At 44.3% G+C, this 288,358-nt stretch overlaps 4 protein-coding genes across 5 annotated transcripts; 3 read left to right on the top strand and 1 right to left on the bottom strand.

Annotated features, from left to right (window-relative positions):
* Positions 1-16,238: 16,238 nt before the first annotated feature.
* On the bottom strand, positions 16,239-24,169 carry tspan13a (tetraspanin 13a). Its single transcript, XM_084336046.1, has 6 exons — positions 24,041-24,169; positions 21,777-21,944; positions 21,239-21,319; positions 20,028-20,141; positions 19,802-19,927; positions 16,239-19,383 (listed from the first exon to the last, which is right to left on the bottom strand). Exons 1-6 carry the CDS (start codon positions 24,101-24,103, stop codon positions 19,309-19,311), a joined length of 627 nt encoding a protein of 208 aa, XP_084192172.1. The 5' UTR covers positions 24,104-24,169; the 3' UTR covers positions 16,239-19,308.
* Positions 24,170-27,290: 3,121 nt separating this feature from the next.
* Positions 27,291-44,312, top strand: ankmy2a (ankyrin repeat and MYND domain containing 2a). The gene is made up of 10 exons (XM_084335789.1): positions 27,291-27,488; positions 29,331-29,395; positions 30,988-31,126; positions 31,687-31,785; positions 33,144-33,304; positions 34,938-35,152; positions 38,607-38,742; positions 38,914-39,042; positions 39,241-39,370; positions 41,379-44,312. Exons 1-10 carry the CDS (start codon positions 27,422-27,424, stop codon positions 41,516-41,518), a joined length of 1,281 nt encoding a protein of 426 aa, XP_084191915.1. The 5' UTR covers positions 27,291-27,421; the 3' UTR covers positions 41,519-44,312.
* A 42,492-nt stretch (positions 44,313-86,804) lies between these two features.
* sostdc1a (sclerostin domain containing 1a) lies at positions 86,805-89,205 on the top strand. The gene is made up of 2 exons (XM_084336338.1): positions 86,805-87,095; positions 88,177-89,205. Exons 1-2 carry the CDS (start codon positions 86,891-86,893, stop codon positions 88,620-88,622), a joined length of 651 nt encoding a protein of 216 aa, XP_084192464.1. The 5' UTR covers positions 86,805-86,890; the 3' UTR covers positions 88,623-89,205.
* A 463-nt stretch (positions 89,206-89,668) lies between these two features.
* Positions 89,669-238,964, top strand: crppa (CDP-L-ribitol pyrophosphorylase A). 2 transcript variants are annotated; one of them, XM_084336385.1, is made up of 10 exons: positions 89,669-89,961; positions 91,056-91,332; positions 107,048-107,197; positions 112,029-112,133; positions 112,458-112,503; positions 129,809-129,906; positions 135,830-135,907; positions 146,589-146,681; positions 159,944-160,075; positions 238,649-238,964. In XM_084336385.1, the coding sequence occupies exons 1-10, from the start codon at positions 89,732-89,734 to the stop codon at positions 238,751-238,753; spliced, it is 1,314 nt and encodes a 437-aa protein (XP_084192511.1). In that variant the 5' UTR covers positions 89,669-89,731; the 3' UTR covers positions 238,754-238,964. The 2 variants fall into 2 exon arrangements, with proteins under 2 accessions (XP_084192511.1, XP_084192512.1); XM_084336386.1 differs by lacking the exon at positions 238,649-238,964 and adding an exon at positions 194,875-195,063.
* The last annotated feature ends 49,394 nt before the right edge of the window (positions 238,965-288,358 follow it).

Raw genomic sequence — 288,358 nt, 5'->3', positions numbered from 1 at the left:
CACATATGGCACACGCTGATATCTCTGTGAAAAAAGTTCTGATTATCCTAAGACTGGTCAAATAGATTCCTTACCTCAGATCAGATGTTCTCCAAAAAGATTATTCCAATTCCTGATCGCTATTCCAAATATCGATCGCGTTTATTGATCCAACGCTGGATACTGGAAATATGTATTCCACACTGTTTTGGGGCTCGGAAATTTATCTGATCCTCTCTGGTGGCTTGCCCGAGAAGTAAAATGAGGAAGCTGGATTCCCCCCCCCCCCCCCCCATGTGTTTAGTTTCAATCCATTCCAAAGGGGTGCAGTACCACAGGGAGACGATAGGGGGCGGTATTTTCCCAATGGAGCTCAGAGAGAGTTTGCAGCACTAACGTGAGACTAGATCGATGAAATATAATAATAATAACAATAAATAAAAAAGCAAGATTTATCGTCGCTGGCACTCAACGGTCGGCATGAACTAACGATAAATCTCGTCGCTGGCACTCAATGTGTTAAATAGACTCAGCTTTGCCATAGACACAGAATCAGGTGCACTCAAGCCCACACACCTGCCGACCCATGAGGCAATTAACCACAGTGATTGACAGCTATCCCTCACAGGAGACGAAATAGACACCTGTCCCGCACAGAAAGGAAAAATAAAGCAAAAAGCATGACAGGACCCCTGTCTAGGGGGCGGCTCCAGACGGACCCTCTGAGACACGTCTCCGAAACTCCCGAACAAGCTCAGGGTCCAAGATGTCTCTGGCAGGAACCCACGTGTGCTCCTCTGGCCCATAACCCTGCCAGTCCACCAGGTACTGTAGTGTATACCCCTACCAACTCGCCTACTGGACAGGATACGCCATACAGTATACACAGGTTGGCCATCAACAAATCGAGGGGGAGGTGGAGGTCTCTCTGCAGGAACCAACCTGCTCTTCCGAACTGGCTTAAGACGGAGTACGTGAAATGTAGGGTGTACCCTCATTGACGAGGATAACCGAAGATGCATCGTGACCGAGTTTATCTTGCGAACAATAGTGAAGGGGCCCACAAAACGGGGAGCGAGTTTGCGCGACTCAACCCGTAATGGAAGGTCGCGTGTGGAAAGCCACACCTGTTGGCCCACACGGTAGGTGTAGTAGAATTCCAGCCAAACTGGTGTTTATTGTACTATATACCATGAAGCACAGAATGGCGAAAACACAGAGGTAAAATACATACACGTTTCTTCCCCCGCTCCTAAAGTACAAGAAACGAGACACCTCTGACTTAGTAATGCAGCTGTTGGTTCAGGCTTCCTCAAATCTCTGTGGAGGGGGGTTGAAACAAGCAGACGCTTATTGAGTAAGAGATAGTGTCTCGTTTGATCCTTCCTGGGAAAGTCAATAACATGGGTGATTTTACAACCCAGGGCCCTAGGCCATCTGGTCCAACAATGAAACTGCCATGGGAGATGCCAGTTTGTCTCTGCTGAAAACAAAAGAGCAGTAAGATCAAAAGAAAAGACCATTTGAAACCACATCGTGACGCAATTCGATGTAAAACGTCACGATAAGGAGTTAGCCAATGAGAGTTGAGAGTAAGTGTCCTCCAATAGGAACACTCGAGGAGAGGTTGGAAAACGCCCGCTTGCCGTAACATTAGAGGCGGAGCCTAAATTTGATATTAGCAGACTCCGTGCTAGTAGAGGCAGAACAACCCACCCGAACAGAGACCCAGGAAGCAACAGGAAACACACACCCTTTTTCTCCACAACAGACTGAGGAAACCACGCAGCAGAGAGACGGCCGCAAAAACCTACCATCTGAAGAAGCCGAGACGAGACATGCCCATAGATATTGAATATTTAGCCTAAAGTCTGGTGAACCTCGGCATAGTGAGGTCTTCCATCAGGTTTTATTGCAATTGTTCTTTCAAATCTTTGATTTGTATTGATTGAAATCCTTTTTATTAAACACGGATTCCTTTTCAAACTGCTCAGAACTCGATTTCTTCAACCGCCGCGCCGTGTTCTCTGAAGGTGTACGGGCAGAAAACCATCACATACATGGTTATCTGCATTTGTAGCTCAGTAGTACTTCAAAGAGCTTTATAAGGTTTAAACACAGCGCAGAGTACGAAGATTAAGCTAGGAAGTTACTACAATTTTGGTGCTGTGACCCTTGAATAGAAACGTCCGTTTTGAACGAGAACAAAAGAGAATTTTTTTTTGCCTCTTTCTTCACCTCGAACAACAACAACAACAGATCGTCTTCGCGTAGCTCGGAGAGTTACCAAAGGTGAGTGTTATGGAGTGTACGGGTGTTCAATTCGAACCAACGGGGGGGTTGCTAAAAGTATGACTGTAATTAGATATTAAATGAAATGTTCTGACCAAGGGGTAGCGACTCAAGGCTGTGTGTGGTTATGGGTCCTGTGAGCAGGATTTTTAACCACGCTGTGCTGTCGTATTCCTTACAGTAAGAGAGTTAAGCACAATTTTGCGTAGTATTTTCTACAGTAGAAATTTTAGCATAAGTGAACGAGACGCTGCCCGTGGTCGGAGCATTAAGAATAGGTATGGAAGTATTTAGGAACAATGTCTAGGTTTGTGCTCAGGGTTAAGCAAGGGGAACGTGTGCATAGTACGCCTTATAGTATTGGCTTAAGCACATTTTGCGTAGTATTTTCTACAGTAGAAATGAAGCATGAATAGAGTCTAGTTTTACCCTGGGCACCGCCGGACGTGTTAAATTTAAACAACGATAGGCTGTGAACATTAGAATGGTACTTAAGGTGGACTCGTATGTTGCAAGCTATGGTTAAACAATTACTAGTGTATGATGTTTGTGTATGAGTGAAAAGCGTTATGGTTAGGTTTAACATGTGTGAAGTATATAGATTAAATCTGTAAAGTGGCACTTATAATATGACTGAGAACGGTTTTTAATATTGAATCGGGTACACACGCGACGTCCAAAGTGCACACACGCAGCGGCAAATGCGCCACCCAGCTTCGTGGTGGGGGGCGCGTGCGTGTCGAAGCGCGCAACATGCTACAAACGATAGCTCGTTGTGACTCGCCTGGGACGGTTTAATAATGGGGCGATAGGAGTTTAATACTGTATGTTGTGATTGAGGCGATATTGCAGTATGACTGAATGATCATTTGTGATGAATGAGCTGGGTGGGTTGCAGTGTGAGCTACTGTTTGCAGAGTATTGGCTGAAAGTTTGAATGTATGCAGGATGCATGATGAATGAGTGAACTCCGCTTCGGAGTGCGCGCATGCGCGCTTGTGAGAAGGGACATTGTGTGTGTGAGGCGAGTGAGACTGAAATTAATTATGATGTTGATAGAAGACCACTAGATGGCGTCAGTCAACCTTGTGCACTGGGTGGCGGTGGAGGCATTAAACTCCCGTCCTAACCAGCGTGTCATGTGTGGCTATAAAGCGATCAGATGTGTGTAGTTTTTCTCTCTCTCTCGCACTCTCTCTTTCTCTTTTTCTTTCTTTCTCTCTCTTTTTCTCTCTCTCTCTCCCTCTCTCTCTCTCTCTCTCTCTCTCTCTCACTCTCTCTCTTTTTCTCTCTTTCTTTCTTTCTATCTCTTCTTCTCTTTCTCCCGCACATGCCATTTTCTTTCACCCCCCCCCCCCCCTCCCCTCCCTTAGCCCCTCTTCTTCCTGCTCTCTCTCCCCTCCTCTTCCTGCTCTCTCTCCCCTCCTCTTCCTGCTCTCTCTCCCCTCCTCTTCCTGCTCTCTCTCCCCTCCTCTTCCTGCTCTCTCTCCCCTCCTCTTCCTGCTCTCTCTCCCCTCCTCTTCCTGCTCTCTCTCTCCCTCTCTCTCTCTCTCTCTCTCTCTCTCTCACTCTCTCTCTTTTTCTCTCTCTCTTTCTTTCTATCTCTTCTTCTCTTTCTCCCGCACATGCCATTTTCTTTCACCCCCCCCCCCCCCCTCCCCTCCCTTAGCCCCTCTTCTTCCTGCTCTCTCTCCCCTCCTCTTCCTGCTCTCTCTCCCCTCCTCTTCCTGCTCTCTCTCCCCTCCTCTTCCTGCTCTCTCTCCCCTCCTCTTCCTGCTCTCTCTCCCCTCCTCTTCCTGCTCTCTCTCCCCTCCTCTTCCTGCTCTCTCTCCCCTCCTCTTCCTGCTCTCTCTCCCCTCCTCTTCCTGCTCTCTCTCCCCTCCTCTTCCTGCTCTCTCTCCCCTCCTCTTCCGGCTCTCTCTCCCCTCCTCTTCCTGCTCTCTCTCCCCTCCTCTTCCTGCTCTCTCTCCCCTCCTCTTCCTGCTCTCTCTCCCCTCCTCTTCCTGCTTTCTCTCCCCTCCTCTTCCTGCTCTCTCTCCCCTCCTCTTCCTGCTCTCTCTCCCCTCCTCTTCCTGCTCTCTCTCCCCTCCTCTTCCTGCTCTCTCTCCCCTCCTCTTCCTGCTCTCTCTCCCCTCCTCTTCCTGCTCTCTCTCCCCTCCTCTTCCGGCTCTCTCTCCCCTCCTCTTCCTGCTCTCTCTCCCCTCCTCTTCCTGCTCTCTCTCCCCTCCTCTTCCTGCTCTCTCTCCCCTCCTCTTCCTGCTCTCTCTCCCCTCCTCTTCCTACCCCCCTCCCCTTCATCTCCTCCTCTCTCCTCTCCTCTCTTCCTCCTCCTCTCTCCTCTCTCCTTTCCTTCTTTTCCTCCTCTTTCCTCTCTCCTCTCCTTCCTCTCCTCCTCTCTCCTCTCCTTCCTCTCCTCTCTCCTCGTCTTCCTCTCTCACTCCCTCTTTTCTCTTTTTCTAGCTATCTTGCTGTTCGCTCTCTCTCCCTTCTTCTCCATAGGAGACATGGGGGCAGTGCAGGGTATGATAAATGTGTTTTATGGTGTGAAGCAGGTCTGTTCGGGACTGCGAAACCCAAAACCCCCCCCACCCCCCCCCCCCCCCCCCACTTCCCTGCTGTTCCTTTGAACCACCCACACCCCCCCCCCCCCCCCACTTCCCTGCTGTTCCTTTGAACCACCCCCACCACCCCCCCCCCCCCCCCACTTCCCTGCTGTTCCTTTGAACCACCCCCACCACCCCCCCCCCCCCCCCCCACTTCCCTGCTGTTCCATTGAACCACCCCCACCACCCCCCCCCCCCCCCCCCACTTCCCTGCTGTTCCTTTGAACCACCCCCACCACCCCCCCCCCCCCCCCCACTTCCCTGCTGTTCCTTTGAACCACCCCCACCACCCCCCCCCCCCCCCCCACTTCCCTGCTGTTCCTTTGAACCACCCCCACACCCCCCCCCCCCCCCCCCCCCCCCGCTCCATCCTGTGCCCCACTTGCTGTGCCTCTCTCCACCCTCCCCCCTCTTCCGTCTGTAGACCGGCATGGAGTTACATGTGTTCCCTCTGGCCTGGTTCTCCCTTGGCCGGTGGGCGGCTACGTTGCGGCCTTTTCTACATGTCCTGGTGTTGTGTTTAGGTTGGGGTCTTCATGTCAGTAGACTGAGGGTATGTTCGGTTATAAAGTTGTGTTGTTGTTTGTGGGGATTGCAGGACATATTAGGATACGCGCCGGTGACGGAGGGAGGAGGAGGAGGACGGAACAGACAAACATGGTTCCTGGTTTGAGAGACAGTAGTAGACGGATGCTTCGGGGGGGTGCCGTGGCAATGATTTGGTTATGTGTGTTGATCGGTACTATAATGTATGATCCATACCTGCGACCTGAACAGCCAGAGGTGGTGGTAGTGGGTAGGAGGTCGCAGCCAGACCATCACGGTAATCTGTTTTTGGGGATGGCGAGGACTGTGGCTAAGGTAGCCAATAGGTCGGATTGTTATGTGTGTGGCTTAGCCCCGCTAGCAGGCGACGCAGGTCTTCCCTTGATTGCACACCCCTTAACGAAGTGTCATGCCAATGTGTTGAGGGACGAGCCTCTGCTCGGCCTATGCGACGGGGTGGGTCATGATAGGATGTTGAGGTATTTGGGCCGGGAACAGGGGTCGAATAAGGCAGTGGGTTATGGGGGTCTTAAGGACACTAGCCCCATTCCGGTGGCGTTTAGGGCGGCTGGGTTTGAGATGTGCGTAGAGGGGAAGTCAGGTGGTAAGGACGTGGGATATTTGGACGGTTGCAAGGGTGAGAGTGGAATATGGGGTAAGAATTCGGAGGCGCCGGCCCCTAGGGGAGCGTTTTGGATTTGTGGTAAGTATGCTTACGCGGCGTTGCCTATTAAGTGGAGGGGTAGGTGTGCGTTGGGGTATTTGGTGCCAGCTATGAGGGTGTCAGATGTTTTGCCGACGATTCCCAAGTCGAGGCGCAGGAGGTTTATAGATGCGGACCACTTTTTCAGGGTGGCGTTTCCCTGGTGGGGGACGTATGCAAACATGGGTGAACTAGACCATCTAGCTCGCGTGTTTGAGGATATGACGGCTACGACCGCCAGAGGTATGGCCCTGGAGGCTCAAGAGTTACGGTCCTTAAGACTGATGGAGCTGCAGTCAAGGACGGGTTTGGACTTCCTGTTGGCGAGTTCAGGGGGCACGTGTGCATTGATTGGTCAGGAATGCTGCACATTTATCCCCGAAAATGATATAGGCGGCATACAGGAAGTTATAGAGCATTTGAAGAATATTACTAGGGAGATGCAGCCCACGCAGGAGGACTCGTGGGAGGGCTGGGGCCAAAGTTGGTTAGGTTACATAGGATGGACAATTGTTAAGTATTTGCTGTGTGCTGTGGTGATGTTTGCGGTTATAGTAGTTTGTGTGAATGTTATCAGGGTATGTGTGACGTACGTGTTCAAGACTCTCGGCGCGGCTGGTTCTGCGTCGGGGGACCCACACCGCTCGGTTGCGCCTGCGTATGCAATGATGGTGATGAAGGTTGGCGCGGAGGGTGGCAGGGTGGGTGTGGGCGTTCCGATAAAGCCGTGGTGCCCGGCGTCCGCGCTGGCGACTATTCTCTGATCTGGGTGGTGGACATTCAGGGTTGGGGAGTGGGAGGGCCGGGGCGTGCGTGTGGGTGTGTGGCGGGGGACGTTCCTGGACGACCGTGCGTTGCAATTGACGGGATAGGATTGTGTGTACAATTGTGTTTTTTCCCCATAGTAGGTACGTTTGGAGGGCTGTGTGATATGGGGCGGTGTGCCCGGGGTTCGGTGTTGGGTCTGGTCGGCTATGTGTGGCCGTCCGGCAGGGCACTGGACTCTGGGGATACTGGCCTGGAGCACAGGAGAGGTTGCCGGGATGCTGTCTGCTGTGTACCTGTGGTGAGGTGGGTTTAGGCCGCTGTGGAGAGGCTGTTAAGGTCTTTTCAGAAAACAGGGTCGACACCTCACGGCGTGCGTGGCGCGGCGTCTGTGGCATTCTTTAGATTACCTCTGGGGGACACGTGTCTGGGTGACAGGTGTCCCCTGGGGGGTGTGGTACTAAATAATGGAAAAGAATGTAAAAAATGAATGTAACTATATTAATCAAGATGTTTTGGTTTTCCGAGGAGTATCAAAATTGGAGCAGGATCAAGCGGAAGTAAAGGAGAGCGGAGATTCAACAAAAAATAGGAACCCAGTGTGTTGACAGAGATCGAACGAGATAAGCTGTATCGTTATATCGTTATTTTCAAACAGATCACACTGTGTCTTGCTAAATATATTAGTATAGTGTTGCCCGACATTTCCAATGCATAACGAATAGTGGAGATAACAGGGAAATGCCACTGTATTAAGTCTGGATGTTTTTTGCTTTCTTCCCATACAGGTGCTCGACTGGACAGGAGCTCTGAACGATTTCCATAACCATCTGGGGAAACGGGCCGGCTGTAATGAGCCTTGGTATAAGTATGAATGATAAGCCAGTTATCAATCCTTGTCTGCACAGTAAAACGTTGACAGTGTGAGTGTTTTAACTCAAGTAAGTAGAAATAGGAAAGACAGAGAAACTTGTTTTTTCAAACGGTAATTACAGGAGTGTTGGAAGTGGAATGAATGACAGGAACATAGGAAGTTCACCTTAGTGGAACATTGATAGGAACAACTGGAGCGGTAAATGCAATATTATTAACAATAGAATAACAACAACAACAATATGGAAAAGGGGCTTAGTGATCGGGCCATTGGGGGGAGTAGGCCGAGAGCCTCTGCAGACATTTCCCAGATAGACTTTACCAGTGATAATGATCTGATCAATATGGACTTCTCTCATGTGACCAGTACGACAAAAGGACTGGCAATGTTGACTTTGGTTCCAATACAGGGGAGTGAACCAGTGACGACGGTGTTACTCCAACCAGAACCGATTCAAGCTGGAGTGTCCATTGCAGGCGACTGCAGTTTAACCAAGGTACAGAAAAAGAGACTGAGGAGGGCAGCGTTGTTACAGCGGTCCCGTGAAATCCACTCTGGCCGGATGGCTGGAACTGAGACCGACAGCAGGTATGGAATACACGAACAGCTTCTACAGCCCCCATGTCCAACCTGCCCTCAGCACCGAAGCCAAGATGAGAGGCGGGAAGAAACACATTCCATTCGGAGGACACAACGACTTTGTGGTCAAACCCAAACACATGGTGATGGAGAACCCCTCCCCCATCAGGCCGTTCCAGTACATGTGTGCACCAGACCGCGAGCAGACCCTCCTCGCCGCCCCGGCCCAGTTCCTGCTGGAGACCTTTCTGCAGAGCTGCTGCCACAGGCTGTTCCCCAAAGCCGTCCGGAACAGAACCAACCCTGTGCTGTCCATCGACAGCTACCTCAACATCGGCCCAGCCCAGTGATGGGAAGTCAAACCGCCGGTGCTGAGATGGGGGAAGAGGCAGCATCCTATAGACAACAGAGAGCGTTTGTGACAGCGTTCGAACAACACGAGGCAGTTCATCGAGATCTGATGAAGATACAGCTGGAGATTGGTCAAGCCGCACACGAGATTCAGAGATTGGGACGAGAACTGGCAAGAAAGGCTGCGCTACTAGAAGCGACAGCTGTTGAGATCATGCTTCAGGCGTCTGACCTAGGCCGCCGTGATCAAAGAGTGCCCTGTGCTCCGTTGCCCGGACAGGGAACTGGGCCGCGACACAAAGAGTGGCAACCACGGCCGAAAGGAGGAGGCAGACCCCGGAATCCGGGAGGATTCCGGCCACGGGTGGTGGTGTGTTGGACGTGTGGGGAGACTGGTCATATCTCACGGGGGTGTGCGAACAATGGCCCGGCTAGCTCAGTCGGAAGAGAATGAGACTGATTAGAATAAGGATAGAGATGAGGATACATAGATAAGGTTTGATTAGGTGTGCGAGTTACTAAAATGGTTTGGAAGACTAACCAGGGTAAGTTGGGGCTATAGAGGGATGACGTAACTGAATATTGCATGAGCTAATCAAACTAACAAAATTAATGGTTTTAGACAGGAACAATGGAACATTTAATGTTAGACAGAGTTGGAAACAAAGGACTATTTAATTTTGTTGCAGGGGTATTTATGCCTCTAGATGATAGTTAATTCTGTTGGATGAGTGTGTAGTATTTAGGCACTCACAATTTTTTGTTTATTTACAATTTTCTTTGTTTTTGTTTGACTATATTTTTTAGGAACTGGCTGGCTGGGAGGGATCTCTCGCTGGTCAGGGATAGCAGGTGGTGGTGACACAGCGAGACTGGTAGGAAGTCTGATATAATGAGCTGGAAACTGAGAATGGACGGGAGCTGGTTCATGGTTTGTTTTCCGCTCATTAAGAGTCCAGATGTAGAATCTGGGGGGTTGTGTCACATGTTGGGTTATGTTAAGTGTTGAGGAAACATATTTCTCTGTCTATAGAAAGCTCTGTAGGTTTCTGGTCGCAAATTGGCCAGATAGTGTTCATGTAGGGTGCAGACATGTGAATTTGATGATTGACTTATGGGAGGCTCTGCACCGGCTTGTTGAAAGCTGGCGGAGTGTGTGTGATGAGTGTTTAAAGAGACTGTGGTTTGTTGACCATACACATAGGTTCTGTTGGTGATTGGCCTCGTCTAGAGCTGGCTGTCCGGACCGAGGAGCTGTCGGGAAACAAGGTATTGATAGTGAAATAATGAATATTCCACTTTTAAGGGTGTGGATAGTTGTGTTGAGCTTGAGATATTTGATCTAGTAAAACAGTACAGCACAAATAAGAAATGAGACAAAGGTGATTTGATTGGATGCTAACGTAAGAAGCTGTAAAATACATAGATAAATGATTTGGAGAATTATGTATTGTCAAAATGCGGAACAGTAGAGAATGTATCTGCGAAAATAAATGTTTCCAATCTATTATGTGTTTTGTAAATAATAATAAGAGAACGGTCAAAAACGAGTTAAAAATAAGCTGGTAATGATCTGTCAACACACAGGACTGATTTGGTTGAACGCTCTTCCTTTAGCTTTGATGGCTTGTCGTTCGTGCGAACTTCGCGGTCTGCGTTTGACACCGCACGAAATGATGCTAGGTCGCTGCATGGTAGTACCAGGTTTGCGCGCGACAGGCAAAGGTCCGAGTTTGGACATCCTGGACAACGACATGCGTGAGTACGTAAAATACATGTCAAAGATACACAAAAGTATTCTGGTTCATGTCTCCAGTAGACAGGAGCATGAAACCGGGGAGGAGGTGAATAGGCAGACTACACCTCAAATCATACCAGGCGACTACGTTTATGTCAAAGTATTTAGACGCAAGTGGTTTGGCGCGAGACGGGAAGGGCCATACAAAGTCGTTCGAGCCACCGAGAGGGCTTTACAAGTTGAAGGATCGCCTATGTGGTTTCACGTTACTCATTGTGTAAAAGCAACCAATACGGACCAAGAATGGGAACCTGAACCACAAGACCTTGACGGTAAAACCGGGGCGTCGCAACCATTACACGAAGGCGAAGTGAAGGCGGCGCTAACCCCAAACGATGGGGAAGACCCGGATGATTATGGCGAGCCAGACCGAGGGGGCCACGATTGGCCACCAGTAGAAGATGAAGGTTTTTTACAGGAACCAGACAGAGGAGAGGATTATGAATTGGAACATAATAACTTCTCCTCTGTGGACATGGAGAAGGTACCAGAAGAGCCAGAGGAACCAGTGCTTAGCACAAGCCCGGAACAAGATACTCGACCACAACGAGTCATCAAGAAGCCTAAACGATATACATAGGCAAAGGAAGGGATAGTGTAACTGATAGGCCTTGGAGAGGGCGTGTACATATTAATTTTTGATTTTTGTTTTTTCATTAGCTAAGCTCTCTCCTTTTTTAGAAATGTTTAGATAGTAAATGCAATGTAAGGTCTTTTCTTTCAGAGTGAATTGCACAAAACAGACACATTTGGATAAAAAAAAACACATAAAGTATAGTCTAAAACCTGGTAATTGGTACGATCATCTTTTTGTATAAAGGGACGGACCTAGACGGAAGTGAAAACTGATAACATTGTATATAACCTGCAAAATGAGTGGAAATTGTTAAACGGTGTGCGTGAATAGAGAACTGTGTAAATAAAAGATGGGTCCATAGTCGGTCAGTGGGGGAGGGAGTAATGTGGGTGTTGAAAGCAAATGATACTAACAGATATGGAAAATGAGTCAGAAGGATTCTGGAAAGGTTTGGCTCTGAGGTTAGGGAGGGGATTAGGCACCCCGAACCTCTAGCCTCTAACAGGCGGCAGTGGGCTCGCAAGAGTCTGGGCGCACGTTAAACACAAACCTATAGTGCTGGGGAGAAACTGAAGGCCCTCGTGCGTAACGAGGTATGAAATAACATACCACTGTGGCACCGCCTAGTCGGCCCAGGAAACGTCGCACGTAAGTTGGTGTGGGCACTGGGTGGTACGTGGGCGACAGTCCACACCTAGGAGCAGGGCGGTGCACCGGAAGGGGCACAGCTCCTGCCGTGAACAGGCAAGGCTGGCGAAAACGGTCAATATTTCCATGCCCAGAGCAAGCGGGGTGGGGACAAGACCGTCGGTTTCTAAACTGAGTGGCTGATAGGTACTACGGACAGTCAGCCGCTTGGGGTCCTGACTTGATGACGGACTATGAGGTCGCTATCGACTGGGTCGCCAGCCGGTTGGGAGAGCGTTATGGCAGAGACCATAAATGCACCTGGCTCAATGTACAGTCAGGCCACAGTAACCTTACTGGCCGATACAGGGTTAGTAGGCGAGTTGTGCTTCTGTGATCAGTGTTTTTGAAAAGAAAATGCTGGGAAGCAGAGGGATGAGGGGTGTCAATTCAGAGGAATCTGGGTTGTCTCTCCTAAGATTGGAAAGGGGCCCAGCCTTAAACTGCACCTGAAGGTAAAATAAGGGGGCTTCTTCCGTTCATGAGAGGAGACCTTACCGCCGGAAGTGGAGACCTGCATCTCTGTTGGGGGAGAGGGGCCGGCGTCGGACAAGGCAGTCCTAAGAAAGGAGCTGGTTGTACCGTCGTAGCGGACTGCCTAAACCTTACGGGGAGAGGTGCATCTAAGTAGGGGAAGGAGTGCATCCGAACGGGAGGAGGGTACTCTTAACTGGAAGGAGGTTAAAAGGGTCAAAGCGAATTAGGTTAAACAGTAAGGTTAAGGTAATTATAAACAGTTTGTTTGAGGAATTACTAACATGTATCTTGGGGATTATCAATCCCCAAACCGGGGAAACTGTAGTAGAATTCCAGCCAAACTGGTGTTTATTGTACTATATACCATGAAGCACAGAATGGCGAAAACACAGAGGTAAAATACATACACGTTTCTTCCCCCGCTCCTAAAGTACAAGAAACGAGACACCTCTGACTTAGTAATGCAGCTGTTGGTTCAGGCTTCCTCAAATCTCTGTGGAGGGGGGTTGAAACAAGCAGACGCTTATTGAGTAAGAGATAGTGTCTCGTTTGATCCTTCCTGGGAAAGTCAATAACATGGGTGATTTTACAACCCAGGGCCCTAGGCCATCTGGTCCAACAATGAAACTGCCATGGGAGATGCCAGTTTGTCTCTGCTGAAAACAAAAGAGCAGTAAGATCAAAAGAAAAGACCATTTGAAACCACATCGTGACGCAATTCGATGTAAAACGTCACGATAAGGAGTTAGCCAATGAGAGTTGAGAGTAAGTGTCCTCCAATAGGAACACTCGAGGAGAGGTTGGAAAACGCCCGCTTGCCGTAACATTAGAGGCGGAGCCTAAATTTGATATTAGCAGACTCCGTGCTAGTAGAGGCAGAACAACCCACCCGAACAGAGACCCAGGAAGCAACAAAGAACACACACCCTTTTTCTCCACAACAGACTGAGGAAACCACGCAGCAGAGAGACGGCCGCAAAAACCTACCATCTGAAGGAGCCGAGACGAGACATGCCCATAGATATTGAATATTTAGCCTAAAGTCTGGTGAACCTCGGCATAGTGAGGTCTTCCATCAGGTTTTATTGCAATTGTTCTTTCAAATCTTTGATTTGTATTGATTGAAATCCTTTTTATTAAACACGGGTTCCTTTTCAAACTGCTCAGAACTCGATTTCTTCAACCGCCGCGCCGTGTTCTCTGAAGGTGTACGAGCAGAAAACCATCACATACATGGTTATCTGCATTTGTAGCTAAGTAGTACTTCAAAGAGCTTTTTAAGGTTTAAAAACAACGCAGAGTACGAAGATTAAGCTAGGAAGTTACTACAATAGGAAAGCGCAGGGCGACGGTGTACATCCGCCAACCGCTTGCGCCGGGCCGCAGCACGCACAAGAGCCGAACGCACCCTCTTCCATGTTGCTCGAGAGCGACAGATAAACGCTTCGGCAGATGGCACCCCTACGTCCCTCTCCTGTTCAGGAAACAGTGGAGGCTGATAACCAAACTGAAGTGAAAAATCAACATGCACTCTCTCAAAAAATATTACCTCGAATGGGGAGAAGCCAGTGGATGCATTGCACAATGAATTATGTGCATATTCTGTCAATGCCAGTTGGTGACTCCAAGTGGTCGGATTGGAGGAGGCCAAGCAGCGAAGCGTACTCTCCATAGACTGGTTGGTGCGGTCTGTTTGCCCATTGGTCTCCGGGTGGAACCCTGATGACAGGCTAACCGACACACCCAGGATAGCACAGAAAGCCTTCCAAAACCGTGCAGTAAACTGGGGTCCACGGTCAGTTGGGCGGTCTCCTGAGCAGCTTGACCAGCGGAATGAAGTGAGCTGCTTTGGAGAACCTATCCACCACTACCATGATGACGTTGTGACCAGAAGGAGGCAGACCAGTCACAAAATCCATGGCGATGTGGCTCCACGGATGACTAGGGATGGGCAAAGGACGAAGCAGCCCTGGTGGTGACTGTTGAGACACTTTGTTCCGTGCACAAACGGGACAGGCTGCCACAAATTCCCAAACGTCCTTCATCATACCAGCCCACCAGAACCTTCTGGCCAAGAAGTCACGAGTTCTGTGCACTCCGGGATGTCCTGTCAGCCGAGAGGAGTGGCCCCACTTCACTTCCCACCCCAACGTCATAGTTCCTTTCAGCTGGCGAGAGCCCACGTGAATAATACGCATGGGTGTACTTTACCGTCAGACGATGAAAGTTGGGACAGTATAGGTCCGACTCCAAGCTCAGAAGCATCCACCTCCACGATAAATGGCAGTGACGGGTTAGGAGTAATGAGGATAGGCTCAGAACTGAACCTTCTCCTAAGCTCAACGAACGCCGCCTGGGTAGGAGGGGTGGGTGGGGGAAACGGTACAACTGTACAAGCAAAACTGTACATTGGAATATTGACAAAACCATACTTGGTTCCAAAAGGAGGGTCTCGTGTATTCTTGGGTTAGGTCGTTTACTGTACATTGGAGGGGGTTGGGTTAGGACATTTACAGGGGCCAGTTTCGAATTGCAGTCTCCCGTAGGTGTTCTTTGAGAGTGGTTTTGAAAGTGGGTAGTGATTCACATTCCTTTACAGTTTTGGGTAGGGCATTCCACATTGATGTGGCACAATTGCGAAACGTGTTTAGTCCCTTGCTTGAGCCGAATCTGGGTTTAACATGATTTGTGGAGCTCCCTCTGGTGTTGTGATCGTGGTATTCACTGACCTTTGGGAAGTATTTTGACATGTACATGGGTACCTTAGTCGTGTAGTGTATCTTGTAGACCAGGCCCATTGCAAGTTGCTGTACTCTGTCGTCTACTCTAAGCCATCCTAGGTTATCAAAGTGGGCAGGGGTGAGGTGGGTTCTAGGAGTAAGGTCAAGCAGTAGTCTGACCAGTTTGTTTTGAGATATTTGTAATTTTGTTTTTAGCGCCTTTGAGGTGCTTTGGTACCATGAGGTGCAAGCATAGTCGTAGTACCCTTGAATGAGTGCTCCTGCCAGAGTCTTCAGGGTATTCTTGTTTACCAGAGAGGAGATCCGGTACAAGAATCAAGTTTGTTGGTTGACTTTTTTAATTACATTGGATGCCATTTTGTCACAGGAAAGATTTGCCTCTAGGATGGAACCTAGGTATGTAATTTCATCTTTTCTTGTGACAATATTGTCACCCACTGTAACTGAGAAGCCGTCGGTCTTGCTGAGTTTGTTATTTGAACCGAAGAGAATGGACTCTGTTTTGCCCATGTGTAATGATAGTTTGTTATCAGCGAGCCATATGCAGATTTTGCCTAGTTCCGAGCTGAGGTTTTTTTCAACCTGTAACTTGTTCTTGTCAGAGACCAGCAGGGCTGAGTCGTCCGCGAACAGGAACAAGTTGCAGTCACAAGCTGACGACATATCATTTGCATAAATTAGGAACAGTAGCGGTCCTAGTATGCTTCCTTGTGGAACACCACAGCTCACTGGGAGGGAAGGGGGGGGATAGGGTACTGTAGCGGCACCTGCCTGTGTCCGCTTCCTGGTAGACGGGGAGTGATTCCATACGCGCTCCATCCAAAGAATAGTCTCCACGCATTGAGTTCCGTTATCAGATACCGACGTGGTGATCCGATTTATTTAGAAAATGTAGGTTACATGGGAGAGGTGATCAAAGCGATCCTAAAGCGTCCTATAACCGTGGTTCTAATTGATCAAAGTGTTTCCTAAGATAAAACTATTCTAAAGCGTTCCCGAAGCGGTCAGAAAATTATATGCTTTCCCCGTCAGCTACCAAACCACAGCTGATCCCTATCACCCATTTAATGATCTCCGTCGCGCCGTGGGCCGACCCACCTGACAGGTGCACGTGATCCGCCCACAGTACAACAGAGTCCACTGGTGGTTACACAGATAATCATAACATTCCCATAAATCATATCATTCTATTGAAAATAATAATAACAATAATAATAATAATAATAATACTAATAATAATCTATAACAAAAAACACTCATTCAGCCTTTACAGGTACCGTTTACTTCCACCATCTGTTCTCTCCCCTCCAGGTAGGATTGCATGTTTGACATGGTCAGAAAAGGATTCAGAGAATATCAAAATGTCGTCTACTGTAAGTAGACAAAAACAAACTTCTCCAACATCTCCCTGAGCACGTCATTAATTGACGCTTGGAAAACTGAAGGGGCATTAGTAAGACTGAATGGCATCACCAGGTATAAATATTTTTATTTCAATGGTGAAAATGGGAAAACTTAAATTTGACTAAATGCCCATGATACATCACATACCTGTTTTCTACTTGATATACATTGATAAACATATTACAAGTTAAAGGCTTCAAATGTTTTATTCACACACCTTGTATTAATTGAAAATATCCTTCATGTTATTTAAACTTTTTTCCCCATGCTGCAAATGTGAGGAACCAGTTGTGCAGAATGACCCATATAGCCTAATATGGAAATTATCTCATCAGTATTTTTTAACACAAGGCAAAGTTTGAGATTTCAATATCTGACTACAGATGGAGACGCCGGCTGTTATCTGGAATGCAAGGACATTTGAAGTTGGCCGACGGTCACTCTGTCAAGGCACGAGTTGGTGCCTTACGCCGGATTTTGATTAAAGTCAATAACAATGGAAAAATACTTTTCAATCGGGCGACAGTGAACAACAGCCAGCATGTGGGAGAATCATGAACTCGAGCCAAGCCGGCAAGCAAGGCCAGCCAGCCATGGGAGAGAGGGGCCGACCGAGAGCCATGGGGTCGAGTCGAGTGGTCATGAGGCGCGAGCAACCAGCGGTGTAGAAGGAAGAATGAGTTCACTTGCACGCACGGTTATTGATCTTGATTGATTGATTCAGAGCATCAACAGGGCCAGACCTCATAAGGCTGAGGTCAGGGAAAGTGAGAGGGTGAGGGCACTGCTGGACTCGGACAATGCTGTTTTTCATCCCAAATCATTGGCAGGATGTTGAGGCTTTTGAAGAAGCTCTCACAGGTTTTATGACTAATTCTGGACTCATGGTTGATGGCAGATATTCTGAAGCTCTCAGTGTTGGACTTCCAGGATCCTTGCATGCAGGGAAGTTGACACTTCAAAAGGACTACTGAGGGATTTTGGTGCCATGGACACTTTATTGGCGGAACTTTTTTAACACAGATGATGTCAAATGAAAGGACAGCTTACAAACACTAGTGATGTGGAATAGTTTGAACAGATTATTCATGGAGGTGGACAACAGTTTGATTAAGGATATAGTTTACTGACAGAATGATAACACGGAGACCTAGCTTACAGCTGTGGGGGCCTGGCCTAGATCTCTATAGAATGGCAAACTAACAAAGTATTTATTATATATATTATATTAGATAAAACAAGTGGAACACTGATGTACATAATGAGTCATGGATATGACGTACAGACATAAGAGATATGAACTGAAGGCGATGTATATGCGATTGAGCATGTGTGAAAGAGAGGGGAGATACTGTAGTGTGCATGAATATAAGAGATATGATTGGGAATGACGTAGATAGGTATGAAGGCTGTGTGTGCATGTGTAATAGAGATGGGTGTACATTTCCATGTTAACTACATGTACTAATGTTATTGTTATGATTTTATGACTTTTATTCTGCTGTGTTTTGCTTAACTCTGTATGTAACTCGACATGACTGTAAATGACAGAAACCTCAGTTGCCTTTCGAGTTTAAAGGTTTGAAATTAAATATTTTTATTTCAATGGTGAAAATGGGAAAACTTAAATTTGACTAAACGTCATCAAGTCTTGCCCATGATACATCACATACCTGTTTTCTACTTGATATACATTTATAAACATATTACAAGTTCAAGGCTTCAAATGTTTTATTCACACACCTTGTATTAATTGAAAGTATCCTTCATGTTATTTAAACTTTTTTCCCCATGCTGCAAATGTGAGGAACCAGTTGTGCAGAATGACCCATATAGCCTAATATGGAAATGATCTCATCAGTATTTTTTAACACAAGGCAAAGTTTGAGATTTCAATATCTGACTACAGATGGAGACGCCGGCTGTTATCTGGAATGCAAGGACATTTGAAGTTGGCCGACGGTCACTCTGTCAAGGCACGAGTTTACTGGTTCCTTGGTAAACAGGTTGGGCAGCTTGCATGGCTTGTGTGGATTAGCTGTTCAGAGGAATCTTGAGTTGAATGTCGTTCCCACAGTGTGACAGTGAGTGTAGTTCCTGCTTGATATCCTGTTTTGGTTTGAAGGAATGTGGGCAGGACTAGTGTGGCACAGTGTTAAAACACTGATCACCATCAATAGAGGATATGACTGGCAAAGAACAGCTAGGGAATCACGCTAGTGGCATTACAGCAACCCCCACAATATCTTCAAGGATAAGGAAAACTGGTAACTACAGGAACTAATCCTTACAGACAAATCACACTTGTTTTCCAGTTTTGAAGAATTATTTAAGTGCTTTTTCATATTTTTTTTACCCAATTATGTGACTTAAACTAGGCTACCAAATGAAGAGGAATCAAGCATCTACTTGCCCTTTTTTTTTTTTTTTTTTTTTACTGACACCCCCCCTCCCCCCACCCACCTGCAGGTTAGAACTTTAAATGGAACTTGAAAAGCTGAATCTGTATCCTTGTGACATCCAACACCCCAATGTTCTGTCTGGAACAAAGAGACCACTGTGTGGTTCCCTGAGAGTAGCAAGTCTGGGAACAGAGAACCTGACTGCAGTATCCAGCAAACAGTCATTCTGCACTCTATTTGCATAAGGTGTGTATGATCAGCCTGTGTAGTTGCCATCAACTCCCATCACCTTTAGTCAGATGATACAAATTTAAAGTGACAATGCCCAAAATGTATTTAGCGTGAGACAGCCATTTCTTTTTTGTTGGGCAAAACTAAAAGACTTCACTGATACAAACAGAGCAAAAATACATTACTTACAATAATGAAAATAATTCAGTGGGGAATAGTGAAATTCTAAGCAGATAAACGATTTACAAAAGTAAAATAATGAAGCAGTGCAGTGTTTGTTAAATAGAAATCACCCATTTTTACAGAAAGTCTCCATGGTTTGATCGAGCATCCTTCATATTTCTGTATCTGTGCGTTAGCCAAACTCCCAGGATCTGAAATAAAACAAACAAACACAAAAGCATGTTTTCAAGGCCAAGATCCAATCAATCTAAATCCTTTTGTTCAGAAAGTGTAAGGTTGATAAGGTCTGAATAACAAACTTGGATGTAAACCATATCTGTATGTCGTGTGTCATATATGTTATGATGAATTGAAAATGGGGGACCCTGATGTAAACAAGACGAAAGTCTTTCTCTGGTCTGCATCCCCTTAACAATTGTATGTATTGAGCTGTACTGTACCCATTCTGCAATCTGTTAATAAACTTTTCAATCAATCAATCAATCAATGTGCACCTTGGTACTTTGAGCATTTTTACAGACAATTCACAGTCCCCACTGTAACAACGCTTCACACCAAGGTTCACATTGTAACCCACGTTAGCCGAGTCGCCTGGACAAGTTTGCTGACCTCTGTAAAGCTGAAGAACAGTCCGATACCACCCACCAGCCGCAGCACCTCCCCGGCGTACTGCTGGATGGTTGCTGAACAGGTGCTACAAGAGTCTGGAGGGTGCGGACGCAGGCGGAAGCAGTCCTGGTGGAGAAAATAAAAAAGATTCAGTACCTGTGAGTCAACTATGTAATCTGTGTGCCAGAGTACCCTGGGTAAACTTAGAGAACAAGCAGAAACTTACAGCAGTACACGTGCCGTTGTAGTTCACATAGGAGAAGCCGCAGCAGTCCAAAGTCTTCTCTACATCCCCCTGAGTGGCCAGTGATCGATTCCACCCAATCTCCAGGAGGTGGTCCTGGAAATAAAAATAAATAATCAATGAGGGAAGAAATATGTATCAGAAACACTACAAGGTGTCCCCATGACAACCACAGATTGTCATGGGAACAGGGCCTTGCTTATAGCGCACTGGGAGAGCAAGACAAGCAGACTGTATAGAGATCACTCTTCATACATTTAGTGCCATGTGTGTCAGTATTAACAGCATGGCATATAGTACGGGTGCAGCTGTGGAGGAGGTGAGTTTTCATTGTGTCTTGATATATAATACACAAATAACCACAGGTGTATTTTTTTAATGCTGAGATCAGACGACACAATACGTTTGTATGTCTTTTTTTACAATGGTCACCATGTCAGATTAGGTTATCATAGCATCATAAAGTCTTGCTGTGTCTTGGCTGGGAGACAGGGCGCACTATGCGTTTGTCCCCGATAGATCGCAGCATGCCGTCTTGGCCTGAAGTTGGCCAGGGATCAGGAAGGAGGGATTTGGTTCGGAAGAAGGAAATGTCGCACTAGAAGAAAAAAGGCAAAAAGTTCTAACATGCTGGACTTTTCATCAGGGTGTCATGGGGCATCCCAGACGCCACATCGCTGTTCTTTAATTATGTCACACTACGAGGGGTAAAGGCGCGTGTTCGTCGGGCAGGGCGCTGAAAATCATGAGAAAATCTTGGAAAGCATGGTCACAGAAAACATTGATATCCTCAATTTCAATTGAATTGGGATAGCCCAGGCTTTCCCTTAGTAGCCTACATGATCCAGAAAATAAACACAAATTAATTAAAAGAGGAGGTGGGGAAACTGATACAATCATTGAACCCATGAATGAGAGAACATCCAAATTCTTCTGGGATGATGCCTATAAACAATTAAATCGAATTGTTCCTTGCAGCGATATATACAGATTGTGGGATACAATTTGGATTCAAATATACCCTTTTGAGCACCACCATCATGACAAAAGAAAAACATCAAAGAAATTGTTTGCACTAGAAAGAAACAAACAGTCAAATATCGTACCGTCAAAATTATAAAAAAGACATTGTGATACCATATTTTGACCACATCGCCCAGCCCTAGAAATAGGTAGTGATGAAGAATACACACCTGTTGGTGTTTAGTGAGCGTCAGACAAGCACAGGACACAGAGAACTGCACCATGAACACCAGGAACAAGACGATCATATACTGGGCTCCGTCAAGGAAGTACACATGGCATTAATCATCCTGGAAACACCTTAGAGGAAGACACTGTAGTCCTCTGTCATACAACATCAGTGTTTATACTTGGTGGCCCACTACAATATTAGACACTGGTTGATTGAAAATACGATACTTTAAACTGATAACATTACAAGTGCCCGCTGTTGCATGGGAATATCCCTTTCAGCTAGTCAAGTCCCTTGCCCCCCCCCCCTTGGCTTGCCCCCACCACCACAAATATCTGAAAAACCTGAACCACTGCAAGATATTATGGAGATGAACTGAAGATTAGTTGTTGACAGGAAAAATAAAAGTCACATGTTACTCTGATGGAGACTTACAGTACACCCTTGTAGTACAGTCATAATCATTGGAGGCCAATGACAATAGCCTCGGTCCTTCTAGCAAAACAAACTGTAAAACATGATGGCAGATAGGATACAAAGAAGAGGAGGACCTGGTGGTGTTTCAGGGCACCACAGAGCCCCACAATGGCCACCATGAACAGGAAGATGCCCACACCAATGACTCCTGCCACCACCCTAAAACTGGAAACGAGGCCGACCCATTTGCCCCCGGCTGTCACTCCAATCAGCAGCAGACTGACCATCTGAGGAAAACAATGTCGGGTGATGAGAGGTCTGCTGGGAAGAAAGCACACTCAACTGGGCCCCTTTACGTTGATTACTTTGGATAAGGCTCTTAGCCGGTAGACCCTCCTGTGTACACACAGTTGGGAATAAATCCATAGTGAAATGTTTAGGTCTCTAGATGTGTTATTATTCACGGTAGGGCTGCAACGATTAGTCGACATAATCGACGACGTCGATTATAAAAAATCGTCGACGAGAAATTGTTGCGTCGATTAGTCATTAAAAAAAAAAAAAACAAAAAAAAAAAAAAACTTTATTTAATTTTTTTTTTTTTTTGCACTACCTATCTTTGTGAGAGTGGCTTCTCAGGGTTCCAGACAACATCATAACATGATGATCCCATAGCAAATTTTGGACATTGAAAACATTGTTCCCCTGCAGGAGATGATGATCAGACTAGACACACAATACATTACACACGCACTCCTCTCACTCACACACAGCGATCAGAGTAAGACACACACATACACACTCCTCTCACTCACACACAGCGATCAGAGTAAGACACACACACATACACACTCCTCTCACTCACACACAGCGATCAGAGTAAGACACACACACATTCACACTCCTCTCTCTCACACACAGCGATCAGAGTAAGACACACACACATTCACACTCCTCTCACTCACACACAGCGATCAGAGTAAGACACACACACATACACAAATTACACAGTACACACCTCTCACTCACACAGCGATCAGAGTAAGACACACACAAATTACACAGTACACACACTCCTCTCACTCACACAGCGATCAGAGTAAGACACACACACATACACACACACACGGACTCCTCTCACACACAGCAAACAAAAGTTATTTAAAGTACACTTCCACTTTAATTTGTATTATTTAATTTATTTATCTTGTTATGAGTGATTGCTGTATTGTTCTTCAAATACATTTTCATTTAAAGTGGCTTAAAGATCCAAATTCAAATGTTTCATGAGTCATTATTTTAATTTGCTATGGGATCATCATGTTATGATGTTGTTGTTTGGTCCTGACAAGAGTCTCAAAGTCTGGGGTGATGGTAGACAAGCAACTCTGAGGTCATGCTCAATGTCCAATCTGTTCCTCTGCTCTGTCTTCAGCTGGACCAGAGCTGAGAAGCCACTTTCACAAAGATAGGTAATTAAAAAAAAAAAAATGTTGTTGTTTACATTGGTTTTCGATTAGTCGACTAATCGAAAAAATAATCGGCAGATTAGTCGACTACCAAATTAGTCATTAGTTGCAGCCCTAATTCACGGCACATGACAGTGCTTCTGCTTTTCGAAGTATACCGACTAGAGCCATGTTGATCCTAGATACAAGTGCGCGGGACTTCTATTTTTAAGAACACACATGACAACACAACAATCAATGCACCCGTGTCATATTGACAAACAGCTATATTCTACACTACGGTACTTCAGAGGCGAGGGAGAATAATTCGATTTTCAAATTTGAAGCCTGTCTACTTCAGAGCCAGTATGTGGACCACATACTACTTTAACATAACCTGTAGAGGTCAATGGCTGGAGGATGGAACGCTCCCAACCACTGACATACAAGAGCGTCATGTCATGTGTAATATGTACGTTTACTTTTGATACTCAAGTACATTAAATATCAAATACTTTTCTACTTTTACTAACGTTTGAAATGGTAGACTTTTACTTCAAACAGAGTACTATTATATCTGAGTATTTCTACTTTTACTTAAGTAAAGGAACTGTGCATTTCTTCCACCACTACCGGCTGACACATTTAACTTGCATAGCTTATATGGGCAAATTCTAATAGAAATACATAGCTTATCCACAAGGTAGATCCTTATTAATTAAAAAGTACATGAAAGACAAGGTTGTCACAATGGTTATCTAACTATAGCTCCTGCAGAAGCTTACCACATCCCAACCAGATGACTCATCTCTGTGGAGTAGTTGTCTGCAGCACCACATGCTTTCATCTAGTCACCACTCACCAGTTAACTATTTCCTATCTTTGAGTAATACCATAGTTCTACAAATGGAAAGAAAGTGTGATAGCCTACTTACAATGTAGAGAATATTGAGAGCGCAGATGGAATGCTTCGTGCAAACGAACCCGCCACAAGCCATTGTCGCTTGCTGATGAATGGTACTCAAATGCACTAATGAGAGCCTGGCTCTTGACTAGTATAAGCCTGCCCCTTGGTCTGTGGCTGTGGTACCCTGACAGGTCGATAGGGGGCGTTCCCACTGACGACAGTTCGCACGCTGATTGGTCAATTGCTTCAAAGGTAGTTAAAAGGAATCGTTCGGATATCTGGTGGTTAAATTGTATGAAATACTTGATTGATTGATTGATTGATTGATTGATTGATTGATTGATTGATTGATTGATTGATTGAAAACTTTATTAACAGATTGCAGAATGGGTACAGTACAGTACAGCTCAATACATACAATTGTTAAGGGGATGCAGACCAGAGAAAGACTTTCGTCTTGCTAATTGTCAACTAATAAACCTACCCATTGGTCGCACTAGAATAAGGTTCAACCCCATTATAACAATTACATTTATGTATTCTTCTAATCGTATCCACTTGACTTGACACATGCAGTTTCTCTACAGAGGTGATCAGCGTTATTTCTAAACCTAGCCGCATTTCTGGCAGACGCTCTCTGATTGGCACTGACTGACGCTCTCTGATTGGCCACTGACGCGTTTGCCCAATCGCGTGACGAGCTGTGTTTTATTCCATTTCCACGTCAAACAGCCTGCTATCTATGCTGCAAACTACCTGGCGTTCTATCGCCATGCTCTACGACAAACTCTAACCGTAACCAACTTCGAAAGAGTGCCTAAGCTTAACCAGTGTAGAAACAGGCGTCGGCCAATCAGAGAGCGTCTCGCCAGAAATGCGGCTAGGTTTAGAAATAACGCAGGTGATCGTGGGACTGACCATCTCTTTTTTTAAAGAATGGGGGGAACCTCTTTGTTTTCATAATTTCTATAACTTTTTATAATAAATATAGTAATATAAACCGTGTACTATTATGTTCTTAATGTTACAAATAAATTCGAACGCATTACTTAAATCAGAAGTAACTGGAATATATAACCTAATCCTAGACTAGACCTAATCATCCCTCCTCCAAACCGCCCAATAGGGGGTATCTGCAGAGCCGCAGAGCCAGGCTGGACGGGTTGGAGGCGGGGCTTCGTGGTCTGGACAAGTATTAGTGGTCTGGACAAGTATTTGCACTACTGCGCACCATTTTCAACTTCACTTTCGTCTCGTTGATTGATTGATTGATTGAAAAGTTTATTAACAGATTGCAGAATGGGTACAGTACAGTACAGCTCAATACATATACAATTGTTAAGAGGATGCAGACCTGAGAAAGACTTTCGTCTTGTTTCCATCAGGGTCCCCCATTTTCAATTCATCATATGACACACACGACATACAGATAGACAGTAGGCTACTGCTACATCTATACATTTATGACATACCAGATTTTCAAATACAGTACTGTTTGTGATACTAAAAAAATCCAGAAAAAGAGTGTATATACATTTGACATAGAAACTGTGCATTGGAGGAGGTGGGGTAGGTGGGGTGGGGTTGGGTGGGGCTGTACATTGGAGGTGGGGGTACATTGGAATAATGACAAAGCCATGCTAGTTTACATAGATCCCCCATTTTCAACTTACCTTCCCCCATTTTCAACTTAACTTTCGTCTCGTTTACATAGGTACATAGACAGTAATGTTACATCTAGACATTTATGACATACCAGATCTAGTAATAATAGAGTAAACTTGTACATAGACAGTACTGCTACATCTAGACATTTATGACATACCAGATCTAGTAATAATAGAGTAAACTTAACTTTTGTCTCAGTAACAATGTTCATAAAGTGTTGAGTGCTACAGTGTAGCTTAGTTTATTAGGACAAGTGCATGACAGTAAGGTTAGTTAGGGTTAGATTTTTTTTATTCAGATAATGGTTGAAGAAGTGAGTCTTTAGTCGACGGCGAAATAATAGAGTAAACTTAACTTTCGTCTCGTTTACATAGGTACATAGACAGTAATGTTACATCTAGACATTTATGATTAGCCGACGCTTTTATCCAAAGCGACTTACAAGTTCTAGACTGTACGACAAGCCATCAGGAAGGGCACTTAACTCTATCAGCTGAGTAACAATGTTCATAAAGTGTTGAGTGCTACAGTGTAGGTTAGTTTATTAGGACAAGTGCATGACAGTAAGGTTAGTTAGGGTTAGGGTTTTTATTTAGATAATGGTTGAAGTAGTGAGTCTTTAGTCGACGGCGAAAGATTGGACGGGTTTAAAAAAATTGACTCTTTATACTCTCACGTGCTCCAGTCCACACGCATGCGCATACACATTGCGCACTCCAACACATAGCGAGAGAGCCCCCCCCCCCTCATCCGCAATACTTGTCCAGACCACTAATACTTGTCCAGACCACGAAGCCCCGCCTCCAACCCGTCCAGCCTGCGTGTAGCTGTTTCGCAACAGTAAGTGACTTCCGGGGTAGGCCTGATTGGCCCCGACAGGCACGTGACGCGCAACTTTCTCTGCCGCGCGGCACGCTCCGCGGAGCCCTTACGGAATTACGTAACCGTCCAAATACGCCATGACTCTCATTCGGTGCTATAGCTCACCTCGCAGAGCAGCGGGATCCTGCGGTCCGTTGTTGGTGAGTTCGAATCCCATCAAATCTTTTTTTTTTAACGTGATTTTTTTTTTAACGTGTATTCTTTCGCCGGTTAAGGTTAGGCATGGTTAAGGTTAAGGTTAAGGTTAGGCATTGTTTCGGAGTTGGTTAAGGTTAGAACGGTTAAGTTTAGGCGCTGTTAAGGAGCTGGTTAAGGTTAGAGTTTGTGTTAGAGAATGGCAATATTCTTTCTATGGTTAAGGTTAGGCATGGTTAAGGTTAAGGTTAGGCATTGTTTCGGAGTTGGTTAAGGTTAGAACGGTTAAGTTTAGGCGCTGTTAAGGAGCTGGTTAAGGTTAGAGTTTGTGTTAGAGAATGGCAATAGACAGCCTATTTCCGCGCGACAGCTCTCAGCAGCCTCGTTGCGCGTCCTGAGTTTGCCGCGTCACGTGCCTGTCGGGGCCAATCAGGCCTACCCGGAAGTCACTTACTGTTGCGGAACCGGTACACGCGTCCAGCCTGGCTCTGCGGCTCTGCAGATACCCCCTACTCAAACCGCCAGTAAAAAGCAGAAGAAGAAGAAGAAAAAAAAAACTCCTAGGTCTACACAGTGGTACAGTCCAAATGACAGCTTGGAACGCGAGCTAGCTTGCACGATCAAGTGGAGTCAGTGTTTCTGCTTTATAAACCATTTAGCGTTGCTTTTCAAGGCCATTTCAATTGTGTGACGTTATTGTCTGCATTGCACACATACAACCAGCATGTCTGCTCCAAAGAAGGGAGACCTGTCCTCTACCGAGAAGGAATTGTTTCAGGTTATTGCTGCAGGTAACGTTAAGCCTCTTTGGCGAACGCATTACTGACCGGGTGGCAGGCTTGCTAGCTAAACATGCTAACTGATTTTAGTTTGACAGCAATGCTAACGTTATATAGGTTAGTTAACCAAGTTTACTTGTACATTTCTGATAGCATACTCTGACGGGTAACACATGTCCATCTCATCTAGCTAGCTAGGATGAATTGCCAACATTTGTGTTGTAGCTAGCTACTGGAGCTAATTTTAGTATTTGCACTGATTTTAAATGACCAAACAGTAACGTTGGCTAAATCACAGTATTCACTTGGTGTTCTGCACTAACTGCCCTTCCAGTTTCCAGTCCAACTACTGTGGTAACGGTAGTTGAGAAGGTGTGTAGACTGCTGCTGAGGATTTGGTAAATACTGTAATTACCTCAGCTTGTTTTAGCAGTGACCCCACCATTCTGTACTTTAAGCTATGATCATTTTGCTGGTAATTTGACAGGTGTGTATACTAGACCCTTATCACACACAGGACAAGTTGTGGCTATTATCTATACCTGTCTGAAATCAGGACTGAATCCCCCTGATTCGGGGAACAGACGAGGACATTCAGTGTTCTAATTTAGTCATCTAAAATCATTCACTATTTTAGTGCCACGGTTCGCGTTATTTAAGATAAGATATTCCTTTATTGATCCCCTTGGGGAAATTCGGGAGTCATAGCAGCATGGAGGAGGGGGGATACAGGTATGGGCATGGTAATAGTTAGCCCCTTTCGTGACTTTCGGTTTGCAAGCCTGGGGCTTTTGTGACCGCAGTCACTTATTTATACGGCGCGATCATCCAGGAAAACAACAACCAAGCGTGATCGCGGGGCTCGGAGTGTGTCAAAAATATATCAGATCTGAATTTCAAAGATACCCAGCGTACAATATGGGTTTAACACAGCTTCACGATGGGTTCTGGAAGCTCGGAGTTGCTCATAAACATTTTAAATCATTTTTATAAAACGAGTGTACTCACAGAGCGAACCTTGGCAAAATGGCTGGTGCGTCCGGCAATCACTGCGCTCCCTATCGGTCCCTGTTGGTCATTACAACAATACACAGGAGACGCGCTCAGCAGATTCTACCCTGTAATGGCCTATAGGTAATGACCAACAGGGACCGATAGGGAGCGCAGTGATTGCCGGACGCACCAGCCATTTTGCCAAGGTTCGCTCTGTGAGTACACTCGTTTTATAAAAATTATTTAAAATGTTTATGAGCAACTCCGAGCTTCCAGAACCCATCGTGAAGCTGTGTTAAACCCATATTGTACGCTGGGTATCTTTGAAATTCAGATCTGATATATTTTTGACACACTCCGAGCCCCGCGATCACGCTTGGTTGTTGTTTTCCTGGATGATCGCGCCGTATAAATAAGTGACTGCGATCACAAAAGCCCCAGGCTTGCAAACCGAAAGTCACGAAAGGGGCTAGGTAATAGTAGAAGACATAAATATAGGCAATACAATTATAGTAAAGATAAAAATAAGCAGTGTAAACAATATATTTCACTCCGAATATAAGAATATGAGCAAGTAAACAGTGTAATCAATGGTGCAGATGAGGGTTTGTATGCCCTATCAATTATATTATGTTACAATAAATATGGGCAATAAAACACTTAGAATCTGAAATGTATACTATGAGTAAGTAAAGTAAACATTATACACAGGTGCAGTATACATAGGTAGGTACCCTAACTGGCATCATATAGGCTACGTTATGTTTTACAGAATTAATGTAAGTCTATGTAATGTCCCCCTATTTTACATAAAAATAAATGTGTCTGTGCATGTAGTAATAATGTGTGTTGTGCCTTTAGGAAATGTTCAGGAAGCCTCAAGGTTACTGGGCTGTAAGGAGGTTCGAGTCAACTGTCTGGATGAGGTAACGCATGTTCATAAAGCATGACATCATGCAGTCATCATTCATTCATTGTGAATCCAACCTGTTGCTCTGTTTAAAGGAACATGTCAACACTATGGGAAATGCGCTTTCTGTCTTTTCCAGTCAGACAAGAAGATGGATACCAATTTCCTCTCTGTGCGTTCAGCAGTAAGCTCTAGAAAGCACAAATGAATGAAGTGGATACAGACCAGCTAGCCTAGCTGTTGGCCAAAAACACCTCCTGAAGTTTTAAGCTAGTGGTCTGTATCCGCGTCCATTAATTTGTGCTAAACTAGGCTAGCTTACAGCCACATAGCTTTCTACTGAACACCCAGAAAGGAAATTATATCCATCTTGTCTGACTCAGGAGAATACTCTGAGGCTAAGCACATTTCCCATAATATTAGGGTGTTCCTTTTTTAAAGGTATAATCTGTAATGCCATCAAACGGCGACCTCTAGGCAAAAGAGCTCCGCTTCGTATAGTGCTTTGTTGACTTTCTTTGTTTTGTTGTTGTTTGACGTGTGGGTTTAGACTTAAGTCTCTTATTATACTGTGAATTTCTCCAGACCTCTCTTGGTAGATCCTGAGGTATGGCCAGCAGTAGCAACCCCTCATCCATCAATCCACACACAGACAAAAAACTAAAACTGTACATAAAACGCAGCATCATGTTGTCATCTTTTGCCTAGAAGTCACTGTTTGATGACATTACAGACTTTACCTTTTTAAGGGAAATTCTGACACTGCTCTTAAATGTATGAACAATCCAGTTCGACACCAGAGTATCCTCTTTATGTCTGAAAATAAGTCATAATATATTAATATTACACCAGGAACTAGGGCTGCTCGATATAAAATCATGATTATTTTTGGCCAATATTGTGATCACAATTATTTAACACGATTACTCATTGACTTTGGAAACATAAGTAAATTGTCTTGTTCTCATAATGGTTGGATTTTCATAATTGTTGACACTAGGAAGCTGTCAACATGACTTCTCTCTTTGTTCCATGACATATGGGCGGGACAATGGGACTCAAGGGCTTTGCTAATTGGAAGGACATCCTTTATGTGTGGCTATTGTGCCAGTTGATGCCTGTCAAAACCAGACGTGTCAAATGTGTTTGCAGTCCTTCATTGTTGTGTTGCTGACTGTCTTGGTGTCGGGGCTGCTTGTGATCATGACATTTTGTAATGATTATCATTGTCAGACAAATTATTGCGATTATAGATTTAATTGTCCTTGTTTGACTTAAATGCAAGTGTTACCCATGTCAGTGTCGCTTTGTAATAAGATTTGTAATAAGATAAGTAATGACCTATACCTAAATCAATGATTATGATTATACAAAACGATGGCTTTGATCTCTTATAAGCACAATAATTTAATTATTGCAACAGCCCTCCTTGGTGTAAACTGGGGGTAAACAATAAATAAAATAAAAAGGAAACACCTGGGCTATGTCATTCTATTTGGTCTCCTGAAGGTAGATACTGGTAACTGTTGTTTGGCACTTTTATCCAAAGCACCTTGCATGTCATGTAAAGTTCACTGTCCTCCATGATAATTTCTCCTCTTTCCACAGTATGGCATGGCTCCTCTCATGCACGCTGCCTACAAGGGAAAGGCAGACATGTGTAAACTGCTTCTGCAACACGGAGCAGACGTGAATTGTAATCAACATGAGCACGGCTACACAGCGCTGATGTTTGCCGGGTTATCAGGTATAGTATGAGAGATGGGCACCCTTCCTGCATCAGAGAGAGGAAATATTCCTAATGTTGTGCAATTCAACATTTGTCGAGGACCACATATTTATATATAATGCACCCCCCCCCCCCCCCCCCCCCCCCCCATTTGAAGATTTCATTCCAGGAACCCCTATCTGAGAAGTGATTTTTCTGTTGGATCTGATTGTCTGTCTATACTGCAAGTGGGGAGAAGGCAGTGGAGAGAGTGAAAGTTATGATCACGTTCTTAGACTGTATTATCTCATTGTGCTAACTTCTAGTGAATAAAATAGTAGAATTAAACGACAACAAAATCTGTGGACCCCCTGGAACCACTTTTACCACTATTGTAATTGACTGGGGGGAAAAGAAGGGATAGAAACAAATGTTTGTTCTTATATCTATTTATGCATATTTTATTTATACTAATACAAAGCCATTTCCATTAGAACATTATGGAATGTCCTTCCTACCAAGAATAAAACCATACCATAAATCCCCCCTTTGAGGAATTCCATGTGTGCGTGTTGTGACTCCTGCGTCTGTGCCTTCAGGGAAGACGGACATCACGTGGATGATGTTGGACGCGGGGGCGGAGACCGATGTGGTCAACTCTGTGGGGAGGACAGCCGCGCAGATGGCTGCCTTCGTCGGTAACTAATGTCTGCCTCGGAATCAGATTCTAACGCCTCATTCGCCAAACACAATGCATGTACATGAATTTGTCTCTGTGATAATCGTGCAGAAGACCTATGGACAACTTAGGAAGTTTCACACTTGTAGGGCAGGGTGATATGGTGGGAATTCTTATTTTTGGTCGTAAATATATATATATATTAGAGCTGTCAGGCGATTACAATTTTTATCTAATTAATCACATTTTAATCGCATAACCATTTTAGGCCTGATATTTTATATTCTATAATCATATTTCAAATTGCATGTGTCCGGATGGCAGAATTCAGTACTCTATCTACAAAACCTTCTGTTTAATCATCTTCCCTTTATTCATTTGCTTAGATTTTTCAAGTCTGGTCAATTTTAGCATGGTGTTATTCACAGTCAAAACAAATAAAAAATAATATTGAATTGATATTCTCATTTGGTTCATTACAATTTACTCAAGCCTAGTAACAGACGCAGTATTTCTGACACTGGGAATACATTGCCTGAGATCCATAGATGTCCCTAGAATCAGATACCAAGAACATGCAAATGGAGCTTTTTAAAAAAAGTTTGTAAATGTTTATTCTACGTTATTATGGAATGAATGAGATTAAAAAAAATATATATAAATGCATTTATAAAAATAAATAAAAATGTAAATAAATTTAGTTAATTTTCATAACGCGATAATTTGCTGTGTAATTAATTAATCTAATTAACGTGATAATTAGACAGTGTGATTTCATGTCTATGTAATAGTCAAGTCAAGTCAAGAGTTTTATTTATACAGTCAGTGCTTTTTCATTCAAAAGGGTATTTTATAAAAAGAAAAAAATATCTCTCTTTATAATACTGCTGCAAGGAAACATCTTTAGACTAATAAAAAAAAAAGATTTGTATATATCGCTGACTGCATTATAGTACCTTTTGTATGGATCCATTACGGTATACCTCTTCCCAGCCCTACACACTTGGCACAGTGACAGTATGACAGATAACACTATATACATCATTCTCCATGTATTACTATGTACTTCAGTGTTGGCATATTGTATGGTTGTGTCTGTACCGGATTAGTGTCCAGTAGTACATTAGACCAGTGTACCTTGTGTACTGGATGTAACACTGATAACTGCATTGTATAAACACGTTTTCCAAGCAAGTGGGCCCACCTTGTGTGTTTGTAACGATGCCATCAAGATAAGATGTCATTAGGTACTCTTGAAAACTCAACATTACTTTACTCTAATGTTCTAGTGCTCTCAAAGGGTTACCGCTGGACATGATCCTGTTCCCTACTCATCAAGATCAATAACTTCTTCAATCTCCTCTCTTCTCCTCCCAGGGCAGCATGACTGTGTGACAGTGATCAATAACTTCTTCTCGCGGACCAAGCTGGAGTACTACACCAAGGCCCAGGGCCTGGAGAAGGAGCCAAAGCTGCCATCCAAACTGGCAGGACCCCTCCACAAGATCATCATGAGCACCAACCTCAACCCCGTCAAGGTAGACCACGTCCTGTGTTTTAGGATGAAGACTGAACCTCCCTCCCTTCCCATCCACCTCTTCTCCTCTCTACTGATATCCTACACCACTCTCACCAACTACCTCCTCTCCTTGACTATTGCTCTGCGATGTGGTCATCTGCTGCCAGTGGTGACCTCAGGAAGCTCCAGGTGGTCCAGAACAGGGCAGCACGGTTGGTACTGGGCTGCTCACTAAGGTCTAATGTGAGCCGGATGCATGCCCGCCTCTCTTGGCTTAACGTTGAAAATAGATTGTCTTTTAAAATATACTTGTGCTGTTCAAGTTGGTCATGAGCAGTAAAACTCCTGTTTTTATACATAATCAGATTGTTTTTAGTAATACTGTGCACGAGCATTACACTAGACTGTAAATACACAGTACAGACTGATTGCAATTCTCACTGGGACCTACTGTACAAATTTCACACACGAACCCTTTTGTCCGTCGAGTCGTACCGTAGATCGCTGACGTCACTTTAAACTTAAAACTTAAAATGGCGGCCCCCATCAGAGCATTCGGCTAACACAACATTAGCTTAGCGAACCTGCCACCGCACTTCTATGTGCATAAAGTGTGGTAACAAAATATCACAGCCCCTAAGACTTGGAGCGTTCTAACTACTGAGCATGTACCCAACATTATATGAAAAATAAAGTCATTACGATGTTTTAGTGCGCTTCAAGCGCTAAAGGGATTCATAACAACTTATAGCAGGGTCAATCTCAGTGTTAGTACTCGTCTGTTTCTTTTCTTTTCATACCAACATTACCTTTTTTAAGTGAACGTGGTCTTGTCCTTGTTGTATCCATGTGTAATGTTGATAGTAGTGGGTCCGGTGTACACAGATGAAAGAGAGCAAGTCTGTCTGGGATATAGGTCCCGACTCCCAGGCTATTAGCTATTAGCTCTTCTGGCAGCCTAGCCATCCTCTCAGCCTCCGTCGTCTTAAATGCCATGTTCTTTTGGTAGAACTGTTCGGCTGCCGCAGGAGTGTTGAGAGATTAGCAGATTCCGTTCATGGTTATTGGTATAAGCTGTAGTCACGAGAGACCTGGTACGCGGTTTTTAGCCTCACGTATGTAGCTTGGCTTTTAGCCATAAACGCTGCAGAGCTTAACCCGGAAACGGAAATGGGAAATGCTGAAATAATAACGTGAATTATTCTAAAAGTTATAATTATTTTGTCTCATCTTGTTTTAGTCAACATAAATTAAGAGTGAATTTGTCATGGTTTTTGTAAACTACATTTTTGTGTCCTCAGTTGTGGTCAATGATATTTAATAAATTATTTTGTCACGTTAGTGTCACATGATCAACATTAACGTGACGTCTCGTTGTCGTCGCGGGAAAAAGCTTCGTTGACGAACATCTTTCGTCATAATCTTCGTTGACAAAATTAACACTGCTCCACACCTCTCATCACTGCCTCCATCAACCCCTCTGCACCTCCCTCCCCCTCCACCCATCACCTTTCTACTCTCATCCACTCCGCCTCTTACTCTCTCTCTGCCCCCTCTCACCTCCTCCGCCTTCCTCTCCCCTCTTTCACCAACTACAACCTCACGTCTCTCCCTCTGTCACCTCCCCACCCCTCCCCTCTCCTCTGTTCCAGATGGTGCTGCTGGTGAAGGAGAACCCTGTGCTGGCGGAGGCGGAGGCCCTGGAGAAGTGCAGGAAGGTGATGGAGCTGATCTGTGAGAAGTGTGTGAAGCAGCAGGACATGAATGAGGTGCTGGCCATGAAGATGCACTACATCAGCTGTTTACTGGGCAAGTGTGCCTCCTTCCTCAAGGAACGCGACGACAAGCTGGACGGCCTCATCAAGAGGTGTGTGTGCACGCGCTTTAAAAGGCTGTTATTTTCAACAGCTCAGCATGTCTAGTTAAAGCTCTTACCATGGCCTGGGTGAATACTCAATTCTGATTGGCTGGAGGGGTGTTGATTATTTTTCGGTATACTGCACGGCTAGAGTTCAATATGAATAGCGCTTGTTTGGCTTTCTGGAAAGCCCTGAAGGTAAACTTCTCCCATTGACAATGACCCAACTTAATGCTAGCAAGCCTTCCTGTCAATAACTTTCCTATTGTTAACAAACGGTGAATATGATCCGACAGTATGTTTGACAAAAAGGTTGGCTTATTAGTTACAATACTTTTAGTTCATGGTTCAAAGTAATGGGAAAAGGGTGCTATCTCGCCATCAATCAGAAGCTAGCCACAAGACTTGCATTCACGCTCTCCAGCACACAGCCTCCCTGCCTGGCACAACAACCACAACAGTAGGGTCTATAGTCACAGTCAGGACAGTAGGCTCTACAAGTAGGCTCCCTTAAAACGCTAACGCTATTAAAAAAAAAAAAAAACAGTGGAGGTTAAAATAAGAATATGACTTGGCCAGAAAAAAAGTTCAGTCAGGAGATTTTTTTTTGCTTTAATCCCTGCAATAGTGTGTATTTAAATTGACTAGGCTTTTGTTTTGGGAGAAATTAAGGGTTTGTTTAGAGTGGCTCGATGCTGCCCACTAGTGGCCAGAAAATAATTAATAATAATTTAAAGGGGCTATGTATTATAAATGTCATTTTTCAGTCTCTAGCATTGTATTATAGTAATAGGAGTTCGTATCAATGTGTTTTAGGGTCTAAATACCATATTGGCGGATTGCTCAGATTCAGCCCAGCCCCGTTGTCTAGTAAATCAGGTCATATTTTTTTTGAACGGCCAATACGCTGGGTAGCGCACAGTGATGCGATTGGCTCTGTGGTTGTAGCGCACCAAACGGGGTTTGACAGAGCGAGCGAGAGAGAGAGAGAGAGAATCAGATAGACCCTCGCGACAGAGCACACATACACACTGTGCCGCGTCGCTACAGCTGAAGTTATTATGAAATGCACCAAATGGGGTTTGACAGAGCGAGAGAGAGAGAGAGAGAGACAGATGGACCTTCGCGACAGAGCACACATACACACTGTGCCGCAGCGCTACAGCTGAAGTTATTATGAAACGCACCAAACAGGGTTTGACAGAGCGAGCGAGAGAGAGAGAGAGACAGATAGATAGACCCTCGCGACAGAGCACACATACACACTGTGCCGCAGCGCTACAGCTGAAGTTATTATGAAACGCACCAAACAGGGTTTGACAGAGCGAGCGAGAGAGAGACAGATAGACCCTCGCGACAGAGCACACATACACACTGTGCCGCAGCGCTACAGCTGAAGTTATTATGAAACGCACCAAACAGGGTTTGACAGAGCGAGCGAGAGAGAGAGAATCAGATAGACCCTCACGACAGAGCACACATACACACTGTGCCGCGGCGCTACAGCAGCTCCCGAATCGAGAGAGAGAGAGAGAGACCACCGTGAAAACACTCCGCGCGCAGGTCCCCCCCATTCGGGAGCACAAGCTGCAGCGCGGCACAGCAGCAGACCCCCCGAACGGGAGAGGGAGAGAGAGAGAGAAGGGGACCCGCACGCAGAGCGTCCACACAGTTCTCCCTCTCTCTCTCTCTCTGTGTCTCTGTGTCTCTCTCTCTCTCTGTCTCTGTCTCTGCCACTCGCAGACTGTGTGGATTGACTGCCACTGAAAGTGCTTATGGGCAAAGCCAAGCCAATAACAGGCTGAAATCCTGAGGCTGGAAAATGATGCTTTTGAGTACTCCATTAGAAATATAAAACAATGATTATTTTTGGAATAAACCTTACAGATGTGTTACATAGACTCACAGGAATTGTGTAAAGTTGCCCAAATAGTGCTAGGAATAGCAATACATAGCCCCTTTAAGAACGAGTCATGGCATGTTTACCCTTTGAACACAACAGGTGTTAAAGGTTTAATGTTGTTACTAGACACTCAAGATATCCTGGAAAATAACGTCCTGGAATAATATTGAAGAATGCAACCTATGCTAAAGCTCTTTATGAAGTACTATTGTGTGTAATCATTTTAATTTCCATCATTAGCCTGTTAATGTGCCTCCTTATTTGGCCCTCAGCGCCAGTGCTTTATCCAATGTAGGATAGGACTTACTTGCGAGTGCTTAAAATATATCGAATATAATAGCAATAGATCTAAATAACACGTTGATCGTCAGTGAGTTGCTTCCAGTCAACATGCACGAAACAGATAATTTTTTCATACATACATTTCCGTTTTATACCATGATGAATATGAATATATTTCTAGAGCAAATCGAGCTTCAATGTATTTAGTTAGAAATCGTGCCATTTGTCGCTTGCTTTATGAATAGTTTTCAAATAAACGCTAGATTATCGATATTATATGTGTCATCATGCGCGAACAGAAGCGGGTCTGAAAAATCGCTTCTCCGTACTTTGGTCGGCGCGAACTTCACACACACACATACACTCCGATGGCGGTGAAAGGAACATCGGATTAACCCAAGATTTGTAACAAAGTCCTTACCTCACATCTGATGTAGTGCAAAAAGATTAATCCAATTCCTGATCGCCATTCCAAATATTGATCGTGTTTATTGATCCAACGTTATATGTCCAAAACACATAATCCACGCTGCTCAGTGTGTCCCCAGTCCATCTGTTATAACGATACTGGATGCCCGAGAAGTAAAACCTGGACCGGACTTCTTAGATTGATGCACAGCCCCAGCCAGAGGGATTCCAATGATGTGCAATACCATCCGGGAGACGTTAGGCGGCGGTATTTGCCCTTTGCGAGCTCAGACCCATTCCCAATGATAACGTCAGGCTGGATGGATGAAAAATGAATGGATATAGCGAATAAAAGAAATATCGATTAAAACCCGATATCTTGGCGCCCAGCGCATGGCGAGTTAACCCGACTTATCTCGGGTTTGGCCTCCAAAGGGTTTAATGTATTTTAAGTTAGAAATCGGAGTTGTTGCAAGTTATAAAATGTTTATATTGCCAATGGACAGGAAGTGAGCTAGCTTCAACCTAGAGGAAGCACTCTCATAGGAACATAATTCCAATGTTAAAAGGACTTTGGGATGGGGGGTGCAAGAAAATACACATCTGACTTCACCAGTAATTAACACATATAGTTACTGGTGCATACGTTTGGGGATGGGGGGGGGGGAGCCTACCGTATGTCAGTGGGACTTTGGGGGTGGGGGGTGCCTACTGTACGTCAGTGGGACTTTCAGGTTCTATGTCAGTGTTCAGACCGTTCTTTTCAGGTTTCCCATGACTCCTGAGGATTTGGCTCTCTTAGGTTGCATTGATGTTTAGCACAGAGGCGAGTGCATAGTCTCATTTTTTTTTTATCCCCTCCCACCCTAGTTTATTGAAGGGCCGGGAGAGCGACGGCTTCCCGGTGTTCCAGGAGAAGTTTGTCAGAGAGTGCATCCGCAAGTTCCCCTACTCTGACGCCACCCTGCTACAACAGCTGGTCCGGAGCATTGCCCCCGTGGAGATCGTGAGTCACAATCCCTCTCTTCTGAAAACCTAAGACTGGGTGATCGCCGTGTTGTTATTTTGGAAATGGTAAATTTAGGGGGTTTGAGTTAGGACTACCTTGTAGATGAGGATTGGCGTGTTGGTATATATTTGTGTTCATGTTGGTAAATTACATTCCCCGTCACTGCAGGGTAACGACCCCACAGCCATCACGGTCCTGACCCAGGCCATTACGGGCCAGGTGGGCTTCATGGACGCAGAGTTCTGCACCGCCTGTGGAGAGAAGGGTGCAGAGAAGAGATGCTCTATCTGTAAAATGGTAGGCGTGGACACTTCATCATGCTACTTCTGTTCCGTGAGATGAAAACAGGGTTTCGTTAAAAAAAACACTGTAGCTATTCTTTTCTATTATCTGATCGATAGTTGAAAAGTTCCTTACATAACACTATAGAAGTTTAGAAGTGACTATATATATGAAATTCTATGACTAACAACGGCAGCTATTCTTTGTTCCCAGGTGATCTACTGTGACCAAGCTTGCCAGAAAATGCACTGGTTCACCCACAAGAAAGTCTGCAAGAAACTCGTGGAGCAGAGAGAAGAGCACGAGGCAGAATCGGCTAAGCTGAGGGAGCAGCACAGCAAAGGTACTGTGAATAGCCCCTTTGTCTCCACTACCACACTACCACCTCATAGGCGCTGTAGCATCCCAGACAACGACTTGTCTAAGCTTTTCAAATGAATGGAAAGATATATACCGTACTTTTCGCACTATAAGCCGCACCTGAATATAAGCCGCAGCAGCTAAATTGAATGATGTGTACATATATAAGCCGCACTGGACTATAAGCCGCCGGTGTTTTCATGTTTAATTACCATATGTAAGGGTTCGTGCACAGAGGGGATTGTCGGGAAAGAGATGGCTGTTTGAGGAAGCTCCCATTTATTAACATTTTTGTTAATAACAGGAACGATAGCCAGTTAGCCAGCGCCGGATACAGTAGGTAGCAACGTTAGCTCTCATAACGATAGCCAGTTAGCAGCTCCAGGTACATATAGTTAGCAACGTTAGCTCTCATAACGATAGAGCCAGTTAGCAGCGCTGGGTACATATAGGTAGCAACGTTAGCTCTCATAACGATAGAGCCAGTTAGCAGCACCGGGTACATATAGGTAGCAACGTTAGCTCTCATAACGATAGAGCCAGTTAGCAGCGCCGGGTACAGTAGGTAGCAACGTTAGCTCTCATAACGATAGCCAGTTAGCAGTGCCGGGTACATATAGGTAGCAACGTAAGCTCTCATAACGATAGAGCCAGTTAGCCAGCGCTAGCCAGCCAGCACCTGCGAAATCGAATGCCAAACTGATGATATCAGGAGATATCAGCAGCTAGATAACATTAGACAACGCCTCATGTATTAATAAACTAAAGTGACTAGTTAGTTGACTGGGTCATTTTGTTTAATGCTTCAGTTATGTTGAAAGAGGAGCTCTGAGCTGCTCATGCACTCCTCTTGCCGTAATGGTTTGTTGACGTGGTTATGTGAGGAGGAGGGGCAAGGCGTGCACTGCTGCAGCAGATTTAGGAGTCTGATCTGACTGTCACAGAACTGAGGGAGTGCGCCCAGTTAGCTGTAAAAATCCATAGATTAGCCGCACCGTTATATAAGCCGCAGGGTCGAAAAATGGGGGGAAAAGCCGCAGCTTATAGTCCGAAAAGTACGGTATATATATGCAAAACACCTCACCTCAATAGATGGGTTTCTTGTTTGTAAACACAATGTGTTTGAGCCAATCAGCAACAGGCTGCAGCGCTAAAAAAGTACAAGGGGGCTCTATGGAGAAACCATGGCACTCCCCTGACTAAAAGCTGTTCCAACGAATGGCTGGATGTAATTTTGCCAAATAAGCATGGCTGTGAGTAAGTCTTTCACCTTTCACATATCTAGAAGATCACTAGCATAGCTAACAAATGCAAATTATTGTAGTCTGCCCCAGTGTTCTGACCAGGATTACTTTAATTCTTGCCTCTTTGATGCGTGTGCACACAGAGTCTGACGTGGTCTATATTGGGGATGGGCATTTTAAAGAAAAATCCAGATCGATTGATCGCATGCTATACTCAAGGGATTGTGTATTACTCGTGGAGGGAAAAAAAATCAAATTTTTAAAACTTAATTTTGTTCATTCATGTATATGTTTAATGAAACCAACAAACCGTTATAATCTTACACATACATGTGAAAAAAACATTCATAAAAATTATTAATAATTTAAGATAGATTTTTCTCATAGTCACGAGTAATCGATTACTCACGCCCATCCCTAGTCTATATGCAGACTCACTCAGTCAGCCACTCAGGCCCTAGTGGAAGCTCACAGGCATGGCACTTTGATAATGTTAAAAGAGTACTTCACCCAAAATGTTTTATCTGTATCAATTACTTGCCCCGTGATGCCTTGAAGGGTGAAGATGGAATCCAAAAATTGGTTTACAAACTAACATCTTGCAGTATAATCCAATTCTCCTTTATCCAGTCGTATACTTCACAAACGCATGAATCTTTGCTAAAAACTAGTTAACTACAACATTTTCTAATACGCACATGTAGCGCGCCTGAGCAAGCCTTTAAAATAATCTCCTTGTTCTTCCAGAGGAGAGTGCGGCAGTGAAACAGGCTACAGACTCCATGCAGGAACTATCAGTGGAGGCCAACAGTGACTCCTCCTCCACGGATACCCAGCCCCCAGCAGAGCCCCCCACGCCCGCCCCTGTCCAAGCCACTGACAGCTAAGGAGTGTGTTTTGTGTGTGTATGACGAGACATCAACAGGAGACACCGTATCTGCGCCCAGCTTTCTCCTACCCCAGATGCACAACACCACAAGTCATAAGAGGCTAATTGGCCAGAAGACTTTAAAAGCCTAACTGCAGTATGAAGGGAGAAGAACAACACAAGCTTCTGGACTGCTCAGACGAGAGGAGAAAGGGGAGATCTTGCTCGTCGTATTACTTGACATTTCCACCAAAACAACGCGACAACACTAATGGGGGACTGCATTAAGTATGGCTACCCCCATTAATGATGTCACTCAGTTCTCCTAATATATCCCACAATGCAAAGCAATTACAGCTAATGTCCACTACCAAATGTTGCAGCTAACACTAGTTACTATTCATTGAAGATCATATTTTATTACCATAAAACTTCAATTAAAAGCAGAATCCCATATAGATGCCTGTCCCTTTATCAAATGTATTTGTAAAGCCCGCAATCACAAGTTAATTTCCCCAAGTCTTCTTTAACAAGTCAAGAATAAACATCACAATAAATCAAGGACAAAAAAACCCATCATGAAATCCAAAACAACACTCCCAGACATACCCCAGGGAAGGTAAGGGAAAAACTCACTAGGAAAAAAGCACCACAGGCAATGTGGAGGAGAGGAACCTTAGAAGGGCCGTTCAAGGGGGGATCCCCCTACTTGGATGTTGGATGTTGCTATGGACGATCGATGGGTGGAGAATAAAACAGGCGAAATAGTTGGTATGTATGTCGCTATGTATGTCGCTGGCGGATTTTTTTTTAATAAATCAACTCTGTAGATCATCCTCCATATGTGTGTGGTTTTACAACGTTTAAACAATGGGAACGCATTAAACCAATCATCTGTCTAAACCTCGTAACTATTTGCCCTCATCTGTGTTTGTTTTTTTCATCTCCTGAAAAGTTGGGTTTTTGGAGTTACAAGGTTTTCTTCCGCCAGCGACGTTATACGTGTAATAAAACACATATGTACTTGCAATACCAACTGGGGTACATAAGAAACATTTTTAAAGATTTAAATAGAATAGAGCTAAGAACAATAAAAGAGAAAGCATAGGGAAAACTGGCACATTTTGACAAATAAAAGCCGGTCTCAATTAGAAGCCAGGTCTACATTAATTGTTCATCTGATTGCCATTGATGCTGCAAAGATGTTTATTTATTATTACAGTTACTTATCGCCATGGTGGAGAAGAAAGTACTGAAATTCAAGATGGTAAGAGGGAAGAAGCTTCCTCTACATTGCAGGGTCATAATGTCTGGTGAAAATAATTCCTGAGTGGCCCAAACTGGCCAAGGTAGCGGAGTTTGCTTATCCGTCTCTGCATGTACTGTTTGTCTGCAGTAGCACTGCAGGCCTATTCGCCTGACTGTACAGCAAGCTGCTGAGTGTTTGTGGGCTGGGCTCGGTGCTGTCCAGTGCTGACTCTCTGCACAATGAGATGCTGGACAGACAACTGAAAACAAAGTACGGTAATTTCTCTCCCAACATTACTTTCACTAGTGTTGTCTCTCGGAGTGAACAAATTAATGATTAGTAATTGATATGTTATTCAATAGCCACATTTTTATATAAGTAATATTCATACTGAATTTGATAGAATTTCCCATCTTTGCTGAGCAAGAATTGTGTGTGAAAGGAATTAAAGGCCTGTCCCATATACGGTAGATGCCCATCCCAAATATAAACGAGTTCATTGATTGAAGCAAATAAAAGCCTGGGATATTTATTGAAGTTTTATGGTATTCATAGTGTAGGCTGTAACATTTGGTAGCTGACATTGCAGCTCTGATGTTTGGTTGCACATTTTATATCTAATGCTTGCTAACACTCAAAGAGGATGCTAGACACTTTGCATTGTGGGACGGATGGACAATTTTTGATGACATAAAACATTGAGCAGCCATACTTACCGTGCCTTCAACTCATGTCAGAAATATCGTAAATATGACTTTAGCGCATATGAACGACCCAACAAGTAGGGATTACGATTTGGAATAGCTACCCAAGTTGTAGAGTTCGGGGCATGCTGATACACACATGTGCATATGAAGGTCGTAGAAGTCATTGTTGGTTCAAAAACAATATATTAAAAAAACAATTACATTTGTGTAATATTGTTGAGTTTTGCATAATTTATGAGATAAACCAAGCGGTTCAAAAAATAGGTTAGTTATTTTTCCGCGCCCACATCAAAGAGTTCTATTGGTCCATATCGATGTTATTTCAGAGTTTCCGACCAAAGCACTTGAATGCACAACGCGTCATATTTACGACTTCTGAAGTGGGAAGTAGGAGCTTCCTAGAAGGAAGGTGCTACTAATACAGTCCCCCGTTGTGAACGAGGAGGGGTTTGGTTCACGACTAGTGTCAGCTTTTTCCCCCCTCTTTTGTATCTTTTTAACGGTTGTGTTGTTTTATTATGTGAAAAATCCTTTAGAGCAATATGTTTGATAGAAGCGACTGCAAAAGTATTTCAGGGAAAGTGATGTGAAGAGGTAGTGATTTTACTGGTTCACATCTGTGATGAAGTGTAATTCTGCTACTGAAGTTGTAGCATTCAGTGTGTCCTAGTTGCTGTTTGGCTGGTGGGTGGTAGTTACTGGCAAACCAGCAATTGTTTTCATATGTGCATTAAAATAAATGTAAGGCTTGCTTTGCCATAAGAGTACTATTAAGACTTTATTATTATATTATGAAATAAACATTTGTTTGCCACAACATAGTACACAATTCACAGATGTCACAGTAGCCGTGATTACCTGCAGAATATTTCATCAACCCTATTGAAGTCATTCAGATTGGAGATTTAAAATGAACCATTTACATGGACGGATGCTATATAAAGTGATCCGAGATGGATACCAAAGCATACAATCGCAGTGTTACTTCTTCACCCAGTGTCTGTCTGCCCCTGCCTGCACTCTGCTCCTCTTGCCCTCGCAAGAGACTGCTGCTCATCCAGAAAGAACAGCAGAAACACTAAATCATTGGGCCTCATTCAACAATACTCTTATTATTTTTCTTATATTCTTGCTTACCTGTCTGTTAAGAGAACAATAAGAAAAGCCACCACCACATTCATCAAGTCGTTCTTAAAGTCCAAATCTGTTCTTACCCAGGTTTTTTGAATGGTGAATTCCACTCATTCTATACTGGATGCGCGTTCTCGCCCAAGTCATTTGCATACAGAGACACGCCTCGCGGGCTCATTATAATACAAGTTAGTTGGTAAAAGTATTGACGCCCCCCGGCCGTATTCAAGCGCTGGAGCGATTTGCGATGGATCAAAATTAGATAGGAAAATAGGAATCAAATTTATTGTCATCATACAGCACCTATGTAAGGGATAATGTATAGCTACGAGGTCATTGTCGCAAAATAATTGACCGACAGAGTTTAAAATACCGAGCCGCCTCGGCGAGGTGTTTTAAACGTCAGTGAAGGTCAATTATTTTGCGACAATGATCGAGGATAGCTATACATTATCCCGCTTATTACATGGCTAACTTACTAACAATATACCTAATTCATTTTACATCGACTCGCAACACTGGTTCTGGCTCCGCTCGTCGCTCCGCCCCCTGTCATCGCCGGCAGCAGAACACCGGCAGTGTCTAATTGCACTGAAACAGTGTGTGTCAGTGGGCTTGATTGCGAACAGCTGCGCACAGCGGTCATTATTGTCCCACAGCGGTCATTATTGTCTGATAACTGACCTCTGACGCGCGCTATTGACCAATCACAAGCAAGCATTTCGGCGAATGTGAAAACGCCATGTAATAAAGTAAAATAAAGTAATTGCAGCCAGAACCAGTGTTGCGAGTCGATGTAAAATGAATTAGGTATATTGTTAGTAAGTTAGCCATGTAATAAGCGGGATAATGTATAGCTATACTCGATCATTGTCGCAAAATAATTGACCTTCACTGACGTTTAAAACACCTCGCCGAGGCGGCTCGGTATTTTAAACTCTGTGTCGGTCAATTATTTTGCGACAATGACCTCGTAGCTATACATTATCCCTTACATAATGGAATAGACTGTATTAATATAGTAGTAATGTAATAGTAGTTGGCTAGTTGCACGCTTCTGGCCACCTCCCGCAGTGCGCGCATACACACGTACTGTATACAGTACGTGCAAAATGAATCGTTCCAGCAAAGTACTGTAGGCTTTGTCAATATACTGAACGACTGTGCGTTGTCAAGAGTCAATCGCACAGGTTGCCTCATCTCATCTGGCTCTGCAAATAGATCTAGAGTCTGAATATCTATGCATATACTGTATAGCCTGCTGCTGATCTCTCTCTCTCTCTCTCTCTCTGAGAACGGAATGCAGTGCCCGCGACGTGGGTCTTGATTGATTGATTGAAAATTGTATTAACAGATTGCAGAATGGGTACAATACAGTACAGCTCAATACACACAATTGTTAAGGGGATGCAGACCAGAGAGACTTTCGTCTTGTTTACATCAGGGTCCCCCATTTTCAATTCATCATAACATATGACATACAGATAGACAGTACTGCTACATCTATACATTTATAACATATATAGTATATACATTTGACGAAGAAATTGTACATTGGGGGAGGGGGTTGGGTAGGTGGGGTGGGGGGAACTGTACATTGGAGGTGGTTGGGTGGGTGGGGGTGGATGGGTAGGCGGGGTGGGGGTAACCGTACATTGGATTATCGACGAAACCTTACTTGGTCCAAGAAGAGGGTCTCGTGTATTACTGGGTTTAAGTCAGTTGTTTATTTATTTATGTTTTACTGTTTGCATACGAGGTGGTCCGCAAATGTTCTTGATAACAATCTAGTGGTCCGCATAAAACAGAAGTTTGGGAACCACTGATATAGACGATCTCTAAATATGCGTTCTATGCTACGTATACAGTACTGCATATCTGTATGTCATGTCATACATGTCATGATATATATCTGTATATCTGTATGTTGTGTATGTCATAAATGTCATTATGAATTGAAAATGGGGGACCCTGATGTAAACAAGACGAAAGTATTTCTCTGGTCTGCATTCCCTTAACAATTGTGTGTATTGAGCTGTACTGTATTGTACCCATTCTGCAATCTGTTAATACAATCTTCAATCAATCAATGGCCTGGGCGGCCAGAGCATAACTGTTCAAACGGTAATATATAATCCATTTCAGACAGAACGCACGCAATAAGTTATAACAATTATTATTATTATTATTGAAAAGTTCTGTATTTTTAAAGTCGTATTTGGGGGCAATTAATCAATGGTATTTAATTTTTATTTTGGGTAAGAGTTTCTTATTTCGGTAAGAGTGCTCTTGACCACTCTTATAATTTGTTCTTGCCTGAGAAAAAAGCAACAATAAGAAAACTTTGCTGAATCCCAGGTAAGAACAAAGTAAGAGGGAATGCTAGTTAAGAACGAAATCGGTTCTTATATCGCTTCATGCATGAGGCCCATTGTGTCTGGCACACATGGGATCATTTAGTTCTGTGGATCATCTCAACATTTGTTTTGGAACAACTAATAGTATCGAGCCTTTTGACGATGGTCCGTACTAGTTAAGAGCCACTTTAGAATCCTAGGCCTTGCTATGTGGCATCTACGAATCAATGTCTTAACATGTGTAATTCAGGACGTCTCTAGCCCAACCCGCATGACCACGGTCCACACCCAATCACATCGCAAACGTGTTACCTGTGAACTTTGTCCGATTTGGATCAAAGTACACTCATGTTTGCTCTGATAGGAAGAGGCATGCAAATGTTTGTCATTTGGCCACATGGTGGCACTATTCACATGATGACATTTGTCACTCATGTATTTGGTGCACCAATGCAGCACATCAAATATCACACTAAATGGCCAGATGATGGCAGTATAATCAAAGGTCAAAATTTGAAACATTCATAAGACAACGTCTACATCGTAGGTCTGATTGACATGTGAATTTGATTAGATTCAAATTTGGTGTCCTTATACAGCACAAGTACAGTACAACGAAAAGATCTTTGGCATCCAACCAGAGTGCAAATGTAGCAGTAGTGCAATATACAATGTACAGGATATTAAACTGGGTACAAAATATACAAATTAGTACTGAGTGTAATGCTAGTCAGATCTATCTGAGTTGTATAATATGTACAGTGATACAGGTGTAAATACAGTATGGTAGTAGTCATACTGTCCATCAGCTTAACTAGTAAGAGTATATGTACAGATAGATATAGTATCTACAGATGTGTAAAAGGAATGTGCAGGTAAATACATACGGGTGTGGATAGGTATATATGTGGTGAGAATAAATAAATAAATAAATATGTATATACCGGTATACAGCATTTTTACATGCTATCATACAGAGCTATGGGTTATTTGCAGGTGTATAAGTATATATATATTATTATTTACCTTTATTTAACCAGGTAAAAGGCTTGAGATCAAGGATCTCTTTTACGAGCAAGACCTGACCAAAATGGCAGCAATAAGAATAATAAACCAAGTTACAACATACAGGACAAAGGTAAAGATAAAAAAGCAAGCACCACCATGTCCTTAACATTAGTAACATGTAGCATCAGCATTATGTATTAATGTAATTGCAAACTCCCAATTCATACGTTGCAAGGTCTGTGACATGAACTTTAAAATCAGGCAAGGTGACAAGGGCCTCTAGGGGTGTAAAGGTACACGTATCCGTACCGAACCGTTTCAGTGTGTACCGTACCGTACCGAACGGCTGTGGACCGAACGAATACACAAACGCTCACTGAGGACTTAAAAAAAAAAAAAAAAATTACAATCTAATCCAATTATTATTATAATATTTTTTTTTTTTACAAGTCGATTATTAATTTCAATATAGAATATTCGTTGACAGCCTTACAAGTATACAATTCGTTACTGCACACTACATCACCCCTGAGTGGAATATGGAAAGCCAAACTTTCCCCCACTGTACCGAAAACCCGTACCAAACCTTGACTTCAAAACCGAGGTACGTACCGTACCGTGGTTTTTGTGTACCGTTACACCCCTAGCCTCTAGCTTCAGAGTTTTTATTAAGTCCGTTCCAAGTAGAGGGAGCAGAGTACATGAAAGCCCTCTTCCCAAACTCTGTGCGAGTTCTGGGGACTGAGGCATAAAGATAATCCTGAGATAGCAAGCTGTAAAATAGATGATCAGAGATAGTGAGATATGTACTGAGGTATAAAGGTAACGGAACAATACATGCTTTATAAATAAAGGTATACCAGTGGAGAAGCCTACGAGCAGACAAGGACCGCCAGCCTACCTTGGCATATAAAGTACAATGATGCGTGAGTGATCATTGACAGCCAGTAATAAATCTTATGACACCATACGTAAGTAGAGTCAACCATATGCAATGAGGTAGAACAGGCATTCATGTACAATACATCGCCATAATGGAGCACTGGCAAAAAAGTGGCAGTGACTAGCCTCTTTCTAGAATGAAAAGAAAAACAGGATTTAATCAAATAAAAGCCCAGCCTTAATTTCAAATCTTAACCAGATTTTCAATGTGGGGTTTAAAAGACAAGTAATCATCCAGAATAAAACCCAGCTATTTAAAAGTGGAGGCTGTCTGAATAAGAATTCCTTGAGTTGTACAATACAAAAGGGGAATGGGCTTTAGATTTAGTAAAGACCATCATTTTTGTTTTATCAGCATTTAGTACAAGGCTTAGCTGCAGGAGTTGGATTTCTAATTCCTTAAAAGCAACGTGCAAATACTCCACAGCCTTTGACAAGGTTCCCGCACAACAATAAATAACTATCATCGGCATAACAATTTGGCATTAGCATTTTGGACATTTTTACCAAAATCATTTATATAATTGTAAATAACAACGGGCCTAAAACAGAGCCTTGTGGCACCCCCTTGTGAACAGACAAAACATCAGAGGAACAACCATCAATTCAAGTCCTGTCAGAAAGGTAGTTACAGAACCCGCCAACAGCAGTCAGACAGCCCTCTACTAATCAGCCTACACCTCATTACCTCATGGTCCACAGTATCAAAACATAAATCCATAAACAGAGAAGCACAGTGTTGTTTATTATCTAGAGCCACAATTATGTCATTCACTACTTTTGTAGCTGCTGTGACTGTACTGTGGGATTTTCTAAAACCAGATTGAAAACCGGATTAAATAGCCTTTTTGTTTAAGAAATCCTTCAGTTGTTCACTCACCAGACTTTCCAGTATCTTGGCTAGGGGAGACAGATTTGAAATGGGCTTATAATTGTTAAGGCTAGAGGGCTGGACGATAAAACGATAACGAAAATTATCGCGATATATTTTAATAATCTATATCGATTGATAATAAAAAGAAAATCAATAATTTTTTTTAATTTTGTGATCTGCAACGGGGCAGTTTTAAAACCAGAGACAGTGGACAGACTTGTCTTTCTTGCCTGCAACTTAAAGTAATGGCTTTGCTTGTCCAAATGACAATACTGACCAAATTGAGATTTATTTTTCTCTTGTCCATTTATTTTGTTTGCAACCCCCCCCCCCCCCCCCCCCCCACCTAATAGACAGTCTCCTCCCCACCGTATGTATATTTTTCCCCCACCCATCCTAATGTACAGTCTCCTCCCCATATGTATATATTCCTGTTAGGATCTATGGTTAACAGTACTGTATATATTTGCATATCGTATATATCACAAATGTAACAGTATATACCTGTATGAATGTCATGTATGTCCCTATGCCATAAATGTCATGTCATGTTGTGTATGTCATAAATGTCACTAAAAAAATGGGGGACCCTGATGTAAACAAGACAAACGTCTTTCTCTGGTCTGCATTCCCTTAACAAGTGTGTGTATTGAGCCGTACTGTATTGTACCCATTCTGCAATTTTCATTCATTCAGACTGACGGACATTTCCAGATAGCGGACCATGCGCGATCTCTCTGAACTCATCCACTTTGTTTACATTACCTGTATATAAATACCTATATATAAGTACATTAATATGAAACTGTACATTAATATGAAACTGTGGTACACCGTACAATCAATAACTTGAGTGACTGACGGACATTTCCCGATAGCACGATCTCTCCAAACTCATCCACGTTGTTTACCTTACCTGTATATAAGTACATTAATATGAAACTACATTAATATGAAAACTGTGGTACAATCAATAACACTTCACTTTAAACTACTCAGACAGTGACTAATGCCCCATAGCAGCAGCAGCGGACAATGCGCGTTCACGCGAACGGTCACGTTTTCGGCACACCGGTACCGGTCCCGTCGGGTGGAAGAGGAGACCCTGCTCCAGTCAATAAGGTACAAATATGGCCTGAAATCCTGCTCACTAAAGTGCTTTGTATCACGTTTTGTGATGTAATGAGGCTTAGCCTTTGGTGTTTTAGTATTCCTAACAGCAGCAATAACACAATATAGAGGGGTTATATATTCCTAACAGCAGCAATAACACAATATAGAGGGGTTATATATCCCTAACGGCAGCAATAACACAATATAGAGGGGTTATATATCCCTAACAGCAGCAATAACACAATATAGCGGGGTTATATATCCCTAACAGCAGCAATAACACAATATAGAGGGGTTATATGCAGTTATTCAGACAAATTGATATATGCGGTAAATATAGAATATAAATATGGGTATATACAGCACATGCCATCATACAGAGTATATAGGTAGACTATTGTATGAGGTGGGTAGTTCAGATCAATATTTACAATATTTCCAACTATCCTTGGTCTACAAGTTTGCCACTAGATAAGTGCATAAAGATAATGGCGACAGTGCTCCGGGTGAAGCACATACAGTAGAAATGTTTCCTGTGGCCATATTTAGTGTATAGTTTATCACAGATGATGTGCTTGCTAATCATAAAGAAGTAGCCCAGCTAAATGAGTAAATATAGAGGCATGAAAAGATTAATGCATATAAAGTTACATAAAGATGACCTCAAACATAATTGTATTCACATTCCACCACACACACATAATCTCAGCTCAGCCCTCTGATGCGGCCTAAAGCCATGGACAGTATCTGCTGGCTAATCTGACCGGTAATACTAATGGGTTCCAAGTAGGGATGCTCGATATTGGCTTTTTTACCGATATACCGATATTGTCCAACTCATAATTTCCGATACCGATATCAACCGATATCACATTTTAATGCCGATATCGGCCGATAATATCGGTAGGCCGATAATATCGGACATCATTTCTATAGAAATGAAAAAAAATTAAATAAAAATTTTGAAAACCAATACCGATATTTTTCGATATCACATTTTAATGCCGATATCGGCCGATAATATCGGTAGGCCGATAATATCGGACATCCCTAGTTCCAAGTCTGTCAAATCACTGATTTGAACAAAATAAACACCAACCTCATCAAAACAGCGTTATTTGTATGAGTTTGATTTTATTACACCCACATGCATGGCAAATATTTAGAGATGAATGTGGTTTCCTCAATTCCTCCTGTACATTTAACAGTACAGTTACTAATATGATTCCAGCCTCAATTCACAGTAGTTGCACCGTCCGGTTTTCACACCGATCTCCAAACACGGGACAAGTGAAACTCAAACTCTTGGGTATTTACTTTGATCATTTTAATTTCACATCAGCACTGGATGGGAAGCAGACCATGGAGCAACTAAGGACAATTGTGTTGCATCAAAGTGAGGTGGTCATCTGAAGGTCATCTGACTGGTGGTCGATCCTCATCTTCCTGCTGCTCAGTGGGAGGTGTGGCCTCACAGTCCAGTGTGGAGAACAGCATGATGGACCTCGGCAAGGACCTGTTCACGTCATGGTCTCTGGTCTCCTCCGGTGACACTCTGGTTCTACATGGAATAATGGTATTCTTTCCTCAATGGTAATGTCACAGATTTGAATGGATAAGTTCAATGGATAGTTCCATGGATTGAACAGTAGTGGATATAGGCCTACTTCTGGTAACTTACTTGTTCAAATGTCTTCTTGGTGCCCAGTGACCTGCAAGTCAATATCAATGATAACTTCCATCTTGTCACACGTGGCTCATTATTTGTCCTGTATAGTGTTTTCACCTCATGTTATTGAAACGGCTGGTCACGTTCATTCCACATTAAACAGATATCTTGAACAGTGTGCCCAGAACCGGCTATTATCACATGTTTCACGTGTAATATTTTTACATCACGTGGATGGAAATAATTATTTGATTATTCGAAATTCATTGAATAGGACCGTACCTTTTCTATCTAGCAACTGGACTGATGGTAAGTGATGGATCGCATTGAGGTATAATGTATTCCTCCATGGTTTAGAAGTCTTAAGGCATTGAGGTGTAATGTATTCCTCCATGGTTTAGAAGTCTTAAGGCATTGAGGTGTAATGTATTCCTCCATGGTTTAGAAGTCTTAAGGCATTGAGGTGTAATGTATTCCTCCATGGTTTAGAAGTCTTAAGGCATTGAGGTGTAATGTATTCCTCCATGGTTTAGAAGTCTTAAGGCATTGAGGTGTAATGTATTCCTCCATGGTTTAGAAGTTGAGGTGTAATGTATTCCTCCATGGTTTAGAAGTCTTAAGGCATTGAGGTGTAATGTATTCCTCCATGGTTTAGAAGTCTTTAGACTAGCATTGAGGTGTAATGTATACCTCACATTGTTTAGAATTCTTTGGAATGTTGAGGTATAACATAATACCTCTATGTTTTAGGATTATTTGTAACACTGAGGTCGTATAGGCTAATTCTGTTGCTAAGGAACAGTTTGTATTGGCAAACATTACAACAGGAAATAAATGTGGGTCCATTTAGAATGTTTATGTTGTCAATTTGAAACTGTCTATAACGTAGTATACCTCAATTTTTTAAAGTTGAGGTATGACATAACTCCCATGGTTTAGAATTATTTTGAATGTTGAAGTATAATGTATAACTCCATACTAGTTTAGAATTATTTTGAACATTGAGGTATGACATAACTCCATGGTTTTGAATGTTTTGGTATAACGTATAACGCCATGGTTTAGAATCTTTGCTCTGTGGCAGGGTCTAACTTGACCAACAAAAAAACAATCAACTACAATTCTCTTACTTGCTCACTCCCTGGCAATGTGGACCTGGTGCATCCTCCTCAGCTCATGCAGGGTCAGGGCCAGGGTTAGCATACGGTCAGTGGTGCAGTCGTAATATGGGAACTGCCTAGACGCCACGTGCACCCGCTGTCCCGCACATACATGTTCCCTCGCTTGCGCACAGAACAGATGATTATTATGCATAACAATGTTTTAAATGTAATTGTAGTTACAATTTCTTTAATTGAATTAACTTAAACTAGAAAAGTAAATACAAACTAAATTAACAATGTAACTTAGTTTACAGAAGGACAGTTTCCTTCTGAAGCACAACTTAATGTCTCATCCTTCCAGTCGGGACCACAGATCAAGCAAACCCCCACCAATTGGTACAGGGCTTGTATTTTGGTTTGGCTCTTCTCTTCTTTGTTATGCTATCGGTAAGTATCCTATTATTATGCAAAGTCTAGGTGATAAGATAAGTGCCGGCCGGGTACTTGGCGCACCGCGACGACTCCGAGTCCAGTGACAATTGTGAACGCATTTTTGTGTGCGCGCGTGCACATCCGATTGCGCGTACTTCTGCCTCAGTGAACTACTAGGACGGCGTCTTACCCCGTCCTACCACCACTGCAAGCCTGCATACGGTGTGGGACCTGGTTACTTACTGGCAGTGTGGAGTTGTTGCATCCTCCTCAGCTCATGCAGCGTGTCCTCCAGGCCTCTGATCCCGTTGTTGTGGAGGAGGACCCTCAGGCAGGTGACGTGACTCATGGCCCCTACAGGTAGGTAAGAGAACAACATGAATGAATGAATGAATGAATGAATGAAAACTTTATTTAACAGATTGCAGAATGGGTACAATACAGTACGGCTCAATACATACAATTGTTAAGGGGATGCAGACCTGAGAAAGACGTTTGTCTTGTTTCCATCAGGGTCCCCCATTTTCAATTCATATAGACATTTATGACATACACAACATACATGACATTTATGGCATAGGGACATATAGGTGGAAGGCCAGGTGCACTTGGGTAACCGTTTGTAATGTATGTATCCTTTATCCAATAAAATGTATCACGGTAGTGTGATCGTAACAGGTACCGGCCATAAATAATTTAATAGTTTCTTCCCCCTCAAATGTATATACTCTCAAATGTATACTCTCTTTTTAGAAACTGTCTATTAATCAGTGTTTCCAACGCCAGGGTCTATATGACAGGAGTTGTACTCTTAAACTGTACTGTATATTTGTAGATCTGGTATGTCATAAATGTCTGGATGTAACAGTAGTCTATCTGTATGTCATGTTATGATGAATTGAAAATGGGGGACCCTGATGTAAACAAGACTAAAGTCTCTCTCTGGTCTGCATCCCCTTAACAATTGTGTGTATTGAGCCGTACTGTATTGTACCCATTCTGCAATCTGGTAATAACATTTTCAATCAATCAATTGAACCATTGCACTGACATAGTAAAAGTAATTTATCACCACTATCAAGTTTGTACTTAAATAATAATACCATGTTATAATGTAATGCATTATATCCTGACTATTTTTTGTCTACAAATTTGGATGACATTTTTACACATATTCTATATTTGTAATACTATTTTAAGAGAAACCACAAAATGCTTACCCGAAATAGATTTGATGTTATTATTGTGAAGGTAAAGTTCAGTCAAGCAACAGTTGAGAGTATGGCAATTAAGTACCATGCTCTGAAAGAGACACAAATTGATCTTTGGCAAGAAAAAAATGAATGAAAATGAAATGGTTGAAAACAAATTACGTCATGCTTTACAATAGCTTACTTTATTGTTGTTCAGCCATACATTTATCAGAAAGTGAAATCTTGACAGGTCGGGGACGCTGGTGAGTCCTCTGTTTAGGAAAAATAATTTAATTCCTGCTAAATTATTTGATTCAGCATCATATTGCCTTCCCTTTCCTCCCAAACATCTGCACTTGCACTAAGTTAACCATCAACAAACGTTCTGAGTTTGAAGCTTTGACAATAATTGTCTTACTTTTTGGCAAAGTAAAGTTGGCAGACATCAGCGTCCCTCCTAATTCCAAACTTCCTCAGAATATTCTCAATATCCTGTAAAGTTTGAGGCAAAGGAAAATGATCCATATTCTCCAAATAAAGTTAGCTTTATAGACCTCTCCGTTTAGCTTTCTCTCAAAGCAACGTTTGAAAGAAAGTTGTATCTACCTGCTGGTCTCTGACAAGAACAAATTGCAGGTTGAAAAAACCCTCAGCACGGAACTAGGCAAAATCTGCATATGGCTCGCTGATAACAAACTATCATTACACATGGGCAAAACAGAGTCCATTCTCTTCGGTTCAAATAACAAACTCAGCAAGACCGACGGCTTCTCAGTTACAGTGGGTGACAATATGGTCACAAGGAAAGACGAAATTACCTACCTAGGTTCCATCCTAGAGGCAAATCTTTCCTGTGACAAAATGGCATCCAATGTAATAAAAAAAGTCAACCAACGAACTAGATTCTTGTACCGGATCTCCTCTCTGGTAAACAAGAATACCCTGAAGACTCTGGCAGGAGCACTCATTCAAGGGTACTATGACTATGCGTGCACCTCATGGTACCAAAGCACCTCAAAGGCGCTTAAAACAAAATTACAAACATCACAAAACAAACTGGTCAGACTACTACTTGACCTGAACCCCAGAACCCACCTCACCCCTGCCCACTTTGCCAACCTAGGATGGCTTAGAGTAGACGACAGAGTACAGCAACTTGCAATGGGCCTGGTCTACAAGATACACTATACGACCGGGGTGCCCATGTACATGTCAAAATACTTCCCAAAGGTCAGTGAATACCACAACCACTACACCAGAGGAAGCTCAACAAATCATGTTAAACCCAGATTCGGCTCAAACAAGGGACTAAACACGTTTCGCAATTATGCCACAACAATGTGGAACGCCCTACCCAAAGCTGTAAAGGAATGTGAATCCCTGCCCACATTCAAAACCGCCCTTAAAGAGCACCTACGGGAGGCTGCAATTCGAAACTGGCCACCGTAAATGCCCAAAACCCCCACCACCTCCTAATAGACAGTCTCCTCCCCACCGCATGTATATATTCCCTCCCCGCCGTATGTATATTTCCCTCCCACCCACCCACCCCCTCCTAATGTACAGTCCCCTCCCCATCATATGTATATACTCTGTCAGGATCTAGGGGTAACAGTACTGTATATTTGAATACCGCCTATGTCACAAATGTATCAGTACTAAATACCTATATGTCCCTATGCCATAAATGTCATGTATGTTGTGTATGTCATAAATGTCTATATGAATTGAAAATGGGGGACCCTGATGGAAACAAGACAAACGTCTTTCTCAGGTCTGCATCCCCTTAACAATTGTATGTATTGAGCCGTACTGTATTGTACCCATTCTGCAATCTGTTAAATAAAGTTTTCATTCATTCATTCATTCACCTTCCTCATCTCCATGGTCTCTCACCTGTGGCTACCAACCTGTTGCCTATAGAGACACTAGTTAAACATTTGTATAATAACAAACCAAAGTATTTATCTTCCAGTACTTTGCTAAAATAGCTTTTGTTCTTCCTGCTTAGCATTTACGTTTGTTTTCACTGGTTCCATCGGTCGAATTATCCTTATTTTGACGTGATTGGTTCAAACTATGTCAGGTGTTAGTGTCAGGATCTGCAGTGACGACGACGACCACAAGAGGGGGGGGTTGCACTAGATTTGAGCAAAGGTTCACTTCCAATCCCTACTCTTTTACATGAAGATTTCAGACTCTGAAGTTTACGGATTAAGTGAAGATTACACTGTGTTTATACAGCACCTTTCAAAACAGAGTTACAAGGTGCTTCACAGACGATTAGTAATAAAAAATAAATAAAAAAAAAACAGGATGAAAAACATAAAATAACATCATAATGCAAGGGAGAAGAGCAAATGTGGATCAAGAATAAACAGGAGAAATAAAATGCCTTTATATATTATATAGATATATATAATATATAAAGTAGGAGAGACGAGTGATTTAAAAGATGACACTGGCTATATCATTCAGTCATTAATTTTCATTTAAGTTAAGTTTTGGCATATTTTAAGTTCTCACATACACAAACAGTAGGCCTCATCTGCACCTTTTTGTCTACCGTTTACTTTGATTCATATCTTATATTAATATTAAAAAAAAAAATGCCTATATTTATAATTTTCCTATTACCCTACCCATACCTGTAACCACGTGTGCTCTATTTATCGAGTATAAATAAAGATTGAATGAATGCTATGACACCTGGATTTCCCCAAGGGGATCAATTAAGCAACATCTCACACAATATATGCCCAAGCAATGCAGCTAATGGGTCAATTCCCCCTTTAGCTTATCACACTTCATGCATGTATGAAATGTGTTAATAAATTCTATAAACAATAAGTTGCACAATAATAATACACAATAATAAATAAAGGATCACAGTATTATCCTGTGGGAAAATCTATAACGTAACCCATCGTACATGGTAACGAGAAGAAGAGACACTATGCTATGAATGGGACAAAACCTACATATTGTTTACATTCTCCACTGGCTCCTCCTTTGGGATCCCTTTCAAATTCTACACGACCTTTACCTTTCTTGGCTTTGCTCCAGGTGTTGTGCATTCCTTTTGTCCTCCTCCGGTCTCCGTCGCCCCGCCTCCTATTACTGCATGTGGGTGCTTCCTCCTGGTCATGTACACACTCCTGCCATGCTGCCTGTCAATATGCTATTAACCCATGCCCCCTTGTATATCCCATAGGGGTTTAGGCTCAACCACACACTACTTCTGTGTGACACTGCCTCTCAGCCTGTATACAAAGACAAGCTAGCTCAGCTTTCTGCTTCCTCAGACACCGGGGACATGAGAGCAGAGCCTACTGTATCATGTTCACTATTCTACATGCATTTAACCAAGTCCCATAAGAGACTCAGGGAGGCGTCAACGTATTAGTATGGTCTTCGGGGAGACATCAACTGTCCTGTCCTTTTCTTTTCTTTTCTTGCGGAAGCTGGGGTGAAAATAGCTCTGCTGTCTCTTTGAGGGACGTCCCTGAACAAAAAGCAACGAGAAACAGTTATTATACAACAGTTAGTTCCAACCAAGTCGTTTGATTAGACAAGAGGCATTCCATCAGTGCTGATCTTTAACTATAATTATTATTAATTAGGCAAGTTCAAGAGCGCGGCTGTCGAACTATTTGTTAGTGGAGCGAAATAAATGATTAAATAAACTAACTAATAATCTGTTGTCACTTATTACTGTTAACTTATAAATGGCGATTGTAGAACTATTGTATAAAAGCAATGGTTATCTTCGGTACAAATCACAGCTGTGCTGATATTCAGTATAACAGCACTCCCTCTCATGTGATATTGCAAATAGCAACGAACTGCAAACATGTTTGTTGCTATGTGAAAGAGATTCAGAAGATATAGCATTTACATATGAAAAGAAAGACATCTCTCTACATTATAGTAGGCCTTTACTCTGCCATATAGACATGTCCTCATATGATAATAGGACCGAGTAAGCCGTGAACCTCATATCCGATTTCATTCACACAAGCAACAATTAGTGTCTATGCATGACGCCTCCGATAACGTTGAATGTTCCCACAAAAGTAATTATATCTCTCTTCATTTTGTACCTGAGAGTCACACAAAGACTCCAGTTAGTCTAGAGGCTCTCAAATGATTAGACGCGGAACTGACGGGGATCGAGGAGGAACGACAGAGACAGACAGTAAATTACACATAGCTATATCAACTTTCATTCTTGAATTAAGTGAGTCGTGAAAAAGGCAAGTCTGGACGTGGAGAATAACAGAGAATAGTAACCAGCAGCACTATTACCTTGCCAGTGTTGGTGCCACACTCTAACCGTTGAGTGAAATACAACGCTGTGTTGGTGTGATGTTCTACCCATTGAGTTAAATACAATCACAAATACAATCAGCCTTATATTTACAACATGAGAAAATATTTATAGTTGTGCTCAGCAGCCCAGCGTTTCAATGCTTGCAATGTCTATGCAGTCAAGAAGCCATCTTTGTATATTGACAGAATGAGGAGCTTTCCATCTACAAGCTAAAGTAAGGCCAGCCAGCCAGAGACGTCTCTGCTTAGCAGAGCTCCAAGTTGGAGCTGTCATTAAGTAACATGACATGACTGAAACCCTCTTCCAGAACCATTTCTGAAACCCTCTCCCAGAACCATCTTTGAAACCCTCTTCCAGAACCATCTCTGAAACACTCTTCCAGAACCATTTCTGAAACCCTCTCCCAGAACCATCTTTGAAACCCTCTTCCAGAACCATCTCTGAAACACTCTTCCAGAACCATCTCTGAAACACTCTTTCAGAACCATCTCTGAAACCCTCTTCCAGAACCATCTCTGAAACACTCTTCCAGAACCCTTGGGCGAGTCTCCCACACCATATGAAAAGGATATGCCCAACGTGTTTCAAGTAGTGCATAGGATGCAGTTTGGTGATGGTAAAAGCTTTCATTTTATGCATGAATAAAATGAAATTAATAACTTGATGGTTGGGGTTCCTGGAAGATAGTTGCATTTGATGCCAGATTACTTTCCAATTTGGGTTGAAGCAGTTTGAGTAGAGGTCCACCTCTGTCAATAGATAAGGGGCTTACGTTGGGGCAGGGGCCAAAAAACATTTCTATACTCATAGAAAGAGTGTAACATAAAAAAGCATTTACAAATATTTCAAGTACTCTGCATCTGAGCCATAGTTTGAAAGGTATATTAGAGCATAGACCTCTAGCCAGAGGGTGTAGTAGTGTAGTTATCACATGGAAAATGATCAGCAGAAGTAATTTCATCCTCGAATATTAACATAATAATGTAATAATATACACTCTGGTAGGTCTTAAGATATTGCCTATTTTATCCATTTTCATGCTCATCATTATAGTTTATTACCGTGGAATAAATGTTTGAATCAATGACAGAATTATGTGGCCAGCCGAATACCTTTCCCTCATGGCCAATTCACGACTTACTCCTCTAAAACAACCAACTTACCTTCTGCAATGCTACACAATTTAAGGTTTTGATTGTAAGGCCAAAGCTAACATGTCTGGGGTGAATACTGTACATGTGTAATGTGTTTCACTGTATGTACAACAATCAGCAGTCATTAAACCACTACTTAAAAAACCGAACCTCGACCCTCTAATCTTGAAAAATTACAGACCCATCTCCAATCTTCCTGTTACGTACCCCAGTAAGGAGACGCAACACAAGGCCACAGACAGGGTAGGTGAGGGTGCAGTGACACACCAGGGAAACAATTAGCAAAATAATAGTATTTATTTGTATATACACACAAACACTCAGCAACACAGAGATCAAGGAGGACTACCAGTGGCACCAAATGAAATATCAAAAGGAAATTAAAGCCCACCCCCCCCCCCCCCCCCCCCCCCCTTACAGGCGCGGACGCCCAAAAGTGCAGGTGGCGGTGCTCACTTCTAAGGCTGGTGTCTTTGACAGCAGGTCACCTACGTGATGCAAAAATGTAGACCCCAGGGTATCTTCCTGTCCTCAATGTCCCTGTGTGCGAAAACAAAAGATTAATACAAAAGAAAGACAATCACCATAGGCTGGGTGAACAGGGAATAAACAAATATCCAAAGGTTAAGGTTAACAGAAATGTGCAACAATAAGGAACACAAAAGATACTATGCTATAATAGACAACCAGAGCTTTGACCAGCTCTCACACAATACCAGCTCACACAGAGCTTTGACTAGCTCTCACTCAAAACTACCTAAGAGCCTCAGCTCTATACCAAAACACACAAAGAGCCACGGCTCTATAGCAAACGACAGAGAGAGCTCTACCACAAAGACACAGAATATAGTTACCACAACCAATGAACCAGAGAGCTAACTAACACTCCACAAAATGGGATATATAAAGGGAGAGTGGATGTTGATTGCAGATCAGCTTCACCTGCCGTTGCACTGGGGTGAGTTGCTGATTGACCAGCTGGCTGCTGGTGCTGCAACTGGGAGACACCTGATAATGGGATATGTTACACAGGAGGGAGACAAAAACAGAACAACCAAAACATGCCTATATACACACACACAACAGATAACATACATTACTCCCTCTATATACATACATAAGGACAGGGTCCGTAACACTTCCGTTCCTATCCAAAGTGTTAGAACGGATTGTCGCAACGCAACTTACTGACCATTTATCAAACAATAATCTTAATGAATCTTTTCAATCTGGCTTTAGAGCCTTACACTCCACCGAAACAGCGGTTACCAAAGTCACAAATGACTTACTGCTCTCTCTTGACTCAAACCTAACTTCTGTGCTCTTATTGCTTGATCTCAGTGCAGCCTTTGACACTATCGATCATTCGATTCTTCTAGGTCGGCTTGAGAATCATGTTGGCATTCGGGGTCACGCACTTGCTTGGTTTAAATCTTATTTAACTGATAGAACACACTGCGTGGTCTATAATGATTTAACATCTGAGACCCTCCCAGTGCAATGTGGTGTCCCACAAGGCTCTGTCCTGGGCCCTTTGCTATTTTCGATTTACATGCTACCCCTCGGCAATATCATACGCAAATTTGGCATACACTTTCATTTTCACGCTGATGACACCCAATTATATATACCTATTAAGCCAAATGATTCCTCCCAATTACAAAATCTTGAGGCCTGCCTGCTTGCCGTCAAAAAGTGGATGTCGCAAAACTTTCTACTCCTTAATGCAGATAAAACTGAGATGTTAATTGTCGGCCCCCCAAACCACAGAGGCCTGTTTCAGGATATCTCCCTCAACTATGATACTTGTCATGTATCACAGAGCTCCACCATAAAAAACCTTGGAGTCATTTTTGATTCCTCCCTCTCATTTTTTTAAACTTTTTTTTATTTTTTAGCGTTTATCGCTTTTCTGGTCAAGCATGACCGACAGAAACAGGTTGAAATGGGATGTAGAGCAGGGGAAGACATTCTGAGAAATGACGGCGGGTCCGGGAATCTAACTCGTGTCCCCCAGATCCGTGACGAGCACGGTTTTCCCCGACGCAGAAATAGCGCCGAGATATGCGGTGAGCTACGGGAGCTCCCCTCCTCCCTCTCATTTAATGCACATATAAAACATTTCACCAAAATTGCCTTCTTCCATCTTCGTAATATCGCAAAAATTCGCCCCATTTTAACTCTGGCTGATGCTGAAACCCTGATTCATGCTTTTGTCTCATCACGTCTGGACTACTGTAATGCACTTTTTTCAGGCCTACCTAATTCAAGCATAAAAAATCTTCAACTTGTGCAAAATGCGGCTGCACGGATACTAACTAGAACTAGAAAATTTGATCACATCACACCAGTTTTGTCCGCCCTACACTGGCTTCCTATTCAAGCCCGATCTGACTTTAAAGTGCTACTCCTCACCTACACATTTTTTAATGGGCTTGCACCGCTCTATCTATCCGATCTCATCTCCCGATACTCGCCCGCTCGTGCTCTGCGCTCACAAAATGCGGGGCTTCTATAGATTCCTAGGCTTAAAAAGAAATCCGCCGGCCACAGAGCCTTTGTCTACCGCGCTCCCTACCTGTGGAACAAATGACCTGCCGTCGTCAGGGGCGCCTGCTCTGTCGAAGCTTTTAAATCCCTGCTTAAGACTCATCTTTTCTCTCTCTCCTTCAACCTACCCTGATCTCACCTGGTCGGGGACTGACCTTTAGATTAATCTGTCTAGTTTAGTTAGGATGTCTATTTTCTCCCATGTCTGCTTTTCTACAGACATGGGAGAACCTTTTAACCTCTGTTTCTGTCTCAACCGGTCCCATGGAACAGCTTCATACCGCCTTCTGTCTGGCCTGCAGTGCTGAACCTTCTGAGTGATTCCTCCTGCCCCCACAGGGCATACGGCCCTGAGCTATTGTCTTGTATCTCACCCTATATCTATACGCTTGCAGTAGTTCTATCTATTACTCTATTTCACAATTTTCTTATATACTATGATTCTACTGTCACCATGTATGCATATGCTCACTACATGTATCTATTGCTCCATCTCTGCCCACTACAAACATGGGAACTCTCTAACCCCTGCCCCCCCCCCCCCCATCTCTCTGAGTGCTTGTCTCATAGTTTTGATTGATTGATTGATTTTTATTGTGGAGTAAAAGACAGCATCCAAGGGATAAAAACATTAGAAAGTGCAAGCACTTATTTCCATCATGGTCCCTGATTTTGGACATGGACAGACATCATAAAACATAGAGCATCATAATAAAACATACTAAAACAGAGCATCATAATAAAAACATAGAGCATCATAATAAAACATAGAGCATCATAATAAAACATAGAGCATCATAATAAAACAAAGATCATCATAATAAAAAACAGAATAAAACATAATAGCAACCCCATACAAAAAAAGCACTTCCTACCCTCTCCTTCCTATGGCTATTCTATACTTCACTGGCTAGCCATTTCTTTGTGGCACGTCTAAAACTTCCCCCCTCTTCGATGTTTTTCAGGGCCACTGGAAGTGTTATGGTTTGTAACCGACCCCAATCGCACAACACAAGACAGGTATGATGGTTTTGCCAAGAAACAGATATTTATTGAGAGACAGGGAAAAAAGGGCACTGTCCCTTTAAGGGAGAACACAAATACAGGAATATAACAAGAGGGGAAAAACTAGGTGCCTTTAAGAGGCGGGCAGGAAAAGGGTACACTAAGGGAAGGTTAAAGAACGCTAGGGGAAACATTAAAGGAACGCTAGGGGAAGGTTAAGGAAACAGAGGAACTAGAGACTAGGAGATGTCGGGACAAGGAGAGCTAGGGAACAGGAGAACTGGGGACTAGGAGAACTAGGGACAAGGAACTAGGTGGAACTAGAAGGGGAGAACTTGGGACCAGGAACTAGGTGGAACTAGAAGGGGAGAACTAGGGACAGAGGGGACTGAGGCCCGCGGAGGCGGGCTGGGGACAGGGAGGAACTGGGGACTGGTGGGAAAACATCTGGGCCGCACTGCAGAACAGAGGAGAGGGTTAATATTCAAAAGGGAACAAACAGAGCAGATGCAGAACAGTCCAAATAAACAAAGTAACAAGGTAATAATATCTTCGTGTGACAAACACACAGGGGGAGATGTAATGTCCAAAAATACTATCTAAGTGAGAACAAAAACAGAGTGGGAGATGAAATGTCCAAACTACTAACTAAGTGAGAACAAAAACAGAGTGGGAGATGAAATGTCCAAACTACTAACTAAGTGAGAACAAGAAAAGGAGGCATTACGCTGGGTGAGTGACATCACAATCAAAACTCACCCAAGCGTATGCGGAATGGTACAGGAACGCAGCGGGACGGGGGCAAGAGGCATTACGCTGGGTGAGTGACATCACAATCAAAACTCACCCAGGCGTATCAGGCCTGTACAGTGCGAGATATATATCGCACGTGCTACAGCAACAGCGGTCTGTGCGATGAATGGATTTACTTCACTAGCACTGGTGCGATAGGGATTCGGTTCATATAGATACTCTTATTTTGAAAATCCTGTAGCGGGTCTCATTTCTGCCCACGCGCAGCTCCAGCTATAATAACTAGGCTCGACAGCTAGCAACATTCAGGGGCATATGATACTCTTATTTTGAAAAAACTCCGTGACAACTCGACGAGTCATATCCGCCCTATCCGTGCTTGCAAGCAGAGCAGCGTGTTGGTGCGCACTGCTGCTGCTGTAACACAGCAGTGCGCCTACACGTCCCGAAATAAGTCCGTGGTGTTTTTTTTTTCTCGCAACGGGTCAAATGCATCTACATGCTTTGCACCGTCGCCATTCCTTTATGCGCACATCGCCCGAAATGAACGTTTATGTACCATTACAATCACTACAACGTTAGCAAGCTAACAAGCTAATCCTGATCACAGGCAGAGCCAGCAGACAGTGTGGAAAGGGAAATGGGGGGGCACTCTCTCCCCTTCCCTGTGTGTGTGTGTGTGCGTGCGTGCGTTTGGAAAGACGATGAAGTCACTAGTCAGGACTCAGGACAGGAGTATATTATAGTAAACTGAGGATGGACAGATAATGTTGATATTCAAATATAAAAAATGTCGAGAGGAGTGGAAGTTTGAAGACAGACTAGACTACAATATGATGCAGGGGTGGTGAGTTGAAACAGTGTGTGTGAATGAATGAATGTAAACTTTATTTAACAGATTGCAGAATGGGTACAGTACAGTACGGCTCAATACACACAATTGTTAAGGGGATGCAGACCAGAGAAAGACGTTTGTCTTGTTTACATCAGGGTCCCCCATTGTGTGTGTGTGTCCCAACCGACCCCACTTCTATGTTTCAATAAATTATTTGCATTTAAAACTATTAACGCTGACTCATTCCTTCAGTCCACTCAAAATTATGCTAATATTCCTTATGTTGTTTATGATATTAATTGAAAATAGCATATGAGAGTATTACTATTATAGTAATAATAACACATGGCGATATACTAAATGACAGCCAAACATGGCACTGCAACTAAATAACACAAATACAATAGGCACATTTGTGACTGTTACAAATATAACATGTTTTATACTTGTGCTACAAGATTTTGGCCTGTGCTACAAAACTATCAACCTCTGTAGCACCAGTGCTATGTGCAAAAAAAGTTAACGTACAGCCCTGCGTATGCGTAATGGTACAGGGACAGCAGCGGGACGGGGGCAAGAGGCATTACGCTGGGTGAGTGACATCACAATCAAAACTCACCCAGGCGTATGCGTAATGGTGCAGGAACAGCAGCGGGACGGGGGCAAGAGGCATTACGCTGGGTGAGTGACATCACAATCAAAACTCACCCAGGCGTATGCGTAATGGTACAGGAAACGCAGCGGGACGGGGGCAAGAGGCATTACGCTGGGTGAGTGACATCACAATCAAAACTCACCCAGGCGTATGCGTAATGGTACAGGAAACGCAGCGGGACGGGGGCAAGAGGCATTACGCTGGGTGAGTGACATCACAATCAAAACTCACCCAGGCGTATGCGTAATGGTGCAGGAACAGCAGCGGCGGCGAGGGTGTCGCCACCGGGTAGCTGGCTGTCCGAGCCGAGGAACAGAGTGCTGGAACAGCGGCGGTGGCGAGGGTGTCGTCCACCGGGTAGCCGCTGTCGGAGCCGAGGAACAGGGTGCTGGAACAGCGGCGGTGGCGAGGGTGTCGTCCACCGGGTAGCCGCTGTCGGAGCCGAGGAACAGAGTGCTGGAACAGCGGCGGTGGCGAGGGTGTCGTCCACCGGGTAGCCGCTGTCGGAGCCGAGGAACAGGGTGCTGGAACAGCGGCGGTGGCGAGGGTGTCGTCCACCGGGTAGCCGCTGTCGGAGCCGAGGAACAGAGTGGCGCGCCACACCTTGGTGTGCACGTCGGAACCGAGAAACGCCTCGGGGTGCGTCTGCGAGGAGGAGTGTGCCAAGCACGAGGATCCTTGGAAGATGCGCGTTGCGCGCTGGAGACTGGAGAGCGTGCCAAGCCCTTGAAGATGCGCGTTGCGCGCTGGTGACTGGAGAGCGTGCCAAGCCCTTGCAGATGCGCGTTGCGCGCTGGTGACTGGAGAGCGTGCCAAGCACGAGGATCCTTGGAAGATGCGCGTTGCGCGCTGGAGACTGGAGAGCGTGCCAAGCCCTTGAAGATGCGCGTTGCGCGCTGGTGACTGGAGAGCGTGCCAAGCCCTTGCAGATGCGCGCTGCGCGCTGGTGACTGGAGAGCGTGCCAAGCCCGAGGGTCCGGGAGATGCGCGTTGGTCTAGATGTGCGTCAGGACGAACAGCTGCGCTGGGGTCTGCAGTGGAGCGCTGGGGTGCCTCCCGTGGAAGTACAGGGAGCGCAGAACAGTCTCCTCCACAGGCTACGGCGACAGCAGACGAAGGCTGGAGCAAAACATCTCAAGGCTGGAGAAATCCATATACAGCATTGGTAGACCAGAGGATCTCCCGAAAGAGTCTAGATGTTAGAGAATATGACTCAGCATGAATACAACACGACCCCACGCCGAAACGAGGGGAAGAGCCCTGGTATTTAAAGCCCACAGGGGAACTAATTAGCCTGCCACCACAGGTGCGAGAGGTAATTGATAATAGTCCAGGTGTGGCCACTGAGAGTAAACGAGAGTAAAGAACGAGAGGGTGGGGGCTAGAGAGAGTGAGTGAGAAGGGAATTTCTAACAGTAGGCTTAAAGAAAACAGAGAAAGTTGGTGAGCAGCGGACAAAACCTCACAGTACCCCCCCCTCAACGGGAGCCACCTGGCGACCCAAAACAAATACAGACAGAGTGGCAGGGGGCAAAACAAGACAAAAACAAAAGGTACTGGCCAAGCCAGCAGGGGAAGCCACCACAAGAGTGGGGCTAGCAAAAGAAACAGGGTCGCCGAGGGGTAACTAGGGTAGCAGAGGGGCAACAGGAGGAACTGGCCTAGAGGAAACCGGGCCTAGAGGAACCGGGTCAGGAGGAACTGGGTCCAGAGAACTAGCCTAGAGAACTGGCCAAGAGAACTGGCCTAGAGAACCGGTCTAGAGAACTGGTTTAGAGAACTGGCCTAGAGAACTGGTCTAGAGAACTGGTCTAGAGGAACTGGTCTAGAGGAACTGAGGGGCAAGCAGGGTAGCTAAGGGGTAACCATGGTAGCACCGGGAAAGGGCTAGCAGAGGGAAAGGGTAGCTGCCAAGGCACTGATAGCTACAGGGCCTATGCTAGCTGTACTGCTACATCAACATAGAGGCTGCGCTAGCTGCCGAGCTAGGCTAGCAGGGGGAAAGGGTAGCTGCCAAGGCACTGATAGCTACAGGGCCTATGCCAGCTGTACTGCTACATTAACATAGAGGCTGCGCTAGCTGCCGGAGCTAGGCTGGCAGACAGGGCTGGACCAGCATGAGAGAACAAGCTAGCTGGAAGGACAGTCCTAGCTGTGTGAGATAAACTGACCTTGCTAGCTGAAGGGCAGTCCTAGCAGTGTGAGATAAACTGACCTTGCTAGCTGAAAAGGCAGTCCTAGCAGTGGGAGAAAAACTGACCTTGCTAGCTGAAAAGGCAGTCCTAGCAGTGAGAGATAAACTGACCTTGCTAGCTGAAAAGGCAGTCCTAGCAGTGGGAGATAAACTGACCTTGCTAGCTGAAAGGGCAGTCCTAGCAGTGGGATAAACTACACAAAAAAGTGGAGGCCATGCAGAGGGACCGGGTTAGCTGCTTGGGCCTGGCTAGCTACAGGGCCTATGCCAGCTGCAAGGCTGCATTAACATAGAGGCTGTGCTAGCAGCCGGGGCTAAGCTAGCAGACTGGGGCTCTGCTGAGGGACAGGGTTAGCTGCCAGGGCATGGCTAGCTACAGGGCCCATGCCAGCAGCAAGGGCTGCATAAACATAGAGGCTGTGCTAGCAGCCGGGGCTAAGCTAGCAGACTGGGGCTCTGCTGAGGGACTGGGTTAGCTGCCAGGGCATGGCTAGCTACAGGGCCTATGCCAGCAGTAAGGGCTGCATTAACATAGAGGCTGTGCTAGCCGCCGAGGCAAAGCTAGCAGACAGGGCCATGCTGGTAGTAGAGGCCTAACAAGCTGCAGGGGGGTCAAACAGGGCTAAGAGGGGAGCTAAACAGGGCTAACAGGGAAGCAAATGGGGGAGTCAACAGGCTAACAGGGGAGCTAACCGGGGAGACCAACAAGCTAACAGGGGAGCTAACAGGCTAACAAGGAAGCTAGAGGGGAGCTAGAGGGAACAAGAAAAAAAAAGGCAAACTCAACATACACCGTCTGTGCTGGCTGGGGTCGTCGATTTGGTGGGGTCGTACTGTTATGGTTTGTAACCGACCCCAATCGCACAACACAAGACAGGTATGATGGTTTTGCCAAGAAACAGATATTTATTGAGAGACAGGGAAAAAAGGGCACTGTCCCTTTAAGGGAGAACACAAATACAGGAATATAACAAGAGGGGAAAAACTAGGTGCCTTTAAGAGGCGGGCAGGAAAAGGGTACACTAAGGGAAGGTTAAAGAACGCTAGGGGAAACATTAAAGGAACGCTAGGGGAAGGTTAAGGAAACAGAGGAACTAGAGACTAGGAGATGTCGGGACAAGGAGAGCTAGGGAACAGGAGAACTGGGGACTAGGAGAACTAGGGACAAGGAACTAGGTGGAACTAGAAGGGGAGAACTTGGGACCAGGAACTAGGTGGAACTAGAAGGGGAGAACTAGGGACAGAGGGGACTGAGGCCCGCGGAGGCGGGCTGGGGACAGGGAGGAACTGGGGACTGGTGGGAAAACATCTGGGCCGCACTGCAGAACAGAGGAGAGGGTTAATATTCAAAAGGGAACAAACAGAGCAGATGCAGAACAGTCCAAATAAACAAAGTAACAAGGTAATAATATCTTCGTGTGACAAACACACAGGGGGAGATGTAATGTCCAAAAATACTATCTAAGTGAGAACAAAAACAGAGTGGGAGATGAAATGTCCAAACTACTAACTAAGTGAGAACAAAAACAGAGTGGGAGATGAAATGTCCAAACTACTAACTAAGTGAGAACAAGAAAAGGAGGCATTACGCTGGGTGAGTGACATCACAATCAAAACTCACCCAAGCGTATGCGGAATGGTACAGGAACGCAGCGGGACGGGGGCAAGAGGCATTACGCTGGGTGAGTGACATCACAATCAAAACTCACCCAGGCGTATGCGTAATGGTACAGGGACAGCAGCGGGACGGGGGCAAGAGGCATTACGCTGGGTGAGTGACATCACAATCAAAACTCACCCAGGCGTATGCGTAATGGTGCAGGAACAGCAGCGGGACGGGGGCAAGAGGCATTACGCTGGGTGAGTGACATCACAATCAAAACTCACCCAGGCGTATGCGTAATGGTACAGGAAACGCAGCGGGACGGGGGCAAGAGGCATTACGCTGGGTGAGTGACATCACAATCAAAACTCACCCAGGCGTATGCGTAATGGTACAGGAAACGCAGCGGGACGGGGGCAAGAGGCATTACGCTGGGTGAGTGACATCACAATCAAAACTCACCCAGGCGTATGCGTAATGGTGCAGGAACAGCAGCGGCGGCGAGGGTGTCGCCACCGGGTAGCTGGCTGTCCGAGCCGAGGAACAGAGTGCTGGAACAGCGGCGGTGGCGAGGGTGTCGTCCACCGGGTAGCCGCTGTCGGAGCCGAGGAACAGGGTGCTGGAACAGCGGCGGTGGCGAGGGTGTCGTCCACCGGGTAGCCGCTGTCGGAGCCGAGGAACAGGGTGCTGGAACAGCGGCGGTGGCGAGGGTGTCGTCCACCGGGTAGCCGCTGTCGGAGCCGAGGAACAGAGTGGCGCGCCACACCTTGGTGTGCACGTCGGAACCGAGAAACGCCTCGGGGTGCGTCTGCGAGGAGGAGTGTGCCAAGCACGAGGATCCTTGGAAGATGCGCGTTGCGCGCTGGAGACTGGAGAGCGTGCCAAGCCCTTGAAGATGCGCGTTGCGCGCTGGTGACTGGAGAGCGTGCCAAGCCCTTGCAGATGCGCGTTGCGCGCTGGTGACTGGAGAGCGTGCCAAGCACGAGGATCCTTGGAAGATGCGCGTTGCGCGCTGGAGACTGGAGAGCGTGCCAAGCCCTTGAAGATGCGCGTTGCGCGCTGGTGACTGGAGAGCGTGCCAAGCCCTTGCAGATGCGCGCTGCGCGCTGGTGACTGGAGAGCGTGCCAAGCCCGAGGGTCCGGGAGATGCGCGTTGGTCTAGATGTGCGTCAGGACGAACAGCTGCGCTGGGGTCTGCAGTGGAGCGCTGGGGTGCCTCCCGTGGAAGTACAGGGAGCGCAGAACAGTCTCCTCCACAGGCTACGGCGACAGCAGACGAAGGCTGGAGCAAAACATCTCAAGGCTGGAGAAATCCATATACAGCATTGGTAGACCAGAGGATCTCCCGAAAGAGTCTAGATGTTAGAGAATATGACTCAGCATGAATACAACACGACCCCACGCCGAAACGAGGGGAAGAGCCCTGGTATTTAAAGCCCACAGGGGAACTAATTAGCCTGCCACCACAGGTGCGAGAGGTAATTGATAATAGTCCAGGTGTGGCCACTGAGAGTAAACGAGAGTAAAGAACGAGAGGGTGGGGGCTAGAGAGAGTGAGTGAGAAGGGAATTTCTAACAGTAGGCTTAAAGAAAACAGAGAAAGTTGGTGAGCAGCGGACAAAACCTCACAGGAAGCTTGTTCCACTCCAGTGCTGCAGAATATAAAAATGTATTTGTGCCCATTAGGGAGTTAAATCTTGGCAGAATAAAATCCGTACTGCTCCTTCTAGTGGAGTATGAATGATTGTCACGGAATCGATTAAAATAATTAGATAGATATTTCGGACCTGTATTTTGAACTATCTTGTGTGTGAGACCTAATTTGATGTGAATTACCCTTTTATTGACCGGAAGCCAGTTTAGTTGCCTAAAGAAAGTTGGCCCTAGGTGAGTGCGTGGAGGTAGTTTAAGGACTACTCTAATTAATTTGTTTTGAGCTGTCTGAAGTTTATTTTTCAGGACCTGTGGAGCGCCACTGAACCAGGAGGTGGCAGCATAGTCAAAGTGACTCTGTACTAATGCGCCCGCTAGCATTTTAAGTGTTGCCTGGTCCAGTAGTTTCCCTTGTCTAGCTAGGAATTTCGTTTTCTGGCAGATTTTAGTGTGGGCTTTTTTAGCCATGGCCTCTCCTGTAAGATGTTTGTCCAGTATGCAGCCTAGATATACAACAGAATCCTTGTTTGTTATTTGCTTTTCACCTACTCTTACCTTCATTTCAATATCTTTACCAAGCCGTTTCTTTGATCCAAACAGGATGGCCTCTGTTTTTCCTAGATGAAGAGATAGTTTGTTATCTGACAGCCATGTCTGCACATTTGATAGCTCCTCACTAAGGGTCCTCTCCACTACTGCCAAGTCCTTATGGGAGACCAGAATGGCTGAGTCATCCGCATAAAGAAAAAGGTCTGATGAACAGGCATTCTTCATATCATTTATGTAAATGAGAAAGAAGAGCGGCCCCAGGACACTCCCTTGAGGCACCCCGCAGGTGATCGCCTTGGCTGAGGAGTAGGTCCCGTTTACATCTACCATCTGAGACCTGCCTGATAGATATGAGGTGACCCAGTTCAACGCTGACCAACTAAACCCAATCGCCTTCAATTTAAATAAAAGGACACTATGGTCAACCGTATCAAAGGCCTTTTGTAGGTCCAACATGATCATTCCACAGAATTTCTTTGCATCAATCTCCTTTCTGATGCAGTCAGTCAAATACACCAGACAAGTCTCAGTGGAATGAGATTGTCTAAAGCCTGACTGATGCTCAAATAGGATATTGTTACTCACTAAATATGTATTGATCTGTTCATGAATGATTTTTTCCATGACTTTTGATAGTATACTTAAAATGCTAATTGGTCTATAGTTACCCTTGTCTGACTTATTACCTTTCTTATAGAGTGGGATTACTCTAGCACTCTTTAGATCTGCTGGTACCTTCCCATGCTCAATGGAGAGATTGATTAGGTGGGTAATAGCAGGTGTGATGCTCTCTGCTGCGTCGTTAAGAAACCTAGCAGGCATCTGATCTAATCCTGTCACTTTACTGGAATTAAGTTGATTTAGCCTCTTGAGGACTGCGCTCTCTGTCACTTTACTAAAAGAAAAGGAGTGCTGACCAAGGTGGTGGATGTCTCGGGGTCTTGGCCAAGATTGCAGTGACTGCTCTACGTGCACCACCGAGGCCATCCATGGATCAGCTTCTTACCGTCTTCTGTCCGTGGTCTGTCAACGTGGTTTCATTGCTGGGTTAAGTACTTCTATTCTATTCACATAATATGCTTACTTCATATATCTATTCTATTCACATATATGCTTACCACTTGTATCTATTGCTATGTCCGCCCATTACAATCACGCGAGCTGTCTAACGCCTGTCCCGTCTCCCTGTCTCCCTGTGAGTTGCTGTCCCGGAGTGATGACCGGAGTGTCGGACGTCCCGTGATGAAGACCGGGAGGATACGACCCTCTCTGCGTGCCCTCCTGTCTCCCTGTCTCCGGCTGTCTCGTAGTGATGACCGGAGTGCTGGACGTCCCGCGATGATGACGGGGAGGTTGCGACCCTCTCTGCGCCGCCCCCTGTCTCCCTGTCTCCGGCTGTCTCGGTGTGATGACCGGAGTGTTGAACGTCCCGTGACTAAGACGGGGAGGATGCAACCCTCTTTGCGCCGCCCCTGTGCCTCAAATAGATCCGCTATCAGCTCTATCTTTAATCTTTCAAAATGTTCAGTTGCTATCGCTATCAGCTCTATCTTAAAATTTTCAAAATGTTCAGTTGCTATTGCATGCACTCATCTGTGTTTCACTAAACACATGAGTGCATGCTTACCAACTGTCCGTCTGCAACACTACTATCACCGACATCTAAGAAGGGAGATCCCCCCTTGAATGGCCCTTCTAAGGTTTCTCTCCTCCACACTGCCTGTGGTGCATTTTTCCCCCTATTGCTAGGTTTTAGTGAGTTTTTCCTTACCTTCGCGTGGGGTATGTCTGGGAGTGTTGCATTCATTCATTTATTTTGCATTTATTTTAAATTTGTTGGACCTTATGGTGTTCTTATTTTGTTCTTGACTTATTGTTATGTTTCTTCTTGACTTGTTTAAAGAAGACGTGTCCAGCCCATGGGGACATTAACGTGTGTTGTCGGGCCTTACAAATACATTTTATTTAATTTAATTTATAGTGTGAATTACATGTTCTTCTAAAGGGCCTTATTAAGATAACACCCTTCTTTCGCTCTACTCTGTCCACGCACTCCCCCCCACCCCCCTGTTTCCCTCAGTGTCTTCAGATCCCTGTGTACAGTGTTCAAAGATCATATCCTCTGATCAAGAGTGCAGGAGAAAGTGGTCTCCTGAACCCTCCTCCCTTCCGAGACATCCAGGTAGAGCTTGTATACCTGCTGTCCAGTGGTGTCCATAAAGATCTGGTGCAGGCCGTCCCTGGAGAGGGGACATTTGCTATAACTATAACTATAACTTTATAGTGCTATACAAATAAAGTTATTATTTGAGGACAAAAGGGACGCAGGTATCAAAAGCTGCACACAACCAGAACTTGATGTGGTTCACTTTGCTGATGTTTAAGCTTACCAAAGATTATGTAGCATATCTTTTGCTGGGTTAAACTTCATCTGGGCCTCATATTGTGCTAATAGTGAACTAAATGTTGACAGCTATTTCTCAATAACCATCTCTCACCTCTCATATCCATATCCAGGTGACTATACTGGAAGAAATCTGCCATCTTGACCCAGATACTGTAAATGCAACTTTGTGCAGCATCACGTCTGCTTCCAGTGCAAAGTTGACCGTTGTCTGTTTGAGATGCTGGATATGAACCTTCATGGAGCAGAGGTGGTTCACAACAACACCCATGCCTTTAAAAGATAATCGGCCCATCATACAACAGGTATATATGAAAGTTTGATAACTTATTACAGAGCAATGGCAACAAAATGTAAACAAATATCCCCGGAGTGAAATACCCACTTAATGTTGATCTGCCCTTTATATGATGTGATATTTATCATGTGTACTTTATATAATGGGATATTTATCATGTGTAGCCTACTTTATATGATGTGATATGTATCATGTGTTCTTCTTATTGCTACTTTGTTCTTTTACACTTTGTTTTGTATTGTTTTTTAATGTTGTGATTTATATTATGACGTCTGCTGCTGCTTTCTTGGCCAGGTCACACTTGTGAAAGAGATCCTTGATCTCAATGGGCTACATACCTGGTTAAATCAAGATTCAAAAACTCTATATGCTCTGAATTCCTACAGACGTGTGGCAGTGAAAGGGTTAACCTTCTGTATTGTCGCAGTGAAAGGGTTAACCCTTTGGTAGTGTGTTAGTGAAAGGGTTAAGGGGAAAGCTGATAGACTATGGAATAGCTATTTCTGTGTCTGAGGCTAAATGTGGCTCTTAACTTGGACAGCTCTGTTCGTGGGTGTTTGCACTTTACATTACTGCAGTTAGAATAGCTGATGTTGTTATTCATACAGGCCTTGTCTATTGCTGTATGCTTAGTCCTTAAATTAGCTTACCGTCTTCTCCAGAGTCAGACAAGAAGATAGACACCCATTTCCTCTCTGTGCGTTCAGTAGAAAGCTACCCTGCTGCACTGAGTGGTTTGCAGAGTGGCTAGCCATGAGTGAGTGACTGCCTGCCTGACTGACTCCGGGGGATAGGAGGTGTTGGTAGTGAAGCATATTGAGTCATGATGTCAGTTAAGTTAAGTTATACTACTCGGTGGTCGGGTGGCGTAGCGGAGATTGCGCTCGTCACCAATGCAAGAGGCTGCGATCTCGACTCCCGGAGTCAGCATTGCCTGCGGCTTGGGCCGATCGTCATACTAACTCGTTTGGCTGAGTTAGCGGGAGAGAAGTCGTGGGTGGTAATCTGGCGTTGTGGACAGCGACGCCTACAGGTCAGGTCTGGGTGCTTGCTCAGTGAAAGGCAGGAAGTGGTGAAGGCAGCGCGACCTCCCACACGTTACACTTCACCAATGAGAGTCCTCGCTGCCAGGTGAAAAGAGAGCCACTGGCTGTCTCCGCATGTGTCGGAGGAAGCATGCGGTAGACTTCAGGGTTCCCTTGTACTGACCAGTAGGGGGAACCTGCGCACAACGACCAGGTAGGGGAGGGGGGTAATTGGCATAATGACTAAATTGGGATTGGGAGAAAAAGAGAAAAATCTGAGAAAGAGAGGATTAAAAAAAAAAGTTAACTTAAGTTATGAATTTGACCCGTCCTAACTATTTAGGAGCAGTGGGCAGCCACATATTGTAGCACCTGGAGACCAACTCCAGTTGTAATGCCGGTACCTTGGTCAAGGGCAATGGAGTAAATACCTAGCATGCATGTCTTTTAATGGTGTGGGGGAAACCGGAGTACCCGGAGGAAACCCACACAAACAGGGGGAGAGCATGCAAACTCCACACAGAGAGGCTCCCTTGCTAGGCTTTGAACCCAGGACCTTCCTGCTGTGAGACAACAGTGCTAACTGTTGCTCCACCGTGCCGCCCTGCATCATGTCTCGGGTGAGGTGATGTTGTGTTTTATCTCCAGATCCGGTGAACCCCCAGAGACCCAGACTACCTGCTGAATGCTGGTATCAAGGTCCAGTGTCTTACACATCCGTATCGGCGCCGCTCAAGTGGAGCATAATCAAATATGTCAGAGCTGATACGGATGTGTAAGAGACTAGTCAAAACCCACCAGTTTAGGGAACCCTTGTCACACCACCACCTGGAGAAGCAAGGTAATGCAACAGAGTTTGAGGACTTTGTAGTGAGTATGACACTGTTAAATGGATGCGATAGGGAAGAATCTGAAGTATATTCTATTTTTTGTAGACACCAGGGGAGTATAGAGTACCAGGGTGTCAGGGATGATGATGTTCTCTAGCTCACTCTGAACCCATAAAGGTAATTGGTCTTTAAGTTTGAATTGCTTGTTTTCATTTACCCACATTAGAATTAGATTGAGCCGAGTGACTCTTAGATTTGATTTGATTTGATTTGATATTTTTTATTTTCGTGTCTTACATACAGATGTATGCCCAGCCCATATGGGCTTACAAGACACATAACAATAAGTATATAATAATATACTTTACCAATTACTTAACAAATGACATAGACCAAGATGGCCATACAAAAAATACAAGAAAATACAATAAAACGTAATATAACACAAGCTGTACTCAATGTAAATAAACAGAAAAGCAAGGTGAATTCAAATACAATTATATAGGATACAGTGTGTTTTGTCTCAGGTGCCATGCCTTCTCCAAAAATCCTGCAAAACCGAAGATGTCCTCCACAAAAAAACAACTCAACATACAGCTCTCAGACTGCCAAAACAAATCAGTCTGAACTAGAACCTAGAACTGTTTACTGTTTCCAAATACTGCCTTCAACTCACGCTAAAATTGGAGGTTCTCCCTTCCCTTGGAATGTTTAAATGTATGATTTCAGACCATTGTGTAACTGTTTTCGTTGATATTTTAAAATAATTTTTAAACGTTTTTAATTTGTTTTACTCTGGTGTTTAAATTTCTGTGAATATTGTTTTTATTATGTACTGTACAATCGTCGTTTCTGTAAATGAGGGAAACCTCAGATGCTTACGATTTTAAATAAAGGTTGAAATGAAATACAGCTCTGTCCAACATTTCTGTGGGAAGAGACTGAAGACACACAGGGGTGTTTTGGACATAATGGACATAACACTCACACTGGATGCAGGGAGGAGGATTAGCAATGAGGGAAGCTCAAGAGGAGGGGTCAGTGACCTCAGGCACGAGTGCCGCCCGCCATTGGCACGCGGTATCGTGAAAGGCTTGGTTTTGTATGAGCCCCCTGAGATTGTGCTTCATACAGTAAAAAAAGTTAAAAGAATAAAGGCCAAACACTATACAAAATATACAATATACAAACTAAAGTACAACCTAAAGTACAAATGAAGTACAAATGCAAATAATGAAGTACAAAATGCTAACTTAAAAAAAATGCTAAAATGCTAAATGCTAAATGCAAAAATACAAAAAATGCAAATGCAAAACCGAACATGAGAAAACTTTAAAGAAAGAGGCAAACCAGGCTGAATGTGTCCAGGTATGGCAAGCAAGCATCTCATAAAGACGGCAGCATTCTTGTATAGCACTCTTATATAATTATGAGAGGGAAATGTTTATTAAAACTATTGCTACTGTATGCACGTTGCCTATGTGGATGGAATAAAATTACAGATCTGTTGGAGATTTACATTTTGATGTGGTGTCATAATTAAACTTAATGTTGATATGGCACACTGCTTAACAAGAAAAAAAATTAAATGGCACTTCGTATCAAAAAGGTTGCTGACCCCTGCTCTAGAGTCTAGCATTACTTTATCGCAATGAGCCAACTCCTACAGTGCTACCCTTCCAGCTCCAAGTAAGACTGCTTGTGTTTTTGTGTGTCTGTCTGTCAAGTCAAGTCAAGTCAAGTCAAGTCAAGTCAAGTCAAGTCAAGTCAAGTCAAGTCAAGTCAAGTCAAGTCAAGTCAAGTCAGGTCAGGTCAGGTCAGGTCAAGTCAAGTCAAGTCAAGTCAAGTCAGGTCAGGTCAGGTCAGGTCAGGTCAGGTCAAGTCGAGTCGAGTCGAGTCGAGTCGAGTCGAGTCAAGTCAGGTCAAGTCAGGTCAAGTCAGGTCAAGTCAGGTCAAGTCAAGTCAAGTCAGGTCAAGTCAAGTCAAGTCAAGTCAAGTCAAGTCAAGTCAAGTCAAGTCAAGTCAAGTCAAGTCAAGTCAAATGTATTTATAAAGCACATTTAAAAACAACCCACATTAAAGAAAGAAAAATAAAATAGAAAGAGCTCACTTAAGCATAAATACACACAATTGTGCATAGGCACAGATTAAGAAATTAAAAACAGATAATAGGCACAAAACACCATATCAGAGGGATCCAAAGGCTAGCAAATAGAAATGTGTTTTGAGCCTGAAAATAATAAACAGAGGGGGCTGATCTGACAAAAAGGGAGTGAAACAGCAAAGGCACGTCACCCCTAAGATTACATTTAGAACACGGGATGGCCAGGGGCTCCAAATCAGCCAACCTGTGTTTGTTATACCACTGTGCAGAAAATGGTGTAGGGCCAGCCCTGGTGCATTCGACACCCTAGGCAAGACCCTCACCAGGACCAATCTAAACCCCCCCTGCCCTCCTCCTCAGTATGCAGCCCTGATGACTCATTATCAACTAACAAGTCCAAGTCCAAATCCCTCAACACTCAAAAATAGGGATGTCCCGATCGCATTGTTTTGCTCCTGATCATGTGATTTTGAGTATATGATACCGATTTTTCCCGATCCGATCTTTCGGCAATGCATTAAGAAAAAAGAAAAGAAAAAAATGCAATCAAGTTGACCCTTAACTCATTCAACGCCAATCACGAGAAAAGTCGGGTTTTAATCGTTGTTTCTTTTATTAGCTATATCCATTAATTTTTCATCCAGCCTGATGTTATCATTGGGAATGGGTCTGAGCTCGCAAAAGGGCAAATACCGCCGCCTACGCCTTCCAGCCGGTATTGCACTCCATAAATGGTGTAGTTTCTTTTCTGGACCGATCTGAGCCGTGCGGGCGGGGTTTAAATACTCCGGCAGGACTAGCGTTTACAACGTTACATCTGCGATGCTGCCCCCCCCCCCTTCATATACAATGCCGGACAATGTGGGACGGACCTCCACGAGCAGTATTTGGAATAGCGATCAGATAATTGGATTATTTCTTTTGCATTACATCAGAGACCAGGTAAGGATTCTATATATCCAATCTTGCGTTGATCTGATATTTCTTTCTACCGCGATCGAAGCTGTCTGTGTGTGTGTGTGTGGCTGTTTACCGTTGGGTGCAGGAGGTGGGGGGGGGGGGGGGAGTGCAGCGCTACGAGGGCCATTTCATGTATGCACGAGGAGACATAATAATGATAATCTAGCGTTGATTTAAGGAAGATTCGATAATCAGGCGAAAAATGACAATGTGATAAGTGTATTCCACTAAAACGCTATTATCGCGTCTTTTCCTGGGATTACTAAGAATCACCAAAACTATACTCACTTATTGCAGCATTGGATCAAAATTCAAAACAAAATAAAAATAAAGCTTATCAGTGGTGCACCACAAAATAACCATGTAAACTAAAACAAATGATGTGCAGAATAGTGCAATAACAAAGGTAGTGCAGTAACAGAGGTAGCTTGACTAGCTTCACAAGTTCAGTTACATTCAGTCATAAATAATAAAATTAAATATAGAATTGGCTTAGTGCAGAATAATTCTATGAACTAGTCTATTAAAAAAAAAAAAAAAAAAATATATATATATATATATATATATATATATAATCAAAGGGGAATCAGGAATTTATATATATATATATATATAAATTCCCGATTCCCCTTTGATTCCCGATTCTGAAAATCACGTGATCGGATCGGGACATCCCTACGTCGAAAACGTTCGCCTTTTAAATAGGTGAGATTCATCTTACAATGTGTATTACATATTCATGGGGAGAGAAGATGTGTTGAGCCGGGGTCCCTGCTTTCTGACGCTGCAGACCTGAACTTGAACCCCAATTACTCCGGCTTGGAATGCAGACCCGACTGTGATGGCTGCCTTTATCTGCTGCTGTGGGATGGATGGTGAGTCATCATTACTACACCACTTCTCCTCAGTGTTATTATATGTATCTCTGTGAACCACAGCATCACAAACATTCTTAGGATTCCTAATAGACAGACCATACTGTCAATCTGAAAATAATGTTTGCCTGATAAAAAAAAAAAAAAAATCATGAAATAAAAGCACTTCATTGTTCACACAATAATAATGTCCATGGGGAACTAATTTGGGTAGATATGGCTAACCACACGGTTTGGAAATGAGAAGCAATAGAAGACAGTAGAAGCAAACCTTATTATATAGTCCATTATCCTGGTCATGTTCAGGTTGAGATTCTCCCCTCTGGTTGGAATTTTAGAAGGCCTATGGCAAGATATATAGGTCCTTTGTGCTACCAGTATACTTGCTGGTTCCCGGGTGTATACTGTATGTGCCACTATGCTTTGCTTGCTTCATATCACAGCTGGGCAAATTAGCATAGACTGAAATTTACTTTAGATCTCCTGGGCGACGGTATATCATTCTTTTTACTTACTCAGAAGCATTTTATATTACTTACATAAGATCCGGGCCACCCATTTGTTAAACACTTACCCCGAAGTTGTTGAAATGATCCAACTGTTTACTGGGGGCTGACATCTTGATTTAGAACTGATTAGAAAATAGCATTTGTTATTTTCACTCCAAGTCACATTTGATTCATCATGGCAGCGCCCTGATGTAAGTCAAATTAAATTACATGACATATCATCTAAAGTTAATTTCAGTCTACAGTATGTTAATTTGCCCAGCAACCAGCCCTAGCTAGCTCAACATATGTATGTCCTTTGTGCTTGCTGTAATCTGTTTTTGTCTGTTGTACTATTGTAAAAATGGCTCGGTCCAATATTGGTTGGACAATGAAGTGGTAGTGATGGTCGTTTTTGACCATATCGGTGTGATGTATTTAATGTTTGATTTATAGATGGAAATAAGCATTTTTGGAAATAGCCTACTGTTAAAAACGCATTTGGACTAGTGTTAGTCCTATTAACAGCTCAACTACAGAAAATTGAAAACATGTCTGGTGGTAGGGCTATACCCATTTGTTTTATGTTTGGATTACAGATTGGGATTTGTCTCGTCTTGTCCGCGGTGCCCATGTAACGGATATGTACCGCGATAGTGTGACTACGGTACATAGAAGTAAAACTCACTCCCCAGAGGCATCCAAACTGAGCGCTTAGAGAGGAATTCCTTTCTTGGCGCAGCGGTTTGTGATGTTGCCCGCAGTGCGGACGCCCGGGGTTCGACTCCCACTCAAGGCATGGTCGAAGTGTTTGGCAGGTACAGCGTTGTACCGGCTACAGTGGTGCCGTTTGACCCGGATGCCTGAGTGGTGTGAGTTTAGGGGGGGGTGAATGTAACGGATATGTACCGCGATAGTGTGACTACGGTACATAGAAGTAAAACTCACTCCCCAGAGGCATCCAAACTGAGCGCTTAGAGAGGAATTCCTTTCTTGGCGCAGCGGTTTGTGATGTCGCCCGCAGTGCGGACGCCCGGGGTTCGACTCCCACTCAAGGCATGGTCGAAGTGTTTGGCAGACCACAGCGTTGTACCGGCTACACCCATATACCTCTTCTCTTACTTCTGGAAAGTTTTTTTTTATCAGGAGACACAGAGCAAAGCTGAATGAATGAATTAATGAAAACTTTATTTAACAGATTGCAGAATGGGTACAATACAGTACGGCTCAATACATACAATTGTTAAGGGGATGCAGACCAGAGAAAGACGTTTGTCTTGTTTACATCAGGGTCCACCATTTTCAATTCATAGTGAAATCATGGGGAAATACTTAAGTGGAATGCAACCCAGAGAAGGAAGAGAGAGAGAGGAGGGGGAGAGAGAAGGGAGAGAGAGAGAAAGAGAGAGAGAGGGGGGAGAAGGAAGAGAGAGAGAGAGAGAGAGAGAGAGAGAGAGAGAGAGAGAGAGAGAGAGAGAGAGAGAGAGAGAGAGAGAGAGAGAGAGAGAGAGAGAGAGAGAGAGAGAGAGAGAGAGAGAGAGAGAGAGAGAGAGAGAGTACACAAGAACCGACTGCTGAACAGGGGCATAAGGAGACCATGTCAGGAGATGTTGTATCAGGCCCAAGAGAGATCGTACCAGGCCCAGGAGAAGTCCTACCAGGCCCAAGAGAGATTGTACCAGGCCCAAGAGAGATCGTAGCAGGCCCAGGAGAGATCATACCAGGCGCAGGAGAGATCGTACCAGGCCCAAGAGAGATCGTACCAGGCCCAGGAGAGATCGTACCAGGTCCAGGAGAGGCCGTACTAGGCCCAAGAGAGATTGTACCAGGCCCAGGAGAGATTGTACCAGGCCCAAGAGAGATCGTACCAGGTCCGTGAGAGCAGCAAACATCCTCTAAGATTCATGCAAACCAAGAACAGTAGGAGTCAGTAAAGACTACGGTTATTATTAGCAAGCTATGTTCTGCGTGTGAAGCCCAGTGATCACAAGTTCACAACAGCTTGAGCAGGCTCAAAGAATGCCTTGCAGATATTAGGGTGCTGGATCTTTACAATTTTTTTTCAATTTTACTGTAATTTCGGGACAATCTTTGTTTTGTGTATGCTAATGCCAAGAGTGCTTCCATGACTGTATGTGTGTGTGTGTGTGGGGGGGGGGGGGGGGGGGGGGGGGGTTCATCCTGAGCCTCCTCTTAGTTAGTTTTGATGAACAGGTCAGAAGGATTGTTTATATTAACTACCCCCCCCTCTCCTGTGGTGACCTAGAAGCATCATGCTTCTATTTCTCCTCATTTACAGTAGACAGCCGTAAGTGTCTAATCCTGTCTAACTCAAAAGTCTTTATCTTGTCAACTGATACAACTTGTCCAAACTGCTGCAGCAAGTGTTTTAACCAGGACCAGGGGGATGCGATCGCACATCACTATTTAAATGGTCAATTATTTGTCACTTTTGTTGATCTTTACTGATTACAGTACATCCAGGGTGGGTCTCGTAATTTGGGGCGTGGTCCTTGGCTATGACATATGTTTGAACATAGGGTTTGAACATATGGGTTTGAACATATGGGTTTGAACATAGGGGTCTCTCTATGCATTTAAATCTGCTATGAGCCTGAGCACAGCCTGAGCTTTCCTTCTGTTGTTATGGTTGTTCGAAGGTTGAGACTGAGAAAAAAAAGTGATGGGGCCTTTTCCATATCTATGGGGGGCTAAATATTGCTCCAAATCTAAGCAAGATTTTGAGGTGAAGAATTGGAATGGACATTTCCCAAGGAGGTCCCTTGATCTTTTACCTCAAGGTACCTGAATGCCAATGGTCTCTCAATGGAACCACAAGAGTCTCCCATGTCTGATGAATACCGGTCCCATATAGTTTAGAACCATGCAGTTTTTTTTGCATGCAGTACAAATGTTATTTTCATTTTTTGAAGAAAACAACAACATACATTTTCTGCACACTGTGGTTCCTAAGCAGTATAGGAATTGCATGAATTGGGTATGACAGTAAAGCGGAGGATCCAAAGAGTAGGGATGTCCCAATACCACTTTTCTTCACCGTCTTCTTCTTGTCGATACAGAGTACCGCTATGAGTACTTATTAACATTACAGTTCTAACAATGACTTTGACAACATGTTTGCATCAGATGTTCCTCACTTTCTGACTGTAACAATACAACATGACTCTGTTGCTGACATTTTAAGTAAAAATAATGTAAATTATATAAAACGATATAAATATAATAACAATTTTAACATTCTATTTCGTTTTTTCCTGAACAAACATGGAACTGAGTGGTAGTATTGGAGAATACAAGTACATGAGCAGCACAGTATCGGCACTGGTATCGGGACATCCCTATCAAAGTGATGAGTAATGATGTGAATACTCACATCAGCTCTTTCAAAGACTCAAAGAGTGACACAACTTGACCTCACTGTATAAAATGACCTATTCTGCCTTCTGGTTAACCATGGCACCACGAAACGTTACACCCATAAACTAAACTAAAACGTTTATGGTTTGTCTACTCTACTCTAGATGTATTGTCAGTAGTACGTTTCTTTTTCTGTTTTCTGAAATCTCCAGAAGTTATTGATACCAAATCACAGTATGAATATTTCACAAGTGTTATTCAAGGATTTGAGATCTTTATGTGGTCTTTTGGAGGGATTGTTGACCATTTTGGCATTGTTTTTTTCAAGTGGTCAAAAAATGGTCGGGTAATGTTCCAAATCTGAGTAACTAATGGTATCAACCCAAAACCTGCTCCATCAATCTATTACACATAATGGCCATCATATGTTTCCCTATTAATGTCCCATGCCATTATATTACTCTATAAACAATTTGAATAGGTACAAATCAAGTTTATTAAAGTGGACATATTATGGAAAATGGGTTTTGTTTAGTCTTTGTATGGACTTAGCAGTCTGAAATGTTATTTAGGCGCTGAGAAAAAATGACATAATGTACTCCTTGCCATTTGGCCATGGTTTGAAGTCTTCATATTAACAAGCTTAAACAAGCTGTTCAGAATTTCTTCCCCTAATGATGTCACAATGGGATTAATTGTCTTTGATTCATTTGGAGCCAGGAACTACTTACTGGTTTACTAATTACTTAATCTACTGCCCAGTTTGTAAAAATGTTTTACTCTTAGGTGTGGAGCCAGGCAGGGAAGGCAATTATATATTTTTTTATTTGGTTTGTTCAATACAAGGGAAGAAAGAGGTGATGGATAATAAATAATTCAACTTAGATTTAGAATAGTTTCTTTAATAAATAATCTAAATTCGATTTAGATTAGTATCGTCGCAAACTTTTCACAATGTTGTAACTATGTGGCATCTACTGCTGTTCCCCCCTCAACCCCCCCCCACACACACACACGCACGCACACACACACACACACGCACACACGCACACACACACACACACACACACACACACACACACACACACACACACACACACACACACACACACACACACACACACACACACACACACAAAAGGCTGACAATGGGTATCACTCTTGCTTTCATGACTTTGCCTCGAATCAATTTAAAAAAGGCTACTTTAATTCATTGTATTTCATTATTAATATTTTGTGTGTTTTGTGTTCGCTCTTTGTTTTATTGATTTGACCTGTTATATTTGAATGTACTTTATAGCCATATGAATTGAATAATGTATTATGAAATCATTAATTATTCTACATCCATGTTTATAACTGGTTCGATGCCAACTTATTTTTGTTGTACTGTACTTTTGCTGTGCAATGACAATACATTTTAATCGAATCGAATCTAATAACATTATTGTTGAAATGTAGATATATTATATAGATATGCTATATAATTTTTTTTGTAAAAACACACTATCTAGGCCCTATACTTTATTCTTTATACATTGAGGTTCCAATCACTGTGATGATTCATTTCACATTATGACATTCTGTTATTTTATTTTAAATAGACATTTCATGTATACAATTGTCTATCATATAGGCTTATGCATTTCGAATGGTTACTAGTATATAGCTAGCTTAATCATTACTCGTTAATCACATCATCTGGAGACTGGAGGGAGTCAGACACTCAAGAATATCAAGAGGATGATGGATGTTGTTTCCAGAGTAATGGGCGAGGGCGTGGCTACCCAGTCAGTAACGCCAAAGTCGCTCCACGAGATGCACCTGAGCAGTTGCCAAAACAAGAGTTGGGCGGGCGGCGTATATAAAGAGCGAGGCAAAGTGATCCATGCAGTTCATCAAGGCTCACACAACATCAGTTTACCTGATACGGGACGCGCGTGTTCCCGACATCCCCAGAAGCGATCATGCACTTGAGCGCATGGGAGTCGTGCCATTTGGTATTCTTGTTTTGTATTCTTCTGAGGAATTGCCAAGCCTTCAAGAATGATGCCACAGAGATCCTATACTCACATGTGAGCACGCCGCTCCAGGATGCTCCCGGCAACGTGTCCCTGAACCGCGCAAGAAACGGTGGGAGAGGCGCGGGTAACACTGCGCACGAGAGAGCGGGTGAGTATTTCAGCTATGGAAACTATATCTGTTGTTGTTTGTGGATGTTTGGCCATTGGACAGGGGCCACAACCACAAGTGTGTATATCCCTCAATGTGATTCGAGGAGGCTGTCTCTCAGGAACATTAGAATGCATGAACAATAATAATTAATTGGCCTATACTAAATTGTTATAGAAAACAAAAACGGAACAACACAATTATGGAAACATATTGGGCTACATTATTGTAGACGCATGAAGCTACTTGGTGCATTGCCATTTCATAAGAGATGCAGTCCAGTTAAATGAATGACTTTTGTTTCCCCCCATGGAGTCATCGCATCCTCTGGAGAGCGTTATCATGCCCGCACTCAAGTGAGATGAGGCAAAGCTTTGCCCACTGATGTGTAACGCACACCTTGCTGGCAGGCGTCCATGCGTACAGGCAGAGATGGGTGTCTCGGGGAGAGAGGCAGGACAGGCGCTGTTTAGGGAGTGATCGTGTGTCAGTGCAAGTGAATGGATGGAGGTGTGCTCCCATGCACAGGAAGTCTGTTTGACTTGAGCTCTCTCAGCAGTCAGAGCATGCGGGAGAGAAAGGAGAGCCTCTCCCCTCTTCATTCATCAAACACTGTCATAGGGGGGGGGGGGGGGGGGGGTAGTATTGTCACCAAGGTGTATGGCGTTGTGTGAATGGGTCTGGGCTTGGGTTTCAGTGTGAAGGACTGAGACAGGGGGGGGGGGGGTAGTAGCCTACAGCACAGCAGTATATACTGATATTCTTACCAGTTGCACAATGGTAAATCCTACTAGAAAGCCCTGCTGACAAAGCGCAGAACAACAAAGTCTTTCCTCTCATGCACCGTTTCCTACAAGCCAGTAATAGTTTGACGACCGTGTGCCAGATACTTCAAAAGGCACTGTGTTGATCAAAACAGTTTGTGTTGCCCGTCATTATATAAATTGTTACTTCAGCCGGCAGCTGAATTGCGAGGGAAACAACCCTCCAGAGACTGGAAATTACACCATATAGTGCAGTGAATATATTGCAGACTATATTTATTTCTCGCCATTCATCACCAATGTGTCTTTCCAAACAGAGCGAGGCCAAATCGGATGCAGAGAACTGAGGTCCACCAAGTATATCTCCGACGGCCAGTGCACCAGCATCAACCCCATCAAGGAGCTAGTGTGTGCCGGGGAGTGCCTCCCAGCTCAGATGCTCCCCAACTGGATCGGCGGCAGCTACGGCAAGAAGTACTGGAGTCGACGGAACAGCCAGGACTGGCGATGCGTCAATGACAAGACGCGCACCCAGCGCATCCAGCTTCAGTGCCAGGACGGCAGCACGCGAACGTACAAAATCACTGTGGTGACGTCCTGCAAGTGCAAGAGGTACTCGAGGCAGCACAACGAGTCGGGGGGCAAGTTTGAGGACGCGGCCCTGACCCAGCCACAGCTTCTCCACAAACACAAGTCTAAAAGCAAGAGGAGGCCGGGCAAGACCACCAGGCTCAATGAGAACTGGCACGAGGTCGAACCCTGAGAGCCTCGAGGACCTGAGGTGCCCTGCAGGTGACAGAAGTTGTGGATTATCTTTCAATATGATGGGGACTTTATGTGAAGATGGTGTCTTGCTATGACTGAGAACCCAGAAGGATATTCTATACTTTTCCTTGTGCTAAAGATGATGTGAACCAAATTGGGGTTATGGTCTAGAGTGCTGCGGAGGCCCCCCAGTCAACCCACTTTATCTAATATGTACACACGTTCCTATACAGATAAGAGATTTGTAGCCACTTGTATAGGCACACAACAGCACAGTAAATGGTAGGAAAAGAAAATGCTCAAATATGACAAAAGACACAGCAATATGTGTAAATACCTGTACATATCATATCAAATTGTTACTTGTCTCATCTGACTTGTCTGAAGTATGACAATGTGTATACAATTTTACTATATAAAACGTATGATGTAATATATTTTCTATTGCACCATTTGATAAGCCATGTTGTATGTAAAGTTTCAACATAGTGGCATAAGGATTTGAAGAGTCCTCTTTTGAAAGATGTTGTCATGCCTTGTTGTAATGTCTTCCTATGAAATAAATACCGTTTTTTATTAAATGTATTGTTTATATTGATTGTCAAACTACTACTTGTTAGTTGTTAGGCATATATACACAGTAAATTAATTGACTGTGTGTACTACAATTTATAACAGCAATCAACCAATCAATATATCCAATCAGGTAAAGCAATATCTCATTCATTTCAGAGGCTGCTGAGCTAATAACATTATTGGCTAGGTCGATGTCTACATGAAGGGAATAAGGGATGCCTGATAGCAAAATATATCGGCCCTGAAAATATTGAAATATATGTAGGAATATAGCCACAAAGCTGTGCTTTTTGTAACCGCCACAATATTGGAAATTGGTCACCATCACTCTTGATAGCCTATCACAGCAATGAGCATGCTCTCTGAGTGACGTCACGCGAGAAGCACTAGTGGCTACAACAGCAGCTAGTGCGCGTCACGCACGACGTCAGTCAAAACTCCGCCGAAATGTGGGCGGTGCGTGGAGAGATGGATAACCCACTATCATGGCTAGGAATGAGCTCACTTTAAATGAAATAACTGGTATAAAACATGCAAGGAGATAGCGGTGACATGGACAGGCCCGGCGAGCCAGGGACTTTCTCAACCTGTGAGACCGGGTTGAGTAAACACAGAGACGGGAAGCGCTGCATAGACTTCTCGGTCGCCGTGGTTCTCCCAGCCGGTGGCACCGGAGAGAGAACGGGGCTACAGACGCCAAAACAGTTCTGCACGTTTCTCAATAGACCGCTTATAAGCTACACAATCCAAGCATTCGAGAGGTAGGCTAATGTTGAAAGTGTCATATTGCAATGTGTATGTATTCAATATCGCTTAGTTATTCCCCGACATAGCTACGCCATAACGGACGGGCTACACTGCTGCACAGGTGGTCCAGCTAGACAGCCACATGTAAACACATGCCTCACCAAGACAGAAGGTCTCTCTCTCTCTCTCTCTCTCTCTCTCTCTCTCTCTCTCTCTCTCTCTCTCTCTCTCTCTCTCTCTCTCTCTCTCTCTCTCTCTCTCTCTCTCTCTCTCTCTCTCTCTCTCTCTCTCTCTCTCTCTCTCTCTCTCTCTCGCACACACATCACCACTAGATTTTTAATGTTCAAGATGTAAAACACTAGGTAGCCTATTCATTGGTGCTATAGACAATATAAGCTTTATATAGTGCTTTTGTTGTCAGACTTATTTGGTACAGTATGTTATCTTTCTGTGGTGTTTAGATTTTGCACCATGTTCATTAAAACCTCCTCAATAATACGTTTCAAATGCTTGAATTATGTTTCTAATCTCAGCAACACAAATCAAAATGATAACCCCTTCAAACAAAGTGAACCAGCATTGGCCTACAAGATGTTTCTTTGTATGGTTAATGTGGTTTGAGGTGGGAGGGGTAGGAGCACCACAGTCAAACAGATCATTTTCTGCTTTCAAACTGTGTTCCAGGGATCCAGTTCTCCTCATGTAACGCTTACAATATTCAATACTAAAGATCTGTCAGTGCTTTATTGAGACCTTTCAGAAGTTAAAACAACTGCACAGTGCAGCATTAAGTATTTGATATTAAAAAAAAATCATACAAACTGGCCCTTTTTTGTGGTCGTTCAGGATGATAGGGTTATACTGGTTATGCTGTTCGTAATCACATCCGTCACAGCGAATTATGAGGGTTTATGCTTATGGCAGTGTGCCATATTATTGGTAGAAAATGCATGCCATAAGATCCTGAGAATAGTATGAATACTTTTACCCTAAGCTGATAAGTGGATAAACGTATTACTATACCATCCTGCAACTAAACGGCTGGCCTGTATGATTGATCAAGCCAGAATGCAGACATTATTGACTGTACACACTGTCTCTATAACAGGGTGCCATGGATCCAAAGCATCGTTGTAATGGTTGCCAAAGAAAGCATGGATCTGATGACGGACATCATCCAGCGCTTCCATCACAGTAAAGTAAGAGTGGTACAAGGCGGTTCTACCCGCCACAGGTCTATATACAATGGAATCCATGCCCTCGGTGAGGGAGGGGCCGGTCTGGCCCCCGTCAAACCAAAGGTGGTCATCATACACGATGCTGTACGGCCTTTCGTGGAGGAGGATGTCCTTCACAAGATAGCCATGGCTGCTGAAGAGCAAGGGGTAGGTATGATATACAGGTTGAAACACTTTGCAGGAATTCTTAGTTGACTAAATAGTCACAGCATTTTGTAAACTAGTAATCGAACACTTGGTTGAATCAACAAATCTGTAAACGTATTTCCCAAATTCTTCTGCAAATGATTGCAATTATGCAGAATCAGAATGACACCTTTTAAAGGTAGAATCTGTAATGTGTCAACAGCGACCTCTAGGTAAAAGAGCTACACTTGGTATTGCGCTTTGATTACTTTCTTGTTTTGGTCTGAAGTGTGGGTTGGAGTTTAGTAACTTATTAACACTGTGAATTTGTCCAGACCTCTCTTGGCAGAGCCCGAGGTGTGGCCAGCAATAGCAACCCCTCTTCTATACTCTATATCCCACTGAAATCCAACCCACACACCAGCCAAAAACAAAATATGTAAACAAAGCGCAATACCAAGAGGGGCTCTTCTGCCTAGAGGTCGCTGTTTGATGACATCACAAATTCAACCTTTCAATTCTATGGCATATTCAAGACCAAAGTATATTTGTGAAGCCAGTGATGTGCTTATCATGATCTTTTTCAGGAAATGACTCAAAAAAGAAAAAATTTACTTATCGAGTATCAAAAATCTTACTCTGCTATTTCTTTTGTATCTCTTTCTCCGATTTTTCTCTGTTTTCTCCCCGTCCCAATTTTAGTCGTTGTGCCAATTCCCCCCCCCCCCTCCCCTACCTGGTTGTTGTGGGCATGTTCTCCTACTGGTCGGTACAAGGGAACCCTGAAGTATTTGCACGCTTCCTCCGACATGTGCGGCGACAGCCAGTGGCTCTCTTCTCACCTGGCAGCGGGGGCTCTCATTGGTGAAGTGTAACGCGTGGGAGGTCACGCTGCCTTCCGCAAGTCCTGCCTCCGCTGAGCAAGCGCCCAGACCTGACCTGTAGGCGTCGCTGGCCACAACGCCAGTTTCCCACCCATGGCTTCCCTCCCCCTAACCCAGCCAAACGAGTTAGTATAGCGATCAGCCCAAGCCAAGGCAATGCTGACTCCGGGAGTTGAGACCGCAGCCTCTTGCATTGGTGACGAGCTATATTCCAAGTTCATAGGTAAATAATACAGAGTAAAAAAAAAATATATATATATATTATATATATATATATTCCAACTAGTGACGCACGATATATCGGCCGCCGATATGGCCGTTCTTTTTACACATCGGTATCGGTCCGATATCAAGATAGGGCCGATATTAAATATTTTTATTATTTTTTTTAATCTTTTTTTTATTTCTTTTTGCATGTTTTGGCTTTAATATTTTCAAAATATCAGTCATTTCTGAAAATAAGTTACAAAAGTAAAAAAAATTAAATAAAAAATATGCGTTTTGGAAAATAGCTCTTTATTTGATTATCATAAAAAAGTGTTTTCTATACAGAGATATCGACATCGGTAAATATTGGCATCGTCCAGAACAGCAATATTAATATCGGTTATCGGTATCGGCCACAATTTTCACATCGGTGCATCACTAATTCCAACACACCAGGATACTTTGTGGGGGGCTCGCTGTGGCTTCTGCTGTGTTTCGGGGTTTCCCGGGGGTCCCGGTGCCATCTCGGACCGTCCCGATCCTGCATGTCTTTTCGTTTGGCCGCTGTTGTGTCTGTCTGCTTGAGTGTGTGGAGTTGTGTCTCCTTTGGCGTGGCTGCGGGTCCTGGGGCACGTGGCCTGTCATTCCTCTGTGGAGTTTGGGGGTGGGGGCGTGGTATTCGCTGGTTTTCCTCGTGGTGGCAGGGGCGCCGGGGCCGGGGTAGATGGAGTGGCTCGCGGGGTTGGCATTCCCATCGCCGTGCATGGCGGTGTGAGTGGCGCGCGGGCTGTTTGTATTTTCCTTCGGTCATGGTGTGCTTTATCGGGGGGTGTGTCTTGGATGGGGATGTGGTAGGGATTGATGTGTGAGGTGTTCGGGGGACTCACTGTTCGGGGGGGGTTCACATGCCTTTGAGCGACATTGTACTATTGTACTTATTTCATGCCTATTCTTAAATCTGCACGTTTACATTGCACTACTTTTATTGTCTTTTATACCTATTCTAATACCAAAATATTTTTATTTAGTCAATTTGTGTGCTGATTTTATGCCTATGTTAATTTTTATACTAATTGCTGTGGTGCACTCTGGACAGAGTACTATGTAGATAGTTATTAATATTTATTATTGTTATATTGTAGAAATGTGTGCATTGAAATGTCTGTAAAGTCTTGTCTACATTGAAAATGAGGGTGACCTCAATTGTAATTTCGAGAATAAATAAAGGTTGATGATGATGAATAGATTACATGGAAACGAAAGTAGCAAATGACGTGCTTTGCATTTCTTGCTTCATCAGATTTGCTCCATCATGTAGATAGAGATATTATGGCTGCACGATTACCACAAAATAACCAATTACCAATACCTTGTCTTGAGAACTGTTTTCAGTTCTTTTCATTTCTTCTCTAACTTCGTTTGAGGCTCCTGACGTAAACAAGAGGACAGGGCTCACAGCGCACAACAACATCTGCGATTGGTCAGACAATATAGCTGAGGAATGGGGAGCCTTGATTTGATATAGAGGAGCAGGCAGTCCAAATTAGGGATGGGCACGAGTAATGTTTTCCCAGGTCGAATGATCGCATGAATTACTCAAGTAATGATCGCGTACTCATTTATGCAAATCTATTTTTAGAACGTATAAAGAGTATGGCAGCAATATCAACGCACAATGATGCCTATCGTCAGTCAAACAGTATGTTACCATTTGTAATAATTACATTACGTCGACTCGGTCTGCAGCAGGTCTCTCCACGCATGGAAACGCATATTCTTAATTTCTTGGTACAGGATATGTCATCTTTGGCTAGCAGTAGTGTTTGAGTCAATATAGCACAACTAATGTTAACAGTTAGCTAGCCACAACTTCAGCGTGTCCGTATCAATAGTCTATGAACGCTATGCAAAGTAAGCAACATGTTGTTGGCACAATTTGGAAATGCACAAACACAAACTGCTTTAAAAAAAAGAAAATCTGTGCCAACGTAACAAGCTTTTCACAGTAACATTACTCCTCTCCAACTCTCTCAGGCTTCCACTATTGTCTTCCTGCAACAACTCATGCCTTGTGGGTTTTCAGAGTGAGATTTCAGTTCCAGTGGCAAAAACAAGCACTTTTAGTGGACATACTTGGTAACCAAAAAAAAGAAACGGAGTTCTCTCAAAAAACACTTGTTCAGTTGAAACGGCGAGCAATCGTTTACTCACGCCCATCCCTAGGCCAAATTGAATGGTTCAATATTGCATTCGATCATGTTTAATTAATCGTGGCTGTCAAAATCACGATCACGATTTAATATACGATTAATTGTGCAGCCCTAGTATTATATCATATAGATCGAACCTGTCGAAGCAAGACAGGTGAAGCACGTTGTTCGCACCTTTTTTGTTTTTATGTAATCCATTGCTAACATAGCATCCTGGTGTGCACTGGAATATAATATCTTTGTTGACTTTGGTTTACCCTGTACCAGCTGGCACCCAGGAGTGTAGCACCACTGTCTGTACGCACAGGATATCTTCTGTTTCTGATACAGATAATACAAGTTCATATGTAATGCACTTCATATGAGCACCTTGCTACTCCATCTAACCAAAGTCTACTCAACCCTCTGTGCCAACCCACACGCAGTCACACCATCTTTTATATTGATTGCTTATCAGATTAGTCGAACACGTTCCTCCCGATGGTACGGGTTTAATTCATGACCGCGGCGATGATAGATGGAGACCATGTGGGCCGCTGTCATGGCTGTACAGAACAGCGGCTTTGCAGATTAGCTTCCTAATGATTCATAGTTGAACCTCCCCTTGCTGTGACAAGACGCTGAATGCAGGTCACACAGGTTGCGGGATAGAACAAGGTTTGACGTAGAGCGCGGCGTCTCGATGAGGTCTTTGTGTGTGTGTGTGTGTGTGTGTGTGTGTGTGTGTATGTAGTACTGCATGTGTGTGTGCATGATGAACTCTCACAGCACGCGGTCTGGTCTTCATTATCTTGCCAGAACCCCCCCCCCCCTCTCTCCCGGCTCTCATGATAGAATGTCCGTCTCCACTAAAGAGCAGCAGATTAATTTCGATTCTAACATGTGTAACACACGGAACACATGTTTGCTTTCAATACATTTTCGCCCGCACTGTCTCACTGACGGTGCTTAATGGAGGACTCTGTCTTCAATCATGCCACGGTCAGATGAAAATAAGAATTTCCGATGGAGGAAGGAAAGGCACTGTGTACACAAGCTGTGTTATTTGAGATGGGTTTATTGTTATAACGGTTAGCCTCAGAACAAAATAGATTTAGTTGTTGTTGTTGCATATTTATTTTTATGTTCTCCATAAGAAACACGTTTTGAATTTGAGGTACCTTATTAGTCCCTTTTTATTTGAGAGATTATTTTTATATGCCTCTGAGAAGATTTGATTTATGCATTTTACTTAAAGCCCAACTTGCAGGTTAAACCCTACTCTTCAATTATGGGTAGTTTACATCATTGGTATATAATTTCATTATTTATTCTTTTCCATTTGACGCCGGAAATGCCACTCAGAAATGGTTAAAAAGGTCCACGCACGAATAACATGCACGAGCAAATTAAAAAGCTTATCAGAGCTATCAGGGCCATGACGTCACGTCTGGTATCTTTCCCCTACTTCTGATCCACTACAAGGAGTTTTGACGAGTGCAGAAAGCTATTTCCTTGATCCAAATGGACGCCTTACAAGACGCAAATGGGTTTAATCGTCGGAGACTTTGATGGACCAGCTACAACTGGTTGAAACAAGGTAGTTATAATGTTTTTAATGTCGTAAAAAAATAACTACATTTACCACTAAGCAGCCTGTTGTTCAGTACAGCAGTGCTACTGGTCTGTGGGCTGTCGCCTTATCCCCGGGTCATAGTATCAAGCTGGCTATATAGCTCTGGCTAACGTTACCCCGCTAACGTTAGCATTATGTCTACTGTTGTGCATGTAAAAGAGTTTTGGGAACGAGTAAAATGCGCAGGTCCTCTTCTCAGACCTGTGGGGCAAAGCACTGCACACGCATCATGCAAGCTACGTTAGCTACACGTTGCGGCATGTTGATACGATAGCCCCTTTAGCTGCACTCGGTGGATAGCCCCTTTAGCTGCACTCGGTGGATAGCCCTCTTTAGCTGCACTCGGTGCATATGTACAACGACACAATGATCAAACACCTTATAACTACTATTGTCGTGTCCATAAGTTCCCTGGCAGAATACTTGTGAGGACAAAGGTATACAAAGAGGAGAGAACCATTTTAATTCGGGCTTTGTTAGGAGTTTCAAGAACGGCGGCTACCAAGCTAAGCTACGTTACAGCCCCCTCAGCATCGACGGGGCACCGGTTGAGAGAGTGAACAGTTTCAAGTACCTCAGAGCCCACATATCCGAGGACTTGACATGGACCACACACATTGACAGTGTTGTGAAGAAGGCACGACAACGCCTCTACTTCCTCAGGCGCCTAAGGAAGTTCCAAGTCAGTCAGAAGATCCTTAAGAACTTCTACTCAAGGGGAGCTCCCGTAGCTCACCGCATATCTCGGCGCTATTTCCGCGTCGGGGAAAACCGTGCTCGTCACGGATCTGGGGGACACGAGTTCGATTCCCGGACCCGCCGTCATTTCTCAGAATGTCTTCCCCTGCTCTACATCCCATTTCAACCTGTTTCTGTCGGTCATGCTTGACCAGAAAAGCGATAAACGCTAAAAAATTAAGTTAAAAAAAAAAAAAAAAAAAACTTCTACTCATGTACAATAGAGAGCATCCTGACTGGCAACATCACCTCCTGGTTTGGGAATAGCACTGCACAAGACCGTAGCAGACTACAAAGCGTGACACGTTCAGCCGAACGCACAATTGGAGGGGGGCTTCCCACCCTCAAGAACATTTACAACAAGCGGTGCAGGGGTAAGGCTAAGATAATCATCAAGGACTCCAGCCACCCGAACAACTGCCTCTTTGAACTGCTGCGGTCAGGCAAGCGATACCGGAGTCTCAAGGCGAGCACAGAAAGACTCAGAAGAAGCTTCTATCCCCAGGCCATCAGGCTACTCAACGAACAATAAACACTATGCAACAACCATCAAATGCACACAGCACACACACCCACACGCACACACTCACTTTAAACAAACGACACACTGCAGCACCCACTCTCCACACTTTAGACCACCTAAACACACTTTATATTTATTGGTAAAGGATTTGCACTACAACTCGTACACCTTACTGTAAATTGTACCTAAATTGTACCTCATCCCATTTCTGCTTTGCACTATATAGTATTGTATATTAGTACATGCATAGTATATTGTATATTGTATGGTAACTCAGTTACTTCTATTCTGCATCGAACATTGTACATATGTCTATACTGAACACTGTGACCTCTATTTTTACTTCTATTTTACATGCTATACTATTTTATTTCATACTTATCTTGTCTAGCACAGTCTCTGGAGCGTAACAGTAAGAAGCATTTTGTATAAAAGTATTCTGTACTTCTGTATGACAACTATTAAAGAAACTTGAAACTTGCTAACATTGTATACACAATATGTACAACGACACAATGATTTACATTATTACAAATATGGTAACGTGGTTGTGGCTGTTACAAATAGTGGTTAGCTTTAGAGATGAATGGCTATGATCACGGAGCAATAGTGTTAGGTGAAACAGATACATTTTCATTCATCACTCCTCGGCTAGTAGTAGCAAGGCTCTGCTTCCTGCCACTACCTGCCTGTGACTCTCAGAGCCCCTCGCTGCCCTGCACCTGACGTGACGTCAGCATTAAGATGACACACGCAAGCTATGAAACATGCAATTAAAATATGCATGTGCGTGGAGCTTGTGGTTTGGTCAACAAAATGTGTGATAAAAACGCTAAAACTAGGTCAATTTCGAGAATTTTTTTCCCCTCTTCATGAAAGTCAGCGTTGGCCTAGTCACATTGTTTATTGAACAAAAATACAACCTGCAAGTTGGCCTTTAACACATTCAGCGCCGGGCCTATATGACCAAATTAGGGCTAGCATGCCAGCGCTTTAATCAATGGGAGGACAGGGAAATTTGCGAGTGCTTAAAATATATCTTAAATTATGGCTATGGGTCTAATACACCCGTCGCTTATCAATGACTTGCTTGCAGTCAACATGTACGAAACGGATTGTTTTTTCATCAGTACATTTCGGTTTTATACCATTTTGAATACGAGTATAGTTTTGGAGATTTCTAGTAATTCCAGAGAAATACGCGATAATAGCCCTTTAGTGGAATACACAAAACATGTTGTAATTTTTCGGCTGATTTATGAATCGTTGTGTTCAGGGGAGGAAACTAACTTTTTGGCTTACCAGCCAACTGGCCAGTATCTGATTTTTTTTACCAGACAAAAAAAATCGCTAATTGTGATAATTACTTCTTTGTATGTCAAGCCGCGTCAATGTTGTGTATGCATCTGGGTAGGCACACTGTGCCTTTAAGACAGCACAGTGGTCTTACGACAGTGCTGTGAAGTACCGTCAAGTGTTGTGGTAACGTCAGTTGGGTTGGTGTGCTGTTGTGCACAGTGCACTGGTTGAGCTAGCCCCTTTCGTGACTGCGATGTGCAAGCCAGGGGCTTTTGAGCATGAAATAAAATGTCTAACCTTACGTCGTAGTCCGGTGCTTTTTTGGAAACATTATAGTCATAACAGATACACCTAGCTGGCTGCTTTGAGCACACAGGGCTAACGTTAGCTAGCAAGCAGCTATAACTAAAACGCTAACTAGAAGCTAACCACTGACTGTATACAGTTCCAGTAGACTAACATTACACCTCTGTGATTTAAATGTGTCCTTAGTAACTTATACTCGAGGGTTGTACTAGGGTTGGATGCAGTTCCCCGTTGGTCAGTCTGTCTGTTTTCCATCTTCTGCTGTGTTTAACGTTATCTGTTTGCGAGTGCTCCTGATGGCTAGCCTAGTACCACGGGACTTTTATTATTATATGTCCGCGGGTTGGCCAGTACTGCGCAAACGTTTATTAAACATTATATGTCCGCGGGTGGTCTTGTGCAGTGCTCTCGTGGCACTGTCAACTAAAGCGAACACTCAGAAGACGCGCACCGTTTGCCAGTGCAGTGATTGCAGAATGTTTTATTTTTTTGTATACTCGCCAGCAGGGGAGGAAACTAACTTTTTGGCTTACCAGCCAACTGGCGGGTATCTGATTTTTTTTACCAGCCAAACGTAAAAAATACTAGCATTTGGCCAGTAAAGTGGCCTAATTTCCTCCCCTGGTTGTGTTCTTATGCACGATGCAAAAGTGGACTGAAAAATCCATTATCCGTGCCTTGCTCAGCGCCAACGGCACGCACACACACACACACACACACACACACACGTTGTGATCGCTATGAAAAAAACATCTGATTAACCCAAGACTGGTAACATAGAGTCCTTACCTCACATCAGATGTTCTGCAAAAAGATTAATCCAATTCCTGATCGCCATTCCAAATATCGATCGCATCCATAGGGAGGTGTAGTCTGACGTCACTGGCTGTTCCACCCGTATAGGGATTTATCATTGGGAAAATGGATTATCGGCTATTGTAACAATTCTGCCGCATGAACATTGGCAAGCTTTCCATTTTTGCACAAAATGAGTTCCCTTCTACCACTAACATTATTGTTTAAGCATTTTTGGTTGAAATAAAGGTAGTTATAACGTTTTTAATTTGTCGTAAAAAAAGAACTACATTTACCAGTAGGCAGCCTGTTGTTAAGTAGGCAGCTGTCGCCTACCTCACGTCACGGCAAGCTGATACATAGCTAGCTAGCTAACGTTAACGTTACCCCGCTAAACGTACTAGACATTAGCATTATGTCTACTGTCGTGAACCATTTTAAATAGGGGCATGTAGAGGAGTTTCGGGAACGAGTAAAATGTGCTCTTCTCAGACCTGTGGGGCAAGCACTGCACACGCATCATGCCGGCTAGCAAGCTAGCTAGCTACATGTCACGTATTTCATCATCATTCTTCATCAACGTTACAAGCTCAAAAACCTTATAACTACTACTACTGTCGTGTCCATAAGTTCCCTGGCAGAATACTTTGTTTGTGAGGACAAACGTATACAAAGAGGAGAGAACCATTTTAAATCTGGGAATGTTTGAGGAGTTTTGGGAATGCCGGCTAGCAAGCTAGCTAGCTACTAACGTTATGTAAAAAACAATAACGTTATAAACTATACACAATATGTACAACGAAACAATGATTTACATTAGTGTCTTATTCGATTAAATAGAATAATCTTCAGGACGAGGAGATAACATTTATATGTTTATTCAAAGGTAAGCATCGTTCAGCATGAGTGTAACTCCATTCACGGCTGGCAGCCAACTGCCTGTGAGGACCCCTGGTCAGGTATACATAAGCAAGGTGCGCCTGGCGCGCCTGTCGTAAATGATATATTCACAGCATGAATAATATAGTAAAGATATATTCAAAGCATGAATATTACAATTAGTATTTACAGTGATTTAATATGCAGCGAAATAACGTTATACGATTTAAATTATAAATACAAATATGGTAACGTGGTTGTGGCTTTTACAAATAGTGGTTAGCTTTAGAGATAAATGGTTATGATAACTGGAGCACTATTGTTGGGTGAAACAGATACTAGCCACAGATTCAGGGTCAGTTATTTCCCCATTGTACGAATTGTTAAGCTTATGGAATTTAAGTGAAATCTGATCCTAGGTCTGTGACTACAGGCAGGAGGCTACGCTGTGACGTCAGTCAGCAGCGACAAATAGTGTAGTTTCCCAGCGAACGAAAACATAAACGTTGTTATTTTGCTACCTTTAGGGTTCGAAGCTTCGTTTGATGGCACAAGCTTCGAACATAAAAAAGTAAAAAAATAATAAGAATAATAAATAAATAAATGTGTTTTAATACATTTTTTTATTTGTATTTTTTCCTCAAATCTTGCGCCTCCATTCCAATGAAACGAAAGTAAGCGGCGCCTTCCCGCCTCCATTCCAATTAAACGAAAGTAAGCGGCGCCTCGACTCCACCTCTCTACAACAAGCACGTGGAGATTATGTGTTGAAAACAACAAGGACATGTGCAGCAGACATGTCGACGAAGAAGCGAAGCAATGCCGTTTGTTATTTAAGACTATGTCGGACAGACTTGTGTTCATTGTGCTGTTTTTTTAACACTATGCCGTCCGTCCACGAGTATATACGTGTTTCGATTCCATGCGTTGTGGACCAGAGCCATGTATATACTCGTGGCAAGTTGTTATTGTTTTATTCCATATTCATAACGCTATTAACGTCCGCTATCGAGATCCATTACCTACCCACATATTTGATTTTCGAAACATGCACTACCGTCAGATCCGCTTAGGGGCGCCATCGCTCCACTGCAGTATCATTGAGGGGATTTAAAAAAAAACATTATTTTACAGTCCTGTGGGCGGATCATATGAGCCTCGATTCCAAACGAAGACCCTCCATCTTTGATCCAGTTACAGAATGTATTTTTCAGCCTGGAATAATGGGATTTATGATTAGCCAATGTACATATCGATCTACCAGAATCCGATGACTAATGAAGAAATGCTGCCGGCGATCACATGGCCTGACGGTAGGACACTATTCCCCCAAATTACAGCTGGATTGGACATTGTTTTAAAACCTAACGTGATGATCAGTGAACATGGCTGATTGAACGCACACTATATTGCTAATCAATAATACTAATTGGCGTTCCCTGCCGCCCCCATTTCATTCATAGATGCTCTGTAATAGTCCGGATGCTACGCAGTTTGTTTTATTTCATTCGTATATATACAGGAGAAATGGCGTTTGATATAACGGCGCCAACGTTTAGCCTATTTTCTAGCTTCCTGGAAAAAAGACTAGACGAAAAGCGCGATAAAGCTTATATTCACGACGCTATAAAATGACAACCAACCGATGGATTTTTATTTTCTTTAAGCCATTATGAAGGCACGGTTTATGCACTCAAGTGACAATGAGAATGGACAGATAGCAATACTATAAATGATATATATATCTCTTAGAAAGTACATAGGTTTGTAAACAAACCGCTGTCCTCTGAGGCATAAATCGCTGCAAGACTGCGGACGCCAAAGTGGTGTCCCGACCCATATAAAAATATGTCTTAATAAAACGTGCTTAATTAAGTCGAATTCTGCCATTGTCTCTATCAACTACATATAAATATTTATATAATTGTTTGCTTGATAGACGAAGGTTGCAACATAATTATGTAATGTCATGTCATGTTAATTAATCCCATCCACTTTATTTATAGAGCATATTTAAAAACAACAAAGTTTACCAAAGTGCTGTACAAGTCCCACAACATAAGATAAAAAATAAAAAATAAAAAATATTAAATTATTATTATTATATATTTTTTTTCGAACCTTCGAATTAAAATCGAAGCTTGGCCCCGAAGCTTCGATTGCCAAAAAAAGCTTTGAAGGTCAGCCCAAGCTACATTTTCTTTTTTTTATATTTTCTTTTTTTATAATTTTTTAAACAAACACATAAACATAAACATGACAACATAAAATTAGATATACAAGCATTAATTAACAGTGCACATCCAATGAAATTACCATTTAAATAAATGTAATATACAAGGTATACACCTAATACTTGCTATCTAATACCCTTGCTATCTAATACCTCGCTCGCTCCCCCCCCCCCCCCCGGGCCCCCCCATTGGATAATCCATCCATCATCCTTCGCTCCTAACCAGGCACTACCATTCAAATGCTAGTTTTTATTCTCTCCACCACTTCTAGCCACCTTGTAATTTTGGATTCACTGAGACCCAAAATTCTTGCTGTAGATATTTCTAGATAAATCACTTCGAGATATGTAAGAATCCAGACCTTCCGGCACATTTTTCCGGTTGAAACCATCGTGATGCTATCAGCTTTTTAGCCACTGTGATACCAGATAAAACCAATCTCTTTAGCTGTATAGGGACTGCAAACTCGAAAACATCATTCAACAGTAATACAGAGGGGTGTACACATAGGCGCCCACTTAACGGAGCAGACGATGCACGGGCTCCAGGACTATTGAACTTGGGGGAGCAAGCTTGTCTCTTTGCTCCCTCACTTTTTGATCATATCATATGATATAAATATCCCCCCCAATATATAAATCTTATCGAACCATAACTACGTAATTTCAATCAAATTAATAATACGCAATGACACTTAATAGCAAGTTTTTAAGTTTCCAAAGATTGTGTGACCCCCCCACTTTAATGGTTTGATCCAGTGCCCACGGGCCACGGTTCGTCGGCATGACGTATACGACATGTTGGGGGAGGCGGCTTTTTCGAAAGCGTTTGAAAAATTCAGGCTGGATATTGGATAACATTGTGACTCGTGAGGATTATTCTTCGGCGTTTACATCAAAATGGAGCAAATCATCACGTAAGTCGAACACTGTGACTGTATACTAAATGCGCAAACAGATTGAAACTGAATATTTCTCGTATGGTGAGCCTCGGCGCTGCTGCACCGAGTGAATCCAGAGATACAGGATGGTGCGCAGGCGCTGTGATCACCCAACGGCGGAAATAATGCCGCTTTGAGCAGTTTATAAAAAAATATAAAAAATATTTATTAGCAACGCCGAGCTTTCAAACCATCCCGTATCTCTGTGCGAACCCCTCGTGCAACTGTGAGCACCTTTGTAATGTCTCTGTGATACTTGTATAACGAACGGTTCGGCCAGAACCAGTCCTTCATGGTAAATCTAGGTTGGTTTCCCATTGAGGAGCAAGTGACTGTGGATTCACTCGGTGCAGCACAGTCACGAAAGGGGACCCTGATGTAAACAAGACGAACGTCTTTCTCTGGTCTGCATCCCCTTAACAATTGTGTGTATTGAGCCGTACTGTATTGTACCCATTCTGCAATCTGTTAAATAAAGTTTTCATTCATTCAGCCGCCGCGCTCACTGGGGCTATTGATAGCGTCAATTAGTTGTTGTTGTTGTTGTTGTTGGTGCTGCGGATGTGAACGGGGCTGGAGGGGCTTTGGGAGGATGGGAAAGTTATTATTATTATTATTATAATAGTAATTGGCTATCATACGTGCCTAGCTAGCGTTAGCTAAAAGAGCCCTCGCAGTGAAGTTATTATTATTATAGCTATCATACTGCAATATAAACTGAGTTTTATAGTGAAAAGAGCAGCTTTATTTTGGTCAAGATTGAAGGCTCTATATTGCAGGAAATTGCACATACAGGTGTTCATTAAATGTAAAAAAATCTGCCCCCTCCAAACCAAAAAAAAAAAAAAAAAAAAAAATGTAAAAAAAACTAAAAAATAAAAAAAAAACTTGCACCCCCACTTTCAACTATAACTAGGCGGCCATGGGTGTACAGGTATATTCAGAGTTAAGAGATTTGATAATTGCTGGGTCACTTCTTTCCAGAATATCTTAACTGGTGGGCAATCCCAGTACATGTGCATAAATGTACCCTCATCCCCATTTGTACATAAGGAGCATCTGGAGTTTTGTTTAAGACCCATTCTGTTCAGTCTTATGGGAGTCAGGTATGTCCTATGAATATAGTTAAGATTGATTTGTTGATGGTCCGGGTTACGTGATGCAAGTCGAACATTTGCCCAGGCTTCTTGCCAATCAAAATTTATTTCCAGGTCTGGTATATCCCTCCTCCAGATTGAGTCTAGGTGGAGGATTTCATACGAGGACGTTAGTAATTGATGATAAAAATCTGATACAAAACCTCTCGATGTCTCTCTTTCATAGAAGAATTTGTGGTATCTGTGGTGTTCAATTGGTATCCTTAATGGGACACCATGAGCCTTCAAACATAACAATAACTGTGCGTAAAAATAATATGTGGAACTGGTGAGATTCAATTTTGTGTATTTCCTCATAACTACAAAAACCCTGTTTGTTGAAAACATCTCCTAATGTGTGTATGCCCTAGCTACATTTACGATTAATTGCGAATATTTTCATGTTGAGCTATAGATTGTGGATAAATACGCACAGAAAGGTACACCATGCCAACATTAATGCTTTATTTACGGTAAATCCTCAAATATAGGACGGGTCTTGTATTTACCTCAGCTGCAAAGAGCACGGCCTTTATTAGAGAGAGGCTTATATAAGAGGCAGGCCTTCATTTCACAAACTGGCCAATTGTAATTGTGATTGATTGATTGATTGATTTTATTTAGACATAAACATATACAGATCACATGAGTATTTGCTTTGTCAGGGTGAAACTGTGGTGGATTAACGTAATTCACACACTGAAGTTGGAACTGTCTATAGGTTGCGGGGTCCGGGGACGATTTAGCGTGTGGTACCTACCTTCTCGACTACCTCAGTCGAATCGAGTTGATGATAACATGCAGTGGCTTTAGCTGACGCTGTCATAGCCATCATGATCTGTGATGCCGACTGGACAACGCCATATAGATAGCAAACGTTAATGTTTGCTAAACAAAGCCGGTGTCGTCCAGCCGACACCACAGATCTAGATGTGACGACGTTAGCTAACGCCAGCGAGAGGGGAAACATTAATGTACCGGTAGTCAGTGTAGCGGGAGGCAGCACTTAATTTGCATTGGCAAGAGTTTATCTCATTCTATATCACGGCACAAAAAAGAAAAAAAAAAGCCGGCCTGTATTTGTCTCCATGTATCAAACCCCTGTCTTATATAAGAGGCCCGTCCTTTATTCGAGTACCCTCCACTATTAGAGGATTTACGGTATCTAAAACGAGCTGATTTAGAAATGGTCAATGGGGAAATGCATTAAGTAGAACAGAGGGTGGAACAGGAAAAAACGAAAATGACGTAACCACTACACCTCCTATTGATCCAACGTTATAGTCCAAGACACATAATCCACGCTGCTCCCAGTCCCCCCAGTCAACATGGTACAATGATACTGCATGCCCGAGAAGCAAAACCCGGACCGGACTTTTGATGCACATCCCCAGCCAATCCAATCCAATGATGTGCAATACCATCCGGGAGACGATAGGCGGCGGTATTTGCCCTTTTGCGAGCTCAGACCCATTCCCAACGATAACGATTTGATTTGATTGATTTGATTTTTATTTAGTACATACCATTTATACAATAGTATAAAAACAAGGGGTACAAGGATAACATGTGAAAGTCTGTCGACTTGTTTCCAACATGGGAACATCAGGTTGGATGGATGAAAATGAATGGATATCGCTAATAAAAGAAATGGCGATTAAAACCCGACTATACTATACATCGCTCAAGCGATGGCGAGTTAACCCGACTATACTCGCGTCCAATGAGTTAAGGGGGTCAGAGCACAGCGTTGGCCATTTTTATAGCACCTCTGCAGTGAGTACAGTTTCAAGCGTCTTGCTCAAGGACACTTTGACACATTGGATGTCACAGGGGATTGATCTTGTGGTTATAGGACAGTCTCTAACCACTCTCTTAAGTCACCCTTCTGCCAATAACAAAACTACTAACTAATTATTGTGTCTAAGATTCTTGTTTGTTTCAAACCTCTGTATATTATTTCCCAAAAGGCAGCGGGAGTTATCCGTCCTCTTGTCTCCACGGTGATAGCGACCACATCAGAGGGCTATCTGGACCATTCTCTGGAGAGAGCCAAGTACAGGGCCAGCGAGATGCCCCAGGGATTCCTCTATGATGTCATCTATCAGGCCTATCAAAGGGTAGGGGATGTATCAATACTCTTTACCCGGCTTAGCCCATGTAGTTTACCAATGTTTTGATATCTCTCTCTCTCTCCCTCTCTCCCTCCCTCCCCTTCTCCCTCACTTTACCAGTTGTTTGTCTTACCACTTATTGGTGATTGGTAGTGTTGCTTCCTCATAGTCCATGAGTACATCTATTGGTTTGGTCTTTGTTGATCTTTGTTAGTCTATTATTCGATTTAGAATTGTCTTTTTAACCCATGCTGAATGATTATTTCCTGAACATGTCGATAGATGTGATGCACTTTATACAAAGCGCATTTCCAGTGAACTGCCACTAGGGGCATAGCGGCTAATCGTGAGTGAGTTACTGCGTTGGTGAATGATAGCCCTTTCACACCGGCAGGGCTCCGTTTAGGTTCCGGTTCCGGAACCTAATCTTGAACCGGCCGGAGCGTTCAGACCGGAAATAATTGGTTCTGAACCTGAAAAGTTGGTTCTCAGCTGGAACCGAAAAATAGTTGGTTTTTCCTTGCGAACCGTGACATCATCAGTGGGCGTGTCATATTCTAGGCTGTGAAGACAAGCGAAATCAGCAAATAGCAGAGGTTCGGCATTGCCGTGCTGATCCATTCAACAGGTAGCGCGGAAGCGATTTGCGACTGATCTCAAAATGAGCTTAGATTCAAATGTATTGTTATTATACAGCACTAGGGCTGTCCCCGACTAAGGATTTGGATGGTCGACTATGATTGGCCAAAATTTCCTGTTAGTCGACTATTGGTAGACTAAAAAAAATAAATAAAAAAAAGTATAATATTAAAAAAATAATAATAATTTAATTAAATTTTTCTTTTGTATCATTCCATTTGGGCTGTGGGGGGTGCTTAATGTCTGAAGGAGTCGACTGAATGCTTCTTGTCCTCTGCAAAAGCATGCAATTGGTCCACTGATGGATACATCTTGATATTTGTCTAGTCTAGTGTGTTCATTAGATGGGTGAAATCCTCTTTCAGTGCCTCTGTGCCTGTTTTCGTAGGCAGTTAGCCTCTGGTATGCGTGCAATTAGCGTTAGCCACGCTTCTAGGCTTCTTTTCTTTTGGAAAGTATGAAAAATAAAAAAAATAAATCGACTAATCGACTAATAGGGGTCAGCCTAGGGCTGGGCGATATGGAAAAAAATCATATCGCGATAACGATATGATAATGTTATCATATTTCTCGATATCGATAATTATCGAAATTGTTATAAAAGTATATATATATATATTTTTTTTAAACAACAGATGTATGTTTATTTTGCAGCAATTCTTTGTCATTGCCGCCATCTTTAGTGTTACATCCCCTCACACTCCAGTTCTCAGGCTGCAGCTGGTTTAAAAGCGAAAGTAAACCGGCTTCTCTGCTGGCTGTGGCTCCAGGGGAGTTGAACAGTTCTGGCTCTGCTAGTTTATTTTCGATCTTTTGGCGCTTTTTTGGTGTGCACCGTGACTCGTGACTGGAGTCTAGTTCTGCTAGCACACATAGCCTACTGTGTACAGACGGTTTCAAACTGTATTTTAAATTAGAAAGCAAACAAAATAAATGGACAAGAGAAAAATAAATCTCAATTTGGTCAGTATTGTCATTTGGACAAGCAAAGCCATTACTTTAAGTTGCAGGCAAGAAAGACAAGTCTGTGCACTGTCTCTGGTTTTAAAACTGCCCTGTTGCAGGTCAAAAAAAAAAACGATTTTTCGATTTTCTTTTTAATTTCGATATTCGATATCGATTATTAAAATATATCGCGATCGTTATCGTTATATCGCCCAGCCCTAGGTCAGCCCTATACAGCACAAGTACAATACACCATCCAACCAGAGTGGATAAATAAATGCGTGGAGAAACGGCTTAGTAAGGCAGCCTCAGCACACACACACACACACACACACACATGCACGCACGCGCTCACAGTATACGTGCGAAATTATTCGTTCCAGCAAAGTAGGCTTCTATTATTCAAATTACTTGTTTTATTAGGTATTACAGTAGTAAGTCCTCTAGTTTTTTGTTTTCTGTTTTCTGTTTTTTGTTTTAGTTTTTTGTTAACTTTCTTGTTACCACTTCATCCAATTGGACAGCACCTTGCTTTTTATCTTACTTGTTTTTTTTTCTTTTTTTCTTTCTTTTATATAGCTTCTCTCTCCTTGTACATTGTCCTTGAGTCTGAGAAAGGCGCTTCTCGCTTCAAATGAAATGTATTATTTATTATTATTATTATTACTGTAGAAAATGACATATTAGCATGACATCTCATTTAGTAATGTCAATACTAAACTGCGCGATTGGCTCTTGACAAGTTTTTCTTATTTCATTCATTTATGCATTTATTTATTCCTGGAGCATTTATTTATCCACTCTGGTTGGATGGTGTATTGTACTTGTGCTGTATAATGACAATACATTTGAATCAAATCTAATTTTGAGATCAATCGCAAATCGCTGTTGAATGGATCAGTATGGTGCAGATCCAATGCCGAACCTTTGAAGCTGTTTTACACATGGCACATTTTGTCACTGTTGTGTTTATTTTTGCCTGAGTAACGCCCCCCCGTTGATGACGGAGGACGGAGGAAGGTGGAACGTTGGTTATTTTAAATAGGTCTAAATGCGGGCTGGTTCGCCAGAAAGCACCAAGGTTCAGAGGCTCCAGAACGGAGCCTGAACCGGAGCCCTACGGGTGTGAAAGGGCTGTGAGTGATAGTGAGTTATCGCCAGTCACATCTAAAAATAATAAGCACATCTCTGGTAAGCATTCGATTTAAAGAGGTCCTCCTGTGCATGTGAGAAACTCAACATTGTACAGATTTACCAATGAAATCAACAAATTGATTAGTTGACTTATGACTATTTAGACAACTAAAAAATCCTTTAGTCGAGGACGGCCTTAGTGATTAGATAGTTTATTATATTTTATTTCACCACTACATCACTGTCCCTGTCTAAATGTACATTCTTTCCCCTCTGAAATACTTGATGGATGCAGCAATGATGGGATTGTCCAGGGTAGGACTTCTGGGATTGGGAGTGTTATGCAGTGTGAGTTCACCAATATGTAAGATGGTGCACTTTCAAAAGAGCATGTTCGAAGCACTACAGTTGATGCCATTATGATACGACTGGCGACACGCTATCCTCACATATATATATAAAGAATCGAAATTGAATTGAATAAAGAACTTTTTCAATTCCATTCGTGTGAGTTTGTGTCGCTAACTCCCATGTCAAATAATTTCTTTAAAAAGGTCTCAAATCATTTTCTGAGATTTATGCTCTGGAAAATAATTCTGTCATGCGGTGACAAAGGACTTTGCGGTTCCCCATACATCACACCCAGTCTCTAGAGTTCCTCATTGTTCCACAGATGTGCCAGAACCTGCAGGGTGTCATGCTGAGGGGTTTGCGGCTTGCGGGATGCTATCATTTTCACTATGCCTCGATTACGACTGAGAAACAGATGACATAATGTGCAGTGGCACACTATGGCGGATTGGTCTGTTGAACAAGACTCAAACAAAGGTTTTGGTGGAAATAATGGTACACATTTGAAAAAGTTAAATAATATGGCAATGCTTGACGTATAACCTGAGGATTTTAGTAATATAGAGGGTTTAACCGATACCTGGAAAATAAATTTCCCCACTGACGAAAACCCAAAGTACATTGATTCTTATCTCAAAGCAGGGGGGGGGGCTTACTGGTGAGACTTGGCTAGCTTACGCAGGCCTGCCTAACATGAATGTTGAGGTGCTGAAATGTTCCCCATTTCTTTTTTCAAACACTTCAGACTCTTCAGGGATTTGCTATTTGAACCTTGGCTCCATTAGATGGTGATTCAGATACCAGCGTTTCTGAAGGACACAGGAAGCCTTGAGCTATGACCTTAAGTATGTCTCCAATTGGAGCCCCATTTGTCTGTAGTTATTTTTATTCCTGGCACATGTGAATCTCACATTGTTTGAGAGCCCTGTTGGTTTTGGCTTTTGGGCTTTTTCTGAAAATGAGCTCAAATTCACACTACAGTGTCGAGGCCAGTGGAGGTGGGGAAATTAAGACGAATCTGCAGAGATGTACAGTAAACGATGGTGTGTGTGAAAGAGAGGCTTAGGGGAGATTGAAAGTGTGTTTCCCCCCTTTCCCCTCCTCCTCCCCTCCTCTTCAGTCCATCAAAAGTGGGGAAAAGTCTAAGGTGTCTTGTCAGGTTAGCACTGTAGGACATGTTCGTGAAAAATCTGCCAGAGCGGCACATTTGCAGCTTGACGTCCATTGAGGCTGGCAGAACTTAGGAGTGAAAAGACAAAAGGGGAGACACTTTATCCAGTCCCCAGTGAGGGGCTTTGTAGCAGGGGAAAATACTAAAGGTTAAATTACCGCAGCACCAAGACTGTGTTACTCCTGTCATTTGTCTCCTCTGTTCCAGGGTCCCTGAGAGAAAAGCCCCCTCTCCCTTTTTATAGCTCGATAAAATATTGCCCACGTATAAAATCTCAGGTAGCGTGATTCTGCCTTTGTAGTCCTGACTGTCTTAAACCTCATGAGCTCATCGCCTCGACCCAAACTTCTATGTGATCTAGGGAGACTGCAATCTGATTCAATCTGAGGTGTCCCCAGTGCCCAACCCTCTCGTAACCCCCCCGTCAGACTCGACGGTTTCACCTCTCTTTGGCCAGTCTTCTATTTGTCCCATGTAGAATTCTCCGATCCAACGTTTGGGGAAATATGAAACTGAAAACCTGAAACTATTTGGATGCACCAGCGCTCCTTGTCAACAGTCCTCAACAACCCTGTGTCTCTTGTGTCCTGTTCTTAGTGCAGCGAGTCAGACTTTGAGTTTGGCACAGAGTGCCTCCATCTGGCCCTGCAGTACTGTGGCACCAATGCCAAGCTCATTGAGGGCCCGCCAACATTATGGAAGGTGAGCTAGCCTGGGGCCCGGTTTGGGGACAGTGTATCTGGTGACATTATGCTCGCACAGCTGTACGGTCATTACTGGTTTATCATACAGGCACAAAGAAAAGCTCGGATATCAAAAGTTACGAGTGATGGTAGAGAAAGGGCAAATTCCTCTGTATCCAGACCCGGATGTTCAGTAATAACTATGAAAGCAATTGTGTTATGTTATATACTGGATCTATTATGTATCTGTATCTATTTTCTATTATGTGTACTGTATCTAAATGTGCTATGTACTGTATCTGAACTGTAGTGTAATGTTAAACCAAGTGGATTTGTCCTCTAGGTGACCTACAAACGTGATCTGGCTGCTGCAGAGTCCATTGTCAAAGGTACTTTCCTTTCTCATGCATTTGACATTATACTACACCCAGCAGTGTACATACAGTATTTAGCAGATTTTTCATTTCATTTCACTGTGCACAGACACAATGTATACGATTACATGAATAAAGGCAGGTCATAATGGTCAACAATGAGCCACGTAAGGACCTTTAGGGGTGTTTTTGACTCTCTTTGACATCGTCTAGCTTTAGAATTGAGTGAAAATAGTCTCTCATTGTCCTCAGAGGAAAATATGCTTTGTAGTGTTGTTTAGGTTTGTCAGAAAGGGATGGGTGTATGCAGTCTGTGAACGAGTCACGACAAGGAAGGACTACACAAATGAACACATCCCTACATTTCACCCCTCAAGCACCTGGACCAACAATTACCCACTTGGCGATGACATAAGGCAGGGCTGAACAGTGCGAGATATATGTTGCACATGCTACAGCAACATTGGTCTGTGCGATGAATGGATTTACTTCAGTAGCACTGGTGCGATAGGCATTCGGTTCATATCGATACTCCTATTTTGAAAATCCTGTGGCAGGTCTCATTTCCGCCCAAGCGCAGCTCCAGCCATAATATCTATGGCTCCGGCAGCTAACAACGTTTGGTTTATATCGATACTCTTATTTTGAAAATCCTGTGGCAAGTCTCAGTCATTTCCTCCCAAGCGCAGCTGACGGCAGCCCAACAACAATTTTACGACCAGGAAATAAGTGTCCCTGCCTGTTTTTCCCCGCAACGCTTCAAATGCATCTTACATGCTTTGCATCCTCACCAAAACTAACTAGTTAGCTGCTACCGGTAACTAAGCTAAGCTAACCCGGCTCAGAGGCAGAGAAAACAGGCGGGGGAGCCTCTCTGTCCCTCTCTATACGTCAGTATTTACTTTACTGAGGATGGCCAGATAATGTTGATATTTAAACATCCGCAACGGGTCAAATGCATATAACATGCTTTGCAATCCTCACCATTCCGCTATGCCCACGTCGCGTTAAAGACCGAAATTAACGTTACGTTAGCGTAAGCTAACTAAACTAAGCTGATCAGAGCCATAGAGAGAACAGCAGAGTGAGGACTGGGGAAGGGGGGGGAGGGGCATTCTCCCTTCTGTGTGTGTGTGCGTGTGCGTTTGGAAAGACCAGATGAAGTCAGGAGTATAGTATATTTATAGTAACTGTACTGAGGATGGACAGATAATGTTGATATTTAAACATAAAAAATACAATACATCAAAAATGTATTCATGATCATGCAACATAAAACAATTGTACTAGGAATGGTTTGGGAGAGGAAGGGGTTTTAGGTTGTGTGTTGTGAGTTCCAAAAAAATTTACTTAAAGTTTAAAGCTCAATATATCAAAACGTGGCACTTTATAATGAACAGGAGGTCTATTTGTATTAAAAACTAGAATTAGAAAAAATAGATTGTTTTTCATTTAAATGTTTGGAAGAGCTAAATATTTCTTTTTCAAATAATATTTTCATTACCTTTTTTGAGTTGATCTAAATGTTACTGATTGTGTTAAATGGGCTCATGATATCGTCTCATATCGATTGCAGGCACCTGCATCGTATCGTGGCAGATATCGGCAAATATCGTATCGTTGTCCAAAGAATCGATATCGTATCGTATCGTGATGAAACTGGTGATTCCATGCACTCTTAGTAGAGTCCATACATCCAACACCAAATCCCATAATTCCTTACACGGACCTAACGTGTCTGGCTGTGTGACGTCAACTTGTCAGCATGAAAATGACAGCCAAACATGGCACTGCAACTAAATAACACAAATACAATAGGCACATTTGTGACTGTTACAAATATAACACGTTTTATACTTGTGCTAGAAGATTTTGGCCTGTGCTACAAAACTATCAACCTCTGTAGCACCAGTGCTATGTGCAAAAAAAGTTAACGTACAGCCCTGCATAAGGAGCACAATGATTATACCAGGGGAGGAAACTAACTTTTTGGCTTACCAGCCAACTGGCGAGTATATGATTTTTTTTACCAGCCATAAATAAATCGCTAATTGTGATAATTACTTCTTTGTATGTCTTCGTCTAAATTGATTTTCAATCATAGTAATAATCACACCGTGTCTCTACTCTTTAAAATATTTATTACCATAAAACATTAATAAATTTCTCTACTCTTCACAATATTAGCATAAAACATATATTAATCACACCGTCTCTACTCTTCAAAATATTAGGATATCACATATTAACATGAAAGAGGGAACTATTCTGGACTGGGTTGGGCTGAACTGGGCAGTGAAAGATGCTGGGCTGGACTGGGTTGGGCAGGGAAAGTTGGGCTGGTCTAGGTTGGACTGGGTTGGGCTGGACTGGGCTGGGCAGTGAAAGAACCAAGCATTTCACTGTAATGTAATAGCTAAATAAAACAACTTGAACTTAACTTGTTACATTTGCACTCTGGTTGGATGCCAAACGTATTCTGGTTGTACTGTACTTGTGCTGTATGATGACAATACATTGGAATCGAATCTCATGACAACGCTAGGGGTTCAGCAGGTGTATTCTGTATGACAACATCACCGTTGTGAAGGGCGAGTGATGATATGGGGGGAAACCCGGTAATAATTCGGTAATAATAAAATGTCACTCGGCTGCATTTAAGCAAAGCCTCTCAGTATAGTCCACTATGTTGAACGCGCGTTATGGTAGCTTGTTACATGCTAGGTAGCTAGCCGGCTAATGCTGGTTGACTTGAGTGAGCCTCACGCCCACTTGTCATTCTCATCCGACTCGAAGGAGACGCGACGCGTGCTGTTGTTCGCCCCCATGTCAGACAGACTGCACTGATATCCGAAAGCGACGACTCTACATGCAATTATTTTCATCCACTGAGGTGTTTTTGTCTACGTTGTCAAGCCGGTGACAGGAGTCTGTAGGTCCGCGCGCAGTGATCTGTCCACTTCCCCTAGATGGGTGGCATCTTCTAGAAAACGAGTGTTCATTGGAGGAGCTTGGAGCGCAACGATGATGTTCATTGGTTATGGATTATTATGAGGCGCAAATGGGAGGAATCATAAGGGGGGAGTCAGAGTTCGGCTTGTGCCAGTGAGCGAATCAGCAGATTGCAGAATGATTTTTTTGGTTTTGTTTACTACTCGCCAGTGTGGCGAGTGTTCTTCATGAATCACTCGCCAAACTTAAAGAATACTCTCATTTTCCTCCCCTGGATTATACCCAGAGCCTTTTTGTGAATGAATTCATTGTCTGTCTTCGGGGGATGTGGCAAAGAAGCTCCTAATCCCTATGTTGTAGATGTGTCCAAGTAATCAATTATGTTAATTTAGTTAATTTGTCTTTTTTGGATTTAAAACATTTTGTTGAACTTTACAGAATATTATATATATATAGTAAAAGTCGTCAAAGTCTGAACAATCAATTATAGCAATGCAGAATAAACAACAACAATAATCTGGGGCTGCACTCACAACCCTACCAACGTGCCATTAATAAAGTAAGATGCAGTGAGCAGGGTGGACACCAGAGCCAACTGGTACCTCTGCTGGGGTGGGGCGACAAACTGCATCTTTCACTGAAATCCATCAGCGGCAGTGGCTATAAGCAAGAGAAACCCAATGCAGGTCATACCGTGGCTGACCAGACTGTGAGGAATGCAAATGCACAGGCAGTAAGGGGGCTTTCTCACTAACCATTCGGGGTCGAATCACAGCCCGATCGCACCCAAAAAGGGTGTGTCCGTCCTACTGAGAACGCTCCCCCCCCCCCGTCCCCGGGGACGCTGATTAGCTCCAAACCTGGACCGCTGAAATAGGTGGTTCCGGGTGCGCGCCAGTGGGAGCGGGGGGCGTGGTGTGCGAGCTTGTACCAAAACACGGGAGAGGCTTGCTGTATCAACTTGCTGACACACACAACGTCATTACTGTAATGCTTTCATGCTTGCTTGAATTTTGGGCAGATAAAAACATACAGCAACAACTGGACAATACCCATGGCAATTTGGCGAGTTCAGACCTCAACCAAACAAGCATGTTGAGCCTCACGGCTGAAAACATGAAGCCACGTTACAAGCACAAGACTTCCCTGGCTCGCATTAGGCCTGGCAATTTTTTTGCCATTGCTATGTCTATACATTGGTTTCTTGTTCGAATGCATTTATTTCTATTAGACCAGTGGTGCCCAACCAGTCGGCCGTGATCGACCGGTAGATCAATGACATTCAATATAATTGCCGCGAGCGAGGGGCTAATGTTAGCTGCTAACTAGTAATAAATAGGCTAAGCTAACTAGCGTTAGCTTAGCGTTAACCCTGGAAAACGCTCAAAGCGGACTCCACGACACCAGTTCCATTCATGAGAAAAGGGGGGTGGGTTATATTGACAAGGCTTGACAACAGATGTTCAAATATAACTTCATATTTATTGGTTATTTGTTTCTTTATATCAGCATCCAGTTTCCACCACCGTATGTTAAACTCTTCCTGTGTTGATGTTAGAGCGTGACATCATCGCTACGGCAGCTTACATGCTCAAAACGCAAATCGTAAACAAAACCCAGAGCGCACCAAGACTGCAGTGTGTACGCAAACTAGAGGGGGGAGAGGGAGGGGGGAAGTTCGCACCCAAGGACTGAACGAGGACGGAGCGGAGCTGATTCGACCCCGAATGGCAGTGAGAAAGCCCCCTAAGTGGAAGAAGTCGGTATGGCTGTAAGCAGACACTAGTAGATAGTGGTGCAAACAAATGGAAAGCCCTGGTCGTCGCAGAGGTGATTAAGATGGACTTCACCTGCCGGCTCTGTGGAGCCACAGACGCAGATCTCCATCACATTCTGTCAAGCTGCAAGATCCCCGTAGCACAGGGCCGTTACAGTTGGTGACACGACCACATTCTGAAAAAGCTGGCAGAGGTTCTGGGGACCAAGAGGCAGAAAGTAAACAAGGAAAGCTCACTGAATATTCCCTGTCAAATCCAGTTCCTCAGGCGAGGGGGGGGGGGGCGAAGAGAAGAAAAAGGACAGCGGTCCTAACATCAGAAACTAAATGAAATATGGCGGTCCCACAAGAGCAGGCAGCTCAGGTTTCCAGCCAAGATCTGCAGCACATCTCTTCGACCTGACATTTATTTTTGTTGTAATTTTATTTAACCTTTATTTAATCAGGCAAGCCAGTTAAGAATTGATACTTATTTACAATGAAGGCCTGACAAGAAGCAAGAGACCTCTTGAGGGATGGGGGTTAAAAGGGATTCCTTCCATGGTCCAGGGAAGCCAAAAGAGTCCTCATCAAGCTGACTGTGCCTGGGGAGGACAGGATCGAAAACCGCTCTTTAAAGGAAGAGATCTTAATATTAGAGTGAGTAAGTCTGTAAGTACCATGAATGATATCTCAAAGTGCACATTATGGAAGGTATTCTGTCCCGTTTGTGAGTGAGTGAGTAAGTAGGTCTCTGAGTCCCTTGAATAAGGATTGCTATGAAATGGGCTGTGCACGTTTATTTGATTTGATTTGATTTTATTTTATTAAGGATCCCCATTAGCTGGTGCGACAGCAACCAGCTAGTCTTCCTGGGGTCCACACACAAAAAAACATACAAAAACAATCATTATTGCAAAAACAAAATTATTAAAAGTCAGTACACACAATGCATAATGAACCTACTGTAACAATTAAGATAGCTAAAATTACATTAGTGTAAAACAAAAACAAAAAATTACTTTACAGTGTTAAAAACAATTTAAAAACAATTTAAGATTCTTTTTAAAAGTGAATCTACTGTAAATGCAGCAGAGGTTCCGAGGCAGGCCATTCCAAAGAGTTAATGCTCTAAAAATAAAAGATACATTTTTTATGTTTGACCATGAGAGGAGGAAAGGAGGCCAATTGATTTTGACACTGACCTCTTCTCTAGCACCATAATCAAGCCAAACATAATGAGATATACAGTATCACATGATATTCTTACAGCTTTAGTTTTGTTTACGATAGAAATGGAGTAAACATGACTGCGCTACGTGAGGTGTATGCAATTGCCAATACATTTAGCGGCCAGTTCATGTCTTCCTGGTCTGTCAACAGCACAGATCCGGGAAGGTAAAAGCAATTCCTTCTCCCCAACGTATTTACACGAAACAACCTTTGCATTTAGATTCAGACTGGGGCAAAATCCATAATCACATCCTTAATGTTGTTATTTATAGCAAACTAGAACCTGGGAGCTTCTATCCCCAGGCCATCAGGATGCTCAATGACAATGACACTATGTAACAACCCATCATCTACACTCACTGCACACACATCCACATGTGTACACACTCACTTTAAACAAACACTCACCTTACCACTCACTTTACTCACTTTAGACACTTTAAAGGTCTCTTATCTTATAAATGGCCTTTTCCAGTGGTTTGCATTGTTTTCTAGCAATGTGGGGTTGTACCAACACTGACTAGGTGTGAAATTATCATTCAGGCGCATTCCTCCAGTTCAGCTGAGACAAGATCCTCCCCCACTAAACCAAGCCATTCTGAATTTACGTCAATCTGTGACGTGTAAGAATAGTGATCTGCGTAATCTCAGCTCCTTCTGTGGTTGTAGCCACCGCCCACAATCAGCAATTCAAGGAAGTTAGTCTAACATTGAAGTTATGACCAAAACGGAGCGAGTGGAAATAATGCGGAAGTGGTTTCCCTGTCAGACACTTGCACTTCCCCAAAAGAGAGAAAAAGAGAGGGAGGGGTTGAGACAGATAGAGAGGGAGAGACAGATAGAGAGATAGAGAGAGAGGCTCATACGCTGCGACTCTCGGAGCGATCTCTCCTCAGCTCTCCCCCTGCTTTAGTTTCTCTCTCTCTCTCTCTCTCTCTCTCTTCCCCCCCCCCAAAGGTATCTGCCAGTCTCTCTCTCTCTCTCTCTCTCTCTCTCTTCCCCCCCCCCCCCCAAAGGTATCTGCCAGTGCAGGTGGGTGACTGTCACTCAAAGCGCATTGCGAGTATGGGCAGAGCCCAGCCAAAAACAGCTTGGATTTTGTAAGGGGAGAAAATGGTGCACCAAAGTACTTGATTAAAAATACAAAACAATGAATTTTATTGAAAAAAACCTTACAGATGTGTTCCATAGACTCTCAGGAATTGTGCAAAATTGCCCAAATAGTGAAAGAAATAGCAAAATAGTTCCCCTTTAACACATTGGGTGCCAGCAACGAGAAATCTCGTTGTTGGCCGCCATGCATTGAGTGCCAATGACGAGGAAATCTCGTTATTTAATCGTTATTTCTTTTATTAGCGATATCTTCATTTTTCATCCATCCAGCCTCACGTTATCATTGGGACTGGCTCTGACCTCGAAAAGGGCAAATACCGCCCCCTATCGTCTCCCGGATGGTATTGCACCCATTGGAGTCAATGGAAATGCATGAAAAAAAAAACTCCGGATTCCACATTTTACTTCTGAGCCATGTAACCTGAGACTATTGCATTCATTGAGGCAACCGAAAGCAGCGCAGATTATCTGTTTCGAGGTCTAACGTTAGATCAATAAACGCGATCGATATTTGGAATGTCGATCAGGAATTGGAATAATCTTTTTGCAGAACATCTGATCTGAGGTAAGGAATCAATTTTACCAGTATTGGGTTAATCAGAGTTTTTTTTTCACAGCGTTCACAACGTGTCCCCTATGTGTGTATGTGTGTATATGACGTTAGCGCTGACCAGGTCATGGATAATCGATTTTTCAGCCCGCTTCTGTAGCGTGCATAAGTACACATATACTATCGATAATCTAGCGTTAATTTGAAAACGATTCATAAATAGGCCGAAAAATTACAACGTGTTTTGTGTATTCCACTAAAGAGCTATTATCGCAGATTTTTCTGGAATCACTAGAAATCTTCAAAACGGTATAAAACGGAAATGTACTGATGAAAAAACAATCCGTTTAGTACATGTTGACTGCAAGCAAGTCATTGATAAGCGACGGTTGTATTAGACACATAGCCATAATTTAAGATATAGTTTATGCGTTCGCAAATATCCCCGTCTTCTCATTGACTAAAGCGCTGGCACTCAAGCGATAAATAGCGCACCCCCTGCTGGCAATCAAAGTGTTAACACACTTTATATTTATCTTTTTTTTTATCCACTTTTTCTCCTCCTGTTTTTCTGTGTTTTTCTACCATCCCAATTTAGTCGTCATGCCAATTCCCCCCTCCCCTTCCTGGTCGTTGCTCGCATGTGCCCCCCACTGGTCGGTCTAGGGAGGGTTGATAGATACTATCACATGTCCCCTCCGATACATGCGGAGTCAGCCAGCCACTTCTTTTCACCTGCCAGCGCGGACTCTCATTGGCGAGGTCACACTACCCTCGCCATCTCCCTTCCTCGCTGTGCAGGTGCCCTGACTGACCTGTAGGAGTCGCTGTTTACAACGACCAGATTACCACCCACCGGCTTCCCTCCCACTGACTCTGCCAATTGAGCCAGTATGACGGCCGGCCAAGCCAGAGGCAACGCTGACAGCCGGATTCGATACCAGTGTCTCTCGCGTTGGTGATGAGCGCTTAGTCCGCTGCGCCACCCAGCCGCCATATCTATCTATTATTAAAGATATTTGCACTACATTCATACCTCCTTTGCACCTTACCCTAAGTTTTGTACCTCATCTAATTTCTGCATTGTACCTCACTGTTACTCATTTTAGTCTGTATTGTATTATGTATATTGACTGAACATTCCTTTACTTACTTCTTAATAACCTTTTTTTTTTTACTTACTTTTTTACTGTTTTCTTTACTCTCAGGGGCTCATACAGAAACAAGCATTTCATCATAAAGTATTCTGTATTTTATTATGACAATTAATAAACAAACTTGAAACAAACTTGAAACTATATGCAGCCCAATGTAGGTTTTAAGCATTACATCACACGCAGGAGTGTGTTATAGGAATTAGATCATGCCTAGGGGTGGTTGTTAGGCCCGACGCGCAGCAGAGGGTTGTTAGACCCCCCTAGGCATGATGATCTAATTCCTATAACACGACTACAAGTGGTGTAATGTCTTTTATACAATGGCCGAATTCACCCAACCTTATTGCTATAGAATAAACACACAGTAATTGAAGCATAATGGAGATTTATTCACAAAGCCATCCACAGAGAAAGTAGATCCACTAGTAGACACCAGAGGGAGCTCCACAAACCATGTTAAACCCAGATAGACAGTACTGCTACATCTTTTTTTTTGTATTTTATTTTTTTATTATTTTTTAAACAAACATAAACAAACATGACAACACATGATAAGATATACAAGCATTATTTGTCAGTGCACATCCAATGAAATGAAATCACATTTTATTTAATTGTCTTATATAGGATATACCCTTAATACCTGTTATCTAAAAACCTACACACATATGCTCCAGCTCGTACCCCCCCCTTCCGGACCCCCCATTGGATAATCCATCCATTTTCCCTCGCTCCTAACCAGACATTACCATTATATGCTAGCTTTTATTTTCTCCACCACTTCTAACCACAGTGTCATTTTGGATTCATTGAGACCCAAAATTCTTGCTGTAGATATTTCTTGATAGATCACATCGAGATATGTAATAATCCAGACCTTTCGGCAAATTTTTTCCGGTTGGAACCATCGTGATGCTATCAGCTTTTTAGCCACTGTGATACCCAATAAAACCAATCTCTTTATCTGTGGATGTACTGCCCACTCAAAAACATCATTCAGCAGTAGTACAGAGGGGTGTACAGGTATATTCCAAGTTAAGAGGTTTGATAGTTGCTGGGTCACCTCTTTCCAGAATATCTTAACTGGTGGGCAGTCCCAGTACATGTGCATAAATGTCCCCTCGTCCCCATTTGTACATAAGGAGCATTTGGAGTCTTGTATAAGACCCATTTTTTCAGTCTTATAGGAGTCAAGTATGTCCTGTGAATATAGTTAAGATTGATTTGTTGATGGTCCGGGTTCCTTGATGTGAATCGAATATTTGCCCAGGCTGCTTGCCAATCAAAGTCGCTTTCCTGGTCTGGTATATCCCTCCTCCAGACAGAGTCTAGTTGGAGGGTTTCATACGAGGACGTTAGTAATTGATGATAAAAATCTGAAACAAAACCACTCGATGTCTCTCTTTCATAGAAGAATTTGTGGTATCACCATTACAACGAAGGCCTGCAACTTTAACATTAACATCCGGTGTGTTATGATCAATTGACTGAAGTTTAATCAGGCCTTAATAAGGCTTTAAAAAAATCAGCCACATCTAAATGTATGAGCACAACAAGGTTATTCTAATATTTTAAATAATCACTCCACTGATTTAGAGATTGGCACAATGTAGCTCTAAAAGTCTCTGTTTTTCTCTTTTACCTCTGTATTCAATTTTATTTTAGTGGTTTCTCCACGATGAGTTTTATTTTAGCTCTGACTCCCTTTTTTTTTTTTTATCTTTCATTGTTTTCTATTTTTCTTCATTTTTAAGGTGTTAGTATTTGTCTCCAATCTTTTCCTTTTTCAGATGTTTCCTACATAAGTTAGTAGAAGGTTCAAATGAATATATCAATGAAGGTATACTTTTTTTCATTTTTCATAATATTGTTAGTACATTAAGGGAAGGCGCAAAACCAAAAGCGACATTCTATCGAATTAGAATGAAAGTGTTAGATCCTATGGCAATTAGCATAGGAAGAGTAGGATTACAAAGCTCAGTTTGGGCAATCCGGTGGCCTAAGGGAGGGAGTCATACATGTAGGATGTGTCTATGGGACACAATCCTGTATGACTCTCGGTGGGAGGGGAGGGAATGGGATTTTTATATGTATGTTTTTAAGCTCGGCTCTCAACGGGACCTCACTAGTTGGATGTATATCTATTGTTGCCTCGCACTCCAGAAGCATTACCAAAAACTACACTACAACATGTATAGATTATGGCTAGTTTGAATATAATGATATGGAACACTGGTGGGATAAATAAACAACACAAACGCAAAAGCGTTGTCACACTGATGAAAAAAGAACATGTGGATGTGGCTCTACTAAGCGAAACGCACATTTTAGAGAAAGACATAGATACGTTAGCGGACAACACATATCATAATATTAGTCACTCTTCTTTTGGTACAAGAACTCGAGGTGTAGCCATAGTCGTTAGACGTAAGTTGAATATTGAATTAAAGGGAGTATGGTCTGATGCAGATGGTCGTATAACTATAGCTATGATTGTACACAATAACAGGAAAATAGCGTTGACAGCGGTATATGCCCCAAATTTGTACGAAGAGGGTTTCTTCTCTACACTAACCAATGCAATGTTAGACCTTCCTGATTACTCATTTATAATAGGTGCGGATTTTAATGCCATTTGGAATCCAAGGATGGACAAATCTTACCTCGCCTTTTCCAGCGAACAAAAGAATTCATCTAATGCATTAAAGGATTGGTCGAAGATTACAGGTGTAAATGACTTATGGCGATCACTTAATCCCACGACCCGAAAGTACTCTTGTCGATCTGCGAGACATAACGCATTATCAAGAATAGATTATGTCTTTGCATCCCCGAGACTATTTGGTAACTATGAAGTGGAAATGATACCCAATGCACTATCAGATCACTGTTATTTACTCCTAAAAGGAACATTTGGTATACTATCTTCCCGAGCCCCAAGATGGCGATTTAACTCGATGCTGCTTAATAACAAGGAATTCATTACACAACTCAAAGAAGCTCTTATAGTATTCCTACGGGAGAATGCAAACTCGGTGCAAGACCCCAGAATAATATGGATGTCGGTAAAGGGAATGATCAAGGATTTCACTGATAGCTTTTCCTCCAAAATGCGCAAGAATCAATGCAAAAAACTATCTGAATTGGAAACGCTTTACTCAACGTTATTTAATTCTTTAAAATACAACAACTCAACTCGACTAGAAAATCAAGTTAATGTACTAAAAAAAGAGATCAATGCCATATACAGACAACAATCGGAAATACAAATACGTAGCACAAGACAACAGCAGTATTCCCAAGGTTCTAAACCTAGTCACCTATTAGCCATGCGATTAAGAATTAATGCAAAATTTGCAGATATAACTACCATTAGAGCACAACAAGTACTTGAAACAGACCCTGAAAAAATAAACGATACATTCAAAGAATTCTACTCCGACTTATATAAATCAGAAACGACCTTCGATCAAAACAAAATGGACACATATCTTAATCAAATTATTCTCCCTAAACTTTCAGAGGATGCCGCTAAACAGTTAGAAACACCGATCACACTAGATGAAATTAGGGAGGCCATATCTGAAATGCAAAGTGGTAGGGCTCCTGGAAGGGACGGTATCCCACCAGAAATGTACCTCTCTTGTTGGGACATAATTGGACCCTTATTACTAAATATGATTTTATACTCAGTTAAGGAGGGGAACTTCCATAAGAATGACAATATTGCACTCATAACAGTCCTCCTTAAAAAAGACAAAGACCCCACAGAGTGCGGTAGCTATAGACCTTTAAGCCTCCTCGGAACCGATATCAAACTGTACTCTAAGGTATTAGCCATCAGACTACAAAAACATATGACATCTTTAATCCACCCGGACCAAACTGGCTTCATAAGAGGTCGCTTGATCACCGATAACATAAGACGATTACTACACGTACTAGATGCCAATAAGGAAGACAACACACCTAAGGCGATACTGTCCCTGGATGCAATGAAAGCTTTTGACAGGTTGGAATGGTCGTATCTATGGGCAGTATTAGAAAGGATGGGGTTAGGTAAAGGATTCATCGATATGATTAAAGTATTATACAAAGACTCATCGGCCATGATTACAACAGGTACAATCATCTCCAAAATCTTTCCGGTATCACGCTCAGCCAGACAGGGTTGCCCTCTTAGTCCCGGACTATTCGATCTATCATTAGAGCCTTTAGCACAATATATAAGACAATCCCAATCCATAGAACCAATTATAATCAAGGGCACACAACACAAAATTAGTTTATATGCGGACGACGTAATACTGTTCATGCAAAACCCCAACACAGCATTGCCTCATCTTCTCAAGCTGATTGAGGACTTTGGAGATCTATCGGGATTTAGGATAAATTGGCCGAAGTCGGCCTTCCTCCCACTTAACGCCCCTGCAAAAAGAAATATAACCATCCCAAAATCAAGATGGACGTCCTACCCAGTACTGCTACATCTATACATTTATGACATACCAGATTTACAAATACAGTACTGTTTTTTTAGGGTAATTATGGTTTATTTACATTGAGGTTCTGGGGTCACGTGGAGTGTGTTATACGAAATACCCGCCCTCCACCCCACCTACCAATCTCCTACCTACCAACCTCCTCCAATGTACAGTTTCTTCGTCAAATGTGTATACTCTCTTTTTTAGACTCTTGTATCACAAACGGTACTGTATTTGTAAATCTGGTATGTCATAAATGTATAGATGTAGCAGTACTGTGTATCTGTATGTCATGTATGTCATGTTATGATGCATTGAAAATGGGGGACCCTGATGTAAACAAGACGAAAGTCTTTCTCTGGTCTGCATCCCCTTAACACTTTGAGCACCACTCACGGCTTTTCTCGGGTTTACGACCCGACTGTTGAATGCCACGTCACGGCTATTCTCGGGTGTTTATTTTTTTATTAGCGATCTGAAATCATATTGCATCACGCGAGCCTACCGTTGGAGATCCAGGGACCGCCGGCGATCAGATGTGAAAAAAGCGCCCCCTATCGTCTCCCAGATGGTAAATCACCCTTTTGGAATGGACTCAATGAAAGTGAATGGGAGAACGGATTTCTGAGTCCACATTTTACTTCTCACTGATGCAGCCGGGGTCTACCAGAGTTCATTCTGGAGCCTCTGAGCCACGGCGAATATGGGTTATACTGTACACACGATGGATCAATACATTTATCGATTTTTTTCGAATGGCGATCGGAAATTGGAATAAACCATTTGGATACCATCTGACCTCAGGTAAGGAATCTATGTTATCAGTGTTAGGATAATCAGACTCGTTTTCACAGAGATATAAGAGTTTATGTGATATGTGATATGGCTGTTTTGACTGTAAAAGCCATGAGGAAATAACAGCAGCGATTATCAGCGCACGGCACGAGCGTGCGTGCGCACACATATACTATCGATCATCTAGCGTTTATTTGAAAACGATTCATAAATAGGCCGACAAATGACGACGTTCTGGAATATTCCAGTAAAAGGCGATTATCATAGGCATGGGTTGTTTTTCCCCGGAAAACGGGTGATTTTCAAAATGCTATCAAACGGAAATGAAGCGATAAAAATACAATCTGCCTTTGCCAATGTTGACTGAAAAATGAGTCTTTGATAAGCGACGGGCAGATTAGACACATAGCCATAATTTAAAAGATAGATTAGGCGATATTAACGTTACCATTGGCCGTGGATGGTGGCACTCAACAGGGTCAATAGGAAAACACGGCCCGGCACTGAAAGTGTTAACAATTGTGTGTATTGAGCCGTACTGTATTGTACCCATTCTGCAATCTGGTAATACAATTTCCAATCAATCAATCAATCAATCAATCAATCAATCAAATAACAACCGGTTTGATTGATTGATTGATTGAACATTTTACTAGGTAAATTCACTGTGCTTCTTAAACAAGATGTAGCAGTACTGTATCTGTATGTCATGTATGTCATATTATGTTATGATGAATTGAAAATGGGGGACCCAGATGTAAACAAGACTAAAGTCTTTCTCTGGTCTGCATCCCCTTAACAATTGTGTGTATTAAGCCGTACTGTATTGTACCCATTCTGCAATCTCGTAATACAATTTTCAATCAATCAAATCTGACAAAAAAAACATATTTTTTCTTTTTCTTTTTTTTCTTTTGTTTCACAATGAGTCATGACAAATTAATTACATAATCCATGTGTATGTAACAAACTAACATATTCCAGTTTACTGTATCTTTTTTGGAGGATTCGTTCAAAAGCTATTCATACTTCCATTTTTCTATCTATGGCGGATTGATTCTGACAGAAAAAATTAAGTAATTCGGTTGTGGGAGGGATCTGGGGTCACGTGGAGTGTGTTATACTAATTAACAACCGGCAACTTCACTGTTTCAGCCAATCAGAATCAAGACATTTGCATGCCATTGTATAAAGTTTGTTATTTCAGTGCATAACGTCGAGCCACAATGTTAATATTTCCTCTCATAGTCACTTCAGCAACAGGTAATTTCCAAACTTGGAACAGAAGGCAGAACAAGGCGACACAGAGGGATAGACTCCAGAGCAAAGTTACCAGACAGGCCACAACTCTTTGATTACACCGGAATGAAAACACTTTCTTAAGACATGCCCCCTTATGAGAGCCACCTATTATTAACCCTTTCACTGCCGCATGACCAAACGGTTAACCCTTTCACCGCGAAAATTCACAGAAGGTTAACCCTTTCACTGCCACACAACAGCCGACCGTCGGTTGTGTGATAGTAAAGGGTTAACCTGCTGTCGTGTCGCAGTGAAAGGGTTAACTAATAATAATTGATAAAAACAAGTATGTGTTCCTTATGTTTTCAGCTAATGCTATGTTATTATTCCTTTTACCAAATACTATGTAAATTAGCAATGGAATCTTTTCTCCCCGCTGAATCGTACCAAACCGAAAACCATGACCCCAAAACCACGATATGAACTGAACCGTGATTTTTGTGAACCGTTCCATGGCTCGGCCAAACTGAGGACAAGATATCTTAAAAGTAATGGCTGGATTGCCATAAAACCTCACATGCACATTCATGACCCCAAGAGGAAGACATGTATTGATTTGAGTGACCCTGCAACCTTTCCTCTGGCACCACCATAATGGATTCATAGTCTGGGTCTGTTGAGACTGGCAATATCTGCAGCTCTTGTTTCTGTCATCTACATAATAAAATGTGTAATGTCAAAGTGGGGAGATTAGTAGGCACTCTACTGAGTGCATTCTTCTAGTTATAGTATATACTGTAGCATGGAAATTGTCAAAGCCCGGGTCTGTTGAAGTTGGCAATGCTGGATTACTTTATTGCTGTATTTGTTGACATGTAGATTTGGAGGTTCTGCTGAGAGTGGGCGTAGAGGAGGGTGGGCCTAGAATGCTGGAATTCACTGTTGAGCCTTCTTGATGTGAAACGAAACATCTTATTAAAGCGTTTCTGATATTTGATGCATTTGCTAATCCAGCAGGCTGATCAGGCAACGGTTAAAAGAACACGCCAACATTTTGGGAAATTAGCTTATCGTCTTCTCCAGAGAGAGACAAGAAGATGGATACCAGTTTCCTCTCTGTGCGTTCAGTAGAAAGCTATCTGGCTGGAAGCGGACATGACCGGTTAGCCTTCGGGAGAGGTGTTAGTTGGACAATGCCTAGGCTAACCGGTCATGTCCGTGTTCCTTTAAAGCAGAGAGTGACTTGACTTGAACATTTACCAAAGCTACCAGCTAAATGGAGAGTGATAGCGATGCTAGCCTTCAGGACGTTCTTATTTTATTGAATGGCATTTTACAAAAGGTTGCCACTTTCTAATAATAAGAGTACAATATGGATATACTGCAAAGCATACAGTCGATACACGGCTGTACGCTACATCCAGACATGCGCGGTAACTAGGGATGCACCGATCCGATATTGATATCAGCCCCGATATGACTAAAATAGCTTGATCGGGTATACGTTTAAAAAAAATTTAATAATAATTTATTGGATTTTTTTAAAATGTATTTATTTATTTTTTTTATAATTTTTTTAAATAATAATATAATATAATAATAAATAAAATAATAAATAAGAATTCAGTACATTTATATCTGTGTTAATTTGTTACATTTTGTTTCACTAAGTTAAGAAAGTAATGTTTTAAGTCTAGCCTGATGTTGCCTTGCACAAAAGAATGATCCCAGTCTCTTCCACACAGTGAGGCTTACAGTTTATTAATTGAACAATGGATCGGTACTCTGTATCGGCCGATACCCAAAGCCCAGGTATCGGTATTGGGATTGATAAAGTCGGATCGGTGCATCCCTAGAGGTAACATGACCAAAAAGTAATCTTTCACTCCCAAGGCATTTTAATAGCAGCCTGCTCATGCTCGTATGAATGGAACAGCATCCTGTGTGTTGTTTTAAGATTATGTATAAAATCATCCTGTTGTTAGAAAGATAATTGTAAGGCTGGTATGCAGTGAACCGTGCGTTTCCTCTCTTTCAGAGACGCTCTCCCGGTCGGCCTGTGTTATCACAGGTGGGTCTGTACAGGCCACGGTGCTCGCCAGTGCACTCCAGAAGGCCATGGGAGCCCTGAACATGGTACGAGTATGACGATTGTGATGATGATGATGATCAAGATTGCCGATTGCTGATGAGTTCCTCATCAGTTTACCATGTGTGTCCCCCTTCACTATTCCCGTCCCCCGTCCACTTGCATCCATGTTCCCCATAAGCCCATGTGAGCTCCACTTGGGTGGCCCCAGTGGTAAGACTTGCCATCTGCGGCTAGACCTCTAATGGGGCTTGTCTGAGACATGCATACCCTTCTCCTCCTTCTCTTCTTCTTCCCCTCCTCCCTCAACCCCCCTCTCCTCCACCTCTCACTCCCCTGCATGAAGGAAAGCAGATGGCACTAATATTTGCCGCGCCGTGGGAATGAGCTTGATTAATTGAGTGTTTAGTGATGGGTCCTCACCTCCTCCCCGTGGTCCAGTCAGAGTTGACGAGCTCCCAGTTTCCCACACTATCCTCCCCCTGCACTGCGTGTTTCTGAAGGCGCTTGGAGGCTTCTCGTTTGGCCTGCACCCAGCTTCTGGAGAGATGCAGGGGTAGGCTTCTCGTCTGGCCTGCACCCAGCTTGTGGAGAGATGCAGGGGGTAGGCTTCTCGTCTGGCCTGCACCCGGCTTCTGGAGAGATGCAGGGTTAGGCTTCTCGTCTGGCCTGCACCCAGCTTCTGGAGAGATGTAGGGGTAGGCTTCTCGTCTGGCCTGCACCCGGCTTCTGGAGAGATGTAGGGGTAGGCTTCTCGTCTGGCCTGCACCCGGCTTCTGGAGAGATGCAGGGTTAGGCTTCTTGTCTGGCCTGCACCCAGCTTCTGGAGAGATGTAGCGGTAGGCTTCTCGTCTGGCCTGCACCCGGCTTCTGGAGAGATGCAGGGGTAGGCTTCTCGTCTGGCCTGCACCCGGCTTCTGGAGAGATGCAGGGGTAGGCTTCTCGTCTGGCCTGCACCCGGCTTCTGGAGAGATGCGGAGGTAGGCTTCTCGTCTGGCCTGCACCCGGCTTCTGGAGAGATGCAGGGGTAGGCTTCTCGTCTGGCCTGCACCCAGCTTCTGGAGAGATGCAGGGGGTACAGTTGTCACTGGTTTGGATTTTGGTGTTGGCATAGTGGAGGGGGTAGAATAGTCTTCAAATTACACAACAACCTTTAGGAATTATGGAAGACTATTGAGTGTCCTAACGTAAGGGAAAGATGCTATTAGAATAAATTCAGAAACCTATGAGAAAGAAAAACATCAAATGATTTGTGATTTTAAATGTCACAAATAGCTGGTCAGAGGGCGGCTAAGTGGCGCAGTGGGCAAGGCGCTCGCCACTAACGCAGGATATGCTGGTATCGAGCCCAGCTCTCGCCGTTGCTACCGGCTTGGCCGGCCGTCATACTAACACAATTGGCAGTGTTAGAGGGTGGGAAAGCCGGTGGGTGGGGATTGGACGTTGTGGACAGCGACTCCTACAGGTCGGTTGGGTGACGCCGGTGCGGCGGAAACAGGAAGTATCGGGGGCAGCGTGAGCCTCCCACGTGTTACTCCTCACCACTGCGAGTTCGAGCTGCTGCGGTGAAAAGATGCGACAGGCTGCCTCCTTGTGTACCGGAGGGGACACGTGATGCAAGGCTTCTATCCTCACTACAGCCGACCAGTGGGAGGCATAGTCTAGCAACGTTCAAGACAGGGGAGGGAAGAATTGGAAATACGAAATTGGGATGGGAGAAAAATAGAAAATGGGGAGAAAAAGTGGATAAAAAAATTAAAATAGCTGGTCAGATTTTTTTTTTATCTCTTCTCAATACATAATAAAAAAAAATTGCTTCAATACGGTGTATCAAAAATGTACATTCAATACAGTATACAAATGTGCATTCAATAGTGTATAAAAAATTTAGATTCAGTATCGTATATCGAACTGTTAAACTGAACTGTAGCGTTTATTCTCCTTCTCTCCTTCTCTTCCCTAGGCCGTTCTGAACCTGGGGGACGGGGAATTATATACAAATACATTATCATGTTTACAATCATCGGCATAGATGCTTTCTTCATGTGAAATAATGAATATTTGAAGTATAAAACGCTCCTCCCTTGATTAATCAGGTGAAATAGCCAGAAAATGGTTGTCTCTTTAAACGTGTAAAAGAAATGGAACAGCGGCCTGTCACAGTATGTTTAGAATGGCAATTTTCCCTGCTGTGTTGGAAGAAACAACAGTTGCTATGCACAAAACAATGGTTGGTAATTGCTATGTGTTGACACATAGAAATATATCAGCAAACATTTTATAACTTGGTGTTTTATTCCTTTTTTCTTTATCCACTTTTTCTCCTTTTTCTATTTTTCTCCCATCCCAATTCCACTGTGCCAATTCTCCCCTCCCCTGTCTTGAACGTTGCTCCCACTGGCCGGTTGCAGGGAGGATGGAAGCCTTGCATCACGTGTCCCCTCCGATACACGAGGAGACAGCCTGTCACATCTTTTCACCTGCCAGCGCGGACTCTCATTGGCGAGGTGTAAAGTGTGGGAGGCTCACACTACCCCCGCCATTTCCTGTCTCTGCTGTGCAGGCGTCCCAACCGACCTGTAGGAGTCACTGTCCACAACGTCCAGATTACCACCCATCGACTTCCACCCGCTAACTCTGCCAATTAAGTTAGTATGACGGCTGGCCCAAGCCGGAGGCAACGCCGACAGCCGGATTCGAACCTGGTGTCTCTTGCGTTGGTGACGAGCGCAATGTCCGCTGCGCCACCCAGCCACCATTTGGTGTTTTATTCCTTTATCTTTTACCTACTCTACCACTGCACCGAAATTAGGCATTTTCTTTTGAATGTGGTTACCAATGGTTACAGGCAACCATGTTGGAATAAAGAGAACTACAGAAACATTCTGTGCAAGGCCGCTATTGAATTGTGACCTCGGCTCGATATCGAAATTTGTATAGAATCTGAAAATGTGTATCGTTGCACCCCTAGAAAGCATCATCCTGGGGCGAAGGGTTTAAATATACAGGAATGAAAACCCTGACCTCAACATTGTGAATATCCTCATTAATTTTGAAAAAGTCACATCTTCTAATATTGCACCTCTGTTGCAGTTTTCTCTCTGTTCATGCATTCCCACTTATTCATTTCCAGCAGTGACCCTAAGGCTTTCATATCATCCACACACATGGCTGCGGTGTATAGAAATGTATTTCCTGGATAATCCCAATGTAAACATAGACCCTGGGTGTAGTTGTCAACAGAGGGGCAGAGACTGGTGGAGGCATGACACGTTCCCATGTTCCTCCTCCATCTAAATGGCTCGTCCTCCTTTCAACTTGCTCCAAGTCCTTCATCAGCGGGTGTCAAACAGGCGGATCTTGGGGGCCCCCGGAGACGGATTGGGGTCTATGTCGGCCTCCTTGGAACAGCTGATTGGAAACATTCCCTCTTGTGCTCTCCGGTGGCCCTAGCCATGTTTTCCGGTGCACGGCACGTGTGTCTGGGACTAGACACATCCTTTTGAGGGGTGCTGGGAGAGGGGGGTAGGATGAAAGGAGATTGGACGGAACAGAGGATGAGGAATTAGCTTTGTCCCAGTGCCATTAGAGAATCTAATACAGGGATAAGGGAGGAAGGGCTGCTCAAACCCGGATGAATTGTGTGTGTGTGTGCAGGTGGAGGATTTGGCAGCGTGTGTCCCACACAGTAAGAACACGAGCAGGGGATTCTCTCAGCAGGATGTGATCTGAGAGTGGAAGCTGAAGTAACACAGAGATGTTATGTGTTATGGATGTGTAACGTAAACCACATCCACTCAGGAAGAGTGGCAAGTTATCCATGATTTGCTTGTTGTATCTATTCATATAGAATTGAGGTCTTGAAGTGGTTTCGGATGAGCTCCTCCACGATAAGCCGCTGTTTTCACAGTCTTGACAGTATCCTGCCATTACCTCAGCCCAGTAACTGATGCATCATTTACTTGCTATTTTAGCCCACGCCGCCTGTCTTGACAAAAGCCCAGGCGAGTATATGTTTTATAAAGCCATAAAGACACGGAACAGAAGACTGGAGGGATTGAATAAAGATAGGTCAGACCCCCTCTTCCGCATCCTCCCTCTTATCTCTTATTCCTTTCAGTTTGATATATGATCATGTTCTCATACGCAGCCCAGATGAAAGGGAATCCTCACACACATGTATCTTGTTACTGGGTTTTTCTAATGATTAACCTCGACCTGCGAGAGGATCTGTCATTTTGACGGCGAGCGAGAAGTATTGCAGAGTAGTGACACGGCACAAAGGGTGAAATAAAGTTAAGCGTTTGAGAGATGTTGTCTCTGCGGTTTGGTTTTGGCGGGCCAAGTTGCATACCGTGATGCGCTCGGGATATGGGAGGTTTGAATCTGGCACGTTGCATGGCAACCTCCCTCCACTCTCTCGCTTCTCTACATATTGTTTTATATCAGACCCATTCAGATTGCACTAAATTAGATTAGATTCCATTTTCTATAGGTGAAAATTATTATTTAAAATGTACTTTTTTTAATCCATAATAATGGATCATCTGTTGCCGTCCCTGTTGATCCTAGAGGTTCTATGGCTGTGCCTATTCTTAAAAGGGCACTTCACCGAAACCTTAAACGTCAATTTATTTTGCACTTAATCTCACATATCCCGGGCTTTGTTTTGCACACATTAATTTAGTTTGACAGTTATTGAGAGTTAATACGTTTGAATAGCTCCTCCTGTGATGTCATCAGAGGACACTGAATCCTTTTGTTGTGCTAATTTCAGATTAATTAAATTATGTCGATGATGTACACAAAACAGAGGATATAAGGATTGTAATAGGGATTGCTCTTTTTGCAATCGTTATCTCTATTTTTTTTATCTAAATCATTTCATTGAGCTGAAATTAACACAACAAAAGGATTCAGTGTCATCTGATGACATCATAGGAGGAGATATTCAAACTAATTAACTGTCAAACTAAATGAATGTGTGCAAAACTGTTTAGAGCCTTGGGATATGTGTGAGATTATGTGCAAAATAAATCTGTGTTTTTCGGTGAAGTGCCCCTTTAAATAAACCACTCTGGGATTTCATGTCAAACCTGGTTTACATACATCACTTCTAAATATTTAATCTAGCAAATTATATTTTGGACTGAATTCTTTTTTTCTCATGAAGCCACAGGCAGTTATCTTTCAAGACCAATTACCCCCCCCCCCCCCTTCCCCCGCATATGTTTTCCATAACCAATTCACATTTCCAATTCCCTTTGTTATTTTAATCTGTAAAACAACTGGAACTGAATGTCCAGCTCAGATTGTGGATGTTTGTTTTTGTGTTTATTTCCTCTGTGTGTGAGATGTTAGTAGTGGGGGGAAGATTACAGGCTAAACAACATGCATGGATGTAAAGCGGACACGGCATCCAGTTGCCTCGTGTCACTTGTGATGCCAAGAATAGAATCTGCATGGAGAGATGGGGAGCTTAAGTGTCCTTGTGCCGTGAGCAAAAAAGATTTTACCGCATGGATCTTTTTTACTCAATTTGCAGTGTAATGAAATTGAAGTTAGCGTTTGTAGAGGTTCTGTTCCAGGCTTTTGCATGTGCCGATCTCTCCCTGCCAGTTCAGAATGATGAAGGGGGCCCACGAGGGATCTCTTTTTGTCTCTTCCGTTTGTTCCAATACGTCTGATTACCTTGTGAAATAAAGCCCTATCAATTACACATGACTATGCTTTTAGCCCCGTTCTCTGATCACAATTTAATTAATTATGGGAAAACGGGTGTGCGTGTGCTTTTCTTGCAAAAGAATATTTAATATGCTGGCGAAACAAAAACGGAAGGATCCCGACCTTTTCGTCGTACAACGGTTTGACATCAGATGTGTTAAGAACCTGCTTTACGACAAACATTACGAGCAGAATGTGGGCTAAGAGGTTCCCATTTGTAACATGAGGTTACCTTTTGTTTGGCAGGAGTTGGATGTTACCCCAGATGTGATCGGAGACAATGCCAGTTGTTTGTTAAGACAGTGGAACTTCATCAAGGTTTCTGTAAGTTCACATTCAACGACTCATAATTGAAAGAAATCATATGAAGCATGTCAATAATTGCTTAAGAGCTATATAAACCTGTGATTGGCAACCTATGTTTTCAGCTATGTGGCTCTTTGACCTGCCCCCCCCTGCAGCTTTGAGGTTTTTTTTCCGGGCCTATAAGCTATACTAACAACATTAGCAGCGCCAGCTCCCCCCAAAAAATCATGCATGAACAAAATGATCAATCTTGTCTTTCTTTCGCCTAAAAACTGTGCCTACTTTAAGTCTCATTATGGTAAGAAAAAAATTATGTCAACGATACCCCTGGAGAGAATCGTATGTCCTACTGGATACATCTGTAGATATGTGGTCTCCAATGATTAGTTATTTGGGAGATGAATGGCCAAGAGTAATATGCATAGGAGCTAACACAGGATAGGATTACAAATTATTTGAATTAGGATTGTTTACTGTCTAGGTTGTATCCAATGTTATTAATGATTGTTGTTCGTAAATCTGGTTGGGTATTGGTATTAGTAATGATTAGTTGTAATTGGGTTTCGGTATTGATATTAGTAATGATTACCGTAATTTTCGGACTATAAGCAGCGCCATTTTCCCCCATTTTTCGACCCTGCGGCTTATATAGCGGTGCGGCTTATATGTGACTCGACGTGACCAAACCCGAAAATGTAAAAATCGAAATATTGCTTTTTTGACTGCATTGAAATGTTATTTATCTGTTCCCTTATTTGCTAAACTTAATACAACTTGTAAATGAGGTAATTCTTGTTATTTGTCCGACAGTATTGTGTCCCAATGCTAATTACATATGGTAATTAAACATTAAAACACCTGCGGCTTATAGTCCAGTGCGGCTTATATATGTACACATCATTCAATTTAGCTGCTGCGGCTTATATTCAGGTGCGGCTTATAGTGCGAAAATTACGGTAGTTGTAATTGGGTTTGGGTATTGATATTAGTAATGGTTATCGTTTGTAAATAGGGCTGTACCGAATAGTTCGAAGTTTCGTTCATAACGTTGACATTCGAATTCTAAAAAATAATAATACTAATAATGATTTTAATGTGTATTCATTCTGTTTAAACCAATAGGGGTTTTCTTCACAGTTGCAGATAAAGATTAGGCTACACTAATATTATACTATACTATAAAACATTTATCATAAATTATGTATCCTATCTGCATCCGCTCGGCGCTCCATCAAGACGTCACCATCACTTTTGTACCAACCTATTGGATTATTTATGTTGACGAAACTGATGAGTTATATTCATTAAAGAAAGTTGATTTAATAAAAGAAAAAGACAAATTTAATCAGATGAATCACTTTATTCAAATTGAGGATTTAGTTTGAGGATATTTATAAAAAAAAACAAAAGAAATTAAATATATATATATACAGTATATATTTTAAAATATGACGACAGACATTCAAAGCTTTGTTCGAATACTTCAATAGAGGCTTCGAATGTTAAAAAATTACATTCAGTACAGCCCTATTTATAAATCTGGTTTGGTATTGATATTAGTAATGATTGTTGTTTATAATTGGGGTTGGGTATTGATATTAGTAATGATTGCTGTTTGTAATTGGGGTTGGGTGTTGATATTAGTAATGATTGTTGTTTGTAATTGGGGTTTGGTATTGATATTAGTAATGATTGTTGTTTGTAATTGGGGTTGGGTGTTGATATTAGTAATGATTGTTGTTTATAATTGGGGTTTGGTATTGATATTAGTAATGATTGTTGTTTGTAATTGGGGTTGGGTGTTGATATTAGTAATGATTGTTGTTTGTAATTGGGGTTGGGTGTTGATATTAGTAATGATTGTTGTTTATAATTGGGGTTTGGTATTGATATTAGTAATGATTGTTTGTAATTGGGGTTTGGTGTTGATATTAGTAATGATTGTTTGTAATTGGGGTTTGGTGTTGATATTAGTAGGGCTGTCCCCGACTAAGGATTTAGGGATGCCCCGATCGATCGGCCAGCGATCGGTATCGGCCGATATTCAGTATAAATATGAGATCGGTGAATTCCGATAATGCTTTATTTTCGCCGATCGTGAAAACCGATCGAAAAACATGATCCAATTCTTAGCGGAGATCTCACTCGCTGACTTCTGTCTCAAGCACACAGCTGCTGCAGCGCACGGCCCCTCCTCCTCCCCTTCCCCTCCCGCACCCGTGTGTCAACAAGAGGCTCCTATTGCCTCCGGCAGTCTGCTCTACTCTGGTGCATGCGACCGTGAGCTAACGTTAGCTACCTAGCTATCGTTACTGTTTAAACAAAACGACCCAGTCAACTATTCACTTTTAGTTTAATACACGAGGCATTGTCTAACGGTATCTAGCTGGCGAGCTACTGATAGCTCCTGATATCAACAAATGCTCCAGCAATAGTCTAGTAGTGCATGATACCTCCGTTAGCTCACGTTAGCTCACGTTAGCTCACGTTAGCTCCCTGTTTACACGGAATGTCCCAGTAAACTAAATAGTTCACTGAGGCGTTGTCTTAACGTTATCTAGCCGGCTAGCAGTAGCTACAGATAGCTCCTGATATCAATGTCTTATAACATTGATTCGATGCGTATTCGAGCCCCTGGCTTGCATCGCAGTCCAATAGTATCGAAAGGGGCTAGCTGAGGGAGTAGGGTATATCTGCAGAGCCGCAAATATACCCTGCTGAGGGCATGCTGAATGTGATTTGACCAAAGCAGAGTATACACACAGACAGTGGAGCTGTTTGCAGATAGCGAGCATTTTGACTTGTTGCGTGGTGGCGATGTCTCGCAGATAATACAACTACAAGTATAAATATATAATATATATATTTTATAAAAATAAAAAAACAAGATATATATATATATATTTTTTTTTAAACCAAAAACGATCGGTATCGGCCGATATGGTTCATGACGATCGGTGATCAGTATCGGTGGCAAAAAACGTGATTGGGGCATCCCTAATTTGTATAGTCGATTTGTAGTCGCCAAAATTAGCCGATAGTCGACTATTAGTCTACTATGAAAAAAATAAAAGTATAATATTATTATTATAATTTTTTTTATCATTCCATTTGGGCTGTGGGGGTGCTTAATGTCGGAAGGCTTCTTGTTCTCTGCGAAAGCATGCAATTGGTCCACTGATGGATACATCTTTATTTGTCTAGTGCAGGGGTCAGCAACCTTTACTATCAAAAGAGCCACTTTTCCCGCCTCCCACAAAATAAAATGCTCAGGGAGCCACACAACCTATTTACCCTTAAAATGAAGATAACACAGTGTATAACGTTTTATATATCCCCAAGCATACCCCACATTTAGCATAAAACGCCTGACAATTGCATACCCAAAGTAATTTGCGATTTATTATACTTTATACTTATAGCACACAGTTTGTTGCATTAATGGAATTATAAAGCAACACAAATTATTTTTTTTACTTCTTATTGCTGTTTTTACCTGTTATAACAAAGGAAAACCTCAAACTCTTATGAAGAGGAGAAAAAATACTGGCTGTGTACTAGACCTATTTTAAAATAAAACACAGAAGAGGAGACAAAACACTGATGTCTGTAGACCGACTTTGAAGTAAAACCCTGAACTATTCAGGTATATTTGAGTCCTTCCCTTATTTGTGGAAAATCTATAAAATAAAAAGTAAATTTTTCATTGTTTGCAAATTTCGCACCACATATCGGGCATACAGGTAAGCCTGCATCGTTAGTCGTGAAAGCAAATTAATCTGTCCACGCTGAATTAAAGCCTCTATTTTCCTCAGACTTTCCTTTTTTTGGATTTATCCATGGTTAGCTTACTGGGGGGTCGGAAACTCAAGATTAGCCACTTGCAGACGGCAGGGAGAGGCGCGGGGTGTGACGTACTGTATATTTTAGTTGTTGAAATATTTTTGTTGACTAAATATTTTAGTTGATGAAATATTTTTTCATTTCAGTGTCACAGTAGGACATCGATCTCCAAAATAAGAGAACAAAAAAGGAATTTAGCTGATTGGCTAAAGAGCCCCACAGGTTGCCGACCCCTGGTCTAGTGTGTTCATTAGATGGGTGAAATCCTCTTTCAGTGCCTCTGTGCCTGTTTTCTTAGGCAGTTAGCCTCTGTGCCATTAGCGTTAGCCACTATTCGACTAATAGGGGTCAGCCCTAGATATTAGTAATGATTGTTGTTTGTAATTGGGGTTGGGTATTGATATTAGTAATGATTGTTGTTTGTAATTGGGGTTGGGTATTGTGAGTCTTGAGTATTGGGTCTAGATTCCGGTTCCAGGGCCGATGCTTTGGAGCGATTCTCGAGTCCCTGAACGGTGCCAAACTCAATACTTTCTTTAGTTAAGCTCATTTTGGTGCCGCATATGATTCAGTCTGGGTTGTGTCGACCTGGTGCCACTTGGGTTTAGATGCCTAGCCCTATTTATAAATATTATAACTGTTGTGACTGTTTGTATTTGTTTCTGTTGTCTTAATTGTGTGTTATTGTCTTAGCTGTTTGTGGTCAATGTGTTTTGTAACCCCCCAGACATGGCTTGAATGAATTAAATAAATATCAAAATGGAGAAATTAGTTGCCTTCATAATCTTCAGAGCCTATTCAGGCTTGGCACTCTGTCCCCTCTCTCTTTCTCTGGTTGTGCAACCAACCACACACTTTCCAAAGCAGGACACTTGTACAACTTGCCAGAGGAGTGTATTTTTGTAGCTTATTCTGTCTGCCCTATCGGAGCATCGTATGTCTTCATATGTTTCATATTTAAACAGTGTTTGTCTCCCTTCTGCACCAATAGGCCACAAACAAACTGCTTTGAAAACCATAGCTTTGTTTTTTTCTGTCTTCACCATATTTTGTGCTGCCTAATAAAATCTAGGTGAAATAAGTGGAACATAACTGCTTATCTTTTGTAAATGCACCCTTAATTTAATGGGTATTAATTTGGATAAGACCAATGTATTTATTGGTTGGCCAATATTAGGCCTATAGCATTTTACCAATATATTGTTATATATCGTATTTGCATCGCGTCCCGCTCTGAGCCTTACGAGATACTTCTATCTCCTGTGATACTTAATGTATCTCCCACGAATAAAAAACACATGCACCCCACCTGTATGGGGCCCCGCCCCTTACGGTGGCACCACCCATATAACCATGACTCTGGTCATGAAACACCCTTCCTCTGTTTTCGTCCCAGCGTATTGGATGCGTGCACCATACGAGACTAGCGGAATGAAAAGATTAAGGAAGATTAATAATGTTGGAAGCTTACCGGAGGTTGCTGGCCCCTGGCATCTTCGACGCATGTTTTCGGCGACACGACGGGCCTGTGTTGATGTTCCTCGTTTGATGACTGCACATCGAGGTTCAGCTGTACAAGGCTGGCTGTCGGGCCAGCTTGTACTCAGGTAGGCCCTGTGTCTTCAGGCATGGGTATTAGTGTTAGTAATGCTGGTTTGTTTTGTTAACACAACCATGTTGTGTGTTGGCGCCGGGGGCAGGATGGTTTGGTGAACGTTCTCTGCAGGGAACGGTTTCCAAGCTGTCTTGGGCGTGCTGCTAAAACATCTGAAGCTATGCTACATGCTATTGCTACTGCCGCATGCTATTACTACTGCTAATTGCTATGCTGTTTTAATGTCTCCGCCGTGAGATGTTGTCACTCTCCCGCCTCTTGCCCGGTTCATCAATGAAGGTCAGTCGGTAGCTGTTGTGGGGCTTTTTGAGTTCTATTTACCTTTTTCGGGTAAATGGGTTGACAACGGGGTAGGTCGTGGCTAGGTTCCTAGCCAGGTATTTTACCTTGTGTTCCGGCGGGGTTTGTTGAACGGTGTTCCCATCTGGGTTGGCGTCGGGTAGTGGGGCTATGGGTCCAGCCGACATGATACACATGTTGCGTGTCTGTGCACAGGCAATTGTTGTCTTGGGTCCCACATTGCCTGGCGTTAGGCTGCAGTAGTATAAGGGCAGGGCCGCCTGGGAGAAATGTGAGGCCCTGTGCGTTTTTAGACGCGAGGCCCCCCACCTCCTGGGGCGGCCCTGGGTAGGGGGCTATTGTTTCGTTTTGTCACTCTGCTATGAGAAGGTCTGTCTTGCTACAGCTTTCTCTCCTCTCAAACCATTCATACTGACGGTCAATCGGTATACTGGGGGAGTAGTGCGGGGGGGGGGCTTTGTTTACCTTTTTTGGTAAATGGGCTAAACTAGGGCTGGTGTTCTGTTGTGAATATTTTGAATGAAGACGGGTCTGGTCCGTCTCCCCTTAAACTTTGTGTGTATGGGTTTGCTCATTCTACAGTTTTTTTGTGGTTTAGCTCTTTTATTCATTTAACCCTTTCATGGTGCACACCACAGTGGAGGGTGCTGTTTGCAATCACCACTGGTGCTCCATGTTAACGTCAGTCCTTTGTTTTTGATATATTGAAACAATGCCCCGCCCGGCCGACACCATGGGTGGGTCGGCCTGGCGAGTGGCTGGTGGGCTGTTAAGGCTTGTACCGCCACGGTATGGAATTGGCAACGATTAGAACTGTGTTCGAATTGCTGGTTTTTTCTATTAAAAAAATGGTGTCTGGTGGAGGGGCCTTGAGGGCCAGCCGACGTCGACACATCGCGCGAGGTTGTTGACGTTATTAGCTTTGACCCAGCCGCAAGCTATAACCGCTCAGGGTTCCCCTCTCCACAGGGGATTTTGGTCTTCTGCTGGAGCGCGGGCGGTATTGTCCTAGGCCCTACACCGCCTCACACCGCGCAGCCAGAAGAAGAGAGAGCACGGCCTCGTCAGCGGCGATGACGGGGTCCTCGACAGGCGGCCATGTTTTCCCCCCGCCAGAGGTATCCTGGGCGTTGATTCGACAGGTGTCCACAAGGCCGACAGCCTTGGCGGCCGAGGGATCGGCCATGTAGGATGGGTTCGGCTTGAACAAACAAGCCGTCACCCTCCTGTTGCGAGCAGCCCGCTCTCCGATCACTCCCTTCCCCAACACCAGCGGAAGAAGTGGGCTCTGATTGTTTCCTTTGGCTGCGGGCCGCGTGCCTTCGTTGATGCGCGGGCGGCCCCCCTTTCTTCGCTTCTCATGGGGACAGGGGCTGACACCCAGTTGATGGCTGAGCCTGGGTCTGTCCGTGAGAATGTTGTGCTGTCAAGCGGCTCCCACACCTTGAACTGTGTTGGTTGAGCCTGGTGTTACGTCTGTCAACTTAAGTGTTGTCAGCAGGGGGGCTCGAAACCTTTTGAGGCACACAGTGCGGGCTTCCCCGGCCTCGCCTTCGCCAGGCCAGGTATCATGTTGGTGCCTCCCACTCCTGAAATATTGGCAAGTGGTCGCAGCTCACATGGTTTGGGGTGGTAGTAATATCACTGCAGGGCTACGGTGTGTAGGAACCCATGGGGGCCTTACACCTTGCATGTCCGGCTGCAGAACAACTCCTTCAGCATGTTCTGGAGGGGTGTTCAGTGGGGGAGCTTTTTTCATCGGAAGCCCCCCGTACCAGATCGGCCCTTTCTGTCGGGGTTCCCCCTTGGGTGCGATTGCCTCGTGGGTGTGTCAGGGTCAGGTGTTCCGACACGGAACGCGCTCCTCGCACGGTTCCGGGGTTGTCTACGCACAGCGGGGGGACCGGGCCAACTATCTACAGTTCCTGGCGGACCTGCGCCACGTGACGGCGGGTGCGTTGGGAGTGTCGTCACATATGACTACGGCAGTACCATATGTCGAGGTAGATGGAGAGAACGGTGAGGCGGGGACTTGTGTTTACACAACCCCACCCGTTTTCAGGTTTGGTACAGACCCTGTTGTCGGGGTCTCCAGCAGGGACAGCTCTGGTCAACGAGATCCAATCTCTGTGGACGAAGCAAGCCATCGTCGTGGCGTTCTCCTCCCGGTGTTCTCAGCCCGAGAAGTCGGGAGGGAGGGGTGTAAGACCCAGGCTGGACCTGTCCCATGGGAAGGTTCAGCATTTTTTGGATCGTCTCCTACCTGTTGAACACTGTCAGGTGGGGGTCTGGTTCTCCTCCATAGACCTGTAGGATGCGTATGCGCATCCCCGATCTTCCATCCTAGGGCTTACCTACGCTTCCTTTGCAGGGTTAGCGTATGAGTACCAGAGGCTGCCATTCGGTTTTCTCTGGCTCCCCGCATCTTCACCAAGTGCGTGGAGGCCGCACTGGGGCCTCTGCGTCGTCCGGGGTTACGGAGTGTTCTGCCCTGATGACGTTCTGGTCCTTCGCGGTCAAGGTGGATCGTCAGGTCTCATACCAGGCAGGTCTCTACCAGCCTGGGGTTGCTGTAGACTGGATGTAGAGTATTCCTCTTCCCAGTCAACGGTTGGAGGGCTATGGGCATCCATCTCAGAGCGTGTTGTCAACACGCTCGGGAGGTTCCGTCCTAGGACGGTTACGGCGCTGTCTCACGTCGCGTTTTCACTGACGCCTCCCTCGCTGGTGATGCGTCGGGCCAACGCAGTAGGGGGCAGCTGGCAAACCATGCTGCCCGGTCTGCGCTACGTTCAATGTGTTGGTGTTGAAAGCGGTCCTTCTGGTCCACAAATGGTGTTGATCAGGACGGACGATACGACGTCAGTGTCGTGTATCGACAGACAGGGAGGAGTACGCTTCCCCTGTCTGCACCAGGCGGCGGGCGGCTGGCTATGGGCGTCCTCCATCTGCGCGGCCTGAGGGCTCCCCACATCCCCGGCAGGGAGAATGCGGGTGCAGGTGTACTGTCGCGGGGCGGCCCTCATCCTGACGGGTGAGGATTGCGTCTGGACATGGCCAGGCAGGTCTGGGACCGATGCCGTGCCGCCAGGGATTCTTCCCCATACATCTGTTAGGTCAGTTGTTGGGACGGGTACGTTGAGGGGCGCAGGTTCTTGATCCTGATGGTGTTACCATCTGGAATGCGCATGCTCCCTCCACTGTCGCGCTTACGCGGGCAGATGACGTATGTTCCAAGTGTGGTGTAAGGCGGGGGGCCGGGACTCAGTCTCCTGCCCCCTGGATGCTGTCCTTGGTTACCTCCAGTCTCTCCTTGATAGACTGTCGGCTTCGACGGTGAGGGTATATGCGGCAGCTATATCCTCCTATCATGAGGGGTTTGAGGGGATGTCTTGTTCAGCCACCCTCTTGTGAAGCGTTTCCTGCTTGGCGCTCGACGCGTTACGCCGGTGCAACGCTCCTTGGCTCCGACTTGGGATCTTCAATTGGTCCTCGGTCGGTTGTCCTTGGCCCCGTTTGAGCCGCTCGAGCAGGCGCCGTGGGGACAGCTGTCCTTCAGGACCGCGTTCCTTCTGGCTGTCACTTCCGCTAAACGCGTAGGTGAGCTCTGTGCTCTCTCGGTACGTCCAGAGTGCCTGTCTTTTCGGACCGATTGCGGTGTCACTCTGCGACCTGATCTTGCTTTCGTGCCTAAGAATATCCGGAGTTCCTTCCGCTCCCGGGATATTGTGGTTCAGGCGTTTCGTCCTCCTCCTCACACTAGTGAGTTAGATGCGGGCCTTCACCTGTCATGTCCGTGCTTGGGGATTTACCTCAGCCGTACTCAGGATTTCAAGGTTACCGTCCAGCTTTTTGTCTGTTACGGTGGGGCTCGTGCTGGTAAGGCACTGTCGGAGCAGCGCCTGTCCCATTGGTTGTGCGAGGGTGTTACCCGCTGCTACACGTTGGCTGGGCAGGATCCCCCTGGGGGCGTCAGGGCGCACTCCACTCGTGGGGTGGCTGCCTCTGCCGCTCTCCTGGGTGGGGCCTCGGTGGAGGCCATCTATGCTGCAGCTTCATGGTCCTCCCCGGGCTCCTTTGTAAGGTTTTTCCTCATGGACATGACCGGGGGTTCTGTCTCCCAGGCGGTTCTGGGGTCTGTGGCCTTTCCTTTGGTCGGGTAGCAGGAGTGTATGGGTATGGGCCACAGTGTGTTGAGTCACACGTGGTTCCGCCTGTACGGTGTGTTCAAGGGGTTCTAGTTTCCCTCTTGTTCGCATTCAGGTGGAGTTGACTGCGCCCCCCCTTCATTAGGGAGGATGGGGTGACAGGGCTCCCCGCACCCCTTGATGTGGGCTTACGGGTCCTCAGGGGGTACATCTGTCGGGTCTCGCGCCCGCTCTTCCCCATTATCTCGTAAGGCTCAGAGCGGGACGCGATGCAAATACGATATATAACAATAGGTTATGTAGATAACCTAGTTATATTAGTATTGGCTGAGCGTCCCGCTCTGCGCGGCCCTGAGTTCCCTCTTGAGGGATCTTTTCCTGGGACGGGTTTTGGCGAGGAAGGGTGTTTCATGACCAGAGTCATGGTTATATGGGTGGTGCCACCGTAAGGGGCGGGGCCCCATACAGGTGGGGTGCATGTGTTTTTTATTCGTGGGAGATACATTAAGTATCACAGGAGATAGAAGTATCTCGTAAGGCTCAGAGCGGGACGCTCAGCCAATACTAATATAACTAGGTTATCTACATAACCTATCGTTATCTGCTAAATTGCCACTGATATATCAGTGTTTCATGTTTCTGTTCTAATGGAAAAAGGTTGCAGACCCCAGTATAGACCAAAGAAGAACCATTATGTTGCATTCATAATCTCACGTCAATAAATCTATTTCTTTTATTTACTTTTTATGTTGATTATACATAGATGACGTTACCCCTGTTTTGATGTCCATAGGTGGACAACTCTCGTTTAACTGAACTGGAGGCCATGTTGAGAGCATTGGAGGAGGCCAATCGAGCACTCCTTCATCCAGTGGTCATTGTTTGGGTGAGTTCACGTGGCGATAGGTAGTACTACACAGGCTCAAAAAAACACATATTTTTAATAGAGCCTTTTGTAGATTTGTATCTAGTTTTAGCTCCACACATTTTATGTTCTTTTACTAGTTTTAGCCCTTCTTATTTTATGCTCTTTACTCTTTTACTAGTTTGTGTTCTTTTGACTCCTTACTAGTTTTAGTCTTGCTTATTTTATATAATTCTTTTTACTCTCTTGCTAGCTAGTGTTCTTTTACACTGTAGCGCTTTTAGATTTGTTCCACAATTATAAAGGGCCTCTACAAATCAAATATATTATTATTATTATTATTATTATTATTATTATTATTACATATATATAATTATTGTATATTGACATGACATGGCTCGCTTATAATCCCATAGAGTGCTGTAAATCAAGATTTTGTTCATTCCCTCTCTGCGCCCCGGTCTCTTTCCTTTGCTCATAGTGCGCAAGCCATGTTGAGTTAAGGATGGAACCGTAAGCTAGCAAAGAACATGTAATGCTCTGATGTTGGGAATGGCGGTGCCTAGCCAACGGCAATGCTTCAGTTTCAACCACACGGCGGCATCGAACATAAACAAATTAATCCGATTCAAACTGAAATATTCTAGAATTGAGCGAAAAGGATCTGTTTTTGAATTTGACCTTTTCGCCTGAGGCACAGGCAGGGCAACTGCCAAGACGATTCTAGGTAATAAACGGCGACTAAGCCTGGGGAAGGCTACTTTCTGGATAGCCTCCAGCAAATTCTTCCCTCATAGCAACTCCAATTGAATCACCGCAAATGTCATGCGAAGTTACTCGTTTAAGCCCCAGCCTTGATGTTCGACTAAGCTAGCTTTTCAATAATAGTCTGACCCCCCCCCCCCCGACACACACACACACACACACACACACACACACACACACACACACACACACACACATATATATATAATAAAATAATTTTATTGTATTTCATTCCCACAACACTCGGTGAACTCACCCATTTCAGCTGATAAGCCAGGATCTCATACAGTCCAACCTCCAGCCATTATCGATTAGTCAAGTCAAGTGTTCCTTTATTAATTACATTGGTTGCCATTTTGTCACAGGAAAGATTTGCCGTTATATAAACTGGGCTTGAGTTCTGCAGTTATTATTATCACATAACGTTAAGTCACGTAATGTTAACCAGTACAGCCATTAGAACATCCAACATATCCTTTCAGGTGGATGACAGTTAGATAAGCACCGTTAAGAATCATGTAGCTAACTGCTATGTTAAAAGAACACGCCAACATTTTGGGAAATTTGCTTATCGTCTTCTCCAGAGAGAGACAAGAAGATGGATACCAGTTTCCTCTCTGTGCGTTCAGTAGAAAGCTATCTGGCTGCATGTTAGCCTAGCTTAGCACAATGAATGGAAGCGGACATGTACGGGTAGCCTTCGGGAGAGGTGTTAGTTGGATAATGCGTAGGCTACCCGTACATGTCCGCTTCTATTCATTGTGCTAATCTAGGCTAACATGCAGCCAGATAGCTTTCTACTGAACTCACAGAGAGGAAACTGCTATCTATCTTCTTGTCTCTCTCTGGAGAAGACGGTAAACTAATTTCCCCAAATGTTGGTGTGTTCCTTTAACTACTGGTAATTATGTGTTTGTAGAAACATACACTGGCTTTGAATAAAAACGCTATATAAAAATGTTTATACAAAAAGATTATTGCCAGATTATTCTTTTCTTGTTTACTGTTGCATTTATAAGCGAAGCTAAACAGAGCTAACTTCAACTGGCACCTGTTGCCATTCATCAGCAAGATACTTGAAAAAATTGTCTCAATGCAAATAAACTCCTTTCTCAAAGAAAACAACATCATGGAGGAATTTCAATCAGGCTTCAGAACGCACCATAGCACTGAAACTGCTCTTACAAAAATAATTCGTGACCTCAGAATAAACTCTGATGCAAACTAAGTCTCAATTCTCGTCCTATTAGATCTAAGCGCAGCGTTTGACACGATCAACCATGATATCCTAATAAATCGTCTAGAAAAGTTAGTTGGTCTTTCTGACTATGTATTAAACTGGTTCAGAACATATGTCAAAGGGAGAAAATATTACATCAGGCTTGGAGATCATTCTTCTGAGAAACATGACACCTACTTCGGAGTTCCACAGGGGAGCTGCCTTGGTCCATTATTATTCTCACTATACTGTACATGCTGCCACTCGGAGACATCATTAGAAAGCACAATGTATGTTTCCATAGTTACGCAGATGACACACAATTGTACATCTCCGCTGAACCAAATGATCACACAGCTATAAACTCCATTTCCGCCTGTCTCTTAGCAATAAACAAATGGATGACGAACAACTTCCTACTAGTCGGTCCTATAACAAAAAGAGAAATGTTACAGAGCAATATGGGGCAACTTACTCCTTGGATCAAACCCGAAGTTACAAGTCTTGGTGTTATAATAGATAATACAAAATGCTTCTTACTGTTACGCTCCAGAGACTGTGCTAGACAAGATAGTATCAAATAACATAGTATAGCATGTAAATTAGAAGTAGAAAATGAGGTCACAGTGTTCAGTATAGACATTATGTACAATGTTCGATGCAGAATAGACGTAACTGAGTTACCATATAATATACAATACTATGCAGTGTACTAATGTACAATACTATATAGTGCAAATCAGAAATGGGATAAGGTACAATTTATGGTACAATTTACAGTAAGGTGTACGAGTTGTAGTGCAATCCTTCATCAATAAATATAAAGTGTGGGGAGTGGGTGCTACAGTGTGTTTGTTTAAAGTGAGTGTGTGCTATAAAGTGTGGGGAGTGGGTGCTACAGTGTGTTTGTTTAAAGTGAGTGTGTGCGGGCGGTTAGGTGGCCGAGCAGAGATTGCGTTCGTCACCAACCCCTGAGCTGTGAGCTGGATTCGCCTGTTCGAATCCAGCTCACAGCTCCGGGGTTGTCACCAGCTTGGCTGGCCGTCTGCACTAATACAATTGGCTGTATTAGAGGGTGGGAGAAGCTGGCGGGGTGGGTCCGGGTCGTTGTAAACAGCGACTCCTACAGTTCGGTCGGGGCGCCTGCTAAGCGCGGATAGGACTTGAGGGGGATAGTGTGGTCCTCCCACACGCTACGCCCTCTCGATGAGAATCCGCGCTGCCAGGTGAAAAGAAGCGGTGATTGGCTGGACGTGTGTCGGAGGAAGCACGTGGTAGCCTCCACTCTCCCAGATGATCTGACTGTGGGGGGTAAGTGCGCAGCGACCAGGAAGGGACTGGGAATTGGCATACGACTAACATTGGGATGGGAGAAAATCGGAGGAAAATGGAGGGGGGAAAAGATCAATAAAAAAAAAAAAGTGAGTGTGTGCGTGTGGATGTGTGTGCTATGTGCGTTTGATGGTTGTTGTGTAGTGTTCATTGTTCGTTGAGCAGCCTGATGGCCTGGGGATAGAAGCTTCTTCTGAGTCTTTCTGTGCTCGCCTTGAGACTCCGGTATCGCTTGCCTGACCGCAGCAGTTCAAAGAGGCAGTTGTTCGGGTGACTGGAGTCTTTAATGATTCTCTTAGCCTTGCCCCTGCACCGCTTGTTGTAAATGTTCTGGAGGGTGGGGAGCCCCCCTCCAATTGTGCGTTCGGCTGAACGTGTCACTCTTTGTAGTCTGCTTCGGTCTTGTGCAGTGCTATTCCCAAACCAGGAGGTGATGTTGCCAGTCAGGATGCTCTCTATTGTACATGAGTAGAAGTTCTTAAGGATCTTCTGACTGACTTGGAACTTCCTTAGGCGCCTGAGGAAGTAGAGGCGTTGTCGTGCCTTCTTCACAACACTGTCAATGTGTGTGGTCCATGTCAAGTCCTCGGATATGTAGGCTCCGAGGTACTTAAAGCTGTTGACTCTCTCAACCGGTGCCCCGTCGATGCTGAGGGGGCTGTAGTCCTTGACCCCCGACCTCCTGAAGTCCACAATCATCTCCTTTGTTTTGCTGACGTTCAGGGAGAGGCTGTTTTCCTGGCACCATCCCGCCAGGACCTTGACCTCTTCCAGGTAGGTCCTCTCGTCGTTGGCAGAGATCAGGCCCACCACCACTGTGTCGTCAGCAAATTTGATGATTGTGTTGCTACTCCGCTGAGCCACACAGTCATGTGTGTACAGGGAGTAGAGGAGGGGACTCAGAACACAGCCCTGGGGGGCCCCTATGTTGAGGGTGATGGATGAGGAGGTGCAGTTGCCTGCTCTCACCACCTGGGGTCTGCCCGTCAGGAAGTCCAAGACCCACTGGCAGAGGTCATAGTTCAAGCCCAGGTCCCTGAGCTTGGCTATGAGTTTGGAGGGGACTATGGTATTGAATGCCGAGCTGTAGTCGATGAATAGCATTCTCACATAGTTCCCCTTCCTCTTGTCCAGGGTCCCCCATTTTCAATTCATATAGATATGAAGCATTATCTGGGTGCCCAGATAAGCATTATCTTATCTGGGTAAGTGCTCTCGACCACTCTTAGAATTTGGTCTTGCCTGAGAGAAAAGCAACAATAAGAAAACATTGCTGAATCCCAGGTAAGAACAAAATAAGAGGAAATGCTAGTTAAGAACGAAATCTGTTCTTATATCGCTTCATGAATGAGGCCCAATGTGAGCCAGACTACATCTGAACATTACTTAAAATCATATTGCTGTAGTTTGTTTATACAGTAGTATGATATTTAGACTAGGTCTGGAATGGAAGTGAGCCTGCGAAGAATGATGGTTGCAGCAGTGGTTGCTAGCTTACGTGAACGTACACAGGACTTTCTGAATCTCATTGATTCTTTTAATTTCACGCAATCAGTCACTGGCCCAACACATGAAAAAGGTCATTCTTTAGATCCTGTGTTATTGTTTGGTCTATCTTTCTCTATAACTGACATCTGTGCTGCCGGTATTTTTATTTAAAAAAATAAATAAAAAAATTTACTATATTTTTCCCCCTCCTCTTTTTCCGATTTTTCTCCCATCCCACTGTTAGTCGTTATGCCAATTCCCAACTCCCTTCCTGGTTGTTGCGCACCCCCCCTACTGTTGGTCCGGGAGGCCAGAGACTATCACATGCTATCCTCCGACACATGCGCAGCCAGCCGGCAGCCAGCCTGGCAGCTCAGATTCTCACTGGGAGAGTGTAACGTGTGGAAGGTCACACTACCTCCCTCCAGATCCTTCCTTCGCTGAGCAGGCGCCCCGACCGAACTGTAGGAGTATTTTTCTGTTTACAACGCCCAGGACCCACCCATCAGCTTTCCCACCCTCTAATACTGCCAATTGTACAATTGTATTAGTACGGACGACCAGCCAAACTGAAAACAATGTGGAGAGCTGGGATCGAACACGCGAACCCAGCGTCTCCAGCATTGGTGGTGAGTGCCTTGCCCACTGCACCACCTGGCCGCCCTGCTACCGGTATTTCTGACCATTCACCTGTTGTTGCCTTAATCGCCCCGTGCCCACGTGATAATTATCATGCCCCCGCGCACCGCCCGCGCACGATAAACCCTTTGACTGCTGTACCTTTTTCTAATGCTTTTAATGGCTCTCCACTTTGCCTGTTGGACGCCAACTGTGTTTTTAATGATGATGATTTAATTTAACAACAGGATGCTGCAACCATCATTCTTCGCAGGCTCACTTCCATTCCAGACCTAGTCTAAATATCATACTACTGTATAAACAAACTACAGCAATATGATTTTAAGTAATGTTTCTTTCTATGTTTTTACGAGCTAACGTCACATGGTCAAATCGCCTCTAACTGTTTCACTTAATGTGTAGTTCGGCCAACTGTCAACTTTTTTTGTAATCTTTTCTTCCAACAAGACAGCACGTAAATATGGCCCATGGGTAACCACTCCCAAAACATTCCGTGCAAGGCAAAGATGCACAGCACACTCAAAAGGCCCCACCTACACATTAACATGCAGTCTGTATCTTCTCTCCTCTCCTGCCCCCCCCCCCCCCCCCCCTCGGCTTCCCTTACTTCTCGACTGTCTCCCTTACTGGCTCCTGTATTTGTTGTCTGTTACTCGTGGTTTCATGTTCTTGTGTACTCATATTGTTCCCTGTGGTTTTGGTTCTTTATTTTTTGCCTATTGTCAATTTCAATGTTTGACTAGACTTGCACCTCTTGGGTCCAAACGCAGCAAAACACTCCAAACACCATGGCTCAATGATTCCATGCACGCTCTCAGACGTGCATGATTAGGCGTGATTGCCTGTGTCTGTTTATCAAAGTGCTGTCAAAATATTTCATATACTGTATTTCTAACTTTGTCTCCAATAACTGCTATAAACCCCAGGTTCTTTTCAACGTTTTTAACTCATCAACCCCTGTGATTTATGTACGAATAAATAAATAAATGATGATGATGATGATATTTCCCCTGATGTGCCATCATCTGCTCTCTGTGAACGTTTTCTAAACTTTTTTTATTGATAAAATCTCCGCTCTCAGACCAGTTCTCACTGCAGCATATTCAGCCCCTCCCCCTCCTCTACACCCCATGCCTGGGAAATTAGCTTATTTGCCATCTACCCTGGAGTTAGACAATAAGATGCATACCCTTTTCTTCTCTGTGCATGCAGTAGGAGTAGGAAGACGTTGGGAACTAGGCTAATGGAGGAACCTACTTCCAGTGACTGACGCTAAGCTAGGCTAACGGTGTGTGTCTTCCTACTCCTACTGCATGCACAGAGAAGAAAAAAGGTATGTATCTTCTTGTCTAACTCCAGGGTAGATGGCAAATAAGCTAATTTCCCAAAATGTTGGAGTTTTCCTTTAACACTTTGGATGCCACGGACGATATATATCGTTATTTCATCACGGGGGGTTGAGTGCCGACAATGCTAAATATCGTCTTTTTTTTTTATTAGCGATTTGAATTCATATTTCATCAATCGAGCAATCGAGCCTCCCGTTAGTGCAGCAACCTCTCTCTGAGCTCCATTGTGAAAATACCGCCCCCTATCGTCTATCAAGTCAAGTCAAGTCAAGAGTTTTATTTGTCACGGCATACAAGTATACAATGAAATGCGGGTGGTCTTGCCCGCAACGATGTGCAATACAGTGGTACAACATATGATAGAATCCAATAAAAACAACATTGTGCAATAAACAGGTAACATGGTGGGTATCCCTGTGTAACTGCACCCCATTCTATTAGACTGGTGGATGGGGGGGGGGCAGCTTCCTCATTCTACTCTGCCGGCGAGCCGCGCAGGTGAAAAGATGCGACTGCTGTTACCTCGAGTATCGGAGGGGACTTGTGCTATGTATGACTTAGTCCACATTGCAGCCGGCTTGTGGGAGGCAAGAAACAGCGTTCGAGACAGGGGAGGGTTGAATTGGATGATACTAAATTGGGATGGGAGAAAAATAGAAAATGGGAGAAAAAGTGGATAAAAAAATAAAATAAACGCGATCGATATTTGGAATGGCGATCAGGAATTGGAATAATCTTTTTGGAGAACATCTGATGTGAGGTAAGGAATCTATGTTACCAGTCTTGGGGTAATCGGAGCTGTTTTGACCTATATCAGCGTGTCCCATATGTGTATGTGTGTGTGTGTGCGTGTTGATCAGGAAATGAGATAATAGGTTTTTCAGATCGCTTCTATAGCGTGCAAAAGTACACATATACTATCGATAATCTAGCGTTTATTTGAAAACGATTCATAAATAGGCCGAAAAATGACAATGTTTTTAGTGTGTTCGAGAATATTCCAGTAAATGTCGTTTTTTGACGGAATCTTTCTATTTTCCTGAAACTTTCGAGAAAACGACAGCTTTTCGAAATGCTATCAAACGGAAATTAACTGATTAAAAAAAACAATCCGTTTCGACAATGTTGACTGCAAACAAGTCATTGATAAGCGACGGGCAGATTAGACACATAATTTAAGACATAGATTATGCGTTCAGAACGCTATCATTGAAGTGGGTGCTGGCATCCAAGGACATTTTACCATGTTAAAGAACGGCACTGAAAGTGTTAAGCACCTGCGGCCCACAAACTGCCCCTCAGATAGCCTTCCCTCTCGCCTTCTTAAAGAAGTGCTTGATTCAGTCTTGCCTATTATTTTAGTGTTGATAAACTCCTATCTCAGCTCTGGCTGTGTCCCAACTGCCTTCAAACATGCTGTGGTACAACCCCTGATTAAAAAGAAAAACCTTCTCTCTAGACAGAAAAGGTAGTTGAGAGATGGGCCTGAAGTTAAAGTCCTCGAGCCAGCAGTATACACCCAGTTACAATTTCTTTTAGATGCACACAAAATCCACGAAAAATGTCAGTCTGGCTTTAAACCGCGCCATAGCACTGAAACAGCCCTCCTGAGAGTTCTTATTGATCTCATTTTAGCTGCTGATTCTGGCAATCCCGCCATTTTCCTGCTCTTAGATATCACAGCCGCGTTCAACACCATAGACCACACTGTGCTACTGTTGCGGCTTGAAAATATGTTGGCATCACAGGCGTCGCCCTAAGTTGGTTCAAGTCCTACCTGATTGGCCGGAGCTTTTCAGTTCAGCTGGGAGAATTATTCTCATCTGCCGCCCCTCTTACCTGTGGGATGCCCCAGGGGTCGATAATGGGCCCCATCCTTTTTTTTTTATTATACATGTTGCCCTTAGGCTCAATCCTTGCAAAGCACAACATGTCCTTCCACTGCTTTGCCGACTATGTGCAGATCTACCTACCCTTAAAGGCAAAAGGTAAGGTCACACTGCAGCCACTGTTAGATTGCTTGGCCGATATCAAAACATGGATGAGTGCCAATTTTCCAATTTTCTCAACCTAAACGAGTGCAAAACCGAAATAATATTATTTGGAAACACTTCTGTTGACCCTACTGTCGATGCCCGCCTAGGTCCTCTGGGCTCCAATATCCACTCCTCCATCAGATACCTTGAAGTAATCTTCGACAGTACTTTCAAATTTGATAAACAGGTTCGCTTGGTGGTTAAAACTAGCTTTTTCCACCTCAGACTTCTGGCTAAGACCAAAGCCTATTGCAATGCGCTGTATGTTGGCATTGACCATTCGCTGCTCCGTCGCCTACAATTGGTCCAAAATACGGCTGCCCGTCTTCTCACTGGTACCAAAAAGCGTGACCACATTACACCAGTCCTGGCTTCACTCCACTGGCTCCCCGTCCATTTCCGTATTGATTTTAAATGACTGCTGACTGTTTTTAAAGCTCTAAATGGGCTGAATCCATTGTACCTCGCTGAGCTCCTGCGCCACTCCACCCCATCCAGAGCCCTAAGGTCAAGTCAAGAGTTTTATTTGTCACGGCATACAAGTATACAATGAAATGCGGGTGGTCTTGCCCGCAACGATGTGCATAATACAATAGTAATATATAGGTCTGCTGACCAGCTGCTGCTGGAGGTGCCCAGGACCAGGCTCAACCAGGGGGGACAGAGCCTTCACTGCTGCAGCCCCTCTGCTCTGGAACAGCCTCCCCCACATTAGATCTGCCCAGAGCCTAGAGGCCTTTAAACCTCTGCTTAAAATGCACCTTTTTTCCCTGGCCTTTGACCAGAGTTACATTTGCTGTTACTCTGGACTTTTCATCTATTTTTCTAGTCTCTTTTTATATTGCACCTTGCTCTTGTTTCTTAGTGTACTTTAGTGTATTTTATTTGTTACTGTATTGTACGTGTTTTTATTTTATTGTGTCCTACTTGTAAAGCACTTGCTTTTAGTCATTGTAAACGTGCAATATAAATAAAGCTGACTTGACTACGTGTAGATGGCCTTAGATAGAGCTACAACTCTGCATTTTCACAAGTGCTACTAAAGTGAAATATCCATTTTAAATATACAAGTAATGTTTAGTAACCAGTATATAAGGGGGGAAACGCAATGCAATTTCATTTCTCTGTATGTCTTGCACATTACGAGAGGTGACAATAAAGCTGACTTTGACCATAATGATTGTCCGTTTGTTAGTCGTTGAGATTCTCAGCTCTCACCATTTTGCACTGCATTGTGAAAAGATGAGGCTTTTCATATAAGCGCTGCCTCGTTTTCTAGCTGCTGCGTTGCTCACAAGCATAGCGGATTAATATGGTCTGTTGAAAGTAGCCTTCAAAAGGATATGTATAACGGCCAGGACATATCGGCTACAGTATTAATGATACATTTGGGTTATTTTTGAATATCTACCTGATCATTGTATGAAGGGCCAGGGATGTGTATGCGCATGTGTGTTCTGGAGGTGGACTAAAGCACGGTTCAGCTTGTCTCAATATCATTTCCCACACTCTGAATGAACTTTCTTTGCATGTTTGTGAATGCAGACATCTGGCACTGGACGGATCCAGTTTCCTCTCGGTACACGCTCTACACGGCCAGCCGAGCCCTTTTCTTATCCTCCCGCTTGTAAAAACGTCACCTGTAGTCCACCTTGGGTCCCTTGAGGAGCTGAGCTGCTATTTAGAAACCTTACACCTCCCATGAGAGAAACTCCGCTCAACCTCACTTACTGTTTGGTCTGCTACTTCAAATGTCAACATCGGCCCCACAGCGGCGTTGACACGGGAGCTGGAAAAGAGAAAGCGAACACAAACGGATAAAAAACAAAACATACTTTGAAAATGTGCTCTTTTAAAAAAATGTATTTGTTCATTTCAGCTTGTAACCTCTTCACCTCTTGGCTGCCAAAATGACGCTAGGCGGTAAGGCAGAGTAAGCCTGGAGAAGACTGGTTTTGGTCAGTCTCCAGTGGATACTTATCCTCAAAACCACTCAAATTGAATCGCTGCAAATGTCATGCATTATAACTTGATAAGCCCCTGTCTTGATTTGCGTTAGATATGGTAGCTTTTCAGTGAAGCTCTGAAGGAACACACACACACACACACACACACACACACACACACACACACACACACACCACACCACACCACACCACACCACACCACACCACACCACACCACACCACACCACACACACACACACACACACAGTGGCTCTCTGCCACACCAGAGTAAAAGCATCTGTGCATGTCTGACTTCTCACAACTCTCACTGTGAATATGCAGCCGTTTGAACAGGTTAAGAAGGGGACCCCCTGCACCCAGTGATTAGTTAAACACACTTCACTTTATACCCCCTGACTAACTTGATTTCATGGTCATGTTGGAGTGCGCATCGATGCCAGTCGGGGAGGTGTTCCTTTTTTCCCCTTTTTTATTTCTTGAAGTAGTCCCTGAATTGAATGGTAATAAGTAATGCGGCTGAAATCTACAGCCAAGGGGATTTTCGGGTGGCGTCAGATGGCAGATATTATTCATTGTGGTTTCAGTAAGTAGTTTTAAACTACAATCTCATAATAATAATAATAATAATAATAATAATAATAATAATAATAATAATAATAATAATAATAATAATAATAATAATAATAATAATCAGTGGAAAGATAAATCTAATTTGACATAGTAGGTGATAATCAGTTCGGTTGAGGTATGAGTTGGTCTGGTCTAGACGAGCCAAACTGATGATATTGCACCACTGGCACTTCCATGTACACTTCCCTGAGCGGTTCTGGAGAACTTCCGTGGCCCAAGCAATCTGGCCCGTTCCGAACAAACCTTCACATTGAAGTTAAGCCTGTGATGACGATTGTCTGACTGACTTGACAACATTTAGCTACATCCCAATATACCACTCAAACAGTAGTTCCAGCACGTTTCTCCAGTTATGAAGCGTCTTTGTTAACTTGTAGAAGATGATCGAAAGGCAGCCTTTGGTTGAGTAATCGTGTTTATTAACACTTTGAATGCCCATCACTAGATATCTCGGGTTATCAGCCCGCCCCCTGAATGCCCATCATGAGAATTCTCGTTTTATTTTTTTTATTAGCGATCTGAATTCATATTTCATCAACCGAGTCTACCGTTGGTAAACCTGCCCCACCAGGCGCTCAGATGTGAAAAAAGCACCCCCTATCGTCTCCCAGATGGTAATGCACCCTTTTGGATTGGACTCAATGAAAATGGATGAGAAAAAAATACTCCGGAATCCACATTTTACTTCTCACGCATGTAACCGGAGCCGATCAGATTCATTGTGGACCCTCAGCACAGCGTGTAATATGTGTTTTACAGTATACGTGTTGGATCAATAAAAGGATTGATTTTTGGAATGGCGATCAGGAATTGGAATAATCCATTTAATTGGAATAATCCATTTGGATACCATCTGATCTCAGGTAAGGAATCTATTTTACCAGTCTTAGGATAATCAGACCCGTTTTCACGGAGATATAAGCTTTTCCCCTATATGTGATATGGCTGTTTGACTGTGCGAGCGATCAGGAACTAAGAGAATCGATTTTCAGCTTGCGGCACCAGCGTGCATACGTACACATATACTATCGATAATCTAGCGTTTATTTGAAAACGATTCATAAATAGGCCGAAAAATTACAACATTCTAGAATATTACAGTACAGGGCGTTTATCACGGATTTCTTATTTCTCTTGAAAACGAGGGCTTTTCAAAATGCTATAAAACGGAAATGAACCGATAAAAAAACAATCTGTTTCGACAATGTTGACTGGAAAATGAGTCATTGACAAGCGACGGGCAGATTAGACACATAGCCATAATTTAAAACATAGATTAGGCGATATTAATGCTAACATTGAAGTGGATGGTGGGCATTCAAGCACTAAATGTGCGCCCCCTGCTGGGCACTGAAAGTGTTAATCGTGATTTCAATATCAATCAAAATAATCAAGCAGCCCTACATTGGATATGTAGCCTGCAAATTGAGATGTACAGTAGTTGCTACAACTAATTGGAGCAAATTCACCCCGCTAAGCATCTGTCAGCAAGTCGATTATGAAAAGCAATCAGGCAGTGGATACCCATAACCATGCCATGGTAAAGAGTCAGTTGGCCTCGTCTATACTGTTCTAATGGAAGCTTATTTATATAAATAAGTCCCAGATGTCCTCGGGATGTACACCTGAGTGAGAACAATCAGAAATGCAGACGGGTCTGCATCAGCCGGCGTCTAACCCTCCGTGCAGCAACACACACTACTGAGGTCTTCCCCCAACTAGCACTTAAATAAACAGGACAGTTAAGCCATGGCACGTCTGAAGGGCTGTTAGAACAATGAGCTCTAATTGCTCCACAATGGAGCATCATCACTCTCTCCGTATTGGTCTGACAGATTGCGGTGGTGTGTTTTGATAGGTGCGTTTGAACGTTTCGGATGGCCCGTCCGTCAGCGAGGAGAAGGCAGAGCGGGCGGTGATCATGGAACTAGCATTGGCAGCCAAGCTCAGAAACACTCTCCTCTACGGCATCCAGCTTCACCACTCGGAGGTAGGATTTGGATCCTTTTTTCATTTCTTTCATTTCTTAACAGAAATGCACAAGAAATTCAAAGTCCTCTTCGAATGTGTGTATTAATAAAAAGCCAATCAGAGCAGGAAGTAGATGTCTTTCTGTTTTTTTCTTTGTCGTGGCTTCAGGCAAGGGTGCTGTCTTTTCCCAAAGTGTTTTGAGCGAGCACATGTCTGTATGTTGAAGGAGGCAGAGTATCAACTTTTAACATTCCGCTGTGTGTGTGTTGTATTGTTTTAATTGAATGCAGGTGGTTGAAAGGGATCTAGAGGCTCTTTAGGTGTGAAAAACCATGTACGTAACGCTGCCACCAATTGCTGCTTCAAGTGCAGACAGGCCCGACCACATGAATGGTTAAGCTTGGTGTCATGAGAATCCCCACCAGGGTGTTGAGGTCGGCCTGCCAAGAGTTCATTGGAGTTGCCAAGGTTGATGTGGTTGACCTGATATCCATAACTGACTTGTCAGTAATTACAGGATTATGAGTTTGAATGATTACTCTTTCACAATGAAAAGATGGTAGGATAACATGCCACAAAGGCAGTCAAATGATTGCATTTTCTCCCAGATGTGCGCAGCAAACCAAACCTTGAATATAGTACCTTGTATTTTTTGCTTAAGTTTGTCATTGTTTGTGAGTTATGACTGTAACATTATTATTATTCCCTGGCAGAGAAATGTCTCTGTTCCCTGGCGTCCACATTTATGTAACTCCTGCCAAGATTAGCATGGAGCTAAATGTGAACGGTGAACTAAAGACGGATGTATTTCCTTTTCCTAATTCTGGTTAGTGAGTCTGCAGCTTGACGTCAACGTGTCATCCATTTAAAAAAAAGGGGGTGATCCATATTTGCGATGATCACTGCTGAACATGTGACTCTGATCGCACGTTGGTCAGATGTTGTTCTTCAATAGTGAGCACACAACACTTCCTATGAGTTATGACTAATGCTAATTAGTCATCCCGCTGCATCTGTATCAGAGGGAAGAAGAAAGGGGAAGGCATTGATTGAGATAATGTGTTTCTGTGTGATAAAAGGTTCAGCATCATGAGCGAGTAACTGTGGAATAAAGGCCTTGCATAAATCACTCCCGTTAGATTTCTGTTATAATCAGGATAATACTTCCCAGATGGTCTCGTTCATTTGTGCTGCCAACACTTATTTTCTGAGCCCTTGGAGACATATTGCTATATTAATTTACATCCTCACAACTTGAACATGAAGCTCTTGTATTTATTTTTTTCTTTTTCTTTTTGTTATATTCAGAGAAAGACTGGCGGGAAATACTGGAATAAAATACTATTATTTATTTACAGGAGATCCTATTCCTTTAGACCTGGTTAATAATTCCTTAGGTAGGCTAAAGGCGCATTGCGGTTTCACGGTGGTGAGAGACTCTGGTTTACATTTTCTGTTCCCTGCAAAACTCCCCTGAACATTTCCTGTTTTCATGTCTCAAAGCATCTTTGCATAATCCCCAGGAAGAGCCAAACACATTCAAATTCAAAACAGTTTAGCCCTGTTTCACTTCATTGTATTCAACATTATTAGGGGAAATTCCACTGCATTTATTGATATATTTTTCCTATGCCGAGTTCAATTTGTGTTAAGAGAACAATCATTATTTGCCATCATTCTTTTTCTTTATTTGCCTCAAACATCAACATTAAAAGATCACAATAAAACAGTGAAAGATAAAACACCAAACAAATAAGATAAGAACAAAACAAAGGATGGGTGTCAAGGATAATAACGATAATCTAGCGTTGATTTCAGGAAGATTCGATAATCAGGTGAAAATTTACAACGTGATAACTGGATTTCACTAAAGGGCTATTTTTGCATGTTGACCAGAAGCAACTCACTGACAATCGACGGTGTTATTAGATCCATAGCTATAATATTTCATATATTTTAAGCACTCGCACATTGAACAGAGTGCTGGCCTTCTACCCAGAAGGTAAACAACGACCCCTAGTGCTGAATGAGTTAACAGAATTAGCTAGTGATTCAAATCTGGTAAAGAAAGTGTTTACGTCATTGGAAAAACTAAATTCATTGTCCGTCACATTGGAGATGACATTCCTGTCATATTCTTCATGATATCCCACACCTTTCTGGGGTTATTGGCTGTAAAGTTATCTTCCAGAAGCAGTCTGTCCTGAGTCCTGGTTAAGGCCCAAATTAAATTGACATTATCAACTTCAGAGGCCAGAATGTGGGACCTATAAACACATTTACTATCCAATAGCATTGTGAGGCTGAACAACAGGACCCATTGACTATGTAAATGTACTAAAAAAATATATATTTGTAAATAGCTAAAAGCTAAAAGTGATGTTGTAATTTTGCAACCGAGGGTCTTACAGGGTTGCCCTGGATACTCAGGGCTCTGGATACCCAGGCTGTTTGGCCATGGAGGTGGGTTAGCTATCATTACAACTATAAATGTTCCCCTGTCTCCCTTGATATTTCTTCTTCTTTTGAGTGTCTGGATTTTCTTTTAAATGCCCATTATCCAATATTGTGTTTCTTTTTATCACTTTTTTTTCTTCAATTTTTTACATGGAATATAAAACAAAACATGACCGCACATAATACAATAATAATAATAACAATAATGACAGTAGAATGACAGTATAAATAACAAAAATTATAAATACAGAATATTATCACAGACACCACAAAAGACATTTCCTCCCCCAGGACCCCCAGACCCTCCAGGACCAACACCCCAACCCCGCTCCGCTGCTAGATAGTGGCCTTTACTTTATCGGCCATTGCGACCCACAGCTCAATGCTGGCCTGTCCCACTCCAATTACACGTGCAGTAGAGATTTCCATATAGATGACATCCAGTGCAGGGGTGGCCAACCCGCGGCTCGCGAGCCGCATGCGGCTCTTTGCCCATCAATGTGCGGCTCTTCCATCGATAATTTTTTTTTTATGTCACTCATTCCATAAGGACGTAGAATAAACATTTACAATTTTTTTTTTAATGGTCCATTTGCATGTTCTTGGTATCTGAATCTAGGGACATATATGGATCAGTGTCAGAAATAGTGTGTCTGTTACTAGGCTTGAGTAAATTGTAATGAACCAAAGGAGAATATCAATTCTATTTAAAAAAAAAATATCTTTGACTGTGAATAACACCATGCTAAAATTGACCAGACCTGAAAAATCTAAGCAAATGAATAAAGGGAAGATGATTAAACAGAAGGTTTTGTAGATACAGTACTGAATTCTGCCATCTTTTTTATAATGTAAATTTCTCCACCATTTTTCATCATATTGCAACACCGTTTTTTGCAAGACGTTCACAGAAAGGTAGAGAAACTAACTGTGTTCCGTTTTATGGCAATAACGTTCAGGTTTGTGGGAGATAATCCCAAAAAATAAGAGAAATTAAAAAGTAAATTCAGAAGTCAGATGATTGACAGGGGCTGGTGTGAGCTGGGTAGGGTAGTTTTTCTAAATTTGAAAGCCCCGAGTCTCTTCCTTCAAAAGACTACACTCACTTTTGGATGTGCCACTTCCTCCTGTCAATATGCGCCGGTTTCCGACTCAATGCCCTGAGATTTCCATAATCTTATATTTCACTAATAACAGTTAAAATAATTGGTAAACAAATGTAATGCTGAAAATATACACTTTTACTGTATATCTCAGGCTTAAGAGGTTAACCCTGTGAGGCCCAAATTAAAAAGACATTAGCAACTTCAGAGGCCAGAGGGTGGGACATATAAACACATTTACTATCAAATAGCATTGTGAGGCTGAACAACAGGACCAATTGACTATACATGTGCTTAAAGGGGAACTATCTTATAAATGGCCTTTTTCAGTGTTTACCATTGTTTCTTAGCTATGTGGACTTATATTAATAGGATCTATGTCTCTAATTCTCATATTGGCGCATTCTTCCAATTCTCCTCTCACAATATTCACCCTCACTGAACTGAGTCATCTGAAAATGTGCTGTGATGTCAGAGATTTCTCAGCTGCATAATAATGTGGCAGTTCATGTGGCAGTTGGCACCAGGCCACACAGTGGTTGGAGCCCAGCCTCAAAACGGCTTAAGATCTTGAGTTAGAAAAATGCGGTTTTTAGTACTTGATTAGAAATACAAAACAATGCATTTTTTTTGAAAAAAACCTAGGTGTTCCATAGACTCACAGGAATTGTGTAAAAGTGCCCAAATAGTGAAAGAAATAGTAAAACAGTTCCCCTTTAACATTTTTTAAATAAACATTATTTTTTTAAATGGCTAAAAGTGATTTTGTAATTTTGCAACCGTGGGTCTCACACAGGGTACTTTTAACCCTGTGAGGCCCAAATAAAAAAGACATTAGCAACTTCAGAGGGTGAGACCTATAAACACATGAAGGGTGCCGTGACTGAAATAAAAGGTTGAGAAACGCTGGTATATGGTGTGGCTCTTTGTGGTACCACAGTAATTTTTGTGGCTCTTAGTCTCTGACTGGTTGGCCACCCCTGCAGTAGTGTCAGCCAAATATTGTGTGTTTTTAATATACAACACTGGCTTTATTCAAGAATTTGCTGAGCTTCTTTGATTTAGTATGGTTCAATTTGATAGAGCCCTATGAGCCTAGCCGCTGCCTGCGCTCTTCAGGTATTGATTGATTGATTGAAAACTTAACAGATTGCAGAATGGGTACAGTACAGCTCAATACTAACAACTGCTAAGAGGATGAAGACCAGAAAAATACTTTTGTCTTGTTTACATAAGGGTCCCCCATTTTCAATTCATCAAAGACATTTATGACACACAAGACATACAAATATACGGTACTGTGTAAGAAAAAGAGATAATAAAAAAATATACACCAAAGGGGAAGAAACTGTACATTGGGGGGGGGGGGGGGGGGTTTGACATTTACCGGGCCAGTTTCTAATTGCAGCCACCTGTAGGTGCTATTTGAGAGCGGTTTTGAAGGAGGGTAGGGATTCACATTCCTTTACGGCTGTGGGTAGGGCGCTCCACATTATTGTGGCATAATTGCGAGGCGTGTTTAGTCCCTTGTTTGAGCCGAATCTGGGTTGAACGTGATTTGTGGAACTCCCTCTGGTGTTGTGGTCATGGACTTCACTGACCTTTGGGAAGTATTTCGACATGTACATGGGTATCTTAGTGGTGTTGTGTATCTTGTAGACCAGGCCCATTGCTAGTTGCTGTACTCTGTCGTCTACTCTAAGCCATCCTAGATTGTCAAAATGGGCAGGGGTAAGGTGGGTTTTAGGAGTAAGGCCATGCAGTAGTCTCACCAGTTTGTTTTGTGATGTTTCTAGCCTTGTTTTTAGGGCATTTGAGGTGCTTTGGTACCATGAGGTGCAAGCATAGTCGTAGAACCCTTGAGTCTTCAAGGTATTCTTATTTACCAGAGAGGAGATCCTGTACAAAAATCTTGTTCGTTGGTTGACTTTTTTTTATTACATTGGTTGCCATTTTGTCACAGGTAGACCCTCCTAATTTCCCCACAGGCCGCCTTGTTACAAAAAGAAACCGGGCGTTCTTCATCAGAGCCCCGCAGCTGTGGAACTCTCGACCTGAGGAACTTAAACTAGTAAAATCAGTGACTTCTTTTAAATCACTTCTCAAAACATGTCTTTACTACTATGCACTCAACACTGCAGCACCCAAGTTTCAGCACTGTTTTATGAATACATTTTGCTCCGCTGTAATAGTTGTACCCTTCCTGCTGACTTGTTGTTCAGAGTTGTACGCTTCCTGCTGACTTGTCGTACAGAACTTGTAAGTCGCTTTGGATAAAAGCGTCGGCTAAATGACAAAATGTTATGTAATGTAAATGTAAACATACTTTTACAGGAAGTTTTATTTTATTTTTTATAGTAAATCAAATTTTTCAAGTATCCCTTTATTATCACTTTTATCTCACTTGCTTTATTATACACTTTGTTCTATCGGGTCATATGCTTATTTATGTTTGTGTTGTTATCCTGACTGTGATTTTTCTGCAAAGCACTTTGTAACTTATGTTTTGAAAGTGTATTAGTCCAGGATATAGTCTTTTCTGGTCCGATCCTTAACATACTGTTGGAACCCAGGTAACACAGTCTCCAAGTGACGCTGGTTCAAGTCCCCGAGCACTATTGCCAGTGCATCCGGGTAGCTGAGTAGTAGCTTGTGGACACAGTCGGCTATGATGCCGGCCGCCTGTGACACTTTGCTGTTAGGTAGCGCATATTCTTAACGTCATGCAGAGAATTTATACATTGGGATCACAGATCTTACATTTTACTCAATGCAATCGGAGACGGAGTCTGCATCCCTGTGTCCTTGCACAAGGGTGAATCCAGGGACTTCAAAGAAAGTCGGGCATTGAAGATTGTAGCCAGCTTTCCGTGAAGCAGAAAAAAGATGCCTCACGAAATTTGTTGCATTACCTTGTGTATGTCCGTATCGTGTCCATTGTTGCTCAATGAGTGCAGGTTTGTAAGAACGGTGAATGGAAGAGGTGACCGGTTCAGAAGGCCCCCTGTCCTTCCTCATTAACTTTCTCCTTTTAGAGAGACTGTTGCAATATAAAACAATGGATCAGCTTGAAAAATGTCTCTGCATTGATAAGTGCTCAAAACTATGAATAAAACAAAAACCGTTGCCCATTTCCCAGATCTTCTCTAGCTGAATAGTCCCTGGGAAATGATGGCTGTGTAGACACAGCCGTGATGTTCCAACTAAGATATTTGCTAAAGAAAATAATTATTTACTTGTATACATGGAACATCCGATTCCCAGGGAACTGCTCGTCTAGAGCAAGCAAATACGAAAACTATTTTGCATAGTTTTTCCTCATGGTTTGTATAACAGGATTACATTTTTTAATTTAGCCATTCATGATTAATTGTGATTCTTGTTCAGTGTTTCCCACAGGATTTTCAGAGACTATGGGGGGCACGCCCCCCCAAATGTTTGTGTGTGTGTACATTTTAAAGTTAAATGCATCAATCTGGTGCACTTTGAGAGCAAAATAAAGAGGCTAGATCTATGATGAACTTTGTGCTCAAAACACAAAATCGACTTGACTAGTGCTTCCCAATCCTCTCCTTGAAGCACCCCAGCCGTTCAATATATTTGTTAAATTCCACCACCAGCACACCTGATTCAACTTAACTAGCCCTTTATTAGTTGAATCAAGGTGTGCTGGTGGTGGAATTTAACAAATACATGATGGAACGGCTCGGGTGTCTCGAGGAGAGGTTTGGGAACCACTGGACTAGAGCAGGGGTTCCCAAACTTTTCAGGCCGCGACCCCCAAATAACGGTGTCAGAGAGCCGCGACCCCCACTATTATAGGAGGTAAAAAAAAATATATATATATATATATATACCGGTATATATATATATATATATATATATTTTTTTTTTAATAAATGGAAATGTATGGTTGAAACATGCAAACGTTCAAACGCACACACACTAATAAGCATTGGAGGCTTTTAACCAGGGCCGGACTGGGGAAATCATTCAGGCCAGGAAATATAGTGCAAAATATAGCTCCAGTCAGGCCACTGGGGGTCCCCCACCAGGAAATTTTTTTGTTACAAAGACTTCATTTCCTGCATTCTGGTGCAGGAATTCTTTTATTTGTACCCTTTAAATGCCAGTGTTTGTGATGGCATCACAAATTATTGTTAAAAAACAGGCTAGCATATGTATGATTAGCAACAACACAGATTTTTATGGATTTTCAGTTTTTTTGTAATTGATAAAAAATACAATCTTATTCAACTTCAGCCCTGATCATAACACCACATATTCATTTTATAATTCTAACCCTTTAAATGCCAGTGTGTGTGATGGCATATATTTGCAATATATCAAATGCAACGTAGATTTTTCTGGGGGGGATTATTACAGGCTAGCATGTGTCAATGATTAGCAGTTCTATTTAAGGGTCCCGCCTCCACCAATCACATGCGGCTCCCTTGTGTGTGTGTGTGAGAGCAAGAGAGAGTTGTGTGAGTTGCAGTGATCTCCTGGTTGTTTCCCACCTAGGTTATCTAACTATTGCGCTGGTGCAACTAGAAACACTGGCCTGGCCTGCTTCTAAGTTCAGTGGCCTGACTGCATAAACATTTTTTTATAAAAAAAAATTTCAAATCATCTGGTGACCCCGACTTTGGGAATCCCTGGACTAGAGCATACATTTGAGCCATCAAAGAAATGAAGCAAAAGTGGTTACCTGTGTTGAACTGGTTTATTTTTTTAGAAAATAAAAAAATATAGTGGATTACTATTACGACTACTACCACTGCAAATACTACTGATACATCCCTATTGGCAAACTTTATATAAAAAGAAAAAAAAATTGATTATTTTTTTTGTTCATTATACAACTGTGGCGGAACTAATTGTGGCGGGCCGCCACAGTCTAGGTAATTAATGGGAAACCCTGCTTGTTATAAGAACACAGTTATCTGATCAGGAACAATAAACACACTCTGGTAAACTATCTCAAGTATCATAATAAGAACAGCCTTTTCTTTTTTTTTTGGATTTGATTGATTTTGTCATTGACATGTCCTAAGTATAGTTTTTGTCATGTTTAATTTCCTTGTGTGCCTGGATGCCAAGGTACTGTATGTATGTACCTATTCTCTTTGACTGCTGGTTTTCCACTGTGGATAACCACAGGAGAAGCATGTAATGAAACAGGACGGCTCAGTAAAAATATGATAACTGCTTTTGTTTCACATTCCCTTTTATATCAATATAACAGTGTGAAGTGCCTTTTCACCAAGAAAGCTTTGTTATTATAGAGACCGTGACACACTGGAATGGAGTGCTTATCAGGGTAGAGGTCATGTCAGAGTAAGAACAAGAACCGTTGGGCCTCAACCCAAGTTACTATATTTCAGATGGTTTCTAGTGATACCTCAGCATTTACTGCCATGGTCTGACCATAACCTGACCCATATGTACTTTCGATGTGTGTGTACACACTAGGGCTGACCCCTATTAGTCGATTAGTCGACTAATCGGTCGAAAGGAGCCGTAGTCGACTGCCAACCTCTTAGTCGAATAAAAATAAAAATAAAAAAATTATTAGTTTTCTTTTTTTGTATCATTCTTTCCAAAAGAAAAGAGGCCTAGAAGCGTGGCTAACGCTAATGGCACGCATACCAGAGGCTAACTGCCTACGAAAACAGGCACAGAGGCACTGAAAGAGGATTTCACCCATCTAATGAACACACAGACTAGACAAATATCAATATGTATCCATCAGTGGACCAATTGCATGCTTTTGCAGAGGACAAGAAGCCTTCAGTCGACTCCTTCAGACATTAAGCACCCCCACAGCCCAAATGGAATGATAAAAAAAAAAAAAAAATCTTTAATATATATATATATTTTTTTTGTCGACCAATAGTCGACTAACGGCAAATTTTGGCCTATCATAGTCGACCATCCAAATCCTTAGTCGGGGACAGCCCTAGTACACACACACACAGCGTACCCCCGGACCCCCATAGAGGGTCGGAGGTTCACCCTGACCCATATGTACTTTCGATGTAGGCTGACCCCTATTAGTCGATTAGTCGACTAATCGGTCGAAAGGAGCCATAGTCGACTGGCCAACCTCTTAGTCGAATATATAAAAAAATATGTATATATATTTATATACCGGTATATATATATATATATATATATTTTTTTTTAAATTTATTATCATTCTTTCTAAAAGAAAAGAGGCCTAGAAGCGTGGCTAACGCTAATGGCATGCATACCAGAGGCTAACTGCCTACGAAAACAGGCACAAAGGCACTGAAAGAGGATTTCACCCATCTAATGAACACACTAGACTAGACAAATATCAAGATGTATCCATCAGTGGACCAATTGCATGCTTTTGCAGAGGACAAGAAGCCTTCAGTCGACTCCTTCAGACATTAAGCACCCCCCCCCAGCCCAAATGGAATGATACAATTTTTTTAGTTTTTCTTTTTTTATTAACCCATTCTCTGCCGGAGCTTATATCCATCCTTGTAGCCTCTCTGCCAGCACTATTTGTCTATGGAGATGTTCACCTTCTTTGCAGGGCTATAACTTTTTAAATTGTATTGCTAAATTGACATTACTATGGCCCATTCAACATCAATTATCTATCGTTCAGGATGTAGGAACGTTTTACTTTTTCATTCACACATTCATACTAAAATACCGTCCAGAGTATAAATATGTTTTTATCGTTTTCTGCTGTATTTCATAGAACGTGAGATATAGCCATAAATGCATATATTAGATGATCAAATGCAGTTTGATACCGATCAACGTTATATTAAAAATTTCAACTGTACATGATCCTAAACGTCATGACTGGTCATCTGCTGGTGACCAGGGGGGGGGGGGGGGGGGTCGTTTATAATTCAATGACCGACGTTTAATGATTCATGTAGTATGGGTGATATATAGATCAGAGCAGTTTGTATGGATAATAATAATCAAAAACGCTGAAACTCATGGCAGCTTCCTCTTACCGATGGGCGATCACACTGGCGCAAACAGATCCCAGTTATGTGATGTTGATCTAGGTGATCCAGTTCCGGTTTGTATAATACTAATATATGTCCAATCATGTTGTTTATTGAGTTATGGCAACGGATCGATATCCACGGTGTCTGGATAGAGTCCCGCGAGCGATAGCGAGTGGCCGGACGGAATAGGGGACGGACTAAGCACTTCCGGCCACTTCCGGTTTTGGCAACTCGCCGATCGGCCACCAGGTGGCGGTATTGAAGCGTTGCAGAGTTGAGCGGAGTCCTACAACACCAGCCAAGACTCCGTGGGTGAAATGTGAATACCATGACGAAAATATGAAATATTGATCTCAAAGACGCCTTTAGGCGTCATTGGCAGATTACGCATGGCGGAGAATGACGTGTAAACACGTCATCGGCGGAGAATGGGTTAAAAATATTATATATATATATATATATTTTTTTTTGTCGACCAATAGTCGACTAACGGCAAATTTTGGCCAATCATAGTCGACCATCCAAATCCTTAGTCGGGGACAGCCCTAGTACACACACACACAGCGTGCCCCCGGACCTCCCTAGAGGGTCGGAGGTTCACCCCCCATAGTCTCTGAAAATCATGTGGGAAACACTGAACAAGAATCACAATTAATCATGAATGGCTAAATTAAAAAATGTAATCCTGTTATATAGAGCTGCCGCGATTACCGCATTACCGCGGTATCGCTGTTACATCACGGCCACCGCAGAGTAGGCTGAATACCGCGTCACTGCTGTTTTTTATAATAATAATAAAGTACCCTCCTCTCGTTGGGCTTGCGGCTCTGCAGATATACCCTACTCCTCTATCGAGGTTCCAAGCGACCCTATTGGGTACCAGAAAACGTCACGTGAAACATTGCAGACCACTGATTGGTCAGAAGAGAGACGCGTCACACGTTGGATCAGAGCTCATCACAATACGGCTAATAACGTTAGCTTTAGCTCCCCGCCGGAGTGGACTACCATCGCTCCTCAGGAGTACTAAACGAGACATAATGATTTTACTGTCTGCAACGAATGTTATAATAAAAGCCCTTCGTTCTATACACTTGTCTGATTGAAAACTTTATTAACAGACCGCAGAATGGGACAACTCAGCACGCTCTGAGCAAAGAAAGGAACTGAGATATGAATTGAGTATTGCTTGTCTTGCTATGGTCCGGTAAATACGCTGATGTTATTGAACGTATATAACTATATAATGTTAATGCCACAAAACGAATGCCTTTATTATAAAGTAGTAACTTTATAGTAATAATAATAAGAAAGGGTCGGGGGGGTAACCACCCCTGCCCGCGACACCGAGTGAACGGCGCACGACCAGAGGGAAAACTTCGAATCCGTGTTTCACTTTCAATAACTAATGCGTGCTTGCCGAATCCCAAACAATATTCATGCTGCAAAGTCATCCTCTAAAGATAGACATTTAGACTAGAGGCAGGCTATATGCTATAAAGAGTAGACTACTACTAAAAAAAAAAAATGCATTCAAACTTTTTATTTTTATTTTTTGTGTGCGTGCGGTAATAACCGCGGCGGTAGGAAATATTTTGCAAATTTGTGCGGTAAGGAAAACATCAATACCGCGGAAGCTCTGTTATACAAACCATGAGGAAAAACTATGCAAAATAGTTTTCATATTTGCTTGCTCTAGACGAGCAGCTCCCTGGGAATCGGATGTTCCATGTACTGTCCATCAATGTCGATGATGACAATACTCCCAAAGTTTACTGTTGCGTGTCTCTTTGTGACAATTTAATTGACCTATCTCAAACCCCACCCTCTTTCTTGATCCTTCAATCACAACTGTTGCTTCCCTCTGACAAACGAGCAACAGTTGTGATTGGAGGATCAAGAAAACAGGGCAGTGTTTGATGTCAATTGCATGTGGTTGTGAAGGTCAATGTGTGCCACATCACAGGCAGATAATGACAAGAGTGTCTCCTCTCTGTTAGGATGTCCTGGAGGTGGTGTCTCCTCTCTGTTAGGATGTCCTGGAGGTGGTGTCTCCTCTCTGTGAGGATGTCCTGAGGGTGGTGTCTCATCTCTGTTAGGATGTCCTGGAGGTGGTGTCTCCTCTCTGTGAGGATGTCCTGAGGGTGGTGTCTCCTCTCTGTTAGGATGTCCTGATGGTGGTGTCTCCTCTCTGTTAGGATGTCCTGATGGTGGTGTCTCCTCTCTGTTAGGATGTCCTGAGGGTGGTGTCTCCTCTCTGTTAGGATGTCCTGATGGTGGTGTCTCCTCTCTGTGAGGATGTCCTGGAGGTGGTGTCTCCTCTCTGTTAGGATGTCCTGGAGGTGGTGTCTCCTCTCTGTTAGGATGTCCTGGAGGTGGTGTCTCCTCTCTGTTAGGATGTCCTGGAGGTGGTGTCTCCTCTCTGTTAGGATGTCCTGGAGGTGGTGTCTCCTCTCTGTTAGGATGTCCTGGAGGTGGTGTCTCCTCTCTGTTAGGATGTCCTGAGGGTGGTGTCTCCTCTCTGTTAGGATGTTCTGAGGGTGGTGTCTCCTCTCTGTGAGGATGTCCTGGAGGTGGTGTCTCCTCTCTGTTAGGATGTTCTGAGGGTGGTGTCTCCTCTCTGTGAGGATGTCCTGGAGGTGGTGTCTCCTCTCTGTTAGGATGTCCTGATGGTGGTGTCTCCTCTCTGTGAGGATGTCCTGGAGGTGGTGTCTCCGCTCTGTTAGGATGTTCTGAGGGTGGTGTCTCCTCTCTGTGAGGATGTCCTGGAGGTGGTGTCTCCTCTCTGTTAGGATGTCCTGGAGGTGGTGTCTCCTCTCTGTGAGAATGTGCTGGAGGTGGTGTCTCCGCTCTGTTAGGATGTCCTGAGGGTGGTGTCTCCGCTCTGTTAGGATGTCCTGATGGTGGTGTCTCCTCTCTGTTAGGATGTCCTGAGGGTGGTGTCTCCTCTCTGTTAGGATGTCCTGATGGTGGTGTCTCCTCTCTGTTAGGATGTCCTGAGGGTGGTGTCTCCTCTCTGTGAGGATGTCCTGGAGGTGGTGTCTCCTCTCTGTTAGGATGTCCTGGAGGTGGTGTCTCCGCTCTGTTAGGATGTCCTGATGGTGGTGTCTCCTCTCTGTTAGGATGTCCTGGAGGTGGTGTCTCCGCTCTGTTAGGATGTCCTGGAGGTGGTGTCTCCTCTCTGTTAGGATGTCCTGGAGGTGGTGTCTCCTCTCTGTGAGGATGTTCTGAGGGTGGTGTCTCCTCTCTGTTAGGATGTCCTGGAGGTGGTGTCTCCTCTCTGAGGATGTCCTGGAGGTGGTGTCTCCTCTCTGTTAGGATGTCCTGATGGTGGTGTCTCCTCTCTGTGAGGATGTCCTGGAGGTGGTGTCTCCTCTCTGTGAGGATGTTCTGAGGGTGGTGTCTCCTCTCTGTTAGGATGTCCTGGAGGTGGTGTCTCCGCTCTGTTAGGATGTCCTGATGATGGTGTCTCCTCTCTGTGAGGATGTCCTGGAGGTGGTGTCTCCGCTCTGTGAGGATGTCCTGGAGGTGGTGTCTCCGCTCTGTTAGGATGTCCTGATGGTGGTGTCTCCTCTCTGTTAGGATGTCCTGATGGTGGTGTCTCCTCTCTGTTAGGATGTCCTGGAGGTGGTGTCTCCTCTCTGTTAGGATGTCCTGAGGGTGGTGTCTCCTCTCTGTGAGGATGTCCTGGAGGTGGTGTCTCCTCTCTGTTAGGATGTCCTGGAGGTGGTGTCTCCTCTCCGTTAGGATGTCCTGGAGGTGGTGTCTCCTCTCTGTTAGGATGTCCTGATGGTGGTGTCTCCTCTCTGTTAGGATGTCCTGGAGGTGGTGTCTCCTCTCTGTTAGGATGTCCTGAGGGTGGTGTCTCCTCTCTGTGAGGATGTCCTGGAGGTGGTGTCTCCTCTCTGTTAGGATGTCCTGGAGGTGGTGTCTCCTCTCTGTTAGGATGTCCTGGAGGTGGTGTCTCCTCTCTGAGGATGTCCTGGAGGTGGTGTCTCCTCTCTGTTAGGATGTTCTGAGGGTGGTGTCTCCTCTCTGTGAGGATGTCCTGGAGGTGGTGTCTCCTCTCTGTTAGGATGTCCTGAGGGTGGTGTCTCCGCTCTGTTAGGATGTCCTGATGGTGGTGTCTCCTCTCTGTTAGGATGTTCTGAGGGTGGTGTCTCCTCTCTGTGAGGATGTCCTGGAGGTGGTGTCTCCGCTCTGTTAGGATGTCCTGAGGGTGGTGTCTCCTCTCTGTTAGGATGTTCTGAGGGTGGTGTCTCCTCTCTGTGAGGATGTCCTGGAGGTGGTGTCTCCGCTCTGTTAGGATGTCCTGAGGGTGGTGTCTCCTCTCTGTTAGGATGTTCTGAGGGTGGTGTCTCCTCTCTGTGAGGATGTCCTGGAGGTGGTGTCTCCTCTCTGTTAGGATGTCCTGAGGGTGGTGTCTCCTCTCTGTTAGGATGTCCTGAGGGTGGTGTCTCCTCTCTGTTAGGATGTCCTGATGGTGGTGTCTCCTCTCTGTTAGGATGTCCTGAGGGTGGTGTCTCCTCTCTGTTAGGATGTCCTGAGGGTGGTGTCTCCTCTCTGTTAGGATGTCCTGGAGGTGGTGTCTCCGCTCTGTTAGGATGTTCTGAGGGTGGTGTCTCCTCTCTGTGAGGATGTCCTGGAGGTGGTGTCTCCTCTCTGTTAGGATGTCCTGAGGGTGGTGTCTCCGCTCTGTTAGGATGTCCTGATGGTGGTGTCTCCTCTCTGTTAGGATGTCCTGAGGGTGGTGTCTCCTCTCCGTTAGGATGTCCTGGAGGTGGTGTCTCCGCTCTGTTAGGATGTCCTGGAGGTGGTGTCTCCGCTCTGTTAGGATGTCCTGAGGGTGGTGTCTCCTCTCTGTTAGGATGTCCTGAGGGTGGTGTCTCCTCTCTGTTAGGATGTCCTGAGGGTGGTGTCTCCTCTCTGTTAGGATGTCCTGAGGGTGGTGTCTCCTCTCTGTTAGGATGTCCTGAGGGTGGTGTCTCCTCTCTGTTAGGATGTCATAATGGTGGTGTCTCCTCTCTGTTAGGATGTCCTGATGGTGGTGTCTCCTCTCTGAGGATGTCCTGGAGGTGGTGTCTCCGCTCTGTTAGGATGTCCTGAGGGTGGTGTCTCCTCTCTGTGAGGATGTCCTGAGGGTGGTGTCTCCTCTCTGTTAGGATGTCCTGGAGGTGGTGTCTCCGCTCTGTTAGGATGTCCTGATGGTGGTGTCTCCTCTCTGAGGATGTCCTGATGGTGGTGTCTCCTCTCTGTTAGGATGTCCTGATGGTGGTGTCTCCTCTCTGTTAGGATGTCCTGGAGGTGGTGTCTCCTCTCTGTTAGGATGTCCTGGAGGTGGTGTCTCCTCTCTGTGAGGATGTCCTGGAGGTGGTGTCTCCTCTCTGTTAGGATGTCCTGAGGGTGGTGTCTCCGCTCTGTTAGGATGTCCTGATGGTGGTCTCTCCTCTCTGTTAGGATGTTCTGAGGGTGGTGTCTCCTCTCTGTGAGGATGTCCTGGAGGTGGTGTCTCCGCTCTGTTAGGATGTCCTGAGGGTGGTGTCTCCTCTCTGTTAGGATGTTCTGAGGGTGGTGTCTCCTCTCTGTGAGGATGTCCTGGAGGTGGTGTCTCCGCTCTGTTAGGATGTCCTGAGGGTGGTGTCTCCTCTCTGTTAGGATGTTCTGAGGGTGGTGTCTCCTCTCTGTGAGGATGTCCTGGAGGTGGTGTCTCCTCTCTGTTAGGATGTCCTGAGGGTGGTGTCTCCTCTCTGTTAGGATGTCCTGAGGGTGGTGTCTCCTCTCTGTTAGGATGTCCTGATGGTGGTGTCTCCTCTCTGTTAGGATGTCCTGAGGGTGGTGTCTCCTCTCTGTTAGGATGTCCTGAGGGTGGTGTCTCCTCTCTGTTAGGATGTCCTGATGGTGGTGTCTCCTCTCTGAGGATGTCCTGGAGGTGGTGTCTCCGCTCTGTTAGGATGTTCTGAGGGTGGTGTCTCCTCTCTGTGAGGATGTCCTGGAGGTGGTGTCTCCTCTCTGTTAGGATGTCCTGAGGGTGGTGTCTCCGCTCTGTTAGGATGTCCTGATGGTGGTGTCTCCTCTCTGTTAGGATGTCCTGAGGGTGGTGTCTCCTCTCTGTTAGGATGTCCTGGAGGTGGTGTCTCCGCTCTGTTAGGATGTCCTGGAGGTGGTGTCTCCGCTCTGTTAGGATGTCCTGAGGGTGGTGTCTCCTCTCTGTTAGGATGTCCTGAGGGTGGTGTCTCCTCTCTGTTAGGATGTCCTGAGGGTGGTGTCTCCTCTCTGTTAGGATGTCCTGAGGGTGGTGTCTCCTCTCTGTTAGGATGTCCTGAGGGTGGTGTCTCCTCTCTGTTAGGATGTCATGATGGTGGTGTCTCCTCTCTGTTAGGATGTCCTGATGGTGGTGTCTCCTCTCTGAGGATGTCCTGGAGGTGGTGTCTCCGCTCTGTTAGGATGTCCTGAGGGTGGTGTCTCCTCTCTGTGAGGATGTCCTGAGGGTGGTGTCTCCTCTCTGTTAGGATGTCCTGGAGGTGGTGTCTCCGCTCTGTTAGGATGTCCTGATGGTGGTGTCTCCTCTCTGAGGATGTCCTGATGGTGGTGTCTCCTCTCTGTTAGGATGTCCTGATGGTGGTGTCTCCTCTCTGTTAGGATGTCCTGGAGGTGGTGTCTCCTCTCTGTTAGGATGTCCTGGAGGTGGTGTCTCCGCTCTGTTAGGATGTCCTGATGGTGGTGTCTCCTCTCTGAGGATGTCCTGGAGGTGGTGTCTCCTCTCTGTTAGGATGTTCTGAGGGTGGTGTCTCCTCTCTGTTAGGATGTCCTGATGGTGGTGTCTCCTCTCTGTTAGGATGTCCTGATGGTGGTGTCTCCTCTCTGAGGATGTGCTGGAGGTGGTGTCTCCTCTCTGTTAGGATGTCCTGATGGTGGTGTCTCCTCTCTGTTAGGATGTCCTGGAGGTGGTGTCTCCTCTGAGGATGTCCTGGAGGTGGTGTCTCCTCTCTGTTAGGATGTCCTGATGGTGGTGTCTCCTCTCTGTTAGGATGTGCTGGAGGTGGTGTCTCCTCTCTGAGGATGTCCTGGAGGTAGGTGACACCTTTGAAGCAGGTGGATTCCCAGGTCAGGCTTTCAAGTGCTGAGGGTGAGATGTAGGGGTGTCACGAATCGCAAGATTTAATCAACTGATTCGAATAATTATACAAACAATTATTTTAATTACCGCATTGATGTTTCAAAACCATTCATTGGTGGCAGTTAATTGTTCCAAATTATCTAGTCTGATGGAAATACAAAAGAAGAAGAATTTCATTCAGAAGCACTAAGCTAAAAATACATTCTTAAAGTGAATGCTTTTGCTAGATTTCAGTGTTGCATTCATGGGGAAAATAAAACACAAGTAAACCTGAATGAAAACGTTCAATTGTCAGGCTTTTTTGGAATGGAAATGAATCGTTTAGAATAAATGCACAGATTAATCTATGAAATAATCGTTGGATGAATCAATCACTTAAATAATACTAGCAGCTCTAGTGAGACACTCTTCAGGAGAGTCATGGAAGGTCTTGGATGCTCCACCCAATGAGCTGCATAACAACACTGTGTTGTGGGATGGCATCTCTATATTATGTCCTAGTCTTATAACATTTTTGTTTAGATTTTGATCAAGAACCCATTACCCTGAAGAGGGCAATGACTCATTTCCTCCCTAAATGATTTCATTTTCTGGTGCTACATGGTTGTTGTCAATTGCACAATGGTGACAAGAGACAGAACAATGCTTCATGCTGCTGTTATGTGTCATATTCTGGGATTATTAGACACGCCCTGAACATTGGACAGTTTGAATTATGAAATGCTGCATCATCTGTGCACAGCCTAATGATAACTGAATGTTAACGTTGACTGATACAGTGCAGGAGCACATGAACACGTATCATGCGCAGTGAAGCCAGAAAGGCGGTCCACCTCATTGGCCTTCGGAAATGTCATGTTGGACCCAAAAGTGGATCGTCTGAAATGAGCTGTGACTGTGGTTTCACGTTCTTCACAGCAGCAACACCCAAAATGAGAGCATGGTGGGTCCACCAGAGTGCTTGCGCATTCGCCTAAGATACTGAGATTTCTCAAAACAGAATCAATGGAACAATGAACAGCCACATCTTTTGTGTGTGTGGAACGAAATGTGATCAAAGCACTTCTGCAGACCGTGTTCCAACGGTGTTATTCTGCCACACTGAAGATGCCCACAGACCAACCGGCAGGTGCCATGATGTGTGAAAGCCTCCTCCTAACCTACCTAAAGATGTTGCACACATACACATCAATAGAATGCGGAACGCCGTACCCTGGTAATCGAATCCAGCGGTGTGAAAGCGGTGACTGTATCAGTGGCTGCTATGGCGATAGGAAGTGACACCGGATCCCCCCCCACACACACACACACCTCCACCTCCCTTCGCACAGGGTCCTGGCGACCTGTCAGCTAGTGAAAAGGGAGTTGTCACGGTGATATATGGGTGTTGTAATCCCTGCAGTGAGAGCCCTGATGTTTACCCAACCCCACGTTTCCTCCTCCTCAAAGAGCCCAGACCAGGAATCCTAAACCTGAGAAGAGATTATCGGCGCAGAGGAAGAAAAGAGAGGGAGGGAGAGAGCAAGGGAACGAGAAAAGGAGCGGGCTCTATATGTCTATTCTCCTCTACCTGTTTAGATCTAGCTCCCAATGGCAGACAGGTGAAACAGTACCCTGCCCCAGTGGTGCTCTGGTCGTGACACCCACGGTCAACGAAGATCAGCCATGCAGCTGCACCCTGGCTGGGGTCAACAGAGATCAGCCATGGAGCTGCACCCTGGCCGGGGTCAACGAAGATCAGCCATGGAGCTGCACCCTGGCCGGGGTCAACGAAGATCAGCCATGGAGCTGCACCCTGGCCGGGGTCAACGAAGATCAGCCATGCAGCTGCACCCTGGCCTGGGTCAACAGAAATCAGCCATGCAGCTGCACCCTGGCCGGGGTCAACGAAGATCAGCCATGCAGCTGCACCCTGGCCGGGGTCAACAGAGATCAGCCATGCAGCTGCACCCTGGCCGGGGTCAACAGAGATCAGCCATGGAGCTGCACCCTGGCCGGGGTCAACAGAGATCAGCCATGGAGCTGCACCCTGGCCGGGGTCAACAGAGATCAGCCATGGAGCTGCACCCTGGCCGGGGTCAACAGAGATCAGCCATGGAGCTGCACCCTGGCCTGGGTCAACAGAGATCAGCCATGCAGCTGCACCCTGGCCGGGGTCAACAGAGATCAGCCATGGAGCTGCACCCTGGCCTGGGTCAACAGAGATCAGCCATGGAGCTGCACCCTGGCCGGGGTCAACAGAGATCAGCCATGGAGCTGCACCCTGGCCTGGGTCAACAGAGATCAGCCATGCAGCTGCACCCTGGCCTGGGACAACGGAGATCAGGGGTGACTGTTGTCTGTGGTTTCTGCACACTCGCAACTTTTCTCAAACTAAATCTGACAATTATACTCCATTGAGTAAGACGCTGGTCTTAGTTTCTATGATGTAAAGAAGTATAAGTTGCTCTTTTTTGTTGCTTTTTTGTGGCAAAATAAGATTACTCCATAGAGATTTGTTACATTACCTGAATACATTTGAGCTTTCCTCTTCTTGGCTATGCTCTAAAGCAGTGGTTCTCAACTGGTCTAGCCTCGGGACCCAACATTTTCCTTAGTCATTAAGGAACCCACATTTTTTAACCACTATGATTTATTTCAAATGTTTTTTTTTGCAGTAATATACAATCTTTCATGCACTGTTAAAAACATGAAATAAACAAAAAAAAAGCAACAAAAGTGTATAGGGCTAAAAACCCAATGAAATAAAATAATAATAAATAATGCCTCTTAGCAGATTTCTTAGCTTAACATAACAGACCTAAGTTTGGGGGAACTAATGGGATAACTGGGGTTGCAACAAAAGTGCAACTAGGGCTAAAAACCCAATGAAATAAAATTATAATAAATAATATGCTTCTTAGCAGATTTATTAGCTTAACATAACATACCTAATTTTGGGGGAACTAATGGGATAACTGGTGTTGCAACAAAAGTGCAACTAGGGCTAAAAACACAATGAAATAAAATAATAATAATAATAAATAATATATCCTTCTTAGCAGACTTCTTAGCTTAACATCCCAGGGAACTAATGGGATAACTGGGGATGTTGTTTGCTCCTGACAAGAGTCTCAAAGTCTGGGGTGATGGTAGACAAAGCAACTCTGAGGTCATGCTCAATGTCCAATCTGTTCCTCTGCTTTGTCTTCAGCTGGACCAGAGCTGAGAAGCCACTTTCACAAAGATAGGTAGCAAAAAAATTATAAAAAAACAAACACACACATCCGCGACCCACTCAAAATGGCCCCGCGACCCACTTTTGGGTTGCGACCCACCAGTTGAGACACACTGCTCTAAAGGACATAAACTCATGTCACGCTAACATTTTATCCAAAGAAATCCATCTTTAGACTTCCGGTTAAGACACTGACGGGATGGCAGCATGAAGAAAGAGCTCCTGTTCAAAAGCAGATCAAAAGTCCCTCAACGGCAATTTTAAATAAGTTTACTAACTAAATACTGAAAGAGGGCAGAAATGACAGCTAGGAAAAAATATAAGAAACAAGCACAGCTAAAGTTGCAAAACGAAAACGACGTAGCTGCTCCCCTGTTAATGCTAACTATGATGGCAACGAGGGTGACTCAGCGGACTTGGGTTTGATACTTTAAGACCTGAGAGATTTTAGAAGGGACAACAAGATACAACTCGAGGATATCAAAGGGGAATTAAAGAAAGCAAACACAAGACGTGTGTGTGTGTGTGTGTGTGTGTGTGTGTGTGTGTGTGTGTGTGTGTGTGTGTGTGTGTGTGTGTGTGTGTGTGTGTGTGTGTGTGTGTGTGTGTGTGTGTGTGTGTGTGTGTGTGTGTGTGTGTGTGTGTGTGTGTGTGTGTGTGTGTGTGTGTGTGTGTGTGTGTGTTAGGGCTGGGCGATATGGCCTCTAAATGATATCGGGATATGTTTTGGCCATATCACGATACACGATATATATCGCGATATTTTGACATTTCCTCTAAAGCACTTAAAAATGCTTGATTTAACCCTTTGATGCATACAGTCACGCCAAAAAATTATTTACATCTAAGACAATTTATATAAAAACTATTGGGTGCCTAAGACTTTTGCACAGTAGGCTACTGTGTTTTCTATCCACTTTAGCCAAACACACACACATATATATATATTACACACTACTGTGAGAAAATAATAATCACACACAAAGCCTTACAAAGGGATAATGGCTTATAGCAGACTTAATGATTTTAGAATATTTCAGATAATGAAATGTTTATATCATCAACTAGTATTTATACTGTAACGTTTGGCCACTTTAAAGAGAGAGAGAGAGAGAGAGAGGGGGGAGACTTGGTTATTTCACACACGCAGCTGTTTACACAGTGCTCCGTGTGTTTCTCTCTCTCTCTGTCTGAGAGAGAGAGAACGCGTTTGCGTTTTGAGCGTATAAGCTGCCGTAGGCGATGATGTCACACTCGAATGTAAACACAGGAAGTTGAACACACGGCGATTGAAACTGGATGCAAGATACGAATAACTAATAAATATGAAGTTATCTTTAAACCTCTGTTGTCAAGCGTCGTCAATATAACGCACCCCCTTTTCCCACGAATGGAACTAGTGTTGTGGAGTCCGCTTTGAGCTAACACTAGCAGCTAAGAGCTAACGCTAGTTAGCTTAGCCTATTATGGTTTAACTTAGCAGCTAACGTTAGCCCATTGCATGTCATTGAAGGTCCGCGCTGGTCTGTGTAATGAAATTACAATTCCATTTCATTTAAGGTCCGCGCTGGTCTGTCTATAATGAAATGAGAGGAACGCTCTGCACTAAAGCAAGTCTCATATCAGCCGCGACAACATATACTCAATGTTCACGATATAGTAATTTACTACATCTCACGTAGAACAAGCCGCGATACATCGAGTATACTCGATATATCGCCCAGCCCTGTGTGTGTGTGTGTGTGTGTGTGTGTGTGTGTGTGTGTGTGTGTGTGTGTGTGTGTGTGTGTGTGTGTGTGTGTGTGTGTGTGTGTGTGTGTGTGTGTGTGTGTGTGTGTGTGTGTGTGTGTGTGTGTGTGTGTGTGTGTGTGTGTGTGTGTGTGTGTGTGTGTGTGTGTGTGTGTGTGTGTGTGTGTGTGTGTGTGTGTGTGTGTGTGTGTGTGTGTGTGTGTGTGTGTGTGTGTGTGTGTGCGTGTGTGTGTGTGTGTAATCAAATCAGTCTGGGGCGATGTGTGTGTGTGTGCTCCTCAGTCTAGTAACAAAGGTCATCCTGTCACACCCTAATCAATCTGGTTTTGACCTCCCAGTGGGGGCTTTCTTTTTGGGGAACCTGTATTTTGAGTGAGCTTTTGTTCCAGCCGTGGGGACAGATGGCTCAATCCACATTATTGTCTGCTCTCAACTGGCCATTAGGATTATGCTATGAATAATGTCTAATAATAACCATCAAAAATATACTACAGATCCTTTGATCTTTTTCCTCTGATCCCTATTCTAACCACTGCGCGGCCCTCCCTGTATCTCCCTTGCACCGCTGCCTACGTTAAAATTGCAATGACGATCGAATCCTGCCAGCTGGCAGTATCGCCTACCTTTTGAACTGGAATAGTTTAGTGTGTGGACACTTTTTTATTATTATTTTTTTTGTATGCAAGAACTCCCCTTCAGAGGACAGAGCGATCGCTCTGAGATTTTATCGCCTAAAACATATTTCCCATATTTTACCGCACCTTAACCATGCTTTTGGTAACGATCACAGTTTTGAGTTAAAACGACCCCCCCCCCCCCCCCCCCCTTGATGATTTTGTGAAGACACATGTACATGGTATATACCTTTGATTTGGAAGTATTTGGGGTTTCAGGCGAGCAACCAGAAAGATTTTTGCATATTACATATAACGCGTCATATCTCGCGATCTATGAAAAAATACTGGATTTTTTTGGAAAGGGGCGATGTTTAGCGTGTAATAGTGCACAAACTACAGTATGTAGAAATTAACTGGTTAGTCAGTGATGGACTATGAACAATGCCTGTCAAATGAACCATACTATTGTCTCCATAGCTATAATACAGAACACACGATGGGTCTGCAAACATCGCTAAAATGGTCAATAACGCTGGCGCCATTGAGTAAAGATGGGACAACTGAATGATTAATGCAAAAACCAATGACCACTTGGAAAAAATTATGAAAAGAAAAAAGAAAGAAATCCATCTTTAACTCATTGACTGCCACGCTGTTTTTCCATCTTTACTCCCTGGCGCCAGCGTTATTGACCATTTTCACGATGTTTGCGGACCCATGGTATATTCTATATTATAGCTATGGAGACAATGGTATGGCTCATTTGACAGGCACTATTTATACTCCAACAGGGACAAAACTGTTTATTTCTACATACCTTCGTTTGTGCGCTATACCACGCAAAAAATCGCCCCGTTTCACAATCATCCAGGCTGGTTTTCTAGATTGTGAGATAGTGTTTTGTGCGCATATGCGCAAATCTCGTGGCTGCTCGCCTGAAAGCTATATTATTGTCAGGTCAAAGGTAAACACGACCATATGTTTCTTCACAAAGCCATCAGGGGGGGGTTGTTTTCCGACGCTGCGATCATTACAAAAGCATGTTTTATGATGGGGTTTGGTAAAATAGACGTAAAACAGACGTTACCTTGGTCAGCAGGTACTCCACTCTTGCTCCAAGTGTCTTGGATCAGAACAGGATCAATACATATAACAGTAGGTCACCCTCATCCGTTGTCTTCTTCATCATCTCCAATAGTTCGCTCGCCATTGCATTGCAGGCTACTATTGTGTGCTCGGGCCAGACTATACCACGGAGCCGAATAGGTTTCCTCATCGACCGGTTTGACTAGTATTTTTATGATTTACCAGAAGTGCTGAGTCCAACATAGTCAGGTGAAAATGCACCTTATCATCCATAATCATCATCCATATCATCCGCTTTGTCTTCTTCCTCGTTTCTCGTTCATGCTCGCCGGACCTAGAACATCTGTCCATACAATGTCGCCTGTTTTACCTCCGCCCGAGAATTCACCGCCATACAGCGTTTCCGTTAGCCGGTAATTACCGGTATTTGACCGGCAAAATCTGTTGAAGTCCGACATATTTACTCTCTCCGGTCTTAATGTCCGGTGAAAATAATTCCCTGAGTCTAAGCACAATTTGATTATTTGAATTGTATTAAAATAGGCTAAAATTAAATAGCCTATGCGATGAACGAAACGATCATTACATTTGTTTCCTCGTTGCTTCTAATAATGACAACGACGTTGTCAGCGAGAGCTTAGTGCTGGGTGTGCGAACTTTTGTGAAGCTGCAGAGCCAGAGCACTATCAGCACAATGCAGTATTCCAGCAGTACTCCAATTCAGCCATTTTCAGCCAATGTTGGGTGGGGGGCGCTGCTGTGCGGTTCCCAGAAAAGAGCCAATAACACTGAATCAGCTGCTCTGCAGCGCCATACTCTTTGCAAATAAGTCGTTGCGAGGTGGAGAGAGTCGTCACGCAAACCACGATAATGTTGCCGTCTCTCTGCTTTCTCAGTTCTTCGCTTGATATAATTAATACAAATGTCCAATATAACGAATTCGTTAGCTCATAAAAATGTGATTATAACAGACTGCTGTTTAGTGTCGGACCGACTGCCCACATACGCGGTCTATTTTATTTCAAGTCAGCAGCAGCACGGAGTATCGAGGGACTTATTTTATTTGGAATATATTAATGACTGTATACGCAAAAGTAGCCTAGTTTTAAGTAATAATATTATAAATCTACATGCCTTGAGGATGACATTCTTTATATAGCCTGCCTATCAATTGTTTTAAAGCTCAATAAACTATGACCGGAATTAATCTCATTTGTCCGGTAGATTGAAATCTTGCAGGTCACGGAGACCGGCAACAATTTTTTCTAACGGAAACCCTGCCGCCATAATCATGACGGTGGTGTTCATACCACCACAAGCGGATACCGCCAGGGCCCTGGCGGACCTACAGGGACATGTAAACAAACAACAGATCAAGCACCCAGACGCAACCATGATCATAGCTGGCGATTTCAATCAGGCGAATCTGAAGAAAGTGATGCCAAACTTTTTTCAGTACATCGCTTGCACCACCAGGGGAGGAAATACGCTTGATCATTGTTACACCCCGTTTAAAGCCGGTTACAAGGCAGTACCGGCCCCTCCATTAGCTGGAGCAATGAGCATATTTGATCACGACGCCATCTTGCTTATCCCGCCTACCGGCAGAGATCACGTGACGCCGTCGTGTCACGTGAGGTAAAGAAGTGGTCCGACCAATCAGAGGCCACGCTACAGGACGCACTTGATGACGTAGACTGGCTGATGTTTCAGTCGAGCTCAAGTGACGTCAGTGAGTTTGCTCAGGTTGTTGGCTTTATAACAACACTAGCAGATAGCCTTGTACCCACGAAAAAGGTCTTCCCGAACCAGAAACCGTGGGTTGACAATACTATCCGAGTGGCCCTGAATGCTCGCACCACTGCTTATAACCTGGGCAGAGCGTCAGGAAATATGGACGAGTATAAGGCTACAGTCTATCTATACTCTGTGCAAGGCTGTAAAGCTTGCTAAGAAGACGCTGACAAGATGGAGGCACAAATGGCCCAGAACGACACAAGAGGTTTATGGTGAGGACTACAGACGATAACTGACTACAAAGTCAGCACCCCCTCAAATGGGGAGTGCCGACGCCTCTCTCGCGGACCTACTCGACTCCTTTTACACGCGGTTCGGTGCAAACAGTAACGACGCTAGCTCACCGGCTAACGACGTCACTGGCGCACCGGTCGTCGTGGAGGGAGGGGGGCATCCACGGGGGGGGGGGCACTCTCTCATTGACGGAACACAGTGTGAGAAGAGCATTTATGCAGGTGAACACCAGAAAAGCTGCTGGCCCAGATGGAATAACAGGACGCATACTTAAGTCCTGTGCTAATCAGCTAGCCCCTGTGTTCACCACCATATTTAATCGATCCCTGGCGGAGTCAGTGGTCCCTGCCTGCTTCAAGATGTCTACCATCATCCCTGTACCAAAGAAACCCTCCCCAACATGTCTCAATGACTACAGACCGGTGGCACTCACCTCTGTTGCCATGAAATGTTTCGAGAGGCTGGTCAAGGATCACATTTGTGCCTGCCTCCCCAGTGATATGGACCCTATGCAATTTGCATACAGGCCAAACAGGTCCACTGATGATGCGGTCTCCCAAGTACTGCACAGCACCCTCTCTCACCTCACCGCCAGAAGGGGGGCTATGTGAGACTTGTTCATTGACTACAGCTCAGCGTTCAACACCATAGTCCCCAGCAGACTGGTGGACAAGCTGATCGAGCTGGGTCTGAGCTCCGCTCTGAGCGCTTGGATACTGGACTTTCTGAGCGAAAGGCCCCAGGCGGTCAGGGTGGGGGGTCAGACCTCCAACACCATCACCCTGAGCATCGGGTCCCCCCAGGGCTGTGTTCTGAGCCCCCTGCTGTACTCACTATACACACACGACTGTGTGGCCAAGTTCAGCTCCAACTCCATAGTGAAGTTTGCGGACGACACAGTGGTGGTGGGGCTGATCTCGGACAACGACGAGAAGGCCTACCGGGAGGAGGTTGAGGTACTGGAACGCTGGTTCCAGGACAACAGCCTGCTCCTGAACATTGGTAAAACCAAGGAGCTGATCGTGAATTATAGGAGAGGACAGCAGGAGACACACACACCACTGAGGATAAACGGGGCTACCGTGGACAGGGTGAGCAGCTTTAAGTACCTGGGGGTCCACATCTCAGAGGATCTGACATGGACAACACACATACTCAGTCGTAAAAAAGGCGAAGCAGCGCCTCTACCACCTGAGTCAGTTAAGGAAGTTCAGAGTATCTGGGAAGATACTCCAGTCCTTCTACTCCGGAGCTGTAGAGAGCATCTTGACTGGAAACATCACTGCCTGGTATGGAAACAGCATGGCACAGGACAAGAAGGCCCTACAGAGAGTGGTGCGCTCAGCCGAGCGTACCACGGGTATTGCACTACCACCCCTGCAGGTTCTATACAACAAGAGGTGCAAATCCAGAGCCTGCAGAATAATGAAAGACCCACACCACCCCAACAACAGCCTGTTCATGCTGCTGAGGTCAGGCAGACGCCTGCGAACCCCAGCTACTAGGACAGAGAGGCTTCGGCTCAGCTTCTTCCCCCAGGCCATCAGAGCCTTGAACACTGAACTCTACACACACAAGCACACATGAGCACACACACGACACACACACTGTACACGCTCACACACTAGCAGCCACTTTAACATGAGCAAGCACACACTCATGCTGCACATGCCCACACTTATGGCCACTAAGGAAAGGTCACTTTAAAAATAGTATAGCATAACCTGAGATTGTATAAAATATGTAAATAACTATGTACAAATACAGATATGCCCTACTATGTTACTTGTTTATTGCACAATGTTGTTGTATTTGATTCTATTATATGTTGTTACTACTGTATTGCACATTGTTGCGGGCAAGACCACCCGCATTTCATTGTATACTTGTATGCCGTGACAAATAAAACTCTTGACTTGACTTGAAGGTACTCACAGTTGCACGAGGGTCTTGGACAGAGAAACGCAATGGTTTGAAAGCTCGGCGTTGCTAATAAACATTTAAGATAATATTTATAAACTGGTCAACACGGCTCAAAACGGCTTTATCTGCCTAATGCGCCTGCGCTGTGAATCCCAATGCCCGAAATAAAGCTGTGTTGACCAGTTTATAAAAATGATTTAAAATGTTTATTAGCAACACCGAGCTTTCAAATCATTGCGTTTCTCTGTCCAAGACCCTTGTGCAACTGTGAGTACCTTTGACATTTCTCTGCGCTACTTGTACAACGAGTGTTTCGTGGAGGACCAGTTCTTCAGAGTTAATTATGGGATTTTCCTATGGAGGAGCAAGGGACTGTGGATTCACTCGTCCAAACCCTGTTGGCGTGCATCACAGTCACGAAAGGGGGCTACTGAATCAAATGATACAGCTATTAACTCCATTACAGACTGCTTATTGGCAATACATAAATCGATGAGTAAGAACATCCTGAAACTAAACAAGAACAAAACTGAAATTCGAATTATCGGCCCCCCCAAAAAAAAGAAACGTTAATAAAGAACCTGGGAGGACTAACCCCTTGGATCAAATCTGAGGTCACAAGTCTCGGGGTTATCATAGATTCAGAACTGAACTTCAATTATCATATTAACACATTGAGAGCCACGCCCCTATGCCCAGATAACCCCTTCTGTGCCAGCGCTTTAGTCAATGGGAGGTCGGGGATATTTGCGAACGCTTAAACTATATCTTAAATTATGGCTACCCCTTGCTTATCAATGACTTGCTTGCAGTCAACATGTATGAAACGGATTGTTTTTTTCATTGGTACATTTACGTTTTATACCGTTTTGAATACGAGTATAGTTTCGGAGAGTTCTAGTAATTTCAGAGAAATTCCGCGATAATAGCCCTTTAGTGGAATAAACAAAACACGTTGTAATTTTTCGGCTGATTTATGAATCGTTTTCAAATAAACGCTACATTATCGATAGTATATGTGTGCTTATGCACGCTAGAGAAGCGGGCTGAAAAATCTATTTATTATTATTATTAACGTTACGCACACACACACGCGCACACACACACACACACACACACGTTGTGATCGCTGTGAAAAAAACATCTGATTAACCCAAAACTGGTAACATAGAGTCCTTACCTCACATCAGATGTTCTGCAAAAAGATTAATCCAATTCCTGATTGCCATTCCAAATATCGATCGCGTTTATTGATCCAACGTTATACTCCAAAACAGATATTGAACTTGAACTTACTTGAACTTGAAGTAAAACGTGGACCGGAGTTATTTTTTCGATGCACTTTTTCAGCCAATCCAATCCAATGATGTGCAATACCATCCGGGAGACGATAGGCGGCGGTATTTGCCCTTTTCAAGCACAGAGCCATTCCCAATGATAACGTCAGGCTGGATGGATGAAAAATTTATGGATATTGCTAATAAAAGAAATAACTAGAAAAAAACGAGAACTCGTCATTGGCACTCAACGCATGGTGAGTTAAGATGACTAATCTCGTCGTTGGCACTCAATGTGTTAACAAAGTGACCAAAACATCGTTCTTCCATCTCAGAAATATAGCAAAAGTACGACCATTTATTAATCAAAACGATGCTGAGAAGCTAATTCATGCATTCATATCTAGCCGGTTATACTACTGTAATGCACTTTTCACAGGTCTCCCTAAGAAAACCACAGAGAGGCTTCAGCTAATCCAAAACTCTGCAGCCTGACTGCTAACTAGAACCAAAAGGAGAGAGCACATTAGTCCAGTCTTAGCTGCTCTACACTGGCTTCCTGTAACATTTAGAATTTACTTCAAGGTCCTTCTCCTTACATACAAAGCTCTAAATGGACAGGGACCTAGCTACATCGCCAACACTCTAATAAATTACAGGCCAGCAAGAACACTACGATCATCAGCTGCTGGACTACTAGAGGCTCCCATAAATAGTCAAAAGAGGATCAGTGATGCAGCCTTTATCAACTACGCCCCCAAAACTATGGAACAAACTGCCCACAAACATCAGGGAAGCCAACTCGCTAAACATCTTCAAAAGACAGCTTAAAACCCTATCTCTTTGCTCAGGCATTTAAATTAAACATCAGGGACATCCTGACACAAATTGTACTTTACCTGCACTTTTCTTACCCTGCCTACTTTTATACACTTCCTATCAAATTCATGTGTCGGTTCTATGCAAATTTTATCTCACTACCTCTTATGCACTATAATTTTAAGAGCGCTGCTCTGTTGTAATTCAAAACTGATGCAGTGCTCTGTAGAACTTTGTAAAGAAACTCAAAATGTTAAGAGCGCTCTGCCTTTTTTCGGCCTATTTTTAAACTGAATCGCACTTTTTTACTCTGTCTATTCTATTTTATTATTTGTATTACTGAATGAAACTGTAAACACAGAGGCCAATAGGGAGGTGTAGTCTGACGTCACTTTGGGCCGTGCCGTCGGTCTACCCGTTTCGGGATTCATCATTGGGAAAAAGGATTATCAGCTATTGTAACAATTCTGCCTCATGAACATTGGCAAGCTTTCCATTTTTGCACAAAATGAGTTCCCTTCTACCACTAACATTATTGTTTAAGGTTTAAGGTTTTTAATTTGTCGTAAAAAAATAACTACACTTACCAGTACAGGCAGTAGAACGCTTGTCGTTCAGTGCTGTCTCCTAATACATGTCACGGCCAGCTGATAAAAAGCTAGCTAACTAACGTTAACGTTACCTAGCTAAACGTACTAGATGTTAGCAATGTCTACTGTCATGTCCATAAGTTCCCTGGCAGAATACTTTGTTGGTGAGGACAAAAGTATACAAAGGGGAGAGAACCATTTTAAATCGGGGAATGTAGAGGAGTTTCGGGAATGCACCATGCCGGCTAGCAAGCTAGCTAGCTAGCTACTAACGTTACTGTACGTAAAAAACAATAACGTTATAAACTACACAATGTACAACGAAACAATGATTTACATTAGTATTTACAGTGATTTAATATACAGCGAAATAACGTTATACGATTTAAATGATAAATACAAATTATGGTAACGTGGTTGTGGCTTTTAAAAATGGTGGTTGGCTTTAGAGATAAATGGTTATGATCACCATGGGCCCAGGAGTTCAAAACTTTTAATCCCTATCTGATCCGATCAGATTTGTAAATCCCATTTTTTGTGATCAGACAACTCGGCCAGATTTTTTCCTAGTATTTCAAAGCAATCCAGGATAGGATCACCCTGATCCAGATTCAGACTTTTCAAGATAACTAGATTGATTGAAATTGAATTGATTGAAAACTTTATTAACAGATTTCAGAATGGGTACAGTACAGTACAACTCAATACATACAATTGTTAAGGGGATGCAGACCAGAGAAAGACTTTCGTCTTGTTTACATCAGGGTCCCCCATTTTCAATTCATCGTAACATATATGACATACATGACATACAGACAGTACTGCTACATCTATATATTTATGACATACCATATTTGTAAATACAGTACTGTTTGTGATACAACAGTGCTTTAATTCTACCGATATCCATCTAGTGGATATGGAAAAAAGGAAGACAAGGACCACATTGCAGAGACATCTATAATGTCTAATTATATTGTTAAATACATAAAGGACATAAAATCATAATGGAATTGTAATAAAAAAAATACTCCCACTAGGGTAACAACAAAAAAACATTCATTCAAAGGCAGCTGGATCATCCAGGTGTGCTTTGAGGAGCTGAATTCTAAGTGAGGTTTCAGTTTGCTGAAGGTGATGACAGATGGACATTTTTGTTGAAGATATTTTTTCTTTAATCTAAATTACATTTGTGATTGACAATCTTTGTTGTGATACTTTTATGAGCATAAATATTTATGTCATCAGCATTTGGTTGAAAACAAAATAGGCCACCATTAACTCATCCGGCGCCATCGCTTAATTAGCCAGGGGGCGCTAGAATGCCATTGCTTTAATCAATGGGGAGACTGCAAGATTTGCGAGTGCTTAAAATATATCTTATATTATAGCTATGGGTCTAATACACCCGTCGATTGTCAGTGAGTTGCTTCCAGTCAACATGCACAAAACAGATTGTGTTTTCATCCGTACATTTCCGTTTTATACCGTTTTGAATGAGTATAGTTTTGGTGATTCTTAGTAATCCCAGGAAAAGACGCGATAATAACGTTTTAGTGGAATACACTAAACACGTTGGCATTTTTCGCCTGATTATCGAATCTTCCTGAAATCAACGCTAGATTCAACCAGCAAGACCGACGGCTTCTCAGTTACAGTGGGTGACAATATTGTCACAAGGAAAGATGAAATTACCTACCTGGGTTCCATCCTAGAGGCTAATCTTTCCTGTGACAAAATGGCATCCAATGTAATAAAAAAAGTCAATCAACAAACTCGATTCTTGTACCGGATCTCCTCCCTGGTAAACAAGAATACCCTGAAGACTCTGGCAGGAGCACTCATTCAAGGGTACTACGACTATGCTTGCACCTCATGGTACCAAAGCACCTCAAAGGCACTAAAAACCAAATTACAAACATCTCAAAACAAACTAGTCAGACTACTGCTTGACCTGACTCCTAGAACCCACCTCACCCCTGCACACTTTGCCAACCTAGGATGGCTTAGAGTAGACGACAGAGTACAGCAACTTGCAATGGGCCTGGTCTACAAGATACACTACACGACCAAGGTACCCATGTACATGTCAAAATACTTCCCAAAGGTCAGTGAATACCACGATCCCAACACCAGAGGGAGCTCCACACATCATGTAAAACCCAGATTCGGCTCAAACAAGGGACTAAACACGTTTTGCAATTATGCCACAACAATGTGGAACGCCCTACCCAAAGCTGTAAAGGAATGTGAATCACTACCCACCTTCAAAAACACTCTCAAAGAACACCTACGGGAGACTGCAATTCAAAACTGGCCCCTACAAATGTCCTGACCCAGTTGTACAATAAAGACCAAGCATGGCTTTGTCAGTATTCCAATGTACCCAACCCCCCCCCCCCCACCTCCAATGTACAGCCCCACCCAACCCCACCCCACCTACCCAACCTCCTCCAATGTACAGTTTCTATGTCAAATGTATGTCATTATTCCAATGTACAGTGTCCCCCCCCTACCCAACACCCCCCCCCCCCCTCCCCCCACCTCCAATGTACAGCCCCACCCCACCTACCCAACCTCCCCCAATGCACAGTTTCTATGTCAAATGTATATACACTCTTTTTCTGGATTTTTTTAGTATCACAAACAGTACTGTATTTGAAAATCTGGTATGTCATAAATGTATAGATGTAGCAGTACTGTCTATATCTGTATGTCGTGTGTGTCATATGATGAATTGAAAATGGGGGACCCTGATGGAAACAAGACGAAAGTCTTTCTCAGGTCTGCATCCTCTTAACAATTGTATGTATTGAGCTGTACTGTACTGTACCCATTCTGCAATCTGTTAATAAACTTTTCAATCAATCAATCAATTATCATTATCCTTCCTCGTGCATATATGAAATGGCCCTCGTAGCGCGGCGCTCACCCCCCCACCTCCTGCACCCAACGGTAAACAGCCACACACACACACAGACAGCTTCGATCGTGGTAGAAAGAAATATCACATCAACGCAAGATTTTATATATAGAGTCCTTACCTGGTCTCTGATGTAATGCAAAAGAAATAATCCAATTATCTGATCGCCATTCCAAATACTGCTCGTGGAGGTCCGTCTCACATTGCCCGGCATTGCATATGAAGGGCGGGGGCAGCATCGCAGATGTAACGTTGTAAACGCTAGTCCTGCCGGAGTATTTAAACCCCGCCCGCACGGCTCAGATCGGCCCAGAAAAGAAACTACACCATTTCTAATAGAGTGCAATACCGGCTGGAAGGCGTAGGCGGCGGTATTTGCCCTTTTGCGAGCTCAGACCCATTCCCAATGATAACATCAGGCTGGATGGATGAAAATTAATAGATATAGCTAATAAAAGAAATAACAATTAAAACCCGACTTTTCTCGTGATTGCCGCTGAACGGTTGGCGAGTTAACCCGACTTTTTCCGTGATTGGCGCTGAATGAGAGAAAAATGAAAAATATAATTGATTTGCCATGAAGGCTAAGAATTGTGTATTATTTCAGTTAACAAACTTTGCCATCTTATTTATATTGAAACATATTTTTTTTATAAATTGTATAGTACATTTTGCTCTGGTAATCCACTGGAAATCCACCCCTCTGGTGGGATCAAGATAATCCAGTTTTTTGGGATCAAATTGATCCCAATCCTGTGTTGTCGGTTTGAAATACCCATTTTGAAGATTTGATCCAGATTAAAGCTTGGATTTGATTTCCTGATCTGATCGGATATCAAAGTGATCCTGATCCTGATCCAAAGTGATCGTGCCCTCCTGTCTCCCTGTCTCCGGCTGTCTCCTAGTGATTACCGGAGTGCTGGACGCCCCGCGATGATGACAGGGAGGTTGCGACCCTCTCTGCGCCGCCCCCTATCTCCCTGTCTCCGGCTGTCTCGGAGCGATGACCGGAGTGTTGAACATCCGTGATTAAGACGGGGAGGACGCGACCCTCTTTGCGCCGCCCCTGTGCCTCAAATAGATCCGCTATCAGCTCTATCTCTAATCTTTCAAAATGTTCAGTTGCTATCGCTATCAGCTCTATCTTACATTTTTCAAAATGTTCAGTTGCTATTGCATGCACTCATCTGTGTTCACTACACACGAGTGCATGCTTACCAACTGTCCGTCTGCAACACTACTATCACCGACGGGAGATCCCCCCTTGAATGGCCCTTCTAAGGTTTCTCTCCTCCACACTGCCTGTGGTGCATTTTTTCCTATTGCTAGGTTTTAGTGAGTTTTTCCTTACCTTCACGTGGGGTATGCCTGGGAGTGTTTGCATTAATTCATTTATATTTTGCATTTATTTTAAATTTGTTGGACCTTATGGTGTTCTTGTTTTGTTCTTGACTTATTGTTATGTTTCTTCTTGACTTGTTTAAAGAAGACGTGTCCGGCCCATGGGGACATTAACGTGTGTTGTCGGGCCTTACAAATAAATTTGATTTGATTTGATTTTATCCTGTTTTTTGGTTTTGAACTACCCACAATCCAAATCTGATCCGATCAGATAGGGATTCAAAGTTTTGAACTCCTGGGCCCCAGCACTAGTGTTGGGTGAAACAGATACTAGCCACAGATTCAGGGTCAGTTATTTTCCCATTGTACGAATTGTTAAGCTTGTGGAATGTAAGGGAAATCTTTGATTCAGATTCAGATGACTTTATTCACCATATTGTAGTACAAATGGAATGTGCAAAACAGGACAGAACAGTGAGACAACAATAAGACTGTAAAGTGCAGTGGTTGGGGACATGGATACCATGCAGCACAAAGTTCAAGTCCAGTAGTCCAGCCCTAGCAGCTCGCCATAGAGGGGGGGGGGGTGGAGCAGGGGGACACCTGACTCGTTTACCAGGCGAGCTGCTGAGGGGAAGAAACTCAGTCTATGGCGGGACCTAAGTGTCTTGGGCAGCCATAGCTGCCTGCGGGGTCTGCCTCGCCCTCCTCAAGGCCCTGGTGGAGTGTAGGGACTCTAGGGAAGGAAGGGAGCAGCCGATCACCCTCTCTGCCGAGCGTATCACCCGCTGCAGCTTGGCCTTGTCCCTGAACGTGGCTGCAGGGAACCAGGTGATGATGGAGAGGGTGAGGATGGACTGGATGATGGCGGTGTAAAACTGGACCATCATGGTCCTATAGCAATGCCACAGCTGCCATAGACGGCAGGTCATAGGTCTGCGAATAAAGTCAGGAGTTTACGCTGTGGTGCCGTCAGTCAGCAGCGCCAAATGGCAGTGTAGTTTCTCAGTGAACGAAAACATAAACGTTGTTATTTTGCTACCTTTACGATTAACACTTTGGGTGCCGGGAAATGCTTAAACACGTCATTCCCGGCCATGCTCAAGTTGCCGAAGACGCTTTACAGCGTCTTTAATATCAATATTTCAAAAATCTGGGATCGGATTCATATTCCCCCTCCGCTGGCCTGAGATCCACCAGGAGGACCCACTGAGCTCTCTGGCGGTTCAGGAGCGCCATCTGGTGGCCGATCGGCGCAATCGCTTAACAGGAAGTGCTATAGAGATTGTGCTGGTCGGCCGTATTACTTCTGGGCACTCAATATAGGTTCCGGGACTCGATCTCGACACACTACATAGCGATCGATTGCCAATAACTCGATAAACAACATGATTTGGACGTATATACCATTATACAAGCTGGAGATGGACCGGGTAAATCGCCATCCCATAATGATAAAATTTCTACTCTACGATGATCGCCCAACGGCGCGCGGAGACTGGGGTGAGTTTTAGCGTGTAAAGTTACCGTCTTCGATACTAACAACTGCTATTATCAACATTTGACCCACATTAGATGATTGGTATAACGCTGCCCACGGAATTATAAACGCCCCCTAGCCCATCCTGTCAACATCAGATGATGTGTAGTAACTTCTAGAAGTACGTCTAGTTGGAATTTTTTATATCATAAAACTGTATTGCATCATCAATATAATGTATTTGGGGCTATAGATCACGTTCTGGAGAAAGCTGCAGAAAGAGATGAAAACATACTTACCGTAATTCCTCTAATAGTAACCCCGGCTTGTATTTGTTTCAACTGTAGCGGGTACCAGGCTTGTATTAGGAGGAGACCTGTATAAGAGGGAGGCCTATATTTCAAATTTTCAAACGGATCATAATGAATAAATCAACATTTTGTGTCAGTTTGAACCCAGTAAAATGTACTGGGTTCATTTATTGAAACCAAGTATGAAATAGTAAACAGGTGGTCACTGGTCATTTCAACGTTTTCAAAGTGAAATCAAGTAACTAGCTCAGTATGCAGCTCAGTATATTAGTAACCCGGCTTGTATTAGGAGGCCGGCTTATAATTGCTTAGCTCAAGAGCGCACCCGGCCATTAATAGAGACCCGGCTTGTATTTGAGACCCGGTTACTATTAGAGGAATTACGGTATACATTAGACCATACTTTACTATGAATATGTGAATGAAAAAGTTTAACGTTGCTACACAATGAACAATACATATAGGACTTTGAATGGGCCCTAATAATGGCAATGTAGCAATAGAATTTAAAAAGTTATAGCCCTGCAAAGAAGGGGACTTTCTCTATAGACAAATAGAGCCGGCAACCTACGGTTGATAATGAATTTAACCCATGGCAGCCAAAGTGTTAATTGCGAATATTTTCATGTTGAGCTATAGATTGTGGATGAATACACACAGAAAGGTACACCATGCAAATCTTCATGCTTTATTTGTTTTAAACGAGACGATTTAGAAATGGGTAATGAGGAAATACTAGGGATGCTCGATATTGGATTATTTACCGATACCGATATTCCGATATTGTCCAACTCTTAATTTCCGATACCGATACTGATATCAACCGATACCGATATATGCAGGGTTTCCCCCCAAAAAAACGGAATAATTTCAGGTAACTAATCATTTCACTGGATGCATTCAAAAGGCTTTCTAAATGTAAGCATTATCTGTGCAAAATATGATCATTAAAAAAGTTTAAATTAACATTACATATCTCTTGTTGTTGAATTAAACCAACATGCATACTTTTGACAATAAATAAAATAAGAATTGGTTCTTACTTGCTTGCCTGGGTAAATAAAGGTTAAATAAATGTAAAAAAATAAAAGAAAATATTGTTATTGTTTTTTATTTTTATTTTACCGATACCGATATTTTCCGGTATCACATTTGACTGCCGATATCGGACATCCCTAGGAAATACATTGCGTTTTCAAGAGGGTGGACCGCGGAGAAACGGCAATGGCGTACACCTCCCTAGATGCTAGATCCTAATGTGAAACACTGATTTACCTTACCTTGCTACCTCTCTATCTTTTTTATGCTAGCTTATGCCTGTATTTTTTACTGTTGTGAAGCACTTTGAACTGCAACTTCTGTATGAAAAGTGCTATACAAATAAAGTTTATTATTATTTCCTGAGAAAATTAGAAGCACATCTCTGTTAAGTACTCTACCTCCTCTCCTCTCCCCCTACCGGATTTCATGCCAAGTTTTCGCTACATTACCTTAGCTCCAGTGGTGCAGTCGTAATATGGGAACTGGTAACACGCCACACCACGTGCACGCGCACAGAACTGATTTATACACACACACGCACGCACACACGCACACACACACACACAATCGCATATACGCAAGTGCAATCTTTCTATCATACAAGCTCTTCTTGCTCTCTATTTGTGTGAATGTGCGCGTGGAAAGCTGGCGCGCAGCACAGACGCTTGATTCAATATCATAAGCAGGTAGACCCCCATCACGAATTCCGAGCCACATTAGTATTCACCTCCACTGCCTGTGTCACACAGAATGAAGGGGGAGATGCATTCAGATAGCCAACACCCAGACACTTAGTCTACCTGCGCTTTTTGTTATGTAAAACGGTGGCCGGGTACTTAGTCACAACGAATGGATACAGCGCATTTTTGTGTGCGCGTACACGCGAGTACACATCCGTGCGCGATCGCGCGTACTTCTGCCTCAGTGATCTGGTAACACGGCGTGTAACCGCGTGTGACCACGACTGCACCACTGCTTAGCTCTTTGAGCACCACCAGCTTTCCCCATCTGCACTGGCTAGCGCCAGTTTTTCTTGACCATTTTCACGATTTTTCACGATCTTTGCGGAGCTATTGTATATTATAGCTATGGAGACAATAGTATGGCTCATTTGACAGACACTCACTATTTCCAGTCCAACATGTAAAAAAGAGATATGACGCGTTGTATGCAATAAGCCCAAATTGTCCTGGTTGATTGCCTGAAACCCCAAATACTCCCAAATCAAAGGTATATACCAATACCATGTACATATGTGCCTTCACAAAATCATAAAATCATCAAGGGGGGTGGGGGGGGGGGGGGGGGTCTTACCCCGAAAATGCGATCGTTACAAAAAGCTTGGTTTCGTTACAAAAAGCCGGTAAAATACGACACTGATCATTACAGAAACATGTTTCAGGTTCGGTAAAATCGACATAGAATATACCTTACCTTAGCCAGAAGGTACTCCAAAAAGAATAATTACAATGATCCCATCGGCGATCGCAATTACTCGTTTATATGTAATTACTTGTGTATACGGGAAACTATAGGTTTGGAGGCGAGAAGATCTCCTAGCAATTGCTCTGCAAGAGCTCCTCCCCCTCAGAGCGAGTCAGGACAGAAAGGGAACAGGACAGACACTGTCTGAACTAGACTATCATAGTTCAAAAGGTAGGCAATACTGCTACCTGGTGAGATTCGATCGTCATTGCAATTCCAACGTAGGCAGATGAGCCAGGCATACCTAGAGTGTTCCGGCTGACCGTTTAGAACGGGGATCAAAGGAAAAAGATCAAAGGATCTAAAAACTAGATATGACGTTTTTGGCGCTCAAGCATTGCCGGTGAAACACGAGATATTACGTGTTTGGCCGTCGCAGAGTTAATAATTATCTACCCTTTTCTTCTTCCTAAAGAACATGAACTCATGACACAATATTTCGTAAAATAAAAAAACTATCCATGAAGATGACTTTGAGACAAAGTTACAGCGTAATTTGCTTTCAGACAGCACAGTTCTGGGTAGCAGCCATATTGTGTCACTTGACCTGAATCTGTGATTTACTGTGAACTGATTTTTTCGGGCTCTGTAAAAGAACACCGCTGGTTTTTGACTGTGCCGTAAAACGTGAACTTGCAATGCATTTTCTTTTTTATAACTTTCTTTTTATTGTTCTTCACAATAAGCAAACAATCACAAACAACAAGACATAACAAAAACACAATCCCGGGCTGCATTATTAGGCCCCGTTTAGACGGAAACGCTAGCAGGTGAATCCGCAAAAATATTTTTTCAGATGTGCCTTTCGTTTATACGGAAACGGCGTGTTTACGGGGTGAAACCGTAAAAAAGTGAGACCACCTTCCAGGGTGGAATTCCTAGAAACGGTAAACCTTTGCGCTCTCGTCTAAACTGTCAAACCGCATAAAACGATGACGAAAGGGTCGTCAAGGCTCTCGTTGCGCCTACTGCTTACATCACAGGCATGCGCCAGTAGCCTAGAAGCGTAAACAAAGCATGTCTGATTCTATCCATGGCGATCACCTGAAGGCTACATTGGCAGTACTTTTAAATACACAAGAATCTGTCCCGCTGCTATCACAACTATTATGACTGGACCCCCACTGTCTGTGAGTGACTCTGCTTTGGTCCAATCACATTCCCCACCCACACTCTGCGAATCAGAGGCAGAGTAGGGCGGGTCTTCACAGCACGTCATGTGACATATGCGCCAATCGTGTGACAGCGGGGCTCCGTTGTCTCGAGTTGTTACAGCCTCGTCTGCACGGAGAATTCCACCCCAAAACGCTCGTCTAAACGCAAAATTAAAAGTGAAACCGCAAGACGACTTTTGCGGTTTCTGTTCAGACTTCCATCCCAAAACGCTCGTCTAAACGTAGACTTAGGTTCACTTTACAAAAATATACTTTTCACATGCTGAGTTCTCAATTCTCTTACTTTCCCTATAGATATGGTGAATATTATTTACAACTATACATCATCCACTGGTTGTCGTAATTAACATATAAAAGTCCCATTTTTCCCAGTACTTCAAACCCTTCTCTTCCTGTAATCTGAGAATAAAAGTATAAATTAACATATAAAAGTCCCATTTTTCCCAGTACTTCAAACCTTTCTCTTCCTGTAATCTGAGAATAAAAGTATGTCTTTCCATTGTGTATATTTCACCTATAATGGCCATCCATTTTTCTTTTGTTGGAGGTTCTTGTTGATACCAGAGACGCGTGATCGCTTTCTTACTTGCTGCAAAAAATATTTTTATCAAATATCTGTCTCCTCCTACTAATTCCTCAGGTAAGTCACCCAGGTACAAATAGGAGAAGGTCTCCGGTATCTTAAAATTCAATATATCCTGCATGGTGGAGTGAACATCTTGCCAATAACGTTGAATACCTGGACAATTCCAAAAGATATGAGAGTGGTTTGCCTCCCTCTGGCCACACTGTCTCCAACATGGTTGCTCTATGCCTACTTGTCGGGATTTGATTTTGGGGATTATGAAGAATCTAGTCAAGTTTTTCCAGCAGAATTCTCTCCATGTTTTTGAATTAGTTGAGCTACATTGAGTTCTGCACATGTTCTCCCATTCGTCTTCAGTTATTTCAATGTTTGATTCATTTTCCCAATTTGTTTTAATGTAACTTGTGGAGTCAGTTCTGGCCTGAACAAAGCTATTATATAATTTAGACACAGTTTTACTCATCTTGTTTTTGTATGCCTGAATGAATATCCGAATAACACTGTCTATTGGGGTATTGGACTCAGACACCTTTACCTCTTTTAGAAAGTACTGGCGTTGTTGTAGGTATCTGAAGAAGTAGTGTTTATCCAAACTGTATGTATCTTTCAAGGTTTGAAAGCTCACAAGTTCTCCATTCTCCAACATTGTGCTGAATGAGGTAATACCTCGGAGAGCCCATTCCTTAAATGTTTGATCATACATGGTTTAAATCCTAAGTCGAAGGCAAACCACCTCAGGATCCTAATCCTTTTTTCTAACTTGAATTGTTTCACAATTTTGAACCATGTCTGCAGGGTGTGTACAATAAATGGGTTTACGTTTCTATATAGGGTCTTGGCCTGCTGTCTATCACCAATTACTGTCTGGAGTGGTATATCAATTGATTTCACTTCAATGTCCTTCCACTTGGCTTCGTAGTCCCTTTCACACCAACAGACCAAAGGTCTTATTTGCCTGCATAATAATACTCCTTCAGATTTGGGAGGGACATGCCTCCCTTCTCTTTAGGGAGTTGAAGTGTCCGGAACCTAATTCTCGTTTTCCCCCTGCTCCATATGAATCTAGAAATCATCCTGTCCCGTTCGTTAAACTGTTTAGCAGGGATTTCCACCGGCAAGGACTGGAAAAGATATAGTAGTCTAGGCCTAGGGACTACATTCATTTTCACTGAGTCTATTCTGGAGGTGAAATCCAGGGGGGCTAATGACCATCTTTCTATATCTTTTTTAATTTGTGGGTTTAGGGGCTGGTCATTTGCTTCATATAATTTTGTTAAGTCCTTAGTCAGCCATACTCCCAGATATTTTATGGAATTCATGTTCCAATTTAAATAGTAATTTTCTTATATTTCTCTTGGGGGGGGGGGGGGGTATAGTTATATGTAAGTATCTGTGTTTTTCCTATATTTAGTTTGTATCCCGAATGTTGACCATAGGTTTCAATAAGGCCCATTAGTCTAGGGAGGCTCAGACTAGGGTTTTTTAAGTAAATTAAGACATCATCCGCGTATAATGCTATCTTATGCTCTGTTTCTTTTATATTAATACCTGTTATATTGGGGTCTTCCCTAATTTCTTGGCCTAGCGGTTCAATGAAAATCGCGAACAGGGCGGGGCTACATGGACAACCTTGGCGTGTACCGCGTTCTAGGGTGATTGGATTTGTTAATCGACCGTTTACTTTTATTCTCGCTGTGGGTCTTGTATATAGTGTTTTAAAACACCTAATTGAATCTTCCTTGAATCCTAACCTTTCTAGTACCAAGAATAAATAGTCCCAGCTCACACAATCAAATGTTTTTTCCGCGTCCAGATTTAATAAAGCTGAATTAATTTAGTTTTGTTTTATCTGATTCATAATATGTAGTGTTCGTCTTAAGTTATCCTGGGTTTGGCGACCAGATATAAATCCAGTTTGGGCCGTGTGATGGCAATAATTTTTCCCCTTAGCACAGCTTTTGCAGCATCCCAAACAATCACTGGATTAACCTCACCATTATCATTATTCTCTATATATGTTTTTATTTCTGTCCTAATACTTTCACCAATTGTTTTGGTATTCAATATTCCTGTGTTAAGCCTCCATAGTGTGTTCCTTTGCCTACTATCCAAGTGTAAAGTCATATAGACTGCAGAGTGGTCTGATATGTCAGTAGTTCCCAAAGTACAATCCTTTATCCTATGTCTATCACCTCTAAACATAAAAAGATAGTAAATTCTTGAATAAACAGAGTGAGGAACAGAATAGTGGGTGTAATCTCTCTCAGACGGGTGGAGATCTCGCCATACATCAAAAATGTCTAAGTCTGTAAGTGAAGCAGTAATTATTTTTGTCTGTGTAGTCCTGTTTACCCTATGGCTTGTAGTGTCCAGCTCACGACTAAGAATAGTATTAAAATCTCCCCCACAGATTAGTATCCCCTCAGATTCCGCTGCTATCAGACCAAATATGAATTTATAGAAACCTTTGTTGCTCCCCGGTGGGGCATATACATTCACATACATACATATACAACCAAGTTGCCCTCTAATTTGCATTTTATCATGACATAGCGTCCTTCCTTATCATTAGTTTCTTTCATAAGTTCAACATTTAATGAGTTAGGAATTAGTATAGAAACACCTCGTTTATGTCCCGATTTAAACAAGCTATAGAACGTATTCCTATATCCATATTGCTTGAGTTTCTCGTGCTCCGTCTGAGAGAGATGCGTTTCTTGTAAAAAGATAATTTGAGCTTTTTCACGTTTCAATTTGGTTATGACTTTACTCCGTTTAACTGGGTTAACCAGACCATTCACATTTATAGATACCACTTTTTTTTTATCTACTTTTTTCTCCCATCCCAATTTCGTATCGTCCAATTCTACCCTCCCCTGTCTCGAACGTTGTTAGGCCATGTCTCCCACAAGCCGGCTGCAATGTGGACTAAGCCTTACATCACGTGTCCCCTCCGGTACTCGAGGAAGCAGCAGTCGCATCTTTTCACCTGCACAGCGCGATCTCTCAGTGTTGGGGGTCTGCGTTTGGAGGGCACGCCGCCCCCATCGCTTCCTGATTCTGCTGCGCAGGCGCACCAACCGACCTGTAGGAGTCGCTGTCCACAGTGTCCGATCCCCACCCATCAGCTTCCCACTCAATCAATCAATCAATCAAACCCCCTAATACTGCCAATTGTATTAGTATGAACGACCAGCCAAGCTGATAGCAATGCGGAGAGCTGGGCTCGAACCCAGCGTCTCCTGCATTGGTGATGAGCGCCTTGCCCACTGCACCACCTAGCCGCTCCTTATAGATACCACCTTAAAGTTTCTACTCATCTGTGCTTTAACAACATGAACCTGACACTGTCAACCCGGAATTCACACATTACTAAACATGAACAGTTAGACATATACACATAGAGAACAGGTGTAACATTAACAAAAACAACAATTGGCTTCCAAAAACAGACGTTCGCTCGCCATCCCATGGCTTACGTCCCGTTGGGGGTGGGGGGATAGGCTCCACTCAAGTCCATGAAAAAAGGAGCTATAAAAGAGAGTGTCGAGTCTACCTACATGCCTGAGTGACTCGCGTCGGTCTTTCAATAATCAAGTGGAGTCTGTTAAACTATAAAAAGGGAGACTAAGTCATCCAGTCATTCGGGTCAAGGGGCTATTCAGCGTTCACGTGAATAGCTTACAGCTAGTCCGCATTAGATCCCACAAAAACGTAATGTTAAGCGAGTCAAAACAGTACAGCCCATGGTCCTTAGACATATTCGGGCAGGCTACTCACGTTAAATTAACTCACCACTCTTATTAGGCTATGTATTTCTCACCCTATGATTTATTTGCTGGTGGTACATTGAAAGTCCTGCAGTCTGTTCTTTTCTCCTTGGGCTATTCCTCTCTCCCTCTCGCTTACGTTTCCCGGGTGTCTCTCCTTCCTTCCAGCGGTTGTCCTCGCTGTAGTCGCTCGTCCTGCTCCGTTCTAGCAGCGCGGGAGGCCGGTTCCTCCACAGCGACTCCTCTCTTCTTCAAATCCTGTGCGGCTTCCTCTGCGCTTTCATATGTGCGTGTGCTGGAGTCCCAGTGGATTCGGATCTTAGCGAGGGGTGTCTGGAACCGAATCCCTTTTCCTTTCAGTGCCCTTTTGATGCCACTGTATTCCCTTCTCTTCTGCATCACCGCTGTCGCGTAGTCATGATCAAACGACAAGCGTTTGCCCTCGATCTCGATCATCTTCTGCCAGGCTTTACTGATGACCATCTCTTTGGTAGTGAATTGGAGGAAGTTTACTATAATCGATCTAGGTGGTGCATCGGGTCCTGGCTTTTAAGCTAATGCTCTGTGGGCCAGCTGGATCTACAGGTCGGTATCTGTCGGTAGTGAGAGCTCAGCTCTTAGCAGTTTATCAATAAACTCCGGGAGAGAGTCTTTCTCCGTTCCCTCCAGTATGTTATAGATACACATATTTGTTCTTCTGGACCTCCCTTCCATGTCCGTTAGTGCTTCTTGCATGGCTCTCTGCTGTTCCAAAGACATGAGGAGTGTTTCCTTGACTGTCATATTCCATGTTTCTGTTTCTCCGATGCGTGCCTCCGCCTTGTGTATTCTGGTGCTTTGTGCTTGGGCTTGTAGTGCGTTAGCTCTCAGTTCTTGATTAATTTCCTTTTTAAAATCTTTGAGTTCTGTCATCAGTTCTGTCTTTAATTCTTCTTGTGTCGTTTTCAAATCGTTCTTCAGTTCTGTCTTAAGGTTGCGTATCTCTCTGCTAATGTTGGCTAGTCCCTCTTGAATTGTTTCAGTCGTTTTTTCACCGTCACCATCTTCATCCATGTTAGCGTCTTTCTTCGTCCATCTCGCCGCTTTCGTCATTGTTCTCCTGTTTTTTACGATTCCTTTGACTCTTTCGACTCATTGTTTATGTCCTCTCACTCATTTCCGAGTATTTCATTATTGTTTTATCTTTTCTTCTGAATTTGGAGAGGTTATTTTAATTGACCGTTGGGAGCTGTAACTTCAAGCAGCCATCTTGTTTGCCTCTCCCTACGGAAGCCTGCAATGCATTTTCAATGGACAATAACAGCTTTTGTGACAACCCACTCAGGGTGCAGAATGGGCTATGTCTTAATGTTCAAGGATGGCATTTATCAGTTTTTTTCTGTTAACAAACAATGTATAAACTAGTAGTTAGTACATGATGGTTACCTAGGAATATATCAAGAACATGTTATCAAACAACAAATTAAGTAGCATAATACCAAACTATAAATCAACACTTGTTTCTGATAAACTCTGCTGCCTCAGATAGTTTATCAGAGTATCTGTTCCATAATAATTTGTGTTTTTAGTATGATTAACTATCATAATTTAAATATGAATGATTATTAGATATAATTAGATCTAATTAACTATTTATACCAGTACCAGTCCTTGCATCTTAGTAGCAATGGGAAAATGGCTAGAACTACCTATCTTACAGTACCATCAAATCCCATTTTCTACCTGCCTACCTCTAATTCTATACATTTAATCATTACTTGTGCGTCCTTGAGTAGAGTAAGGTGTTGCCTAAATATGAGACATACAGTATATAATGCATGATCTCCAATAAGAGAAATAAAACCTTTTGTTCACCAAATACGCTTGATATAAATGCCTATGCTAACGTGTCTGCTGGAATACAATCCCTCCTGGCCAGACCAATTCACAAGTCAGGTGGATCTTTAGTGCCAGAAAATCTGACATGATGAGATCACAGCTTTGGAAAAACGTAATGCCTGAACCAACTGTAGATGTGTGAATCAAACACATGTTCAAAAACAGACCCTGATGACATACGATGATGGGATTTGGAAAGCTGTTTTTGGTTAGTCCAACAACATCTCCAAATTGACTGACAAGACATTGGCATATCTTCACTAGGTCTGTTCACACACAATTTCCCTCTGTCATCCACCTATTTATTTCCTTTGTTGCAGGATAATTAAGTCCATAAACTTTAAGATCCCTCTAGAAAACGCGGACGAGGACGCCTGCGTTCCCTTGGTGTAAACCGAACATCTTCACACAGGACAGAAGCTCGGGGGTCGGCCCCCTCCTTAGCGGTGTGTTTGTAGAGCATTAGGCACAGAGCCTTGGGAGAGACTTGCAGTGTCGCAACATGTGCAGGATATCAAGCTAGATCTTCCGCGCCTGGAGTGTGCCAGATGTGTGTCGGCATGTGTGAAACTCAACCTCTGGAGTTTGGCTAGAGGAACTGGACATACCACAGCGATGTTTACTCAGCTTTGATTCCTTAGATTAAGAAGACCTGCGAAGGGGCTCATCAGACTGATGGGACTCCACTCCGGCTCTTACAGCCAATTGGGAAAACGACATTCCAAGAGGGGGAACTATTGCAAACGGAGAATAGATTTTTTAAATTTTCTTTTTATGTTTGATTAACTCAGTCCCTTCCAACAACGATTTAATACGTGTTTGTCCGGCAATCGTTGAACGCCAACCATGTACAGTATATATACGTTATTTGATCGTTATTTCTTTTATTCGCTATTTCCAATTTTTATCCATCCAGGGAGCCTGTGTAACCATAGGGAATAAGTTTGAGATCGCAAAGGTCCAATACGCCACCTGGTGGTATGCGGCTGATGTTGCACTCCCTTTGTGACTGTGTGTCGATGAAATTCATCCGGGCGGAGTTTTCGAGTAGCCTGGACCGAGGGCTCTACCCGATCGCATTGAATAGTTTTCGGGACCCCCGATTCATTATGCTGTGGTGGGTTATGTCGTGACCCAAATGGACAAACGATCTACCGGATGGCAATCAAATAATTGGAATATTCTTTTTGGAATCTCACCGGCCACAGGTAAGAGCAATGTAACGTCAATTTCAGCTTGATCGTGCCTTGTTTTCATAGCCATCGCCCTGATCAGCGTATGCTGTTGTACTAACAAATGCCGTTATTGACAATCAATTAATCAGAAACGACCCCCCCCCCCTTTCATGCATTCATGATGGAACATAATATACCGATCATATGCATTTGAATTCTTTATTGTAGCGTGTATAGGGACGAAATGACAATGGATTAAGTATAATATGCGTCACAGCCTATTACTAGCCTCCCAGGAATTACCCTAAACCGGTCTAAAACCACGGTATAAAATAGGAACGTATGGATGGAATTTTTTTTTCTTTTTCACATCTTGAATGATAGATACTCGATGCCAAATGGGCCATATTATTGCATCATTGCATTTTCAGTTGTGTTGTGGGGAGTGCAGCTCTGCAGGGATTACACTCTTGGTTTACAGGCTTCATCAAGGATTGTGTTTTTGTTGTATTAGCCTCTCAGCTCTTGTCTGTGCTTACGGTTTGTAAACGATCTTTCCGTAGATGGGCTTCCATGTCTCTTGGGCGAGTTGTGGAAAATTTGTGTGGAATGGCGCACCATAAATAGGAACCCTTGAATATGCACTGATTGGATAGTGAGGACATCGTAAACAACCAGGCATCAACCCATGTGCCATTCCATGACTTAAAGGTTGAGTCGGTAATGTGGTCAAACAGTGACCTCTAGGTAAAATAGCTCCATTTTGGTGTTGCACTTTGTTTTGTTGATTGGAGTTTATCAACTTATTATAGTGTGAACTTCCCCAGACCTCTCTTGGCAGAGCCTAAAGTGTGGCCAACAGAAGCAATCTCTCCTCTATCCCCACTCAACTCCAACCCACACACAAGGTCGCTGTTTGAAGGCATTACAGATTCCACCTTTAAAAATAAAAGTCTGCTTGTGGATGTCCTCAAATGAAGCGCACACATTGCTGGTGTATGTTAGTGAAATACCATGTGAAAACCATTTCCTTCCTCGCTGCTCCACAGTCCTCACACTACATCCGTCAGGCCACACGGCCTGCATAGCCCCCATGCTGTTTAGTCTGCGCTGTGCTGTTGTTTTGACAGCGGCATGAAAATACAATGTTGCAGCCATGTTTGTGTTTTTGTCTTATGGGAGACACGTGATTACATTCTGTGAAGAATGGAAGTCAAGGAACTGAGCCATGACCAGGATGTATATGGTTCACATCTAAGGATGTGTCATGGCTGGTGTGTGTGTGTGTGTGTGTGTGTGTGTGTGTGTGTGTGTGTGTGTGTGTGTGTGTGTGTGTGTGTGTGTGTGTGTGTGTGTGTGTGTGTGTGTGTGTGTGTGTGTGTGTGTGTGTGTGTGTGTGTGTGTGTGTGTGTGTGTGTGTGTGTGTGTGTGTGTGTGTGTGTGTGTGTGCGTGCGCGCGCGCGCGCATGTGTGTGTGTAGAATTAATCATTCCTGTATCTGCTACACCTAGGATGCCCTGTGTTTATAGGGACGATCCCAATGTGATAAGCAAATTACTGGACCGTGTGAGTGGATGTACACTAGGCCTAATCCTGTATGTGTGTGGGGGGGGGGGGGGGGGGGGGTTATAGTGGAATATTGTGAATATTCTTGTGATGCCAGGGATATGCTTATTATTTTCTGCTAATTACCAATGACGAGCACAATTGTAGCTGGTGTGTCAGTGACATACAAGGGGACCATGAACATCTCTTTAATGTCTGAGTGTCTTAGAGCTCTGATTGGTCTGAGCATCTGTACAGGGGTATAATTGCCATCTGTATATGGAAATGGAAATCTGCACATGTTGTACATCTGTATAGGTTTATGTGTATAACTACATTTTCTGCATGATAAGAGGACATGTTCTGGCAGGCCTGCCATTCCATATAAGTCTCCATGAGCATGTGTGTGAATGTGTCTTGAGGTGTACGTCAACTTTTTTTTGTTTATTTGTATTTATTTTTCCTATTGGTGGTACCAATTTGATTGTTGGGCTTAGGAATCTCCGGGTATCTGGTATCTGTATTGTTTATGTCCCTTGCTTACTTGTATTTCTGTGGTCATGAATAGCGTGACCAAACGTCCCAATTTGTGTGGGACAGTCCCGCTTTTTAGTCCTTTGTCCTGCGTCCCGCAACAGAAGAGAATGTCCTGCATTTCATTAAACTCATATATAGAAATGTTAAATACATAAATTAGTATTGTTTTGTCTAGTAGGAATCGTTCAAATCCAAACGATGCCCAACCCTAGTTATTAATCACCAAGTAGCCTATCCTATACACCAGCATCTCCCTGCTTGCCAGTGCCTTGTCTCGCTGGGACAGAGACACACTGCTGGATAATGCGAGTTGTGTTATTGCGCACAGGTTGAGTAACTGCAGCCTTCTCTCTGACATGCCAAGCAGCACAAGCAGTTTGAGTTGACTTCAGCCTTCTCTCTGACATGCCAAGCAGTTTGAGTAGACTGCAGCCTTCTCTCTGACATGCCAAGCAGTTTGAGTAGACTGCAGCCTTCTCTCTGACATGCCAAGCAGTTTGAGTAGACTGCAGCCTTCTCTCTGACATGCCAAGCAGTTTGAGTAGACTGCAGCCTTCTCTCTGACATGCCAAGCAGTTTGAGTAGACTGCAGCCTTCTCTCTGACATGCCAAGCAGTTTGAGTAGACTGCAGCCTTCTCTCTGACATGCCAAGCAGTTTGAGTAGACTGCAGCCTTCTCTCTGACATGCCAAGCAGTTTGAGTAGACTGCAGCCTTCTCTCTGACATGCCAAGCAGTTTGAGTAGACTGCAGCCTTCTCTCTGACATGCCAAGCAGTTTGAGTAGACTGCAGCCTTCTCTCTGACATGCCAAGCAGTTTGAGTAGACTGCAGCCTTCTCTCTGACATGCCAAGCAGCACAAGCAGTTTGAGTAGACTGCAGCCTTCTCTCTGACATGCCAAGCAGCACAAGCAGTTTGAGTAGACTGCAGCCTTCTCTCTGACATGCCAAGCAGCACAAGCAGTTTGAGTAGACTGCAGCCTTCTCTCTGACATGCCAAGCAGCACAAGCATCTATCTCCCTGTCTCCGGCTGTCCCTGAGCAACGACCGGAGTGTTGAATGTCCCGTGACTAAGACGGGGAGGACGTGACCCTCTTTGCGCCGCCCCTGTGCCTCAAATAGATCCGCTATCAACTCTATCTTTAATCTTTCAAAATGTTCAGTTGCTATCGCTATTAGCTCTATCTTTAATCTTTCAAAATGTACAGTTGCTATTGCATGCACTCATCTGTGTTTCACCACACACATGAGTGCATGCTTACCAACTGTCCGTCTGCAACACTACTATCACCAACATCTAAGAAGGGAGATCCCCCCTTGAATGGCCCTTCTAAGGTTTCTCTCCTCCACACTGCCTGTGGAGCTTTTTTCCCTATTGTTAGGTTTTAGTGAGTTTTTCCTTACCTTCACGTGGGGAGTGTCTGGGAGTGCTTGCATTCTTTCATTTATTTGCATTCATCTAAAAATGTTTGGACCTTATGGTGTTCTTGTTCTGTTCTTGACTTATTGTTATGTTTTCTTCTTGACTTGTTTAAAGAAGACCTGTACGGCCCATGGGGACATTAACGTGTGTTGTCGGGCCCTATAAATAAATTTGATTTGATTTGATTTAAGCAAGACATATTAATTGATCAAAAGGCCTAGATGGAGCACTGTGCACTCTCCATGGTGCTGAAACCTTTTTCGATTTTACCAAATTAGGTTTCGGGAGAGGTAGGCTAACTAAGGCGCTCAGTTACAACTATGAAGACATAACATATCAGCCTATGATTTAAGTTCTGTTCTACAGTGTTCCTGCTTCTTAGCCATTTGGTCTATTTTACATATTTATTGCCCTATCATTATAGTTAATTAAATCTCATGATGCATATCTGCCAGAACCACAATTGGTAAACCATTAAAAATATCAAACCCCAAACATAAAATAGTGAAATTGGCTATAGCCTAATGTAGTAGTTACTTCATCACTATTAGGCAAAATTATAAATAGGCTAAACTATTTACAGCCATGTTGACGGAGCAGAGAAGAATGGTTGAAGCTCTCCTGTCAGGCACTTCAAACGCCAAAAGTCTGTGGTCGCCTTTAGCCTACTATGCTTTAATAAATTAATCTAAATGGTTATTTAGATCAGATGGAATCAGTATTACTTTACTGTCGGCACGCGGCCCTGCATTTGCATCGTATGGATCCGGACGCCCGACTCATAAATACATCATTGAAGTGTGTGTGTGGTTAGGGTCAGGGCTCCCACTGCACGTGGCTTTTAGTATGTCACACTGTGTAAAGCCCCCCCATGCCTTCATAGCTAAAGATCCATTGTTATGGTTACTGTTTTGAGAGATGTCTGTCGGTGGGTAAAAATTAAACAGAGTCATCACTCACCAGAGCTTGTTGAAATAACTCTGCATTCACACTGAAAGGCTCCAGTGGAAATACAGCCCCCCCCCCTTTCTATTTTCTTTGCTGGGAACACACTCTGTTCTTTCTAGGGTTTGTGTTCCCTGAAGAGACGGGGCAAGACGAAGAAAATCACATCACACTCGACTAACAAACCGCCTTGTTGCCCCCGACGGCAGTCTGCCGACAGGATATTTTGGAAAGTCGCGTTGAAAGAGTTTACTCAGCCGACCATGACCGGATCTTGTGTGCGGCACCGGTTGTTGTGTCAACGGGGTTTGAAATACAGTTATCGGTACAAAAGTGTGTGCTTTCTTTTATGTTTTCTTTCCATGCCTGGAAAGTCTGTGAGACTTTCTCAACAGCCACACGAAAAACAGAAGTCAGGGGTGGGAGAGCGAACGCTAGGAGGCTTATTAATTTTTCCTACAGTACAATCCCTTTGAAATGAAGTGAGGCGCACCGGGAACGACAAGTATATCTAAAATACAGACATTCAGGCAACTGGCACTGAATGGCCTCGGTGCAAGTGAATAAAAAGTATTTCCCCTGGAGATGTGTCTTCTGGAAGAGCCAGGGAATGTCGCAGTAACAACAGTGTTAAAACAGTAACTTTTTGGGGAACTCTCACTTAATTTTAATACCCCCCCCCGCTCTTGCTTTAGCCGTGACCCAAGCCGTAGCACACTTGGTGGTTAGGACAAGGTTCCTACAGACCCCGGCGGTGTTAGGTATGGGGGGGCTCTAATCGGGTCGTTGGCCCGGGCCAGTAATTGGACCTTCTATCCCCCTTTCTCCTCTCAGTTTAGCCCCTAGCTACTGCCTGTCTTCAGTGAGACACTATAGGGAGGGAGGGAGAGGGCGGCAGAGCCACAATACCCACCCAGCGATGGGCTGTCAGAAGCCCTGTAACACTACCCCCTCTCCAACCAAAGCACTAGCTGTTGTTCTGGTCTATTGTGTCGGTGGAACTCCAATGCACAGGTCATTTGGGGAGAGTTTTTCTTTCTTTTTTCAGATAAATTACTTCACCTCTTGTGAGAGAATGAGTAAAAGTAACGAGCCAGTTGTTTTTTTGGTGGTGGTATGTGCTCTCTCAAGAGTAAAGCTGCATAGCCGTCATGCTAGTTATGATACTGCCCTCAAGTGGCTAACGCTACAACCGTCATCATCATCATCACCACACAACCAGTATTGATAACAGACCCTGTGTCCCGACCAGTCATCGGAGGGATAAAATATGGTGATAATAAACCATTTGGATGACGAGTGGAGGTGATAAAGCTTTCAAACGTCCTTGGCCACTTTGGTTATGGTAGCTGGTGTGATGCTAACAGCTCTTTCCAGGGCTCTCCACTCAGGGTGCCACGCCAAGCTTTTCCATGAGCTGTTTTTCACTTAGGACCCAGCGCCCTTGGCACGTCATGAAGGGAACAGAAGTGGAAGCCCTCAGTAGCGGCAGTCCTCGGGGCTCTGGATCTCAGGGAGAATAACGGAGGCGTGCAAATTGTCACTGTTAAAACTCCTAATTGCCCGAATCCCCAGAGCTTCAAAGCGGGTCCCTTCATGTGTGGCGCTGGGCCTGGTACACACGTCTCGGAGATGGAAAGGTTGATTGCATCTGTGGCATTTAAGAGTAGTTGAGTCTGAGGATTGCTTATTGTGTGGTCTCCTGATGCGCTCCTCCCCTCCTCCTTTGTATTTCAAAGACAAGACGTGATGCCTTACAGCCTGTCAAAATCCTCCCTTTAAATAGTTCGAAAAAATAGAGCCTAATGATTGAAGTTCCATTCTGTAAACTTGTGGTTGCCATTTGGAATAACAAGACAGTGTGGAAGTTGCATGATCGTGTGTGTGTATGTGTGCAGGCACATGGCAGTGATTGGGACCATATTTCTTTTCACTTTCTTATGATATAATATAACTCGTTTTTTTTATATTGTTTCTTCTATTAAAGGGGACATATTATGTATATTTTCAAAAGTGTTATATAATCTCTTTGAATCAGTGTTTATGTTTTATGTTTTTTGCAAAGAAATTGGTTTAAAATTTGAAATGAGTTTAAATCAAAGTATTGAGTCTTTTTTTTGTCACCTCCCCCTCTTCCCTCTTTTTTTCTTTTTTCTCTTTCTCTCCTCTTTCCTCCCCAACTTCTGCTCATTCTAAGTTACCTGATGTGTACCTATTTTTTTTTCTAGTGGCCATCAAAGTATTTCTTTTCCAGCACATCTTTCTTCCCTTGTATTAAACATTGGTGGATGTAGCAACACACCAAATGTTTTATTAATTACAGTATATCCTTCCCTGCCTGGCTACCGCACATCCAAGAGTAAAATACCTATACAAACTGGGGCAGTAGATTAGGTAGGCAGTGTTCCTGGTTCCATAAAAGCACATCTAATTGATTAATTAAAGCGAATTGATTGCTTGTGCCCCCCTTGTGACATCACAAATGACAACTAGAAGATTGCACTGAGTAGAGTGCAGAGATCTCCAGTTCTCCACCAGGCAGTAAGCCTACCTACAGTAGTAGGGAGTTGCATGAGTAATGTTTTCCCAGATAGAGTACTCGCATGAAATACTCCAGTAGTGCTGGAGTGATTGTTTATGGAAATCCGTTTTAAAACGCATCTTAACCTCTTCCACCCGACGGGTCCGGTACCGGTCCCAAAATGACATCACATCATAAATCAATCTGTCTAGACTGTACATAATGTTGAATTTTTTTTTATGTATCCAAGAGTAAACATCCTAACCATGTCACAACAGCAGTCATAGTGTATATTTTCAGCAATACATTTGTTTACCAATAGGTTAAAGTGTTATTAGTGAGATTTTAGTTTTTGAAATGTGATAATATTTCCGCGGAGGTCTGCTATTTTTAATCGCTGAATGATGATGATTTGTAGTCATATGAGCACAGGGCATCCAGAGCTCTCAATGAGCGCTGAAATTCTAGCCTCAAGCAAGCAAATGACTTGTGTATGAATGTTTTTTATTTCTCGCGATACTATATCACAAAACTGAACGTTATTGGCATAGATTGGAGCGCAGTTAGTGTGTCTACCTTTTGTGAACATTTAGCAACAATCCGTGTTGCAAACGGATTCAAAATGGCGGACCTGTCGCAAAAATTAAAAGCTGACTGTATTTACAGTAGATTTCATTCTCGGTTCTTCATGCACGCCTGGTGATACTAAATCCAAATTTAACTCTGCTATTGGAAAGAGTAGATTTGGCCCGATCCATAGATGTGCAAGTTGGCTATAATAAGGTCATTTATAGGCCTCATAGTCTATATTCTATAATAATATTTCAAATTGCATGGGTCCGGATGGCAGAATTCAGTACTGTATCTACAAGACCTTCTATTTAATCATCTTCCCTTTATTCATTTCCTTAGATTTTTTGTACACGTGATCTCAATGTCTGGTCATTTTTAGCATGGTGTTATTCACTGTCAAAGATGCAAAGAAAAATCATAATTCATATTCTCCTTTGTTTCATCACAATTTAAGCAAGCCTAGTAATAGACACAATATTTCTGACACTGGGAATACATTCACTGAGGTCCATAGATACCAAGAACATGCAAATGGACCTTGTAGAAGTGGAGCAATCTTCCATTTACTTAGGTAAGTATTTTAGGCGGATTTTCAGAAAATAGGGCTCCAGGCTTAAGAGGTTAAATAGCAGCAATGAGATATTGTCACACACACACGCTACCGATTTTATTATGTCTTGCTCTGCAGACATAACAATGCACAGCAATATACCCGATGCTTAATGCATATTGTCAGTGAAGTCAGTTACCATTTGTAATAATTACATTCCCTCTACTCTTGTCTGCAGCAGGTCTCTCCGCTCATGGAACGGCATGTCTGTATCAATAGTATATGAACGCTAAGCAAAGTAATTTTTTTTAAATGCACAAACACAACCACTGTTTTTATGTTTTAGATGCAACTGTCCAACAAATCACGGTAACGTTAAGCGTATTATCCATGCTTCCAGCTTCCTGCAATAACTCATAACTCACGCATCTGGTGGTAACGGATACAGACCACTAGTGCTCCGTATAGGGCTGTCACGATTCGTCTACCATGTCGACATCATCGACTATGAAATTTCATCGATTTGCATATTCACGGTCGACGCATCGTATTGTTAATTGTATGTGCCTTTTGCGGAAATTGGAAATGTCAGATGTTCAACCTATAGTGCCCGTCTGTTCTTTGCACATCTTGAGAACCGGTCATCCCTTCACACTTGGCTGGTGTATTGCAGAGTGTCGAATTTGGTGCCATTTGGCCAAATGGTGGTGCTATAACAACAAACCTTTCATTTGGTGGGTGTATTGCCGAGGACCCAGGAGAGTGCAGTGTCGAGTGTGAAGTCGATCAGATGAGCGGTTTTCGAGAATGCTGCAAACGGCACTTGCAGGGGGCCAAGCAATTAGCCTGTTCCGAACGGGCACGTGCTTTGAATGGCCACGCTCCCCCAACAACACTGGCAGCAGCCATACTGGGAGCCAAGCAATTGGCCTGTTTCAAACTAGTTTCCTAAAATCACCATTTTCTCTGGGACCACAGTTTAGCCTAAGGGGGGCAGGAACCCCCTGTACATGACTTCTATTCAGCGGTATTTCCCCCCCTCGATAGCAGTTGATACGTCGCTTGCTGACAGATTCTGTATTTTAAATGTGAAATCTATCAAGAGAAACCATATCAGTGCCATACATGGCATAGAGTCTATTGGACGTGTCTTTAATGGATGTAGCAGAGGCCCTGCTGGCGGTGGAAAGAGTGTTCCGTTTCAGAAGGTAACGTGTCACGCTCTCTACATCACTAGTGACAGTCCTTCCACTACTAATGTGAACAAATGATACTTTTGGCCGGCAAAATCCTGTAAGTGCAGATTTGTGGTCGCTAATCGTTATGAAGATATGAGATGTTCCCTTGCGTCTAATGAGCACACTACGAGAGCCGGTGTACGCTCTTGCACAGTAGCTACAGTGAATAGCACTGCGGAGCTCTTTCTATTATACAGGTATATTATTATGGAAGTGTCTCCCTCTGACTATCAACGTCTTAAAAATTCTTAAATCTGAACCCTTTCACTGCCACACTACCAAAACGGTTAACCCTTTCACTGCGACAATACACAGAATGTTAACCCCTTCACTGCCACACTACAGAAGGTTAACCCTTTACTATCACACTACTGACGGTAACCGGCCAGGTCAGGGTACATCTCTGGTAGACGTGTACTCACACACACATACAGTACACATACTCACCTGTATGACAAATAATCATAACATGCACTCTTTTAATACACAACTCTACTATACGTACACCTGTCATACACGCACACACACTCACACCTACTGTATACAGTATGTTCCACTTTTTGTGTAGTAACTGTAAAATGTCTGGCCATCTTGTCATCTTGTTTTGTCCACCAGCGAGGACCACGTTGGAAACGTGTTTAATAAGTACGTTTTTACACGTTGTTCTCTGATGTACAGTGGAAAAGCCCCTCAGTCAGCCCTGGAGGACAGACATGGAAATCTCTCTAGGATCACATTCCCCTGATCTTTACGTGTGTGTGGGGGTGTGGGTGTATGAGAATGCAGGTGTATATGTATGTCAGGTTTGTGTGTGTGTGTGTGACTGCGTGCATGCGTTACACTGTGTGTGTATGTGAGAGAGTGGGATAAACGCATTGAAAGCACACGTCTGTATTTTCAAGTGCTTATGTGTGTCTTTATGCATGATACAGCGTGCGTTTGTATGTGTAAAATTGTGTATCTTTTCTGTATGTCTATGCACGCGTGCGCGCGTGTGTCCACATGTTTGCGTGCCCATAACAATGATCCAGAGTCTCCATTAGTTTCATGCCTCCTGGATGGTCGTCAGTGGAAAGTGGAGACTGCCAAAGGCAGAGAAGCTCAGTGGTTGAGCCAAGGTCAGGAGAGGTACCCGGCGTGTCTGTCAAGATCATCCACATGTTGGAGCCAAATGTGGCTCCCTCTGAGCAGGATTGGAAAGGTTACTTTTAAAACTATGCAATCTGCTACTGATTACCCATCACCTGCTTTCAAGTAATCCCTTGAAATACTCAAAGTAATAAAATGTAGTAATAAAAAAAGAAAAACTCGGTTGCCTCCAAAATCCAAAGAATTGTTTGTTACATTAGTAATCTTTGTTTAGAGACTGTGATTTGAATAGCATTATCATCTACAACCAATATTTAAAGATGTATAAGATGATGTTTGTGCCCATTAGGGGTGGGGGGGGAATCAATACAGCAATATTTTGCATGCTGATATTATATCGATAGTGTTGCCAAGTGTAACTGAGGGCTACAATTCCCTGACTGTATTGAGAGTATGGTATCATTAAACCACTACTGAGTTATGTACTTTAATTACTGGCCATACAGTACACAGGTATATGTGATGAACACCCACACAATAACACGGCTTAACAAAGAAAGTCCTGTTTGGAATATTTATTAGAAGAGCAGCAATATTAGATTACAATATTGAGAATTAGAGTCGCGCTTGTAAGGCGAAGAATGTGCATGAATAGGTCAAGAGCGTAAGTCCATGAGCATATTACGAAGGGGATAATTAATACCACCTGTAGCATAAGAATTATATAAGGCACACTCGTAGGTCAGCTGGAGATACTAAGGGGGTTCCCTCCGGTTGTAAGCCAGCAGGGGAGAGGAAGGTTCGGATGCAAAAGTCTGGATCAACGAGGAATCAATAAGCTCCAGCTACGGGAGGCGGTACATATACTCCCCTCGATCGGCAGACAAAAGCAGCAGCTATAATCCAAGTATGCGTGACAGCATGGATGAAAGCCAGCCAGCCTCTTCCTAGAGACGGGCTCGAGTGATGCTCCTCACGGGTAGATCCCACACAGCAGCGGGGAGACGGTTCTCTGCTCCAGCAGCCACATACCAAAAGCAATATAATCCAGCCGGAAAAGGCTCTGCATTTGCCGGTGTAGATTCTCCTGTGCACGGTACTTCACATTTAACTAGGTCGAACTTGACGTTATTTCACTAAGCTCTGACACTTTTACTATCCTATTCGCACGCGGTTCTAAGTGCTCTATTTAGACGCAAGGTTGCTCACTTCACTTGGTCGTTGACCCGTGGTGAAGGCTTTACTAGTAATGAACGGACTGCTGCTGTTTCCACCTGCGCCGTATTTATACGTAAGGTGAATAATCTAGTGCCAACCTCAGTTCTGTCAAGTATTACTGCGGAAACCTGGGCATGTTGAGACATGTCTTAGCGGTGGCTTTGAACTAGACATTGGGGGTATGGCCGTTGGCGCCTAGGGGGTCGCTGTCCAATAGGAGAACGAATATTATGGTCTGGCCTGTACCTAGGTAAAGGGATATTCCGTGTATATGTACAAAGAATATACAAGGGATATCAAACGATATACAAATATTATACATGGGATCTCAAGCAATAAATATATATATTCGGTTTAATCTGACCCTTTGCAACAGCCGCCTCCTAATTAGTCCGCACCTAATTAGATAAGCAGAGACAGATTAACCGTCTTGTCCACTACTCAATGTCCGTTGTGAGGAGTAGGGCAATTCACAAAGTCAGTGGGTCATCAAGGGGGTCAGGGAGCCTTGGCACCTCTATCAGCCTCGCCACGGGTCGGGTGTATGTCCATCCCTGGACGAGCACTTCTGCCGCTCTGACCTTTCCGTCGGCACCAGTGATCACTTTGCTTACGCGGCCGGCCGGCCACGCAGCTCGGGGTAGTGACCGGTCTATGATCACGACGACTGTGTCCACTTTTAAGTTGTCCCCGTCCTTGACCCGCTTCTGACGGGCTGGAAGGGATGGTAGGGGGGTTAGGAGGAAGCGGGCCTGAGACTGCTTTGATCTGTGCTTGGCTGTGCCTCCACCTCCTCCGTCTGTTTCTCTTGTTTGGTCGGTACCCCGTCTGAGGAGGGGCCGGTTCCGGCCGCCCCATCAAGGAGTCGCTTGGGGTGCTGGGTTCGAGGTCAGCTACGTCTGGAGCGCAGCTGAGGGGGGTGGAGTTCGGAACTCCCTCTTGTGCCCACGGTTCTCTCACAGGCCTCTCGCCTAATGTCAATAGCCTCTCAACGGGCTGTACGAGAGAGAGGCCGGTGTCGCTCACCTTTGTGTGTAGGCAGCGTGTAGACGTGGGTTGACTGTCAAGTCCGTAGAGGGGGCCCTGGAGCGTCCACCCCAGTCGGGTCTGAACCGCGACTGGGCATCCTTTGGGTCCGATGTGGGCCGCCTCAATTGGGAGAATGAGGTCCGCGTGGTCGGAGCCGATGAGCAGGGTCGGTGTGGCGCCGTCGATAAGCGGTATAGGTAGTCTGCGTAGGTGCACGTACTTTGCCATCAGCTGTGGGATGGGGTAGGTGTACTGTGACAGGCCTATGTCGTGGCTGGTGAAGACGTTAGTGATACTATACTGCTTCTCGGGCTGGTCCACCGCTGCTATCTTGAAGGAGACGTTTTCACCCTTTATGGTCTTCTGGTCTCTTCTGGTGGTACGTATTGTCATTGTTCCTTTGGCACCCCGCAGGCCCAACTGGGCTGCAGCGGAAGCGAGGAGGAGAGTCTTTTCAGACCCATCGTCTAGGACGGCGTACGTGTCCAGGACCTTGTCCTCGTAGCTCAGGAGCACTCTGACCACTTTGATGAGCACTCGGGGGGTCCCGCTATGCTGGTCTATATGGAGCACTCCTGTTGGTGGGTTGCCTTGGATCTTCTGGGGTGGTGCCGACTCGCGGTCGTCCGAGTAGCACCGTGACTCCCAGTGTCTGCTGTAGCAGTCGGGACACCAGGGGGCGGTCTGGTGGATCTTCGGTACTGGTGCCACCGCCTCGGCCTGGTACATTACCGTGACGGGCCCACTTTGTTGTCCTGGCGGACGCCTGTTGATGTCATGCAGGACCTCCAAGTGGGCGCCGCCGCACCTGCTGCACTTCTTCTTCAAACGGCACTCAGCTGCCATATGGCTGCGCGCGCAGCGGAAGCAGCGGCGGTGGTCTTTGATCCACTGACTCACCTCGTCCGTGGTCAGCTTCTTGAAAGGGTCGCATTGATACAGCCGATGTTCCCCTTCACAGTACTGGCATTCAATCTTCCACTCCTCTTTTGTCGAGGGGGTGTTGTGGTTCTTGTGCTGCGGTACTGATTCGGCTTGGTGCATAACGGTCACCGACCGGCGGTTATCATTTGATCCCCGAGGTCCTGGTCTTGGGCTTGGTCCACTCCACACGAACGTGTCCAGTCGTAGGCTGCTGACTTCTCTCGCGAGGAAGTCAGATAAGTCTAGGAGGGATGCCTCTGGGCCGTTGGGGTCGCGGTGGTCTCTCTGCCGCCGAAAACGCTCTTGTCGGGCGGGAGGGAGCTTCTCTAATATCCTTTCTACATTAGAGTTAGCGTACAGTTCATATATCCCTTTTTCCTTTTGGGACCCCAGCATCCCTACCAGGGACTGTACCTTGATAGAGAGGTCATCCAATGCTCTGTTGTCTCTGGCTGGGGGGAGGCGGTCGATATCTCTTATTTCCTGTATCACATAGTCCCATATGCGTCCATAACGCTGGTCGAGGGCTACTAGAGCCGCGGTGTATGGGGTACTTGAGTTGGAATATGCCAGCGCTATATTATGCGCTCTGGGCACCTTCAGGTGCTTGAGGAGGATAGCATATTTGTACGTCTCATCGGGGACGTCGGACATCATAGTCTCTAAGCACATCCGTAGTTCCGTGTACTGTGCTCTGTCCTCGTGTGTAAAATCCGGGAACGTCGGTGTGCCAAGGTACGATGCCATGGATGGCTGGCACATCGGTGAGCGTTGGGGGAGAGGCCTCCTGGGCGAGTCTCCCCGTACGTGTTGTCGTGGGCTGGTACTTGGTGGGTACCAAAGCCCGGGTACCCAGGTGCTGTTCCTCGGGGCTGGCGGTGCGTCAAACTCACCCTTGAGTTGAGTCGGGGGTCTGTAATGCAGTGACTCGGGGCTGACGTCTGGGCTGTACTGGGCCTCCTGGTCCAGAGTACGTTGCTGCTGGTCGGCTTGACATTCCTCCTCTTCCTCTTCCTCTGCTAGGTCCTGGAGTCTTCTGGTCAGTCTCTCGGCGACGTAGGCCGGTTCTTCCCGGTTGCTGGGTCTCGTATGGACCGGCCGGGGAGGGGGTCCGGAGACGTGGACAGGATCCTCCTGTTGGCGGGGTCCCGGGTCGCTTGGTCGGGTAGGGGAATGTGCCCTAGACCCGTGTCGTGATGATCTCCGGGAGCTCCGTGCGGAGAGAGGGGGTGTCCGAAGTCGGCCCATGTCACCCCACTTCTTAGGGACCTGCACTGGCTCCCCATTGCTGCACGAATCCGCTTCAAGGCCCTCGACCTAGCATACCGTGCGGCAAAGGGAACTGCTCCCGCCTACCTCCGGTCAATGGTCTCTAACTACACACCCTCAAGACCCCTACGCTCTGCATCTTCTGGCCGCCTCAGACCTACTCCTATCCAAGCTCCGGGAGGGTCATCAAAGAGAAGTCGCCTATTCTCAGTCCTTGCCCCACAATGGTGGAATGAACTACCCACCCCAGTTAGGACAGCCGAAACACGTCCAATCTTTCGCCGTCGACTAAAGACGCACTTCTTCAACCATTATCTGAATTAAAAAAAAAAAAACCCTAACCCTAACTAACCATACTGTCATGCACTTGTCCTAATAAACTAACCTACACTGTAGCACTCAACACTTTGATGAACATTGTTACTCAGCTGATAGAGTTGTGCCCTTCCTGATGGCTTGTCGTACAGAACTTGTAAGTCGCTTTGGATAAAAGCGTCAGCTAAATGACTAAATGTAAATGTAAATGTGTCGCCATGGCAATCAATTGTTCCATCATCTGCGCCTGCAGCCGGTCGCGCTCTGCCTCGCGCTGGGCATGGGCGGCGTCGCGCACTGCTTCGCGCTGGGCATTGGCGGCGTCGCGCTGTGCATTGGCGCTGGCATGGGCGGCGTCGCGCTGTGCATTGGCGCTGGCATAGGCGGCGTCGCGCTGTGCATTGGCGGCGGCGCGCTGTGCATCGGCGCGGCCTCTTTCAATGTTCTCTTCCGTCTGAAGGCGTCTGGTCTCCAGTCTTATGCGGTCGTCTTCACTCCTTTGTTGCGCCTGGAAGCGCTCTCGCTCGATTGCAGCGTGTTTGCGCTCGCTCGTCTGTTGAGCCTGGAGGCGTTCTCTTTCCATGGTAGAATGTTCGCACTCACTTAGTTGTTGCGCTTGAAGTCGATCGCGTTCTGTGGAGGCTGCCAGGGTGGCGATGAATGCCTGCGCCAGCATCTTGTCCGCTTCGCTGGGGGAAGACACTGACGGAGGTGATCGGCTTCTGGCAGTGCTCGTTGGAGATCTGTTCTCTGGGCGCGCCTCGAGGTCCGTCTCCTGGGCGCGCTTCTCTTCTGGTAGTGGGTCGGGTTCTGTCCCTGGAGCGCTTTCTTTATCCTGGAGCTCTCCGGGGACCGTCCCGTTGACGTTGTCTGGGGGTATAGTCATGTCATGTCCCCCCTGGTCCCCCCCGTGGGCTTGGTCAGTTTCGTTAGAACCCACTGGGGTCTCTACTGGCAGGGTCGCCTGGTCGGTAGGGTTTGACATGCTTTGGCTATCCGCTTTATTTATTTTATCCGCCTTTAACGTCTGTATAAAGCTAGGTAGTAGACTGGCAGCGTAGTCCTCTAGGTAAGGAGGTGGCTTCCGTCTGCGCTGCGGGCGTTCTAGCTTAGGAGAGCCGTTTGTGGAGTGTTCACCGCTGGCCATGGTTAATATTAATATTATATTAAATATTACACTGATACGCTCCGGCTCGAAGGACCAATTGTAACTGAGGGGTACAATTCCCTGACTGTATTGAGAGTATGGTATCATTAAACCACTACTGAGTTATGTACTTTAATTACTGGCCATACAGTACACAGGTATATGTGATGAACACCCACACAATAACACGGCTTAACAAAGAAAGTCCTGTTTGGAATATTTATTAGAAGAGCAGCAATATTAGATTACAATATTGAGAATTAGAGTCGCGCTTGTAAGGCGAAGAATGTGCATGAATAGGTCAAGAGCGTAAGTCCATGAGCATATTACGAAGGGGATAATTAATACCACCTGTAGCATAAGAATTATATAAGGCACACTCGTAGGTCAGCTGGAGATACTAAGGGGGTTCCCTCCGGTTGTAAGCCAGCAGGGGAGAGGAAGGTTCGGATGCAAAAGTTTGTCTCACATCTGAAAGCTTTGAGTGACAGTCGTGTCTCGTTAAAGCTGCATTAATAAAGACTTCAAATCATTTCATTTTCCAGGGAGCAAGCAACTACTTGATTCAGTAATGTTGTTTTATGAAGTATGATTCATATTTTAAAGGCGATAATAAGTGGAAATATCTAGTTCTTTAGGGTTTAGACAGACTTACAACTTTGATCCTCCTCTATGATCTCTGATTGCGTTTAGCCTTTTTAAATTTTGCGTGTATGTGCTTTATTGTGTGTTTGCTCAGTCATTCGCAATGGTTTGATGGCTGTGGCTGTCTCCAACTAGACAAACCACTACTGTTCCCCTGACTTTCCCATGGTCCTCATCAATGCACTTGGGTGGTAATCGACTAACGATCGATCATCCCGTTACATTTATCATTCCCCCCATAGCCTCAGATGCCTCTACAGGGCTGGCTCGACGCATAAGCCAACTAAGAGCTTGCTTACATCCCCTGTGGCCCCCAGAGCGCTTGACGTTTTGTTTTAACTTTTCCACTTTTAAGGATTATAGCGATTTTAACTATTATTACATTTGCCCCTAAGTCATTGTGGTAACCTTGGATGTGCGGCCTGTTGACTGCACAATGTAGCTAGATGCTACTGCTGTAATCACAGCAACATGGCTAGTAGCAGTACTGCTAAAAGTCAAAGTCATGTTTATTGTAATTTTTCCATGTGACATGGAAGCACGAAATACAGTACTCAGGTCTTGGTTATAGCCATTAAATACTAAATAACTAGAATAGATACTAAAATAAATACTGATCCTCATGATAGATATACAAACTGATTAAATAAAAATCCAGTAAAAACGAATCATTCAATAAAAAACGAATCCATTCAATAAAAACCTAGTCTAATTCAATAAAACTGATTTAGTTCAATAAAATTAATTTGATTCACTGATTTAAAAGAGAGAATAGGTGCCATAAAGTGCTATGGTGCAGTGTGCACCAGTAAAATCGCTCATCATTTCCAAATCTACTCCGGATGACAATGCCAGTGGATTGGCCTCTGCTCAATCTGCCACTGCCGTGGTAATCCATGTAGATGAAGATGGAATGCAGCCTACTGGTGCTAACGCTAGCAGTGCCGGTGATAGCTTGACCGATGCATGTGGCATAAGTGCAGTAAGTTAAGTAAGACTGGATTGAAAATGGGAGCACATACACCATATGGATTCCCTGAAGATGACCATGACAAGCCTGAACAGCTTCTATTGAGCCAGATCTGATGCACAAGTTCAAGGATAAGATGAGATAAGATATTCCTTTATGCATCCCCTCTGGGAAATTCTGGTGTCATACTGTAGCAGCATGGGGGAGGGTGGAGGGGAGGTATGGGCATGGTAATAGTAGAAAGACATAAATATAGGCAATAGAATTAGATCTGAATATAAAAAATTCATTCGAAAAAGAATAAACGGTGTAAGCAATATAATTAACTAATTAAGTAAACAGTGTAATAAAAGGTGCAGATGAGGGTCTATGCCCTATCAGTTATAGTATGTTATAATAAATATGGGCAATAAAGAATTATAATCTGAATATACATAAGATTAAAAGTTAATCGTATACACAGGTGCAGTATACACAAGGTACCCTTACTGGCATGATATACGTTGCATGCAGGTTTGTTGGAAGGGTACTAACTAAGTTTAAACACCACAAAACATGCCTTGTCATCCAACACGTCTACTATAGGCTACACAGAGGGATGGACCTCCAGTGCAAAGTTACCGGACTGCTCACAACTCTTTGATTACACCGAAATGAGAGAAGAAAGTTCTTCAGACCACCTTATGAGAGCCAATTAAAAATGACTGATAATAGACGTTCCTTATGCTTTCAGCTAATGTATTGAAGCAAAACTTATTTTTTACCAAATACTATTTGAACTGTACCGAACTGAAAACCGTGACCCCCAAAACCGTGATATGAACCGAACTGTGATTTCTGTGAACTGTTCCACCCCTTTTTATGCAAAACTGTTGAAATTGTTGTCCTATCAACGTTTTCAGACAGCATAAGGAGCTGGATATACACAAACTGAAGAAAGGGATTTTTACATTAATAAACTTCTTTATGTGCTAGAGAGGTCTGTAATCTTCTGAGGTTGTCCACTGGGATGAGATGAAACTTTATTATGCTGTCCATAACTCTGTTTTCTTTAAAAAAAAATATTACAAGCTGTGGGAGGTTTCAGAGAGAGTGGAGATTGCTCTAAGGTTTGGGTCGCATTCTCCTTTTATTTATTATTTTTTGTATCCACTTTTTCTCCTTATTTTCTATTTTTCTCCCATCCAAATTTCGCCTCGCCAATTTTCTCCCCTCCCCTGTCTCGAACGTTGCTAGACTATGCCTCCCACTGGTCGGCTGCAGTGAGGACCAAGCCTAGCATCATGTGTCCCCTCCGGTACACGAGGAGGCAGCTGTCGCATCTTTTCACCTGAACAGCGCGATCTCTCAGTGGCGAGGAGTAACGCGTGGGAGGCTCACGCTGCCCCCGATACTTCCTGATTCTGCTGTACAGGCGCACCAACCGACCTGTAGGAGTCGCTGCCCACAACGTCCAATCCCCACCCACCGGCTTTCCCACCCTCTAATACTGCCAATTGTATTAGTATGAACGACCAGCCAAGCCGGTAGCAACGGCGAGAGCTGGGCTCGATACCAGCATCTCCTGCGTTAGTGGCGAGCGCCTTGCCCACTGCGCCACTTAGCCGCCCGGCATTCTCCTTTTTGGTTAATTGAATACACCTGTAGTCGGGCCTATAAAGCCCATGAAGTCTCTGGGCTGCACACTCCTATGGACACCGGACTTGTTTGGGTTTTCTTGTTCGTTTTGCATCACAGCACTCTTAACACTTTGAGTGCCAGCGACAAGATTTCTCGTTAGTTCATGCCAACCGTTGAGTGCCAGCCGATGAGATTTTATTCGCGATTTCCATTCATATTTCATCAATCTAGCCTCCCGTTACCACTGCAAACTCTCTGAGCTCCATTGGGAAAATACCGCCCCCTATCGTCTCTCCCTGTGGTACTGCACCCCTTTGGATTGGATTGAATGAAACTCATGGCGGGGGGGGGGGGAATCCTGCTTCCACATTTTACTTCTCAGGCATGTAACTCGAGCCGATCGGATTCATTGTGGACCATCAGAACAGCGTGGAATCGGTGTTTCGACCACCCAGCGTTGGATCAATAAACGCGATCGATATTTGGAATGGCGATCAGGAATTGGAATAATCTTTTTGAAGAACATCTGATCTGAGGTAAGGAATCTATTTTTACCAGTCTTGGGATAATCAGAGCTTTTTTCACAGATATATCAACGTGGGCCCTATGTGTGTGTGTGTGTGCTGATCAGCCATAATTTAAGATATAGTTTATGCGTTCGCAAATATGAGAGCTCTATCATTGAAGTGGGTGGTGGCACACAACGGGGTTCCGGGGCACCGGACCCATGGCACGGAAAGTGTTAATGCATTATGTATATCTACTTACCAAAGCTGTTCAGTGCCTGTAGGCCTATGCACCCGCCATGAAGTTCAGTGTCAGTAGGCCTACGCACCCGCCATGAAGTTCAGTGTCAGTAGGCCTACGCACCCGCCATGAAGTTCAGTGTCAGTAGGCCTACGCACCCGCCATGAAGTTCAGTGTCAGTAGGCCTACGCATCTGCCATGAAGTTCAGTGTCTGTAGACCTAGGCACCTGCCATGAAGTTCAGTGTCAGTAGGCCTACGCACCCGCCATGAAGTTCAGTGTCTGTAGGCCTAGGCACCTGCCATGAAGTTCAGTGTCTGTAGGCCTAGGCACCTGCCCTGCTGTTCAGTGTCTGTAGGCCTATGTATGTATGCACCCACCATGATGTTCAGTACACATGTTCTGGTGCATAGCCTAGTCTACATGTACTGTAAGTACACATGTTGTGTTGCCGACTTCTCCTGTTTAAAGCTTCACTGTTTAAAGTCTGTGTAATTGGTGCCATGTTCTCATGTCTTGTGGTGGAATTTGAAGCCTGCATTTAAGATAGACCTTTATATGTATAACTGTTTCAAGGTCAGATTGTCAACACACAACGCAAAAAATACAGAAGGCAGTACATAGCTCTGGAGCTGTAGGTCAAGAGTCACTTTATTATTGTCCCATCAGCTGGGAAATTTGTCTTGGGTTTACACCCACTACAGCCTCAGACACATACATACAGACATGACACAACACAACTGACTCCAAACAGAGGAGATACACAATATAAAAGATACAGTAAAGTACCTGCACAGCAGGATGTCTGGCAACACCACATTAGAATAGTATACCCAAATATACTAGTATAATATAATATAATAGTATACCCAAAAAAACAAAATATCGGTTATCGAATATCGATAATATAACAACCAAATGTCAGTTATTCGATAGTTGCCCTTTATCTGGCACTATTTAAAAGTTTAACTGAGATCGGAATAAAGGAGTTTTTAAACCTATTTAGTCTGAGCGTGGAACTCTAAACCTCCTCCCAGAGGGCAGTAGCTCATACTCGGCATGTAAGACATGGGAGGGGTCCGAGACTATTCTATTGGCTTGCCTTAGAGTAGCCTGTTCAAAAATAGACTGCAGGGATGGATAGGGTTGGGCATCGTTTGGATTTGAACGATTCCGGTTCCGATTCTCCATTTCGATTCCTGTTCTAAACGATTCTCGATTCCGATTCTTTGAGGTGCAGGTCAAAACAGGTCACAGCTTATTTCGCAGGAGATTTTTGATTTTTTTTTTGAAAAATCTTAAATTTGTTCATACTATTCACATTGTCAGTTGACTTGATACAGTTTAATTTGGTTGCTGTACTGTAACTAGGGTATTAATTAACAAAGTAAAAAAAAATATATATATATATATTTTTTAAGAATCGAAATGGAATCGAAGTTAGGAACCGGTTCCTATTAGAACCGGTTCTCGGTGCCCAACCCTAGGGATGGATGACCTTTCACCCCTATGATCTTCCATGCAGTCTGCATCAGACGGACCAGTTTGGACTTTAATTGTACAGACAGGTTACCAAACCAAGCTGTAATACGATATCTGATGAGACTCTCTAATACAGATTGGTAGAAAAGTAACATACATTTTTGATCTACACCATGCACTCTAAGGCAACGTAGAAAGTGCAGTCGTTGTTGTAGTCTGCTACACAGGATATCTACATGGGTGTTCCAGGTTAGTGTGTTATCGACAAAAATCCCAAGATATTTATATGAAGAGACCTGCGAGATGGACTCAGAATGGTGTGGTCCCCAACACCTCTGGGATCAAACACCATCTCATCAGTCTTCTTAACATTTAAAACCAGACAGTTATTGTCGCACCAGTTTACAAACCTCTGGATTTCCGAATAATAGTCACCTAGGTCACTGTCATTCTTAATTAGAGCTAAAATGGCATTGTCATCAGAACATTTTATGAAGCGGTTGTTGGGATAGATGCTTCTGCACTCGTTTGTATATAAGGTAAAAAGCACAGGTGAACTTACTATACCCTGGGGAGCTCCAGTGCTCAGGGTTCTAGATTCTGAAAGAGTGCCGTTAACACTGACCCGCTGTGTACGGTTAGTTAAAAAGGAATTATACCATTTTATAATGAGAGGGTGGACATTAAGCTCATTCAGCTTCTCAATTAAAAGGTGCGGCTGTATCGTATTAAAAGCTGAACTAAAATCTACAAATAAAAGTCATACATAAGAGTTAGGATCCTCTAAGTGCTTAGATATAAAATGAACCAAGGCTGAGGCCGCATCATCAGTACCTGTATTACACCTATAAGCAAACTGAAACAGATCCAAAGAACAGCTGACATCAGTTTTCACTAGATTGATAATTATTTTCTCTAAACACTTCATATCCACTGAGGTCAAAGCAACTGGTCGAAAGTCATTATTTTCCTTGCAGCTAGCTTTCTTAGGAACAGGAATAATAATAGAGTCTTTCCAGGTGGACGGAACAGTGTGAGAGTCCAGAGACTTCTGGTAGATTGGGCACCAGGCGTCTGCCAGCTCCTCACTGCATGACTTCAGCATGCGGCCAGAGATGCCATCCGGTTCAGAGGCCTTCCCAAGGCAGATGTTGGAGAACAGTCTCTGAACCACACGTGGATCAATTATAATTTGTTCTTCTAATGCAGGTAGTGCCTGGAGAGCCGTTACTTGCTCCTGTGAGAAGTCGGCAGTCTCAAACCTGGCATAAAAGTTATTAAGTTCGTTGGCCTTCTCGCCCTCATTTAGAACACTGAGAGACCTTTTAGCTGGGGCCATATTTGTCATAAACTTCATAGAGTCCCAACATTTGTTTGTGTTCATAGAAGAGCAATGGGATTCAAATTTCTCTTTCTTTCCTCCTGGCCCCCCTTAATTTCTGATTCAATTCTTTCTGGATATTCCTCATGGCCACAAGATCCTTGTTTCTGAATGCAATTCTCTTCTTAACTATGCACTCTTTAATTTCCTTTGAAATATAAGATTTATTGTTTGGGTACATAGTTATTGATTTCTGGGGTAACACATTATCCCTGCAGAATTTTATATAATCTGTAATAGTATCAGTGGCCTCTTCGAGGTCCAGGTCGCGTCTATTCTTTTACCAACGGATTTCCAGTTCTGCGATCTGATTGGCCACTAACGTTTCTGGTGCGATCTGATTGGCCACTGACGTTTCTGGTCATGTGACATGTGCGCCCAATCCCGTGACGCGGCCATTTCCGCCTCGAACAGCAGCAAACTACCTAACGCCTAGTTTATCACTGGTTAAGCTTAGGCGACTCTTTCGAAGTTGGTTAAGGTTAGAGTATGGAATCAGGGCTGGTGTTCTATCGCCCTGCTCTAAGAAAAACTCTAACCTTAACCAACTTCGAAAGAGTGCCTAAGCTTAACCGGTGAAAGAAACGGCGTCACACGATTGGCGCGACCAGAAACGCCAGTGGCCAATCAGAGCGCAGAACGCGAACGCGGAACTGGAAATCCGTTGGTAAAAGTATTCAGGCGTCCAGGTCATGAAAGAGGTCCCAGTTGGTACAGGAAAAACAGCCTCTTAGGGTGTCAATGCTGTCTTCGTTCCAAACATGGACCGTTTTTACTTGTGGCTTGCTACTCTTGAGCAGAGATTTATATGTGGGAATTAAGTGGACAACATTGTGGTCAGAATTGCCTAGTGGGTGTTTAGCCTTGGCAGTATAGGCTTCGTTAATATTGCCATAGCATTTGTCCAGAATTTGTTTACCTCGTGTGTTACAGTTTACATATTGCTTGAATCCAGGCAGCACAGCCTCAAGTTTACAATGATTAAAATCTCCAGCAATAAAGCAAGGTGCTTCAGGAGTACGTTTCAATTGTCTGTGTACACAGTCCGCGATAGCACTGGCTGCTTTAGCAGCATTACCACTGGGTGGAATATAAACTGTACATAATAAAATGTTCCCGAATTCTCGGGGGAGATAAAAGGGTCGGAGGCTTAAGCATACCAGTTCAATGTCAGGGTTACAGACAGATTCTCGTAGTGAATTGTGAGCACCACTTTTGATTGATGAAGACGCAGGTGCCTCCTCCCTTACTCTTACCAGAGTTTAAGTTCCTATCGGAGCGCACAAGAGAGAAGTGTGTGAACGGTCAAGCATGGACAGTAGCATTGGCGGCACCGAGGCGGTGCCCCCCCCCCCCCCCCCCCCCCCCCCGAATCGTTAGTGCCCTATAAAGGCCTGGGCCGGGTCTGCCTCCAAACACATGTAACATCTCAATACTTTCCATGTGAAGGACTGATTGCTTTTAGATAACAAAGGAATGCCTTGATCAAATCGCTCGGTTATGGTGCAAACAATGAAAAGATGCAATCACATTTTCCGCAGTGCTTTGATTTCTTGGTAAAAGCTCCCACAAATTGCAATTTCTTAAGAACCTATGACCGATTCCTGTAATAGGGGATGTGCCATTATTCTGGTGACTGCTCACAGATGTATTGGCTCATCTCGTCATTGCACCGTACCAGTAATTAAGTCGGAGAACAATGACTTGGGTATATCTTAAAGGAAAACAAGAAAGTTTTTTTCTATTTCTCAACTCTGGCCAATTGTAATTCTAAAAGCATATTAAGAAAGAACAGGAAATGCTGACACGGCACGCCCTCTGGATCCTGTTCAAAGCGATCATATTTTGATTCCATCATGACGTTTTTTTTCTTTCTTTCCTCAGACCCGTGTTGCTTTAATCACTAAGAGGCCAGAGCTGCTGATCTGTCCTCCAGCAAGTTCCCCTCGTCTCCCCTCCGCTCGCTTCGGCGTGGAAAATCCGTGTCATCCGACTCCCTCTCCGCTGGTTCTGATTAGAGACGAGAGCACCGGGAGTTCTGTACCCCGGCTCTCGAGCTCACATTAACCACGGTTAGGCCCGATTCCATGCTCGCCACTCTCACACCTCGTCACGTACCGTCCCCAACGTATCTGTTAGGATCTGGCTGACGGAGTCGGGTTAGAAGACCCCAGGAGAGTGTCGGTGTCTGAGCATTATGTTGGCCTTCTGGCTGGACAATACCATCACATCCACTCCTGTTAGGAACTCACTCAAGTGCTGACACACACAAGTAGAGATTGGTAGCGTACGTGAAACGCAGAACTGAAGTTATGCTTAACAGGACACAATCTTTTCCAGATATTCCTAATAATACAAGAGGTCTTTCATGAAAATTATTTTTTTAATCTCCTTCATGCATGTTGCGACTTCAAAAGCTTTAATAGAATCTGGGCTCCATTATGGAAGAAAAAAAAACAGGTAGAGCAGAAATCATAAATATATGAACCACAGTTAAAACCCTAGTCAGCAGCCGTAGGTCCTTTAACTGCAGAGCCTTTGAAAGATAGAAGGCAGGTCGTACTCAAGCCTCATCAAGAACTACTAAACCAAAGCAGGGAGTCACTGTAGCTGAAAGAATGGAGTTAGGGGGAGTAAAAACCATTAAAAGAGTATTATGCAGGCAGTCTAGGGAGAGAAAAAATGGAGAAAAGAGATACGGCACAGAGAGGACCCAGGAAAGCAAAACAACCACAACCACAACAGTGGAGTTAGCTTTTAAAAGCCAGGGGGGGGGGGGGACACCGCAAATGAAAAAAAGTGCATGGTCTCCTTTCGTCTCTACGTGTGGTTTTGCGTAGATCTGTGTAATATCATGCGCGGTAAACTGCAAAGAAGGCTGGCTCCTTTTTGGCTTACGAGCTCAACAGATGACCTGTAGTTCAGCAACACACACATTAGGAAAAAGTGCTTTAATTGATCTACGTTGTTCCACTATTATTACCTTTATTTAGCCAGATAAAACATTAAGAACAGGTTTCTTATTTACAATGTCGATCTGGTCCAAGAGGCCCCAACAAGAATACAAAAAAAAAAGAAAAAAAGATTATATATTAATAATAAAATAAAAACAGTTAGGAATCATACACATAAACAAATAAACACATGCATGTACAAATGCGTGTCTAGGTGCGAGTATGAAGATGAATGAGTGCTTGTATGTTGTGTGTGAGAGGGTGTATGCAAGTGTGAAACTGGGGTATCAGCAAGGGCAGGAGGGATCTACTAAGAGCGAGTATATTCTTGAATGCAGTCAGTGAAGTAAGAGCTGTATGTTTAAGGGTGTCTTGAATAGCATTCCAGTCATAAGCTGCTGCAAAGTGAAAGGAGTTTCTGCCAAAGGTGGTCTTGGATATTGGGATGTTTAGTTTGATGAGGTTGCTTGATCTTGTGCCGTAAGTGCTATGAGAAAGGTGGTCTTGCCCACCCCTGTCTTCTGAAAATTGCTTCGGTCTGCCAATTGAATTAAGCATTACATCACGCGCAGGAGTGTGTTATACTCATTAGATCACGCCTAGGGGTGGTTGTTAGGCCCGACGCGCAGCGCAGGGTCGTTAGACCCCCCTAGGCGTGATCTAATGAGTATAACACACAACTTCAAGTGATGTAATGCTTTTATACAATGTCCCAATTCACCCAACCTTATTGCTATACAATAAACACACAGTAATTGAAGCATAATGGAGATTTATTCACAAAACCATCCACAGAGAAAGTAGATCCAATAGTGACTAGTAGACACCAGAGGGAGCTCCACAAACCATGTTAAACCAGATTCGGCTCAAACAAGGGACTAAACACGTTTCGCAATTATGCCACATCAATGGGGAACGCCCTACCCACAGCTTTAAAGAAATGTGAATCACTACCCACTTTCAAAACCACTCTCAAAGAGCACCTACGGGAGACTGCAATTCGAAACTGGCCCCTGTAAATGGCCTAACCCAATAATACACAAGACCCTCTTCTTGGGACCAAGTAAGGTTTCGTCGATAATCCAATGTACAGTTACCCCCCCCCACCCGCCTACCCAACCCCTCCCCCCCACCCCACCTACCCAACCTCCAATGTAAAGTTTCTTCGTCAAATGTATATACTCTCTTTTTTAGACTATTTTTGTATCACAAACAGTACTGTATTTGTAAATATGATATGTCATAAATGTATAGATGTAGCAGTACTGTCTATCTGTATGTCATGTTATGATGAATTGAAAATGGGGGAAAGTCTTTCTCTGGTCTGCATCCCCTTAACAATTGTGTGTATTGAGCCGTACTGTATTGTACCCATTCTGCAATCTGTTAATACAATTTTCAATCAATCAATCAATCAATCAATCATTCAAATCCAATGGTCTGACAAAAGAAAAAAAGATCTACGGCATTTTTTTTTGTTTTTTTATTGATCTTTCCCCCCTCCTTTTTCCTCCGTTTTTCTCCCATCCCAATGTCAGTCGTTATGCCAATTCCCAATCCCCTTCCTGGTCGCTGCGCACCTACCCCCCACAGTCGGTCTGGGAGAGTGGAGGCTATCACATGCTTCCTCCGACACACGTGTAGCCAATCAACCGCTTCTTTTCACCTGGCAGCGCGGACTCTCACTGAGAGGGTGTAACGTATGGAAGGATCACACTACCCCCCTTAGATTGATTGATTGATTGATTGATTGATTGAAAAGTTTATTAACAGATTGCAGAATGGGTACAGTACAGTACAGCTCAATACATACAATTGTTAAGAGGATGCAGACCTGAGAAAGACTTTCGTTTTGTTTCCATCAGGGTCCCCCATTTTCAATTCATCATATGACACACACGACATACAGATAGACAGTACTGCTACATCTATACATTTATGACATACCAGATTTTCAAATACAGTACTGTTTGTGATACTAAAAAAATCCAGAAAAAGAGTGTATATACATTTGACATAGAAACTGTGCATTGGGGGAGGTTGGGTAGGTGGGGTGGGGCTGTACATTGGAGGTGGGGGGGGGGGGACACTGTACATTGGAATACTGACATACATTTGACATAGAAACTGTACATTGGAGGAGGTTGGGTAGGTGGGGTGGGGTTGGGTGGGGCTGTACATTGGAATACTGACAAAGCCATGCTTGGTCTTTATTGTACAACTGGGTTAGGACATTTGTAGGGGCCAGTTTTGAATTGCAGTCTCCCGTAGGTGTTCTTTGAGAGTGCTTTTGAAGGTGGGTAGTGATTCACATTCCTTTACAGCTTTGGGTAGGGCGTTCCACATTGTTGTGGCATAATTGCGAAACGTGTTTAGTCCCTTGTTTGAGCCGAATCTGGGTTTTACATGATTTGTGGAGCTCCCTCTGGTGTTGTGATCGTGGTATTCACTGACCTTTGGGAAGTATTTTGACATGTACATGGGTACCTTGGTCGTGTAGTGTATCTTGTAGACCAGGCCCATTGCAAGTTGCTGTACTCTGTCGTCTACTCTAAGCCATCCTAGGTTGGCAAAGTGTGCAGGGGTGAGGTGGGTTCTAGGAGTCAGGTCAAGCAGTAGTCTGACTAGTTTGTTTTGAGATGTTTGTAATTTGGTTTTTAGTGCCTTTGAGGTGCTTTGGTACCATGAGGTGCAAGCATAGTCGTAGTACCCTTGAATGAGTGCTCCTGCCAGAGTCTTCAGATCCTCCAGATCCTATCCTTGCTGAGCAGGCGCCCCGACCGAACTGTAGGAGTCGCTGTTTACAACGACCAGGACCCACCTACCGGCTTTCCCACCCCTAACACTGCCAATTGTTTTGTTTCACAATGGGTCATGACAAACCAATTACATAATCCAACATAATATGTAACAAACTAACATATTCCAGTTGACAGTTTTTTGGAGGATTCGTCAAAGGCTATTCATACTTCCATTTGTCTATCTATGGCGGATTCATTCAGACAGAAAAAAAAAGTTATTTGGTTGTGGGAGGGATCTGGGGTCACGTGGAGTGTGTTATACGAAATAACGTCTAACTTGACTTTTTCAGCCAATCAGAATCAAGAAATGTGCATGCCATTGTATAATGAGCTATCAATAACATGCAAGTCACGACAGAATTGTGATTATTTTCAACCAAAATGTAATTTAGCTCAAATCAGACAGGTTTGTTGTGTTTGTCTTTCCATGCCACTGCCTTGTACATGGTGAAGGTGTTTCAACATCAGGGAGCACGTGAGAAGGGCTGTTTTTCCACTGAGCGATCCTCCTCAGAAACCTCCTGTTTATAGCCAGCTTCGGTGTCCAACAAGGTTGTATGCCAGTAGTGTCCTTTTTGAGAAATTGGAAGCCCCTTCGTCGGCTGCCTTTCACCGAAGCGTTTGTTGTGAAAGTCAATCAAACTTTCAATCAAATCACCTGTACCGCTTAGGGAGAGAAGTTTGTTTGCATTTGCATGCGATTAGTTTACTAAATTATATTTACTATACTAACTATACTAAACTGTTGTCATAAATCAAAACAATCATTTGGAGTCGCAGTGAACCCAAACGTAAGCTTAGAAGGTAATTCTTTGAATGGTAAATATGTTTGTAAACAACTATGTGAGCCCTGCCAACAACAGCAGTAGTGAAACGGTAACCTTTCGGGTAGCTTTCTAGCTTCAAAACATGTCCAGGGACCAGTGTGTCTTAAGTTATGAAAATATACCTTTTCCACTTGTCTGAGTTTTAAATGTCTCTCCCAAACCTACATTGTGCAGCTTCAAAGGTCAAAGGTCTGTCTAATGTCTAATTCCTGCCCCTACTGCAGTTACCTGTTGAGAGCAATCCTTTGGTTCCCCATTGAGTGCATTAGTATTGCTAACGAATGCTAACTGGCTGGCCCTGCCAGTGTCCTAAACGTTACAGACGGACACATAAACATGTTGTATGACTTGATTAAAAGGCCCAATCTGACTTTATTTGCCTACTGCGATTTAAGTCCACATGGCGAAGTCTCCATGGGAAACTCTTATTGTTTGTTGATGGTACCTCTGGTACCATGTAATTGTGGGGATTACAAGGTGTGTGTGTGTTTCCCAGGTTGTTCAAGGATATTGGGGGGTCAGGGTGTCTGAGAGTGTGAGTGATGCAAGCTGAGTTGGTCTGCATTTTTTGTTTTGTATTGTTTTATATTACCCCTTTTTTATTCTCTCTCTCTCTCTCTCTCTCTCTCTCTCTCTCTCTCTCTCTCTCTCTCTCTCTCTCTCTCTCTCTCTCTCTCTCTCTCTCAGGAAGCTGACTTTTGGGAGAGGTCAGTGGGCAGGGTGGCTGAGATCACATCGGCTCTGATCCGGGACCGTAACCCCGCCCTGGTGGGACAGCTGCTACAGGCATGAAAACCCCCTTCTACCCCTGAAGACACTCCCAAGACTCCATGCTCTACCTTGTCACAGTTTAAAGATCCCATGTGAAGGGCGGCTACGTGGTGCAGTGGGCAAGGCGCTCACCACGAATACTGGAGACTGGGCTCGAACAGGTACGCCTCCCTGTTCGAGCCCAGCGCTCCACATTGCTTTCAGTTTAGCTGGTCGTCCGCACTAATACACATTGGCAGTATTAGGGGGAGGGAAACTGATGGGTGGGGATCGGGCGTTGTGGACAGCGACTCCTACAGGTCGGTTGGTGCAGTAGAATCAGGAAGCGACGGGGTCGGGGCCCCTCCAAAGCCCAGACCCCTGGCGCTGAAAGATCGAGCCGCGCAGGTGGAAAGATGCGACTGCTGTTACCTCAAGTACCGGAGGGGACTTGTGCTATGTATGACTTAGTCCACATTGCAGCCGGCTTGTGGGAGGCATGAAACAGCGTTCGAGACGGGAGGGTTGAATTGGATGATACGAAAAATTGGGATGGGAGAAAAATCGAAAATGTGAAGTCACTCTCCAGTACCAGTGAGCAGGTGATGTCACCCTCCAGTACCAGTAGGTGAAGTCACCCTCCATTACCAGTAGGTGAATTCACTCTCCAGTACCAGTGAGCAGGTGAAGTCACTCTCCAGTACCAGTGAGCAGGTGAAGTCACCCTCCAGTACCAGTAGGTGAAGTCACTCTCCAGTACCAGTGAGAAGGTGAAGTCACTCTCCAGTACCAGTAGGTGAAGTCACTCTCCAGTACCAGTGAGCAGGTGAAGTCACCCTCCAGTACCAGTAGGTGAAGTCACTCTCCAGTACCAGTGAGAAGGTGAAGTCACTCTCCAGTACCAGTAGGTGAAGTCACTCTCCAGTACCAGTGAGCAGCTGAAGTCACTCTCCAGTACCAGCAGGTGACGTCACTCTCCAGTACCAGTGGGTGAAGTTACCCTCCAGTACCAGTGAGCAGGTGAAGTCACTCTCCAGTACCAGTGAGCAGGTGAAGTCACTCTCCAGTACCAGTGAGCAGGTGAAGTCACCCTCCAGTACCAGTGAGCAGGTGAAGTCACTCTCCAGTACCAGTGAGCAGCTGAAGTCACTCTCCAGTACCAGCAGGTGACGTCACTCTCCAGTACCAGTGGGTGAAGTTACCCTCCAGTACCAGTGAGCAGGTGAAGTCACTCTCCAGTACCAGTGAGCAGGTGAAGTCACTCTCCAGTACCAGTGAGCAGGTGAAGTCACCCTCCAGTACCAGTGAGCAGGTGAAGTCACTCTCCAGTACCAGTAGGTGAAGTCACTCTCCAGTACCAGTAGGTGAAGTCACTCTCCAGTACCAGTAGGTGAAGTCACTCTCCAGTACCAGTGAGCAGGTGAAGTCACTCTCCAGTACCAGTGAGCAGGTGAAGTCACTCTCCAGTACCAGTGAGCAGGTGAAGTCACCCTCCAGTACCAGTGAGCAGGTGAAGTCACTCTCCAGTACCAGTAGGTGAAGTCACTCTCCAGTACCAGTAGGTGAAGTCACTCTCCAGTACCAGTGAGCAGGTGAAGTCACTCTCCAGTACCAGTAGGTGAAGTCACTCTCCAGTACCAGTAGGTGAAGTCACTCTCCAGTACCAGTGAGCAGGTGAAGTCACTCTCCAGTACCAGTGAGCAGGTGAAGTCACTCTCCAGTACCAGTGAGCAGGTGAAGTTACCCTCCAGTACCAGTGAGCAGGTGAAGTCACCCTCCAGTACCAGTGAGCAGGTGAGGTCACTCTCCAGTACCAGTAGGTGAAGTCACTCTCCAGTACCAGTAGGTGAAGTCACTCTCCAGTACCAGTGAGCAGGTGAAGTCACTCTCCAGTACCAGTAGGTGAAGTCACTCTCCAGTACCAGTAGGTGAAGTCACTCTCCAGTACCAGTGAGCAGGTGAAGTTACCCTCCAGTACCAGTAGGTGAAGTCACTCTCCAGTACCAGTGAGCAGGTGAAATCACTCTCCAGTACCAGTGAGCAGGTGAAGTCACTCTCCAGTACCAGTGAGCAGGTGAAGTCACTCTCCAGTACCAGTAGGTGAAGTCACCCTCCAGTACCAGTGAGCAGGTGAAGTCACTCTCCAGTACCAGTGAGCAGGTGAAGTCACTCTCCAGTACCAGTGAGCAGGTGAAGTCACTCTCCAGTACCAGTGAGCAGGTGAAGTCACTCTCCAGTACCAGTGAGCAGGTGAAGTCACTCTCCAGTACCAGTAGGTGAAGTCACACTCCAGTACCAGTGAGCAGGTGAAGTCACTCTCCAGTACCAGTAGGTGAAGTCACCCTCCAGTACCAGTGGGTGAAGTCACTCTCCAGTACCAGTGAGCAGGTGAAGTCACTCTCCAGTACCAGTAGGTGAAGTCACACTCCAGTACCAGTGAGCAGGTGAAGTCACTCTCCAGTACCAGTAGGTGAAGTCACCCTCCAGTACCAGTAGGTGAAGTCACTCTCCAGTACCAGTAGGTGAAGTCACACTCCAGTACCAGTGAGCAGGTGAAGTCACTCTCCAGTACCAGTAGGTGAAGTCACACTCCAGTACCAGTGAGCAGGTGAAGTCACTCTCCAGTACCAGTAGGTGAAGTCACTCTCCAGTACCAGTGAGCAGGTGAAGTCACTCTCCAGTACCAGCAGGTGAAGTTACCCTCCAGTACCAGTAGGTGAAGTCACTCTCCAGTACCAGTGAGCAGGTGAAGTCACTCTCCAGTACCAGTGAGCATGTGAAGTCACTCTCCAGTACCAGTGAGCAGGTGAAGTCACTCTCCAGTACCAGTGAGCAGGTGAAGTTACCCTCCAGTACCAGTGAGCAGGTGAAGTTACCCTCCAGTACCAGTGAGCAGGTGAAGTTACCCTCCAGTACCAGTGAGCAGGTGAAGTCACTCTCCAGTACCAGTGAGCAGGTGAAGTTACCCTCCAGTACCAGTGAGCAGGTGAAGTTACCCTCCAGTACCAGTGAGCAGGTGAAGTCACTCTCCAGTACCAGTGAGCAGGTGAAGTCACTCTCCAGTACCAGTGAGCAGGTGAAGTTACCCTCCAGTACCAGTGAGCAGGTGAAGTCACTCTCCAGTACCAGTGAGCAGGTGAAGTCACTCTCCAGTACCAGTGAGCAGGTGAAGTTACCCTCCAGTACCAGTGAGCAGGTGAAGTTACCCTCCAGTACCAGTGAGCAGGTGAAGTTACCCTCCAGTACCAGTGAGCAGGTGAAGTTACCCTCCAGTACCAGTGAGCAGGTGAAGTTACCCTCCAGTACCAGTGAGCAGGTTCCTGGTCTGCCTCACAGGGACATTTCACCTGGCTTGACACACTGGGTCAAATAGTAGCTACAATTGCAGTTTGCTAGACCGACACCCTACAGCTTAACTGCATGGGAGCTAGCAATTCATCTCTAATGCAATAATATAATAAACTCTATTATGCCCAAGACTTGGCTGTAATTTACTCCTCCCTGAGAGTTTCCCTGCCATTTTTGATTGTTTATTAAATATTTGGTTGTAATCCTTATTTTAAATCATTAAATTCCTATTCCTTCCTATCTATAGAAAACATCAATATAACAAACGTGTCCTCCGAATAACCTCTGTGGACAAGTTGTAAATGTATTTACTCTAAAACCAAATTGATTCATGTGTGTCATAATAATCAGCTTGTTCCCCTCCACCTAAATGCCCCTTTAAGCATTAGTTAACCATTGCAAACCTGTCATAAAATTGCATGTACAGTAGGTGCAATATCACCATAGTCATGTGAATTATGGAGAGAGGAGTTTGGGGGGTATCAGTGTTATTATAATATAAGTATTAAATCTATTTGGTTATACCACTACTATAGTCTGTCACTGGATAAATGCATAGATATAAGTTCTGATGGAGTGTCACGTTTATCAAATGATGTTGATATACATGTATGATGTTGTAATCCATTTCGGACTGCTCATTAAAAAGACAATAAACGTGTTTTTTGTAATCGACACAATTGCCTGTATTTCTTTCAAATTGTGCTTTGTTTTGGATCAATGAAAAAATCCTAAACATAAAGTGGCATCAGCTCAGCAGCCTCCCACAGCAGCACAGCACCCAGTCAGCAGCACAGCACCCAGTCAGCAGCACAGCACCCAGTCAGCAGCACAGCACCCAGTCAGCAGCACATCAGCACAGCACCCAGTCAGCAGCACAGCACCCAGTCAGCAGCACATCAGCACAGCACCCAGTCAGCAGCACATCAGCACAGCACCCAGTCAGCAGCACATCAGCACAGCACCCAGTCAGCAGCACAGCACCCAGTCAGCAGCACAGCACCCAGTCAGCAGCACCCAGTCAGCATCACATCAGCACAGCACACAGCACCCAGTCAGCAGCACCCAGTCAGCATCACATCAGCACAGCACCCAGTCAGCAGAACAGCACACAGTCAGCAGCACAGCACCCAGTCAGCAGGAGATGTAAAGTGTGTAGCTGTCGGTCTGAGACCCCACACATCAGTTGAGCCCTTAATGAAATAGCTCAGTGATGAGGAGGCTCCTGTTTCCTCCTAGGCCTGATACAAGGGCTCCCGGGGGGCATGAGTCTGCTACTGTGTTGGTCTGATGAGAGGGAAAGATCCCCCTAGAGGCACAGTGTATCCTGCTATTATGCACCACGTTCACAAGTGAAGCCCTAACTGTCAAATATATGAAGAGCCTAGGTCATTAAAGGTGAGCCTCCCTCGCTCCTTCTTTTAGCTGTGTATATGCTGTGTGTATCTGTTAAGGCACAAGTGTACTTGTATATGTGAATGTCTTCCTCTGGATAATGTGTTTAGTCTCAGGAGTGAAAAAAATGTAAAAGCCTCACACATCAACGGTTCTTTCTAGCTGTTGATGCCGGAACATTCCAAAGCGCTGCACAGGCCTTGTTGCTTTGTGTACATCCCTCTCACTCTGGCAGGGTCTCAGTTTCCACCGTTTTAACATCCTCCACAACCGATTGGCATTCCGACTGTTGATAGAAAGACGCCTTGGCCTTCAAATGGATTTTTATATCTTAAAATACAGTTAAAGGATGTCTCCTGTATGGGTGTTTGATGTTTTCACGAAGTAGATCTGTTGACTTGCAGGGGCCTTACTTGTGTGTTAAAAGGCTGTGCAGGGTGGAGAGACATTATTTCCATTCTGATGAATGTCTGAGTGTATAGGGACACCTAGTGGTCAGTACACCCATGGTGTTATATTCAATGTGGTTGTTCTGTTACTCTTTCTCCACTAGGAGGTTGTATTGAGCCTACATTGAGATGTCATACTGTAGTGTAGGTCTACAGTACCTGTTGCTTCAACACATTTTGGGTGAAACTTGGAAAGAGAAAACTAAATAAAGTGCAGGCCAGACCCACAGAAACACCAGCAAGTTACGGTGGTGTCATAACACATTGTTCGAGAAAAACACAGCTCCTCCTTGTAGATTTTTTACATCTTACCACTAATGTGTGTGATTTTAGTGGCTGTAGGTACCGGTACTGACTGAAGGTTATTTTTACTGATCTCATAGGCATCGTAATGTGTTCTTGTCTAAGCTGCTGGGCTGGAACTAGCTTCATGCTAACCAGAGCCACAGGGCCTTGGCTGGCCAATACCTCAAACCTGTTGGACAGCACCACCACGGGTGCCATGGAGAGTGAGACCCAACCCAGATCCCACAGCATGGTTGGCTGTCGTTCTGCCAGGCCCAGACAGCACGTCGTCACCCTTGGCCAGCCAACCACAGCTCTGATTATGGCCTTGGCGCTATATGCTGCCCCCGGGGTCTGTGTGAGTGAGTGAGTGAGTGAGTGAGTGTGTGGATGTGCGTGTCTTCCAAAAGTATACGGTAAAACATCACGTCTGGGTTCAGTGTGTGTGTATGTGAGCGTGCATCTATGTGCACGCATGCACGGACATGTCTATATGCCTTCCCTACACTTAGCGCACATTCTGGGGTTCATAGGGGCAAAATGGTCCCCCCAGTCTGGAGCACAGAGAGGCAGATGCCAAGAAAGCATAACGCGTAGAGAAGCCACAAGAACACACGTCTTCCTGGATACTAAAAACAAACACAGCCCCGGGTCAAGAGAGCAGACAAAGCAAAGCACGTAGCGCAGAATATAAAGAGTATGGACAAGTCAGGAAGCTCCGTAAGGTGGAGTGCCAAGTACAATAGGAATACTGAAGGGAAGGTGTTCAGAGATGTGACCTTATGATGTCATTGTGGGCTCCGTGTTGTCTGGAGTCCAGGAATGTGTTCTGAGGCAGAAAAGGAAGGCTATCGAGTTTGAATTGCAGTACAGCCACGGTAGCCACCTATGATAGAGTCACACTGTATTTCCACACACATCGATGACATCCAGCCCTCCAGATGAAACTCACCACTAGATTTTGGTGACAGATTTGATGACAGTTTTTTTTTGGACAACACTGCCATCTGGTGGAAATAATTATTTTAATTACATGGTGGATAAAACGGATGAATGAATGAATGAAAACTTTATTTAACAGATTGCAGAATGGGTACAATACAGTACGGCTCAATACATACAATTGTTAAGGGGATGCAGACCTGAGAAAGACGTTTGTCTTGTTTCCATCAGGGTCCCCCATTTTCAATTCATATAGACATTTATGACATACACAACATACATGACATTTATGGCATAGGGACATATAGGTATTTAGTACTGATACATTTGTGACAAACGGTATTCAAATATACAGTACTGTTACCCCTAGATCCTGACAGAGTATATACATATGATGGGGAGGGGACTGTACATTAGGAGGGGGTGGGTGGGTGGGAGAGAGATATACATACGGCGGGGAGGGAATATATACATGCGGTGGGGAGGAGACTGTCTATTAGGAGGTGGTGGGGGTTTTGGGCATTTACGGTGGCCAGTTTCGAATTGCAGCCTCCTGTAGGTGCTCTTTAAGAGCGGTTTTGAATGTGGGTAGGGATTCACATTCTTTTACAGCTTTAGGTAGGGCGTTCCACATTGATGTGGCATAATTGCGAAACGTATTTAGTCCCTTGTTTGAGCCGAATCTGGGTTTAACATGATTTGTTGAGCTTCCTCTGGTGTAGTGGTTGTGGTATTCACTGACCTTTGGGAAGTATTTTGACATGTACATGGGTACCTTAGTCGTATAGTGTATCTTGTAGACCAGGCCCATTGCAAGTTGCTGTACTCTGTCGTCTACTCTAAGCCATCCTAGGTTGTCAAAGTGGGCAGGGGTGAGGTGGGTTCTGGGGGTAAGGTCAAGTAGTAGTCTGACCAGTTTGTTTTGTGATGTTTGTAATTTTGTTTTAAGCGCCTTTGAGGTGCTTTGGTACCATGAGGTGCACGCATAGTCGTAGTACCCTTGAATGAGTGCTCCTGCCAGAGTCTTCAGGGTATTCTTGTTTACCAGAGAGGAGATCCGGTACAAGAATCTAGTTCGTTGGTTGACTTTTTTTATTACATTGGATGCCATTTTGTCACAGGAAAGATGTGCCTCTTGGATGGAACCCAGGTAGGTAATTTCGTCTTTCCTTGTGACAATATTGTCACCCACTGCAATTGAGAAGCCGTCGGTCTTGCTGAGTTTGTTATTTGAACCGAAGAGAATGGACTCTGTTTTGCCCATGTGTAATGATAGTTTGTTATCAGCGAGCCATATGCAGATTTTGCCTAGTTCCGAGCTGAGGGTTTTTTCAACCTGCAACTTGTTCTTGTCAGAGACCAGCAGGGCTGAGTCGTCCGCAAACAGGAACAAGTTGCAGTCACAGGCTGATGACATGTCATTTGCATAAATTAGGAAGAGTAGCGGTCCTAGTATGATTCCTTGTGGAACACCACAGCTCACTGTGAGGGGGGGGGGATAGAGTACCGTTTACCTCTACCATCTGTTCTCTCCCCTCCAGGTAGGATTGCATCCAGCTCACCGATAAGCTATCAAAACCAATTGCTTTTAGCTTGTCAATCAGAATGGAGTGATTGACAGTGTCAAAGGCCTTTTGTAGGTCCAGCATGACCATGCCGCAGTATTTGCCCGCGTCCACCTCTTGTTTGATGTGGTCGTTCAATGACATTATGTCAGGTACGTTAGCTATTATGACTTTATGTTAGGTATGGTAGTTATTATGTTATGTATTATGACATTATGTTAGGTATGTTAGTTATTATGTTAGGTACGTTAGGTATTATGACATTGTTAGGTACGTTAACTCTGTTTTAAATAATTTTGGACAAGCCCATGTATTTGCAGTTGTAAAGTAAGTCCAAATCACTTCGAGTGTGAATGTGATACATCACAAGAAAAATACTTAACCTCTACAGTCTTTAAAGGTGCACTTATACAGCTTTGGGGTAGAAACTGTATAACTGAATAAACTGTCCTCAAGGAAAGTTGGGTCCCTACGCGTCCTGGGACACTGAAGCTACTGTATGAATCTGCCTGAAAAGTTGCTGGTTCACTGTGGTTGTTTACAAACATTAAAAGAAGGCTTACATTGGGTTCATGGTGCCTCAAAATTATTTTGTTTTGATTTATGATGACATAAAATACAATAATTAAAGAAATACAAGGATTACATAGTAATTATGTTTTGAACGGTAATTGCAGCTTGTGCTAATGTAACAAATGCCCCCCCCCCCCCCCCCCCCCCGAAACTGCAGTGAACCTTTAACTATGACTGAACACAACACTAACTTGACCATCTTTTGATAATAATGAAAACACTTCATCTGAAAACTTAAAATGTCTTTGTCTGAAGTAATCAATTCTCACTAGAGGCTACGTTCAAAGAGAAAATGCTTCCGGAATGCTTCTATAGACATTTTCAAGAAAAAATAAACTGAGGGGGTGAAGAGTCAAAAGACCAAGAGTGACATTTATGAAATATTTGTGGAGGCGTTATTGCTAAATCAAATCCATGGGCCTCTTTACTGGCTGCAGCGCTCATTCTATGATACATCGACATCATTCGCACAACAGTTTACATGCTGCTCTCCCCATACTCAGTCTCACTTCAGTAATTTCCCCATTCCTGTCTTACTTTGATGACCACGTTGTACAGGCCACAGGCGAGATTAATACGGCCCTCTTCAGATAATAGCTTGATGTAATAGAAACTGTGGTTGGTGACACAACAGCCATGCGAGAGTGGGGTAAGATGAGTCCGTGGGTAAATGCTGGTTGCACACTACATGATTTTAGCCCCGATTGTCCATTCCCAGACAGAATCTGCTATGCTCTTGTAGTGTGAACGATGCATGACTAGTCAACATGAGAGAAGGCCAGAAGGAGGAGGTTGACTGATGTGGGTTTTTCAATGGCCCAAAAGGCCGGCTGTCACAAAACAGTCGCATCTAGGGACCTTAAAACCTACTCTAGTGAGGCCTTTAAGAACAGGAGAGCCTGGACTGGTCAGATGAGCTCAGTGGTACACTAGTTGAAGAAACATGGCTTGGCTTGAAAACCAAATTCTCATCAATACTAAACAACATGGCCCCCCTGAGAACCACCAGGGTTCAAAATCGCGCTGAGCCATGGATGCATCCGGACATACTGACCTCTATGAAAACCAGAGACAAAAAATGCTCTGAACTTCATAAAAGTCAGTCAAAGCTTATCAAAAGCTTCAACAGTGATCTCCAAGCCTATGTGGTTAAACTCAGACAACAACGAAACAGGCTAAGAAACGATATAAATACCATGATCAAATCTGCACAAATTATTTTTGTCAATGATAAAACTGAGGAAAACAAAAACAAACCATGTGAGCTTTGGAAATTACTCAACAACCAACTAGGCTGCAGTAAGAAACTGAAAACCAGATTTACAAACATCAACATTAAGACAGATGACACTCTCATCACAGACAAGCTGGATGTGGCCAATCACTTAAACATCTTCTTTACAAACATAGCCACAACACTGGTTAATAAACTACCCTCCCACTCTGGGTACTTTGGTATAGAACACATCCTAGCCTACCACAAAAACCTAGGGGTTCGCAAAGACGATTTCAAACTCGAAATGGTAACAACTGATGAGGTGTACAAAAAACGTTAGGTTATGACTATAACCAAGTTCTGTTAATTAGGGGTGACGCTTGGCATCACTACTGCACTATCTTGCGTACGTGCACGCGTACTGAATAAACCACAAATGTACCTCTAATACCAGTATTAGTCTGACCACACCCCTCATCAGCTTACCTTCATAAGCAGGTGTGTGGTCACCTGCTCTCCTCCTTCCCAAGCTTTCACCACAAGGTGAGGTCAAGGGCTGCAGCGGCCGTCTGATGCCAAGCGTCACCCCTAATTAACAGAACTTGGTTATAGTCATAACCTAACGTTCTGTTTCATTAGGGGCTCTGCTTGGCATCACTACTGCACAAAGGGAGGCCAAGCGGAGCCGCTGGCTGACAAATACACCCCGCTGACAGCCCCCCAAAACCATCAGAACAGGGAGGGCCGAGCCCCCCCGACCCCCCCTAATGGAGGGTATCCCCCCTATTAGAGGCTTCACGGGAAGGCGACAGACCCGACCGTGCGAAGAGGCACTCAAGCAACTTAACGCACAGGGTGAGCAGACCGTGGCTTGACCCCACGACTACACACACGCACAACCCGCATGCCACCCGGGAACGAACGGAGGAACAACCTCGTTACTGCCCCCAGAATCACGGGGTCAAGGGCAAACCCAACCCCGTGGCAAGGCCGTAGCAGCGGAGCGCGAAGGAAGACCCAGACCCACCAAAAGGACTGGACTCCCTGGAATGGGGGCCCGGAGAAGTCCATGATGCCAGCATCAAGACCCCACCAGGTGGGCACGTAGTGCCCCGCCCCCCACATCGCCAGCGTATTCGGACAAAGGCCCCCCAGTTACTGCACCTGGTAATCCCAGGCGGTATCCCAAGTACTAACCAGGCCAGAACCTGCTTAGCTTCCGAGATCGGACGAGATCGGGCGTGTTCAGGTCGGTATGGCCGTAAACCGAGTGGGCCCCGTCCCCCCAACAGTACACCGCCTGGCACACTAACCCTGCAGAACAGACAGTCAGCATGGCCGTAAGCACACAAAAAAGGTTAACCAACGGAAGCAGGCAGCGCACCGGGGAAAAACCAGGCAACAGGCTGTTAACCCTAGCCTGGAGACTGCGGACGAGACAGGCGCCAGAGGGGACAGCTGAACACAGCCGCCCCGGCGGAAGGAGCGTAAGCTGGCGGTGTTGCATGACCAAGCCTCCATTTAAAAACCCCCACCCAGAGGGGTCGAGGCAGAGAAGGCTGACACGATTGGCAGACGTCATGAACGTGCAGGGGCACCCTCAAACGGTGAACCCGGGAGTTGACACTGCTCCAACACACCAGGGAATCAACCACCTCGGTGTTACCCAATGCAGTGGTTGTTCCTATAACCCCTCAAGAAAAAACTCCAAAACACACCTGCGGGTATACACCGGCTATACCGCAGTACAAGTGTTTCAGTTTCCAAAAAGGGTTAACCCAGGCCTACGGGTCGCAAACATCACTTCGGACCGGGCCTGGCGGTACGGGAAGCACAGGGTCACCAGAGGAGGTCAAAAAACCACCCCCACAGGCCCCTCTTCGCCATGCGTGAGAGAGGAGCGAAAAATAATGGAGAACCAGCCCCTAAGCACACCGTACCTGGTATTCCCCGGCGGTCTCCCAACCAAGTACTAACCAGGACCAACCTGTGTAGCGGCCGAGATCCGACGAGATCGAGCGCGTACAGAATGGCATGGCTGTAAGCCATGACGACAGTGCTGAGTAAAAACATACCCAACCAGGGTCTCCATAGCGCTTAACCCTGTGACACCCAGACCGACCTGGCATTTTTCCCCCTGAAAAAAGCCCAAGTCCCTCAGGGTACCAGAACAGCAGATCTGCATCCCCGGCGGACAACGGGTTCAACTGATCTGGACCAGCGTGACCAGAACCAGTCCCGTGCCCTAACCACGCCGACATGCCTACTCCAGGAGAAGGGCAGATATGCGTGTTGATCTTAACATGAAAAGAAGGCGCCACCCAGACGTTCGGACGAACCGCGCCTGGTGGCCCACCCCAAGGGCGTGAGACCCCACTACATATGTTCAGATCCATCCCGTCATCATCCCCCAGACATGAACGAGAATCCGTCGACAACCCACCCAGGTCATGGGATGTGGTCGTCGGAAGAGGAAAAACCCCCATCTCAGTTGCTTTATAAAAACGCTGTTTCAACCACAAGCAACCAAGGCGTGCCAGTCAATCGCCTGTTTACAGCGAGCTAGCACTATACGTGCGTCGGGACACACCCCCATCAATGAACAGGCTATTTAGACCTGTCATTGAATCCCCAAGGCGCCCAGGGGAACGACAAGAGGGGTGTGACACTCCCTAACTCCAACACTTCTGGAATAGAAAGAAGGAAGCATCAACAGTATGTATCCCAGTCTACACAGCCGGGGTAAAAAATGTTCACATTTTTACATCCCACCACCCTCCCATAGGAAAGAGACGGGGATCCCCAGAGAGACTTCCCACGCGAGCTGTACAGATTGAAAAGAATATATTGCACCTTGAGCCATGTAAAAAACTGGTTTTAGGGCCTCCGGGGAAGAGGCACTGAACCCATACACACTCAATAAACGAATTGAATCGAATACATACAATAGAAAAGGACCCTTCTAGAGGGTCCACTCACTTTGACAATCTGAGGAGGAAGGCTCTGTACTCTGATGGAGGCTTCCTCACATGGAAGAAGGAGTCCGAACTCACAGAAGGCCTGAATAGGCGCTTGGTGAGGAGGAGCCCTGACCACCCCCCCTGAAAACAGATCCATCACATGGACCTGAACAGCACACGGAAGTCCTACCAACAGAGACGCGCACGGTGACGTACTCTATGGCGGGGGAATTCCTGCGGTGCACACGCCCAATATACCAGGCCGTGGGACCAGGAACTCCCTCCCCCCCCCCCCCCCCCCCCGTAACGTGCCGAACCGCCACGTGACGGGAACTTTGAAGGACAGGGGGTGTACCCCTGACCGACAGAACAATGGGGAGAGGAAAGGTTACCAGTTCACCCCTTTACGACCCCACACCCATGATACGACGTAACGACAAAAAGAGAAAATGACACAGTCATAGTCAGCTCTATGAAGCGTTTCACAGCTCCACACAGCGCATGAGCTAACCTGCTATCTGATTTTTACTAAGGAAAAACACAGAATAGAGAGGGCTCTAAGAACCCCGGTCCAACATACACATGTGCTTCTGTGGCCAGTACAACCCAGTTGTAGGTCACATGACACACACAACCCATCATCACCTACAAAAAATGGCAAAAACACTCAACAGAGGAACGCCGTTTTTTTCACAATGAGAGAATACATCATTCTTGATTAGTATCGACCACAGGCCTTGCTAAGCACACATGACAGCAACCAAACCAATTTCCCTTTAGGAAATAAGTTTCTCCAGCAGATTTAGCACAACCTCAGCAATCAAGCTAAGAGTTACATCGTATCCCTACCACACAAAAGACACAATTAATGCACAACATGTCTGATAGGAGGTGATAAAGTCCCCAGGGAACCGGGGGGGAAAACACAATCCTCCTATTTTACCCTCAATACGGCCAGTTAAAACAGGAAAACCTGTTAATGTGTGAACACACTGTTCATTGTCATTACAGTCTGAGAAAGAACATTCTTTTACTCACTTGTCACCAAGCATAGCTTCATAGGTTAGTTACCTTAGTTGTGAGTACACGGCCGTGTTACTCACACAACAACCAGATCATTACATCCCGTTTGCACGGAGAAGCTAACTGCCAGTGACAAAAACAGCTCACACATAACCCGCAACGTATCCTAAATGCATTGTAGCAACACACGTTTTGGGAAAAACACCGTTATTCACAATACATTTAGCAAAGTAAAACCAGAAGACGTGTTATGAGGTCTGGTCAACCCCGTTCCTACCCGGAACGCAGATCAGCGAAGTGCAGTCACAAGACACCGTAGAACACAGCCGTCCTGTGTTGTTCGATCCGGGCAGCGTCGCCGCTCCAACCAGTCGCTACAGTCCTCTTTGTTGACGCAATCCCCGTCCAGGCTCAGGGTAGGGTCGACGAACATCCCCTGTCAAGGATGACGTCGTGGTCAAGAGTGTAAAACATGTTAAAATCAAAGCACGTTCAACAGAATAGCATCAAGCTAACGGCTGCCCCAACCGTTCGGGTGCTATTGCTTCTGCTCGCGAGACGCCGATCTAACGACGCACGCGATCAGAAGCGAGCTCACGGCGGCGCGCGAGAAGCTAAGCTACCCCGCGCCAGGCCATGGCCATAGCAGCAAGCTAACGTTACCTAGCGACCACGACATGCTAGCCCCGCAGCTAACAGCTGACTGGCTAATAGTAGGCCTTAAGCAGGCCATGCAGCGATCCAGCAGGCTAACGCAGCAGTTAACAGCTGACCGGCTAACCGTAAGCTATGAACATGTAAACAATGACATAACACTCACCCAGACAGGCCGCCGTTCTGAACCTCTCCTCACTTTTTAAGAGAAAAGAGAAAACAAGATGTCAACACCGTTTCACAACGGTGACATTACCACATCCGACGGAATCAGCACAGTACCAACTGGCCTGTATAGCTGACTTTGAACATGAATCTGCCGCTATCGCACATTACATGCACATATCCCCTCGTGAAGGAATACTCTCATTTGGATATGAAAGATGGGGCCTTAACACGGTGACAGAGAGAATCCACTCGTCCAGAACACACAGGGATCACCAGTGTCAATGGTCGCGGCCCACTAGTTAAAACTATAATGGTCTCCAGACCAAGGCCTTCTGTCGCCTAGGTGGCTGAACAAAGGACCCTAGTCTGGGGCCGGTTTCCATAAACTTTGTCAAGTAGCCCCCATAGCACTAACAGACAAGTGGAGCCCGCCAGCAAACACTACTCACCCAACCTGGAACGCACTGCTTCTCACAACAGCGGCATGTCCGACAGTTCAGCTGTGGCCTGACAGGTTTCACCCCAACAAACACAGCAAGGAACTGCAGTTGAGAAGCATGCAGCGGCGTGCTCCCAATACGAAAACCGGTGGAGGGTTTTTAGAATGATCATCATCTTCCAGACACTCCAGTACGAAGACAATATCGCCGTATTTTCTCGAAAATAGTGAGAGAGAAAATAAAGATATGATGTCAACGTATCCTTGTTTCCCAAAGCTGCTCCTAAACCTTTCTTCCATCATGGTGTCAAGTGTGGGGATCTACCGAGGCACTTCTTCCTTGTGGTGAAAGCGAGAAGGAGGAGAGCAGGTGACCACACACCTGCTTATGAAGGTAAGCTGATGAGGGGTGTGGTCAGACTAATACTGGTATTAGAGGTACATTTGTGGTTTATTCAGTACGCGTGCACGTACGCGAGATAGTGCAGTAGTGATGCCAAGCAGAGCCCCTAATGAAACAGAACTGAACGCCCTCCAACCTAACAAGGCCACTGGCCATGACAATATCCCCTCCAAATTCCTCAGAGACTCAGCAGCCACCATCACCCACATAATAAACCTCTCCATAAAACTCCCCAAAGATTTCAAAATTGCGAGAGTGACCCCACTGCGCAAAAAAGGCAGCAAATTAGACCCAGGCAACTACCGCCCTGTTTCTATTCTTACCTCCATCTCGAAAGTTATGGAAAAAAAATTCTACGAACAGGTCGAAAAGTACCTCGCGAAAAATTTGCTAATCTACGAATGCCAATCTGGCTTCAGAACATCCCATTCCACTGACACATGCCTTCTCTATTTGAACGACCACATCAAACACGAGGTGGATGCGGGCAAATACTGCGGCATGGTCATGCTGGACCTCCAAAATACTTTCGACACAGTCAATCACTCCATTCTGATTGATAAACTTAAAGCAATTGGTTTTTGATAGTTCATCAGTGAGCTGGATGCAATCCTACCTGGAGGGGAGAGAACATGGTGGAGGTGAACGGTACACTGCCCCCCTCCCAGTGAGCTGTGGTGTTCCACAAGGAAGCATACTAGGACCTTTACTGTTCCTAATATATGCAAATGACATGATTCAAGATTCAATAGTTTTATTTCAAACCACAGTGTTAGTTTGGCTACATTTACCATTGTCCGGCAAAACAACATTTGAAAAATAAATGAAATGGGAAAAGAGGAACCCCCCCCCCCCCCCCCCCAATTTTTTTTTAAATAAAACAACAGCCAGAAACTATACACTGTTTGAAAAGGAGATGGAAGAAGCAAAGCGTATCTGTTTCCATCCCTCATCAATAACTAATTGCAATATTATATATACTTCAGCAAGTACAATATGACACGATTTCCAATACATAACATATGATACAATACAATTTGCAAATACTTCAACTACACACAACACAATCACACATGCACACACACGCACACACACTAGAGTCTAGATGGTGCTTTAACTCAACACTGCTGAAGAACGATGAATTTAATCTACAATTTAGAGAGAAGCTCATTGAATTCATGCAGTTTAATGCTGATTTGGTGCAAGACCCCAGAACGTTTTGGAATGCGGTCAAGGGGTTTATTAGGAGTAATACCACTCTATTTGCTTCCAATCTCCGCAAGGGGCGTCTCTCCAAGTTGGTGGAATTGGAAGAGCAGCATAAAACATTGATGTCATCTATGCAGCGCAAATATTCTAACCATCTGGAACTCCAAATTAAAGTGGTGAAAAAGGAGATAAACTCCATTTTGAGACAACAGTCTGAATTTCAAATGCACAGAACAAGACAACACTACTACTTTCATGGCTCTAGACCTAGTCACCTACTGGCTATGAAAATACGGGCCAGCGATCAATTTGCGGATATCCCTGCCATTAAGAACCAACAGGGGGAGATAACCACGACCCCAAGAAAATCAATGACACATTTCGCTCATTTTATTCCAACCTATACGAGTCAGAAGTGGTCCTTGATCACGCCAAGCTCGAGGACTATCTTAATCAAATTAACCTACCACAAGTCTCAGAGGAGGACGCAAAGCGGTTAGCTGAACCTATCACACTGGAGGAACTCAGGGAAGCAATTGCGGACATGCAGCGGGGCAAGGCTCCAGGTTGGGACGGCATCCCACCGGAGCTCTACACTGCGTTTTGGGATATACTTGGTCCCTTATTACTCTCAATGATTTTACACTCAGTCGAGGAGGGCAATTTTGCCAGGGATGTCAATATGGCACTTATATCTGTTCTACTCAAGAAAGATAAGGACCCCACTGAATGTGGCAGCTATAGACCCTTAAGTCTCCTCGGAGCCGATCTAAAGCTATATGCTAAGGTGCTAGCCATCCGACTTCAGAAGCATATGACATTTCTGGTTAACCCCGATCAGACCGGCTTTATAAGAGGCCGACTGGTCACGGATAATATCAGATGTTTACTGCACGTGATTGATGCCAGTAAGGATGTCGCCACCCCTACGGCTGTCATGTCCTTAGACGCGATGAAGGAATTTGACAGATTGGAGTGGTCATATCTATGGGCAGTACTTAGAAGGATGGGATTGGGTGAGGGTTTCATTCACATGATCAAAGTCCTCTACACAGGTCCCTCTGCATGATTTTGACAGGGAAGCTCTGCTCACCACTCTTCGCGGTCTCGCGCTCTTCTAGACAGGGGTGTCCTCTTAGCCCAGGACTCTTTGCTTTATCGCTCGAACCTTTAGCTCACTACATAAGACAATCCCGGGTTATATCCCCTGTGTCGATTAAGGGCACACTTCACCATATCAGCTTATACGCGGATGATGTACTCCTATTTATTCAGAATCCAGCCGCCTCTCTGCCCTACCTCCTCCAAGTAATAGATGACTTCGGCAGCCTATCTGGATTTAAGATCAACTGGCCAAAATTCTTCCACTCAACGAAGCTGCAAAGGCAACCCTCCTTCCAGCAAATATTCTCATGGTAGAGCACTTTAAATGCCTGGGGATTGAAATATTCCCAACTGTCAACCAGACAGTAAAGTATAACTACTCCAGCTTGGGTGACAGGATTACGAAGGATTTTGACAGGTGGTCCAAATCAAAGAACTCATTACAGGCCCGTGCCTCGATAATTAAGATGAATGTCTTACCTAGAATACATTTTATCAGCTCCATGCTCCCGTTGTCCCCTCCTGTTGGTTACTGGCAAAAACTGCACTCTGCTGCATATAAATTCGTCTGGAATAACAAATGCCCACGCTTAAAGAGATCCACTGCACAGAGGAGTAAGCTCGACGGGGGTTTAGCATTTCCAGACTTTAAGTATTATTTCCAAGCTTACTCTCTAAGACCTATCACTTGGTTTGACGCTCAAGCGGCTGTCTCCTGGCGTCCATTGGAGGAGGAGATGGTACTGTATACCCACACAGACTTCAAGATATCGTGTATACCAACATCTCAATTAAGCAATGCAAATTACGATTTGGACCTCTGATCACACATGTGATCCAGATTTGGCGTGACACCCAGAAAGCACGCACTAACCGTCATAAGTGGCACACGTACTCCCCACTATTCAATAACAATTTGCTCCTTATTGGACAACGACCCATTAGATTCCCCAGATGGGAGGGGAAATGTATCCATTTATTGAGGGATATGTTCAATGACTCTGGTATCCGGTCCTTTCAGGACCTATCCAACGAATTTGATCTCCCCGGTAACACCTTTTTCTTTTATTTACAAATGAGGGCAGCACTAAAGGCTCACGGAGTTCCATGGGACACTCCACTAGAACGTCATCGGTTTCACAAATTCTTCTATGACAGAGAGACATCGAGAGGCTTTGTCTCTGACTTTTATCGGCACCTACTTAATTCCTCATACAAAGACCTACCCTTAGATACGATTTGGAGAACGGATATCCCTGAGTTGGATATATATTTTGACTGGGATGCGGTATGGGAAAATATTAGGCTATCATCACGCAACCCAGATCACCAACAGATTCATCTAAATTTTGTTCATAGGACTTCATAGGCGATTGAACTTGATGGGTCTCAGGCCTGACTCTCGATGTACCTTGTGTCCAGCCGGTGCCATTGGAACATACATGCACATGTACTGGGAATGCTCACCTGTTGAGAGCTTTTGGGAAAATGTCACCACTCAGCTGTCAGAGATTTTCTCTCTAACTATACCGGCCTTGCCTTCAGTTTTGTTGTTAAATGATGTTTCTCAACTGCCGACCTCTGCACAAGTAAAGAGACTAATTTTGGCTGGTCTGACGGCTGCCAAAAAGCTGATTGCCTCACGCTGGATACAACCAGATAAATTATGTCCGAAGGTATGGATTCTCACCTATCTTGATGTTATTTACTTGGAGATTTCCACTGCACGTATCATAGGTGTTAATGAGGCCAATATCGCGGTATGGTGGGCAGTGGTGGAAAAACTAAAAGAACGCATATGATTCTGGAAGATGAGCACTGAATAAGGTGTTATATTGATGTCTTACGTTGGGGTCCTGGGGCGAGAGGGGGGGGGGGGGGAGAACGAGCGAATATTCATGTGTGTTGATGGTTATGGTGTTTTTTGTATTTTTGTTTTATTTATTATTTTTCATTCAATGTTGATTCTATGTATATTTTCTGATTTTCTGACCCCTTCTGGTCTGGGTCTGGTGATCGTGGGCTCTGGCTGGGGGTGGCCGCGGTTCGGAGTCTCTGCGGGTCAAGGCGCTAAAGAGGCATGGTGCTTTGGCTCTCGGGGGGGCCGGGCTGGGGGTCCTCCGGGATGGGGCTTGTGGTTGCCGGGCCTGGAGGTGGAGGGGATTCGGTAAGCAATTTTATAGTATATATTTTATTTTATTTTATTATACTTTTATTTTGTGACAACCTTATTGTCTAATCAGTGTTGTGTTAGTTTATGTTCTTGAATGTATTTTATGTATTATTGTTATTATTGTGTTGTGAGTTGTGTTGTTTCATGTTTGAAAATTGAAAATAAAAAAAGAATTTGTCACAAAAAAAAGAGAAAATGCAACCACTCCCACCCACCACCCGCCACCTGAATGTGAATAGGAGCAGTGCGTTGGGTGATGCTCCCACTGCCCAGTGGCTGTCCATCCAGGGCTTGGACGGGAACGGGTACCACCAACTTCTCGACCGGGATCCCCCACTCCTTTACCAACCTCACATGTATAAGATTGCCCGCCGCCCCTGAGTCAATCAACGCCATGGTTCTTCTGATGTCGCTCCCACACTTGACTGCAACATTAAAGAAAGTACGAGTGTCGGGAGAACAAGAGGAGTTGAGCCCACCTGCCAGCGCCTCCTCAGGACCTAGCAGGCTCCTCCTTTTCCCGACGAGCCCCGATAACTGCCGAAGCGATGGCCGGTGCGTCAGCGTTTCTCCTCGATGAAGCGCCGTCGCTCCTCGTCTGAGAGCGACAGCGCCCCAAGCTGCATGGGTTCATCACCCAGTGGCTCACTCGTGTAGTGCAGGAAGTTATCGACACCAGGAGAAGAAGGGACACGTACCTGAGCAGCTGTTCCTCGCTCACGTTCCCTCTCCCGATGTCGATTGTCCATGCGGGTGGCCATGTTGATGATGCCATCCAATCGCTCCGGCAACTCACGTACGGAGAGCTCGTCTCTCATCCGCACGGAGAGCCCCTGAACAAACAACACACAACAGGGAATCTCAGGCCAAGCTGCCTCCCGGGCCATGATCCTGAAATCAATGGCGTAATCTGCGACATTGCGGAGGCCCTGCCGGCAGGCGAGAAGCCGCACCCCCCCGGCCTCGTAAATCGAGAGTACTCGGGAAGTATCGAAGATCCTTCTCAACTCCCCGGTAAAGGCGTCCACATTGTTGCAGATTACCGACCCACCTTCCCATTCAGCCGTAGCCCAGGAGAGCGCTCGGAGGGAGGGTAATGATGTAAGCGACCTGGGAAGTGGCGGAGGGGAATGAACATGGCTGTAACTGGAACACGAGTGAACACTGGGTGATGAATTCCCTACACCCCTCCGGTGCTCCCGCGTGGCGGCCCAGCGGTGACAGCCGTGGCTCCCGGACCTCTTCCTGGCTTCCGAAAGCCCCCCGACCTCTCTCGCCGCCGACAGCCGCTCCCTCCGGCGCCGACTCTGCACCCGCCGTCCTCACCTCAGCCACCTCGGTACGAGCCATCTGGGCCAACGCCGAACTCGCCGTCTCCTGGGAGGTAATGGCGAGCCCTCCCAGTCAAACCAGCTCGGCGCTGACCTGTAGTTGGCGTTCTGCTACCAGCCACAGAGCATTCTTCTGCTCCCGGAGCATCTCCACCATTGCCTCCATGGAACCTGGATGGTAGAATCTTCTGTTATGGGGGAGGCAGGTAGGTTCCAGTTGTGGAGAGCAATAAACAGAGGCAGAGAAGGTTTAGGGCGCGAGGGAGCGAAATGCGCTGCAGTCGGCTTTTTTTTCAGCGCCTTTCAGCTTTTTTATGCGGCCGCACACAGCCTAGAGAGTTGAAACTTTCTGAACTTTCCAGAGCGGTGCGCCGAGCGCATATTCAGACAACCAATCACAGCCAGTCATATACCACTCTGCTTGTAACCTGACACCGGAGCTGCCTGCCTGTCTACCCGCAAGAGACAGGAGCAGTATGAGGGCACAAATACACTAATAACTACACGAATACACTAATAAAAAGCAAAGGGCGAACTGTGGTGTCAGGCAATAACTATATATATGTTAGGGTTTGTAACCGACCTCAAGCGCAACGGCACAGAGAGAGTTGTTTCAGAGTTAGCCAAAGCAAGGGCGTATTTATTCTCAGAGTCACAAGATTGAATTAGGTTGAGCAACAGAACAAACGGGGAATCTGGCATGTGAAGATTGTTGCGGCTCTGCAGATTCTCCCAGTAGGTGGTGGTGAGGAATTAGCTTGTGACGTCTGAAGCCGCTCTGCAGATCCTCCCAGTATTCACTCCAGGTGGAAACGGAGAGAGAGAGAGAAATCCCAGTTAGCCCAGCGCACAACAGAAACAGAGAGGTGACTGATCCAAATAAATATCCAAGTGACTTGATCTTCGGTGTGATACACACAGTTAGCAGAGTCCAGAGAAAAAACAATACGGTAATCCAAAGTGTAAATCCAACAACAAAAAATAGGTGAGAACAGTATAACAAAAACGGGATCTCTTCGGTGTTTCACAAACACACAAAAAACATGGTGATCCAAAAAGAACTGTTTCCAAAAACTCACCAGAGCGCAACGCGTAAAGCGGGCAGATAAACGAGGCGCAGCTTCGTACGGGGAATCAGGTTCTCCACAGGGATTACATCACGAAAGTCCTGGGGAGCAACAGACAGGGAACAGCGACGGGAAAGACAGGCAAATGCAGGAGAATATTCAAAACGATCCAACATCGATATTAGGGGGATCAGGGTATATAAAGCCACAGGGCGCTGATGACAAGCTGTGACAGCTGCGGGATGAAATTGATCATTGCTCCAGAAGCGTGTGGTGGGGAGAGCACCAATCAACACGGCACCTTACAGGAAAGAAGCGTGTGGCGGGGAATGCAATTAATTAACAAAATACCTTAAAGGAACGGAGCGAGTGGGTGGGGAGCGGACCAAACCTCACAATATATATAATTGATATACAATAAAGTGTATTAAAATATGCTATATGTGCAAAACCGCGGCAGTAAAACACGATGGCTGTCGCTAGATTTCTTTCTCTCTGTCATCTCGCTACAAGATGCGCTTCATCCCAAAACTACCGGCGCACTGCCAGCGTTTTTTTGCTGGAAATATGAGGCAGGTGGACGCGGGCCCTTACTCGTTATTCGGTGGTTCTCTTTATTGTAGAACGGTACACCTAGAGTAATTTCAATAGTAAACAATACTGACACAGGGCATCTAGGAATAGGAGAGAATATAATAATTAAGACAGCAAGGTCCAGATCCCGAGGTACCGCTGTGTACCGTGCAGGGAGATTGTGTGAAGATTCGACAACTAGAAGCAGAAAGACAGGGGCTAAATAGGACCACATTCCTGACAAACCAAGCGCACCACAGTGACAGTCAATCAGGAGACCCAGACAATAAGTGACAGGGGAGACAAGTGACAGGGGAGACAAGTGACAGGTGTCAGAATGGTGGGTGGTTCTCAGGCGGCCGCCAGAGAACCCAGAGCGTTACAGCTGTCTGGTGAAAATATGCGACAGGCTGCCTCCTCGTGTACCCGAGGGGACACGTGATGCAAGGCTTCTATCCTCACTACAGCCGACCAGTGGGAGGCATAGTCTAGCAACGTTCAAGATGGGAGGGGAGAATTGAAGGGGAAAAATTGGCGATACGAAATTGGGATGGGAGAAAAATATAAAAATAATGAGAAAAAGTGGATTAAAAAAAGAAAAAGAAATTAAATAGAATGTGTTTGTATTTGATGGAGGAATAGACAAGCTTTTATTATATCCGGATCTTTTACTTGAAACGTGCTCAGTTTACCCCATGTGTGGCTCAACTAACTTACCTTTTGGTGAGGCTCAACTACTCCTAACCTGGGCCAAGTTGAGCCAGAGGACCTTTTCTTTTCCCCTTTAAGAGATATATATATCTCATATAATCAGTGGTGCAGTGCTGGGCAACCGCGGTCAAACGGCGTTTGGGCTTCGAAGTGCGCGCATCCTATTATTATGCAAAGTCTAGGTGATAAGTGCCTAGACTTTGCATAATAATAGGATACCGTTTGGCCTCCGCCCATATTACGACTGCACCCCTGCATATAATATACGCTGCGACCGTTACCATGGCGACCATTTAAAATATACATATATATATATTTTTTGTTTTACATGTTATTTACATTTTTTTGTTTAAGATATTTCTTCTATAAAAATAAATGAATATATATAATATAATAATAAATTACATGTAAAATGTTAAAAAAAAGTATATACAGTATATAAAAAAAGGGTCGCTATGGTGATGGTCGCTATGGTAACCGTCACCATGGTAACGGTCACTATGGTAATCGGCTATGGTGACGGTCGCTATGGTGACGGTCCTTATGGTAACGGTCGCCTGATCCTCTCCCGTTGGCCGGCAGTGCACAGGCATCACCCACACTTTCACAATTTCCTCAGTGTAATTGTCTAGTGTTTGGTATGTTATGTATTGACATTAGGTTAGGTATTATGTTAGGTACCTTAGGTATTATGACATTATGTTAGGTACCATAGGTATTATATTAGGTACCTTAGGTATTATGACATTATGTTAGGTACCATAGGTATTATGTTAGGTACCTTAGGTATTATGACATTATGTTAGGTACCATAGGTATTATATTAGGTACCTTAGGTATTATGACATTATGTTAGGTACCATAGGTATTATGTTAGGTACCTTAGGTATTATGACATTATGTTAGGTACCATAGGTATTATGTTAGGTACCTTAGGTATTATGACATTATGTTAGGTACCATAGGTATTATGTTAGGTACCTTAGGTATTATGACATTATGTTAGGTACCATAGGTATTATGTTAGGTACCATAGGTATTATGTTAGCAGTAGTTCAAGTTCAAGTTTCTTTAATATTTGTCATACAGAAGTACAGAATACTTTTATACAAAATGCTTCTTACTGTTACGCTCCAGAGACTGTGCAAGACAAGATAAGTATGAAATAAAATAACATAGTAAAATTAGAAGTAAAAAAATGAGGTCACAGTGTTCAGTTTAGACATATGTACAATGTTCGATGCAGAATAGACGTAGTTACCATACAATATACAATACTGTGCAGTGTACTAATATACAATACTATATAGTGCAAGGCAGAAATGGGACGAGGTGCAATTTAGGTACAATTCACAGTAGGTGTACGAGTTGTAGTGCAAATCCTTTATCAATAAATATAAAGTGTAAAGTGTGTTTGTGTGATCTAAAGTGTGGAGAGTGGGTGCTGCAGTGTGTTGTTTGTTTGAGTGAGTGTGTGCGTGTGGGTGTGTGTGCTGTGTGCATTTGATGGTTGTTGCATAGTGTTTATTGTTCGTTTAGCAGCCTGATGGCCTGGGGATAGAAGCTTCTTCTGAGTCTTTCTGTGCTCGCCTTAAGACTCCGGTATCGCTTGCCTGACCGCAGCAGTTCAAAGAGGCAGTTGTTCGGGTGGCTCGAGTCCTTAATAATTCTCTTAGCCTTCCCCTTGCACCGCTTGTTGTAAATGTTCTGGAGGGTGGGAAGCCCCCCTCCAATTGTGCGTTCGGCTGAACGTGTCACTCTTTGTAGTCTGCTACGGTCTTGTGCAGTGCTATTCCCAAACCAGGAGGTGATGTTGCCGGTCAGGATGCTCTCTATTGTACATGAGTAGAAGTTCCTAAGGATCTTCTGACTGACTTGGAACTTCCTTAGGCGCCTGAGGAAGTAGAGGCGTTGTCGTGCCTTCTTCACAACACTGTCAATGTGTGTGGTCCATGTCAAGTCCTCGGATATGTGGGCTCCGAGGTACTTGAAACTGTTCACTCTCTCAACCGGTGCCCCGTCGATGCTGAGGGGGCTGTAGTCCTTGACCCCCGACCTCCTGAAGTCCACAATCATCTCTTTTGTTTTGCTGACGTTCAGGGAGAGGCAGTTCTCCTGACACCACTGTGACAGGTTCTCTACCTCTTCCAGGTAGGCCCTTTCGTCGTTGGCAGAGATCAGGCCCACCACTACTGTGTCATCAGCAAATTTGATGATGGTGTTGTTGTTCCGCTGTGCTACGCAGTCATGTGTGTACAGGGAGTAGAGGAGGGGGCTCAGAACACAGCCCTGGGGGGCCCCTATGTTGAGCGTGATGGATGAGGAGGTGCAGTTGCCGGCTCTTACCACCTGGGGTCTGCCCGTCAGGAAGTCCAAGACCCACTGGCAGAGGTCATAGTTCAAGCCCAGGTCCCTGAGCTTGGCTATGAGTTTGGAGGGGACTATGTAGTGCAGTTTTAGTTTAGTTTAAGTTTTAGTAAACTAGTTTTAGTTTAGTTTTTGTAAATATTGCCTTGAAATAGAGAAGCTGAAAAAGAAATTATATTGTCAACAGATATGGTTGAAAAACAAACAATGTTTTAAATGTAATTGTAGTTACAATTTCTTTAATTGAATGAACTTAAACTAGAAAAGTAAATACAAACTAAATTAACAATGTAACTTAGTTTACAGAAGGACAGTTTCCTTCTGAAGCACAACTTTATGCCTCATCCTTGATCCTTCCAGTCGGGACCATTGTCACATAGTGAGAGGTTCCACAGCTCAAGCAAACCCCCACCAATTGGTACAGGCTTGTATTTTAGTTTGGCTCTTCTCGTTCTTTGTTATGCTATCGGTATCCTATTATTATGCAAAGTCTAGGTGATAGATAAGTGCCGGCCGCCGGGTACTTGGCGCACGGCGCGACGAGTCCAGTGGAAATTGTGAATGCATTTTTGTGTGCGCGCGCGTGCACATCCGTGCGCGATTGCGCGTACTTCTGCTCAGCGAACTGGTACCGCCACTGCATCCCTGTATGTTAGGTACCTTAGGTATTATGACATTATGTTAGGTACCATAGGTATTATGTTAGGTACCTTAGGTATTATGACATTATGTTAGGTACCATAGGTATTATGTTAGGTACGCATACGACTATGCTTGCACCTCATGGTACCAAAGCACCTCAAAGGCACTAAAAAACAAATTACAAACATCTCAAAACAAGCTAGTCAGACTACTACTTGACCTGACTCCTAGAACCCACCTCACCCCTGCCCACTTTGACAACCTAGGATGGCTTAGAGTAGACGACAGAGTACAGCAACTTGCAATGGGCCTGGTCTACAAGATACACTACGCGACCAAGGTACCCATGTACATGTCAAAATACTTCCCAAAGGTCAGTGAATACCACGATCACAACACCAGAGGGAGCTCCACAAATCATGTAAAACCCAGATTCGGCTCAAACAAGGGACTAAACACGTTTCGCAATTATGCCACATCAATGTGGAACGCCCTGCCTAAAGCTGTAAAGGAATGTGAATCACTACCCACCTTCAAAAACACTCTCAAAAAACACCTACGTGAGACTGCAATTCGAAACTGGCCCCTACAAATGTCCTAACCTAGTTGTACAGTAAATGACCAAGTAAGGCTTTGTCAACATTCCAATGTACAGTGTAAAATGTGTATGTGTCCCCTACCCAACCCCCCCCCCCCCCCCCCCCCCCCCCCACCTCCAATGTACAGCCCTCACCCAACCCACCCAACCCCACCCCACCAACCTCCTCCAATGTACAGTTTCAACGCCAAATGTATATACACTCCTTTTCTGGACACTTTTGTATCACAAACAGTACTGCATTTGCAAATCTGATATGTCATAAATGTATAGATGTAGCAGGACTGTCTATCTGTATGTCATGTATGTCATATATGTTATGATGAATTGAAAATGGGGGACCCTGGTGGAAACAAGACGAAAGTCTTTCTCTGGTCTGCATCCCCTTAACAATTGTATGTATTGAGATGTACTGTACTGTACCCATTCTGCAATCTGTTAATAAACTTTTCAATCAATCAATCAACCTTAGGCATTATGACATTATGTTAGGTACCTTAGTATTATGTTAGGTACCTTAGGTATTATGACATTATGTTAGGTACCGTACCATAGGTATTATGTTAGGTACCTTAGGTATTATGACATTATGTTAGGTACCGTACCATAGGTATTATGTTAGGTACCTTAGGTATTATGACATTATGTTAGGTACCTGTTGAGAGTCACAGTCAACGAGTGACACTCTGTATAATGACATCCTGTTCTCTCTGTCCCTTGTATGATTTAATAGGTTTATTGTATATACAGTGATGGGCAGTAGCTAGCTACAAGTAGCGACGCTACATAGCTTAACTACAATTCTCAGTAGCGTGCTGGTAGCGTCGCTACTTTTTAACCAGGGTAGCGATCTCTGTAGCGGAGCTATTTTTAGAACGAAGTAGTGACGTAGCGACGAGAAACGTTACACGTTACTTTCGGGAGAAACAGTCTAGCCTAGAAGATCTCAGATCTGCGAGGAGAAAAAAAACTCCCCGTAAATAAACCCACTATGATTGGTTGGTTGGTTTAGATATGAGTATGACGACTCACGATTGGGTATGGTAGGCCAAAACATTACGGGTAGGCCAATCAGAGGCAGGATAGGGCGGGACTCCAGCCGCAAAGCAGGAAGTGAAAATCAAAACACAGAGGTATTGAATGAATGCAATTTAACGGATTACATGAACCAGTCCGCGCAAAATGGCAGAGGGGTTCGATGGCATTGATGAAGATGATGATGTCAATAACAACAATGACTCTCCATGGCCCTATCTGGGACACATTTATGAGTTTGACTGAAAAAACGGCTAAAACATATTTTGCTCTCTCAACACGTCCAGCACTAACTTGAGAACACATTCAGGTGAGCTGATGAAAATCAACTGTTCCCAAACAGCACACAAGTCAGTACACTTTTTGTCAACAGCTTTAACTAAGATAGCTGCTATCATGATGTTTCACTGTAGGCAGAAAATGAACAATATTATTGGGGTGGAGAAAAGAAAAAAATAGGGAAAAGCAGTGGTTCTCAACCTGTGGGACAGGACCCCCGGGGGTCCCCACATGATTTTGGGGCCATGGAATGTTTTGTGAGTTAGATATTTAAATACATTTGGTCATGTGAAGCGCTCTGAGTCAGAGAAGAGCGCTATATAAAATACAATCCATTATTATTATTATTATTATTTAGCTGACGGTTTCATTCAAAGCAACTTACAAATTGTGTACAACAAGTCAGCAGGAGTGGTACATATCTAGCAGCCAAGGATAAGTAGTATTGTTTGTCAGTGTCAAGCTTGAGTGTTATACTCTGAGTACATACTGTAGTAGTATAGACATATTAGCATAGTTTGTAGTAGTATATACATGGTAGCATAATACTAGTAAAATGAAGTAAAACAATTCAGATATTAAAGAAGTGTGTTTTTGGTTGATAAAGTGGGCAGGTTTCAGAAGATGCAGAGTTTAGGGATAAATAATACATAAAGATAGAATAGAAAAGAAAAAGACCATTACTGCATCAAAAGTAATCAACAAACTATACTATAAAAACTGATAAAACCAAATGGTCTCTTTCTTTTCTTTTGTAGAGGCTGCACCCAGCTAAACTTGCCTTCCTGGATTTTGTACATAATACAAGTTCATGTTAAAAGGATGACACAAAAAGCCAGACCGAGGGCTTGTTTCAGTTTTATAATAAACAATCAAACTGAGAATTTTTTTTCCTGCCTATTTGTTTGGTTGAAACTTGGTCACGAAGTAAAAAAAATAAAAATAAAGTAGTGCCGATGTAGCTAGCTATTTTTGTCATGTTCTTGTAGTGTAGCTTGCTACATTTCTCTGGGGATAGCTTCCATTGTAGTTGAGCTATATTTAATCGAGAGTAACTTGTAGTGTAGCTTGCTACATTTTCCAAGTAGCTTGCCCATCACTGTGTATATATTTGTTTTAAATCTAGGCATATGTTACTGTAGGTGTCTAGATGTGATATGTATTCATATATATATATATATGTGTATATGTATATATATGCATATACGCTTTGAACAAGGGGAGCCCTGCAGATGTCCCTCCTATCCTCTACATTCATTTCTAAATATTTGAGGTATTTTCTTTTCCACCCTCCCACCTCCCGGCAGGCATTGTCTTTCTCTCCCTCTGTCCCACACGCTCTTCATCCCAGGCCTCAAGCTGACTCTTCCTGCAGGCCCAATTCCCCCCCCCCCCCCCCCCCCCCCCTCCCAAGCTGTCTTTGGTCCACATTCCACCCTCCCGAGCTGTCATTGGTCCATGCGGCGTCGGTTCACTTTATAAATGATACGCAGCGGGACGGCGGCGCTTCTCCCAACAGGCCCGGTCCAAAACTGCCTGCGAGGAAATGGAGACTCTGTCCGTCAGTCAAGTGGTCAAGTGGGTGTAGCTCTGACATGACATCATACCTGGTTTGGGCTCCACACGGTGTGCAGGGCCCGTGTGGTGGCGTGGTGAGCCACAATTGTGTGGTGAGCAGCAACCTTCTGTGAGTCTTGTGCTCTGAAGACTTGTCTCAGCTGACTGGGGCTGAGAGTCAAGGGCTAATACTGGCAGGACAGCTGCAGATGGAAGGAGACTGATTCAATGTGACAACGTGGAGCCTTTGGTTCATATTTTTGCTCATATTTGAGCGATGATGTAGTAGGTAGTCGAGGAGGTGGTTAAGCTGCTGTGGGGAGGCGTATATATTACGACCCCGGCATCGTCCAGTATATTTGAACAGTAGTTAAGCCCATAGGTGGCTCTGAAATACACAGAGAAAAAGGTGGGTAAACTCTAAATACTGGTGTATAACCTTGACTACAGTACCGCGTTTGAGCACAAAAGAGTGTTGCCATTCGTTCACACTGAGCCCAGAAAGACCGCTCTCAGCAACAACGAGGTCCAAACCCCCGGGTACACCCCGTGCCAAAACCTTATAGGGCCCAGTGGGTTCCAGTGTAATAGTGAGCATAGTAATGGAGTGAAGTGGTCCAAATTGGGGCCAACAATTATCCACAATTACCATGGCGGTGGGTAGGCTCTAAAGCTCATCAATGCTGATTATTTGTGTTTGGACAGAGCGTGGCCACAGGGCTACGAGCTCCATCATACAATAGGTGGAGACCGGAGAGAATGACTCATATTACTGAGAGAGAGAGAGATAGAGAGAGAGAGAGAGAGAGAGAGAGAGAGAGAGAGAGAGCGAGAGAGAGAGAGAGAGAGAGAGAGAGAGAGAGAGTTATTAGTACACTCCAATAGCCTTTATAAATGAGGATGTCCTTCCAGTGTAAACAAAAATGACTAACCAAACAGAGAGAATGGGACAATCAATGATGACACTATGCCGTCTAGATACGCTGAATGTGCAGATCCCCCCCCCCCCAACTGAGGTGTATATAGATTATATGTAATTGCAATACAAATTGCTGAGTGGGAGAACGGAAGGAGTGGGTGGAGGAGGAGGTAGAGAGAGAGAGAGATGTTAGTTGGAAGCAGCTGTTGCTTTGGCGTTAGTATAGCTATGAGAGCCTCGCTCCTGGTGGGAATTCTGTCATACTGACAGCCATATTGCAGATCTGCGCGCCCTTTCAGAGGATGAGATATGATATCAACAGTGCTGCTTGGGGGTCTCTCCTCCCTGAGGCAGCATCCGTCTCTGCTGTTTTCTTTTCTCCTACACTCCCGGGATTTACCGCTCAGTCAAGCGCACCTCCGGTGGCCGAGTGAAGACATCCATGCGTTTAGCCCCGGTGCACCAGCACCAACACCTGCAGGCCTGCACACAAACATACACACGCAGGCCTGCACACAAACATACACACGCAGGCCTGCACACAAACATACACACGCAGGCCTGCACACAAACATACACACGCAGGCCTGCACACAAACATACACACACAGGCCTGCACACAAACATACACATGCAGGCCTGCACACAAACATACACACGCAGGCCTGCACACAAACATACACACGCAGGCCTGCACACAAACATACACACGCAGGCCTGCACACAAACATACACACGCAGGCCTGCACACAAACATACACACGCAGGCCTGCACACAAACATACACACGCAGGCCTGCACACAAACATACACACGCAGGCCTGCACACAAACATACACACGCAGGCCTGCACACAAACATACGCACGCAGGCCTGCACACAAACATACACATGCAGGTCTGCACACAAACATACACACGCAGGCCTGCACACAAACATACGCACATAAACATACAGTTTGACTGAGCATATGCATGTATGTTTGTGTGCAGGCCTGTGTGTATGTTTGTGTGCAGGCCTGTGTGTGTATGTTTGTGTGCATGCCTGTGTGTATGTTTGTGTGCAGGCCTGTGTGTGTATGTTTGTGTGCATGCCTGTGTGTATGTTTGTGTGCAGGCCTGTGTGTGTATGTTTGTGTGCATGCAGGTGTTGGTGTCGGTGCACTGGGGCTAAACGCATGGATGTCTTCACTCGCTCATACGCACCAAAACAAATACTCAAATATCTGTAACGTATGGTTATTCTATATCATATCATACTGGCTGAGCCTCTCGCTCTGCTACTGAGATAACCGCTTATCTCCTTGCACCTAGCGTGCACGCGAAGCAATAACATATGCACCCACTTGCACGTGACCGCGCCACCCCCATGCGTCCCTATATGATGCCGGAAGTGGTCACGCCTCACCCTTCCCAGTTCGATTTCCATAAGCGGAAAACCTCCAAGGGACCTCAGGGCGCTAAGAGCGAGACGCTCAGCCAGTATCATGTAACTAGGGTTATAGAATAACCATACGTTACATTTCAATTGGCCTCGCGTCTCGCTCTGCTACTGAGATAAAGGGCAGAGCCGACGCGCGGCCCGACAAATGCACCCCCTGAGGGCTCGTAAGCCCCAGCCAGGGAGGAGGGGAGTCCCGTCCACCCGCCCGTCCTAACGAAGGGGGGGAGGCAGTCAACTCCACCAAAGTGCGAAAAGGGGGAAACAGGCACCCCTGAACGCACAGCGCAGGCGGGACCACGTGTGACACAGCACCCCGCGGTCCACACCCACACACCCCTGCTATCCCACCTGATGGCGGGATGCAGGAGAGGTCCTGGACCTCAGGACCGTCTGGGAGACAGAACCCCCAGTCATGTCCATGAGGTAAAACCTAACGAAAGGACCCGGGGAGGACCAGGAGGCCGCAGCACAGATGTCCTCCACCGAGGCCCCCCCTAACCGGGCAGCAGAGGCCGCCACACCACGAGTGGAGTGCGCCTGACTGACCACCGCCGGACTTCCGGTCGGGGGAGGCACTAATGTGATACCTGGCGAGGGCGGGGCTGGGGGAACTCACGCTGCGACCTCCTGGGCCTAGAGTTCCCCCTCTGACAACCTTTTTTAGATACAGGGAACCCTGCTCCGTCGACAGATACAACACCAGGCTCACCAAACACAGACTCAGAACGCGTGGTGTGGGAGCCGCTTGACAGCACAGCATTCTCACAGGCAGACCCAGGCCTAGCTAGCAACTGGGTGTCAGCCCCTGTCTCCATGAGAAGCGAAACGTGGGGCCGCTTGCGCTTCACTGGAAGCACGCGGGCCGCAGCCAAAGGGAACAAATCAGAGCCATGTGTCCCGTAGCGTAGCGGGGGGGAGTAACCGGAGAGCGTGCTAGACACAGCTAGACGGCAACGGTTTTTTAGGGCGTGCTCATCTAATGTAGCCGATCCCTCGGCCGCCGAGGCTGTCGGCCTTGTGATCACCTGTTTTCTTTGTGCCCAGGGTATCTCAGGCGGGGGAAACATGGCCGCCGGTCGGGGGCCTCGCCGCAGCCTCTGGCGAGGCCGTGCTCTCACTTGGTTTCGTGGTGTGAGGCGGTGTGGGGCCCAGGTCAAATACCGCCCGCGCCCCTGCGGACAGACCAAAAAGTCCCTCTGCGGAGAGGGGAGCCCTGAGGAGGGGAAGTCTTCTCTCCTCCTCAAGGGGAGACTGTTCCAACCAAAGATGCCTGTGAACAAGTGTTGACAGCATCCTAGCCCTCCCTGCGGTTATTGCTTGCGGCTGGGTCAAAAGCTGTATAACCTCAAAAACACGTGCAATGTTTTTGACGTCGGCTGGCCCTAAGGCCCCACCACCCGACACCATTTTGGACAGAAAAGCAGCCAAATGATACGAGGTACGAGCTGGAGCATATGTGTATTTGTATATCCTATTGTGTGTTGTCATGTTTGTTTATGTGTTTGTTTAAAAAATAATAAAAAAAGAAAATACAAAAAAGAAAAGCAGCCAAATGAGCAATGTTATTGGTTGCTGCTAAATTCCGTCCCGCGGTGGTATAAGCTTCATCAGCCCACTGCCGGGCCGACTCGCCCTCTGGCGTCGGCTTCCGGGTGGGATACCATTCAACCATGCCAGGGCAAAGGACCGATGCTACCTGGCCCTCTAAGCACGGCACACCTGCCTTGCGCCCTGTCGTCAGCCCATCCACCCGTATAAAGGGTAAATAAGCCTCAGCAAAACCCCCCACATTAGACACCAATTGACCTTCAGCAATGAAACGGTTAAGAGGAGGGAAGAGTGGCGACAACCCCGCCGGGGTACATGGGGAACGGCGTCCCAACATCGTAGCATTAGCATTAGCTGCGCGCTCTAGGATACCTGGAAAACACCCAAAAGAGAGTCATGACGACCATGTTTTCCCAAATGTCCTGCCCCCCCGCGCCAATACATCACTCGGTCGTCTCACGAGACAACAAGCGTCCACTTGGCGCATATTTCTGACCGCACGCATCTGTTTTCAATGTATTCCAATGGGGAGGGAGCGCATGCGGCCGCATGCGGCCGCCTCTAGGAAGTGCGCTGCCGTCGGCTTCTTTTCTCAGCTTTTTTGTGCGGCCGAAAGTTGAAACTTTCTGAACTTTCAGAGCGATGCGCTGGAGCTCATTTTCAGACAACCAATCACAGCCATTTATCTACCACTCTGTTTGTAACCTGACACCGGAGCTGCCTGCCTGTCTGGCTGTCTCCCACAGACCATTGAGATTCGCGACAAAACTAATAATAATAACTACACGAATACACTACTAAAAAGCTAATAAAAAGCAAAGGGCGAACTGTGGTGTCAGGCAATAACTATATATATAATTAATATACAATAAAGTTATTCAAATATGCTATAATATGTGCAAAACCGCGGCATGGCTGTAGATTTCTTTCTGTCATCTACAAGATGCGCTCCAAGCCAGCTCTGCCGGCGCACTCCCAGCATGTTTCACGGAGAAATATGCGCTAGGTGGACGCGGGCCCTTACCCATGCTAGAATCAATGTCTGATAGCGCAGGCCCTACCTGTGCATGACTTAGCTCGACTGCTAACCGTCGCGCGGTCCGCTGTCACGAGACGAGAAAAACCCAGGACAGGACCGCTGCGCTGTTAGGATGTGCCGAGAAGGTTCCGGGGGCTGGTGAACTTCTGGCGAATACCCAACATTGTGTAATATTTCTCCATCCGTTTCATAACAACCAGTTCACGAAGTGCACTGCTACTTCCGCGTTTGGAAACTAAATGAGGAAGGGTGAGGCGTGACCACTTCCAGCGTCATATAGGGACGCATGGGGGTGGCACAGTCACGTGCAAGTGGGTGCATTTGTTTTTGTTTCGCGTGCACGCTAGGTGCGAGGAGATAAGAGGTTATCTCAGTAGCAGAGCGAGACGCGAGGCCAGTTGAAATGTAACTTATCTTCTCCAGAGTCAGACAAGAAGATGGATACTAATTTCCTCTCTGTGCGTTCAGTAGAAAGTTATCCGGGTGCAAGGTAACCTAGCTTAGTACAAATTAATGAAAGTGGATACGGATCAGCTAGCCTAGCTGTTGGCCAAAAACACCTCTCCCGTACACTACCATTCATGTTAAAATATTTTTAACATTCCATGTTGTGTCTTGCATAGGAGGAAGGTTAAAGGCTTTGATTTGCACTGTTGAATATTTGTCTCAATTGGTCTCTACTGTATGTCATGTAAATTACAATGTAATTGAGCTATTGATCAAATCAATTGCCGGACATTTTTATTTGCCCAGCTAATATATATTCTGTAAATATTTCTCAATATCCAACCTATACAACTCACTCAGTAATACATGAATGGTTCTTCTAGTCAACACCTTTTCTGCCTGGATATTTTATAAACCAACCTGAAATGTATATTTGATTACATAATTTTTTCTTCTCCCTGAGACACTTGCAGATCAAATCAAATTGAAACAGTGGAAAATGGAAGACCCTCTGATTGCATAACTCCTGCATGCCCCCTCCCCATCCCAGTTGGAGTTTTAAGCTAGGCTATCTGATCCACATACACTTCCATTAATTTGTGCTAACCTCATCTTCACTTGTTAATTATGCCCAATGCCCCATTTTCAAAGTGAGGATGGACAAAATGCCCTTACTTTGGACAGTTTTCATTATCTGTATGCCAGTGTGAGGACATTCAAGTGCTTTGGTCCTCACAAAGGTAGATATAGATCCACAAAGAATGGATTGCACAGTGCTAATTGCACCCTTACTTACAATTCATTATGAATTGAAAATGGGGGACCCTGACGGTGATTGATTGATTGAAAACTTTATTAACAGATTGCAGAATGGGTACAATACAGTACGGCTCAATACATACAATTGTTAAGGGGATGCAGACCAGAGAAAGACTTTCGTCTTGTTTACCTCAGAGTCCCCCATTTTCAATTCATAATGAATTGTAAGTAAGGGTGCAATTAGCACCGTGCAAACCATTATTTGTGGATCCCGCCCAGTGTTTCAAATGCAAAGCTTTTGATCTCACACATAGTGCCATGAGCTGCCACTAGGGGCAGAGTCTCTGTCTCACTACAGGTGCACACACACTGACACACTTTTTTTTTTTTTTATCCACTTTTTCTCCCATTTTCTATATTTTTCTCCAATCCCAATTTCGTATCATCCAATTCAACCCTCCCCTGTCACGAACGCTGTTTCTTGCCTCCCACAAGCCGGCTGCAATGTGGACTAAGTCATACATAGCACAAGTCCCCTCCGGTACTTGAGGTAACAGCAGTCGCATCTTTTCACCTGCGCAGCTCGACCTCTCAGTGGCGAGGAGTAACGTGTGGGAGGCTCACGCTGCCCCCGACACTTCCTGATTCTACTGCGCAGGCGCACCAACCGACCTGTAGGAGTCGCTGTCCACAACGCCCAATCCCCACCCATCAGTTTCCCACCCTCTAATACTGCCAATTGTATTAGTACGGACGACCAGCCAAACTGAAAACAATGTGGAGAGCTGGATTCGAACACGCAAACCCAGCGTCTCCACATTGGTGGCGAGTGCCTTGCCCACTACACCACCTAGCCGCCCCACACTGACACACTTTCTTTCACACACATACGCAGACAGATCTCTAGATGCTTGTTCCCATGAACATCTATCCTTGAGTCAGGATACTTGATAAGCCATGCCTGGGCCGTGGATGGGCCTCTATACTCCCACTGCGCCCACTCGGAAGGATTGGAACTATTTTCTCTGCAGCAAGAAAACAAGCCCAACAACATCAAGTGAGTCATTGCAACCTGTCATAACATCTTGATTTGTATAATAGTATGGGAGCAAACACACGCACGCAAACACACACATACACAACATATATCTCAACACCACACAATGTGGCGCAAAAGCCCTTCAAGGGCTCAACTCATCAGTGTTGCATGTCCTGGGTTTTGGAAGCTCCCCGCATCTCTCCACGAAATGATTTATGAGGCCCGATCACTCATTGCACTCGACTTCCTGTGAGTGAAATCTCCAGACATCCTCTCTTTCTGTTTTATACTGTCATGTCCCATCTAGTCGGCTGGCTGTGGGATTTACTGTGCGGCTGGATTAGGCTTGTCTGCACATGTGTTTCACTGCGGGAAGCTCTGTACCATTTCTGAACTCTTCATTCAGTCTTGGCGGAAGGTTTGGGAAGGGCTTACCGTACTTTGTCTTATCTCTTATTTTTGGAAGCCTAGCCAGCCCTAACCAATGATGTTGTTGATTGGAGTCCTTTCGCAGCACAATAGTGTGTTCCTCATACTAGCTCCGGCTAGTTAGCCACAAACTAATGCAAAGTCAATGGGGTCAAGCTCCTGCCTGTAGCTCCCTGAAATGTATTTCCACAGTGCAAGTATATTTAAATTTAGCTTCAGTCAGCTTGACCCCATTGACTTTGCATTACTTTGTGGCTAACTAGCCGGCTTTGGCAGTCTTACTGAGATGTAATTATATATATTTTTTTGTATCTAACTTAAAAAATTATGTGATTGTTTGGGGACCCTGAGCACAGTGCCTGGTCTGTCTAGTGGGCCCTGGCGCCACCATCCAGAATAATAAATGGGAATGGGAGACATATTTTAATTCTCTAGTTAATGGACTGAGCTCTTGATACAAGGGCTAACAGCAGATAAGAGTTTTAAACAGTATTTGCTGTATTTTGGACATGTAATAGGTTTCTTTACATTCGTTATGTTTGTAACAGGGATGGTAATCGATTAAAATATTTAATTGTGATTAAATGCATGATTGTCCATAGTATCAATGCCGGCCTTGTTTACCTTTTTACCCCGTTGAATGCCATCATCCACTTCAATGTTAGCGTTAAAAATGCATAATCTATGTTTTAAATTATGTGTCTAATCTGCCCGTCGCTTATCAATGACTTGTTTGCAGTCAACATTGTCAAAACGGATTGTTTTTTTAATCGGTTCATATCCTTTTTATATCATTTTGAAAATTCGGAAAATTTAAAGATTCCCCATAAACTGCATTTATTGGAATATTCTCGAATATACTAGACACGTTGTCATTTGTCGGCCTATTTATGAATAGTTTTCAAATAAACGCTAGATTATCAATAGTATATGTGTACTTATGCACGCTATAGAGGCGGGCTGAAAAATCTATTCTCTCGTTTCCTCAAGATCACACACACACACACATAAACACATAGGGCACACACTGGTTTTTTCCCATCGGAGCTCCTGGAGGGGCTGCTGTACCAACGGGAGACTCGGTTGATGAAATATGAATTCAGATCGCTAATAAAAAAATCAAACGACAAATCGCGTCGTCGGCACTCAAAGTGTTAATTGTGATTAATCGCACATTTTGTATCTGTTCAAAATTTACCTTAAATGGATGTAAACAGATATGCTTGCTTTATGCACATTTTGTTTATTAAATAAAATAAATAACCAAAATGACAAATATTGTCCAGAAAAACAATGGTACTGCATTTAGCATAAAATATATATGCTGCAAATAATCATAAATGGCCATATTGACCTACTAAATGTAACATTATTCAGTAATGTAAATGGTAAGGTAAATTTTATTTCTATAGCACTTTTTTAGATTAAAAATCACAAAGTGCTTTACAGGCAGTAAACAGTTTATCAGAATAACATAACCACACATGTTACATCACATATAAATAAAAAGTTTGTAAAATACTTTTAAAACAAAATTTATTAAAATAACAACCACATACACAAATGTTACATCGCATACATTGTATTGACTGTATAAAAAGGTTTTATATGTATATGTCATAATATGAGTAGGCTACTCCCCCCAAAAAGTAAAAGGTTTACTAAAATATCCCCTGTTTCTTTAAGCATTCAAACCAAACGATGGACCTAAATGCATCACATCAACAGACACATTGTACAACAGGTAATTGGTAAGCAACATTTCAAAGATCATTCCCTGGATCCCTCACACTTCTAAAGCAAATCACACAATGTAATTATGTCCAACCTCACATGGGGAAAAATAACATCACAAAGAGTAAAATGTTAATCTCTTGCCAACCTTTTACAGACTAATATACTTTTGTACAGTAAAACTACAGTTCTCAGTCTCCCCTCTCACACAGTACCATGTGAGAGGTTATTTTCATTGTCTGGGCATATGAAACATTTAAAAAAAATTCAAATGAATAACGATATCTGCAGTGAGTGGTTGCCATGGTAACTAAGGACTCTATGACAGACATGGCGCATGTGTAGAAGGGTCAGGTATATTATTAGTTGTCATTATTAACTCATTCAGCGCCAGCTATTACCCTCATCCCTGTAGTCAATACGCCAGCTTTCCATTGCTTATTTTCACTGTGCATCACAATGTTTGCAGAGCTATATCTATATTCTATATTATAGCTATGGAGACAATACTATGGCTCATTTGACAGTCACTATCTCTCGTCCAACATGTAAAAAATAGTAACTTTTTTCATGTATACGTTCGGGTGTTATCCCGTGGCGAATATTGTATATATTATAATTCCTGAAAGATGAGTTATGGAGCGCTATGTGAATTTTGCTAAAGTCGTTCGCGTTGCTCGCCTGGACACGTTACTATTTCCAAATCAAAGTTATATAATAGGTATTATGTTTCATCATGAATGCATCAAAGGGGGGGGGGGGGGGGGGGGGGGGGCGTTTTTAGATGCTCTGATCGTCAGCAACGGCATACGTTTTGAAGTACGTAACATATGATCGTTGCGATTGATGTGAAATCATTGTTGGATCAAAGTAGGATTGATGTCATATAGTTCTTACCTTTGCTAGGAGGTATTGCAAAAAGAATATTCCAATTGTCTGATAGCGATTTCCAGAACTGATGTCCCTCGGGTCCCTGACATGAAATGGGACAAACTATGCATGAAGTGTGCTGAACGCGTTACAAGGTGCTCGGATAGACAAGAGTCCAAATTCTGAGTTCCTGAATTGCCTGAGTCCAAATTCTCTGCCCGGACCATATATAATGTAATTGCCTGAGTCCAAATTCTCTGCCCGGACCATATATAATGTAACACACAGTGTGAAATAAGGTTTCAAAGGGTAGCCACCTAGCAGGATTCGGCCGGCATTGCACTCTTGGGGTCTCAGAAGGAGTTCCAATGATAACACTGAGGTCCGTGAGAGTGTATAGGGAGGTGTAGTGGTTACGTCATTTTCGTTTTTTCCTGTTCCACCCTCTGTTCCACTTAATGTATTTCCCCATTGCCCATTTCTAAAACGGTTTGTTTAAAACAAATAAAGCATGGACATTGGCATGGTGTACCTTTCTGTGCGTATTCATCCACAATCTATAGCTCAACATGAAAATATTCGCAATTAATCGTAAAGGTAGCAAAATAACAACGTTTATGTTTTCGTTCGCTGGGAAACTACACTGCTATTTGGCGCTGCTGACTGACGTCACCACAACGTGTAGACGCCTGGCTTTAGTCGCAGACCTAGGATCAGATTTCCCTTACATTCGATAAGCTTAACAATTCGTACAATGGGGAAATAACTGACCCTGAATCTGTTGCTAGTATCTGTTTCACCCAACACCAGTTCATAACCAACCACCATTTATTTTTAAAATATTTGTATTTATAATTTAAATCGTATAACGTTATTTAGCTTTTTTGTTGTTGAACTGTTAACTGTGTTAATGAATAAATATTAAATCACTGTAAATACTAATGTAAATCATTGTTTCGTTGTACATATTGTGTATACTGTAGTTTATAACGTTATTGTTTTTTACATAACGTTAGTAGCTAGCTAGCTTGCTAGTCATTCCCGAAACTCCTCCACATGCCCCGATTTAAAATGGTTCTCTCCTCTTTGTATACTTTTGTCCTCACAAACAAAGTATTCTGCCAGGGAACTTATGGACACGACAGTAGTAGTTATAAGGTTTTTGAGCTTGTAACGTTAACGTTAGTTAGCTATCGTGGTATCAGCAGGCCATGACGTGTAGCTAGCTAGCTTGCTAGCCGGCATGATGCGTGTGCAGTGCTTGCCGCACAGGTCTGGGAAGAGGACCTGCACATTTTACTCGTTCCCGAAACTCCTCCAAATGCCCCAATTTAAAATGGTTCACGACAGTAGACATTGCTAACGTCTAGTACGTTTAGCGGGGTAACGTTAGCTAGCTAGCTAGCTTGGTATCAGCTTGCCGTGACGTGAGGTAGGCGACAGCTGCCTACTGAACAACAGGCTGCCTACTGGTAAATGTAGTTCTTTTTTTACGACAAATTAAAAACCTTATAACTACCTTTATTTCAACCAAAAATGCTTAAACAGTAATGTTAGTGGTAGAAGGGAACTCATTTTGTGCAAAAATGGAAGCTTGTCAATTTCCATGCAGAAGAATTGTTACAATAACCAATAATCCATTTTCCCAATGATGAATCCCTATACGGGTGGAACAACCAGTGACGTCAGACTACACCTCCCTATAGGATATTAAAGTCGAAAAAAACGTTAAAAACTATCTAAAAACTCGTTATTGGTGCTCAACGGTTGGCGAGCAAACACAAGTAAACTCGTTATTGGCGCAGAAAGTGTTAAGATGGCGGCAGAGTGAGCAGACTTCTCTTGAGAGACTTTGGTAGTAGGGTTAGTTAGTAGTGATTGTGTAGGTACTGAGGGATTTCAGACACAGACTTTGAAAGTATACCTCCAAAGAGGTACTCTGACATCACCATTTGGGGCGGGGGCCGAGTGTGCCCCATGGTGAAAATATCAACCACTAGGGCAGCAAAATGACCATGTGTTTAGTTACACTTAAAAGACATAAATGACGAGACATCGCACTTCTAGATTATTCACAGCTCTTGGCTTGGAAACGTGCTTCTTCTGTTGACTTGTGCTTCACGAGTCTCTCGTGGTATTTTACAGCTTCCTGGTCAGGCAACTGAAGATACCCTCACTCCAGCTGCGCTGAAAGAAGCGAGAGAGAGAGAGAGAGAGAGAGAGAGAGAGAGAGAGAGAGAGAGAGAGAGAGAGAGAGAGAGAGAGAGAGAGAGATAGAGAGACAGAGAGAGAGAGAGAGACAGAAAGAGAGAGAGATAGAGAGACAGAGAGAGAGAGAGAGAGAGACAGAAAGAGGGATGGCAGTAGTATCCCTGCGACTTCAGAGAGCAAGAAATTTGCCTATTTGCTTTTCCTCACAAATTAACCGGTAGGCCTCCAGAGTAGCGCCATGCTTGGATGAGATTTATTGATCTGCATCAGTCCCTGGGCTCCTAATTGGCTGCTTTGGAACTGACCCGACCCGTGATGGTTCCCTCAGCTGCCGCCCCCAGGATGGCTGCCCAGCCGCAACCCTGCGGCGCGTTCAGTTGGCCCAGCACTTTTCAGAGCACGCGGCCGTAAATCCTCTCTCCCTTTCCCTCTTTGCTTCTAACATCTCCATTACCCAAGTCGTTTTGTCAGCACACCATTGGGTGTAACAGAATACCATGCTAACCGACATTTAGGTCATTTCCTCCTCTTAAGACCAGATATTACGGTGCCGCGAAGGTAGCCGGGTTGCCAGATTGGAGCCCCGGGTTGCCAGATTGGGGACCCGGCTAATCTAATTAGAGAGTGAGGGAAAGAGGCCCGAGGGGGCCCACAGTGGAGCCAGGAGTGGTTCCCCCCTTCTGAAAGACTACGCACCACAAAATACAATGTGGTAATGTCTGAGGGCCTAATTCTTCCGGAGGAGAGAGAGAACAGGGCCCTGTCCTGCAGACGGCTACATCCCTCCCTCTGACTTCAGAGAGAGGAGGGAGGGGGAGGGGGGGGGGGCGGTAAGAAAGAGAGAGAGAGAGCAAAAGAAAGAGAGTCCGAGGATGATTTATGTCCTGCTTTGCAGACGCAGAAATAAATCCTGCAACATACTACAGAGGGTGAAGCTGGTCATAAAGCACAGGATCAATTCAGAACTTTTTAGATTCTTTTTTTTACCCCAAATGAGCTAAGTTCTCCTTCCATGTCAGAGCCAATGGTTTTGTTTTATGTCATCAGACCCTTTTATGATATTGTTCCCATTCTTCAGTGGTGGTGGCTGTGGGAGGGTGGGTGTGTGTGTGTGTGGAGGGGGGGCACAGTTCCCTGCCTATGTGGATGATATATGAGGCTCTGTCTTTGCAGCTGATCTCAGGGCACTTGGAGTTGATAATTAGGTCTGCAAGTGGTGAGCTTTTGATAGTGTGTGTGCGTGTGTGTGTGGGAGGCCTTGTTAAAAAGCACTGCTAATTTGAGGTGTAGGAATTATAGGAGTCGTCGCCCCCCACGCGCCCCTCCTTGTCACGCACTTTAATTAGCACAAGAGGTTCAACGTGTTATACACACACAGCACACACACAAAGCACACACACCACACACAACCACATTCGTGCACGCTCGCATGTACAGACACGCGTGCACGCGCACACCTCCAGGTGGCCGAGGACTGTGCATATATTTTGTGCTCTTTATGCTGCGATCAATTTCACCAGAGCTTCGCCTCGTTGCATGAATCCCGTTAAGCACCTTTTTACAAGGGAGAGGGATCAGTTTCAGACTCCCCCACAAACCCCAGCTTCTCTCCCTCTCTATTAACTCAACCTGATGTTGACCAGTAAAATGATCGCTAAGTGTTTTTAGGTGTGACCTTTTGAATCTGCTGGGAACACACATGTTCAGGCCCCCCCCCCCCCCCCCCCGAAACACCTCCGCAATTCAGCCGACTTCCTTTGGTTTGATTCCACTTTTATCATTATCTTGAACGTCCCATTTAGGAATCAATCTATCGTTTCAATGTATAATGTAGGTTTCATGTGAAATTCGTTCATTTAAATTCGCCTGAGATGGAAATATTTAAAGTAGCAAAAAAACAACAACCCAGAAAAGGTCGGGAGGAGGCCAAAGTTCAATATCGCTTAAAGGGGCACTTCACCAAAAAACAGTGCTGATTTATTTTGCACATGATCTCACACACGTCCAAAAACTCTAAATCGGTTTTGCACATATTAATTTAGTTTGGCAGTTACTGAGAGTAAATGCGTTTGAATATGGCCATTGAATACTTGTGTTGTGTTAATCACAGCTCCATGACACCATGTAGATGAAGAAATACAATACCATGTGTAACTGAGGGGTACAATTCCCTGACTGTATTGATAAGTATGGTATCATTAAACCACTACCGCTTTATGTACTTTAACTACTGGCCACACAGTACATGATATAGATATGATGAACACTTTCCCACCATGAAACCAAGTCCACACAAATGTATCCGTCGAATATTTAATATATAGCAAAGGGTATATACAACGTTCACGTAATGACATTTATGATTTGAATGCACTTGTAAGGCAAATGAGTATTCGTAGGCAAATCAATATTGAATGTCCAATCTCTGGTTACGCAGGAAGCAAGTATACAACCTGGTTCTTTAGGGAACTATAGCGATGGTACTTAATGATTATAGCTGGATATACTAAAGGGGGTCCTGCTGGTTGTAAGTCAGTAGAGGGGGGGTTAGGAGAGCCGCCGGCGATATCCCATCTGGCCAACGATTTCTTGGGAGAATTCAGAGTGCTGAACACGGTGCCCACAGAACCTTGGTCCACAGATGAATACAGTTGGGCCCTCTTGTAGACGGTAGCTGCCGGTCCACAACGAAGAGACGTGAGGCGACCTCACTCGGGGTAGAGCGCCGTCTCACCTGGACTCCTCTCGGGGGGTAGTTCCAACACTCACCAGTGTTGGCTGTTATCCATGGCATAAATCAAAGCACCCAAAGCAAGTAGATAATCCAAGCCGTGTAGGGCTCGCCGTCGTCCGGGTAAGGTAATCCAATGTGCAGGTCCACTCGTCCTAGCCCAGAACTCCTCGGATGAAAGCACCACACGTGGTCTGCCCAGCCTGGTTAAGACTCTAGATAACGCGAGGAAACGATGGGGGTACTACTCACTGTATAACTCTAACCGAACAATGCACCATACATAATAGACTATTATTAACTTAATAGAAATACGTCCCACTCGACGGTATAGTGCCAAACTATGACAATTCAACTATTAATCCACACAATGTCTCAATGCCATTCTGAGGCCAAGTTGACCATACTGCACCACACGTGTATCGTGGGTGAGGCTTAACGTCTTGCCACTAGGTTGGAGGGTAAAGAATTAAGGGCTAAGGGACTAAAAGAAAGTTCTACTTTACTTACGCCATATATATATGCGCTGTGAACAAATAGTACCATTCGTATTTCGCCAGACGTATTCCTACGCGGAACCGGGCTAGTAACGACATGTTCGTCGGCACGATTGAACTTGAACCAAGGGGCTTGGCTGCTGGCGCCAAGTTCTTGTCCAATGAGAGAATGAAACTATTATGGGCTGTTAGTAGACTAAAGGGATATTCAGTGTATATGTACAAGGAATATACAAGGGATATCAAACGATATACAAATACTATTAAATATATATCCATAAATAAATATATATATTCGGTTTAATCTGATCCTTCACAACAGCCGCCCCCTAATTAGTCCCACCTAATTAGCTAAGCAGAGACAGATTAACCGCACTGTCTACCACTCAAGGTCCGCTGTAAGGGTCAGTCAACTCACAAAGTCGTGGGGTCATGGTCGTCATCGATAGTGTCTGGGAGTCTGGGCAGTCCTATTAGCCTCGCCACGGGTCGTGTGTAAGTTCGCCCTTGGACGAGCACCTCAGCTGCTCGGACCTTGCCATCGGCACCGGTGATCACTTTGCTTACGCGGCCAGCCGGCCACATAGCTCTGGGTAGTGACTGGTCGATAATCATGACGACTGTTCCTTCTGTCAAATTGTCTCTCTCTTTTACCCACTTCTGGCGGGTCTGTAGAGACGGTAGGTAGTGGAGTAGAAAGCTGTTCCAAAACTTGTCAGCTAGTACTTGACTGTACCTCCACATTCTTCGGCCGTTCGCTTCTTCAGGCCTGTACATTGTCTGGGGTAGCGCGGGGTCCAGCCGCCCCATCAAGAGTGTGTTGGGGGTGACTGGGTCGACATCTGCTATATCACTGGAGACGTAGCCGAGGGGCTTGGAGTTCAATACTCCCTCGATCTCCGTGAGGACTGTCATTAGGACTTCTTCCGCCACAGTCTGGGCCCCAAGCACGGCGTACAGGGCTGTCTTTATAGAACGTACTTCTCGTTCCCAGGTTCCACCGAAGTGGGGTGCGTTCGGGGGGTTAAACTGGAAGTCAATCTGGGATGGAGCGAGGTGGGTCTTAAGTTCTGGGCCCATATCTTGGAAGCTCTCTCTCAGCTCTCTTTCTCCGCCTTTGAAGTTTGTCCCGTGATCAGACAACAATGTAGACGGTTTTCCTTTCCGTGATGTGAATCTTCGGAAGGCCATAAGGAATGAGTCTGTGCTCATGGTTGGAAGGAGTTCGATATGTATCGCTCTGGTGGTCATGCATTTGAATACAATACCCCACCGCTTCTCGGTTCCTCTTCCTTTCTTTATATACAACGGGCCAAAACAGTCCATGCCTGTGGAGTGGAATGGCTTGTCGCCGAGTCGGAAGCGACAGGGAGGTAGGTCAGCCATCCGGGGTATGCTGGGCTGCGCGCGCCACTTTCGGCAGTCTAGACAGGTTCGCTGGAAGCGTCGCACTGCTTCTCTTCCTTGAAGTATCCAATAGCGACGTCTGATCTCCGCGAAGACTCTCTCTGCTCCTGTGTGGTGTACATCCTCGTCGTATTTATTTACGATCAGCTCTGTGACCTTGTGTCGGCTGTTCAAGACTATCGGGTACTTAACGTCATCCGGTAGATTGGGGGCCCTCCGCAGACGACCACCCACTCTGATGAGATTATGGGCGTCGCTCTCGGGTGCCAGGTGGAGCAATCTGCTGTCTGATGGGACAGGCTTTCCTCCCTGTAGACAGTCTAGCTCGTCGGGGAACGAGTCTCTCTGGGCTCGTCGTAGTAGAAGAAGTTCTGCTTCTTCGTAGTCAGCTGCTGAAATGTCGGCAGTGGGCTGAATCTCTGGGTGGTGCCACAGAAATGTCTTTAGTTGCGCACTCTGTAGGGTGAGGCAATCATCTATGTTGGGGTCTGTGGAGGCGACTGTGCTCAGTCCACAGAACATAGGTTTCTTGTTCTCAGCCTCCTCTTTACTCGCCTCCCGTGGGGTGGGCGTATGCCACTCTCCTTCCGGGAGCTTGAGGAACTCTGGTCCGTCACTGTAGATGTTGTGACGGGTGAGGTCATCTAGGGACATTCCCCGGGTGATGACGTCAGCTGGGTTGTGTTTGGTGTCCACATACCGCCAGCTCGCTGCTTCTGTTAACTCTTGAATCTCTGTGACTCTGACTCCCACGAAGACCTTGTATCTGCATGAATCAGACTTGATCCATGTGAGTACTGTCGTGGAATCTGACCACAAGATTGTTCTGTGCACCGGAATGGTGAGTTCACGTTGGATTAACGTGGCTAGATGCGCTCCTGCTAGGGCTGCGCAGAGCTCTAGACGCGGGATAGATTGTTGCTTTCGTGGGGCTATTCTTGAGCGAGCCAGGATGAAGGCGGTGTGTATCTCTCCTCCCTTCTCTTGGGCACGCAAGTAGGCCACTGATCCATAGGCTACTTCGGAGGCGTCGCTGAAGACGTGTAGATCCATCTTGCATGTCTCTGGCCTCACTGTGGGTGGGAAGTAGCTGCGGCGTATATTGACACCTGGGAGTGAGCGGAGTTCCGTCTCCCACTCTCTCCATGTGGAGGCAAGGGGTGCGGGTATTGGGTCGTCCCAGCCCTGGTCCTTGTCCCATAGTGCTCGTACAATCATCTTTGCCCTGGTGGTGTAAGGTAGAATACATCCCAACGGGTCATATTGTCTGGCGAGTGTTCTGTACACACTCCGTCTGGTGGTCGGTATCGCCGTCGACCTTCCCTGCTCCGTGGTCAGGGGTTTGTGTCTATAGTGGAGCGAGTCTGTTTTGAAGCGCCAGACTAGTCCTAGTGTCATTTCTTGGGCTTCTCCTGGGATTGTCGCCATCCAGGTCTCGCTGCTGGCAGCCTTGTCCGCGGGGGAGAGGCTGCGCAATACGTGCGGGTCGCTGCTGGCCCACTGCCTGAGATCAAAGCCGCCTTTGATCAGAGAGGCGCGTAGCTTGAGTAGGAGAGCCTCGGCTTCTTCTTGAGTCGAAACGCTTTGTAAACAGTTGTCCACGTAGAAACTGTTCTTCACACTGTGTCTGACCTCTTCATCTGCTGCTGGGTCCTCTGCGACGTGTTTCTGTAGTGCAAATGTAGCACAGCACGGGCTGCATGTGGTTCCGAAGGGGGGGACTTCCTCTTGATAGATGGCTGGTTGCTCATCCCCGATCCTCTCTCTCCATGGTAACCGCAGCAAGGGCTTCTCCTCTGGGGAGAGGCTGCGTAATACTGGGGGGTCGCTGCTGGCCTGCTGCCGGAGATCAAAGCCGTCTTTGATCAGAGAGGCGCGGAGCAGCGCACGGCGTCGCCAGTCAATCTTCGTTACGTGTCCCGCTGTGATTAGCTTCTCAATCTCAGCGCGGTACACACTCTCTTGAGCGGGGTCTTTGGCTAGGCGCCGCTCTGTGTTCAATAGATACCGCTCCGTAGCGTCTTTCTTTGCGTGAAAGGTGGGCATTCCCTCTCGCCTCAGGAGTGGAGTTGCGTATCTCATCACTCCGCTGACTGTGACTCTCTTTGTCCCCTGCTCGAGGAGGTTTATGGCGTAAATGTCTTCTTTAGAACGAATGTCTTTCTTTTCGTTCTTAAAGGGCATTGTCTCTAGTGTCCATAGCCTCTCGACATGCTGCAGGAGAGTGGTGTCTTCTTCTGTCACTCTGGAGTGGAGGCAGCTAGTGGCTGCTGTTCGGTTAAGAGATTTAGCGAGGGGGCCTTGTAATGTCCATCCTAGGCGGGTCTCGACTGCTGCAGGACAGCCTCTGGGTCCTGTATGGACCCGGTCTATCGGGACTATGAGGTCTGCATGGTCGGAGCCTATCAGCAGGGTCGGGGTGGCGCCGTCTATGAGCGGGATAGGTAGTTGACGCAGGTGCACATATTTATCCATCAGTTTGGCGATGGGGTAGGTGTACTGTGATAG

This window comes from Notolepis coatsorum, assembly GCF_963971535.1.
Source record: "Notolepis coatsorum genome assembly, chromosome: 19".
NCBI lineage: Eukaryota > Metazoa > Chordata > Actinopteri > Aulopiformes > Paralepididae > Notolepis > Notolepis coatsorum.
Note: the sequence above shows the minus strand (reverse complement) of the source record. Positions and strands in the feature narration are given on the sequence as shown.

Bases quoted from the DNA above. Each gene is read 5' to 3' on its own strand.
- tspan13a (XM_084336046.1), bottom strand. From the start codon at position 24,103: ATGGCTTGTGGCGGGTTCGTTTGCACGAAGCATTCCATCTGCGCTCTC. The intron at 21,320-21,776 runs GTATCCTATCTG...GACGGAGCCCAG, and splicing joins ACCAGGTCCTCCTCTTCTTT to TATATGATCGTCTTGTTCCT. The intron at 19,928-20,027 runs GTAAGTTTCTGC...TTTCTCCACCAG, and splicing joins ACAACGGCACGTGTACTGCT to GACTGCTTCCGCCTGCGTCC.
- sostdc1a (XM_084336338.1), top strand. From the start codon at position 86,891: ATGCACTTGAGCGCATGGGAGTCGTGCCATTTGGTATTCTTGTTTTGT. The intron at 87,096-88,176 runs GTGAGTATTTCA...CTTTCCAAACAG, and splicing joins CACTGCGCACGAGAGAGCGG to AGCGAGGCCAAATCGGATGC.
- crppa (XM_084336385.1), top strand. From the start codon at position 89,732: ATGCAAGGAGATAGCGGTGACATGGACAGGCCCGGCGAGCCAGGGACT. The intron at 112,134-112,457 runs GTGAGCTAGCCT...TTTGTCCTCTAG, and splicing joins GCCCGCCAACATTATGGAAG to GTGACCTACAAACGTGATCT. The intron at 129,907-135,829 runs GTACGAGTATGA...TTTGTTTGGCAG, and splicing joins CCATGGGAGCCCTGAACATG to GAGTTGGATGTTACCCCAGA.
- ankmy2a (XM_084335789.1), top strand. From the start codon at position 27,422: ATGTCTGCTCCAAAGAAGGGAGACCTGTCCTCTACCGAGAAGGAATTG. The intron at 31,786-33,143 runs GTAACTAATGTC...TTCTCCTCCCAG, and splicing joins GCAGATGGCTGCCTTCGTCG to GGCAGCATGACTGTGTGACA. The intron at 39,043-39,240 runs GTAGGCGTGGAC...CTTTGTTCCCAG, and splicing joins GATGCTCTATCTGTAAAATG to GTGATCTACTGTGACCAAGC.